Below are 288,358 nucleotides of genomic sequence, written 5' to 3'. Positions count from 1 at the left end.
TATTGAAGTTGTTAGAAATTGATTTTTTAAATTGTACTTTATTCAATAATTAAATGGCATATTTTATTATGAAATTTGCTAATCCTGAATTCAAAAAAATCTTATTTCACAAAATTTTAAGCACGATTACCACTTTCTAGACCTGTACCTCTTTGGAAGAGTATGTTAATATTTAATGCACAGAATAATACATAGATGAATTCCTGACAACTTTCTGTGTTTCTCTTTTTCCTATATCTAATCTAAAAAATATCCCCCCCCCTCATCCTTTCTGATAGGCAATAAGCCACTTTACCTACACTTTAAATGCCACATATTTTTAATCGTTATTTTACTGCAACAATAAATAAAATCTTGTAACCAAAAACAGCAGATCTGCCTAGCTATGATTTCTATATGGATAATATTCTATTACAGAAAGGGGGATAAGAACAAGATTTGTCAAAACAATACTTTCAATAATAAAATCTTGAAACAAAAAACAGCAGATCTGCCCAACTATAATTTTTATAATATTCTATTACAAAAAGGGAAATAAGAATAAGATTTGTCAAAACACTTCAAAAGCAAACATTTCCTTTTATGTTTTAGAAACAAATATATACACATGAATCTTATCTGCAAGAAAGTTCAGTTTCTAGAAAGTTAACCCATACTGCACCATTCTCAAAAATTTCCACTGGGAAAATGTATAGAAATACTAATAATATGATGTAATAACACATGTAAAACAAAAATTTTCAGATATTGTTTGGGTTTTATTAAGTTATAGGTTGTCATATTAATAGGACAATGGTCCAGTACACTACTACAATAATTTTGCTTACTTACTCAATTATCTATTACTCTTATTTATCTGTTCTTCATCACTAACTGAATCAAGCTTAGAGAGAATAATAACCATTTCAGGCTCATCAATTCATTCAGTAGAGAGAGAATTTATATATTCAATAACCTCTTGAGCTGTTAGAAAGTTTCTTGCCATTTTAAAAATATTGATCTTTCAAAGACAATTGAGATTTTTACTCAAGTAATAAACAGAGTAACTGGTCTACTTTAGGAAAAAATATTACGTATTATTTCTCCCAAACAACAAGTGCAGTTCTATAGAATGATTTCATCTGATGTCACAGCTTTGAATGCCCACAAGGGAACAATCAGGATCCAGGTTCAAAAAGAAACTTTCCAGGCTAATTTCTTAGGAGCCAGGCTAAAAAAGAAAGTTTCCATGCTAATTTCTATTGAGAATGTCTGTTTTATACAAAACTACACCTGCTACTAGGAAACATCACATAGATCAACCTTCTTTTACTCAGGAAAAACCTACTTAGGAGGTTATGTGACATTTTACCTTTTAATTTAATCGAAAAGATACCCAAAGAAAATTCCAGAGTAATGTATTTTTGAATCCTTCCACATGTCACACTAATATCATTGTATGAATATATGTTGTTCAAAATTGGTTTGAAGGCGTTTGATCCATGCATTGTGGAAGTGACGAGCGAAAAAAAGTTGGGGATTGGATCGTTGTCCTATTTACAGGACATGTATAAAATGCAAAGAAAATACCTTAAAAAGATAATTTTTCTCATGGATATTTTTATTTCTATAAAGAGTACTAAAAATCTACTAGCAGAAATGTATACATCTGTTTAGAATAAGTATAGATTTTAATGCTAAATAATGGCTATAAATTAATCATTTTAAAAGCCATTTTTTAATGAAATTTATTATGACAGGCCTTTCTGGCCTGCATATGAAACTTGCATCTATTTCAAGAGAGTCAGGCCAAAATTTATCTTTGTTTACCGTTCTTTTCCATTTAATGAAATTTAATTGAGCTGTCCTATATTTAGAACAGTGGTCAAATATGGGTTAAAACTATGAGCAAAATGTCTACAAGTAGTAAGACACTTTTGCTAATATTCTTTTACACTTCTGTTCACTGCCTTGGAAAAAAAATGCAAGTTTGTATGGGAAAATTCACATTCCCCCCTTAAACCCTGAAGCTAGAGAACTAAAGAAAACACACCCAACAGGAATACAAATAACAGCAAGATGATCATTATGAATGTTACTCAAATCATCTTAAATCAGAAAAGAAGCTAGACAACTAAAGAAAACACATCCAACAAGAATACAAATAACAACATGATCATTACAGATGTTACTCAAATCATTTTGAATCACTGTAATAATTTTATCACTGATTGTCTCTTCTTTTCATGCCTAGGATCATTGTTTACTTAACCAATAAGTTTTCAACCCTGCTAGGGTTTATGTAACCTGTCTTAGTGAATTAAGCCTATCTTAGGGAATTAATCATATAAACAAACAATAGATGCTTGCTAAGAAATAATGGAATTTTATAACTGTAAATTCCATTCTCTGTCAACAAATATTGCCTTATCCAAGATCTCTGTCCTTTCCAGTTGCATCAATAACAAAGTCTGTCACATTGGATAGATATATTAAAGGTCTTTTTCAAATGTTATATTTATAATTCTCTTCATCATTCATATAGATCAATCTGCTAATGAGCACTAACGCTCACTTGTGTATTAGCTCTACTTTGGACTTGAGCTATTTTTCACATTAACTGAAAATCATTCAATCCTTTTATTTATTTATTTTTTTAAATCCTTTTACTTTTTGCTGTTTTGGTTTCTTTGCAAGTGATGCCAAATTATCTTACAATACTAGCATCAGATGGTAAATAAATTGTTGTTTACTCTTAACATTCCTACTGGACTTTTCCTGAAAAACATTTTATTCTGTAGTGTTGGTGTTAAAAATTTCCTTGAAGACAATGTATTATACTGCCACTTTTTTTACATAAAAATAATATATAGAAATATAAATACAATATATATAATTTTATATTAAAAAAAAATTACATTAATTCTACCATCTCTAGAAGTAAACATACTATATATTTTTTCATCTACTAAAACAATATTAATGAAAATAATATTTTTTATTTTTAATATACATTTACATCAGTATGCACAATTTTTTATTCATTAAAATAAATTAATACTGTATACTAATATAAAACTTTAAACATTTTCATAAATTTCTGTCAGTTTCAACTGGTTGTAACAAGTTTCTGATATTAGCAAGGTAAAATTAAACTCTGCCACTAGAAAGTCAGCCCTGGTTTAAATGGAATAAAAAAAATTCTTTACAGTATAACTAAATTATTGTAGTTCCAATATTTCAAATCAACTGAATGAAAGCCTAATTTATTCAGAATATGTCTTACCTTTCAGAATACTCATCCGCAAATTCATGTGGACGCTTTCCCGACCACGCCACAGCATGTTCAGTGGCTGGCAGCAGATGCTGGGGTGTACGAGAATTATTTATGACACTTGCGACGACACGCTGTGGAGTGCTGAGTATCTGAAATTTTAGTCACAGGAATTATTTGATGGTAGTTTAATAGCATAAATGAATTTTTAAAAAAAATAATAATAAATAAAAATACTGCACTCATAATAAAAATACTGCACCGATTTCAAATAATTAAAAGATAAAATGCTTATTTCTAAAATTCAGAATAACAGCTGCAGAAACTTGATTATAGGAAAATTAAAAAAATATTAATATCCAGTCACAGACAGAAAAACCTGATCAAATATATAGAACAAAATTATGCCACTGCTACTAATATGACCAATTCAAGTATTCAGAATAAGGGTACAACAAAGAGCAAATTTAAATGATTTGTGCAAAACCCAGTGGTGCAATACTCAACTGAATTTCTAGACTTTACCCAATACAGTACATAAACTAATCTGACCAGGTAAAACTAAATTTGAAAGCATACAGTTATTGAATTTATTACAGTCAAAAGTCGTTAATCCGGACTCGTCGGGACGTCGGCGATTCCGGATTATAGATCATCAGTTTAAATCTCATAAAATGGCATGCAGAAATTCTAAAATTAAAAATATGAAACCGTAATTTATGAAATAAAGAACAATTATGATCTAAAGGGTATCAAAATTTACAAAAAAAAAAGCTTAATATTTATTTGTTTACTTTATTATTAAACATTTCTTTCAATGTAAGTTGTTTAAGTTGCTTCATTTTATGTGATAATACTTTCTCTTAAATTCTATAAACAGACATAATTTCTTGTTCAGTTACAAAGTTCCGCAGTTCAAGTACCGTAATTGCTGTGCTGAGAATACCGACTAACTTGTTAATCGAAATGTTTTCGTTTTCACTAACATCTCTGTCACCTTCTTCACGTCTTTATCCATTTTTTGCAGCAATTCCACTTTTTGTTTGATGGACATCGAAACATACTTTCGTTTTGTAGATCCTTTGGGAGCTCCAGCATCGGAAATTCTATTTGACATAATCAAAAGTTCAAGTTTACTTTTATAAAATTGCTCTTACAGTCTTCAAAAAATAATAAGCTGAATCCAACTCGAAGATTAAGGAACAATGCAAACATCAACATTAAATGAAATAGATAATTAGATAATTTTAGCTTATACTGTCCGTTATACATAAAACGCGCACGCGAAAACGTATTCTGCGCTTGCGCACAAGCATATGCGCAGGCGTAAAGGTCTTACGCGCACGCGTAAACGCCTATGCGTAAGTGTCAACGCGGCGCATGCGCAGAAAGTTTTTAGTTTTGAGGTCCAGATTATAGATCATTCCGGATTATGGGTGTCCTAATTAACGAATTTTGACTGTATCATCAAAATTAGATTATACATAGTACAGCAGATTACATGATCTATTTCATGTCTGCTTTTACATATGATGACACGTTAAACAGTTCAGATTCACTTTCATTCTCTAGTTCTCATCATCATTACTACTTTATTTTCTTACAGCTGCCACCACTATCATGGTAGTATTTTAGTATGTATATTCATGGGCATGGGTTCTTTTGCTAACCCATGAAAATCAGCTCATAAGCGATTAAGGTTTAGATACATATAATCATCAACTATATGTAAAAAGGGAACTTAAAGTATATCAGTCCAAAAGCTGTCACAAGACAGGCAACAGTAGCCAGATCTTTATTTCCTTCTGCATCACAGACAGAATCATGCCAGACAGGTATAATCACTGAGCTACCTATTAATGCTCAGTGAGCTACCTACTAGTGCTCTATTCCGTTTTCACCCTCTTTTACATCATTTAAAGTGTCTTTTCATGGACATCTTCATTTTCTTTTTCAAATGAATACATCAACACTAATTTAAAAAAAAAAAAAAAAATGTGTTGTATACTTGAAATACATGTGATCCACATCAATATTCAACACTTTCTAAACCACAATGACTTAAACAGTCTTTAAGGCAAAATGAAAGTGTACCCACCACTAGTTAAATATCCAAAATGTTTTCTTCTCACAAATGAGTGAGTGATTAATATTAACATTATGGGGAAACAACAGCAATCTTTGCAATCTGAGAAATGGAGAAACAATAGCAATCTTTGTGGTATGGCCACCAGATCACCAAACAAAAAAATATTTCCATTAGTACTCAGAATTTGAAAGGCAATTTGTGTATGAAAACTGAAAATAATATCATTTGGAAACTACTGCGGGGTAAAAATTGCAATTTTTCAAGATAGCATTTTGACTACTTTTGTATATTTTGGTAATAAAACTTAATAACAGCTTAGTTTTTAAAAGGACTGAAATTACAATGTCTGTGAAGTTTGTATTTTCTAATTCAATTGTGTAATACAGTGCAGGCGAGAGCTCAACATAATTAAATCACCTGTTTTGAAATATAGTCTTTTCTTGCACTTCTATAATTTGACTTCAGAGTCATATAAAACAAGCATACAAACACTACATTATATTTATAACATAAGTAAAAAATTTTCCTCACATTTAAAAACTCATTAAAATCTTTATTTAAATATGAATTATAAGTATCAATGATTTACATTCTACAATACCATATTTGAGTCCTCTTACTTGAGAGCACACCCTAAAAGCGCAAAAAGCATTTGAAGCAAATTAGTTTAATTGAAAATGAACTTTTTTGCTTGATATTGGCTTTTCTTTATATTATAATTCTAGACTTAAACATTCTACAGCACTTTTAATCTAATGACTTAGATCCCATATTTGAAAACATCAATGAAAACACATCTGCATAATTCCAACCAACATAATTGAAAATTTTATTTAAAATTTTTCAGCTTTAATTAATAACTAGTAAACCACACATTACAGTTATGTTCATACTATATCACACATTCTCAATTCTAAATATAACTAAAATTATCCTGAACACTTCTGAATTAGATATAAATCTATTTCCATTACAAAAGGTTGTAGGATAAAAATTTAAAAATAATAAATGAAAACAAATCTTAGCTGTTATTTCATTCCACAATACAACATCAAAAGTATTGCACAATAACAATTAAATTACTAATGAAACAATATTGCATTGTTACATATGTAGATGCAACTTATTAGCAAAATGATGCTTTTAATTGCATTTTGACAGAGTTGACACAGCGTGAGATGGAAATTAGTTAAAAGAGAATTTTTTCTATGTCCATTTAAAAAGACATAACATACTGCTGCTAATATACATACATAATACATACATATGCTCATGGCAGAAATTATACGGTTTTAATACTAGATTAAGATTAAAATTTTTCGTACCACAGGCGAACTGGAAAGATGCACAGTTTTTGGTAAAATAGCGGGTTCCATCTTGAAAGGTGACATGGCTATTGTTGTAGCTGTACTGACAACAGGAAGAGTGATTATCTGGGCTGCAAGATGAAAAACCACAATATAGCAAATTTAAAAAAAACATTAAGCATTCTGATTTTTTTATTCATATATATTCATTACTGGGCCTTAATCAGTGCTTAATTTCTAACACATTCATACAGCCATACTAACAGCATGGAATAAAGTGCATTATTCATTATAAATTGCATAAATATTCAGAATTAGAAAACACAAAAATCATTACACATTTAAATGTTACTTTTTAAATAAAAGTATGAAATGGGAAGTTACATTTCAGTCAGTCCCTTTAAATTTTACTAAAATGTGTTCACATTTGCTCTGCAAATTATGTTAAACTCTGTCATGAAAAAAATAAATAGTATCTTCTACACAACATAAATGCTTAATAAAATATAAATCACAGGAAAAAATAACAAAACATGAAACAAAGGAAAATTTATTTAACTTGAGTCGGAAAATGATTGTTTTCTTCTTCATAAGAAAATTTAGTATTTAATTATTAAATGATGTAAAGTAATCTGTAAACAACTATCAAATATTTTTATAATAAAAACGTAGGATAATCACATTCAGGTAATTTATGTGGTATACACAAATACATCGATTGTTATCAGAATCCCGAGATAACTCCACTAGTTTGCGTATGTCAACATACATTTAAAACCATTACAGGTCACTAATAGAATGAACTTTGCGGGGCAAATAGAAGAAATATGAAAGCCAACATGACACTTACACATGCCGTAAACTTTGTTTAGAAAATATGAATTCCACGTTTCTATGCTATTGGCTCTTCCCAACTGTTACAAGAAAAGATACATCCAGTATTTATTTTTAAAAACCTGCAGCGCAGCATGTAACCAATCACTATATTTTATAAATAAAGAATTTCAGAAAATTTACATTGGAAACTGCTTATTTCTCCATAGCATTTGTTCGTACCCTATTTATCCTTTCGAAGAGGAGAATTCATACCGATATTTTTGGTAAAATGTAAGCGTTAAGCCTACTCGAGGTGTTGCAAGAACACCCTGTAGAATTTTTATACATGATAGTCAGTAAACATGTCACAGGGCAAACAAAGTCTCCTGAAACGGAGACCTCCCATTTAAGTGAATACAAATACCGCGAAGTGAAAAAAAGCACACAAACAACTAGTTAAAAGCACAACCAGCGATCGCCCCTCTCTCTAGCGGCCACATGGGACCGTCCACATTTTCCCTTTTCACGTGGTCATATCCCAGAATGCCTTGGATTGTGCACGCTCTTCGCGCGCTTACGGTGGTGGAATTGGCGCCAAAATGCAGGGGATGCCTATTCTAACTAACATCTGTTTCTCCTCTTGAAGCATCGTTACGCGGCTATGCGTAACCATTACATGGCGTCGGAACCATTGGGAGATCGAATGGGAATGAAGTACTGTTACATGTTTTCACTGATAGTACTTAACACCGCAACAAGCAGAAAAATATTTTAATTTTCGTACAACTGTCACCACAATAACGAAAATACGCAAAATTTATAATCGTAAAAAAAATTTAGAAAATGATTTAAATCAAAAATTCAATTCCTGCAACATCCAGTTTAAACTCTATCGGTCTGGAAGACTTCTGTTAACTGTAGCTCGCACTTTGTTTATATTCTTGTAAACCACAATACTCTGATGTAAAGTTTATCACAAGATATTAAAAAAATGAAATGTAATTTGTTGGTTTAATCATACTGTTCATAATGGCCTAAAGTATCCCCCCTCCTAAAAAATGCAAAAATCTCGCATTTATTTCTTGAACATTTCTTTCCACACCTCGTCTCAAAGTGTCAATATTTCTTTCGAAAATTAAAAATTTATTTACAATGATAGAATAACTTCATCGCATCATGAACTTTCACGATTGCTTTGTGAATGCCGAATAAATCCATCATTATCCAATTTTTTTCCTATTATGTTTTAATTTCTATAATTATAATATTTATATGTCTCCCCTCTTTTTAAATAATTCTTGTGTTACTTTCTGCAGATGCCACCAAAAAGATTCTATATCAAAGGAATAGATTAAACTGGATTTATTAGATTGTCGCACAACACACTAGTGCTATCTGCCTAAGAGAATGGATGCCTTCAAGGAGAACTTTCTTAGGGAAGCTGACTCGTATTCATGTTACACATGAGAAAAATACCCATGAAACCAAATATAAGCCGGGTGAATCTATCAGGATTCAGCGGGGGTTTATTCGCTCGATCACCAGAGGCTTCGATGCCAAAGGATCTTTCTTTTGAAAGTTGCTACTTAATGCCACCCCCCAAAAAATTATACATATTATGTAATGTAAACATCTTACAATTAAATGACAATCTTAATAAAGAATAACTATGTTAAATATGTTGCCAAGAAAAAAATGACTGTCCTTATGATATTACTGGAGACTCCGATGCCAAAGGATCGTTCTTTTGAAAGTTGCTACTTAATTGACCCTAAAAAATCTATACATATTATATAATGTAAACATCTTACAATTAAATGACAATCTTAATAAAGAATAACAATGTTAAATACATTTCCAGAATAAAATGACTGTCCTTATAATATTACTAGTATTTCGTAATTAAGTGGCCGTTAATGACCTTTAAAGAAGGTACTGGTAAATGAAGATCGGCAATTAAGAAATATGTTGCCACAGCTCAAAATAAAATACATTTTTATCTTTTATGCACCAGTTTGTTGCCATTCGGCAAAGATATTGAGTTTTCTTTCAGATTTAATCTGTCAGTCACTGATATGCAAACTACGTGATTTAAAAATAATGAACAGAGTTCTTCATCTCTATTAATTATAAGTTCGACCCATGAAATTTTCCTAGCTGGATTCATTAAAAACATTATGTATATATTTTAATATTTACAATAATTATTTTAGGCAGCTGAGCTCGCAAGTGCTAGCTATAATAAAATCTACAATCGGATTTTCCAGGATATTTTCATATTTGGAACTTTTTTTATTATATCAACGCATATATTAAAATAGCCCCTAAAATTCTTTCACCTTTGAGAACCCAAAACTAAAACCCTCAGAACAGAAAACAGCTTAAACACTGAACTTAGGAAAAATCCCGGTATTTTGTAACTAACTGAAGATAAAAAGGGTAGATGGCAAGATTAAGATAACAGTTTTTAATAGAACTTTGTCTATCTACAGTAAGAAGGAAATTTTTGAAAGCTTTATCAATAACAAAAGGAAAGAACGCCCATTAATAGCAACAGTTTTTAGATAACCAAGTTCTTGAATAAGAACAGAATGCACAGAACACGTACTTAAACAAAAGAATACAAAGTGGCTATTCTTTGCTTACAGCAGAATGACAAGATCTGGCATGGACAGGAAGGTGAAGAGAAAAGGATTTCCGATTAACTCTGTAGTATTGAAATTAGACCTATTGAGTGCTACTGAAAACATCAAAAAAGGAAAAAGTTATGAAAGTCGAGTTCAGACGTGAACCAGATCAAAAGAATGATCAGAAGCCACATTAAAAGAAATCATCACCGATACAATACTAGTCAGTCCTTTTTCTTGCTATCAAATGTACAAAAGTATCACCAACACAGCGAACCCAAAAAAGAAAAGAACATTTCTTAAACAATTCTGATTCAAAATATATATAAAGCAACTCAAAATAACTCAATTACCTTAAAGTTAACGCTTTGAGGTTTGAACGTTAACAGCAAGAATGCTTCTTACAACAGGTATTTACGTTTTTGGTGTTACGTATCTTGAAGTTTTAACAGTTCAAAACGACCGCCATTGGCAGTAATTTGACGTCTTTAATGCTATAAAGCGAATCGATAAACAGGGGATATATTTTAAACGAGAAAGAAAAGCAGGCAGTCGCGATAGTATGTCTCATGTCATCCAATCTCCAGGGGTTCTTGAGGCCTTTGGCATCGGAGATACTGGAGGCTCCGATGCCAAAGAATCGTGAAAGCCTGTACGCTTTCTCTACACTTTATTCATTGTCGTTCTCTTGCTAGACGCATCATGCCTTCTTTAGGTCACGTGAGTTTTCCTCGTATCTTCAAGCTAGTTGGAGTGTCAAATTCCGATCTCCATCATCTTGGTGTTTCGCACACATTCTCAGCTTTCTGGTAATATTTTAAAATTTCGTCACATTACGTAAAAAGAAGCATGCTCATCTGCGATGGTTAGTTTACATTGTTTTTGACGTCAATGTACACTAAATAGCGGAGGTCAGCATGATCCTTTTTAATGGAAAAAGATTGAATGAATTAAAAATAATAGAATGCTTACCTGTAGCCACACAGTACACGAGTGACCGCCGAAAACATCTGGAGAAAACAACGCCAGAGGCTTGAATTGGATTATTCAATTATGGCAAAGCACACGAGGGCTATCTGCTTAAAGGGAGGGATGCCTTCGTGGAGGAGTTTTAAGGGAAACTGGCTCGTATACACGTTACACATGGGGAAAACCCTGAAAACGCCCATGCAGCCAGCCCGTTCGCGGGATTCGAACTACCAGTGTTCAGTGTCTTTACCGCTCGGCCGCTGGTGGGCTTCAACGCCAGAGGAAAAACGCCATTGTACAAAACCTCGTGGAAGAAAAGGCAAGGGAAAAATATCGCAATTCTAAAACCATTGGGAATCGGAATCGGATTGTGAATAGAATTATGAATCAATGCGTGAAACATTGTGAATCTAAAAACATCGTAGACAGAGCCAGATTTAGACTTGATAAGGCCCTAAGCTATTTGAGATAAGGGGCCCTTTATAATTCTGTTATAATATATTTTAATACTATTTATGCTATATTTTAAGTTTTGGGGAGGCCCCCAAGAAAGAGGAGGCTTCTTAAACTTTTTCAGTCGCGACCCCCCTTTTATCACTGAGATTTTTTCGCCACCCCCAAGAACCCATAATATTTACAAAAATTTTTGTGGGACTCCATAAGTACTGCGCAAATCCGACACACGCGTGAATGAAACTGTCAATTTTTTCACTTGTACATTTAACATACTATTGCAGTTTTAGGTCATTAACTTTAATTTCTAATTTTAAGACACAGAACAATGTGAAAATTTTAAATAAGTAACAGACGAAATGACAGAGTCACGTGCAAAGAGCAACGAAAATGAACGTTTATATTATATAAAGAATGCGTCGAAACGCTTTCGTTTTTTTCTGTCTGCATTGTCTTATCTTTATCTATTTTGAGACACATTGTGTAAAAAAATTTGGTAAATGTAAAATTATTATAATAAGTTAAAGAAATATCCAAACTGCTAAAATATTCGGCGACCCCCTGCTGCAGGTCCTGTGATCCACAGTTTAAGAAATCCTGCTCTAAGCTATAGCTTGTGTAGTTTATACATAAATTCGGCTTTGGTCGTAAAAGATAAAGCGGTTCAAAATTTTCCAGCTTTTTAAAACATCGTCCAAGAAAATATCGTGGTAAAAAATAAAGCTTCTACATAATTTTCAGACTTTAAAAGTTTTGAATGCATGTTACTAATCCAGCTTTATTAAAGAGATTAATTAAATAATAGCTTTTAATAGTTCATTCCATAATTTTAAAATTTTATAAACTATTGCACATAGCATTAATTTCTACTAATTTTCATTTTTTAAATCCATCTCGTTTCTTCGGCAAAAATTTTTCAGTTAATTTCAAAATATGAAATACAGAGGTAAAAATTGTGAGGTGTTCAATACAGAGGTGTTCTTCATTCCTTCTTGCACATACAAATCATTACACGTATATACTTAAAACTTTTAAAGTCTGAAAATTAATGCCAGCGATGTTATTATCATGCAATGATTTGCAGGCAAATGTTATAATCATGTAATGATTTTCGAAGACGTTTTAAAAATGTGAAGTTTAAAGCCGCTTTATTTTCTACAATATTGCTTTAGAACCTTCTATGTTTTCTCATTGCTTCTTTTCTTTCACAATGTTTAGTAAGATAGTTTTCTCATTGCTTCTTTTCTCTTACAATGTTTAGTAAGATAGTTTCCTCTTGCTTTGTTTTCTCAACGATCGTTTTCCGCTTATAACCCACTAAACGTACACATTGCAGCTTCATAAACGAAATAGCAGATCAGTAAGAAGATCTTTAAGACTTTGTTTTAAAGCTCAAGCTATCTTTAATAGTTTGTCTGTTTTAACCCTCAAAAAGTCCAAACATTACTTTGAAACCCACAGTAGTTCAGGTAGATAGCAACAAGGTTAAAATACACAAGATTTTCTCAACGTCAATCAGCTATCATTAAGAGTTTACTGCTTCAATGATTCCCTGGATTCTGAAAATCGTTAAAATTCCCCGAAAGACTGGAAATATTTGGCAAGGTTTGATTTTAGAATAATTATTAAAAAGACTAGAAAAGAGAACTTTCGAACAGAGTTTTACTGGAGACCAAATGTTCAGCCATCGTACTGGGTGACCCAAAAATCCGTTAACATTTAAAAATTCCATAATTCACGGAATAATGTAGATAGAGAGGTAAAAATTCACACACATGCTTGAAGTGACGTGGAGCTTTATTGAAAGCAAAGCTCCCCCCCCCCCAAAAAAAAGGGCAAGGAATGCCAGATTATGGCGCTGGGCAGCAAAATGTCGGTGACACCGTACGCGAATAGTGTATGAAATGAGATGAAAAGAGAGAGGGAATCAATCCTTTCATGACTTTTCTGTCCTCGCCTCTGGGTGTTGGTCACGGTGTGATGCGGATTTATCACATCAAACATGAACAGACCATTCTTCGAGGAAATGCGTGGCTCTGCTATTCAAACTGTCAGCATGACGGATGCGAGGCACGCTGATATGTTACAAAATCGCATCACCCCTAGTCTGGCTGATAAACACTTGTTGGAAGGTATGACTTTTTATCCCTTGCACATCCTTTGATGAGCCGCCATTTCCGTCATGCTTGGCCTCTCAGGTCTCCAGATCTCAATTCGTGTGATTATCAGTTGTGGGGTTACCTGAAATCGCAAGTCTACCGCGATCGTCCGACCTTATTAGGGATGTTAAAAGACAATATCCGACGGCAGTTTCTCACCATACTTACAGATATGCTGTACAGTGCTGTTCACAATATTGTCCCTCCTCTATAGGTATTGCTGATGAATGACGGCCGACATGTTGAACATTTGTTATATAGAACTTTGAATCCATTAAGGTAAGTCTTTGCTAAAAATCAATTGTTATGATAATTATCTGTAGTAGGCCTTATTAAGCACTTTTTTTTTTTTTTTCCAGTAAAATCCCATGATATGATATTTCAAGCATGTGTGTCCGTTTTTACCTCTCATTACATTATTCAGTGAATTATAAAATTTTCAAATGTTAACCGATTTTTTGGTTACCGGGTATGTTCGCCGTGTGTTAAGTCGCGTGTCAAATGCAAAATTCTAAAGATACTAAAAAAACTCCGACCATTTCTTCTACACATACTTATCAAAAATAACACATGTATTGAAAATTAAATAACATATGCGTTACTTACAATAAATTTACAACTGGATTACAATTACATATTTGATTAAATCACAATAAAATGTCTCCAAGCAAAAATAATTACTCGTTCTAGCTAGTGTTATTCTGACAGGGAACAAATTTACGGCACTTGTGCTCCCGTACTAATATGAATACTGCCAGCGTACGTCTGATGTTTTAGCTCAGAATAAATAAGAATGCTAATCAGCATTTCCGGCCCCACCCGTCTTTAATATTTCATAGCTTCCCTATAGAAGAAAGCATATTCTTATTTTCTAGTATCATTCACTATGATGGAGATTCTCTTCGCACAAGCAATGGATTCTCCAGTTAGCCCTGAAAAAGAATAAAAGATACCATCCAAAGAGTTTCTGTTGATGATGCACGTCCAGTAAATTCGGAAATAATACAGAATGTCTGGTGGAAGAAAATAATGAGATTTTGAACTACTAACAAAGACAGCGTACATTTAAACCTCTTTGGGGCGTTTTTATAACCTTAATTCGGAAACATATTAGAATCTAAGATATATATCTTTCATCAGGATGGAATATCACTGCATTCAATTATAAAGTTGCAAACAAATTTGATGAAATAGACCCATTAATTTATCATCTCGAAATGCAAATCTTACCTTAATGGATTTTTTTCCTTTTATACATGTGAAACAATTAATTTTCAGAACATCGATTCTAATTTTGCCTACATGATGGCAAGAATCTCTGTCGCAATTGCGATTATTAAAGATTCCCTTGCTTGAATGAGAAATAAAGCTTAATTAGCATTTGATATTAAAAGGCGTTTTAGAATATGCACTAAATATCAAATGCAAGGAAAATAGTATTTCAAAACATTTTGCATAAACTTCATTGCCATAAAAATTAGCGCCAAATCCCATCATTATTTCGCAGACAACTTCAGTGGCGCAACTACAGGAAGGCGACTCCGGCGGCAGATTTAATAGGGCGGCATTTTTTGAGGGAAACAGTATTTTGTAGGACAGAAGAGAAACACGCCAAAGTTAAAACATAAAATGAGTCAAAGGCAACAACTTTGTGTTTGGAGTAGATGATTTAGTCAAGACTATCGATTTCGAGGGCAAACAGGTACAGTCTCTCATCATCTATCTTCCTCGATAGAGTTTTGACCAAATCTATGGCAATACAATTTGTTGCTTTGCTTAATTTTATTATTTTGTAGAGTTTAGTCAAGTTGAGCTTCAAAGCAAGTGAAGAATAACGAGATTCTGAATTGCCATACAGAATTAAATTGAGAAGAAAAATAGTTTTTACTCTAGATAATGCATAAAAAGAAATCAACTCGAAATATCAAACTTTTATTGTACCTTTCTTATTCTGTCGATCATTTTGAATGCAATTATGAACATCAACTAAATGATGATCCCGATGACATTAATAAGGAACAATTCCTCGTTTAGAAAGACAGATTTCAAACTTTTATTTCCATTATTGCTAAATAAATCCAAACAGGAATGTGGAAAGGCAACCCTCCTTGATTTTTTGCAGTTCATTCTAAAATAAAATCCCCAGAACAAAGTTCCAAATATTGTAATACAGAGAACTTTCCTCTCTATTGCTAGTTCTGAGAAGCGTTTTCTAAATGAAAATCATTAAAGAATTATTTAAGATTCGTAAATCTATAATCTGCATTTAAGAAATACTTCTCTCTTGCTACTATCTATATAACAGCAAGAGCAACCAAATAAACCTCTGCAGTGACTTTTTCCCCGAACAAGAAAACAAACAAAATAACATATTTTTTAAAGAGCTGGAACTACCGCCCAGGGCGGCAAAGTGCTAGTTCCGAAATTAGACAACTTCTATTTCTGTGTAACCGAAAGTAATGAAACGATCACTAGCAAGATTTCTCAATTCGAAGATGGAAGATAATTCGGAATGGTCCTGTTGAACATTTCCACTCTATAGCCTAATTATCTACTATTCGTGATTTGCACATACCAAGTAATTTGTAATCTTTGAAAGATAAACAACATTCGTTTACTTGTCAAAATCGATAACAGAACCTCCTTCCCTCGGAGCTTTCTCTTGAGTAAATATTCTTCCTTTATTCCATAGGTTTCTTTTTTCTCCCTTGCTTTTCAGTGCACATACTGTTTTTGGTATATACATATTTATTTTCTCATAAATTTCACTTTTGGTTTGATTTTCCGATGTTCGACTGCAATCGAAAATTTGTTGAAACGTTGATTTTTTTTTTCACTGTGTTGCGTTTAACGTTCTTAGTAGTTTGAATTGGTAATAACTCATTAAGCACTGTCAAGCTGAGAAGAGCTGTACGTTTGCGATAAGTTCCAGAACTGCAAAGTGTTTCTTTTGGAAAAATAAATTTTATCATGCTATCTTCGGTTCTGTATGCATTCAACACATTACGAACTCGTAAGTAAACAGTATGTTTTTTCGTAGGATAAATCTCCAACTCCTTCGAGTTAGCTTGGAATATGGTTTAGCCTTCAGTATATTTTGAACAGTTCCACGCAATTTCGGTAGTTTTATAACGTGAAAAATATTTATAGGGTTTATATCAAGTATTTTTTGCAGATTTCGAATATTCTCACATCTTAAAAATGATTAGTTAATATAACAGAAATTGTTCTTAATTCTTAGCCTTTTCCCATGTTCACTTCAGATTTGGAACTCTTAATATATTTTGATAAGCAAATAATAATTTCCCAACGCAGACGAAGACAACGAATTTCATCTGACAAAACACATTTGAACAAAAGTTTCGAGTGTCCGAATCATTATATGTTACCGACTAATACATTTTGGATAAATTATTTTATTACAAGAAATATTTTTATATTTATTTTTATAGCAAGCGAGGCTTAAAATATAGAAAAAAAATAATATATTAGGGAGAAAAAAGGAGTCTGTGCTTCAATATTTGGTTCAAGATCAATGCAAATTATTTTGAAAATACAAGTATTCGTATACAAATGTGAGCCACGCTAGTTATAACAGCCTTCACTACAAAATCTGATAAATAAAGCTCCTTAATGAAACACTTAAATTTATGTTCTTAAAACAGGAATTGTGTGTAGAATTTTATCAATGACCAGCTTCAAACGAACCAATGAATCAATGAACAGCTTCAAATGAACCAATGAATCAATGAACAGCTTCAAATGAATCAATGAACAGCTTCAAAATCTACTTACGTGTAATCTAAAATAAAAACTAAATACAGTCCTGAAATTAGTGTCAAAGACCTCAAATAGCTCTGAAGCAGAACTAATATAGTTGTTCTTAATTTTTATCTGAAATGCATAGTTGTTCATAGTTTTTATATCACGCCGATCCGCCGATAAGCGCAAAGGCATGCTAAAACCAATGGACTTTCTGCTTATGGATTCGCACTCCTTGATGCGCCCCAACAGGGATTAAATTGAGATTTCCGTTTTCTGTAATTTACCTTATAGGTAAATGGCACTGCCATGTTTAAAGTTTCATTTCTATATATTTTAAACATTAAACTCCATACATTAATCAAAATATAACATCGATAAAATAACATTTTACGAACAATATTTGTATGTCTTGCAATATGATATATTCCAATAACACAAATTTTATTTGATTATTTATTATCTCAAAGCACTTAATTATTTGTTTTGGCAACACTGCCTTAGTGAAGGAAACTTTCTCTCATTTCACCAACAGAAATTCTATACATTCATTCCATTCACTCAGTGGAATCGAATCTGATACGAAATGCAAGTGTTAAGTTGTTTTACCAGTTCGGCCACTATCTCGTCTGCAATAACATGGAACCGCACAAAACTAGTAGATATACATTTTAAAATCCAAAAAATGGCGCTGTTGTTAGAATGAACCCATTACTTTTCATCAGCATTTAAATCCATAACTTTAACTCTTTAACAAGCCAATTTCAATAAAACTGATCCAAAAATTTACGACAGCGTGAATTATGTTTTTTAAACTACAGATAATTACACTAATAAACTTTTACATAATAATTTGAATATAAAGCAAAATGTAACGCAAGTGACAATTCTATGGAAAGCATGTCTTTTTTAGTCACTTAACCCTGATCATGTAGAATTTAAAAAAAAAAAAAAAAAAAGACATCTTTAGAATTACATCTTTTCTTGAGGTTGCAAGCGATGTCGGCATAAGCATGCGCTAACAAACAATATCGTTAAAAAAATTTAAAGCTATTCCATACATGAAATTCATCTCATTTTTGGTGACCCCTCACTTTTCTTAGATGCATATCAACAATCTTTTACTTATAACCTGTATTACACCATGTATATATTTGGATGACGACTAAAATATCAAAGAAAATAAGATAAGAAACTGCTCGGCCTAAATTTCGGGATTATTAGCCTCCAAATTCAGTCAAATGATGCAAACAGAATTCTATTTCATACGCAAAACAAGTTCTGAAAAAAAGTTTATCTTTCAAGGAAAGCAAACATTTTATGCGAAGAATATCAGTTATAAAATGGATCCCTTATCCAGAATTTTATTACAGTATGTAAAGGAAGAACCTAAAAAAAAAAAAAAAAAAAAAAAAAGCTGATTTTAAATCACTTAGACACTGGATAAACATAAAGCCTCGAAAAAGCCAAAAGCATTCATATATTCTTAATGTTTAAGTTATCATGGATAGACTCCCCGTACAGCCAGATTAGAGATTTACATAAACTACTGATCTTCCATTTTCGTATCTAGCTTTTGTTTACTAGCTAAGTTTTTTTATTTACTTTTATATATATATATATATATATATATATATTTTATTTCATATACCTTAAGGATGAATCTTTAAAATCTTCTACATCAGAATGAGTCTTGGAAAATAAATAATTTACGATTTTTGTAATGGAAGTGTAGAATGCATCCACTGATTTACAGCCGTAATACATATACTTATTCAATTTAACTCAAATTTTACTGAATTAACAGTTATAAAACTTAAAGAAATAAGAGGTAACCGGCAAAAATTGCGAAAACATTATCAATTTCTCTTACGATAGGAGAAAAATTAATTATTCTCATTTTAAATATATATTTATTGTGTAAATTATTTTATCTTATATATAAGGTGTAATTCAAACTTCATTTGAACACTCCCAATGCAAAGAACTAAGAGATTACTGCCAGTGCTTTTCATAAGTGGAATGTCATCTTTTGTCATGGCATTCGGTAGTACTTGCGATTTACTATTATTTCGTTTATGATATCAGGATTAATATTCATTTACGGGCCAGGAGAGAACAGGTCGAGAAACTCAATTTGTTAAGTAAGAAGGCTAAAGAAAAAGTGTCATTTTGTGCGGAAACTAACAGACATTTAGTCATGCCAAAAAACGCTGATGTTCGCGTATTTCAAGAGACCTTTTTCCTCCAAATTTTTACCATAGCTGATAACGAATATCACAATAAAGCAGGACATTTTAATTCTAGCTAGCAATGACAAATTCTTTACGAAATATTCCTCATTGTCGGAGAAATAGTTTAATATCCATTTTGACAAAAAAAAAAAAAAAAAAACTCTTGCTTAGCATAAATTTTGAATACCATTCTAAACTTTCAAATAACTTTCAAAATCGATACAGTTTTATTGAAAGTGTTTGCCTGGTGTTAAACTATTTGACGTGTTTATTTCTCATAAGTTAACAGAAAACCGGATGATCCCCACTGAGTTGACTGTCATTTAAGAATTATATTCATAAATCTAAGTTTTACCACTACCAATAACCCAGGAAAGTACTCCTGGGAAACTTCTGCGATTTGCTTAAAAAGACTAGAAATTATTTCAAGCGGTGCAGCTCCAGTTCAATGCTCAGCAACTAAGCAGACATCAAGCACTGTTTCTCCTCATTTACTAATAAACATCGTGAATCTTTCCTTGCGATACCCTACACTGATGCGATATTCTACACTGAGTTTCACTGATGAAAAGACATAAAGAATGATTACCATTTTCAAATGACACGTCACCAAACTATTAAAAGTGACTTATTACCATTTCTTCAACAATATTTTCAAAGAATGCTTGGTGAATTACTTCAGCGTTTGCAATTTCCTCTGCAATAATGGAGAAGGAAGAATACCGAAATGTATCATCATCATTAGACAAAGTAATAATCAATTTTTGGAAGTGTTAATGTATGTTTGTCTTGAATTGTTTTCAGCAAGTACTTGCCAAAATGTTTTGTGAATTTCTGAAGCCGATTTACCAAATTTGTAACAAAATTTAAGGCCATAATGTGTTTTTTTTTTTTTTTTTTTTTTTTTTTTTTTTAGATCCATTTTTATCTAAGATAAAATCGCAAAGTACACCAAACACAACAGTAAAAACATCATTCATAAAACTGAATGAACTAATCTCGTAACCTAGCATACGGCAAGCTAGTTTTGATGGCATGCATTAAGAGATTCGAATAAATTTGCATTAGTATTTCACAGTGTCTTAACATTTGCATTAGTATTTCCCTCCAGTTCCGGGGAATAAGTACTCTTGAAAGGAAGGCCCTTCTTCAGGTGGATCGATTTCTTTTCTAAAAGTCACCGTGAGATTCAAGATTGAAAAATGTCTTCACTGACAAAATTTCGAGCAGTGCGCTGTAACGTATATCAGTTGTTATATTCAATAGCAGCCCGGATCTAGGATTTCTCACTTTTTCACAGTTAAAAATCAATAAAATTATGCATGTTATTCAGCTGCTAAATAAAATATAACTTTTAATAAAAAAATAAAGGAGCAAACATTGGATAACGTCAGTGTAAACTTAGAAAGACCGGTTTTCACACATGGCTAATTATATCTAATAAAATAGAGCGTGTTTTATGTTTGAATGGGACAAAAAAAATAACATAGTACAAACATTATTCCATTTCCCCAGGACTTACAGCAACTGAAGCAGCGGATAACTGAAGTGCTCTAATCATTAAGACAGGACATTCTGTCATAAGTTTGGCAGCAACTGGAATACCGCCCACATATTTGCCGGGTCACCGGAGGGGCACACAAAGAACATCTATAGAAAGTTGGATAACTATAGTTTCACTGTAAATTTGATTTATCAAAATAAAGCGTTCACAGGTATGCTTTCTTTTTGTCCCATTCAATAAGAAACACCTTGTATAATCTAAAATTCCGTATTATACACCTTTTTATTTACTGGAACAACAAATCAGATTTGGTTAGATCATCCAGAACTTAAAGCTATTTAAAACTCCACTTAACTTAAAGCTATTTAAAACATGGAATTGGTAGGAGACCATATCAGATTTTTTCCTACATGAATTTTCTACAGATTTATTTGCAAAACTATATTAAAACGACTGAACGCAATTAAAAAAAAACTTTTATGTCATCTTTTTTAATATCCTAACATAATATTTTATCAGCACTCTATCATGCAAAATTTATTGTGAATCCATGATAGATCAATTTACGTCGCAATTTCGCAATTAATAGCAAAAATTGCTGCAGTTTTCAAAAAGAATTAACATCATTGAAAATCCGAATGAATAAAACGAATTTAGGAAAGATTTTTAATTTGGTGTGCAGCTGAGGCGGTTCTTGGTAACTAGTCGACATTTCTATTATACATTTAATATTCAGTACTTTCAATTTTATGTCACTATAGTACGTATGGTTCTTCTCGGAACCCTCTTCCCCAATCAGATACCCGAAAGCAAACATTTATCAAGAAATATTTGGATAAAAAGTATACCTCACAGTCTTAAATTGAAACTAATGTCGTTTTAAAATATTTACTTTGCTTTTATTCTTGTGCCATTTCTTCCTATTATTAGTTTTTACTCCATTGTGCAAAGTAAAGGAAGTATTATAAACGAGAAAGATTTCGGGTATCATTTCAACAGAAATATGCATTCTGACCGTTTCCGAATCGATTTTGACTATTTTTTTGCATGATGGCTATACGTACGGACAGAATAAAGGAAACTTTTTCTCAAAATGAATTGTAAAGTATCATTTTTAAAGTGGAGAGATATTTAACTTATGCAAAGTTTTTTTTTTTTTTTTTTTTTTTTTTTTTTTTTTTTTTACCCCTAGAAAAAAAAAAAACTTCTTTCACAGATGAATGAAACTTGATTGCGAGGAGCTTAGAAAAATTTTTTGAAAGGGCAGGGCTACTATGGACTCCTTTTCTTTAGTCCCGTACAATGAATTCCGAAAAGGGGACTAGGTTTCTTATTTTCTTGCCTTTTCGCTGCTTTTTGCATATATACCATATACGTTCGTGGAATGTCCTCACCCTGATCTCAGGAAGGAAGACAAAGGAAAAGTACTGACCCATGCAAATGTCCGCACAAACATTTTTACCTTTCACTTTCCGAATTTAGTAGCACGAAAATGGCGTTTCATGGATGATGTTATGCGTGTCTGCTTCAGGGTAATTAGTTTTGAATAATACATTACAAGTAATTAAAAAAAACCGCTACAGAAAGCATACACAGTGCGTGCACAAAGTTTAAGGACGAAAGTTTTCGCTGCAAACGTTAATTTATGATAATTTTTATTTTAATTACGATCATTTTTATGGTAATGATTATCAACACATTTCAATTCGCTTCCTTTAAAATGTTTTACAGAAAAGAATTTGAATGTAGTTAGTTATTTATTTGATTTTATGCAACTGATACCTACCGTTATGGATTTAGCAACTGTACCGAGATAATCCCCCCATAATGCAATTTTTGGCAAGTAATTCACTGCAAACGAAAGGATCATTGTGCATCTGCAGATTACCATCCGATTACTAAAATGAAATCCCGCCTTAAAAGGCATTATTTTAAAAGCATTTCAGAAATTCAGAACTATAAGGACGGCTCCAAAAATTCGCTTTACTGTGAAGCAACCCAGAAGCTTCAAGTTTAAACACATAGTTTGTTTGGTTAAACACATAATTCTACCTTTTTACGAATTTAGACCTAACACTAAGTAAATACACTATGTGCTTCGTGATTATTTTGAACAAAACAACACTACGTATGCACGTTGCAGTTTTGAATTTACTGCATAAAACGTTTAATTACTAAAATTTTCATGTCTTTTTTTGTTTGTTTGTTTGTTTTTTGTTTAAGAAACAAAAGCTCAAATGGGTTATTAGTCTCAAAACTCAATTTTGCCTTGTTTCACTTTAAGGCATTGTTTTACTTTTCATTCCAATCTGTTGCCATTCAGAATCTTCCATAGTTAATCCGACTCTTATTAATTAATAAACTAGAGTATTTAAAACAAACAAATGCATTTCTTAAGAATATTATATTTTTACTATTTAATCTTATCGATTTAAATAAAAATGCGTTTAGTTCAAAATATATCTAATTAAACAAACTCAATATTTTTATAGAATTATGTTACATATTTTTTTCACTTTTTAAATCTACAGAAGCTACATAACGTTCCCATGTTAGTCTAAATGTATATTCGTATAATATCTTATAAAACGTTTCACTATTCTAACTGAGCCACCTCTATCAATAATCTCTTTCAAAATACCTTGTTGTTCGATCGTTAAAATCTGAACCCTTTTCAGAATTTTTAATCCCCCCCCCCTCTCTTCCATACGTTTTATCGCGGGTTGTTTCACGGAGAAAAAAATTTTCTTCCATTTCGAAGGAAAAAAAATTTTAAAATATCTATCAATTTCAACATATGTGTTAAAGATTTGCTGTGAAAGCCTTTTAGATGAGACAGTTTAAACTGCACTTTTCCTTTCTCATTTTCTTATCGAAAATCAAAATTCTCAAATTTGTAAAGTTTTGTCTAAAAATAAACACTTCGAGACATCTATCTGAAAATAAGCACTGTTATTGATCCTTAATTTTAAAAATAAAATTATATCTCATCAACCTTAAAATCGAAAAATAAATGTAGTTATGGAAACAAAATAAAAGTTGAATCTTTCTGGACAGGGAACCAGGTGGTAGCCTTTCTTTCTTTTCTGCAGTAATGTCTTTCTTTGTATTCTATTTTGTTTGCTTCTAACAGTCATCCATCCGCTTTTGCATTGCATTCTTGAAAATCGGAAGAGCTTTTATACACTAGTTATCATAAATTAAGGAAAAATCAAAAAAATAGCGATAACTCCCTCAAAAATAAGCCAAACCGTGTAAAATTTGAATATGTTGCCAAGTAAGAGTAGCTGAGTAAAACTACAATATGAAAATTAGTGGCGCTGCACTCGGAATACGTCATCTGCGAGGAGCATAAAAGTCCATGTTTGAGAGCAAGCCCACATATTTCACTGTGATAGTGACATCAGAAATCTGAGGTAGCCAATTCGTAACAGTGACCTCCAGGCATCATTTGCCTGCAGAACTACGATAGAGAGCCATTGGGAGACTAGAGGCAGGACAAAGTCAAACAGAAGTGGCCAGATGGCTAAAGCGAGTCCTTCTATAGTTCATAAACTTTGGAGGCAATTTCAAACCACAGATTCGGCATCTAGGAGGTTCAGCCAAGGACGGCCAACTGCTACGACGAGCGCCAATGACCGATATTTGACATTACGTGCACGCAGGAATAGAACCGCTACTCCGACTCTTCTTAGATCCTTCCTTGCTGCAGCCACCGGAAGGTTCGTGCCAACGTCAACTGTGCGCAGAAGGCTTCACGAAGGTGATCTGTATGGCGAGGCGGCCAGGCATTTGTGTGCCGCTCATGTCACGCCATAGGAGGGACCACTTTCAGTGGGCACAACAACATGTCCACTGGACGCCTAATCAATGGAGGGCGGTTCTCTTTACGGATGAGACCAGGTTTAGTCTAGAAAGCGATAGTAGGGGTTATTTGATGTGAAGAGAACCTAGAACCCGTTATCATCCGTCAAACATCCGTGAAAGAGATACATACGGAAGAGGCAGTATCTGTGTTTGGGGTGGCATCTCTTTGGGTGGACGCACAGACCTCCATGTCTTTCCAAGGGAAACCGTGAATGCTCAGATTAATAGCGATGACATCCTTGATGTTTATGTGCGCCCATATGTCGGGGCAATAGGTGATGCTTTCCTGTTACAGGACGACAACGCAAGACCACACGCATCGTAGATGATTATCTTCAACAGAAAACAATTATGCGCATGGAGTGGCCACCTCGATTATCGGACTTGAATCCTATCGAGCACGTTTGGGATGCTTTAGGGAGACGTCTATCTGCTCTCAATCCGCCCCCTCAAACCCTTGTCGCGCTTGCAACTGCTTTGCAAGAGCAATGGCTCTCGCTTCCTATGGAACTGATAGACCGCATAATTGAAAGCATCACACATCGCTGTATGTGCTGCATTGCTTCTAAAGGCGATTATATTCCATACTGAAGGTACTTTTCTTATAGCAAACTGACACCTTCGATTTGTTCATTTTATACATGTGCTAATTTCTATACTACCATATTTGTCTGGTAATTTCTTTTTATGTAATTTGACACCTTACTATGTTTAAGACCTTACTATGTGTTGTATATTGTGGGTAAGTTTCATTAAATTCTACATGTAACTTTTTCAATAATCGTCGTTTTTGTGATTTTTCCTTAATTTTTGATAACCAGTGTAGTTCGAGAGGCTGACGAAGGGTCCTGGGCACCTGGATGAAATCATCTCGGCTCCCGCCAAAAAACCTCTCTGAGATAAATGTTGTATGAAAAGCAAATTTATTGAAAGCACTTTATCTCATTTCATTTAAAAGGAAAAGCTTGAAATGAAACTGCAGCAAAAACGACTTTCCGCTCTCAAATCGTTTCTGTTCTCTAATATCTTAACAAGGAACAAAAAATGGTCTCTATATCTGCAATAATACGTTACATCAGAGGTTCTCAACCATTTTTTGCCTCATGCACCCATTCCACCATTGCTAGAAGATGATTCCCGACCTCATCCTTTTCAAAACTTGAAAAATACGCATACATTTATTTAGATTCAGCTGTTTTATAAATTAAACAATAAAAAGTATAAGAAATGTTTGTAAATACTAAAACTTGAATAAAAGTAGTTTTTTATAAACTAAATACTTAGCAGCTAAACAACTAATACTTAACAGTTTTATAAACTAAATACTTAACAGCTAAGTAAAAGGCTGATTCCCAATTCCTCCTAATTTTAACTCTGAAATTTACTTCTGGCTGACAGCCCAGACGTTCTTTGGTTAGGCTGCTATCACATGTCGGTTTGTTTCGGAACAACTGTTTGGAACAATTTTTCTGCTTTGTCACAACAGCCAATCTTCGGAGTTAACACAAGGAAAACTGGTTCCCCATTACAAGAGAGCTGATAGCTGATTGGTTGAAAACGAACAACTTGCAACTTGCAATTTTTTTGGAAAGGGAGGAAAAAAAAACCAGGCAGAAAAATTGTCCGAAACAATTGTTCGTGTGAAACAACCGCCGTCTGATATGGGCCTTAGATATTCCATTTTATCCGTTCACTTTCAAATGTATTGGCAGAGTTGCCTGATTAAATTTTTATTTAAACCAAATAACAAGGGGGGAAAGAGTATGCTATTACTATATTATGTGCTTAATATATCAGTAATCGCGGGCATTTCCACAGAAAAGGCAATAAATCTCAGACCTTAAGTTTTCGTCATTTCAAAAGCAACAAAACAAAGTCAAGCAGTTTTCCAAAAATCATGAAGTACAAAAAATTAAACTTCTCATCTACCTACTGGAACTAAAAAGATCACCCGAAGGAAATAAGTTGTTATCAGCTCAATAATAGGTTCAATTTCAATGTCACCATAGAAAAATTTAACCCCAACAAAAGGCCAGTCCAATCCTACCGCTGCCAGCAATTCGGTCACTCTCAATTCTGTTGCAGTAATCACATTAGATACGTCAAGTGCGGGCAACAACATTGAAGCAATCAATTTACCATGAAATCCGAAGATAAGCCAAAATGCATCTTCTGTGGACTCTGTCACGTGAGCAGCTACAGAGATAGCAATGAGTATAAGAAAAGATTTGAAAAGAAAAGCAGCCCACCTCAGCCTAAAGTACCCGAACTGAGGAAAACTTCCCTAGCTCAAAGAATGCCTCAATCCCAGCGCAGAAAAATCCCCATCAAGCCACTTGCAGCGAGAAATTGAAAGGAAAAATCACTCCGCCACCGAAAGACCTAAACGGTGCTATTAAATAAATTCAAGATAAAAAAATTAACTCATTCCTAACTTCGATCATCTCATGTGTTGGTAAAATCACAATTTCCAATACGAAGGTTGTCAAAACACAATTACTGCCTTTTTTCGCTAGAAATAGCGACCTGTCCACGAAAAACAGGATTTTGCTCTATAAATCAATGATAGGCCAATTTTGACATATGCTAGCTCGGGATGGAGCGCAGCAGCAATTACTAACAGGATACATGTCCAAATTTTTCAGAACATTATGCTACGGCAAATTTATAATGCTCCTTGGTTTGTTACGAACGAGGACATTCATAATGCAGCCAAAATTCTCCACATAAATCGCTTTATACAGCGACTTTCGGCTAACTTTTTCCAAAAGATTCCTTCGATAGGGTTAGAAAGTCCTCCACGAAGGCATCCCTCCCCTTAGGCAGATAGCCCTAGTGTGCTTTGCCATAATTAAATACACCACCACCACACCATCCTTCGATCGGAAACCCCGTACTCCACAGCCTCCCTGTTTATCATCCGGGAAGCGTAATGGCAGACCGCACATTGAGTTGAACAATGTTAAGCAAATTTCGCTTACTGCGCATGCTTGATGGTGTACCTTTGGCGCGGCGAGAAATATTGGCGACTAAGCAACCCTACGCTAGCTTATTCGCGATCACTATGGCTGTCGAGTGTGTTCGAATGATGTTTACAACTGTAATGCTGTGGAACTTTGCTTATTAGTTATTTTAACGTCCATACCGATTGCACTTGCTTATTTTTCTAATATATATTTCATTGTAATTTGTCAATAACAGTGCATTTAATATTTGTTAACATTATGTTCGTAATAATTCGTTATTTAAATGTAATTTGTTTACATGTTATAATTCAGTAATTGTAAACTGGAGTATCTTGCTTAGTTTGTTAGCGTATATTCGTACTTTTATTTTCTCATTTCAAAGAATTTAATAACTAGCATTAAGGAATTGTAAAATTTCTTCAGTGTTATTTGCAAGCACTTGTTATATTCTTCAGTGTTTCTTTATGTATGTACGAATGGAACATATGGTATATCCTGAATTGTTTTTATTGCTTAAAGGTATAATTAATAAATTTTCAACTAATATATCCTAAATTTCAGTCTTTTTCTGAACGAAAATTTGTACACTTCCAAAGGAATGGGCAGAATTTCATACGTATTATATTTTACATTTTGAATGTAAACACTGCTTCACATTACTTCGCAATAATTTCAGCTTTCTAGTTGCTTGAGCAGTACAGCAAAAAATAGTATTTTAACACACTAATTAATTTATATTTACATTATACTCTACGAAGATTTAAACGCCAGATTTGTTTACAATCAGATGGCGGTACATCTACCATATACCGTATTTATCTTCTTTTCAAATCGCTCCAACATAGTAATTACGCCAAATTGTTTTCTGGGCATGCGCAGTATGCGATATTCGTTTAACACTGTTCAACTCAATGTGCGATCTGCCATTACGCTTCCCCATTGAATTGAACAGTGTAAGCGAATGTCGCTTACTGCGCATGCTTGATGCTGTACCTTTGGCGCGGGAAGAAACATTGGCAACTAAGCAACCCTACGTTAGCTTATTCGTGATCTCCATGGCTGTCGAGTGTGTTCGAGTGATGTTTAAAATTGCAATGTTGTGGAACTTTGCTTATTAGTTATTTTAACGTCCATGCCGATTGCACTTGCTTATTTTTCTAATATATGTTTCATTTTAATTTGTCAATAACAAACAGTGCATTTAATATTTGTTAACATATGTTCGTAATAATTCGTTATTTAAATGTAATTTGTTTACATGTTGCAATTCAGTAATTGTAAACTGGAGTATCTCGCTTAGTTTGTTAGCGTATATTCGCGCTTTTATTTTCTCATTTCAAAGAATTTAACAAAGAACTAACATTAAAGAATTGTAAAATTTCTTCAGTGTTATTTGCAAGCACTTGTTATATTCCTCAGTGTTTCTTTGTGTATGTACGAATGGAACGTATGGTAAATCCTGAATTGTTTTTATTGCTTAAAAGTATAATGAATAAATGTTCAACTAATTTATTTTACATTTTAAATGTAAACACTGCTTCACATTACTTCGCAATAATTTCAGCTTTCTAGTTGTTTGAGCAGTATAGCAAAAAATAGTATTTTAACACAGTAATTAATTTACATTTACATTATACTCTACGAAGATTTAAACGCCAGATTTGTTTACAATTAGATGGCGATACATCTACCATATACCGTATTTATTTTCTTTTCAAATCGCGCCAACATAGTAATTACGCCAAATTGTTTTCTAGGCATGCGTAGTATGCGACATTCGTTTAACACTGTTCAACTCAATGTGCAGTCTGCCATTACGCATCCGGGAATTGCATCGTCTAAAAAGAGACCCAGAGCTATTCTGGAAAACGCATATAATGCGTTTCCTTTTCCAAGAAGTGTTGCTATGGAGACGAGGTGCCTCGAAGGTTTCAATACACTCGTTCGCTTGCCCCCCTCCCGCCTGAGTGAATTCGCTGATCTTTCAACTTCCCTCAGGGGCACTCTCTCTTTGTCCTGTAATCGGGAAATCTTACTTCTTTCAACCGTAAGCAGTTGTTATCAGGCTCTAAACACATCTTTGTTTCCTTCTTAAAAGGGTTCTAGTGCAAGGATTACTTAATTTAAATTTAACCTCTTTAAGAGAATTTAATGCTTTTTCAATAGTTATCATAACACTTAAAGTTAATGCAATCTTATTATATTTATAAAAGTTTCTCCTCAGAGGCATTGCTGGCTGTGTCTCTTTCATTCAAACTCGCCTAACGAGTTCCCGCTTTTCCCCTCCCCCCAGACCAGAAGCACTTGCGACATGAAGATTTTCGCGAGTGTTTCCGCTTTCGTGTTGTTAACATTACATGACCATTGATCAAGGAAACATTGATGCTTTTCAAAATTCATGATGTAACCCCTCCAAATTGATTCTGGCCCTTATTCAACACCAAAATTACTAAATTAAGTCCTTCAGTCTTCAGTCGTTGAAATTTTCTATATAGGACTGCTATAACATGTAGATGTGCACCTCGTATTTTGGTTGCAATCGGCCGCACCAAACGTATATAAATATATTTATATATATATCCACTCTGTTACCCGGCTCAGTGATCTGTTTCTTTACTCTTATAAGTTTGTAAATTGTACATATTTTGCTTTAAAAATGATTGTATTATGTTGTTTTTATGCCTTTAGTAAATCTGTATGCAATATTTTTAGAATTATCAACAATTTTAAAGTTGTCTAAGTGCCGCTACGCCTTTTTGTTATGGCGGCCATTGATGTTTACATTTGAAACAGGAGACTAGTGGATTTGTTGCCAATCTAGAGAAACTTAGCTTCGCAACAACAATGATAACGCATTCATTTATTATTGCCAATTAAATCATGCTTAATTCTTTCTAGAATTTTTTCGAGGAAATAAGTGTTTAAGATTTACTTCGTAATTTTTAATATAGATATTTTGAGTTTTATGTATTTCTGCCTTCTCGCGAAGTGAGAACTGAATTAATTAAATGAGAAATACTCAATCGCGTGTGAAAAACTTTCTTTTTTGCTTTGTCTCCTTAATTTCTTTTATACATCATTCTAGCTTTATTATAGTATTTGAATAGAACATGTGGCAACGATTAGATAATTCTATTCTTTAAATGATATAAATTTTGTGCATTATGAGTCATAATATGAACGAAATATATAAGTTAACTGTTATATAATTATTGGATTATATAACAGTTAACTTAGTTTCCGTTACATAATTATTATATAAGTTAACTGTTATATAATTTTTAATACTGTTAAGTGAATCTAGCGCCAGAGTGTCGCTATGGTAAACAAATACTAGAGTGAATTTTAAAGAATGCGTTTATTCTATTGTGGTTTACGCGCTGTCGGCGAAGTAGATTTAATTCAATCCAATAAGTTTAAATGAAATGCAAGAAAAATGCGTATAATTTAATATTCCGTACAAGGAAGTCATGTGGTGTACACATCAGATTTTTTTACTGTGGAAGGCAATTACTCTTTTTGTTAAATTAACATTTTGGCACTAAATTTACCTCTTTCCGAAACCCTCTTTTTGGCGATAAAGATAATTCTTTGATGATGCGGGAATAAAGGCTACATGCCTAAGAGCGCCGTAATAGAACCCTTCCTTGGTCCTTGGTAAAATCAGAGAAGCAAAGAATCCAGCAGAAAAATTACAAACAGGCTTTTAAACAGCTCGTTACTCATTAACTTCGCAGAATCTGAAGATTAGAAAAGATTAAGTTCTCCATCTATGACGGGCCAAAAGGAATACAGGAAATTCACGCAGCTATATTCTGGACTTAATTCGTCATTCTAACCCCCTCAACCAGTGCAGTATTACTATCTGTTAGGCGGAGTACGTCCGAAGGTGTTATACACAAGGCTCATCACATCGCAACATCGGGAATCCTATTCTAAAATTCTCAGCCTGAGCTCTCAACATTCCCTAATGTTATGGTAGGAAAGTTATGTCATTTCTTACACACAGGATGTGGCTTTTAGCCTAGGCACCTGTTCTCCATGTGCTTCGCACCTGAGCCTTCAAAAGCAACAGCAAGATCCTTATGACATTCTTTTAAGAGACCGGTAGTTCGAGTGAATTCGATGTAATCCTATATAGCAGCCGAAGAATGCAGAACACACTTTCGTTATACATATTTTAATGATCGCAAGAAGACATTTGCACAAGAACCGTCTGATTTTACAACAGAGATTCCAAATGAAGAAATGAGAAGATGCTTTATGTGAAACATTAAAAACTCTACATTCCTTACCACTAAATTTTTAGAGTAGCGTCATTCATTGTCCCAAGCAAAAGTCACTAGTTTAAAATAAATAATTGTATCAATTACTCATTAAGCAGTAATAAAAATCCTTTTAATATTTCATGTTTCCTTTTCAATTACAATAACATTTAAATTTGTTTAAATCAGATATACTTTCTTAACACATTTTTCCATAAAAAAAATGAACTTTGCGGAAAGCGATTTTGCTATACGTACTATAAGGTATTTCTCCCGCCTTCTTAGCCCGTATTTGAGAGGTCCGAGATTCGAGTCCCGGCGAACCTAATGACTCTACAGTGCAATGTATTAATAACGAAACCCGTGCGTTCGGCAAGGAGTTACTGTACTAGGCGCTTTATCTTCTTCATTCTAAACAGTACTATTTTTACTGTACTAGGCAGTATCAAAAGTATACATATACATATAATATACATATAAACCCAACGCGCTTAGCTGACTTAAAATCCTTACGCGACTTTTATTTTATCACCCGTTGACCGTAGTCATATACTTCCAGACAGAAGTGTTTTGAATGGTGAAAATATTTACTTTTTGACAATGCCAAATTTTTAAAAATAAAATTAGTTTTGGAGAAATAACGAAATCTAACTTTTAATGCGGTTTCCTATTTCTTATATTTATATGTGGGAAAGTTCTAATACCCGTTTGGAAAAAAAAAAAAAAAAAAAAAATGCAAGCAAGAAGTTTACCAACAGTACTATTAAAAATTGAACGGAATATTTAATTTCAAAATTTTACATGTCACTTTCGACTTACCTTGAGGAATCGGTTAAGTTAGAATAATTCGAGGAAATGAGTTTAACTCTTTCGCATCGAGAGAGGGCCAAATCTCTTTTCCTCAAACATCGAAAACGCTGATGTATACGAATTTCTGTTGGAATGTTTTTCCTTACCCCATGACAAATTCATGGAGGTAGGAAGTAAGGAGGAGTAACCCTAACCGGTTTTTCCCATACACTGCTTTGAAGATTGGCGATCCCTTCGTGGTGACCAAAACATTCAGTGAATTACCATTAAGATCAATGGGTTTTGACACCATCGGATCAAACAGTTTGCTCGAAACGGTTTAATTTGAATGAAATATTTTCACAAGTTTTCGTTAATTAAATTATAAAAAAAATTTTAAGGTTGCGTAACCTTCGCGTTTGCGTAAACCGATTTACGGAAACCGGGTTTGCGTAAACCGATTTTATTCGGTTAAGAATTACAAAAAATAAGATCAAAGTTTATTGTATTATTAATATTAGAATTATGCATTATTTCTTTTCTATTTATAGAGCTTCTTCCTAAAATACTTTCTCAAATATGACATCTTTTTTTAGCTTCTGAGGCGTCTTTTAAATTGAAAAATCTAAATCTACAATTTATAATTAATGTTCTATACGGTCTATTTCAAATTAAAGCACTTTTTTTAATAGTCAAATATTTTAAATATTGGAGCTCATTTCCATGTACTTACATTTCTCTGAATAGTTAGTTCTGAAAAGTAATAAAAAATGGATTTTTTAAAAAATGTTACTTAAAACTTGTAACTGAGTTATTATAAAATGTAACGGAAGAATTCTTTTAATTATACTTACCAGATTTTTTCCCCTTAAGTTCAACAATACATATTTTAAAACTCTTCTTTATCCATCTCATTGAACTTGCTTTACAATACCTTTTAACAAATTGCTTTCAAGTAGGAACAATTCTTGCTTAAATAGTTTTATATAAACGTATTTGTCAACAGGATTTCAATTTACAATTCAATGTTAAGGTTATTATATATATTTAGATAATATTTATAATCATTATAAATTTAAATACATTTAATAATTAATTTCTTAACAGTAATTTTCACAGGAGTTTATGAATGAATAAATCCTTCATTTCAAATACATTTAAATAAATAAATACCCAAATAAATAAAAAGTGTAAAGCCAGAGTGATTATTCTTCAGTTATATAAAAATAAAATGATGAGTTTAAAATGAGCAACTGTAAAACTTTTCCTCTAAAATTTTTAAAAAGTATATGTTACAATAATATGTAGATGACAAAAAAAAATTATTTTATTTAAAACATTTTGGCGTTTGGAGCATAACATAAAAGTAGCGAATACTCTATCATACTATATCGAAAGAAGTATACAATTTTTAATGGTACCGTAAGGATTTTTCTTTCTTTAAGCATAACATTTTTGCTAAAATCTATATTTCTGCAGTTCAACAGCTTAGAATTTTATAAAACAAATTCAAAATTGTTCTTAGTTATCAAAAAATAACCAAAATATGATTTTTGCGTAAATGTCACTAAACTATACAAACTGTTATTATCAATCACACAATGAATGTTTCTGTTATGCAGAAGTCTCGCTTTTTTGATTTGTATGGAACTGTCGTATGTCGAAATACTATCAGAGCGCCGTCAAAGGTGCTTCTGAATGTAAACCAAAAACACTCCATCTGGAGACCGAAGACTTGGAGCAAAGCTTCACTCGTAATGCGGGCTTGGCCCCTCCTTCCTTTCTTACCTCCATGGACAAATTAAATACTACAGCGCTAATAATAACCTACTTAAGTAAAGGGACAAGTTCTTTCTTGGATGTTTTCACACTATGTGAAGTTCCCCCTTGGGACGGGATTGCAACTTCGGACATCAGTAGCTAAACATTGACAGTGAACAAAGGAAAAAGAAGGTGCATTATTAACCAATTAACCGCCAAAACTACAAGGAATGTTTCTTTTCTCGTGAAAATAACAAATATCAAATTAAGCATTTATAACATAAATTTAGATTGAAAATTAAAAAAAAAAAAAAAATGCTCTTACCTGTGGAAAAAGCGAGTGCTGCGTTCACGCAACGTCAGCGGAATAAGACTACGGATGTTTAGTGAGTAGGATTGTACTCATGTGATTTTTTTTTTTTTTTTTTTTTTTTTTTTGAGTGGAGCGCAGGATTACTTTTTAGCTGTGTAACATTTTATAAATCTACAAATCACTTTACTTGTAATTAATTTAATATTAAAATATACATTGTATTTCTTTTACAAATACAGATTATTTCAATTGAAAGATTCAAGCATGAAAAGCTTGATTAGAATCACGGTGTAAAGCTACTTTACATACTTTGCATCTATAAACAGTCTGGCTATGGTACTCTTTACAACAAAGTCTTTCGTTATCAACGGACTTTACGATAAAATGTCTACCATCTCCATGCAATGGTTTTTGAATGCTGAATTTACTAGGTTTTCCTGTTGCTAATCTATTTCTAGCTAATTCTACACTCTCAATAGGAGTTTTCAAAAGGAACAATGCATTCTCGTGTCTGAAATCTACTATATTTCCAGTAGTAAAAAGTGGTGATATTTAGTAAGTTTAGATACGGTCTCACCTCATACGATTTATCAGTATTGTCAATTTGACTATCGTCAAATGCAAGTTCTGCTTCATATTCCTGTACTACAAACGTGATATCGATTCTCGTATAACAGGAACAGAAATGTCCTTATCAAAAGACCAATACATTTTTTCTTGTAAAGAATGCTATCCTGTAAGCAATTATATTCCAATAAATCTTCTCATATAGGCTTCAGATGCAATAAATTCTGGTTTTTTTTTTCCCCCCCCCCAGAGCGTAAATATTTGTCTATTCAACGAGGTGAGAGGTAAATGTCTAAAAAAAAAAAAAAAAAAAAAAAAAAACACGAAAATCTTTGCACTAGTTTTACCTTGTATTTTGTCTTTTATAATTTCTCTTCTATCTCTTTTTTCATGTTCTTCCTGAGACATAACTAACAGTTCCTTTCCTATCCACTTCAAGATTTCAGTCTTCTGCTTTTTAAACTTTTTAGTATGACTATAACTGCTTTTAGAAGGCTGAAACTTACTTCTTACGTGAATTTCAACTTCCCCAGCAGTATCATTTGGTAAAATATCATTATCATTATTTAAAACATTGCCATTCCTTTTTTCTTCGTCACTAGTTTCTGCAATTTCTGGGGGAACAACAACAATATCAGTTTCATTCTGGTCGTTATTAACATTATCATCATCTGTTTCTTCATCAAAAAATCTTTGAACGGCTTTTTCTAATGTAAGATACCTCGTTCTAGGCATTTTTAAACAACCAGAACATCGAAAGGAATGAGTGAAAAAGGAGATTGACTACCCGTTTCCTGCTGACCTTGCGTCAGCGCAACACCTGTTTTTCCTTCCTTCCCAAAACAAATATAAAAATCTTACTGATATAATGTTCTGATAAACTGTGATCTTGACTAAATATAGATCACTCATAAAGACGGCGATTTTTTCGTTAAATAATTTCAGCAAAAATATCCGGTCGAAAATTTTGCTTAAAGTATGAGATTATTATAATCAAAATGATTGTTGAAGGCAAATATTTTTTACAGAAATAATCTTCATAATATTCTCTACACAAAATCATCTGCTGGTATGAAATATTTTAGGTAGTTAAATTTAAATACGCATTTATTTTGACCGTTGCGTCAACGCAACACCAGCGGCTAATGGGTTAAAATAACAGAACTACTTTTAGTCGCTTGAAAAGAATGATTGACATGACATTTAACAACTCCTGAAAGCAATGAGCAATGCCATAATGTGATGGTTTAAAGCACTGGGTAGGAAATATTCAGGCGCTCGGGACGACCTGACGACCTGATGATGAATGCTCCGGCGTTTAGACAGACTTCGATGTGAAAGAGTTAAATAAAGTGCAGCAAAAATAATAATTTATTGATATGCATAATGCATATAATTTAAATGGATTGACAAGGAAGTCTTGGTGTCCACATCAGATTTTTTATTTCATATTTTGTGCAAACTTAATGAAATTTTGATTAACTTCGTAATTTAAATGCAATGAGTTGCCACCCGGCAAAGTGTAAGACTTTTGTGTTTCAAATTTAATCAATAAACACAGCGATTTGAAAGATGCGTGTTGCCAATGCCCGAAAAAAACATTTTAATCTTCCACGCACTAATATGTTGCCATTTGCCAAATCATAATATACTTAATTTTTCTTTCAAATTTAACTTGTCTGTTATTGATTAACATCTGATTGATTCAATAAGCACAGTTCTTCATCTCTATTAATTTTTATCTGGACCAACTGTACCCACTGAACTCCTAACATACTTTTTTTCCTTTTTACTTCCCTGTACGAAGTATTGTAATCGCGAAAAATTTCGGGTACCATATTTTATGATAACTGTTTTAGGGTTAACTATTAAAACAGAGCAACTGCATACGTGAATAACTGATTTTAATTACAGCAAAATGTCTTTTAACTGCTCTCCTGCAACAATGTTAAATTTGCATATATGACAAAAATTTTGTAATGTGGTACATAAGATATGGTGATATAAATTCCTTTTATTAGGATATTATTAATTGTTCATCAATAACCGTATTAATCAGTGGCATAGCTAAGGTGGGGCAAGAGAGGACATCATCTGTTCCCGGGCGCAGCATACAGGCGGCACTAAATTGCTGCTACGGAATTTTTTAATGGAATGTTTTCCATTTTTGGCACACAAAAAAGGGACGTGAATTCTTCACTTGTCCCCGGGCACTGGATTAACAACTGGTATTAATAATTCAATAATTTTATTAGTCGTATTTATAGTATTAACATAGCTGCCAACCTTGAGACACCATTTCGTATTAACCTCCAAACTGATTTTAATTCACTTTAATGCGCGATTCAGGTTACTGAACTACTTGTATTGTAATTCTGAGGCAAGATATTTTAGTATTTAATTTGGTATTCTAAATTTTATGTTCCTTGGCTAATTCCATTAAAAAAAATTTCTTGTAATTTTAAACCGAGAAATCCCGAATAGTGAAACTTTATTTATCAATGTATTTTTAAATACGATAAAAATAAAATTAATAAATAATGTACACTGCGGGGAAGGGGGAACGAGACAGTTCTATATCTCTCCTTCTACTGGGCCCATTGACGAAATTCAACTTACCTTTTTTATGTCTCGAAAGCGCGCCTTAGGATATGTATTAGATTTATAGATAGCACTGTTCTAATATAGGTATTCTGATACAAAATCGGACTTTTCCTGAAATAACATTTCCCCCCCCCATATGTCAATTCTACAACTCAAATTATGCCAGACTGCCAAGTTTTGTAAAAATCGCACGAGTAGATTTTAAAAAATTAGCTCTCAAAATTTTAGCTCCTCCATGTTAATATAATTTGGTGTATTTATTAACATATATTTTTTATTAAACTTTTTTATTCTTCCTTTCACTTTTTAAAGTTTAGATTCATTCTAGATAAAATTCACCCATTTTTTATAATTTATTTTTAAAATGCATATTTTTAAATATTTTTTATAAATTTTTCGGAAAAAATTTTGAATTATACCCTATAAAATTTTTACCATCATCTTAAAGTAGATGTATTTCTAAGCACACCTGGAAAAAATTAAGAGTTTTTTTTTTATTCAAAATTTCCTAAGATATACGTGAATTTATATACTGGTGAGTTTTGAAATTTGGCATTTTGTTATAAGCGATAATAACGCCAAATGTGGTTTACGCACTTTGTTAAAATTATTTCAAAGTAATGTACAATGACCTTTTCTCCGCTCCTGTACAATGAAAAAAAGGAAAGGAGAATAGGTTGCTAGGAATAAAGAATTTCGCCAAGTGAATTATTCTTGGCGCAAACTGAAAAAAAAATGCACCAAGGTAAATTTTTGAATTTCTCTGTAAATTTCGCATTAAATTTTACAGACTTTAATATTTAGGTATAATTTGAGTTGTAAAATAAAAACCTGAAAAAAATTGACATTTCATTTCAGAAAAAGTTCGATTTTTGTCTCAGAATACCTATAAATCTAATATATATCCTAAGTCGCGCTTTCAGACATGAAAAACGCAGTTTGAATTGCATCAATCGGCCCAGAAGAACGAGAGATACAGAACTGCCCCCCCTCCCTTTTTTTGCACAGTGTATATAGTAAACGTAAAAGAATTAAAATAAAATTAAGTAAATTAAGAAGTAAAATAAAATTAAACATAAGTATTAATTGATTACTTGAATCTTCATATAAAAATCTGAAAATGTCTACAGTAGATTAAGACAACTCAGATAAAATGAAATTTAAAGTGATAAATAATAAACTGAAATGAAAATTAAGATGAAATAAAATTTAATAAGAAAAATTATTCTGATAATCAACAGAGGTGGAGGAATGCAATTTGCCTAATTTTAGTTTTATTCATTCAATAAATTTATTTCTTGCTGGGAAACACTTTGTTTATCAAAGGTCAAAAATTAAAAACAGGATATTTGGTGAATTACCGGGAGATAGAATGAAAAACCGACAGAGTTGGCAGCTATGTATTAAATTTTTATTTATTATATATTTACTCGTTCACATATTTTTATTTGCAAACTATACCAATGCTACTGACAGACTTATTACTATTGAAAAATATCAACGCAGCGTTATGTATAATTCTTTTTCAATGGCTCGTTTTATTATTTATCGGTGTAATAAAAAAAGCTGAAATCTTTCAGACGTTATATTATGCCTAAAAGTTTTTGACACGCACGTTTCAGGAGCATTTCGGCTAATGCCACAATGGGCTACAAATATTTTAAAACGGCATATCTTTAGAATTTCTGATAGACAGTTTCGCGCGCTGGCGACAAAAATGTTTTATTCCTTACAGTGCCGACACTGCTTGCTTTCAAATTGTTGAAATTTTTAATAACAAATTAGTTTAAGTTTTACAAAATGTGTAACAGAAAATAGAACAAATTCGGGCTTCCAGATGCCCATGTTGGGGTGTAGAACTATGTTATTCAAAATTTGATGACTCTAGGTACCGTCGTTTTTTCAAAATGCGAGAAACATACATACATTCATGTCAGTTTCTTTAAATATAGTACAGGGCGATAATATTTGATGGCAATAATTTGAAAAGTGATTCGGAGATTAAACATGATTTGACGCAAAATGCCGTTTCAAGACTAATAGCCCATTTGGGTTAAAAACAATACGTTCACTAAAGGAAACAGCTGTTTCAGGCGTTAACAGAAAATAGAGGGAGATAAGAGAATGCTGAAGGTAACAATGAAGAAAACATCCAGCTCAGGATTCCGAAATTAAAAATTTGAGGTGGACACCACGATTTCTTCGTACGACCTATCAAATTACACGCATTTTTTGCTGCATTTCATTTAAATTCGATTCCTCAAATTATTCTAACTTAATTAACCTATATATATATATATATATATGTGCGCGCGCTTGTGCGTGTGTAATGAAGCAGACACTCTGTAATGAAAGCAAACTTAGAAGTACTAATACTATAGAAGAAATGATACCACAGACACGTAGAAATATTGATGGCGTAGAAACGTTGATTGTAGATCCATAATGAAGAGTAATCTAGCAGCCAAAGCAGATTAAACATCAATCATTAATCCAGTAAACACCACTACTACAAACACCTTGGTACTCTAAATAGTGGCTAATTTAAACGTTTACATTTTTGACAGCTTTGCAGTAACAGAAGAGAGCAAGAAGCTGTTCAGGATGAAATCTTAATTCAGAATGAGTTAGTTTTCTTTTTCAATGCATTTGATTGGATAATAAATACTGCTGTTAAATTATTATTGGTTGTTTGAATTTATTTCTATTTACATCATCAATGTTATTAAGAGTCATACGACATGGCTTAGTTTCGAAATGACGAAGTGCAGAAAAAGGTTACTATTTTTAAAATACAGAGGCAATACACCAAATTAAAATTAAGCATGAAAGAGCTGTTGCTAATTTAAATTATAATTTATCTTTCTCATATTTTTTATTTTTCTTACATATATTCGGTACTGCCGATTGCAATGAAAAAGCGAGATGTAGAAGTTATATCAGTTCCATCCACAAAATTTCAACATTCTGTGGCTAGTCGTTTTTGAGTTACCCGAGATACTGTTACAAAATGTCTAGCTGCGGTAAGATAACTTCCCCGCAAAAAGGATTTAGGACTGCAAGAAAGTGGCAAGGGAAGGTTTCCATATTTGGCGAAAAATGGCCCATTTGATGATAACTGGCGACAAAAATTGCGATATGCCAAAGACCGATGGACAACCTTCTGGAATGAATTCTTACCGGTTTAGACCAGAATGTTTCAAGGCAGCCCAAAAGCTATATAAACCCTGCTTGGCTGCAGTGAGTCAGTCAGTGTCACGTAGTCTAGCGAGTTGGTCGTTAGTCTATCGAGGTTGATGGCGAGTTAGTGCCTCGTCGAGTTTCATCTTGAGTGCGTTGAGCTCCGAGAACGACCGAACCGAGACAGGAGCTGCACTCTAGTGCTTATCGTCGAGTGCATCGCGAGTTGTAGAGCGGAGAGTCTCGAGAGTAAGTAGAGTTCCGAGAACGACTGAACCGAGTCGAGAGCTGCACTCTGGTGCTTTGCCGTGAAGCTGTCTCCACCGTTATAGCCTGAAGGCTATGTCACTGATTGTTTCAGCGTGCTTGTTGTAGCTTTCTACGACTGTAAACGTGTTTCTGGAACTGTCCTGAATAATACTGGCTAATAAATTGTGTTTTCGTTCTTCAGCAAGTGTCGTTAAACACTCCAGATCTGCGAACCCGTACAGAACGCAACAATACATACATATGTATGTGTACAGACGTCACGAAAATATCCCTTCTGAACTCATTTTACAATCCGCTTGGAAAAAAAAAAAGTCCTTTATTCTATTCGTACGTCACGCAAAAAAATTCGCCCGAATGGGTTCAGGAACGGTAAAAATGGATATTTCTGCTGAAATATAATAGCCGAAATTTTTCGCGATTACAATACTTCCTTTTTCCTTTGTACAAAGTAGTAAAGATAATGAAAAAAAAAATTACACTAATTTCTAATAAAATGAGAGATTTAATGGGATTAAATAATTATTAGGTTAGCCAAATTTAACAAGACCATTTCTTCTAAATAAGAAAGAGGGGAAGAAGAGAGGGGAAAAAATTCATCAGAATGACAAACTAAACAATAAAAAACACTGCAAGTTTAAAATATGAGAGAATGACTTCCGCCTTTAACCAAAAAACCATTCAATGGCGTAACCCAATCTCGGTAATCAAACTACGTGTCAAGCAGCCAACTATAAAACGCTGGTGAAGGAGCACTGTACCATGAAACAATAGAAATTATAATAAATGACACCTGGAATGATATCAACATTCTGTAGGTATCCTCTAAGTCTGGCCAATAGTGCAAAAAGGAAGTAGTATCAAAAGGGAGAAGGAAATTAGAATTCAAAATTAAAAAGAAGCAATCTTAATAACAGTAGCGATTCAACATCTTATGTGCAGATAATAATCAATTTCAGTCTACCTAATAATTGTAATATGGGTTATTTTTCGAGAAGACAGGTAATTAGAAAAAAGTTTTACAACTCAAGCAGGCTCGTAAAAATTAGTCTATATACTCGTAATTAGCGCACAGATGAAAGGTATTCGCAGTTTTTTTTAACTTATGAAGGCCGATTTTTTAATATAATATTTCTTTTATTTTTGGTCTCGTACTCACACAAAATGCAACAGATCTGCGTATTCAAATTGTAGTTAACGATGGCACGAATATTTCTTATGATTTTATACTGCTGGGCAAACGTTTGACAGTTTTATACGATAACGTTTTACAGTTTTATACGATTCTTTCATGTTTGCGACATGTAAATAAACTAACAGTCATTTCCGTTATGGGGAAGGACTGTTTTTAAACGTGTTTCCAAGGAAGAACTATGAATATAGAAGAACCATGGAAATAGGAAGGCGTTTCATGCTTCAGGATTGTGTTGGTGCCCCAATCCTTCAAACAATTTAGTGGGTTTTACCAACTGGTTTAGTCCATTGCAACCACCTAACTTGTTGCAAAAGACTAAAGAGTTTTTGCTGGAAAATTGTCTGTTGCCACTTCTGAGAGAAACTACATTTTTGCCTTTTTCTAAGAGATTCCAAATTTATAATCTTTAAGCCAACATCTCAGCCTGACTTTCTGATACACTGAAATCGCGAATGAAATCATTTAAGTCATACTCTTAGGATACAGTGCATCTGGGAGATGAAAATAGCAACAAACTGAGCTCCAAAGTACAAGAATAGTATCAGTATAAAAACATAAAGACAAACGAAGAAACTCTGACTTCATAATCGAAATCAACGGTGCAAAATATATTAGAATCAGTAAAACCTTTTGTCTGCAACAAAACGAGAAGGCGAAAAAATAGCGTATTATACAACCATGAAATTCAACGTATGAAATAGATTAATTTTATGCAGACATCAAGCTACGATTCTTATTTGGTGAATTTCAGGGCTACAAAAGAGATATGATAATACTTTTATGTTGATAATTAATATATATTATATAATAATTTATTTCCTAAACAGTATTGATTAATTGATTATATTATCTCCTAAGTTTAATTAAAGTAAAATTATTTTAAAAGTGTGAATCCATACTGGTAAATTATATTTTGAAAGATGTTTTGAAGTAATTTGAAAGCAAAATGTTAATAATGTTTTAACGGGGACTGGAGTTAAATCATCACGAAGAATAAAATTTCAATTGTAAAAGGAAAAATTAAAACTTGTAATCATTGTCATTGATCGGAAATTAGTTGACTTTTCAAGGGGAACAAACCAACTCCCGTTCAATGAACAATAATTGATAAAAATACGTAAATACGAAAGTGTTTCGTCTTTACTCGAGTTATAAGTTAAAGCCAAACCGGCAATTCTAGTCAGGCCAAATATTTCCGCGAATAGAAGGAATTATGAACCAATGCTGATATTCAAAGAACTTATTCTTATGAAGCATTTTAGTCAATTCAATTTGGAGTAAAAATCAATTACTGTAGAGAAATCCTATTTAACTCGAGTAATCGTCCCCCGACACTTTCATGTTTATGCATTTGAGTACTATATTATTTGTAGAAATTAAACATTGGAAATTGTCATTATGAAATCGAATTCAAAGTTGAAATAAACATAGAAGATTATAAAAAAAGATAAATAATGCAAACTTTGTAAAAACAAATCAAAGACAATATAAAAATAATATAAAAAATAATATAGAAAATAATATAAATAAGATCATGAATACAGTGAATGTACATGAAGATATAAAGGCCAGAAAAGGTATTAAGTAACTTACATTCTTTCTAGTGGGGGAGTTGGCAAAGTGTTCTCTTCGTGTCTGACTCAGAAGTGTAGGGTGTCCGAAAATTCTTAGCGGCAGTAGGGGCTTTGAATGATATCAGTCGCTAAGACTTGGGTGAAGTAATTTATGGTAGTGGGTGGGACTTGGAATTCTTGAGGGATGTATTTTGTGGAGTTCTTATCTGAGAGAGACGCTCTGTTAAGATTTTTTTGAAAATACTAGTGAATGGAAATTAATTAATTTCTGGCTAATTGTCGTGTCGCAATGATTAAGAATTTAAGAAAGGAAAAAGGCATTTTCACTGTCCAAGAGCTAATAGACAGTCTAAAGGCATGAAATAGGCCCATTTTTTTAGTAACAGTATATGTCTGAAGACAATTAGCTTTTTACAATATATACAATTGAGTAATTACACTATATACAAATCTTCCAACTGACAGTCATCCGCCGCTAAGAATTTTCGGACACCCTACACTTCTGAGTCAGACACGAAGAGAACACTTTGCCAACTCCCCCACTAGAAAGAATGTAAGTTACTTAATACCTTTTCTGGCCTTTATATCTTCATGTACATTCACTGTATTCATGATCTTATTTATATTATTTTCTATATTATTTTTTATATTATTTTTATATTGTCTTTGATTTGTTTTTACAAAGTTTGCATTATTTATCTTTTTTTATAATCTTCTATGTTTATTTCAACTTTACTTTGAATTCGATTTCATAATGACAATTTCCAATGTTTAATTTCTACAAATAATATAGTACTCAAATGCATAAACATGAAAGTGTCGGGGACGATTACTCGAGTTAAATAGGATTTCTCTACAGTAATTGATTTTTACTCCAAATTGAATTGACTAAAATGCTTCATAAGAATAAGTTCTTTGAATATCAGCATTGGTTCATAATTCCTTCTATTCGCGGAAATATTTGGCCTGACTAGAATTGCCGGTTTGGCTTTAACTTATAACTCGAGTAAAGACGAAACACTTTTGTATTTACGTATTTTTATCAATTATTGTTCATTGAACGGGAGTTGGTTTGTTCCCCTTGAAAAGTCAACTAATTTCCGATCAATGACAATGATTACATGTTTTAATTTTTCCTTTTACAATTGAAATTTTATTCTTCGTGATGATTTAACTCCAGTCCCCGTTAAAACATTATTAACATTTTGCTTTCAAATTACTTCAAAACATCTTTCAAAATATAACTTACCAGTATGGATTCACACTTTTAAAATAATTCTACTTTAATTAAACTTAGGAGATCATATAATCAATTAATCAATACTGTTTAGGAAATAAATTATTATTAACTAACTTTGCAGCAATTGCGCAAGTAATAATAACTTGTATTCGCACTAAATGGATTTAAGATCATACAACATTATATATATATATATATATATTTACTGTTACCCACATTTTATTTTAGCTTATGCACCTACTGTTTTGCCACATCTTTAAAGCAAATGAGCTGTCCAATCTATGTCAGTAAGGTAGATTTTCGAAGATTAACATTTTCAAGAGTTAAGTCATATTATCAGTACGTACAGGATATCTAACTGCAATCTTTTACTTTATTTCCTACTGCCTTTGATGACTTTTTGCCTGACTACTGCAACTGACAACTTTTTTCTACTGCTATTAACAACAAAGTATTTGACAACTTTTTATCCCAAAGTTGTGTTTATTTTTACTTGATATTTTGGTTCATAAATGGAACCTGAAGGGCAAGATAATGAAACAGCTGTACACGAGGGCTAGTGACAGACTAATCCTATACGGTTGCCCCATCTGGTGGCACCACACTAAGACAGTAAGAGTTACAAAAAAGCTGCTACAAATTCAAAGGATTGTACTATTAAGTATAACAAAAGCGTTTAGTACATCACCAACAACAGCACTCCAAGTGCTGGTAGGAGCTTTCCCACTAGACACCTTAAGGCAGATCAAGAAGCAAAAGCATTCAGGCTTATTCACTTTGAAGAGGATGTAATCACTGGCAATGGACTTATCTCGGGAGCAGATATATAAATGAAGTTTCAGAGCGAAGCCATCCAGCTGAGACTGGGAAAATTGAATGGCACAAAGAATCGCCAAAAGGTTCTGGTGTGGAGATTTTCACGGATGGCTCGAAGACTCAGGATCGTGTTGGTGCAGCATTTGTAGTGTTTGACAATAAAAGAAGGATAAAGACTAAAAGGATCAGATTAAAAGACAATTCTTCGGTCTTTCAAGCAGAAGCAATAGACCTCAGATCGGCATTTATATGGATCAATGATTTCCTTAAGCACAAGAAAAGGCTTTCTCGGATAGCCAAAGTGTCCTCAAGGCTGTCAACAGTACAAAGCTGACGCTCCTCATACGAGCACTAAAGGAGTTAATAACTACAGAAATGACCATCAGATCAGTTAACTTAAATTGGATTCGTGGTCACATTGGCATAAAAGGAAATGAAGCCGCAGACCAGGCAGCGAAGGAGGCTTCAAATAAGGTAGAAGTGGACTGCCTGTTACCAACTCCAATTCTGGTGGCGAAAGATAAACTTCTCAAAGAAGCAATCCAAAGTTGGCAAGAGAGATAGGACAATTCGGATACAGGACGGCTTACATGCGAGTATTACCCAAAAGTCTCCTTAAAGGACTAAGGACAGATTTCCTACTGGTAATAGCCATCACCAAAAATGGAAAGTTTCCTTTCTACTTCAAACGTTTCTTAAGAAGGAATGTCAGATGTGGCTGTGGTACAGAAGCAGAACAAGCAGATGCAAGGCATCTCATCTTTCAATGCCCACTACTTTTGGACATTAGGAAGGATCATCTCCCAGAATTTGCGGAAAGACTTCCAAAGAAAGAGTTATTCTATAATCCATTATGTGCAAAAGGAATCAAACTCATAATGAAGTACGTTCTGGACAATGAAGATAAAATAATAATTTATTTTTAATATGGCATCTTTTCATTTGTAACATACTCTGATTGTAACAGATCATCTATACATCTATATATGGCAACTATGAATGTAATAAGTTCATCTATCCATCTGTTTGATTAGAGTGGAGACTCTAATGTACATATGTATATATTTTCTTTTCTTTGCATTGTAACTATGTATTAATAAAGGACCAGTGGGTCCCAATGGTGAGGTTAACAAATCATCCAGACAGAGGGAAAAGTGTCTCGTCCGGCATGCCCTTAGCATTAACAGGCCGCGTGGTACTAGCGTACGGCCGGTAGCTGTTTCGACGTTTTCGGCAAGAGGTATCAAAATTTCTCACTCCCCACAATGTCCTTAAGTGGACGAGGCGGAGTACAAGTTATTATTATTATTACTTGATATTTGAACCTCACCAATGTTTGAAACTCTGATACATTTCATCAGCAGTTCCATCTGAAAATACACTTTTCTTCCTCTTTCAGAAATTAGATAATATTCTAGATTGCAGGGGACAAAAAATATTCATTTATATGTGGAGTCGACGGAGGTGGAAAAAGACTTCTTTAATTCTCCTTTCTCTTCGTAGTGGAATGAAATAGAGCTTAATAAACAATAAGAAGTCGAAACATTTTTCCATAAATCAACAAACTGCATTAAACAGACAAACTTTTTAAAATTGTTTGGCATCTCACACAGACCAAAAGCGACTTTCGTGATAAATTGCCAAAACACTCACGTATCTTCATAAGCAATTTACGACGGCTAAAATAATTACACATACAATAAAATCCTTTATAGGTCGTTTCGAATTACTTCAGCAATTGAATGAAGGAAGAGTGCTCGCGATTAGTGTATGAATTAGCGAAACTTGAAGGTAAGCAAATTCTCCCTTAAAAGAAATAAAATAGCATCCTTCTCATACTTGATTAGCTTCTAGAATGAGCAATTTTTAAATGTTTTCAAATAGAAATCGTCACGGAGAACAATACCAGAATGGCTAAGTGCCTTTAAATATTACGTTTATCAGCCATTTTTATCATTTGACAAGGTCAGGTAACAGCATCAGCGAATTTAAAATTAGGTAACCTGAAACGGTAACCACATGCATATATACGAATGGGGCTAGGAACAAAAGCAAAACGTACAGGATGGTTGATTTAGTGAAGCCACTTGACCACATTCTGCAGTTAACATTAGAAAATTTTTTTATAACTTAAAAAACAAATAACGAAAAAATCCCATTAAAACTGATGTAACACGATTTTACTTTTCCGAATTAGTCATTAAAAATTTATCTCTATATGTATATAATATTTTGTATACGATGAAGATTAATAGTATGCTATGAAATAGTAGAAACTTCCAGATTTTATTATTTTTTAATTCAGTTTTATTGCCCCCCAACTCGGAGGACATGGCACAACTAGTTACATAACATCACTTTTCACAAAAATGGAACTGCAGCATTCTTTATTAAGATTCTAAAAAAATTATTAACATTCATTTTTCAGGACAATACACTGGGACATATGCATGAATTCCTCGACTTCTAACAAAATTAAGGAATTATCGTAATCGATTTCTTCTTTTATGATCAAGTGAAAACTATAACTGCCAATGAAAGGATTCAGAATGTTTTTCATCTGCAAAGAATCGAGAGAAGCTTCTTTTCTAACGTAGATAGAAATCACATACGATACACACCACGCTGTTAACCTTTAAGAATGGAGATGTTTCAATATTATAACAGGTTTTTAATGGATTGATATATTCTTGTACACGAAAAGCCGATAACGGATCGATAATGTTTCGATATATATCATGCTGTTAATGGATTGACATGTTTCGATATACACTGGTTATCATAAATTAAGGAAAAATCAAAAAAATAGCAATAACTCCCTCAAAAATAAGCCAAACCGTATAAAATTTGAATATGTTGCCAAGCTGAGTAAAACTACAATATGAAAATTAGTGGCGCTGCACTCGGAATACGTCATCTGCGAGGAGCATAAAAGTCCATGTTTGAGAGCAAGCCCACATATTTCACTGTGATAGTGACATCAGAAATCTGAGGTAGCCAATTCGTAACAGTGACCTCCAGGCATCATTTGCCTGCAGAACTACGATAGAGAGCCATTGGGAGACTAGAGGCAGGACAAAGTCAAACAGAATGACCAGATGGCTAAATGTGAGTCCTTTTGCGGTTCATAGACTTTGGAGGCAATGTCAAATCACAGGTTCGGCACCTAGGTGGTTCAGCCAAGGACGGCCAACTGCTACGACGAGCGCCGATGACCGATATTTGACATTATGTGCACTCAGGAATAGAACCACTACTCCGACTCTTCTTTGATCCTCCCTTGCTTGCAGCCACCGGGAGGTTGGTGTCAGCGTCAACTATGCGTAGAAGGCTTCACAAAGGTGGTCTGTATGCGAGACGAACAACCATTTGCGTGTCGCTCAAGTCACGCCATAGCAGGGACCGTTTGCAGTGGGCACAACAACATGTCCACTGGACGCCTGAGCAATGGAGGGCTATTCTCTTTACGGATGAGTCCAGGTTTAGTCTAGAAAGCGATAATAGGCGTTATTTGATATGGAGAGAACCTCGAACCCGTTATCATCCGTCAAACATCCGTGAAAGAGAGGCATACGGAAAAGGTAGTGTCTGTGTTTAGCCAGCTCGATCCCCGGACTTGAATCCTATCGAGCACGTTTGGGATGCTTTAGGGAGACGTCTAGCTGCTCTCAATCCGCCCCCTTTGACCCTTGCAACTGCTTTGCAAGAATGATGGCTCTCGCTTCCAATGGAACTGACAGACCGCATAATTGAAAGCATCACACATCGCTGAATGTGCTGCATTGCTTCTAGAGTCGATCATATTCCATATTGAAGGTACTTTTACTATAGCAAACTGACATCTTCGATTTGTTCATTTTATACAAGTGCTAATTTCTATACTACCATAATTGTCTGGTAATTTCTTTTTATGTTATTTGATACCTTACTATGTGTTGTATATTGTGGGTAAGTTTCATAAATATCTGCAAGTAACTTTTTCAGTAATCGTGATTTTTGTGATTCCTTAATTTATGATAACCAGTGTACGTATATCATGCTGTTAATGGATTGGCATGTTTCGACATATATCACGCTGTTAATGGATCAAGAAATGCTTTTGCTCGAACGTAAATTGGAATCAAATATCGTTACGATATATAGCGCGCTATTAATGGGCGCATCCCGAAACACTGAAAAAAAAACAAAAAACAACATCCGGAATATTTTTCAAAATCTAGGCTAGCCGCAAGAAGTAATAATTTTTTTTACATAAACATACTGCATAATATTGGAAATCTTGCCAATATTATACACGTATCCCGAAGTTAGGCGATAGTTGGAACAGAAGAAAAAAAAACTTTGCCTTTGGTCCTATTTTAATTAAATAGCTGAAAAATACTCAAAGTATGTATGAAAGAAAACAGTTTTCATTTATATTAATTAAAAATAATATTAAAATACATAAAATGGAGTTATTTCGATTCCGATGGATTCATAAAATTTAACAAACTCCTCTGACGAATCTAATCAGAAAGCGAGTAGGGGAAAGAGAAATAAAGAATATCAGACTGCGTTCTTCGCTTTTTCTGCAGCAAAGAATAAAAGAATGCCTGCACTGGGTACATAAACGCATTAGAACACGTAGCATAAATTATGCTTTAATGAAATTTATTTCTTTATATCTAGTTCTAATATGTACGCACAGCAATGATATCCTTATCAGCATTTTCTGAATTAATGAAAATTTCAAAAGCTCGCGTAAATAGAATAAGGAAACTAAGGAACTGCATAACTTCAAATTCGCATAAGTCGAGGCATCACAATACATAAAAAGACCCAGCTCTGAGACTAATATATTGTAATCAATAACAAAAACAAATTATCTTATGCTCTAGAAAAAATACCATACAAGTTGTGTAGACGAAGACATTACAGACTTCTGGTTAAAAAAAGTCAACTATCTGCCTATGCTATTCAGTTACACTTTTCTTAAAATCTGATACGTATTTCTCAAAGCCAAGATTTTTAGCAAATAACAAATAATAGATGTGATTCTCACAAATTTTACTTGCTTGAAAACAAGGCGGACTTCAGGAATGACATAAATATGGTATTTTTAAAAAGAATAAAATATGTTATGAACGAAACACGATTTTAAAATTTCGATTCACAAAATTCTGAACCTAGCATTTTATTCCTTGCCTTATATAAAGAAACAAAATAATTACTTTTTTATATCTTCATAAACAACACGAAAGATGAAAGCGATCCTCCTCCAGTTGGCATGCACGTGCGCGGCGTAGAACGGAGAAGCCAACCGAAATGCATTTTTATTTTCCCAGTGTCAGCTTTCGCTGAGTGCACAACAAAAACTGCTTAGCTTTATGGTATTGCAGATTACAAGATATTATCTTAAAAGTTGCCAAAATCGATTGCAAACGAAATAGCCCAGAATCAATTAGATTTCCCTCTGAAAGAAATCTCAATCTTAAAAATTAATAAATTGACCTAAAATCTTAATTATCCACAAGTGTTTACTGTTTCTAAACATATTTATTATTCACCTTGGTAAGTTATTTTAAAACAGACAGAAAGAATGCAAGTTGGTTTCAAACCAGATTGCTCAGCTGATAAAAGTTTGCAGTCTTGAAAGGACCTCTGACGCCCGGAGATGTTGCGAACCCTGGACATAATTTTCCATAAATTTTTCAAAATCGCTTATATTCTCTTTGAACCGAATTGGAAGCATACTTGAAGCGTATTCAAGAGGTCCAGGGTTCGAGTCCCGGCGAGGGCACTGCATATTTTTTATCCACCTCGGGTGCTCTCCCTTAAAATTGCAGTTGGAAGTATCAGTTCAACCTTGAGGCTCAGGCAACCAATGTAAGTGTTAAAAGAGGGATCCTGGGCTATTTCGTTTGCGATCGATTTTCGACCTGTGATACTTAAAGAACATTCATCTACACATAACCTTGCTAAACCTCAGAATGAAAAAAAGACTTAAAACACTAATCCATGACTAACTGAAACATCCCCGGTAACTCTAAATGGTTTTGCCAATGAAACATAGCACTATCCAGTACCAAAATGCTTGAGGTGAAGACTGAAGTGCAAATGGATAAAGAAGAGAATGTTACAATCAATGCACTTACAAAACCACTTTCTGGTTTGCGGCTTAACATTTACAGCAGTGGAACATGCAAGGAGCTGTCTTGAAAGTTTTTTTTTTTTTTTATATATAAATTTTGTTTTTAGCTTTCATATTTATAAGCATGAATAACCCAGAACCAGACTAATCTAGTACAGACTAAAAACTCAGTTATCGATTTTTAACGATTTCATTAATTCGACAGCAATGGATATTTAAATTGAAAAAGATAAGATTAAAAAAATACGCATCAAGTGAATCAATAATTTGGTTTCAGTAGCCTTGAGTCCAAAAACGCCTAAAGATATAAAAAAATTAATAATGATAAATAAAGAAATGGAAAAGTAAAATCCTTGCCGGATTTTAAATACTCACCAAACGGACTTCGTTAACTAAAAACAAAGATATCCAAAAATGCAGCAATAAGCTTGAACAAAAGGGTCGTTTATTTACCTCTAGGTCATGCCAAAGAAACTGTCCTGAAACCAATCATTAGATGCGACTGTAATCGTCCGTAATTGCCGGAACTGGGTTTACTTACATGGAACCTTTAAACAACAAATTAGCAATTGTCAAAATACCTTTAGAGGTTAACACATTGCGAAGGCGAAGCTATACCAACAGTTTAACGATGCAATATGGGATGGTATAAAATACTATAATGATGTAATATCGACTCTCTACATCTTATGACTTAATTAATTACATCTTATCTTCCGACATATCATGAAAACCTCATCCATACTAAAAATTAATATTTGAAGCAAAGTAATTTTATGTAGGAAAAACGCGCAAAATTCAGGTGGAAAACTGATTTCGCGACCTAGAACTTCTAGGAATACTTCTTGAAAAGTTCATGATTTTATACTTTATAACTGAATTCTTATAATTCGACCATCGTTATGTCGGATAATCAGAACTTTACAGTATACATCCGAAGATCACTCTAAAAGTTTCCGGTTTTGCAATAACTAAATATCAAAGTAAGACCTATTGCATTCTTTCAAAATGCTTTCCCTTACGCCAAATACACCTTCTCACTATTTTAAATCACTAACTAAAAAACGGTTCACCATTCTTCTTTTGGAATATTATCCAGCCATACACATTAACATAATACTTGCAGGTAAGTCAGATTTTTGTCCCAAATATCTTCCTTTAGCTTTGGAAAATAGTCACGTACAATTAAATCATAACATCATAAGGTGTATGGTGTATTTAATTATAGCAAAGCACACAAGGGCTATTTGCCTAAGGGGAGGGATGCCTTCGTGGAGGACTTTCTAAGGGAAACTGGCTCGTATACACGTTACACATGGGGAAAACCTTCGAACTTCGGACCGAACTACCAGTGTTCAGCGACTTCACCGCTTGGCCGCTGGTGGGCCATAACATCGTAAGGAGAATGGCTTAAAAACCTTAAACCCGTGAATCTCTTTCAGATTGGTCTTTCTAGTGAAGTGAGCTGTTATACTGTTGCGATGCAATAAGATTTCTTGCGACCAATTTTTGCTTATCTAGTTCTTATCCACCCCATACACACACACAGAGGAGATAATTTTTTTATTACATACTGTTCAGCAATCATGTTATAGTGTCACAGTTTCAATACAACATCTAACACAGACGAAAGAGCACTTTTTTTTTTTTTTTCCCCAACACTTCATCTATTTTGACCTTGGCTGGAGGATTTTCACCAGAAAAAAACTCATGCGGCATATTGCTAATCTGACTTCTGAGTTTTGGCGACAGGACCTAGATTCACCTCTGGTTATGGCGATAGGAATCGTTTCTAAACATTCTTCATCAAATCTTTGTTACATTTTTCTGCGCCAGTCTGTTCAAGGTTATTTTTTTTGGATTATTATGTCATGTGGAAACCAGCGATTTCAAAGTGCCTTGACATCAAGTTTCTCATGAAGAATATTTCCAACGGTTGTGATTCAAAATTTAGCGAGTCTTGTATGTGAAGACAAGTTGCATGATTGTTCTCTTTTAATGTCTACCACACAGCCATGATGTTTTGATCAGCGGTAACATTATCAACCATAATGATCACATTCAAAAAACGTCTTTTTTTCTGAATCCAATGAACTTGCCTGTAAAATGTGGATTGAGAAGGAGAAGCGATTCTAATAAAAGCTACACAAATGTTGAAAATATTCATATTTACTAGTTCCTTGTATTTCAAAATTAAGCATTAACTTATTGCATTTCTACATGACTACTTTCCAAATATTCCTTCTGCAGAAGTTTCATATACAAAATTTCAATGTTTCCAGCAACTTACATATAAACATTCATTTAACATTAGAAGACTAAAACCTAGTTCTTCTTCTTATTATTATTTTAGGAAAACTGCTTTAATAGCTTTTAAATAACAAAAAATCCAGCAAAAAATTATTAAATTCAGAGTTTAACTTTAGAAAACTATAATCTTCAGTAAGTAAGTTAAAAATCCGAGGCCAAATCCAACAACTGCATTTAAACAAGAAAGATTTGTTTTCTTCTGACTACTTCAAAAAGCTATTCCGAATCTATGGCTCGGTCTTGCTACAAAGAATATCTGCTATAATGCAAATCACAGTAGCATATTTTTTGGCAATAAAGATATCTTGGTTATCTCCTTGTAACTTTACTATTAAATTTATTTTACAAATTTCTATTATCAAACATTAAGTATGTAACATAAAAGAACAGATGCTGATACTTAGAAATTACTTCAAAATTTTATAAAATAATACAGGTTCTTTGAAATAAAATTTAAAATCAGTATGTCAAATCTAAACACGTTTTTAATAAGGCAAAACCGAATTTAATTTTTCAACAAACTGACTCACAAGAACTGAATAACGAATCTGGAAAAGGGAATAACAAAAAGAATTAATTTAAGCATTTTTAATTTTAAGCAGGCTCTGTTACAGTGCTGAAATTACATTTGTGTTGGGAAAGAAAGCTAAGTGGTTTTTCATCTTCATCCAAAAAGTGCAATAGAAATTCAACTTTATGTCCAAAAAAAAAATCTCCTTTCACAATGCTACTGGAGCCCATTTAAAAAGAGATAATTCGTATATCCTTTTCAAAATTTCTAGAAATTTTGTTTCGGTTTTATAATATTCTTACTATGTTCTTATTAGTTTATGTAACTATTTAATCTTACATTCATACAATAAAAAATGCTTTGTGAGTGGCTCTTGCTCACATTTCACAAAAAAAGTTTAAAAACATGAAGTTTCATTTTAAAATTTGGGCAAATATAACACAATATTCATTAAAGAAAACATATCTTCAAATGATTACATTAGACTAGGAGGGAGCTATGTTAGCTATATAATTTGTCAATAATAAAATTACTAAAATTAAACTAGATATCTGCTTTCGATGCCTGGTCTCAATGCTACATCAATAAAAAAAAATGTGTTAAATAAAAAAATTCAAATTATGATTCTATCAACAAATTGTTACTAGAATTTTTTAAATACTACAACATATCTTCAAATACAAATATTTCCCTGAAAGATCATTTTTTGATAATGCAGGCCAGTGGTCTCAACCTGAAATTCCACTTTGACCAAATGCCCGGTCTAAAAATAGCTGACAGCCCAGTTTTTTTTTTTTTTTTTTTTTTTTTTTTTTTTTTTTTTTATGTAAAATGAAAAATTTACCATCCTCAAAATAAAAAATATTTTAAACTAAATTTAAAATCTAGCTTACTAAATATTTATCAAAACATAACGTAAGCTATAATAATGCACAAGAAAAAAGTTTAAATTTATTTTTTATCTGAAACTAAAGATTGGTATCTGCAGGAAATTTCTGTTGGTTACACTTTGGAATTCACACATACCAACAACTATTAAATGTTCAAACTAACAATTATTTCAAATAACTTCAATTACCATATATTCTGGCATATAACATGCAACCGTAATTTCAAATTGCATTTCTTAATTTTTAGGTACATTTGCAATATGTAACACACACTCTTTTCGTTATAAAACAAACCCTGGAAACGTGTGATACTCTTATTTTTTGAAATCCTTCATTTGAAGATCTTTTGCAGGCTTTTGAACAATAGTATACTGAAATGACAGGCAATAAGGGGAACAATATCGGGGGGTGGGATGGAATGCTTGAAGGAGTAAATAACACTGCAAAGAGGCTGGGTTGTATTCAATGCAAATGTGCATAAGAATGTTATTCTAAGTTTTCGAGAAAAGAGGAAAATATTTGAGACACGAATGTACTTTTGACCCGAAAGATTTAGGAGTCAGAAGTTTTCTCTTTCTGTAGTCATTTGAAGCTGTTATTTTAAAGTTAACATTAAAGGCTTTAGTAAATCACATTTGCTTTAGCTGAAATGCAATTGATCTGGTATTACTTTTAGAAGTAAATTCATCCTGCGAAACAAAACAAACAGAGTGATGGTTTCAAATGCAAAGTTTGTGAAAGGAATGCCAAAGAAGTTGGTGGCTGCTTTGAGGTCTGGATTTTAGATCATTCCAGATATTGGACATCCGGATCTCGGACTTTGTACTGTATTACGATTTTTACAATAGAGAGGGGAAGTACCCAAATTAAAATTAAGCATAAAGGGAATATTGCTCATTTAAATTATAATTTCTATTTACATATTTTTTATCTTTCTTACATATACCAAGATATTCCATTGTGTACATATATATGTGATGAAAACAAATTTGTAGAAACAGTGAAATGTAGAAATGTATAAAATACTAATAAAGCATGTAATAATAGTAAAGCATGTAAACAGCATACTTAAGAGAAAGAATTCTGATTGCATAGAATATTAAATTCTTAACTGTTTGACTGCTATGCGACGCAAAAGCGCTGCGTTCATTTGTCTTGGCGCTGCGAGTTTCAGCGTGTCTTTGTTGCTTTATAATACGAAAAGAATTATTAAAATTGATTGATATTTGTCTAAATGAGAGTATTTTATTTGACAACATAAAGTCAAAATATGCATCGCAGTTTTCATGCGTTCTTGCAAAAATTGCTTAGCAGTCAAACGGATAATGATTAGGAAACTTGACAGTCGAGGCGAAGTAATTCCATTTTTATTTAAATTGACATTTGTGGCCACATTTCACTTGGCACTCTAACCGCACCTATTTCCAGAAGATTTACATTCTTGATACTGTTGCAATAGGAAGAGAGCACAGTGAAATTGTATTCAAGCAGCATATAGAGAGAAGCTAAAGTACACATTTATCCAGTATGGCAGTCTGTTAAGAGAAAGGTTTTTGTTTAGGTTAGAAACGTTTAAGTTCGTAATTAACTACATCATCAGAGTTATACAAGCTTTGTAACATAGATTAATCTAGACATGGCACAATCAGGAAAGTTATTACTACTCTGAACATGAATTTTCTATAAAATGAAATATTAATTTTTCCTTTTTAAACGTTTTCTTTGTTTTTGTGCATAGGTAAGTTAAGGTAAGTTAGGTTGCTTTTTATGACAAAGTAATTAGGTGGAATATTTGTCTTATGATCCACACATTATGCAGAACTTTCTAAAGGAAACTACCTTGTATTCAAATTATGCATGAGAAACCACAAAACTACATAGACCCATTAAGGAACTGGGACTGAACAACAGATAAATTAGACGCACTGGGGGAAACGGTGTAGCACCAGGGTTCCTGGGTCAAGGACCCTACCCCTTGTAAAACAGATATGTTATTCCGAATACTGTCATGAGTAACTAGTATATATTTAGAATTTATATATATATAATTAAATCATGTTTTTAAAAATTTTTTAAATTATAAGAATAGAAATAAGATAAAAGATAAATTAAAAGATAAATTTCTAAAACGACTAAGTGCTATCTGGGAAGTGTGCGTCAAATTTCAATAGACCTGAAGTGCTATCTGGGAAGGCCGTGAAAAGAGGAATGAGCTCGCTATAGCCTGATGCAGAAAAAACATTTGTATAAATAATAGGCAAAGTAGTGCGAGTTTCTTGGTGCACTAGTAATAATTAAACCTTAAATCTATAACGTACTATTTAGAGGTACATGTTAGATTAAATAAGTTATATAATATAGGTATTAACTATGGCCATAGGCCGTTTACTATTATTTGGGTCATAAAAGACGTAATCGTAAATCCTTATAACTCGGTGGTTGATATTAACAAGATTCGCATAAAAGTTCCGGGCGAGCCGGCAGTAAAAACACTTAAGTTGTTCTATACCCAATATACTAGTTCATTGGTGTAAATTCTATAGGTATCTATAAATGTAATACATTACACATAGCAAGTACTGTAATACATTTTATAGATAAATTACATTACGCACACTTTTTTAATCTCTTAAAAAAGAAGATATAAAATAAAGCAATGGAAGCCATACCACTTTTTAGACCAATGTTATTATACGGTTTTAGTTTAGTAAGGCTTCAGTTTTCAAAATTTTGAGTTCAAGTTTTCAATTAGCTATGTCATCAACATTACGCAGGCTATACGACATAGGTTTATCTAGAAATGAAGCAGTCCAGAATTTTTTTTTTTAGAATAAAGAGGAAATAACCAAATTAAAATGAGGAATTAAGAGACTATTAATTACTAAATTAAATTATAATGCTAATTTACATATTTTTTATCTTGCATATAATATATATATTCCTATGCATAATTTTAATTACAAGCCAATTTTCCCTCAGAAATTTCTCCATGAAGGCATTCCTCCCTTTACACAGATAGCCCTAATGTGCTTTATATTATTTAATGAGCTAACTTAAATGCCCACTGCATAACTGATGAATATAATGTAAACAAACAAAATTCTATCTTAATTTTGATTTCTTTAATACCATATATTTCCACAAATAAGACAATCCTTCAGATGAGATCACGTATAAATTTTCTTCAAAGTTTTATAGCTTTAAGATATATCTGTCCGTTAAGACAACTCCCCAAACTACCAGCTGCCTATATATATTTAGCTTCAATCCGCGATTACAATCTAGAAAATTTTTTTATTTTCTTGTATCTGGCAGCACTGCCTATAGAAACGTGCCAGATCATGAGCTCACATGTACCTCTAACTGGTTTCATTGTAGGTTGCATCTTGTGTTCAATTAATTTGTACTACAAGTGTAATCAGTACAAAATTGGTATAGTCTTAATCATGGAATCAATGAAAAGAAAGATATATTAAGAAGTTAAAAAGTCATAAAACAGGCTAAAGAATCGAACAACTGTGCTGCAGTAAGGGCTTTTGATATAACAGAGATGAAAGTAAGAGATTGGATAAAGAATGAAGACACTATTAAAAAACTGCCAATGAAATAAAATGTTTTCTGAGGAAAGGAGTAGCTTACTGACCACATTTAGAAAATAACATTGCAGAATGGGTACAAGAACAGAGGCAGAATTGGTTTGTTGTTATACAGTCAAAAGTCGTTAATTCAGAAACCCATAATCCGGACCTCAAAGCTACAAACTTTCTGCGCATGCATCGCGTTGACGTGAGACCTTTATGGCTGCGAATATGCGAGTGCGCATGCGCAAAATAAGTTTACGAATGCGCGTTTAATGTATAACGGACGGTATAAGCTAGGCTAAAATTACCTAATTCAGTTAATGCTGCAGATTGCGTTGTTCCTTAATCTTCAAATTGGATCCGGCTTATTATTTTTTGCAGACTGTTAGAGCAACTTTATAAAAGTAAGCTTGAACTTTCGATTACGTCAAATAGAACTTCTGATATATATTGACTAATATGTAAAGGATCTACAGAGCGAAAGTATGTTTCGAAGTCCATTAAACAAAAAGTGGAATTGCTGCAAAAAATGGATAAAGGCATATCCTTTGTTTATCTAACCATTCCGAAATCTGTTTATCAATTTCCCGCTGCTCTGCGGCAAGGTAGGGGGGACACTGCGGCGAGCAATGAATTTGAAGTTCATCTGTCAGCATTATCCTTATCTTCAGGGCAGATGTTTTTATTTTATTTGGCTTATAATTCATTTCATAAATTACGGTTTCATATTTTTAATTTTATAATTTCTGCATGCCATCTTACCAGATTTAAACTGATGATCTATAATCCGGAATCGCCGAAGTCCCGACGAGTCCGGATTAACAACTTTTGACTGAAATAAACATGATTAGAGCTTATGCACTGAAGTGGGCATGGGCTAATCCAGAAGAAGGTAACGAATTTAATGCAGTCATAGGTTAGTGCAATTGTTTCACAAAGGAAAAAAAATATCTGGTAGTATTACAAAAAACAAAAATTGCACAGAAATTAGCACAAGATCTTGATTAAAAAGTCATGAATTTTCACAAGTTTGCTATTGGTATGAGGCAAAAATACAACTTTCCACAGAAAATATGGTTGAAACACTGATGAACTCCAACTCGATAAACAGCAAAACTATGGAAACAAAAGGCATAAAAATTGTCTAAGCCAGGCCGTGAAAAGACCAGGTTTACAGTAGTATTAACATGCATGGCAGATACAGTAAGTAAACACCTATGGTCATTTTTAAGAGAAAAACTACTCCTAAACTAGTGTGTGGCCAATTACCACTCATGTATAAAAAACATACAGAACTTCAGATTTTTAAGCCTAGAATCTAAAAATGCAAAGCTCATCTAAAATTTTAATTTCATTACTACATATAATATAAATTCTACAGTCAGTAGAACTTTTGCCACTCAGAGCAGTCCCTGAATTTGCCACCCCTCTAGATATTCTAGATAACTATAAAAAATGTCATGTAGGGAAATAATCTATGTTAACTTCTGGGGGGGTTAATTCTAACATTTAAAAATTATAGTATTACCTTTTTTTTTTTTTTTTTTTTTTTTTTCAAAACTATCAGTGACATTATAGAGATCTATTTTATTGTTACTGCTGCTATGTAGAGAGAAGTTTTTTAAATACAAAATATACGCTTGTAGTTCTGAAGTATTTCTTAAATGATTTTCTTTTAGAAAACGCTTCTTACAACTAGAAACAATTATAGCTATTGAGCGGAAAGTTCGCACTGGTATTATCAGAGTTGTGTTCTGGAGATTATACTTTAGAACAAACTGAAAAATATTCAAAAGAAATGCCATTCCGTGTTATTATTTTGTTTTCAATAACAATAGTCGAAACAAAACTTTGAAAAACTTCTTTATTGAGGAATTCTTCCTTATCAGTGTCACAACGATCATAATTTCATTGATATTTTAAATTTGCATTCAAATGTTTCGAAGAAGTAAAAAAAAAGGTGTAACAAAAGTGTGCAGCTGTGAAACTGCATGGTGATTTCATTGAATACTTCATCTAAAGTAAAAACTCTTTTCCTCAACATAATTCCATATGAAACTTTACAATCTAATTATTCTTCACCCTGCATGATGATTCATCTGTCTAACTCATAGTCATAACTAAATAGTGTTTCATGCAAAAAAATGCCACCCCTAAAAATGTACCATTCAGGGGAGACTGCTCCCTCCATAAAGTTATGCCACAAATACTTCTATGTCAACATCAATTCATATTACTTATGCAAAACTCAGTCTATTTTCTTAAACAGGAATGTATTTTATTTTTCAATGCATTTGGAAAAACAATTTACTAATGGAGAAACATACACTCTGCAGATGGTTGCGGAAGTTTTTTATAATTTATCAATGCCAGATACAAAACATAAATCTTCCCAAAAGAATTTCAAAATACATAAATGAAAAAAAAAAGAAGTGATGTTTCATTACAAAATTAAAAGTAATCACACAGCGTATGCATAAAAAGTGGCACAGTTGACAAACAGGTATCTACAAAACAAAAAAAAAAAACTTTTAAGGTTATGGATAGTTTATGATACTTGCTGCACATAGAGATATTTACAAAAAACCTAATTTTTTCACGATAGATTACATATACCTTTCCCATAAATTAGGTAACTATATCACATATATAAATATTAGGGTTACCTACCGACAGAGTCTCTCTAGGAAAGCCTAAATTTCACAAAACTGCATCAAAAAAAGGTAATTTTCTTGATTTTAATGCCAAAACACCCATGGTACTTTACACCTGGATTTACGTACTTTTAATATACTGACTTCATTTTATGGACATATTTCAAGATGCACATATATATACTTTCTTAAAGATGTCATAAAAAATAATTCTAGACCATATATATGTTATAGCCAAAGCCCGAAGTTCGGCCAGTTCCCGAATTGGCTGGCCATTTCGCACATTGGCCAGGGCATGTGGCCAATATCCGATGTACTGGAAGTGAATAGCGTATATGTGACTTTGGCCAGCCACTTCCCGAAATGCCCGTAACTCCGTGGCCAATGTTCGATATCCTGAAGCAAGACTGTTCGGTAGGGGGTGCAGCTGTTGATTCCGGTGTGATGATGGCATGCACATGGTAGCAAGGACAGTGTGTTATATTTTCAGTGCATCTGGCATCCATGTATCGAATTACGAATCTGGCAACGCATTATTCTTTACGGGCCCGCCAACTGAATAGTTTCGATAAAATAGTTGGTTAGTGTGCTTTCCCCACATAGATAAGACCTTTCAATATTCGTTTATTTTTTTTATACTATGGATCAAACTCAGTTTCAAGAATTTGTACATACTTTCCAAGCACAGCAACTACAATTTTTCGAATAATTTCTCCTAACTCAAACTTCTAATGGCTGTACTCAGTGCCATTAGAAGTTGCTTTGGTGCCATTAGTAGTGCTCAGTGCCAAAGTACTGTTCAACCGTCCATAAATCCAATTTTACTTCAATCATTTAAAACTTTTGATTCTAAAACAAAAAAAGAGTCATTTAAATATAAAAGATTTGAAAATTTTCTTGATATAAAAGCAAACAAAGAATCTTGTGATCAGACTTTCTCCGTAAACGAACCAGCTGCAGTGGCGACGGAAACATCGGAAAGTCCAGATCAGTTGTCTGACAATAAAAATGCAAACAAATTCTGTGTAGTATGTCAACAAGAGTGTAGTTCAGCCCATTCTTGTGGATCCTACGGAAAGGTTGTGCACGCAATTTGTGGAATAAGTAATGAAGCAGACGAAGGGCGCTTTCTACAAACTAGGAACAGAACATGGTGTTCTCAAACAACTGTACTCCAGAAATGAGTTTTCCATTTTGCAAGAGAAACTACTTGCATTTGCATCCGTGGGCACAGAGGAAAATCATTACGAACCGTTGCCTCTTCACAATCGCTGACCGGCGGCCAAGGCTACACTCGATGCAGTTGCACTACCAAGTGCTAAACAAATCGCTGCAGATGCAAAAATAACAAACTGCTATGCAATTCAAAATGTCATAAAAGTTCATCTTGTAACAAGTGATGATACTGATAATTTTCTGTACTAAACTAATTCAGTAGATAATGTGATTATCTTTTTTGTTTGCTCATTTGTTTTCTCCAAGGGAAAGGAAATTTTCATAAGAGACCAGAAGGATTCTAGTACTGTGAGATCCTTACTCACTAAAACTTCTCCCTTCAGACTACAGCCCACCTAGGGCCACCGTACCTCCTTGGCCTTTGCTCCGAAGGACAATCCTAGGCGCCTAAGGGATTCGTCAGAAATCTCCTCCGTGGCAGCTATAATGTGATTATGATTAGCATTACGGTATACAAACACCCAAAATTTGTTTACGACCTTTTTCTTCTGACTTGCCAATTGCCCCATGCCATTTTGCAAACTGGCTGGCCAAACCCTGAAATCAAGAAAAGATCGGACATTGGCCAGTCATTGTGAGGCGATATTGGCTGTTTCGCGATTTGGCCAACCATTTCGGGCTTTGGCCATAACACATATATATATTGCCTAACCAGACAGAGGGTTAAAAATTAATACTTTAATCATCAAAGTATTTGACCCCAAAACATCAAAATTCTCAAGAATACTATAATAGCATCTTTTCAAAGTAAGAGGTTCTTTTTTGATGATAGTTCCAAAATATTTCCTTGCTATTTTACATGTGGACTCTTTGACTTTGGATACATATAATTCATATTTATCCTTAAAAATATTAGAAAAGTATTGTTGGACTGCTAAAGGGTTAAAATAGAATTCCTGCATTTAACGCTTTCACGTTTAATGGGTTATGCATGTCCCATAGCAAAATCAAAATATTCAAGAGGAAAGTGCATCTATTACAAATGTACTTGAGTCAATACTTGAGTCTGTGTCCCACTCAAGTATTGGACTTTGAAGGTCTCCTGCCAATTTCACCATGCTCTCTGATTCAGTCTACATCCAGTGGTAAAGCAAATGTGTCCCAACCTACACCTATGAATCTGTTTATTGTTTTTTTATGCTTTTTTTAACTGTAAATTGGTGGCTTAAAGTGTGAATTACTATTATGGTGTTGCTAATATATTTTTATTCTCTTTTTTGCCATAAATTTCAACATGGGGCATATATGTCCCTCTCGAACTCTCATTGGGGATAAATGCACCCCAGTCTGTTTTTGTTGTTTGTGTGCTTAAAAATATGTATATATATATATATATTCACAAAGAGGAAGCTAGATGACAGAGAACTACAACAGCTTGCTGATTGTTTTTGGCATGAGCCTGTAGACGATACGGTTCCATTTCAAGATAGTAGTTCTAAATATGCTCCTTCCACCACAGAGATGACTTCAGAATACAACATGGATGGAAGTAACTTTCTTCAGGAGAATCCAGAAAGCTCAAGTAGTGATCAAGATAAAATATCAAACCAGAAGTTGATTGTGGGACCTAAGGGAACATTTATGTCTAATGGAAATTTTTTGAAAATGTAAATATCCCCCGCCCAAATTTTTTTTAATTGTTCTTGCATATTTGTGTTGTCATTTTATTATTTAATTCAAAAAAGTTAATCATTTATTATTAATTGGCAAGTAATGTAAAGAGGAAACAGTTGGTTTCCCTAGGCCGAGAACCGTACATTTGCTTGAGTGCAGGAGGGGTGATGTTCAAAAGGCTTATGAAGGCTGCTAAATAATAATGAAAATGAATAGAAATTTTATAACTTGCTGTTTAAAGATAAATGCTAGAAAATATAATAAACTGTCATTTCTAGTACCAAACAGGAGCAAACCTTCTACAGCCTAGATTTAATGCAGATTGCAAGTACGAAAGTTAGATTTGCTAAAGGAAATACAGAAATACTGTGTGAAAATGCTGCACAATTTCATACTTAGTGCACCTAAGTGACAAAACTATACAGTATAATTTGAAATAATGAATGAATGCTAAATGAAACTTATGCTCATGGAAGTCAGCAACAAATATGAAACTGCCAGTAAATATCAAACAAGAAATTAAGAATGCTGATACCACGAAATGTAATTCAAAAATATTGACATATACTTTACATTGAAGATGATATAATGGTCTATAAAATAAAACAATGTGACCAAAACAATTTTATAAATTTACTCACAATATCATATTGGGAAGAATAACCTTTACTCTATTTGATATGCAGATATTAGATCCATATGCTTATTATATAGAAACGCTCTCAATATATCCAAATGCTGGTAATGCATTAGCAAAAGATCGTGGCAATTTAGCCCTATTTCATACATAATCTGCATTTAAAAGATAAAATATTCCAAAAAGGACTCAAATTCTCATACTCAGTTTAATTATATTTTGTCTCAAAATTTTTGTAAAAATTACAAATCCTTCTGCTAACAAATAATATGAGGAAGTATTCTAATTTGAAATTACTTTAAATTTTTTTCTTCATTGAATTTAAAATATTATAGTTTCCATTCTCATCCTTAATATAATTTAATCCTCACTTAATCAACTGATGACCAAAAAATCAGCATACTTTAAAATTAAATGAATTACAATTATGTCAGCAGGCTCACTTGCACTTTACTTTCACAGAGCACATACAACAAATAATACTTTGCTAATCTCAAAGAATACAGACATATGTCAAAATGTATTTCAAGCTAGTCATAAGAGTTTTATTTCTTTTCATAACTTTGCAGTATTTAAACTGTGGATAAATTAAGAGTTTAGTGGTGTTAACTACTACATCGATGGTGGGCTCAAGCTCAATAATTAGAATTATAAGCTAATGCAAAAAATAAATAAAAGGATGACAATAAGCTGATTATACACCGTGTTCAAAGTCCTTACCCGGTGTTTATTTTTAAAATGGCTGTTCGTACAGGGTTTCCATAATTAAACTTGAAATTTGCGAGCAGTCTGTAGCAAAAACTATACAGCAGAATTGTATGAAAATTGGGTAATGGCAGAATGAAATGATGGAAATTTTAACAAAGGAAAAAGAACAAGGAGTTTCAGAAACCAAAGTTCTACAATCTACAAAAGTTTACAAAACATGCTGGATAAGATGTCCACCATTGTCTGCTACCTTCTGGAAATGTAAAATCACATGTTCAACTGTTGAAAGCAGCATGAATTGGGGAATGTTATGCACATGGTGTTCTATGCTTTCTTTAAGGTCGGATAGAGATGTGATGGGATCAAGGTAGACTGTAGCCTCGAGGTATCCTGACAGCCAAAAATCGCAAGGATTAAAATAGAGCTATCTAGGAGGCCAAGCTGTAGGAATTTACCGGCTGATGATTCTGTTGTCACCAAAATGGCGGCAAAGCACTTGTTTCACACAACAGGTGATGTATGGAGGAGTACCATCCTGCATAAACACTGTTGTATCACATCGCCTTGCTTGAAGAGACGGCATAACGGATTGCCCTAATAATGAAGCAGTTCATTGATCGGTGACGGTACATGTCACAGGCCCTGCAGTACTGTGCTCTTCGAAAAAAAAAAACGGACCCATTATGAAGATTGCAGTAAGGCTGCACCAAACCGTTACATGCGAAGAGCATAATGAGATTTGCAGGAGCTGATGGGGGTTTGTAGCAGCCCAAAGACTGCAGTTGTGCATGTTAACAGCCCCTTCAATATGAAAGTTGGACTCGTTAGTCCACAAAATGTTACATAGCCATTCATTCTGAAGCTCAACTCATGCAAGAAACCGCAACGCAAAAGTCTGTCGACTAGCCAGTTTAGATGGCAAGAGCTGCTGCAATAGCGACAGTTTATAGAGAGAGTAGCGTTTGAAGACCTTTTGAAGAATCTTATGAATCGTGGAACAAGATTGGTCAACAGATGCTGCAATGCATCAAAGACTAGTGCTGCAAATGGTTTTAGATCTGTCTTCCTCCACTTGCGTCGCTACATCATCCACTACCTGTGCTGCAATACACTTTCGTCCCCTTCCTGGCTGAATCCCCAATGTTCCCATTGCTTCAAATTTCCTAATCATGTTTGTTAGTCCTTGACTAGTGAGTGGACCTTTTCGTAACCACTTCAAAGACGGAAATTTATGCAAAGCTTCGGTAGCAGAGTATTTGTTTTGGTAGAACAATTTTACCACTAAAGCACGTTCCTGGAGAGTCAACGTCCTTTTCCTTGACTTAGAAATGTGTATAACAGTGGTTCGCCTCTAGCATCTTTATAGGGTTTCTGTGCACATACAGGATTACTATAATTACGACATTTGCAAATGCCAATAGTTTACATTGCACAATGCTATCTAGTGGTGGCTTTCAAAACTCGTTTTTCTCCCTCGATAAAATTCCTATCATTTCATTCTGTCATTACCCAATTTTCATGCAATACTGCTGCATAGTTTTTGCTACAGACCGCTTGCAAATTTCAAGTTTAATTATGGACACCCTGTATTTCACACAAACGCAAACGTTCATTGTAAAAAAACTATGAAGTTATTTAAAAATGAGCCCTGGATTTGTTATAGTCAACATTTTTAGCTCCGTAAAATGCTTATACAATTAAGCCTTTCATTTTACAGTCAAAAGTTGTTAATTCGGACACCCATAATCCGGAATGATCTATAATCCAGACCTCAAAGCTACAAACTTTCTGTGCATGTGTCGCATTTACGCATGCGTGTAAGACCTTTACGGCTGCGCAAATGCGTGTGCGCATGCGCATAATACATTTACGCATGCGCGTTTAATGGATAACGGACAGTATAAGCTAAAATTATCTAATTATCTATTTTAGTTAATGTTGCAGATTGCGTTGTTCCTTAATCTTCGAATGGGATCCGGCTTATCATTTTTTGCAGAGCAATTTTATAAAAGTAAGCTTGAACTTTCGATTATGTCAAATACAATTTCCAATGCTGGAGCTCACAAAGGATCTACAAAGCGAAAGTATGTTTCGATGACCATCAAACAAAAAGTGGAATTGCTGCAAAAAATGGATAAAGGCATATCCTTTGTTTCTCTAACCATTCCGAAATCTGTTTATCAATTTCACGTTGCTCTGCGGCGGGAGGGGGGGGAAATGCCGCGGTGCACAATGAATTGGAAGTTCATCTGTCAGCACTATCCTTATCTTCAGAGCAGATGTTTTTATTTTATTTGGCTTATAATTTCTTACTAAATGTAGTATTTCATCTCGATGTACTCTGTCTTTGATATGATTTAAATCAAATTCCTTGTCATTATAATTTGCTTCCAATAGCAAAGAATGTGATTGTGGTTATTGAAAACAAAAAAATTTCGATTGACAAATTAGTCGGTATTCTCGACACAGCAATTATAGGACTTGAACAGCGGAACTTTGTAACTGAACAAGAAATTATGTCTGTTTATAGAATTAAAGAGAAAGTATTATCACATAAAACGAAGCAACTTAAACAACTTACATTGAAAGAAATGTTTAACCTCTTCGCGACGGGCGAATCATATATGCATTTCGTACGGACGCATGTGAGGCCCGGGCGGTCCACCCGTGCACTCCTGGAGAACTGGCCAAGTGAACGGGCAGTGCAGATATGCATTTTAAGCTGAAACAATTTTTAATAGCCACTAGATGGCACTCTGTGTCCATTACATTTAAACTGAACGTAGTTTTAGTATTCTGACCTTCAGATTGTTTATATTCTGGCTGTTTTTGGTATTTTGCTTGTCAGCTGTGGCTGGGGAGGGGAGAAATCGTAATGTAAACAAACGCAGCTCGGCTCTTTAAATCGCTGCGTGCTAATGAAAACATTCTCGTATCTGATTTATATCCAATTCCTTTTTTATTCTATTTTTTTCCTCTACTTTGTACGGTCTTTTAGGGTTACTGTGCGGAGTTTTTTTACGTTTTGCATTGCCTTCAGATATATTTCCGTTCCTTCTTTTTTTATTTAGGAAAGCCTCACCTCCAGTCTATTATGACGGGAAGGAGGCGCTATTTATCAGAGGAAGAATACCCTAGTATGGTTAGTGAACCATTTACTAAGGCAAATGAGAGCACTGATTCATTTTCTAAGGAGTTAAAAAGTGATACTTTTTCTAAGAGTTACAAGGTGATACTTCTCTGTGCTTCGAAATTTACCACGCTCGTTTTCATTTTAAATTTTGTTACTTCTTACTGTAAATAGTCTTTATTGTGTTCTTTTTAATAATTTTAAACTTTATTGATGGATTTTATCAATTAAAACTTTAGAATAATTTGAATAGCTCTTTTGAAAAGTATTATGGAAGATAAGCAATTTTTTAAGTATATTTCCATGTAAAACAAAGAAATAAATGTTTTAAGGGCTAATTTTAACATATATAAGAGCTCAAGTAATAATCTAAAATGATGCCAAAAATTACGATGCTAGAAGCGAAACTTTTGTTTTTCTGATTTTTGTTATAAAATTAGGCTTAACGATGCAAAACCTCCGTCCTGTACGGTGACTGCCTTCGATTCTCTTCCGTCCCGCACGAGCGTTTTAAACAAAGGTGCGCCGTCGCGAAAAGGTTAATAAAGTAAACAAACAAATATTAAGCTTTTTTTTTTTTGTTTTTTTTTTTTTTTTTTTTTTTTTTTTTGTAAATTTTGATACCCTTTATATCATAATTGTTCTTTATTTTATAAATTACGATTTCATATTTTAAATTTTATAATTTCTGCATGCCATCTTACCAGATTTAAACTGATGATCTATAATCTGGAATCGCCGAAGTCCAGATGAGTCCGGATTAACAACTTTTGACTATATTTGATTTTAGTTACAATAAAATTTTTTCACATCAGTTACACTTTATCATTATTATTACTTTTAACATATGAAATTAGATCATAGATAATCAAATGAAATTAGAGTAAATGAGATTTAAAACTTTCAGTGATGGTTTTGTGAGATCAGGCATTAGATTGGATTATTGTAATTTGGTACAAAATCTGTCAAGGTTATCTGCGCCAGACAAATGGTAACAATGCAATTAGTCATTTGTAAAAACTTCCAGCTTAGGTAAAAAGAGACAGATTAATATCTATGATAAAAGCTGATATCTTTTAAAAACAGTTTAAAGTCTATTATAAAAGCCAATATCTTTTAAAAACAGGTTAAAGTCTATTATAAAAGCCAATATCTTTTAAAAACAGGTTAAAGTCTATTATAAAAGCCAATATCTTTTAAAAACAGATACAAATTACGATGATGTGTTTTTCCAAATAAATTTCCTAAGTCCAGTTCTGAACAATTAAAATGTTTTTAACGAAAATAATTAAAACTCTGGCATTCCACCAAGATGTGATGGACTGTCAGATCTGCATTGCAGTTTGGGCAGCTGGGATTCTCTTCTTCCTTCAGAAGATACTCATGGGTCAGGCGACAATGGCCTATTCTCAGTCGAGTCAAGAGGACATCCTCCCTTCTATTAGCCATACATGGCCAGTATTCAATGGTGGGTTTTACATTTCTCAGCTTGTTATATACTTTGTGATCCCATTGCTTCTGCCATTTGCTGAGAATTTTGCTTTTGACAAACCCTTTGATGTCTGCTAGTGGAATCTGAAGATTGTACATTGTGGTTGCAGTTTTAGCTGCAATATCCGTCAATTCATTCCCCTTAATGGCAACATGTCCAGGGATCCACGAATAAAGAATCTGGTATTCCCGAATTTTTAAAGAATGATTCAACTTCAGGATTTTGGATGCAACTGGGTGAGTACGTTGAGCGTGATTTTCCAATGACATTAAGGCACTCATGGAATCTGTGTAGATAATAAACTTTATGTACTTTTGTTTTGAAAGGTAAGTCAAAGCCAGATGGATTGCAGTAGGCTCAGAAGTAAGCACAGAGCAAACTGTATGTAATCGAACCCCTACTATTGTTTTCTCTGTGACCAAAGCGGCACCAACATGATCCTGGGATTTTGATGTGTCTGTATATAGAGGGATATATTTCCTATATTTGTTTCTATGTTAAAAAAAAATCTGCTTGTAGATGATTTCGTTAGTTTGTGGTTTACTCCAGTGTCGAAAAGTATCCAGAGAATGGATTCTCTAATCCTCCCAGGGAGGAATTCCAAAAAAATCCTCCACCTGTATATCTATATTAGACAAATTATACTCCTCCACCAAAGCACTCATCCGCAAGCTGAAAGATGGTACACATGATGGTCGTGTCTGATATAAACGGGAGTATTGGTCATTAAGCAATTTTGACCGCGTAGAATTTTCGGTTTGTGATAAGACTTTGAAATAATGCTTAAAACAAAGATTTTCACGTCTTAACCGCAGGGAAGATCAGGCATTAATATCCTAATTTGGGAAACAGAGACAGAGTTTTTTCTTTGCTTTTGAGTAATTCAGAAATAAATAATAAAGATTTGGAAGCTGAATAGTAGACAGATTATGTGTCTATTTTGTCGCAATTTCTTTGTCATACTCTAAATATTTCTTTACATGATCCACAAAGAATTGATATAGTTGTTGGTTAATTTATCAGAGATTTACTTAAATCCCAGGGTGAAATCAAACAGCTGTTATTTCCACATTAGTTATAGCCTGAAATAACGCTCTGATAAGCGTTTTTAAAAAGGTTTTGATACAACTGAATTGAAATTAATGAAGTAATATGCAATTCTGCTCATAGTTTAATACCTTAAAATGCATTTTAGAGTTAAATCCTCTGCTTTACTTAAATATTTTATACTAATAATAACATGCTTCCTCATCATGTATGTCAAGTGCCAAATAGGAAATTTGGTTGAATTATATAAATACATATTAAAAGACTTTTTTAACTAATCTTGTTGCAAAATATAAATTTCATACTACGAAAATCTAATAATTAAGTAATTATATTCGTGAATACTGAAAACACCCAAGTTCAAACAGAATGTATTAGACATGGTTTCGCATAAAAGAATTTGTATCCAAATTTGAGCACTATACGCTCGAAAACAAATTTAAATTTCTTAATTATGCTTTACTGGATACATACACACCCTATTATTATAAGATATCAATCTAAACGAAAATAAAAACATTTAATTTTAAACAAATAGTAAAATTTTTATTTCTACAGTTTCTCTTGCAAAGAATGATATTCATAGTGAAATTTGAAAATCTCTTAAAATATATTTGTACAAAAAAAAAGTTCCTATACACGCCTTCAAATATTTTGGAGAAGAATAACTATAAGAATTGATTCGATGGCGCGAGAATCAGCAGAGAAACAAACGCTGGAAGATCTCCAACGTATCAATGTCAAACGCAACTCAGTTATAGCACGCCCCCTGCATGGAGAAAGAGAGAGTCACGTGGGTAGACGAAAACGCCGCGTCCTTCGCTACGTATGAATGAAACGCGTGCAGGGGAGGAACCGTGGCGGTTGACTTGAAACACGAACATCCGGAAAGGATTATTCGCGCCAACTAGCCCGCAGATTTTGGCGCGAAACTGCAATCGGTAATAGCGTTAAGTAATTCGAACCTTATTCAGGAATTACTGATGAGATTTTCTGTACATATTTTTATGATGATCATAAATTAAATAATAAAAATTTTTATTTTTATTTCTGTAGAAATATGTCATTCAATTCTGCTTTTGTAAAATGTTAAGATATAATTCTTTCAACATTTTCCTATTTTGGCAGTCAAGGACAAGTGGGCCACGCCTCGATGGACGTTAAGCAACGTACGGCTTGCACTATCATTAACATATTATTCAAAATCACTTTAAGCAAATAAATAAGAGACTAATCTGACTAAATGCTTAAAATTTGCAGCGCAAAATCGCGATATTTCTTCCCGAATGCTTTTTAATAATGGATTAAATTATGCAATATGTATGAACTCTAATTATAACTCAACATTAGTGGATGCAACCTGAAAAGTTCAAAACAGTAAAAAATTCGACCCTTGTTTAGCACCACTAACAATTAAAACGCTCAATGTATTTTTGAAAGGCTGCTGTTCTGCCTCATAAAATGCAAATTTTTAATTTCTATTTATGCCAAAAAAGAAAAAATTATTAATTATTTATTAACAAAATAAAATATAAACTCAGCAATAAACAGTGGATTTTACATCAGCTTTCTTTTGCTGTATATGCAGCATTATTAGTTTTAATACTAATTCTTTGGTTTATTTCACCATTTTATACAACATAAGCATAATTCATACTAAAATTTAATTATATTATTAACTAAATTATTTATTATATTATTACTGCTACTGTATTACTATTAATTGCATTATTATAAATAATAAGTAGTATTTAGTAGTAGAATATAATTAATTATATTCTACTACTAATAATAATAATTAATTATATTAGTATTACTACTACTATTGTAATGAATATTTTATTCACGATACATATAGTGATCACATAGTTTCCAAGTGAGTCACTTTAAATAACAGCCTTAAGCATGATATTAATTAGTATTTTTGCAAAGTAATTTGTTGAACTTCATACAGTTCATCTTATCATTTCTTTTGATGGCCATTACAATTTATTTTTCAGTTTCAGTATTTGCATACTTTAATTGTTCTCCCAATGGCCGTATAATATATAAAATTTGCATATGTATAAATTATATGTATAATTTTCTCATGCTCAAATATGAACAAAATTTGAACTCATTCAAAAATTTATTTAAACATGTGAAAGTATAGTTTAGGTTAACAATAGCATGCAGCTTTAATCGAATTTGTAGATCCATATTTTTTTTAATGTTACTATTAAATGCAGTAGCTTTGTACTTTAGGTAAATCTATAAAAACTCTCTCCCTCCCTTTTAATGTTTCTTAAAACATTTGAATAATTCAGCCAATAATGTAACAATATATAAAATTGATATTCTTTTCTATAAAAATAGTTTTCTTCTAATGAAAATCCCTCATTTGCAGTAAAATTAATAGTAACTAGTCCATGCTTACTGTAGTAGGAGGCTTACATAAATTACAATGCCAATCTGCACAGTGGGAATGTGCTGTGCATGTCTTAATGATTTAAAACAATATTCACTATTCTCTAGTTTTCTATTTGACACTAGCTGTTAACCTGACATGCGCTGCAATGCTACTTAAAGGAAAGAAATAGTTTGTGTTTTTAATTCTATTATGAAATTTTTTCTTTATGCCATATTTTACATGTTTCGATTGTCACAATACCAAGGTTGATAATGGTTCAGGTGGCAAATTTTCCATCCGCGCAGCACATTGCTGGTGCTTCATTCTTAAATTTGAGGGCTCTGCAACACATACATAATTTATCCATCTTTCTAGCGATCAAACTTGGATGAAGACTATAATCATAATTAACATCATAATGGAATGCACCAAGATTTAAATTTGCATGCAGTGTTCATCTGGATCAGGCAATTTGTGTATTTTCCAGTCTTGCTTCCTTTTTCTCACCCGTTTCAGACAAACAATCTTGAGCAGTGCGTACTCGAACGTTTTCCACTCTTGCTTCTCGTTGCACATTTGTTTCTGAAGCTCGTGATGCCTTCTTCTTCCATGCTTGAGGTGTAGATAGACTTTTGATTTGGTAGCACAATTGATTTCACAGCAAAAGTAATGCCATGTGACAAATATTACAAATTCACTTTCAAAAAGCAAAGAAAATGCATGTGATGCAATAACATATGTGTTAATGCATTAAAAATTAATTATTTTATGCTCTGCTAAACGATAGCACACTTTAAAATATTTTAATTTGAGCAGTGGCAACACAGCAGAGTTAATTAAATTCGAGATAAATTAATATAATTGCATTTTCCCCAAGTGGCAACACAATTTTTTTTTATATACCTGAGTTTTTTGATTAAATTTGAAACACACATATCTTACGCTTTGCAGATTGGCAAAGCAAAACTTTTAAATTAACGACTTTTTACTCAAAAGTTTTCTAAATTAGCGTCAAATATACACTGCTCGACATTGAAAATGCAATGCCAAGAAGGAGTGGTCAAAAAGTGATGAAATTTGGAGAAAAGAGACAGCAAGCAGCAATAAGTGATTTTTATTTCAAAATGATAGTCACAATACAGAGCGAGAATGACGCCGTCTCAGTAGGATGTAGGACCATCGCAGACAGCGATGCACGAAGAAATACGTCTAGACATAGAGTCAATAACAGTGCGGATGGTGTCCTGAGGGATGGATCTCCATTCCCTTTCAACCATTTGCCACAGTTCGTCTTCTGAACGAGGCAGGGGCAGAGTCTGCAAAAGGCGTCCAATCACATGCCACACATCTTCAATTGGTGACAGGTCAGGAGAGTACGGTGGCCAGGGAAGCATCTGTATACCTTGCAGAGCATGTTGGCAGATGTGAGCACTGTGTGGTGGGGCGTTATCCTGCTGAAAAATTGCATTAGGCAGCCCCTGAAGGTAGGGGATTGCCACCGGCCACAGTACATTATCCAAGTATCGTTGGACCGTCATAATGCCCTGAATACGAACTAGAGGTGACCTGGAATCGTAGGCAATAGCGCCCAAACCATTACGCCCCATTGTCGCGTGGTGGGGTGTTCCACAGTTACTGTCAGATTAGATCTGTCTCCACATCGACACCACACACGTATGCGGCAACTGTCACTGGATAAACAGAAGCGTGACTCATCTGAGAACACATCGTTTCACCAATCTGTCATCCACATCGCTCCAGTCCGGCAACATTCTAAGCGTTGGCGTCTATGCTGTGGGGTCAATGGCAGTCTTCTAAACAGATGCCGTGAGTGCAGGCCACGTTCAACCAATCAACGGGAAATGGTTCTGGTTGACACGGGAACATCCAGGGTATCTTGCACATTCTGCAGAATCGTGGTACAAGTGACTTGCGGGACCGCCACATCTTGTCGGCGGATGCATTGATCCACGCGTGCTGACGTCACTCTGGCTGCACCTGCGCCCCTCCTTCTTCCCACATTTCCTTGTTCCAACCATGTTCGCCATAGCTGACGCACCGTGCTCGCATCCATGTGGGTATCAGCTGTGATTTGATGTAAAGACCAACCTGCCCTTCTCAGTCCGATCACCATATCCCTCGTAAAATCGTCTATCTGCTGGAAACACCTTCGTTGAGGGCGGCCTGGCATTACCTCCTATTACACACATCCTTAGGGACAAAAACCAACTTTCTTCGATAATTCGTCTGGCAGAAATAACATCACGAATATTGCCCATTCTGCACGTTCCTTCCCTTATATCTGCGTCAGAGAGCTGCGCATTTCACGTCATTCGCATAGCTCAGTGACATGCGTCTACTCTAAAATTTGCATAAATTTCTGGCCACTACTTCTTGATGCTGCATTTTCAATGTCGAGCAGTGTATGTGTATATAAAGTGCAGACCCCATGGACTGTTTAGAGAAATCTCATGTAGACAATGACCTTCCTCTTGTTTTGAAAGTCAAATGTGTTGGATAAAGATCAGAATTAAATTGTAGATTTGTATAAAAGACAAACAAACATTCATTTATATATATAGATTATATATATATATAGATTATATATATAAAGACCATGATAACAAAAGTACGATTTATGTAACATAACAAATGCTACAAAATAAATCAGCATACCCTTAGTTAATGTGTCGTTCATTGAAATCAAATACCACATGGATTACATAGCTATACACAAATGCTGCAGACATGTGATGAGATTGCATGAATGCTACAGAAGACAACTTTTCTAGACAACAAATGCTTTTACACATTGACTAGTTCAAATGCTCTATTAGATGCCATTCATATTCATTTAGTTTGGAATATAAAATTAGCCAAAGCAACAACCTTGTGTTTGGCATAGCTTTAGTCATGACTTATTTGCTCCTGATGAGGATGACCTGTACCTGTCTGCCCTCAAAACTGATACATACTTAACAAAATCTATGCCAAATACAAGGTTGCTGCTTTGCTTAATGTTATGCTTTACTTTGGCATGTTTCTCTTCTGTCTTGATGCTTGTGAATAGTTATTTATAAATATATCACATACAATTTTGTGCAATTCCTTATTTTAATTCAATTACATGCTTCATTATTCAATGCAAAATAATCTAATATGCAAAAAAGAAAAATGAGATTAAACATAGACAGCTGTAAACATTCTGATTTATGCAAAAACTCAAAATAAAATTGAACCTTTCCAAAATATATAACTGCAATATTTCCATATCATGCAAAATGGAAAAAAAAATTTTAAGTCATTTCAAACTGTTTTTTAAAAGGGAAAAATAAATATAAACATTTTAGCTATAATTGTTAAATCTCATACAGGAATTTAAAAAAAAGGGGGTCACAATTAACATCATAATATAAAAATTATATAAACATGTTTCAGTGAAAAATTAATCATGTATCCCCAATAGAATGTAGAAAATTAATTTCCAATACTTTTGCTCTTCCAAAAAGAAAATACTTTTAAAGGTAGAAAGAATTTGATGACAATGAGTAATACTCTAGAAAAGATTTTAATACATCCTTAAATAATCGATAAGTTAAAACACTTTTCCTGCAAAATATTGTTAGCTTATTTACATAATGCTTTTCACTCTTTAAACTCATCTGTGATAGGAAAACATGAAACAAAAACCTGACACAGGAAAATTTGTTCTGTTTAGGTCGATTAATAATGGCAAAATGCTTCTAAAGAGATAAGCTTATGCGAAGGAACTTGCTACGAAAATCTTGGTTTGGTTTATATTGTGCATAGAAAAAATTATGAACACATTTATTAAGCTAGGCAGTGGGATCAGAAGCTGAGAAAAGAAATTACTGTTGTACTTAGATAACTGACAGAACATAGCTGGCATTTGTAAACCAGTCTTGGTCATCATATCAATATTTTACATCATACTTACTACATGCATTTTTGTAGAAATAGTACCTAAAAATAAGTTAGGATAACATGTTTGTATATGCAGCTGCATTACACCACCAGATGAATTACAGAATTAATTTTAAATCAGCTACTTATAAAAAATTTCATTATATGATGTCTTGTAGACAACCAGATACAAAACTGACTAGTATTTCTAAGAATGTAAATAAACATTATAATCAAGTTGTATAAAGCCCCCATCTTAATAGAAAACAACAATCATTTAATACCATAAGCAGTCATCATACAGAAGTGCCACTTTATTTACAAAATTATAAAAGGACAATACAGCATGGAACCAGAATACATTGCTGACCAAAATTATTTTCAAATGTATGAAAATGTTATTTTATGATGAAACTAATGAATCTGTTTTTTTTTTTTTTTTTTTTTTTTTTTTTAATGTAATGAACAAATCGCACCTTTAAAATCCGATTTGGCTCACTTATTCCTAAAATGAAAACAATAACATGATGTCATAAGCAAATATTTTATTCCAAATAGGTTTTCCTCTGAACTTCTGCAGTTCTAGATTTCATTTCTGTGTTCATTAAATTAAAAAATAAAATTATGCTGCTGAAGTACACCATTTAGAAAAATCTCTGAGACAGAGAGCTACTACCTGTTCAGAAGCAGGGTAGGCAAATATAAAAGAGGTAAAATGGCTGAATGTTTCAAAAGAGCCACTGCCCTCTTAGAGATAATTTTAAAACTTGAAACTGTTGCCAAAAAAATTGAACAGTCCCAGAGAAAAGCAACTGCTTTTCAGAATCAACTACAATTACCAATATAACTTTTTTTTTATGATGATGATGATGATGATAGTACATGTCTAATCAAGTAAAAATGGTTAATAAGTACTGAAACTCAAAACACTATGCAAAGAGACTGGCCACTCGAATATGCATAAGGAAATTTGCCTTCTACAGATCTTAATGCCTTGATTATCTCACTGCCTATAAGACTCAAAAATGCAACTTCATTCTCCAAACTTTAACATTTCTGAGGTATTCACATATTCTTAAAATTTAGACTTTCAAATTATATCAATAGTATCTTGTGGATTCCTATTTGATTTTCCAGTTTTTTATTTATGTCTTAAGACATTTTGAGTCATTGCAAATAAACTCCTTCAATTTTATTCTATAGTTTTTGAAAAATCAAATGTTTTTGTGCAAATAAAAATAATTTTAGATACTAGTCTGATAATACAAAGATTTGAAAGGCTAAACTATATCCATTTAAAATTTCATGAGCATACAGGATCTGAAAGCTGCAATTCAAATTCAGTACAGTCAAACGTTGTTAATTCCGACACCCATAATCCAGAATGATCTATAATCCGGACCTCAAAGCTACAAACTTTCTGCGCATGCGTCGCGTTGACGTGAGACTTTTACGGCTGCGAATATGTGAGTGCACAAAATACGTTTACGAATGCACGTTTAATGTATAACGGACGGTATAAACTAAGCTAAAATTATCTAATTCAGTTAATGTTGCAGATTGCGTTGTTCCTTAATCTTCGAATTGGATTCGGGTTATTATTTTTTGCAGACTGTTAGAGCAATTTTATAAAAGTAAACTTGAACATTCGATTATGTCAAATATAATTTCTGATATATATTTACTAATATGTAAAGGATCTACAAAGCGAAAGTATGTTTCGAAGTCCATTAAACAAAAAGCTGAATTGCTGCAAAAAATGAATAAAGGCATATCCTTTGTTTATCTAAACTTTGTTTATCTTTAACGCCGCGGCGCGCAATGAATTAAAAGTTGATCTGTCAGCACTATCCTTATCTTCAGGGCAGATGTTTTTATTTTATTTGGCTTATAATTCCTTACTAAATGTAGTATTTCATCTCGAGGTACTCCGTCTTTGATATGATTTAAATCAAATTCCTTGTCATTATAATTCGCTTCCGATAGCAAAGAAAGTGCCAGAGGTTATTGAAAACGAAAAAATTTCGATTGACAAATTAGTCGGTATTCTCGACACAGCAATTATAGGACTTGAACAGCGGAACTTTGTAACTGAACAAGAAATTATGTCTGTTTATAGAATTAAAGAGAAAGTATTAGCACATAAAACAAAGCTACTTAAACAACTTACATTAAAAGAAATTTTTAATAAAGTAAACAAATAAATATTAAGCTCTTTTTTTTTTTTTTTTTTTTTTTTTTTTGTTGTTGTTGTTGTAAATTTTGATACCCTTTAGATCATAATTGCTCTTTATTTCATAAATTACGGTTTCATATTTTTAATTTTATAATTTCTGCATGCCATCTTACCAGATTTAAACTGATAATCTATAATATGGAAAAATCAATAATCCGGAATCGCTGAAGTCCCGACGAGTCCAGATTAACGACTTTTGACTGTATTAATATTTTAGTTCAGTGTGAAGTCCCATACTAGCTGCTTTTATTTTATTACTCGCAAACTATTAAAATCATTAATTCAGATAAATAAACCTCTAAAGTATCAAGCATGGCTCATATAAAATAAAATCCTAACTTAATAATTGTGTATGTGTGATTATGGCAAAGCCTTGAGAGCTTTCTGCCTAAGAGGAGGGATGCCTTCGTGGCAGACCTTCTAAGGGAAACTGACTCGTATACACATTACACTTGGGGAAAACCACGAAAACGGCCATGCAGCCAGCCCATTCGCATGATTCGAACCTCAGACCGAAGAACTACCGGTATTCAGCGACTTTACCGCTCGGCCACTAGTGGGCCCTAACTTAGATAAATAGTGTAAAAAGTATCAAACATGGTAACATGAATCATAAACCATACTTTAACATTTTCAATCAAAAAATTCACACTTTTATGCTTGAAACAAAACAGACTAAAGTCAAAATTTCAAAAAATAAACCCAGTTTTTTATAGTTTTTTTCCCAGTTTAGATTGTAAGTTATTACATACACATACTAACATATTTCTTTAACTTCTCAACCTGAGTACTAGAAGATCTGAGAACTGTTCATAAAATTCAACTCACTTATATAGTGGGGTTAATAATTTTTGGGAATAGCTTGCATAGCTTAAATAGAAATTCTTTAAAATATTAGCTAATATCAATCATCTATTACAACTGTTAATAAGATAAGTATCTTCATCTAATATCATACCAGGTAATTCAAAATTTTCAAAAATGCCTTGCTATAGTCTTGCTTTTCCCAGTCTTTTACATTTTGCAGGTTAGAAATTACATGACAACAACATATTTTTATAAAATTTCAAACATTTCCTAGCTTCAAAACTGAAATATATCTAGCTACAAGTGAAAATTAAGTACCAGAACTTTTTAACCCAAGAACAGCAAAAAAATATTACATGAGCAATTCATTAAAGAAACCCACAATGCCAAGAAAATAGTTAACATTAATGTGTTTTGAATGATGATAATCAAAATATGTGTATCAAACAGAAATATCTAAATAAGAATTTAACAGATTAGGATTACTTGCCAGTCACAGGAAGAAGTTCTATGTCCTTTTGACTTAGGAAAAGTACCCTACAAATACATAATTCTGTACCAAACAAATACAAATTAATTTGATTTTTAAATATTTTTGGTTCTGTTCAATGTTTTTTCTGTCTCCCAAAATACACTCATGTCCATAAATTAAGGATAATTCGGAGTCACGCGGAAATCGAACTCTAAAATAAATATATCAACTGTAAAATCACTGCACACATCTTCAAGAATCATATGCAAATTTCAGGAAGTAACCAGATGACACCGATGATACGTCACAATGATGAGAGTGATATATAAGGAATACAGGCAAAGAAGTAAAATTGTTCGCAGGCGCTTTATAAGCATTTCAGTGCAATAACCGAATAGTTATGACACAAAGGACGCATTTGGATGATTTTTTACGTGGCAGAATTATCGGCCGTCTGGAATGTGGGCGTACCCAACTGGAAGTATCAGACGAACTTGAAATTGCCCAGAGTGTCATCTCCAGGCTTTGGCAACGATTCCAATATGATGGTAATGCGAGTAGACGTTACAGCACAGGTCGCCCCAGAGTTACGATGCCAAATGAGGACCGGTATTTTCAGTTACTGCCAAAAGCAACAGGCGGAGCACAGCCTCAGACCTGTCTCGTCAGCTCTCTTCAGCCAATGGTACGTCAATTTCAAGGCAGACCGTGTACAGAAGCTTAGAGCAGATTGGTCTATATGCTCGTAGACCTGTCAGGCGCGTTCCACTTACTGCAACTCACTGTCGCCTGCGGTTAGCCTGAAGTAGAGAGTATGCATTGTGGACACTGTAACAGTAGGCTTGTGTGATGTTTTCTGACGAGTCCAGGTTTAGCTTGCAGTCTGATTCTCGCCGGACGTTCATATGGAGAGCTCCAGGTACCCGTTAACACCAAGAAAACATCATTGAACTACACTGTTAGGGTGGTGCAGGAGTGCTCATTTGGGGTGGAATTATTCTGGGTTCCAGAACTGACCTGCATGTTCAAATTGGAACCATGACAAGCCAAATCTATCGGGACGTCATTCTGGAACAACATGTACGTTTGTTTCGGGGCGCCATGGGTGCACAACTTGTGTTTATGGATGATAACGCCCATCCTCACCGTGCAAGCATCGTAAGCGAATGCCTTCAATCGGAGGATATCACCCGTATGGACTGCCCAGCATTCTCACCGGACTTAAATCCAGTAGAGCACGTGTGGGACATGCTTGGCCGACAAGTTGCACCCCGTCAACCTCCTCCTACATGTCTACCAGAACTTCGGAAAGCATTGCTTTGTGAGTGGTTAATATCCCCCAAGATCAGATCAATAATTTGATACTCAGCATGCCTAGGCGTTGTATGGACTGTATTGCATCGTCTGGGAGACATACAATGTATTAACAATCATACCAACCATGTAATATTGGTTTTTTTTTGTAAATAGGTTTTTTTATAATTTGCTCCAATGAGTAAAAATTGCTAATTTTTTTAATAATATCAAACATATAGCATCTTTTTTTGCTCTTTACCTTTTGTTTAATAAATAAGCTTTACAAATAAGTCAAATTTGTTTTGCTTCTAACTCTTCCTTTGCCTGATTTTGCATTATCCTTAATTTATGGACATGAGTGTGTTTTAATTACAACTTACGGCATTAGCCTAATAAATATAAGTAAGCTTGAGTAAAAAAGCTTATTATTATAAGAATTCAGACACACAAATAATGAACACTTTGAGATGAAGTGCATCAGACAACTTTATTCTGGCTTAAGAGTTAACATAAACTGGATGAGATTCATTAACATAAATTATTATATATTAAAGAAGAAAAAAATAATAATTCCATAAATAGTAACATTCAGTAATAAATCTACCTTTATTTAAGACCTTAATTTTTCAAATTTAATTCTGCAAAGATATTTCTATTTAGTGAGGAAACGTCAATAGGCACTGTTATACTTCAAGGAAAATTTAAAAGTACTATTATAATAATTGAGAAACTTTTTCAACAAAAAAAAAAAAAAAAAAAATCCATACAAGAAAATATTATATGTACAAAACGTACGATTTCCATATATAAAAATTTTTTGCATCAGAAATTATATTTGAAGAAGAATTTAAATGAAACTATAACAGTTAATATTACAGTCTAATATTTTATACAAGCTATACATTTAGAAAATTTTTTACTGTTAATCTACAAAGAGAGAATTTTAATTTCAATGTATAAAAGATTACATATTAATATACCGCATTCAGAAAAAACACAGTTAAAATTATTTTTTATTCTGGTGGGCAGGAAAATTATATATCCATTCAAAGAAATATTTAAGAAAAGCATGGAGATTTTTAGCGACACTAAATATAAGCACATACAATAGAGTTAAGAAAACTTTTTAGCATTCTCAGAATATTTTAAATCCAATTCAATGCTCAGGGCAGCATAGAACTACTTTTAATTATTTTAAATTTCACCTCAGTACTTTTCTGTTATTGGCAGTGGATATATGTATGTACACACACATTCATACGTATGTACATACATACATGCAGACACACATTTCTACCTCTGTCAATATCCAGCTTTTATTTATTTATTTATTTATTAAAAAGGAATAGCTATATGTAAACTGCTCATTAAATAAAAGCATATATGATCGACAGAGATATTTTGATTTAACACCAGGTGCTTTGGTAACCTTGTAGTGACCAGCAAATTGTTAAGTTAAACTTTATTTTGTAGTTTCAGGTTATCCCCACTCCCACTGAGAAAAGACAAAAGGGTAGTCATGAGGCAAAACAACATGTCACTAAAATAGCTATATGGCAACCCACGATATTACCAAAAAGTATTCATGTGGCAACCCTGTAATGTGTGCGTCACATGTCCATTTTGACCCATGTACAACACTGAGGTTGTCTTAATGCTAAGCTTATGCATTTCTCTGATGTTTTTTAAATAGAAATAGATTGCTGTGAACATGGGCAGAACAATGTAAAAAAAAAAAGTATGTGTTTTATTGCGGATATTTCTTACATTTTTGTTAAGTGGTTATTGTGTTATACAATTTTTAGGTGCCATTTCTGAGAATGGCTGTTTTCTTTCATGTCTTAGCTTGGCAAAAAAATCAATTGCCAGTGGTAGCCAATTTTCACACATTTTTTATGTCCCGTGAATACTTTCCAAAGGGGAATAATCAAAAAGTACCATTATTCTATGTAAGCAAATTAATTTTATCAGATCTTCTAAACTTCAGAAAAACAAACAAGCAAAATTTAATATTATCTCATGAGAAAGAAGAAAACTAATGAGAATAGGCAAAAGGAGAAAAGAATTGACAAAAGGAAAAGGAGAATTGAGAAAAGACTGTAATTTGATGAGGGAGAATTTCAGTTATAATCTTAAATATCACATTGGGAATATACAAAGCTTTAAGGAAATAATTCAACAGCTGAAATGCAATGGATAATTTTGGGGAAGGTAAAGAGAGGCAAAAAATGCTTAACATTACTGGATTTATTAACTTCTTCCTTTACACAGATTTTGCTGCAAGTACGAAGATTTAAATTTGACTAATATAAAAACATAGATGAAATACTTAAACTTCTCAAAATTTCAGGTCCAACAAGAATTCTTAAGGAAAGATCCATAAATATTAATCAAACTTGAAAAATGGAACTTCAGGAAAATCTGAGAAATTTGTAACTGAAGATATAGTGGAAACCACTTCCACCTCTATAAATTATATCCAGCTATTTATAGAGATTATCACCTCTATAAATGACCAAAATTCCTAAAAACATAAATAAACATCCATAGTGAACATCAACTCTCTACAATGATCACTTCTATAAAAGACCAAAATCATCTGGAAATATAGATGGTCATTTTAAAAAAGGTATCTGGTGAAAAAAAAAAATTTAAAAAAAAAAAATAATAATAATGTGATTATTTTTAATGGAAGGACAACTTGTAATATAACTTTTTTTTTTTAAATTCTAACTTTAGCTAAAACTTAAAAAATAAATAAATAAAGGTTAGAAAGAAATATTTTGTATCAATATTAATAGAGAACAAGTTCCTGATTAAGAACAAATTATAAATTAATCCATGGGAAAAGAATAGAAAACCTATTTTTCTGTTTAGCAAAATAATATTTGGTATGGAGAAGAGTCAGAAGAATGAAAAAGAATATAAGTAGAATATAAACTGTTGTACTGAAATTGGATTTGCATTAATCTAAAAACATCATATTAAACTGGACTGTTATAACGGCAAAAAAGAAGTGAATCAAGCAACAGTAATCCCAACAACAGGATCATAGAAATCATGACTGGAATAATTTGTTAAATTACATACTCTGGCATTAAAAAAAAAAGAAAAGACATGGAAGAGATGTCAATTTAACTAACCTGTTAGGGGAACAGAAAGCTTATACTCTGGATTCAAAACTCGCATATATGCCAGCAAAAACAAGATCAAGGACAGTTTTGTAATTAAAGTTAATTCGCCCTCTCCCAAAAAAGAAAATCTAAAAAAATCTTGATGAAGTTTCAGAACTGCATTTCTATAATGAAAACAGAAAATTGGGGGGGGCTTCATTTGTATCCTATGTTCATACAGACTGTAAGAAATTTTTTAATATATTGCTGACTGAATATGGAAACCACCCTTTTCAGCCAGTTAGCAAATTATTCCATAATGTAAAAATAAATTTCAACATAAAAGGCTTCATAAATTTTTTCCAAGATGTAGTTTCCATCCATGAACAGTTTAATACTTCTAAACACAAATCAAAAAACAAAAACAAAAAATATATGTCTCGAGTTTTTTAGTATTAATCTAGATCCCCTTTCTTAGACACAGTATTTATAGGAAAATGTTCCTTCATTTTTTTAATCTCTTCAGAAGCAAAGTATTTTTAGGACCCACTTATGATGAGTTGCATTTACAGAGCATTTCCTTACTAACTTTATAACCTTTAGTTAATGATTTGATATCTAGAACAATGTAGAAAATTTATATTTTAAACTACAAGGTAATATATATGACAACAAATTTCATGACTGGTTAAAAGTAGTCAAGGACTAATGAACTCCTCTTAATGTTTCTGTTGAAGCTTCATTCATACTTCTAATCCCCCCCCCGCTTTATATATTTATAAAACATACAAGAAATAAAAATATCTGAAATTTGATAAACTGTTACCTCTGAGTTCTCTGGGTTGATTGGTACTTTTACTACCTACAATTTCACCATTGGAATGAATTATTCCAACCTGAAAATAAAATACATATGGTTTCTTAAAAACAGCAACCCAATAACATAAAAACAGCTATACTTATTAGTCTATGTTAATTAAGAACATAATTCATTAATGAAAGTACAAATGCTGAATTATAATGTAGAAGTAGTTGAATTTAAGATATCTTGAAAGTGTTTATCAAATAAACATGGTTCTTGTCTAAATAGCAAAAAAGAGACTATAACATACAATGTTTTTATTATTAAAACTGACTATTATTTTAAACAACGTTAAACCAATGAATTATAGAAAATTTCATAAAGGAAGACAGTTCTTCAAAAGATCCTTATAATCAGACTTTTAAAGGTCACTTTAGTACCTCACTTTAGTAGAACATTACATTTTCTCACAGAATCATGCACACCATGAAACCTTTAAGGTGTAGAGACATTAGGATTTTTTGGAAGCAGAAGACCTGAAAAATGAGGAGCACCTTCGCCAGAAATCGAACCATGGACCTCTGGATACATGCCCTGGGTGCAGACCACTACACTACGAATGCATGCCAAGAAGGTGGGAGAAATACCTAATATACTCTCCCTTTTAAAGAGCAACTGGGGTTTTAGTAGACCCAATTGCCAAATCCTGATGGTGAAGAGTCATCATTCACCATCTTCTAATTTGGGCACCACTGTAGAGACATTAGGAATTTTTTAGAGCAGGAGAGATGAAAAATGAGCAATGCCCTTGACAGGACTCGAACCACAGGTCTCTTGAATACACGCTGAGCTTGTTGACCACTACACTACGAAGGCGGGAGAAATACCTTATATAGTTATCCTTTTAAAAGGAGACTGGGGATTAAGGGACCCAATCGCCAAATCTTGGTTGTGGAGAATCGTCATCCACCACCTCTTTTAGTTCGGGCGCCACTGCAGAGACATTAATTTTGGGGGGGGGGAAGCAGGAGTCATGAAAAATGAGTAACGCCCTCACTGGGAATCGAACCACAGACCCCTCGAATACGTGCCCAGAGTGCAGACCACTACACTATGAAGACATGCTAAGAAGGCAGGAGAAATACCTTATAAAGGACTCTCAGAACCCCTATCACTGTACGGTTCCCAGCAGTGCAGGATTTACGTATAAGTTACCCAAGATATAGCTTAGGGCTCCTGCTTTCTTGGAAGCCCACCAAAAAACCTTCTAGATATTCGAAAATCATATTTGGCACTGACATATCATATAAAGGGCCCCATATCTTAAAGAACTTAGGGCCTTATCAAGTCTATATCCAGCCCTGGTTCACAGCCTCTTTATTTGTACATCTAGCATGCATGAACATGAAAACAGTCCTTTTCTTACAAAGTTAAATATAAAACCAAATCCAGAACCTTAACTGTCAGTAGAAATAAAATGCTACATTTGCAATGATATAATGCACACTCCAAAAATAAAATAATAATTATTGTTGTTAATACAATAATAAAGTAAATACATATAGGAAAACCTCATTTCTTGGCAATGTTTCTTCTCTGCAAAATCTATCCAAAATATTTTCATTTACCTAAGTACACAAACCAGACACTACAAAAACAGACTACACTTTCTCTCCTATCTTCATTATGAACTGCCTATTTCTTTTATCGTCCGGAGTTAGTTTAAAATGGTTTTTCTTACAGTGTTTTAGGTAAAACATGACGATGCTAAGGGCAAATATCTAATAATCACACAACAGTGCAAGGTCCCCAGAAGCACAAGGCTCTAAAGCTACATTACATGTGCAGTTACAATGAACTGGTACACAAAAGCAGAGATAAGAGATTGCTACGGGAATAATACTTTGGAAATTTTCCTAGCGCATACAAGGCTCATTAAAAAAATATGCATACACACACTCATCATACTCTTTCAAAACACATTTCCTATTACAACATTTATCTGATAACACTGAAACATACATAGTATTTATGCTGTGAATTTTATCCACAGCTCTGCTCATATATAAAATTTTACTTTCTACAAAAATATTTTTTTTTAAATGCATTAATTGTATTTTTGATTTGCACTCCAAGCAATAATACAGAAAAACAATGGCAAGCCAGAGATGAGCTTTATTTGCAATTACAACAAGATTGATAATTTATGCTCACCTTCAACAAATAATAATAAAAAGGGGAAAAAAAAAAGACTCACTTCTTTGGCTATAGTTTCCAAACCATGCTTCTGATAGTACTCTATGAGCTCAGCTTTGAGTGGAGATACAGTGGAAGCTGTTGAACCAGAATTTTTATTTGATCTGGAGTTGTTAGGAGAGTTTTGACCTAAGTAAGTTATATTATTTTTACTTAAATGCACAACGCTTAAATGCATAACACATCAGAGAGAATAAATATCTTTATTGAAAATTTCAGTTGTAGAGAATGATAATTTCCTTATTTTCAGTGATTTCAAAGAATATTTTATTAATTTTTAGTATATCACCTTTTTTGCACTGGAAAAATATTTCAATTTGTTAAAGAAAAAAAATTTGCATAACCTTACGCAATACTCATGTCAATTTTTTATTTTTTTGCATTTTCCAAATTAATCACAACTTTTCCAAAGTACAGAAAATATAGGAAACAATATAAGCTGAAGAATACTTTTGAAAAACATCACATATTTCCAAAATCTCCAAATTATTCACAATAAACTATACGTAAAAAGCTATATTATTCATTATGAAATAAAAGTGCTCTTGCTATACACATACATGTTTAATAAATATATCAATATCTAAAGAAGTTAGCCTTTTCATTTAATATTTAATGTAATAGTAGTGCATGCAAAGCACCTTAAAACTATATGTAGCTCTTTTTATAATGGTAAAAAAATTTCTGAACAACCTTCCAGATTACAAATACAGAGATCACTTTTAATTTGTTTAATGACTTTAACTCAAAAAATATACATTCTAAACTTTTCTTTTTCTATCTTAATTATATAAATATTCTTCGATATATAAGTAATGTACAAAAAACATAAGATATATGTAAGCACCTAAGAGAATTAACTTTTAATCTTAAATTAAAAAAAAAAAAGTAGGGAATGAATTCACATTTTTTAATGTGTTTTTTCTTCATTGTGTTTACCTTCTCTTGAAAATTCAGATCAGTAAAATAAAACCAAATAAATGTTATGCCATCAATCATCAATTCTTTTAACTTTTCTTTTTATAAAGCTTCAACACTCCTTAATACTTCTTGTATGTAGTCTTCTTATCTATTGCTGATTCTTTATTTATTTATTTTTTACGTCCTCTACCATTAGGCACTAAATGGAAGGGTAGGGATGTCTCATGGAGTACTTTTTAAAGGAAACTGGCTCGTATGCAAGTTAGACACGGGAGAAACAATAAAAACAGCCCTGCAGCCAGCTCATTCACCAGGACTGAACCCCCAGATTGAACAACTGCCAATGTTCAGCAGCTTTTACTGCTCGGTTACTTACTGGTCTGCCTAATAGTGACAACGGATACAAAACCAGTCATTCTGTTCTTTAACCCCTTAACGCATTTGCCCGTGTCTCACACGGGCGAAAGTTTCCGGCAAATTTGCACATGCCCATGTCTCACACGGGCGCCCTTGTATCTCGCGTTATTTTATTTCTAATGCTTGTCTGAGATCCGTTCCAGTAAAAATAAATAGCCTAGATTATAATTAAACTTATTTGACATAGAAGGCACCACTATTCAGCATTTTTCTTGTGTAAACCACGTGGCGCATTTTGATGATTAGCTATAAGTTTGCTAGGAATTCTTTGCTATAAAGTAGTCGTTTGGTGTGGAAAAGGTAATATATCCATTTTTATTACGTAAACATAATAAAAGTAAGCAGTTAACTGCAAATTATATTACTAAGTGTTTTTGTAATTTAAAAAAAGTTATCTGATAACGAGCGACTCTGACGATGACAATTTTGAATATGCCAATTTATCAGACAGTTTCAGCGATGAGAGTGATGATTTCTTGAGTGATGGAAGTGAATCGGAAGATAATGACAACGAGATTTTGGATATAGCAAGGAATTGGTATCAAATTAGTAATTTTTAATTAAATTTTTAGTTAAAAATTACTTTTATTTGTCGATCATGTCTTAAAATGCACTAGAGAATATGATTATGCAAGAAAAAAAATAGGTGATTTTTTGACCGAAAATTAGAAATTAATGTGTGCCTTAAGGGGTTAATAGCATTAACAAGAAATTAGTTTAAAGCAAATTTTCTTATTAAAAATATACACATGAAAGCAGATTAGTCAGGTTCTTCATATTATGGCATTCGCGGTGGACTTTTTAAGAGAAGCTGGCTCATATACCACACAGAGAGAAGTAACATATACAGATGACTGTGAGAACTCCCATTAACCAGCCTGTTCACTGGCATTTGAACCCATGTCAAACTGCCAGTGTTCTTTGATCTTATCACTCAGCTGCTGATGAGCTACATGGAAACAAGTTAGGAAAAGTATAACATGAATATGTAATTTACATCATCAATCTAAGAACAATTCAGGTACCAGGAAATAAACATTTTTACAAAAAAAATAGTTAAATTATGATATGATGTAAGAATTCCCCCCTCCTGCACCTATTGTCTTTTCATTAAAAACTCGTATTGATTTACACGTGCAGATTGCATGAGTGGGTTTAAATATATTAATTTATTTTAAAAGCCTTTAATAAATAGTTAAATAAACAAAAATTTAAATACATGTTTTCCTCTTCAAACATATTAATTCAGATTAATATTCATATTTTCCAATTAACAAAAAACTTTAAAAGATTTAATTATTCAGTTTTTCCTCCCTAGGAAGCTGTATCAAATACAAGAGTACTCCACTTTGTAGATTTCAAAACAGAGGCAGATAAAAGAAAATTGCACTGTAGGCTGACCATATACACCATTTTGAATGAAATGGTCACTTTTTGATGACACGTTTCAACTGCTCAATCATTTTTATGAAAATGTCAATTTCATTCTCTTTTAATAAATTATAAGTACGTTTAATTAATTTTCAGTCATAAATTACTGTTCATAACCTGTAATCCTACATCAGAAGTCTATAAGTATGCTTAATGGACTTTGTCTTTCTTTTTTCCAGAATAAAGTTCTGTTATGTTGAGAGAAATCTTTGCAGCTTCCTGCTTGAAATCACTGTTAACATTTGGTACAGATAGATTATCTTCATAACAAACATACATTTTCTTTACTTCAGACACTGATGTAAATCTTATGAACAATTTAAAGTCCAGAAAAAGTGAAGGCTCAGAAAAAGTGTGTACATGCATGCACCTAGGGTAAGAGCCTCATCCTGTATGTAACGAATGGCGAGATGGCCTAACTTTCCTAACATAACATGAGTGATGTTGGCAGAGAATTCCAAGGAATTCTCGCAAGATGTTGCGATGACGAGAGCCATTCGTATACCACCTCTGGAGAAGAAGGTAAACTGCATAAGAAATTTAAGCAAATTAAGTCCGGAAAATAGTCGTGGAGATTTTCTGTTTTCCTATTGGTTAGTCATGGAGGGTGTTTCTAAATCTTTTCTAATCTTCTGACTCTGCGAATTTTATGAGTAGCATGGCTGCTTGAAATCCTGTTTGTAGTTTTTCTGCTGAATTTTTTGCCGCTCTGATCTTTTCAATACATGATATGATGGAAGTTGGGAATGAGTTGATTTTTTCGTCTTGGATCCAATAAGAGCATCATTTAGGTTTTTCGGTTGGGGGGGGATGATTTTTCCTTGCAGTTTCTCGCTGTACGTGGCTTGAAGAGTGTTTTTCTTCGCTGGAATTGAGGCTGTCTTTGAACTGAGGAAATTTTCTTCAAAGAATTCAGGGGCTTCAGGCTGGGGTGGGCTGCTTTTCCTTTCAAGCCTTTTCCTATATTCGCTGCAGCTTCTGTAGCTGTTCATGTGGCAGAGTCTGCAAATTATGCACTTAGGCTTATCTTCAGGTTTCATGATGCATTCATTACTACGATGCTGTTGCCCACACTTAACACATCTCACAGGATTACTGCAACAATATCGAGAGTGCCCGAACCGCTCGCAGCAGTAGCATTGTACTGGTCTTTCCTTGGGGTTGAATTTTTCTATACGACGTTGAAGCTGAACATTTTATTGAGCGGGTGGATCTTATTTCCTTTGGGGTTCTTTTGAGTTCCAGGAGGTAGATGGGAAGCTTGATTTTTTGTCCTTCGTGACTTTTGGTAAACTGCTTAACTTTTTCAATAAGGTAGATCCTGAACTTCAAGTCTTGAACTATGGCATCTTCTTGAATAGTAGTGGGGTTGTTTTTCATGAAAACACAGATCGGTTTTTCAAATTCAAACTGGTAGGAATGGAAGGGGGTCTTTTTTTCCAATAGGAGTTTGTTCATCAAACTGTAGTCAGTCAGGTTTTTGGTGTAGACAAAAATCGATTTTCCTCTCATTTGGGATTCGTGGGCCTCTGCACAGTGTATCGTGAACATTTCATCCAATCAATTTCATCCTGAGAAAATACAATTGGTGGGGGCGAGTTCACATCGTTGACTCCTCCTACAGGGCTTTCCTCTGCTATTTTCCTGAGTAACTGGAATCAGTTCTCCTGCGGTATCTCCATAGGTACTGGCTTTTCATGTACGTTTGCAGTCTTCTTGGGGGAAATCCATTACTATCCTTTTCAGGGAGAGTGGTGCTTTGTTCTGTTCGCTGTCTTTTGCTGATAAGCTTGGAAGTTTTCTTTGCAAAATACATCGCAAGATTGCCCACTTCTTCAGGAGTTTTAGCTGCCTTTAGTTGTTTTTCAAATTCCCTGTGGCATGTCAAGTGTTCATTTCCAAATTCCTGTAAAAGAATATCTTTTCCTCTCCATAATCCTGCATTAATTTCTGTATTTTTTCCTCTCCAGTTCCTTCCTCAATCGCAACTTTCTTCTCCGAAATAGCATTATCCTTTTTGGCTTTCACTTTTTTTTTTTCCTGAGTCTAGGGTCCTTCAAAAATTCTTCACGTTATGAGGTACATGGCAGAGAGTCTGGAATCCATACAATCGGAGAAAATCATCATTTTATATGTTAATTCTATTAACATATAAAAAACTGATAACTATCCAAATATGCTTCGGGTAAAGAGATTCTATTTGTCCAGCTCCATAAAAGTCTGCATACAGACCCTTTTAAAAGTTTATAATGTATATATGATTTGGGACATAGAGTATATATATAAAATAATCACCTGAATAGAAATCATCTTCATCATCTGTATTAACTGCCCCCAAAAAAGGACATTCTTATCATGAAACCCTCAGGTATCACTCACTGGAGTCTAAGAAGTACTCAGAATAACTAGCAAAGTAAACTCACTGGAATTTGGGAATGTGTCAGTTCGTAGCAAAATGAGCAGTAAACCAAAGTGCGTCCAACACGTTCAGAGTCACAGCTCGGAATGAGAAAAAGCGAAATGATTTGTTACAACTGAGATTTTAAAAAAAACTAATAGTGTTAGTAGATTCAGAAGAAATTAATAAAGGTACAGTTTTTAAGGTAGCTGAGAATTTTTAAGAGACCAGCTTAGAATATATCAATACATGGAAGTACAGCTTAGGAAATAGTGATAAATTTAATTGGGTTCTAAAGTAGACACCTGAATGGAAAGAAGTACATGGAAACTTCATTCTCATATTCACTGAAATAGAAGTAACCTGCATATTCAATGCTTATAAAATCTTGTATATAATGCTTATAAAATCTATAACCATCAGGCAGTTAGATGCATAAAATAAGCAGAACATTCCTGAACCAGATAGATAGCTACAGAATTTTTGTGAAATAGCTATCTATCTGGTTCAGGAATATAACTTTTGTAATAGTATTATAAAGTTCATTTTTTATCTTCCAGGAAATATAACACACTTATTGAAAGAATATTCTCTGTTATGGCATTTGGCCAACAGAGAAATCTATGCTAAGTATTAATGAGATACAAGCTATGAGAACATTGTCAAAGAGCTTATGAGAACATTGTCAAAGAAATACTCATAGTACCATCTTGGCAGAACACAGTTTAACTCTAGGGTCTATTTAAACTTTTGTACGAATTATGTTGCTGAATTCTGTCATAAAACTTTTTATATTACTTTTTCTTTTTTATCATCATTAACCCTTTTGCATTTGTGCCCTCCTGATGGCATTTCTGTCATGGAAATATAATAGTCATTTTAATTGTAGCAGAAAAGAAGCTTTTATAACATAAAAACAAAAGTAAAATAAATTTGTGTCTGTTTTTACACATTATTTAATTCTATTAACATATAAAAATTTGATAACTATCCAAATATGCTTCAGGTAAAGGAACTCTATTTGTCCAGCTTCATAAAAGACTGCATACAGACCCTTTTAAAATGATTCTGGACAGAGTATATATACAAAATAATTTTTTTTAAAAGCTAATTTAAAAAATTACTTCATTTATTAAAATAAAAGTTAATTTAAAAAATGAGTCAAAGAATGTATTTAATTAATTTTACTATGTTCTAGAAAAAATAAGTACCATTATAAATGGACAAACACTGAGTGATTATTTGCATACAAGATGTTATTACAAAAGATATTCTAAAAGATAGAATTCTAAAGATAAATTCAGTGAAATTTGTTTTCTTTTTACATATAGGAATGAGAGTGGATACACAGTTACTACCACTAGAAAACAAATGCTGTACAAAACTATTATTGCTCTGATTTTAACTTCGAAATATACATAAGATACTGCTTCAAAATGCTAAAATTATCAAAGACTGAATTCACACAAACTATGACAAATAACACAATAATTACGATTATTCATATTGATTTATAAATTTAGTTCTTTGGTTTAGACATTTTTGCACTATAAAGAATAAAATTTTCTTTGAATATTTCAATGCATGCAAATTATTTGAAAAAGTAAACTTTTGAATTAAATTATTACATGAATTGTTAAGTTATGAAGCAATCTAATATGTTAAATTATTAAAAATGATTTAAAAAAAAGTTAAAATACTGAGTAGCAAATTAATGAACTGTAATTTAGCTTTCAAAAAGTGTATCACAAAACAATGAAAGCTTTGAATGATAGTTAAATGCAATGTAATGTGATGCGATTATTATATTTTGCTTAAAATATCTGCATATTAATAGTAATGTGGCCATTTTTCTGTGCAGAGATTCTAAAGCTCTTACCTACAGCATTTTAGTCAAAACAACTATCAGATGTTTCAGATTAGGAATAGTTCCACTTGAATATCAAATGAATATTCAGTTTTTCATATTATTTGATTAATGTTTTTTTATCATTTTAGCTTTTCATTTTTTCTAATTTTGAAAACAGCAATTAGCAAGGCAACAAATGAATTAATCTTTTAAAGTAGTTTTTTCGACTTTAAAACTACTACTTTAAACCTAATATTTAAAAAGAAAACCAATCAAATAATAAAATAATACAAGTACTTTACTGGAAAGCCCCCCCCCTTTCCATAAAAAAAAAAGGCTTCAAGAAAGTCACAAGCTTAATAAAAAGACTAAAAGTTTCTGCTCTGTGCTCTAAAATAATAGCATACAATTAACTATTTACTGTTTATAAATGTTATTTTTTTAATCTGCCAATTTATTTAAAATAGAGACCCCTCTTCTCTTAAAAAATCAAAATTCCATGATCCACAAGCAGATATATTTATAAAAAATTTCTTTATCATTTACATGGATGTTCTGAAAATGAACAGTAAAGCAATTTCATTTAATCAAGATTTACATCTTATGTTTCTTAAATGTAATTTTAATCATTCAAAGATAGAAAAATTTCTTTCTACAGTGGAAGTAGAAATGAGTAGACTAACTTATCATTTTAAAAGAATGCAAAATAGTCAAGAAATAATCTTAGAATTTTAAAGACTGAAATAAAACTGGAACTTTCACTAGCAACTTTGAAGGTATCCTTTTCAAAAATCTACTTTTTCTCTCTGCACTGATTGTCATTCGAAATCATCAGATTGTAATGGCAGCTAGAAAAAAATATGCTTAATACAATTAACACTATATTTTTAGAGGGGAAAGACTTTTTGTTTTCTTCTTTGATTCAATTTAATTATTTATATATATATATATATATCATGTTCAAAATCCCGTTTACATTATAAACTCTTAAAAGAGACTATTGGTCAAATTTTTTCTGCTCATTTTCTGTGAGAAAAGGTCAAGATCCTTTTGGCCTTAAGCCTAAATTTACTCTAGTTCAGTCACTCAATCATTAATAATCATTATTGTTATAATATTAAAGTGAAAAATAACTGTACAAAACCAAATTTTTTATTCAAATGACATTTTCTCACATTTATCTGCCTCATTCACCCCCCTTCTTAAAGAATTTCCAAAACCTAAATTTTAAAGGTACTAGATTCTTATCATATGTATAATCAATCCTATTACATATATCAATTTTAACTCTTTTGTTTGTAGCACATCCAGCAAATCATACCTAGTTTTAACCTACTATCATATTCACAAAATGCATAAAAGGGATAAATTTTAAGATTTGTTTTATGTTCCATGTTACATTACATGACTAAGTTATTCAACCAATATCACTCATACTTAGAAATAAATTTTAAGTGATTTCTTTTAGGAAGAAATATTATTGCTAACGTTAAATGATAATCCTCATCTTTAATTATCATTATAATTATTTAAAAGCAATAAATCTTTTGCAAAATAACAGTACATGAAGCTGATACAATCTATATTTCTAAGAAATTGTATCAACTGATACCACTTATTTAGTGACAGACCTTGACATTCCTTTTCAACATCTTCATATCTTATTTCATTACATTTTAGTAACACTGCATTCTTTTAACAAATATTAGTGGAAACAAGAAACATTACAATGTAAAAATTAAGAGAGTTAGAGTGAAAGAACACAGTAAAAAAAAATCAGTTTTTAAAGAAACATTTTGTGCAGATTCTTTATTTAAAAATTCTATGCTATGTACACTAGCAAAGTTTTAATCACACTTTTTTTATCTGATATTCATATTGGAGTTAAATATTATTAAAAAAATTAAACATAATTCTTAATTGAGAATTATTTCAGATAAGGAAAAGGCCTAAAAAATTTTCGTATCTGATTTTTTTTTTTTTTTTTTTTTTTTTTTCCCCTTGCATAGTTTCAATATGGTGGAAGGAAATATTGCTTTTCTGTAAAGATATCCTTCATAGATTTATATGTTGAAGACAAATTTACTTACTAAGCTGTGAATTAAGTTTCCAGTATTGCTTAGTAAGAATTTCTATACTTCCTCAAATTTTTATTCATTTTCACTGACAACAATACTTTCTTTCAACTTTTTTAACTTAAAATTAAGATCTTATAAATACAATAAATTTGTAAATACTCATTTATGACAAAAACCAGTTATTTTTTTGTCCTGTTGATGTCACAATATTGAATGTATGCAATATTTGATAGTTAATTTTATATCAACCTTATGAAAACATAAAAACTGAATGCTTCAAAAAATAAGATTTACATGCTTACAAGAAGGTTTTTATAGATGAAAATATGTAGTTTAAAAAATTTGGATGGATGATAAAAATAGAAAATGAAATAAATTTCACAGCAAAATAAAAAATGCTGAGCTTAAAATACATAGTGCCAAAGCTACAACATAAGTACTTAAAAAAAAGTTTATTACAAAAAGCATCAAAACTGATAATGCAAATGAAACATTACTGACTTGAAGATCTTTTAAGAATATTTTATTTAACTGCAAACTCAAGGTTAAAATGATAATAAAGAGATAAGCAAAGTCAAAGAACTGTGCATTAAAATCAATCATTTCCAGTTATTCATAAATCTGAAAAGTTCTTTTAATGGATTTATAAAAACAGTTTATTAAAATGTACTTCAAAATAAATTATTCACTTGGGATTATGTTTTGTTAATGTCCTCAAATCTGATAGAGAGGCTTAATCTAAATTATAAACTACTAATTAATCTAAATAAACCTAAGAATTTTTTAGACCAATTTTCAACAATCATGTCTTCAACAAGAATTTAGACTATAATCAGATGAAAAAATTATTTATGAGCTCATTTTCGGATATGAACATTATTGAATTTCAAGAGAAAAAATAGAATAATTCAAATAAGATGCAGTGAGAATAAATTATTAAAATTCTAATAATTTCTAAATTATTAGAAAAAGTGGTGAAAATGCAGCACAGAAATACATCCTCTGTGTATACCATTAATATTACAGAAAACTGTAAATAAATCTTTACAGCATTCCTTCACACAGGCATAACTTACCACTGTAAATTACGAAAATAGTGTTAAAGGGCATTATAGAAGCGATTTAAAAATGATTAGACATTTAAAAACAAATGTACTTCGTCACCGGTCACTCTAAGAGCCCTTTTGAAAAACATGCATATTTGCTTATTATTTACATGTAACAGGAAATGCTCATAATACATCTTCCATGTAATTACTCACTGATTAAAAATAAATATGTTAGCAAGACTTTCAAAAACGTTTTGGACCCTCATAATACAAGTGTAACACATACACGATCATGAAGTTCAAAAACTCATATAAAAACTTTTTTAAATAATAAGACGTTTTATAATTAACATACCTTCGAACTCCCAAAGATTTACTAGAGAAGCCGAGGTGTGAGACATGACTATAGTTTAAATTACAAAAAAGGTATGTTAACTTTATTGCATCTTTGGCACTGCTAACTGACATAAACTTCGAATTTCAGTGTTTAATGTTTCAGTAAATGTAGCTTGAAATAAATGTCACAGACTTTTAAAATATATATTAATGATTATTATACATCAAGATGGCGACCGCGCGATCAAATCACCTAAAACATGTGTACCAAAAACAATTTTTTAAAACTCTTTTACGACTCAATCAATACTTAAATAATATATTTTTCAACAACTAGGCAACATAAAATTTAACAAAATGTGCTCTGCAGCGAAAAACGCTACATGACACAAAAAGTTAAGTTTTCATTCTTTGCAGAAAAGCACACGCGGTACCCGCCGCTAATTTTCGATCCGAAATGAAAATCGAGCAGCTTGCGTACGATTCGCTTTCCGCAAACGAGCTTGGCGGTGGTGTGCGAACAATAAGCGTGATTGGTCACCTTAAGTTCACGTGACATGCGTAGATGAAAATTTTTGTACTTAAACTAAATTTTATAACAAAATACCTTATATTTCTTCACAGTGTAATGGGTATATATTAATAATTCAAAAGTATGCTATTATTTTTATCAAATTAATCCTATAAAGGTTCTCTAACAAATTTTGAATTTTTTAGAACAAGATACGAAACGGAAACAGTGCGTAAAAAAATAAATGGAATAGTCCATTTAATATGGAGGTTGCAGCTAACATGACTTACAGTGAAGAAGAAAATAATAATAATAATAATAATAATAATAATAATAGAAAGCTTTATTACTTTTATGATAGAAAACAGTATGAATTTTAATTTAAAGCTTTCTTCTGGGAAAATGAGACAACGAAGGAATTGTTTCATAATCTACGAAATTTCACGACGTTGAAAGAGATTCATTTCATGTAATTTTAAAATAAAGCGACAAGCATATAATGGTCAATAAAAATTCATTGATTTTAAAATCTCTCAACTTAGTATATTTGATTAGATATATGGCGAAAATTTCGTTTTGAAGATAATTTGGAGGCAAAATGAAGATTTGTAATGATTAATTCTACAGCATATGTCCAAAAATTCTGTGAAAAGTTCTAATAATAAATAAGTAAAAAAAAAAATTTAATACAATTCTCCATGATTTACACCACTCAGCTCTATAAGTAAAACTTCTTTCGAGATCGTTGGTGTGCATAGATGCCAAATTGTTCTGTTCTGGCCTTTTAACCTCTGTGCTAAGCTATACCTTGGATAAGGTTCGGAGAACAGAAATTATGATTATATATTTCCCCTTCTCCCTAGCTGCTACATTTCCCCCTTCTTCCTAGCTGCTATCCCTCACATGATATTTACTTACTTCCGTTAGCATAATAAAATGTCGCTGTTCTCTGAAGAATATCCCAATTTTTTATAATAGTATAAAATATACTTTAAGAGTTGAATAAACTTTACAACTGATAATTAAGTTAAGTTATAACAAAAGAGTTAACTAAGTAAGATTACTGCCTAAGGACAGCTCCCTACATTCGCAGACCAGAAAAGTCAGTTCGAGTTGATGATTTGGCTAGAAACATTGAATAGAATGACATGGGAAGTTACGAGTCAATTGGCACATTAAATACTTACATAAACAGCAGAGCGGTAAGGAGCAACACTGCATAAGTGAGATATACAAACAAATAATATATAGAAATACAAGAGAATACAATTTTACATTATATAGTTGTTGAGGACAGACATTAATCTTAATATTTGCTAAATATCATTGTAATCATACCAAAGAATTTTAATACATAGTTGTTTATAGAGCTTAGCCTCTCGTGGAATCTCTTTACAAGAAAATAGTAATGAGTCATGAGCTGAACAATATTTAGTTACTCGTGGATCCGGTTATTATGGTGGAACTATGGGGCATCTATGATCTCTCGAAAAACACAGTTCTGCGCTACCTGAAACTTTTTTCTATTACTTTTGCAAGCACACGCCCAGACTGGACACTCATGGCAAATCATGGGGCGAAGTATAGATTTGTAAATGATTAACTTGTTATCTATATATAGTACGCTGTTTTGAGAAATTGAGGGGTAGAATACTTTATACATTGCTACTCAAATGAAAATATTGAAACAAGGAAAAAAAAGAAACAAGAGTTTAGATGCTTGCTCTATAGATGTAAAAGTCTATTTTCGATCAATTTCAAACGAATTATATAACAATTAATTAAGGAAATGTTAAACACAGTAGCCCTAAGTGTAATTCACTATCTTTACTGTTAGCTGTGAAAATAAAGAACTGCATTATAATTTAAGAAAAGATAAAATAAATGGCAACTAGGTAGATCCGAACTCGCTTTCCTTATCATGCCAGCTATGAAATACACTTATTATATACAAAGGTCACTAGAAGACCTTCACCTTACCTGTATACTCTCGCAGCACTTGACGGAAGCGAGAAATAAGTTTATTCAAATATCTTATTAACTAAACGATATTATCTAACACAGTTATTTCCTTTTTCATATTGGGCCCACCAGCGGCCGAGCGGTAAAGTCGCTGAACACTGGAAGTTCGGTCCGAGGTTCGAATCCCGCGAACGGGCTGGCTGCATGGGCGTTTTCGTGGTTTTCCCCATGTGTAACGTGTATACAAGCCAGTTTCCCTTAGAAAGTTCTCCACGAAAGCATCCCTCTTCTTAGGAAAATAGCCCTCGAGGCTTTGCCATAATCGCATACACAAACACACACACCTTTTTTATATTGACTAATTTATTTTTCACGAAATTTTTTCTTTGTCCGATTGTGCAGGTATTAGACGAAAAGACTTTACTGTTATTTTGTTTCACGATGCCTCCCCTTTTTTATGGCAGTGAAAAGCTTAGGTTGCAGTAATGAACTATTCTGTTAGAAAGCCGGTTCCTTTTTGGATAGATTGAAAAGTATAGACATTCTTGCATCCCAAAAACTAGAATTTATTATACGTGCCAGTCAGTTTCCCATTTCATTAGATCCAAAAGAAAAAAAAGTACGTTTCACAATACGTGGAATCGAAGTAAATTAGATTTTATAAAGCTAATGGGGCTTTATTGTTCTACTCCTGGAGTGCCACTGGTCACGTGGCACATACTTATTGTTGTTTCACAACAGACTGTATATTTTATGGCTGAAAGATGTAGCTATTGCATATTATAGTAACTATTAGTGCTGTAGAAGTAACGAGAAATTGTGTACCCGTATGTATTCGTTACTCGGTGAACCAGTACTCGTTACTATCGTATCGTTACTCGTTACTTTCGGTAAAATCCATCGGTATCCGTATCCTGAGCCTATGTTATCGGTCTACGGCCCTAAAAAGGGCCTTGAAACGTCGCATCGCATTGAATCACATGAGCTTTTCTACCCCGCAGGAACTGGGTAGTGCTGCGATAGGGAGTTTTGCGTCGCATTTTTGAGTAGAAATAATTCACTTTATTCTGGCTATTATTTTTTGGTGCAATGGATATGATTCATTATTAAATTTTCTATTGCTGTCAGGGCATAGTTTCTAAAGTCAGAAGCGCCTACGGAAGGCCGTCAGGAAAATAGGAAAATATAAAGAAAGAAAGGAAATAAATATTACAATAATAACATTAATTAATAATTAAAATAACAAAAAATTACTTATTAAAAAACTTAATAATTAAAATAATAAAAATAGTGATTAAAATAATGAATAATTAAAGTAACATAATAATTAGCAACTGAAGTATAAAATACTTATAAGTAAAATTTAATAAAAATGTATAAACAAATAAAAATTAAAATAATTTTTAAGTTTATGATGATTAATTAAATAATAAAGTAAAATACCAGATCTTGTCTTATTGGCTTAGTATCGTTTCGTCCTTTCTCATTTCATCCCCAGCTCGAAAAAGTGTTATTTCGTTCGCTGCCTTCCCCCACCAATTCCCTCTTTCCCGTTTCATCCGCTGTTTGAAAAATAAGTGTTTACTTTACGATAAGGCGAACTGTTTACTTCAATTAAAATGGTTTAGAAGAGATGACTCAGTACTTAGAAGACTTCAGGACTTATTTATCCTTGGAGATGACTGTTTCTACTTCGACTTAGCTTTTGATTTTTTAATAATATTTAATATTTTATGCAGACAAATTATGTTGAGCAGAATAATGAATTTCAGACGTGTTCAAAAGGTGTGTATCTGAATATAGTAACATTTTTGTTGTATAGTATCCATTTTTTTAATTTCACACATTTCTAAAGCAACGGAAGTACGGTATCACTTTTTGGCAGTTTGGCTTTTAGAGGATTTTACAAGTGGTGGTCTTAAAAAGATGATGTTCACTACCAATGTTTGTTTATGTTCCCCAAAATAGAGATCTCTTAAAAGGTGACCTTTTAGAGATGTTGGAAATAGATGATTTGCTATAATTATTTTCCAATAGATAATGGAATTAATTTAATGTCAATAACTCGAGGAAGCAAGTTTAAATACGGTGCAACAAAAATACAGAAGTATTTTAAATGACGAAAATATTCATATTTTGTCAATATCAAATTTAAAAAAGAATTAATTTTGGACAAATTATGAAATCTAACTTTTAATGTCGTCTTCTAGTTTCTATATTTATATCTGGCAAAGTTTTATACTTGTTATGAAAAAATAAAAATGCAAGAAGTTTGAGTCCCGTAGGACAAAGATTGACCGGGAAATTTAGTTTCAAAATTTGCAATGTTTGGTGCCATTTGTAACTTGCCTTCGGGTATCGCTTAATTGAGTTAGAATAATTCGAGGAAATAAGTTTAAATGAAGTGCAGCAAAAATAAGCATAATTTAAATAGTCGTAGAAGGAAGTCATGCGGAATCCATATCAAATTTTCACTTTTTCATAATGACCATAAAACTTTCCCAAATAAAAATACAGAAACTGGGAGACCGCATTAAAGATTAGCTTTCGTTATTTGTCCGTTATTCGTTATTTCGTTTGCTGCTTCCCCCATTCCCTTCATCAGAACCGCTAATGACGAAAGGGTGAAATTTCCCCGATTCATCCCCTTTCCGAAAACTCCTAGTTGAGACTGTTATTTGTTGAGACAAGGAATGCTATGTTATAAATGTCAACTTGCTTTTTACACTTAACAATATAATCGTTAAAAACATTCGCACATGCATAGGTTAAGTACGAATTAAGAAAGAACTTAAAAGAAATTTAGAAATCTATAAAAGGTAAGGACATTTTTATGTTACTTTATTAGAGATAATAGTGAAGCACTAAATATTTCAATCAATGTTATTTCATAATGCTATGAGTATACCTTTATTCATTTAAAAAATGGCTCATCAGCGGTCGAGCGGTAAAATCGCTGAACACTGGTAGTTCCGTCCTGAGTTCGATCTCAGGCAAACGGGCTGGCTTCATACGCGTTTTGTGGTTTTTTCCCGTACCAGCTTACAAGCCAGCTTACCACATACCATACGAGCCAGCTTACTACGTACCATACGAGCCAGCATACCACGTACCATACGAGCCAGCTTTCCTAAGAAAGTGCTCTACGAAGGCATTTTTCCTCTTAGGCACATAGCCCCAGTGTGTTTTGTCATAATCAACTAAACCAAATCATTTAAGAAATATATCAGTTGATCACTGCTCAGTGTACATCTGCTGTTTGCTTATAAAAACACTTTGTAAAGACATTTCCACTATTTTGCTAATAATTCTGGAAGGCTCATAGAATCCGAAATTATGTTACACTAGCTAACAGAGAACTTAAGTCTGCTTAATCTGCTTGACTTGCTTTCGTGTCTTTGGGAAACGTAAGTATATGCAGAAATAAATATTAAAATCTATCACGTATATTTGTAAAGATGTAAAGCATACTGTTTTGGTTTACAATAATGATAAATATGCATCATGTTACGACAGTTTTAAAAGATCACAAATAACTATACATATGCTAGACTTCTAACAAAATTTCTGTTACAATATGAATATGCATTTATTATTATATGAGTCGTAAAACGGCCCACCAGCGGCCGAGCGGTAAAGTCGCTGAACACTGGTAGTTCGGTCCGAGGCTCAAATCCCGCGAACGATCCGGCTACGTGGATGTTTTCGTGGTTTTCCCCATGTGTAACGTGTATACAAGCCAGTTTCCCTTAGAAAGTCCTCCACGAAAGCATCCATCCCTTAGGCAGATAGCCATAGTGTGCTTTGCCATAATTAAACACACGCATACACACATGAGGCGTAAAATTCAGTATTCGTCAATTTTAGATTCTAGGTATATGACAAAATTTTTTTTTAAAATTTTCGTTTTGTTTTTAAAAATTAATTCACTTTATAGCTTTTCTCCAATTTATTATAAAGGTATAGGAGTTAAATTTTGATTTATATATAATATGATATAAATTCATCATTCATTAATAATATTTTATGTATAACAAAAAAATTATTATTAATGTTCCAAATTTTAATTTTTTTAATGATTTGTCTTCCATTTGTTGTATATTTGTTGAATGCATAGCTAAATATTTCAATTATACACAATAAGATTCTGCAGAAAACAATTCAGCTGGCATGACAGCTAATTGCGAAAGAAAAATTAGAGTCTTATTGCTCTTAACTCTTAGTACAAGCAGCCATTTTAAAATTGACGTTAAAATAAATTTATTCTATGGTCTATTAGAAAACAACTATACTGAATCATTTATTGACGACTTCTAAGAGGTCGCTTTCTGAAAGAAACCTGTATTTTTGAGAACATAAACATACGTTGATATTGAACATCACTTTTTTAAGATGCCAGAGCAAATGCACAGAGCTCCAAAAATCATCTAAAAGCATAGACGGTCACGTTTTAAAAGGCGACTACTTTTAATAAAGCTTGTATATTAATGTTCATTATACATTTCTCACATTTTTACTTTCTTTCAAAACAGCGATACTGTGGTCAATTACTTTAGAACTATGTGAAACTAATAAAATGGGCCCTATGTTATAAAAACCTAATTATATTCAGATACACACCTTTTGAACATGTTTGATATCCATTATTCTAATCAGAATACTTTGTCTACAGAAAACATTGAATCAATATTAGAAATCAAAAGCTAAGTGAGATTAAAGTAGGAAGAGTCATATCGTCTCACACATTTTAATTGAAGTAAACAGGTGCTTACTTTATCGTAAAGTGAACACCCGTTTTTCAAACAGCGAATGAAAAGAAAAAAAGAGCCCACCAGAGCTCGAGCGGTAAAGTCGCTGAGCACTAATAGTTCGGTCCGGGGTTCAATTCCCGGCTAACGGCTAGCTGCACGGGCGTTTTCATGGTTTTCCCCGTGTGTAACTTGCATATGAGTCAGTTCCCTTTAAAAAATCCTCCACGAAGGCCTCCCTCCCCGTAGGGGCAATAGCCCTAGTGTGCTTTGCTGTAACCGAATAAACCGAAACCGAAAAAAAAAGAGAATTGGTGGTGGAAGGCAGCGACGAAACGTCGTTTTAGAAGAATGGGCTACATAACCAAATTTCTATCTATACTCTGGTAAACAGTACATTATTTTCTCATCAAAAGCCTAAATTTAGCTAATGCTCGGCTTAGTTCTTAAATTACAATTTTAGCCGCAGCCCCCAAACAAGACGATGTCTGGTATTTTATTTCATTATTTAGTTATTCATCATTAATTTAAGAATTAACTAAATTTTCATTTGTCTTTAAATTTTTATTGAATTATAATAATAATAATTTAATATTCTAGTTGCTAATTATTGTATTATTGTAATAGTTATTTTATTTTTATTTATTTATTTATTTATTTATTCATCTTTCCTGATGGCCTTCCATAGAGCTCCAGCACTTCTAATTTTAAAAATTAAGTCCTGACTACAACCAATGATTGCGAAAATAAAAGTCAAGTAACTTATTTAGTGATAATTAAATAAAATAAAAGCCAAAGCTTTTATTATATATATATATATATATATATATATGTTTGTGTGTGTGTACTTTAAATTTAATTATAAGGACATATATATATGTACTTTACATTTAATTATAATTTATTTGATATATATATACATATTTACGTTTGGTAGCATTACCAATTGCAATAAAAAGGGAGGTGCACATCTAGATGTTATAACGGACCCATATACAAAATTTCAACGTTCTATAACTAATCGTTTTTGAGTTATGCAAAATGCATACATACGTACTTGCACATCACGAAAAAAATCCCTTTCAAGTATCAACTTAGAGTCATAATCATTAGTCATAAGTATCAGCTTAGAGTAAATGGGATTACATTTAACAATAAGTTTTTTTTTTTTTTGAAAAAAAAAAAAAAAAGAGAGAGAGTCCTTCATTGTGTTCGTACGTACAGACGTCACCCCAAAAAATAATTCACATGGATTCCGTAATCGTCAAAAACGGATATTTCCGTTAAAATATGATACCCAAAGTTTTCTCGATTACAATAATTACTACCATTTTATTTGATACAAGGAAGTAAAGAACCTATATTAACCTACATATTCTTATATAAACAATACCTAAGTGCAGTATATAAATATTTCAAATCAATAAAATCTCACTATGGCACGTTCAAGAAAATAAATAAATAAATAATCATCTAAATTTTCAAATTACAAACATAAATAGCAATAGTAAAAAGCAAATACAAAATAACGCTTCCCGCTATCAAAATTGCTCATCTTCTTAAATATCAACAACTAAACTAAATAGTATTTCAACTAAAACACATAATGTAAACAAGAATTTGCCCAATGCCCAAAAAAATTCAAAATTATCTATGAAAAATATGAGCACATTGTAACGCAACCGCATCATTCGCATTCGCATAGAAACCGCATCATTCGTATTCGCATAGAAATCGCATCATTCGTATTCGTATAGCAACCGCATCGTTCGTACTCGAACAAACCGCATCGTACGACAGATGCGAGTAACGAACAGATGCGAGTAACGAAATGAATTTGTGAGTACCGAATCGGTACTTCGAGTCAACCGATGTACCCGTTACTCAGTAACGAATACATGCGGTTTGCTCCAGCTCTAGTAACTATTTATTTTGTTTATGTTGAAGATGGCGGCGTTATTGAAAAAGCGTGCATTGGCTGAATTTAGTATGGTTTTACAGGTAAATTGTATAAAATTCACTTCGTATACGTACGAAGTGTGTAAGTATACGAAAATTGGGGAAAGTGCAGAATCGCCCTCTGCTTACCGCGTTTTTAAGAACTCCACTAACTCGGTATCCATGTACACATCGAACCGGTCGCATGGCACCTAGGTGTGTCAAATGCACTGGTTTTCGCAAAAGCTCTGACTCTGAAATTAAAGAAAAAACTGATACGCCTAAGTGTGTTATCTGTGGATTCCTATAGAGGATGCAGTAAATTTCCAAAAGCGAAAAATTCAGGTAAATCTTCGATCAGACCTGGCGTCAATTACGCACAGGCCCTTAACCCTGAAAGGAAACGTGTAAAAACAGAAACCCGTTCAGACACATGTAGACACTAAGGTAAAAGTTTACAATTGGGTGCCCCTTGTTTATTGGCGATTCTTTTTTGACGCTAAGATCGGCGCCAGGAAGTCACAATTTCAAGATGGCCGCTGCACAAAACCAAAATAAGAAGTCAAGAATTGCATAAGATCTGTGTCCATGTACACATCGATCTGTTTTTACTTAAAAAAACAGCCTAGAATTGCACAAACTAGGCATTGCACACTGCCTTAAATATGACCATGTACACATCAATCTATTTTCAATTAAATAAAATTGGGAAGCTAAAACAAAGTTAAAACTATCGTGGTTACCAGAAGTGAGGTTTCATCACCAAAATTAAAAAAACAATGTCGCCAATCGAAGGGGCACCCAATTCTACACTAAAGCCGACACTAATACTTATCTAACTGACACAAGCTCGAATGCTATGAATAATTTTAAACTGAGTGGAATTGGAGATCTGCTCATTTTAATTATGACTGAATTTCAAAAATTATTTGGCAGTAACCTAAACAAAATCACCGAAATATTCAGAAATAAAATTCGAGTCATGAGAAACTGTGGAAATGACCTCGGTCAGAAAACAAACATTTTCTACCAGATATTTGAAGAAATTAACAACATTGTGCAAAGAAACTAACATATTTCATATATTTTGTACCGATTCATGTCTAATTTCTCCAGTTTGATATGTTTGCACTCTCAGTTTGATATATCCATATATTTTGCACCACATTTTCCTGTTGATTACATACTCCATTTTATCTGCTTATGTTGCATACCTGTGAATTCTTGACTCTCTCTAAAAATCTGGCCAATACTTGCTTTGTATTTTTCGTATTTTCTTGTCTTCTTATTTCGTGTGTAGCAGCTCAGGACTGATTTTGAACTTGTCTACGACTCTTTCAACTTGTTAATATGTTTTCACTTTTACTTCCCGATTTCGGGTCATCTGTTTCAGAGCTTTACTCTGATACTTCAACTTATGCTATGGTATAACTGTTAGAAAATCGACTGCCTGTTATCCAGAGATAGCGCACTCATGCGCAGGAGCCTAAAACTGCAAACTGCGTTCGCCTGAGCCGACCTATTTTCACTTTAAAAAAGTCCCAGAATTGCACAAAAATGGCATTGTGCACTATCTTGACTTTATCCATGTATAAATCGACCTATTTTCACTTAAAAAGTCAAAGAAAATTGACAAAAATCTAATTTTTTTTTTTTTTTAATGTAAAAAGCGCTAAACAAATAAGTGAGCAATTCTGCACTTCACCCCAAAAATTAAAGACTATGTAGTTCCGGCTGTAAAATGTGTGCTGGCTCTTTAATGTTTTTAACTGAAAGGGTTTTTTCGTTACTTCTATAGGAAAAACCAACCAAGCGTCTCCGTATTATAAAGAAGGTGCCAAGTGTTACGGAACTTGATATAGATGTCTTGAAAAGTTCATCTTCTGGAGAAGCACTTTTGTTTCTTCTTCAAGTTGAGGAAGCAATTAAAGGAGAGGTAAGAAAGTAATTACAGTCAAAAGTCTTTAATCTCGACGTCCATAATCCGGAATGATCTATAATCCGGACGTCCATAATCCAGAATGATCTATAATCCGGACCTCAAAGCTACAAACTTTCTGTGCATGCCTCAACGCATATGCATAATACCTTTATGCATGTGCATATGCATCTACGCATGCGCGTTTAATTTATAACGGACGGTATAAGCTAAGCTAAAATTATCTATTTCAGTTACGGATTAAAGACTTGTGACTGTATATGTTTTAAAATGTATTTTACAGCACTCTTGTCATAGCATTTTTGGACTGATCTTTAGCTGGTGATATAATTGGTGCTTTGGACTAGAGATGGACCATCCAGTCCGGAACCGATTCATTTTACTGAATGAATGATCAGTGCTCCGACGTAAATCAAACGGTAGTTCTTTAACAGTTCACCAAGAGCTGTTGTTGGGAAGCATGCCAAAAAAATTTGATTCCTCTTAATGTAAACACTAGCATTCTTTTCTTTACTATTTACCGTAAAGATTTTTGACGTATTTTTTTATGTGTGTTATGTATATATGTATTGTGCTTTTGGTTTGCTTGTGTTCCATCTAGTATTTAAAAAACAAAATATTAAATAAACTAACATATCTCAATGAAACTAATTAACCCTGTTTGCAACTAAATGGAGAACCCCCTTCTGTCAATTGGAGTATCTGTATAAAGTATCTAGATATAGGAACTAGTTCCTGGGATTCCAGCTGTCATCGCTCGGGCACTCTTTCTCTAGTCTCAGATGTGGCTCCTTTGGAGTTGTTATTATTCCCTCTTTTCATCATTCCCACTGTAGCTGCTCATCTGATAACTACAGAGTCTTCATTATTTGCTCTTTTCATTGCTCCTACTATAGCCGCAAATCTGGCTTCTGCTAAGTTTTGAATATTTTCTCTTTTTGCTTCCTTGAAAATGTTCCTTTGAATTCCATTTTGATTCTTTGAATACTGTGTCATAGTACAGCTATGTATATTAGGTATTATCTTTTTTTTGTACAATAAAACTAATATTTATATAAAATAATAATTTTTTTATTTATTTACTTATTTTACTAATGTCTTATAATCAAGACTTGTAAATTTTTCTTTAATCTTCTTTAGATCAGTATGTATTTATAAACAAAAAAAATTTCCATCTAATGCATTTTTTCAAGGTTGCAGATCAAAATGTGGAGCCTACCAAATAGAGGAACCTCAAGCGATATCATTTTGCCAAATTAGTTTAAAAAAAGGAAAATGCCGGTATTGTCATCAGACAATTTTCTGTTCTTTGGAATCTGCTTTCAATCTGAAAATTTATTTTTACACTTTGCTTTATAGTAACAACAAAATATCAAGTATTTTATAGTAGCAACAAAATATCAAGTATAGTAATAAAATAATGTAATCTTTCCAGAATTTTATTGTTGTTCTTTGTAGGAAGGTGCATTTAGGAAATCTCAGAAGTACAGTTGAAAGAAACCAGTCCAAAAAGTGAGTGATTTGGTTGATTCCAGCAATCCCACTCCTTGTTCAATTCTTTCTGCTTTTCCTCCATCTTTGCACACTGCTCTTAATCCATGCCTGTTCCGAATGCATTTGTTAAGATCCTTGTTAGTGAGCAGTGAATCGTTACTCATTCACTTCAGTGAATGAATGGTTCTGAATTGATCCCTTAAAGGAATGGTTTTGCCCATTTCTACTTTGGATGGACTAAATTCTAACCCATCGTATACTAAAGAAAAAATATTATGATTCCTAAAATTGAATATTTTCCTAGTAAATATATTATTAATAACTCAAAAGTATGCATTAATAAGAATTTAACTAAATTTGGTATTTTTCTATTTATTCCATTGCTTTGATTGATTTTTCCCCTAAATTTGCTCCATTTAAGATTTTGTGTGCCAGTAAAAAATTATATTTTAATGCTCTTACATGGAAATGAGAATGAAATATTCTTAAATTAAAAGACATTGTAAGCATAAATAAAAGACATGATACTGATTGTATACATATTATCTTTTTAAAATCTGTTTTTAGAATGTTTGCATGATTATGTTCAGATATAGGAAAATGGTATAATTCTATTATCAGGACCATGCTAAAGCATTGTGAAAATATGTGCAGAAAACTCAATTTAATAGCAAATTAGCAAACAACTACAGTTTAATGTGTATTTTAAGTAACAACCACTTGCTTCCGAAAGGTGCCGATTTCATTGGGCATGTGAAAGATAAACAACCTTCCAATACAAGCATTACTGCATTCTGATGATATACAATTCTTGTACAGTTATATGTCAGTCCTAGAAATTAGTGGTTGCATCTTCTTGTATAACAAAATGAACAGATACGAAATGGTGACATGGCTTGGCTGAAAGATTGTTTTAACCCGTAACAGGTGACTTGCGGTCTGATGGACGCGACACATGTTCCTCCCATCACCCCTATTGCATGCTTTGTCGAATTGAATGGATTCTTCCCCTAGCTTCGTGTTTCGTGACCTTCTTTCTGCCCCCTTCTTATTGGAATGCTTTGGCAAGTGTATCTGTTGAAATTTTTCTAGAGCGGTTTGTGAGACCTCACCTCCCTCTCAGTGTTACAATTTTCGGCAGTAGTGAACACATGGCTCTGAAGTTAGGTCCGCAGAGATTCATTTATACTTCTGATCCGAATTATGCAGAAGAACTGAAAAAAATTCTAGTTGGAAGTGAATTTAGTGAAGAAAATTTCTGCGAAAGTGCCCACTCAACAGACTCTGAATTTTCTGCAGACAGCAGTGATTTCTCTAATCTAGAAACAACTAATTCCATAAAATACTAGTATGGAAAAAATCAGTTCAAATGGTCATCCATTGAACCAAATCAAAAAGTTAGAAGGCCAGCTCACAGTATCGTAAGACTTCATGGACTAAGACCTTACGGAAAAATTGATAATTCAGATCCAAAAAATGTATGGCAACTACTTTTACTGACGGTACAACTCTAATATACGCCCTAATTTCACCAAATGTGGCGATATGTGTTCTGCGCTGGTTTTTGGCACGATTGCGTGTTCTATGGCAACACTGTTGACGTTGAAAAATCTTTCGCTGGAGCTCGTTGATTCGCCTCTGTGTCTGAGAAGATGGGAGGGAAATATAAAATGGTAGTTGTTGAATTGAAGTTCGGCAAAAGGAAATATCATTGTGGCTATCCTGTTGAGGGGTAGTGGGTATTTGGAAGTGTGGAAAGAGGGTCTGGGAGATTATTTTTACTGGCAGTGCATGATAGAAGTAGGGATTTGTGATTTTATTTATTTGTGAACCATAGTATAAATTTTCTAGATAGTGTGTCTGGCTGTCATGTAAATACGATAGTGATTACGTGGCGGCATGTTAAAGGCGGTATGAAATTTATATTTCTGCTATTCGAAAACGCATTAATTCATGGTAAGTGCATTTTATTTTATCCTTGTTCTTATTTTGTAGAATGTTATGTTCATTGGTTCTTTAGTATGAATTTCTGTCGTTATTGTTGTTTTTTAAATTGTTTGAAATTTATTTTAGTTTATTTTGTTGTTTAATGTCTAGACTGTGCAAGTCATAGATGTTTTTTAAAGTTGAAACAGAATACTGTGTACATGGTATTATTTGAAATTTATTGTTGTTATGTTATTTTATTAAAGCGAGGAGTGCGTAGATCGTAGATTCCTTCCTTGCCTAAATTATGCAATTCGTAGAATTTTTTTAAAGTTTAAACAGGATGCTGTGTACATGGTATTCTTTGAAATTTATTGTTGTTATGTTAATTTATTAAAGCGAGGTGTGCGTAGTTTATAGATTCGTTCGTTGCCTACATTGTGCCATTCGTAGATGTTTTTTTAAGTTAAAACATGTCGCTGTGTACATGGATTCTTGTCAAATATTTTTGGTTAGAAACTTTACGTTTTTGCTATATAAATTTTTTGTTTTTGTTTCGGATTTTTAGCTAAATTGTATGTTGAAAACGTAGTTTTTGCATGTGCGAAAACCGCATTTTTGGAGACATTTTAGGCTAAAAGTTCGAAATATAGACAAAAAAATTAGATAGTAATATGGCAGCGGGAAGTTTCTCGCCAAAAATATTTGGCGCGAAATTTGCCGACTTGAGGGCGCATATCAGAGTAGTTCCTTACTGACGAACTTTTAAGCGTAATTGTGAGATGGACAAATCTAAAAATTGAAAGAAAAATAAAAAAATATATGTGGTCCGATTAAAGGTGAAATTGACTACACCTGTGTTGATGAACTGAGAGCTCTTTCGGGTTTACTTATTTGCACATCAGTCTTGAAATCCAATCATGAAAGTATTGAATGTTTATTTGCCACGGATGGAACTGGCCGTGATATTTTTCGTGCATTTATGTCAATGAAACGTTTTAAATTTTTACTTTCAAATTTGCGATTTGATAACCCAGATGATAGGGAAGAACGAAAGAAATCTGATCCGGCAGAACTTATTTCTGAAGTGATGAATTTATTCATTTATAACTCCCAGAAAGCATACACATTAGGCACTTGCGTCTGCATTCATGAAATGCTTGTTGTATTCAGAGGAAAGTGTCGCTTTAAAATGTATATGCCTCAAAAGCCTGTGAAATATGGATTGAAAATTATGTGTTTGACTGATGCCCTGAATAATTATGCTTACAATGCATATCTTTATTGTGGAAAAGGCTCTGATGGAATTAGCATAGAAGAGAGTTGGAAACAATTCAGCAAACTAAGTCAAGCTGTTCTGCGTTTGAGCCAACCAATTTTTAATACGAACAGGAATGTAACAGCAGACAATTGGTTTTCTTCCATAGAACTTACCACAGAATTGTTGAAAAATGGACTGACATACGTTGGAACTGTTAAAAAAAATAAAAAAGAAATTCTGAAAGATTTTCTTCCATGTAAGTCAAGAAAAGAGAATTCAACATTTTATGGATTTACTAAGGACATAACCTTGATTTCATTTGTTCCAAAAAAAAGGTGAGTAGTGGTTTTGATGTTATCATTGCATCATTCGATAGAAACAGACTCGGGAACACAGAAACCTGAAATAATTGGTTTTTATAACAGAACCAAAGGTGGTGTTGATGCTTTAGATGAAAAATGTTCTGTCCATTCCTGTAGTAGGAGAACAATGCGTTGGCCTATGGCTCTTTTCTACCGGTTAGTAGATATGAGTATAGTAAATGCATACATTTTGCACCAAGGTTATAACCAAAACCCTGTTATGACCAGAATGGTGTTTTTGAAGGAATTAGCGAGAGAATCAGTCCTACCACTACTACACACGAGAGTGAAAAATCCAAGAATAAATCGAGAATTGCGCCTGACGATAAAGCAGATTTTAAGATAAAGAAGCTGAGTCTAAGGATGTGGAGCAGTGCACAAAAGAAGCAAAATTAAAATCAAGGAAAAAGTGTTGTCTGTGCCCCACAAGCAAGAAAAGAAAGACAGCATATTTATGTTTATCTTGCCAAGACCCTGTTTGTTTGGAATGCACGCAAAAGTTGTGCAATGAATGGGCTAAAGAAGACGAAAACTAAATTGTTTACTATCAGAAAATCAGTGAGATGCTGATATTTCAGGTACTGTCAAAATTTTTCTGTATTGTGCTACATACAATTTTCTCCGGTTAAAATTTGCTTTAAATATTAAATAATATGGATAAAATAGTTAATTCAAAATAGATGCATTCTTATTTTTAGTTTTATAGAATTTAGTGCAGCATATGATTTTCATCGAAAAATTTAAGGCTATGGGGAAATTTTCTGGGAAAAATTTAATTTCACTTTAAAGTGTAAAAACATATTTTCTTTTCAGAGTAAAATGTTCAAAGAACATCTAAGTGAAATATCATGATGATATTTTGATTAGACAATTTTTAAAAATTTATTATAATGCGCGGTCGTCACCTGTTATGTTCAACTTTTTCACCTCCCCTGTTATGGGTTAAGCATGGTTGCCTAAAGAATATTTATGTGCATCTTTGCCAGAATTTGGTGCATTTTAATTTGGTACATTTTGATTATTTGATAACTTATACTAAGTTGATTGTGATAGTACATAAGTACCCTTTTCTTATCAAATTGGATATATAGGTTATAGTGAACCAAACTTCCAGTCCCTTGAAGTTTGCTGTAGTTGGGTATTTTGCAAAAATGTTAAGATGTTTCTGTTGGGAACTTCAGCCATCAAGCATGTTCTGTAGTATATGCCCTCAATATCCATTTTTTTAGACAAGATACTTTCAGTATTATTTTTCTTGCAGACAAAGAGACCTCTTGTGAATTTCTATGATTTTATTGAGGTCTCCCATTTGGTCTTCAATACGTTTAAATATATACTGAAGACTATATGGGAGACATGTTTTATGCAAACTTCCCATATAAAGTTATTCCAGTCAGTGATTGTATTGTTACAAATATTTAATTGTTTCTTAAATCAGCTGATTGAAGTAATTTCTTCCGACTAACAGCAGGTAAAACATAATGAGATCAAAAAAGAATTGTGTCATAAAACCAAATTCCATCATGGGTACTTTTTATTTTTTAGCCATTATTTACCTGTATAAAGTTATAGAAGTTCATTTAAAAGTTTCATTTTATTTCATTTATTATTTGCACAAAGTGTAACTCATGGTAGAATTTCAGTTTTTTTTTTGGGAGGGGTAGAAACAGCTGATAGCAAATTGAAAATAGTTAAAATGTTTACAGATGAAACATAAATGAAAAAATTCAAGTAGAGTATTATGCGACCAGAATGTAATGATGAATTGAATGCTGGAGACTAGCTTATAAAAGCCAATGAGCATTACCAACTTGGAGGCCATTATTTTTATGGATGAAATTTAAATTAAAAAAAGTATGTGAAATATCACTGTAATGAAAAATTGAACATGAGAATGTAACATATAAAAAATAAGGAAACATACACATAAACACAAAAACAAGCAAACAAGAAAAATAATAAATAAAAACTTTTTATTTATTTTATTTTTTTTTTTTATTTTTTTATTCAAAAGGGTTCAGATTTTAACAGTTTCCCAAAATGCCTCTTTTAAAGTTCAATATGTTCATCAGTAGAGATTATTGATGGAGATGGCCCAGGTGGAGTAGCGAAACATTTTATAGGATATTTAGATGAATATCCATTTAGACTAATGTGGGAATATTATACAGGGTGTCCCTGTGGAAGGATGTTGTAAGATAAGGTTTACTAGCTCAGAATTGGCTGTTATGCATTACAGGTATGGTGCCGTGGATGGAAATGGATGAGTAGCATTATTGATGTATCTTGAGTGCTTCTCAAACAAACGTTAGCCAAGTCATGCTTTGTTTGGACAATTGCATCACAAATTGCATGAGGCAGAAGCTGTTCCAGTAAGTAGTCACATCAGTCAAGAACACACTATATGCACACTTGTTGTAGAGGAAGTTGTGCTATGCGAATCTGAGATGAACACACAAACAGTTCTTTGAGCAACTGAATGCATTTTGCATGTACTTCCCTCCACCATTATATGCATACTGCATGAGGACATGCTACGCCCCTATCATGTCCCGACAGTACAGGTATTGTGCGTGCTGAAATTTTCACAAAAGGGTCACACAGCGAGATTTGCCATCATGGATTTTGTTTTCTGATGAAGCCTCTTTTACATGGGATGGTGTCCTGAACCTGCATAACAGGCATATGTAAATGCATAAAAACCCAAGGTGTACACATGCCTGTGGAAATGGATATTCAGGGCATTACACAACAATGGGTCACCATAAACATTTGGGCTGCTATTATCGGTGACATTAATTTTCCCTTACCTACTGTCTCAGCGGGGAAACTTATCGCACTTTTTTAGAAAGACTGTTGCCGATCTGATGGTTGATATTCCAGCAGTTACATGTGTTAGCAATTAATTAGTTCCTTTATTAAAAACACATTCCGTCAAACATTACCATTCAAACTTGCTTTATTCAGAAACATTACCGTTCAGATATTAATTGTTAGATACTTGCTTTATTCAGAAACATTACTGTCAACATTACTGCTCAAAAAACATTACAGTTCAAATCATTACCATTCTAAAAAAAACTGTTGTTGCGAATCGGGAAAATACATTTTAAATAAAATTAATATGTTGCATTTACATTCGGGCATCCTGACTTAGTTACGACCTCTGAACATTAAGAACTTTTATTTAAAATATTAAATCTGTAATATTAATGTTTATAGTTTGAAAGTCTTTAGCTGTCATATAGATTCACCATCATTTTCTATTCTTTTTACGTGTCCTAGTTTTAGTAATATGCGTCGTGTTGTTATCGTTATCCCCAGTAACACTAATGTCATCACCATCATCATCGTCTTCTTCTGATTCAGCTTGACACTGCCATGACTTTAATTGGCTCACATGAGCTGTCGTACTAAAGAAATGTCCTTTCACTTTCTCTTCTAATTGAGTCACTCTATAGGTATCACTTGGTAAAACTTCTGTAACTACCAAAGGTCCTCGATACTTTTGTTGTGTTTTGGTTGATTCTCCAGTTGATTTAGGTACTCTTCTCATAACTACTATTTCTCCTCGTTCGAATGTTAAAGAATTGCTTTTCTTCTTGTCATAATTTGCTTTCATTTTCATCTGCATATCTTCAATTCTCTTTCTGGTTTCATTCTTTAAGATTACTGGATTCTCCCATTCAATTAGTCTATTCAGTCTTCATCTGTAATCATCCTCATCAATCCGTCGTTAAATTTTGGTGAATAACCGTGAAGCATTTCGAAAGGAGTTTTATTTGTAGTCTTATTTATCATATTGTTTAGATTTCTTTCGCATTCCTTAATCTTTTTGTCCCAGTCTCTGCATATAAATGATTCGGATTTTCCATACTCGTTTTAATCGTAGCCAAAATTGTTCGATTTGCTCTTTCCACCATTCCATTACCACTTGGATATTGAGTTGAATTGACGACTGATTCCATTATTTTGACAGTACTCTCGAAATTTCTTCGCTGTGAAACATCTTCCTCTATCGCTGATAATTTTTTCTGGTAACCCAAAATCACTTACAAAACTCTTCAATGCAACTAACACACACTTGGTTGCAGTACTTTTCATAGGATATAAGCGTGTAAATCTTGTAAAATTATCAATTATTACAAATAATTTTGTATTTCCTCTTGAACTTTTTACGAATGGTCCTAATGATCTATACGTATAATTGCAAAAGGTCTTCTACCAGGTCTAATTGGATGCAGTACTCCTTGTTTCTTACCACTAGGCACTTTATTTACTAGGCATTCGAAACACATCGAAATGTGACGCATACCATATCATTTTATTCCTTTAAACCAGTATGATTCCTTGATTTTGGCAACAGTTCTGTCTGCTGAAAATGTCGTTAGCGTTAAACAAACTTCCAAGTTGTTTTCAATTATAGATTCTAAAGTTTCTTCTGGCTGATCAACTGGCGATCAGCTCAATGCATCTATGTGATTCATTTTTTTACCTTGTCTGTGCTTTATTTCAAGATTGTATTTCTGAATCAGATTACTCCACCTTGCTATCTGAGGATTTGAAGTTTTCTTTGCATTTAAATAAACTAAAGCTTGGCAGTCTGTAATTACTGTAAATCGGATTCCAATTAAAAATTGTTGAAGTTGTGTCAAAGTCCAAACTATAGCCATTAATTCTAATTTGCTTGAATGATAATTCTTTTCTGTTTCTGTTGTTCCTTTTCTTACACAATAAACTAAATGCCACTTTCTATCTTCACCTTTTTGCAACAGCATTCCTGCTAGCCCTTTGTTGCTCGCATCTGTGTGCACTTCAGTCTCTGCTTCCGGATTATATAACGCTAGTATTGGTTCATTAGTTAAATGATCCTTTAAAGTACTGAATGCTTCTTGCTGATCTTCGTTCCAACAAAATGTTTCAACCTTCCTCGTCAGTCTCGTTAGCGGCTCAGCTTTCTCTGCATATTTTGGTACAAACCTTCTAAAGAAACTTGTAAGACCTAAAAATTGTTTAACTTCATGTTCATTGGTTGGTTTAGGAAAGTTTAATATGGCTCGTACTTTTCTTGGTCCAAGTTGCGTACCATTTGATTTTATTAGAAATCCCAAATACTAAACTTCATCTTTTCCAAATTCGCATTTTGTTAGTTTCAATGTCAGAATTGCTTCTCTCAATCTATCAAACACTTTCCTAAGTTTTTCCATCATTTCTTCCCATGATTTAGCTGGAATTAATATGTCGTCCAAATAGCACAATACTTCTTTATTAAGCAATGGATCTAAAACTTGATTCATAAGTCTCTGAAATTCTGCAGGAGCATTAGCTGACCCAAAGATCGTACGTTCAAATTGACCAGTATCATCTGGAGTGATGAAAGCTGTTTTCAGTTTCGCTTTTTCAGTTAAAGGAATCTGCAAATATCCATGAGCAAGTCCAATGTAGTGAAAACGTTTTACTCACCAAGACATTCAAGAAGATCATCTATCCTAGCGAGTGGAAATTTATCTTTAACAGTTTGCAAATTAAACTTTCTATAATCTATCACTAATCGTAATTCACCTGTTTCTTTCCTTATGAGTAAAACAGGACTAGCATATGGAGATTTTGTTTCAGTAAAAATTCCATATTTTTCCATTCATTTATTATCTTCTTTATAGAAGCACACTCTTCAGCATTGGTTTTATACGACTTCATGCAAATAGGCTTACTCCCTTCAATTTCTTTAATATCCATTTTTGTTAAGTTTGTACATCCTAATTCCTCCATATTTAATGCAAAACAATCTCGATACTCATTTATCAAATGTAAAACTTCCTGTTTTCTCTCTGGCATAATATTGTTATTAACTTTAATTTCTTCTAAAGTAATCAATCTCTTAAACTTTTTAATTTCATTTATTATCAGTATTTCCTTTTGACTTGAATTTTCAGTTTTCTGATCTGAACTTGGTTCAACTAATTCTGCTACTTCCGCTCTACCGATACATTGATTCTCTTTCAAAATTAGTTTTCGATCGCTGTAGTTAGTGACTGGTATCACTGTTTCTCCCTCTATTACTTTCAATATTGAGCCCAACTCATCTTCCGATCCACTTATTAAAACATAACCTTATTTATTTCATCAGTTTTAACTTTCACGAAATTAACCGTATTACTTTCGATTTGAGTTTCTTGGGAAACCTTCGGTTTAATTTGCGGAATGTTGCTATCATTTTGCAACTGTGAAAATGGGCAGTCATTAGCATAGCATATGTGCAAGGTATTACACTAAGACCCCGCTTAACATGGGGGATACGTTCCATCGAAGTAGAGCGTAATGCGAAACAGTGCTAAGTGAGGCTATCTTAACATGTAAATAATGGGGTTAGGGGAAGACGGATAAAAAATGGTTAGGCATTAAATTTAATAATGTTTTTTTTAATAAAATTTAAATCAAACATTTATTTTTTACAAAAATAAAAACAATATAAACGCATATACTTTTAAAAACAAATAAAATTCTCAGTCAGATCATTCAGTCTATTCTGGGTTTCCAATTTTCTGCCTTTTTGTTAAGAAGGCATTATGATAGATTGGCTTAATGGCATATTGCGTTCAATTTTGTCGTCAATCCATATAGACAGTCGTTTTTCCATTTCCTCTATAATGTTATTTCTAGATCAGGTAATTCTAGTTGCAGAGCTTGACGTAGTTGCAGTTGCCGATGACAGTATTTTTTCTTTATTCTTAAGAATTGTCCTTATTGTTGAAGTTGCCAAAATCAATGCAGCACTAATTTGAGATTGACGTTCACCAGAATCTAATCTTCTAATAACTTGCATTTGAGTTTCCAGTGAAATGCTTTTTCTGGTTGCTTTCTTTTCTTGTTTTTTATTATCACCCATGATAAAAACTAAAGATCATAATATTTGTCACTGTATTAATCGTTATAGTATTATACAAATTTAAACTTACAATAATGTCAACAAATGTTTCAAATGATAAAAATGCGTCCACCAAGCAAGAAACACAACTACACTGTTTCGGATATGTTATTTGGAAACCTAGCGCTGCGCACAATTTCGGAGAATCCCCGGGTTGAAATAAAAGAGCGCTAAACCGAAACAGCGTTAAGCGGGGTCTTACTGTACCTATCTTGGTGTATGCAATATGTGGTAAATCAATCCATGTTCGACCAACTAATAAGTCGCATGGTTGCATTTCATCTCCTACAATTAGAACTGTGAAAGTCCTTTCCTTCCACATTATCAATCTCTAAGTTAACAGTTACTTTTCCCAGTGTTCTAGCGGCTGGTTTACTCTGATTCTCAAAGCCAAACAATTCCTCCACATCAGGTTTTATAGTAAGATTCAGTCTCTTAGCCACAGACTGTTTCAATAAACACGAACTAGAACCCGTATCTATGATTACAGTAATTTCTTCTCCATTATTGATGCGAGCATACTTTAAATATACAGCTGGTGAAGCACCTGAATTCTGGTCCATGGATAAATTATTTTTAACCTTTGTCAAGTCTGGATTTTTAGACGTATACTTTTTAAAAGTATGACCCTTTTCCGTCGCTATATGTCTATAATCATTACAATTGAAGCATTTCGGCTCACCCTTTTCATTGCGGATGCCAGAATTATATTCCCTTTTCCTTTCGTCTGTTTTATAAAATTTATCTCTCAGATTGTATTTATTATCAAAACTGTTTTTAAAACCCACTTTGAAATTACCATCTGTCTGCATTGAATCGTTAAGATTTCTGTGTCTTGAATACTGATTATAAGATCCTACATAAAATTTAGAACCAAATTTGGGCTTAGAATTATGCCTAAAAGTTTTATTTTCTACTTGAAGTACTTTTATCCCTGCCCAAATATTTTCATATTCATCTAGTTTTTCTGTCAACTCTTCAATATTAATGAATTTAGACCAATCATCAATGAAATGGTCTTGGATAGCAGCGGGGACTCTTTTCTTTAATTGATCTGTAATAATTTGTTTTAAAGAGTCAAAATCTGTTACATTTAATCCAGCAAGCCACTCTTCAAAATAATTTTTTAATTCAAACATGAAGTCCTTCCACGTATTAACACAATGTTTTAATATGATCAACGAACTTTTGCCGAAACTGTTCAGGGCTTAACTTAAATTTTCTCAGTAGCAGTTGCTTAACGTGCTTATAGTCGTTAGCTTTTTCTTCTGATTCACGGGCAATTAATTAAGTTATTTCATAAGGCAATAGACCCAACAGCTGAGAAACCCAGTTTTGTTCTTCTAACCCAATACGTCGTGCCTGTCTCTCAAATAAAACTAGATAAAAACTTATATCACCTTCATTCAAATCATACTTATGCATTAATTTACTCATATCACAAATATTACTTGTACTAACATTAGAAGGAACAGAATCATTTACATTACTACTTCTGATTTCTGCCTCTATTTTCAATTTTTCAAGTTCAAATGTTCTTTGCTTATCTTTTTCTTTTTCTAAAATTTCTAACTTTTCCCTTTCTAAACGATCATTTATAATTCTGTCTAGCATTTGTTTCGTTATAATTCTTTCTATTCAAAATCATATCTCTTAAGCCTACAATTTTAATATCAGAAGGGACATCTACATCAAGTTCCAAAGCAAGTTCTTTTAAGTCACATTTCTTGCCTCTTGCCAAATAAGCCATCTTAGACTTCAATTTTCAAATAATAATACAATAATTATACTTAAGTTCTTTCTGTTTAATACTTAGACATAACATAAACAGTTTATAAATTCACGACCTTTCTACTTTCAGTTTTGGCAAGCTTCCACATTCAGTTTAGGCTTAACGTACATTAAGGCAATACGTTGTTAAATCCTAGATAATAATTCTAGTTAATCCCACTTCTGAAATGTTAGCAATTAATTAGTTCCTTTATTAAAAACACATTCCGTCAACATTAATTGTTAAATACTTGCTTCAAACTTGCTTTATTCAGAAACATTACTGTTCAAATATTAATTGTTAGATACTTGCTTTATTCAGAAACATTACCGCCAACATTTCTGCTGAAAAAACATTACAGTTCAAATCATTACCATTCTAAAAAAAACTGTTGTTGCCAATTGGGAAAATACATTTTAAATAAAATTAATACGTTGCGTTTACACATGCGAAAACAACTGGTTTCAGTATGATGGAAGGTTTACACATTTTATTAGTACTGTGCGAGAATACATCAGTAGGACATATCACGACTGCTGGGTTAGCAGAGGCAGATCAGTCGCATGGCTATAGCAATCCTCCTACCTAATGCATATGGATTTCTGCCTGCGAGGATAAATGAAGTCCATGGTATGCGAGGCGACTATAACATCGGACATGGATCTCATCACCAGGATCAAGGAAGCAGCGGCATGTGTCTATAACACACTTACCCATTTTGAAAGGGTCTGTGAATCTGTGTTTTGACTTTATGAAGCATGCATTATGGCGAATGAAAGGAATTTTGAACATCATCTGTTATTTTAACGAATTTGTTTTAGTAAAAATCATGTCAGCTCTTCTTTTGAGATTTTTCCTTTCTCCTGCTCAATGCCTGTGAACATTGCCTTTAGCGGTTGTCGTTCATTTTTTCAAACAAACGTTCCTATGTAAATCTTGTTTGTAATGGTATGACAGACCGGCATGTTAAGTTTGGCCATGATCTTTTGAGAAACCCTGCATATTTAAAAAGTGAAAAAATGTGTAATGTTTAATGTTTAATGAATGCTATAAAAATATTTAATGTTTTTAATTAGATTTATATTGAATTAAATATATTTTTATTTAAATCAGTTAGCTTAAAAAAGAAAAAAATATTTTTAAGATATGCATCTATTGCTTTTAAATAGTTTAGTGTGTTAATTAATAACAGAGAGATTAAGTATGCGAAAACATATTAAAGTATTAAAGAAGTATTAAAGGAATAATATAATGTTTTTTGGAACAGCAACAGAACTTGAAAAAAAAAGTGAAACAACCTAGTTTATTAAACCCCGACAGTTAACCATATAAAATTGCCTTTCAAGACTAATAGCCTATTGGGGCTTTTAAAAAAGGGGGGAGTTGAAATATTAGAAGACATTAAGGTTATTATTGTAGGTTTGCCTGAATTATTCATTGCCAAGATTTTATTAAATTATAGGTTTTTCTAATTTTAAAGTTGTTGTTAAATGTTATTTATAATTAAATTAAAATATATTTTATAGGTAGATGCTCTTCATTTGTATAACACACTGCTTGATCATTTCCAAAAGGAACGAGAACCTGCAGTCAGAGTCAAGTTGGTTAATATTCTTTCTCAGATGGTTCAAGGAAATTTAATAGAAGCTTCAACTCTTTTTGAGGATTTGCAACCTTTATTGAAAGCTGAAACTTCCCATAAAGTGATTGCTGTCTTTCTTGCCACTTTTCATCGTATCAAAAACGTCGACAAGGATGATAAACTTCATCTTCACATTTTTAGTTTAGCCAAGAAAGTGAGTTTTTTGTGTATTTTGTGTTTAGAATATTTTTCAGTAAAAGTTTATTTTAAGGTACCCTTTGGCGAAACTTGGCAGTACTTGGATACCGAATTTGTGCAACTCTTTGACTTGTTATTTTGGCTTGCATACCGGCGAAGCCAAAATAACAAGACAAAGAATTGCCAAACTCAGTCTCCATCGACCTATTTTCACTTAAAAACAAATCCCAGAATTGCACAAAAATGGCATTGCGCACTTCCTTGACTTTATCCATGTACACATCGACCTATTTTCTCTTCAAAAAACATCAGAGAATTGCACAAACTAGGCTTTGCGCTTTTCCCTTGAGTTTGTCCATGTATGCATCGATATATTTTCATTTAAAAAGTCAAAGCAGCACCCAATTCTACAGTAGAGACAAACGAAAAATACATAATCTCAATAAACTACATTTTAAACCAAACAATAAAATAACATAAAAAAGGATTATGCATTTAAGCATTATACAAAGCAAATATCCACTTACCTCTGTGGCACACAAAATTCCTTAACAGTATCCAAAAACTTCCTAATATTATCTGAACTGGAATCCGTATATTGGCATCACCACATAAATTCACAAAAATAAGAGTAAAAAATATCCTACGTATTCCGGACTGTTTTGAACATGGCTACTAAGTAAACCTTCATTTACACACCATTGAATGAATGCACTTTTCCCCTTTCATTCTAAATTGTACAGAAACTTCAAATTAAGCTTACTATATTCAGCCATTCTACCGTCTAAACAATGAAACGAGCAATGTATTTCCTAAACACACACATCACAAAAGCCCTTACAAAACATCCCATGATTCAAAATTTCCCAGAATAATGCAAACGATTACGTCATAATAGGGCTTTCATAACATTCAACTATTCAAGTTACCATAAATGAAACAACGTGGCAATAAACATAACAATAACATGGCGATAAATGGCACAATTTCGCGATAATACAAGGGGTGCCCTAAAGTCAACTCTAATCTGCCAATACTATTTTTTGTTTTAATTTTTTGTCATGTTTAAGGAAATGTAATATGTTGAAATAATTATATTGTTGCATTTTTCTCTTCTCGCACCAGTTATGTTATTTTCTTCCTTTACGTTCGTACGGGGTTCGTAGATTTAGAGTGAATAACAACGACGATGAAGTATCGAAACACACTTTATTTACCAACATTGTCAGGACAGCTCTAAAACACGTTTTTACAGTCGTCGATGAAATGCTATAGACACGCTGACACAATCAGCGACACAGCCTTCACACTGTCAGGCAATAACGGTGAAGACAGCTTCCTGCAAAGCACCCAACTCTGCTTTCTGGAGTACAGCTCCCGACTCTGCTTGGTCGTTCTCGGAACTCCACGTACTCTCAAGACTCTCCACGCTACAACTTGCGATGTACTCGACGACACACGAGCACAGATCCCGACTCTTCAGTTCGGTCACTCCCGGAGCTCAACATGCTCTCTCGACGATACACTACGAGCCTCTTGTGCTGCACTCGATGACCCACTTGGCACTCGCTGCCCGGCTGTCAACTTGATCCACTCCGCAGGGACTGATTCGCTAGACGAGACACACACACGCTCGCCCTCTCGATACTAACTGACTGCGGACCAGCAGGGTTTATATAGCTTTCGACTTGTGTTCGAGAACATTCTAGGCTAAACCAGTAAGAATTCGTTCCAGAAGGTTCTCCATCCATCCATGGTATATCGCCAATTTTGTCGCCAAATGTGGCAACCCTGCCCTCCTTTGCCATTTTATGCCAACCCTAAAACTGCTTTGCGGGGAAACCATCTTACTGCGCCTGTACATTTTGTAACAATATGTTGTGCCCCAGGTTGTATTTTCATATTTAGTTAATTTTTAACTATATAGTCTTATATAAACTGTCAGGAGAGAATAAAGGATATGTAATTCATTAACCTTTCATTGCTATTCCTCTGACAAATCAGTGAAAAATTAATTCTGTTCAATTTATAAAAGAAGGCCTCTGCATATCCATATACACTTTGAGTATATTGTATTCTTTATAATAATTTTAAAAAAGGGAGTACATTCTGATTAGCTATTCCTCCACTGAAATGTTGTGAATTCGTTGCCAACTCATTTTTCACCAAGCTAATATGCCAAAAGCAAGAAGTATTTTCAGAGTTGCTCTGCATTAAAAATTCTATGATAGAACAATCAGTCAATAAAATTTAAAAAGTAAAACACGTCCTTTTCGAAAAATCCTATATATTCTTTTCATTATTGTTCTTTTCATGTACACAGCAATCAATTTTACTAAAAAAAAAAAAAAAAAAAAAAGTCAGAGAATTAGACAGTTATCGTGATAGCTTTTGTTAAGCAGATACAACTATCTTAAACCAATTTCCAATCCTGCCATTTTTCACCATGCTTGGCTATTTTTCACTTTGTATTTCCATAAAATTTGTTATTTAAGAAGTATAATGTATAGAATATGAATTTTTGCATTCTGTACTGTTGAACAAAATACCATATTTTTGCAGAATGCAACTCTTTCTTTTCATCAGCCCACCAACTTGACAGTACATTTACCCCATGACACAGAGGCTTGTCTCCTTTGATAGTAAATTCCTTCTTTCCAGAGAAGAGCGAACTCTCGTGTGACCTCCTCACCCTACAGCATATAATTAACACACCTTCTGGACAATCCTAAGTGTTTTGGCACAATACCAGCCAAGGCTGTGTTTGACAAGATTGAGCTATATAACTACGATTCGAATCGAGCAAAAATTGTTCCCAAAGGGTGTTATTAAAGTAGTGATCTAGTGTTAATAATGGGTAAACTGACATAGTATTTTGTTGGTATGTAAACCCGATTAATTCTCGATAAGTTGGTTTAGTTTTTGTATAAAATGATGTAAATTCTGTTTCCTAAATGCATTTTGAAAAATGATTAAATTTTGGGACTCATCCTCAGCAGAATAGCATGCAATAGATTAGTTTTCAAATTTATGGGATCTTGATGTCAAGATAAATACAATTTAAATGGATAAATATTTGCTATGCAATGTGAGAAATTATGATACACAATTTCAGTTTTTTCTATGTTGTGTTGGTAACTTATATATATTGATTAACTTAAAATAATAATAATAATAATAAATAAATAAATAAAAATTCCTTCAAACTTCTACCAGAATGAGTGGCATAAGTTTGGCGAGATTTCTAACAATTTGCATGGTCAAACGGAATTTTGTAATCGAATTAAGTTTAACCTCACTGTTTATGTCTGAAATCCCCTTATTTCTTTTAAAAATTCTTATAATTAAAATGTAGGCATTCGATAATAAAGTTAATAACAAATAAAATTACTCTTTTTATAGTTTTAGATGGGAAATTGATTCTTCTGTGTATATGGCTTTTCCACTGTGAATTGCATTTTTTACATGCTCAGTTATCTAGAATTTGGCATTTCCTGAGCTTTCCAGATAGTCGAGCTTTTACTGTATTTAAAAGATCATCAGACCTTAACTGACATTATATATGTATAATAGAATTATAAAAATTCTGAAATTTTTAAGGTGTTTTTTATTTATAATATTTATCTATTAATTATATCAAACAGTAATTCTTTTTTTAAAGCTGGAATTTGTTTCTCTCTTTTCGAGATTATCAAAATAAATAGGTCCTTTATTATTAAAATAGCCATAGTATTTAATTGCTAAAACAAGCATAACTTAATTGCCTAATTCTTAACACTTCATTTCAAATGATGTCTGATGTGGCAGTTACTTTAATAAAGAAGTAGCAGTTAATAATCTGCAAATTTAGTTACTTTTTTCTTTTAAATTTGTACATGTAATCGCATGGAGTAACTTTAAATCTGTAATTTTGTAATGTGAACCATATTTGTTTTAGTATCTCTCTAATCGGAGTCATGAAGTAAAATGCGCTGCACTTGCTGTGATAGGAGATTTTATTGCCTTGGATGACAAATCTGAAACATTTCAAAAGACACTTCATTTGCTTGCTGATTTCAGCCATGATCATGAACCCAGAGTTCGCACTGAGGCACTGAATGCGTTGGTTGGTATAAAATATTTCTGAATCTCTTAGTTATTTCTTAATTAATAAAGTTCATATATGTTTGTTTTGGGAGCAAGTGTGAAAAAATTGCGGTTATTAAAAAATAATTTTTTGTAATTTTCCTTAGTTCCGTCTACATGACCGTGGTCTAAAATTGGATTCTACTTTATATGAAGTGGTATGTGAAGCTCTTACAGATGATTATGAATGTGTAAGGATGGCAGCACTGAAGTTGATAGATGTCATAAGTCATTTACATTCTGAAAAGTTAGTTATTTTTTGTGTTTCTTGATTCATAACAAGTTAACCCCCCTTTTATTATTGGTGGAAGGGGTTGTTTGTTTTCTTGTATAGTTGATTAATCCAAATCATTTCTAAAATTTAAACTCAATAAATTCTGTAATTTTCATTCTAAATCTCAATATAGCTAATTAATAGCATTAGTTTAATTATTATTATTATTGTTTATTTTTATTGAAAAATTACATTAGTTTAACTTTTATCATTCAGTGGTTATTCAGCAGTTATTAAAAAAGGCACTGAAATTTTAGGCTACTTCCATGCTAATTCTCTCCAGAAATGAAATCATACATTATCAATATATTTGTAAGCATTTGCTTTGCTATGGCTTTCAATATATACAAATTCTGGCGATTATTTAATAGAGCTAATGCTCTCATTACAAATATTACAAAATATTCAAAATTGCATATGAAGTAGAATCTATATATAAAATGAAGATATCAAATACAGATAACTTAAGAAAATCAGGTACAATTTTTTAGAACACACAACTTATTATCAAAAAAACTATAGCATTTCAGCTGCAGGTTTTTTTTTTTTTTTTTTTCCAGTTTCTTAGTAAATTTATAGTTAATGTTCACAGTATGCATTTTTCTTGAATTAAAAAATCTTCAAGTAAAGAAATGTGTAATAATTTTGTAGAAAACAAGCACATGCAAACGTAAAAATTCATCTTGAGATAATTGTGTTTTTTATATGTGTGTGTTTTTATATTGCTTTCCTATATAGCTTGTTTTAAATATAATATATACACTATTTATCATGTTTAATGTAATTTCTTTTATTTATCTTGAATTCGGGAGCTTTGTTCAAATAATAAAAATGAAATGTTCTGCATATTTTGTGAGTTTGATCTATACCAGAGTCAGTGCAACCTGTGTGATTGTGTTAGCTGGCAGAACTGAGAGGTAGCAATATTTTAGAATTTAGAGGGGCAAAAATTAGGAGCTGTAAAGATTGTACTTAATGGGAAAAAGCTGACCACTGGCCCTGACAGGTGCTTGGCAACAGTCACTTATACCTGGCCATGCCATTTCTCAAGAGGCATTTCATGGCTTTTTAGCCTCCATGTTTGTCCTTTTCTTTTTTTTTTTTTTCTCTCTCTCTCTTTCCTTTTCGACAAATTTTATATAATATAAATTTCAATATTCACCTCTTTGCTGATAGCATTTGACCCTTTCAGTATGGGCGTGTCATATGTGCATCAGCAGCGAACATTACCTCACGGCCGGGTGTGTCATACTTGAATCGCCATTTAATTCACTATGGCCGGGCGTACCACATTTGACTTTTTAGATAGAACGTTTAATTAGTATTTTTTGTTGCCGCTAGATGTAACTGTATGTATGTCTGTTATGAGGAAATATATCGAAAGTTAAGTATGTGTACCTTCATTCCTATGCAATGTTTTTTATTTTTGGTATTTTGTTTCGGAATGAGAATCATTTGATATAAACAAATGCACATGTTCTCAATGCTTTAAGGTGCTTTTTTTTTCTATTTTTGCAATATAGGTATCTGAATGTAGAAGAATATACACAAATGCTAATTCGTTAGTGTTGAGTAATGTGATGGCTCTTACTGTGTCATTTCATATAAACAAATGAACATGTTCTCGATGCTCTGGAATATTTTTTAATTGAATTAATTTTTATTTTATTTTTAATTCTCAAATAGTGGAATAGCTGTTCTATTAGTAGCAACTTTTTTATTACGCTTAGATTTTTCCGTCGTTGAGATGAATATTTTTGTATGGCTTAGTGAAAGTTTTTTTTTTTTTTTATGTTCTATTACTGGTGTTATATTTTTTTAATGGCAAAACGAAATCGCTATCTGACTGTAAAAGATACGCAAATGCTAAACAAGTCAAATTTGCTGATATTCTATTCCTGTGACATTTGCAATGTTGGACTTTGCGTACACCCATATTTCAAAGAATATCATACACTGTCTCTTTTTTGAAATATTATATCCTTTTCATTGTTTGCTCATTGAATGTTTATGCGACAGTTTTAGTATTTTTTAATTTTAATTATGTGTTGTGTTGGTAAAAGTTTACAATTGGGTGCCCCTTGTTTCTTGGCGATTCTTTTTTGATGCCAAGATCGGCACCAGGAGGGTGCAATTTCAAGATGGCCGCTAAACAAAACCAAATTAGGAAGTCAAATAATTGCACAAACTCTGTGTCCTTGTACACATCAATCTGTTTTCACTTAAAAAAACATCCTAGAATTGCACAAACTAGGCATTGCGCACTGCCTTAAATTTGTCCATGTACACATCAATCTATTTTCATTTAAATAAAGTCAGGAAGCTAAAACAAAGTTAAAACTATCATGGTAACCAGAAGTGAGGTTTCATCACCAAATTTTAAAAAAAAAAAAAAATTGTCACTTATCGAAGGGGCACCCAATTCTACACTAGAGCCATTGTGTTAAATAAAATCTGCAATTATTTGGATATATATTTAATTGTAGGATAAAGGAAAAATTATATTATTCTAGAATGAGTATTTTATAAAATTTTTAAGGAAAATATAACAATAAAGGTTTAAAATTAATTCTGACAACTACCTGAATGTTCTTCTCATAATGTACCAAAAATTGGAACAACTGAATGACAAATTTAATTTATACGAAGTTAGGCTTAGCAGCGCGAATTGCCCATCCCCACAAGACGATGTACCCAGTTAACGCGCCGTCCCAAGAGAATGCTTCAGTAACAGAGGTACTCGTCAGGAATGTGTTAAGTTAAAGAATCATTCAGAAATACTTATTAAAACTTTAATGTTTTCTGTATGTATGTAAAATAAAAAATATTAAACTTAAAATTACTCATTTTGATTTGGGAACTACCTTTCCCTATTCTAAAAATAGTACTAACTTTTACTAAACTGCACTATAAAAAACTAACTTCCATCATGTCATCTGCATTGCGTAGAGAGAGCTCTTGGCCAGTCATTGTTCAAAACTTAAACAAAGGATTCCAATTTTATATATAGGCCTGGCTGAAATGTGCACACACTTTTTCTGCTTGCTTTTGTCTGGATTCTACTACCTAATTATGCCAGCACCACCTATAAACATCAGCTATGATTACAATTACTTGCATCTTCTTGTCCACATTCCTAAATCATTACATTTTATGAAAAAACCAGTAATACTGTAGGAGCTTTCATTTGTGCCATTTCATGTACTTATGTATGTCTCAACAAAAAGTATTTCCATTTTCAAAAGTTAAAACGAGTTAACTTTAGTCTAGCTCTATGACTGAAAGCTAATATACTAGAGGAAAGAGCAATTCCAAAATCCAGATCGAGGGCTAGTAGTGATGTATGGTGCAAAATTATTAGCTTCAAATTTCTGACATGTTTTTGCCCTTCCCATTTGGCAGCTTAACCTTGCTCGGTTTCCCCCCCCATCAATAAAGTAAAGCTGTGCATTCTTAAAACCCTGCTGCTCATTAAATGTGGCCTTCAAAAATTAGTGCTCTATTACCTTTGGTTTTCAAAATTTGTGTTGAAATTTCGTAGGAAAAACGTGAGTGTACATTTCAGCAAGGCCTATATCTAAAATTGGAATCCTTTGTTTAAGTTTGAACTTTGATTGACGAAGAGCTTTATGCAATACAGATAACATATTGCTATTTAGATTTTCAGTGGTGCAATTTAGAAAAAGTTATTACTGTTTTTGAAACAGAGAGGGGAAGTCCCCAAATCAAAATGAGTAATTTTGAGTTTCATATTTTTTTATCTTACATATATGTTTGAGAGTTATAAAATTACTATTTTTAAATGCAATTAAAGGTACTTTTTGCCGGCGCAAATCTTGCCAAGCAGACTTTGTTGGCGACAACATACAGAATACACATAAAAAGTGTTAACAAATGTTAGTTCTAAGAATTTTTTTATTTTGAAGGCATAAACATTTTGATATGGTTTAAAATTTTGTAAAAAGCCAATAAATTTGTAAAAAAAGAAAACACATTAATTTAAGAATTTACTATGCTTTCATGCTTTAACATCCTGATTCGCCGATTCATATCACGTTAACCTAAGTGATCTTATATCATGTAAACTACGCTTCAAAAATCTAATTCTCTCAGCAATTATCTACTTTAATGTCAAGTTAACTCTTAATTTGGAATACAAGTTTAAATGCAAGAATTATTTCAGTTCGTACGAATAGCTTAGTCAAAAATTATGTAAAACCGCAGTGACTTACTTCACTAGTGCATTCTCATTAGAATTGATGAATTTAACCCTTGATTTTGCCTTTTCTATATTTTCGCCTTCGGGTAAGCTGTGTGATTGCACTCTAATTGACTTAATTACTGCGAATGATCTTAGGGCATAAAATTTAACTATCTTGTAAAAGTTCTATGTAATTGTATGCCAGTATTGAAAGGAACAATCAATTTGATAAGAAATGACTGCGACTTGTTTTGAAAATGAGGCGTAAAAGGTTACCAGCGAAGATATTCTGTTTGGCATCAGTTGTACCATTGTTGGCGACTTTATCGTTTGCGCTGGCAAAATGGAAAAGTACCCAATTAAATATATGAAGCTCTAATTATTTTGTAGTAAAATTTCTGTACATATTTTTTGACAGAAATTATTATTTTTGAATTATTTGTAAAAATTACTAATTTTTATTATACAGTCAAAGGCCTTTAATCCGGACGTCCATAATCCGGACCTCAAAGCTACAAACTTTCTGCGCATGTGTTAACGCATGCGCACAAGACCTTTACGCATGCGCGTTTAATATATAACGGACACGGAATAAGCTAAGCTAAAATTATCTAATTATCTATTTCAGTTAATGTTGCAGATTGCGTTGTTCCTTAATCTCCTAATTGAATCCGGCTTATTATTTTTTGCAGACTGTTAGAGCAATTTTATAAAAGTAAGCTTGAACTTTCGATTATGTCAAAAAGAATTTCCGATTCTGGAGTTACCAAAGGATCTACAAAGTGAAAGTATGTTTCGATGTCCATCAAACAAAAAGTGGAATTGCTGCAAAAAATGGATAAAGGCATATCCTTTGATTCTTTAACCATTCCGAAATATGTTTATCGATTTCACGCTGCTCTGCTGCGGGAGGGGGGATGCAGCGCGCAATGAACTGGAAGTTGATCTATCAGCACTATCCTTATCTTCAGGGCAGATGTTTTTATTTTATACAGCTTATCATTCCTTACTGAAAGTAGTATTTCATCTCGATGTACTCCGTCTTTGATATGATTTAAATCAAATTCTTCGTTATTATAAATATCACAAATACACATCAAATAGTTTTCTGGTTGTAATTTTCTAATTTCAATTATGCGTAATGTATGCTTTACGCATGCGCGCGTTGAAAGAAATGTTTAATAAAGTAAACAAATAAATATTAAGCTTTTTTTTTTGTAAATTTTGATACACTTTCAGATCATAATGATCATAATTGATCTTTATTTCATAAATTATGGTTTCATATTTTTAATTTTATAATTTCTGCATGCCATCTTACCAGATTTTAACTGATGATCTCTAATCCGGAAAAACCGATAATCCGGAATCGCTGAAGTTCCGACAAGTCCGGATTAATGACTTTTGATTCTATGTAGTAATTTCTTACCCTATTTATCAAACTAATTGATGTTTCTGATTGATGATTTCTAGATGATGTGACATGCTAGAAGATGGGAGAAATTTAATAAAATCAAAAATAAAAAGTTGGCTATTTTAAATATGAATTTTATTGGCAATGTTTTTGCCCAGATAGGTTGATTTGTTTAGTTCATGTATGCTAATTTTATAAAGAACTCTCATGTACATTCTCTGAAATGATAACAAGAGTATGTATGTATGTATGTAATTCTGCATCCCTCCCACTTAGGTTAGTGTCTGTCAGTCCTGAAGAACAGATCAGGCTTGCAGATGATGCTTTTGCTAGAATTTGTAAAATGATTACTGATCCATCTACAAATGTTCGTGTGCTTGCAGCATCACTTTTGGTAAGTTTATTTAAAATATTGTTTTAATATTTAATGTTTTTTAAATTAAGTCTTTTCTTAATACAGCAATTTCATATATAATAGACCTCCAAGTGTCTGGATTAGCTTAAATTACAAACTATATTTTTGAAATCCAAATAATTGGTTGTCTGTTTTTACAGTTCAGAAACATGTTTACTACAGTGCTGGTGAAGAAATTTTATTTTTCATTCATCGTTTATTTATTTTAACAAAAATTGTGTAGCTTTTCAGCTGTCTAATCTTATTTTTTATATCTATAATATATATCACAAAACTCTCTTTCCAACCTAATTCTACTATTAAGTTATTTTTTACATGCTTAAACACACAACCTCTTTCTGTTTCTGTTAAAATAATACAAGGGTATTATTATTTCTTTCACTTTATGGTCAATAATACTACTTAACCCTTTCAACCCAACTTTTGCATGATTAAAATTTTGCTATGAAAAGTAGTTTAATTTAATCTTGAATACTAAAAGAAGTATGATATGAGTTTAAAGTTTTTAACTTTTCCCATTTCCTGGAAATCTCCCAATCGTATTTTCAACAGTATGTCCCAATCGTCTAGAATGTTTCCTTTTCTCAGAAAACAAAACTAAAATTTGTGGTAATATATAATGTAAATACAGTAAACTCTCGCTACAATGATACCCGATACAACAATAACTCCCTCTACTACAATAATGTTTTGTGGTCCCGGTGATTTTGCATATAAACTAATGTTAATCTCCCCTCAATATTGCTATATTCTCTAGAACAATAAACCTCTGTAAAACGATTTTTTCAATCTAAATTTCAGTATTATTTTCTCCCTTTATAATAATATTTTGATTTTCAAATGCTTTTTTTTTTTTTTTTTTTTTCGTTTTCTTTTGTTATTTTTTCCGTCTATTAAGACTCATTGTGGATATTCAACTTATCCCTGAATAAATAGCTATTGTTCAGATTTCAAAACAGATGAAGACCACCCTTTTGGGAATTGGAGTGGGTGAGGGGGTGAAGTGTAAATGTATGCCTAATCTCATTTCCCAGTAAGCTTTGGAATTCTGATAAGGTTTAAGGACATCTAGACCTGTCTGGTCACCTTGTCACAGAACAAGTGCCCTTTGTTAGAGGAACAGGGGGAGATGGAGGTGGGGTGTTGTTAAGTGACGTACTGAAAAGTGAGTTCAAAGGTTATTTTATAGTCTTTAACGATTTTGAGTTCTACGCGAAACATTTGGTTTAAACTTTTCTTTCTTTCATGCGATATTGTTCCCTAAGATGGCAGGGCGAAAGCAACTATCTTTTCGAGATAAACTGAACGTTATCAATGATATTGATGAGGGAATGAAGCAGATTGATGCGGCTAAGAAACATGAATTATCGCAATCTATAGTTGCAACGTTCCTAAAGAAGAGAAAGCAAATCAAAGATGCTGTAACTTCAAATGAAATTAACCCAGAGCGAAAACGACTGAAAGTTGCGACAAATGAAAACATTGATGCTGCTGTTTTAAAATGGTTTCAAGAGATGAGAGCAACAAATGTCCCAATAAATGGACCTTTATTATGTGCAAAAGCACGGAAATTTGCAGCAATGCTAGGGAACGAAACTTTCAAAGCTAGCAATGGTTGGTTAATGCGTTTTCGAGATCATCATGGAATAACTTTCCAAGAAGTTCACGGAGAGAAAAAGTCAGCCTCGATAAACGACGCAAATGAATGGCGGCAAAACAAGATGAAAGAAATCTTAGAAAAGTATGCTCCAGAAGACATTTATAATGCAGATGAAGCTGGGCTGTTTTTCCAACTCCTACCCGATCGAATATTGGCATTCAAGGGTGAAAAGTGTTTTGGAGGGAAGAAATCAAAGCAAAGACTGACTGTTCTTCTGTGTACAAATAGCACGGGAACGCATAGAATACAACCTCTCGTCATTGGTAAATCATTGAAGCCAAGGTGCTTTAAGAACGTGAAAAGTCTTCCCGTGGAGTTGTAAGGATCTTAAGTTTTACTAACGTTTATTTTATTTTAAATCTTTACTATCACTTCTTATTTTCTACTTCCGGAAGAATAACCATGGCCAACGAAGAAGAATAACCATGGCCGAGTTTCAAGAAGAACCTGTGCTGCCTGCAGAAGCGGCTCAGAATCCAGAAATGCCAGCTGCCGCCCTGGAAGGATTTGGTTACATCGTCCAGACCATGCGCGCTTCGATGAAACCAGAAGCAACATTTAATGGAAACTCACCGGTAACCAGTTTTTTGGAAAAATTGGATGACCACTTCATGCTCTACCCCGTGCACGAATTTCAAAAAGTTACCTTAGCTACCAGCGCTTTGAGGAGCCAAGCGCTTAACTGGTTCAAATGTATAGGCAGAAGTCTCTTGGGTCAAGCAGTCCCACCTATACTTACGAAAATTTCAAGACTGCCCTACTAAAAGCCTTCCCTGTTGTAAGGGATCGTGCGAAATTAGAAACGGAACTTTTCAGTATACATCAGCAAAGAATCGAAAATCTCTCGAGCTTTATTTTAAGAAAAATTCACGTCTTCAAACTCTTGTATGGAAACCGTCCGGATCCTGAGATAATTCAAGTGATTTTGCTGAGGTTACTGCCCCAAGTGCAAGACTTTATTGAATTAAGAAATCCGACTACACTGGAAAAGTTATTTGAGCTAGCAATCCAGTTTGAAAGTAGGAGAACGGCGGACATTGAAAGAAGACGCCAATATCAACAGCGAAACCAATTTGGTGTGCCAAGACTACAGCAAACTCAAGCACACGGCTGCGGAAGCAAAGCGAATCAGTGGGCAAGGAAACCCGAGCATTCAAAAACAGCCGGCGAACGTCGACAGTTCAATAGCAATCCAGGAAAAAAAGTCTCAAGGCCAGTGGAAAAAGAAGGAAAGCACGGAAATGAAAAATAATTTAAACTAAAACGGATTTCTGCTGACGGGAGGGTGCGGAAATCCGAAGGCCATGAAAACCCCTCTTCCTTCAAGTTAAATACAGTAATGGTGAAAAATTTGACTCTTCCGAAGATTGAAGTGTTGGTGAATAATATCCCAGCCACCGCACTCCTGGATACAGGCGCGCGGTGTTCCTGCGTGGCAGAAGATTTTTTTAGGAAGTATTTTCGTAAATATCATATATATATAATTCGGATAATACAACAGTGTTAGCTGCGAATAGATTTTCTTTCAGAGGCACAAGAAACGCTAGATTTTAATGAAGCGTCCCTTAAGCTGACGATGAAACCAGTTTGAGAAGAAAAGGCTGAACCGCCGATGTTAAACCTTGACCACCTGCCTAATGAAGAGCAACGAAGAATCCGACAAGTGGTAAGTGAATTTGCTTCGTTATTTAGTGATATTCCAGGATTTACTAACCATAGTATTGACACCGGAGATTCAATTCCAGTTCGCCACAAAGCATACCGGTATGATAAGAATAAGGAAAAAATTATAGAATGGCATATCACCGATATGCTACGTAAAAAGATCATAACACCCATCTCAAGTAGTTATGCTAGCCCGGTGGTTTTATGTAAGAAAAATAATGACTATCCATTGACACATCCAAAAAGGTGGAGATTCGCAATTGACTACCGTAAATTAAACTCCATAACTAAATATCCGGTATATCCGTTACCTATTATTGAAGAAATTCTAAGGAACATAACATCCACCAAATATATGACGACTTTAGACTTAATGACTGGTTATTTTCAAATAGGGGTTAGGCCTGAGGACGTGCCTAAGACTGCTTTTATAACCAAGTCTGGCACTTATGCATTTCTGCGTATGCCGTTTGGCCTTTCAGGGGCACCGGCAAAATTTCAGCGATGTATGGACATTGTGTTAAGGCCTGTTCTTGGAAAGTCCACATTTATCTATTTAGACGATATCATTATTACTAGTGATAATCTGGACCAACATGTACAGGATTTAAGACAGGTGTTTTCTTTATTAAATGAGGCCGGTCTAAAAGTTAATGTCGAAAAGTGCAAATTTGCAGCCCCTGAATTAAAATATTTAGGTTACAAAATATCTCAGAAAGGAATCGAGACAGACGAATAAAAAATAATCGCTGTACAAAAGTATCCGACTCCAAACACGGCGAAGAAGCTCTCTTCTTTTCTAGGACTTTGTTCATATTATAGGTCCTTTATAAAAGATTTTGCAGCTATTGCTGAACCATTGTTAAAATTAAAAAGGAAAAAGGCAAGATTCTCGTGCACGGCCGAAGCCAATAGTGCTTTCGAAAAATTAAAACAAGCATTAACGCAAGCCCCTGTGTTGAAATTTCCTGAAAAGGATGAGAATTTAGAAATTTCAGCAGATGCTTCGGATTATGCAGTAGGAGCGGTACTTTCGCAAAATCAGCAGCCAGTAGCATTTTTTAGCCGAACTTTAAATCAAACACAAAGAAACTATTCCGCGACCGAGAGAGAGGCACTTGCAGTTCTGTTAGCAGTGCAAAAGTTCCGAGTCTATTTTGGAAAGGCGCCAATAACGTGTACTCTGATCATGCGGCGGTAACTAGATTGTACTCAGGGAAATACTTATCCCCAAGGTTAATAAGATGGGCACTCAAGCTACAAGAATATAATCTGGTAATCAAGCATACCCCCGGAAAGGAAAATATCGTAGCAGATGCCCTATCCAGAATTAAAATAGATGAAGAAGGTAATACTGTAAAGGTGGCAATGCTCACAGCATGTACAATAAATTCCCGAGAAACTGTAATAACCGAACTGGGTAAGGATCCTGAGTTTGGAAGCATTTATGAGTATTTAAAGGATCCTGAAAATTTTAGCCACCAAGATATTGTGGCGATAAGAAATAGGGCGGCCCATTACGAACTAATAGATCGTCTATTATTTTATACAAAAGCTACGAATTCCAACAACGAATTTCGACCTGTTATCCCAGCTAGTCTTAGATTAAATATCCTGCAGGAGCTCCATCACAGCCCTTTAGCTTCTCATGCTGGTATTCGAAAAACTATCCAACGCGTACGCGAGGCAGTCTATTTTCCTGAACTGCAAAAGTTAACAAGGGCGTATGTCCAGTCCTGCCCAACATGTCAAGCAGTTAATTATATTAATTTCTGCCCTGCCGGGTTTCTAAATAGTATTAAATCCGAATTTCCAAATGAAATAATTGGCATCGATTTATTGGGCCCTTTCCCAAAAAGTCAGTTAAATAAAAGTCGCTATCTCCTTGTTATGGTTGATCATTTTAGTAAGTGGACCGAAATTGTTCCCTTAAAACGAGCCTCCGCGAAATTAGTTACTGATTCTATTTTAAATAAATATATTTTAAAATACGGGGCGCCCCTAAAAGTTATATCGGATAATGGTCCTCAATTTGTAAGTAATGTATTTGAAGACATGTGCCAAAAACTGCGCATACGTCATTTAAAAATGGTCCCGTATCGGCCGCAATCAAATATAGCAGAACGGGTCAATAGAAATATAGTGAAAATTATCCGTAGTTATGTTAAAAGTTTTTATAAAAGCTGGGATAACTATGTCAATGAATTAGCTTTTGCCCTTAGGACCGCGAAACATGATACGACGGGCAAAACTCCTGCTGAGTTATTTTTAGGCAGAAAGATTATAACGCCGTTAGGTAAATTATTTTATGTTCAACAAAGAGCCCCAGTATTTAAAATGGGTGATATAGAAAAACTAATTAAAGAAGCAAAAAAGAATACTGAAGTAGCACAGAGAAAACAAAAGCTGTATTACGACTTGAAACGACGGGGAGTAACTTATAAAGTAGGGGATGAAGTATTAAAAATTAAGCATTCACTTTCTTCAGCACCAGAAGATAAAACTGCCAAATTTTTTCCACGATTTGAAGGACCATATGTCATAGAAAAAATAACTCACGCTGTAGTAGTGTTAAAAGCCAGGAATGGTGAAACCTGCTCCGCAAACATTGATCAAATCAAACCCTACTATCATCGTAATAAAATGCAAATATTTACAGATCTTTTGCAGGATCGGGCACGGCAGACACGGCAGGCACAAGCTCCAGAGTTGGAACAACGACAAGTACAAGGGCAAGCCATTAAGAGGCAGGAGCAAGTGAAAAGAAAGTTTCCCTGTGGGAAAATTAAAGGTAACAAGAAAAAGAAGCCATTCCACCATCCAGAAAAGAGAACTCACGAACACCCCCAGAATGAAGAAGGGAGAAGGACGACGTATGCAAAGAGAGCCAGGAGAAATGATGGCAACTATAACCCGGCTCTAAAACGGAAGATCTACTCATCCGACAGGACTGTCCGCAGCAAATGTCGCCGAACTGCGGAAGGGCCACCAGCGGCGGAGGAAAAGTTACAAGGAAAATTTGAACGGCCAGCAACGAGGTCCAAGCAGGAACGCGAAAGAAGTTTCCCGGTTCCGCCAAGACCACAGGCAGAGGCGAAAAAGAAGGTATTCAAGGGTGACTGAACTGGAGAAAAAAGAAAGCTTCTAGAGGAAGGCACTGAAGGGCGAGCCCGCACAAGAAGGAGGATAAATCAAACGAGAATCTGCGCTACCTTCCAGGACTGGGCTCAGAAAAGAATGTCCGAATATCACAAAGATAAGTAAAATTTTATGTTACTTTGCAAACTTAAGTTAATCTTTCATTCTTACTGCAAGTGGCAGATTTCAAGAAGTTTTACCTCATGCGAGGTCTACCTTTATCGCCAAAAGGGCGAGAAATGAGTTGTTACCGATTTTGGTATTATGTTTTTCAATTACTTGCGCGTAAAACTAAAGTTGATGTATAATAGCGATGTGTAAAGACTTAAATATTGTAAAAGTTATTGTATAAATTTTATTTAAAACATTCTGGCAAGAAAGAAGTTTTAGTCTGAAAGACTTTTTGAAATGTAGTATTTCAATGTAGAAAGAATTGGCACTTGCTTTGAAAAGAATAGAAGTTAACAATGTACTACTAATGTATGTTTTCAAATGCGTAAAATTAACGGCATGTTAATATGTTCTTATATACAATGTGAACTGTTATTTTAAATGTTAAGAAATACCGTGATATGGTAAAAGTGAAAGTAATGTTAAAAATTTTTTTTATTCGTGTGACTGTAAAAAGACCAAATCATGGTGAATATGTGTTAAAGGTTGAATGAATGTAGTTAGGCTCTCTGACGCTACACTTCAGAGTTAGCCACTTTCAGAATAGTACCTCAGGGTTTAGAGTTGAAGTTAGGGTGTGTTACGAGGTCTTGGTATGTTGAATTTTTAACACGTTAGTGTTTTGATTGTAGGAGGAAGTGTTGAACACGTATACATAAATACATTCGTGTTTGGTGTTCTTTTACAACACATGTCAGAGAGCACGGGGAGAGATAATTAAAATAGTCATGAATGAAATAAAAATGTTAAGAGAAATATAAATATGCATGTTACTTGCCATTTCATTGTGTAACATTTCATTAAAGGAACCAGATTTGAATAAAAGCTCCTGTTTAGATGCAGTACAGATGAAAAATTGGGTGTCCATGGAGCTGCTATTGTAAAAACATTTTTTTTTTTTTTTTAAATCTCTAGTTTCTAGTGAGAAATGTTTGTAAAAAATTGGCCTCGTGTTAGATTCTAGAGCTAAAAGTTTTCAACAAGGTCGTTTTAGACCTCAGTTTCAAACTAATTAACTCTGGCGGGAAGTATGTAAGGATCTTAAGTTTTGCTAACGTTTATTTTATTTTAAATCTTTACCATCACTTCTTATTTTCTACTTCCTGCCAGAATTAAAAGCGTTAACTTATTTATGCAAATTTTGTCTGGCGAATGCCAAGTACTTAAGTTGTGGCTTTTTGCCAAGCGAGAGAGAGGAAGGAGTTAGTCGAAGCAGGCCGCTTGCCTTCGAAGTTTTACTCGGTTGCTGTTTGCCTTCCAGGCCAGAGGTTTAATCCTCATGATAATTTTAAACGTATTGTAGTGTTAACAGTTCTCTGTACTACATACGTCTTCCTGTTAATATAAGGCCAATCTTCCACGTTTATTATTCCAAATTTAAGTTAGAGTTTAGTTATATTTTCATATTCTTACGTTCAGACCACAAGTGGTTGGTCTCTGTATTCCGAAGTACGGAAATTATTGTAAAGAGTGAAAAATAAAGGGTTTTGTATACCCTTCTTGTGTATCTTGTCTACTTCCCACAGCTATTGAACATAGCTTTAGTAAGCTCCCTGTTCCGAGTCAGGTCCCTGCATGTTCCCAAAGAAAGTAAGGCGGAACATTGAAGCAGATAACTTCAGACGATTTTTGTTGCATAGTACATAGTGTCCCATCACTTATGTGAGCCATTTTTTTGCTCCGTTCTAAACAATTGTATTTTTATTAAATTAATATTTTAATATTTTGAGAAAATGTATGTTATGTAATATTTGTTACTAAATTTAAGTATGAAACACACCCACAAAAAATTTTTACATTTTTTTTTTTAAATTTATTTTATTGCAGTTTCCTTTTGTAAAGCACAAGTGTCCCATCACTTTTGTGAGACACTGTAATTATTATATAAGTTAACTGTTATATAATTATCTAGCGCCAGAGTGTCGCTATGGTAAACAAATACTAGAGTGAATTTTAAAGAATGCATTTATTCTATTGTGGTTTATGCGCTGGCGGCGAAGTAGATTTAATTCAATCCAATAAGTTTAAATGAAATGCAAGAAAAAATGCGTATAATTTAATATTTCAATACAAGGAAGTCATGTGGTGTACACATCAGATTTTTTTCATTGCACACGTGGTAGAAAAAGTCATCGCTCCTCCTTTCAAATAATTTTAATTAAAGTGCGTAAAACACATTTGGCGTTATTATCGCTTATAACAAATATGCCAAATTTCAAAATGCACCAATATGTAAATTACGTATATCTTAGGAAATTTTGAAAAAAAAATTTTTTTGCAGGTATGCTTAGAAACACATCTACTTTATGATGATGGCAAAACGTTTATAGGTTATAATTCAAAACGTTTTTCGAAAAAATTATAAAAATTATTTAAAAATACAAATTTAAAAATTAAATCATAAAAAATGTGCAAATTACGTTTGGATTAAGCCTAGGAATTCTAGAAAAAGAAATCAAGTAAATTTAATTAAAAAAAAGAGATATTAATAAATGTGTATCAAATTCAATTAAAATTGAGGAGCTAAAATTTTGAGAGGTAATTTTTTAAAAACTACTCTTGCGATGTTTACAAAACTTGGCAGTTTGGCATAATTTGAGTCGTAGAATCAAAATATGGAAAAAAACCTTGCATGTCATTTCAGAAAAATTTGGATTTTGTGTCAAAATATCTATTTTAGAACAACGCTATATATAAATCTAATACGTATCCTATTCGAGTCATAAAAAACGCAAGTTAAATTTCGTCAATCGGCTGGGGAAGAATGGAAGATATAGAACTGTCCTTTTTTTTTTTTTTTTTTCCCGCGTTGTACATACATACTTACATGCATACATAACAGGGCTTAATTTCTAAAATTACAAGTGTCGGAGCCGTATGGTAGACTATCGTTAAAGATGAACAAGAATAAATAAATAAATAAAATGACTAATATAATAAAATTGTTGAAAAAATTAAATAATTAAGCATTAAAACAATTAATGATTAGAATAATTAATTAAGTAAAAGTCATAAAATATAAAGAGATAAATAAAAATTTAATAAGTTATTAAATAAACGATAAATGGTAAAATAAAGTATTGGATCTGGGTTTCCAACTGGAATTAAAAGTTAATGCAAAATTAAGAAATAGCTCATCTGATCTCGGTTGAATTTAAGCTTTGAATATGATGGTGGGATAATAGAAATAAGAACTATCTTTTTCAGCACACCAGTTGAACAACATTAAAATGGTTAAAGCGTCACTAATGAGACTAGAGAGACTGCTATAAACAGTAACAGAATACAGAGGAAATTGAAGGATGTCGTATAGGTTTGAAAACAAAAAGAGAAGATTCCAGCATTTTTCTGACTACAATCTGCTGTCAACATAATTCTAACTGTCAAGCGGAATGAGACAGGGAAGCAAATTTTTCCCGAATCCGAGGTTTAGCTGCCAACAAAGTAGAGCAAGTGAGAATTTTTATCCCCTGTCTTTGGTTACATTGTTCCAAAAAGTCTGTAGGTGCTCTTTTCCGCTAGAAGACGCTAGTGTTGGAAGTAAGAATTTATCACTGTCATTAAGTCATTGTATTTTCTGGAAAATAAGCTTCTGACAAGTGGGTGGGGGTTTCCTTTTTTTTAGAAATCTTAACCTACGTTCGAGTGTTTGTTTCTCAAAGAAAGAGAGACATGCATGCAGAAGGTAGAATCGATTTTTAATGTAATTTTTTTACTAAAAGTAAAATTTCTTTCGAAATTATTGCTCAGTTAGATAAAAAAAAAAAGTGCCGGCCTCTTCTTATTTAAAGCTACGTTGCGCTCCGATTAGAATCATGATTTATTTCAGAAACTGAGAAGTACCGGAGCTTGACTCCGGTGCAATTTAAGCTGTGATCCATAATACATTTTTGAATCCCGTCCCGATAATAGAAAAGTAACAAAATAATTAATAGTGCAAGAACTGAGCAATACAAGCCGCTGAATAAATTTGAGGACCTCGAATTCCTATTACGCAAAGAAAAATTCGGTACTGTGCAAGTCAAGCCATATACTTTTGTTCGTGTCCATGTAAGGTCTAAGTCTTTTTGTGAAAATTGGATGGTATTATCTGAATACTCTGTCGAATTTATTTTGCACTGAGAGGTTACAGTTCATATAACTATGTATTGCGTATAAGACACCATTTTAATTTCGTTGTGCTTGTGTAGGTGTTTAGATTTTATACATTACTATCTATGTATAGGTGAAGTACATAATAGGTGTCTAATAATGAGCCATAAAGAGTTATGTGATTATGTGGGTAAGCTAAAACTTCGCAATTTTGTTGTTGTTGTTATTTTTGAGTCTGGAACAGCTTGCTTATAACTTCATTTTTCAGTATATTAATTAAGTTAAAGCTCACTATACGTTTTATATAAGTAATCTGGCATGTATTTAAGTAACAATCTTTATTCATGCTTATAAAGGAAATCATCATACTTTCTGAATGCTTACCACTGTAAAGTTCATCAGTTTCAGAGCTACTGAAGCACCAATAATAAATACGTTTTGGCATTCACATTTACGAAATCTAAATGAAAATAATTATCACAAACTGAATAAGTTATTTGTAAAAAAAGTCATTTGTTCACTATGAGTTAAAAGTATATTTATGCATCTATCAATCCCTTACAGTATTATCTCAACCTGTAAAGCAACCTTCTTAAATATTTTACTTTTATAAATAAAATTACTTTCATATGACATTTATGTAATATAATTCGTTGTTAGTTATGTTTCTATTTAAGTTATTTGCATTATTTTTAAACCACATGGTATCAGAACAAGATCTTTGTCGGCTGCTATTAAATTATATCACTATATATTGACTCTGCTCTGCATTAAAATGTATGATAATGTGATATTTGTTATAAAGATGCCATAAAAGATAAGTAGAATGCAACTTAACCCACTATTTGGTGACAAAATGTTTTCTGCACAAAAAGCACACCTATATTGGCATCCTCTATGTTACGTTTTCTGGAAGCGCAGATAGCTGTTAATGCAACGTTTGAAAAAATTCAAACTGTATAGTAGTTTGATTTGAATTTGACCAATGATTAAAAAGATTTTAATTGATCGAACTCGTGTGTATGCGCACTTAGTACAGCGTTATGTACACTGCGCAAAATAAAAAATGGGAACTCCCGTTCTACTCAGCCGATTGACGAAATTCAAATTGCGTTTTCCATGTATCGAAAGCGCGAATTAGGATATATATCTATTAGATTTATACATCGCATTGTTCCAATATAGGTATTTTATCACAAAATCGGACTTTTTCTGAAATGACATGACAGTGTTTTTCCATATTTCAATTCTATGATTCAAATTATGCCTAAATATTTAATTTTATAAAATTTGGTGCAAAATTTATGGAGAAATTCAATAATTTACCTTGGCCCATTTTTTTTTTCAGTTTGCGCTAAGAATAATTCACTTGGCAGATTTCTTAATTTACAGAAACTTTTTTTTTTTTTCCCCTTTTTCTCATTGTACACGAACGGAAAAAAGTCATCGTTCATACTTTCAAATAATTTTAACAAAGTGCGTAAAGTATATTTGGCGTTATTATCGCTTATACTAAATATGCCAAATTTCAAAACGCGCCAATATGCAAATTCACGCATAGCCTAGGAAATTTTGAATGAAGAAGTCTAATACTTTGCAAATATGCTTAAGATGATGGTAAAACTTTTATAGGTATTAAATGTTTTTCGAAATATTTATAAAAACTATTTAAAAATACGAATTTTAAAAATGAATCATAAAAAATGGGCCAGTTTTATTTGGAATGAACCTATATTTCGAAATGTGAAAGAAGAATCAAATAAATTGAATAAAAAAAGAGATATTAATAAATATATACAAGATTCAATTAACATGGAGGAGTTAAAATTTTGAGAGCTATTTTTTTAAAAATTGTTCTTGCGATTTTTACAAAACTTGGCAGTCTGTCATAATTTGAGTCGTAGAAACGAAATATGAAAAACCATTGGCATGAGATTTCAGAAAATGTCTGATTTTGTGTCAAAATACCTATTTTAGAACAATGCCATATATAAATCTAATACGTGTTGTAAGTCGTGCTTTCGAGACATGAAAAACGTAAGTTGAATTACCTGAATTGGCCCAGTAGAACGGAAGATATAAAGCTGTCCCACATTTTTTATTATTATTATTTTTTTTCCCTCAGTTTACATGTTTAAGCTGCGCAGCGGTTTGATTAGAATTTGGATAATAATCTTTAACATACTTTCTATTGTCTGGATGTTTTAGATTTAAATCACATTATGGAAATGATTTGGGTTGGGAAACAGATGAGTTATTGTACTACAGTTTTACAAATTTTTTTATACTTCTTAGAAATGAAAAAAGGGAAATCTGTTTTACATTGGTGCATGAAAGCGGGTTTGATTGTTCTAACTATGAGTGTCCGAAATATAGGAATAATGCTCATTTGTGTAAACAAAATGAATAAATTGATGACTTCTATGTGATCTTCTAAGGAAAACTAGCAGTTCCTCACATTGCACATGGAGCAAACCACAAAAATATCCATGTAGCCAGTCTGTTTGCCTGGAATTAAACCTAGGTTAAACTACCAGTGTTTAATGACTTTACCGCTCAGACGCTTGGGAGCTGAAATTCATTAATAAAATCTGTATAAATGTTTAGTTGAGTACTATTTTAGTTATTTATAGTTAAAAATATAATTTTATACTTGAGATTTTCCACTTCACTTTGAAAAATTATTAAGACTAAGGACAGAGCATAATTCTTTTTTGTGCCAAAATATTATAAATGGAAGAATGATTTATATTATATAATGATTTATACACTCATGTCCAAAATTATCTTTACATACCCAAAAATGATGATATTCAATGAAATATCGAAACAATGTGATCCCTATTTGTAGGGAATGTGTGAAAACCAAGCCTAATTAGCATTATCCAATCAAAAGTAATCAAACGGTTTGTGATATGCAAATCTAGGGGTTACGTCATCCAAGGGTGAATCAAGCGCTTTGCGCAAACTGAATATTTGAGTGAATTTCTGCAACAAAGCGTTTGATTTCAGTGTGTAGGGACTCAAAGCGATTTGTTATGGCTTCGAAGTATCATTTGGAAGAATCTGTAAAGTGGCAAATTATCGGCTGTTTAGAAGCAGGGCAGTCAATCATGGAAACAGCCACATGTCTGAATATTTCAAGACAGACAGTCTCTAAGCTATGGAAACAGTTTCAAAATGATGGAAGTGTTGTAAGGAGGCCTGGACAAGGTCGGAAACGAATGACAACTGCTTCTGAAGATCGGTATCTGGCATTAACTGCCCGTCGTAGCAGAAAGGCTACTGCTCGCCAGTTAAGTTCAGAGCTTGCAGCCGCCACTGGAACTGTTGCATCACGGCAAACAATATACAGAAGGCTTAATGAAAAAGGCCTTTATGCCAGAAAGCTAAGGGTATGTGTTTTACTGTCTTCACAGAAAAAGAGGGATCGCTTTAATTGGTGTAAAGAACATCAAAACTGGACTGAACATCAGTGGTCCCATGTTCTCTTTACTGATGAGTCGCGGTTTAGTTTAACTGGTGATTCTAAACATGTTTACATCTGGAGGGAGTCAGGAACACGAAATGATCCCTCGAACATTGTGGAACGTGACCATTTCGGTAGTGGAGGCGTGATGGTATGGGGTGGAATAATAATCGATGGACGTACGCCCCTACACGTGTTCAGCAGCGGATCTGTGACAGGCCAGATATATCGGGATGAGTTCTTAGATCCTTATGTAAGACTTTTCAGGGGTGCATATGGACCTGACTTTTTATTTATGGATGATAATGCCCGTCCACATCGAGCAAACCTCGTTGATGAATTCGTTGAAAGTGAAGACATTAAGCGAATACCTTGGCCACCAAACTCTCCTGACCTTAACCCGATAGAGAACTTATGGGACTACCTTGGAAGAGCAATTGCACGTATACATCCTCCTCCTAGAGATGTAAATGCTCTGAAGACGGCATTGCTGGAAGAGTGGAGATTAATTCCCCAAACTGTGGTTAACAACGTTATTTCCAGCCTTAAAACACGTTGTGATATGTGTGTACAAGTCAGGGGAGATCATATTCCATATTAAATTCGTAAGACTTAATTCTTTTTCTGAATCATTCCCTTTTTTTCTTAACTCTCTTTGTTACACTTTATTACCATTTTTATTTTTCATGCTACAATTTTATATCATATGAAGTGATCTTCAATTTTTTCTTTTGCATTTATGTGTCATCGTGTTATGTATGATTCCACGAAAATTCATTAAATTATAAGTCATAGTCTCTGAGAAATCCGTGAATTTATGCATGTAAACATAATTTTGGACATGAGTGTATTTATGAAATAGTTTTTAGAGTTTTCTTTGTTTTTATTTATGCACTAACAACAACAACAACAAAACAAAACAAAACAAAACAAAACAAAAAAAAAAAAAAAAAAAAAGAAGAAGAAGAAGAAGAAGAATTTATGTCACATGTATTTTTATATCACACTAGCAGCTTCGCTGCCAGCCTTCGTCTGGCTTTTAAATGTAGCGGGAAAATGGTTGAAGGGAACACCAAATGCTAAATTTAAAAACTGCATAGAATTTTACTCTGCAGAACAACTTCATAAAAAAGTTATTACATATAACAAAATTACAATTAAATAAGCAATATCCCTTAATACAAATATTAATTATCCTAATAAATAAATTAACCAACTTCCCTTTGCAAAATCTTAAGAACTCAAATGGTATAAAGGAGGTTAAAACTTTGTTTCCTAAAAAAAATCACTCAAAACCTTTCAATATCTTAAAAACAGTGAAATGAGCAATAAATAACATAAAAGAATACAAAAAAACAACAAATTCTGAAAAGCAAAGTATAATTAATGATATTTTATCTTATACTTTCAAGAGAAAAACATTAGGTGCTACTTTGGTAGACGGTTGCACGGATTTTTGGCGATTTACATTGACGCAATTGTTGGCGCGGTTTTTATAGTCATCAGCCATCTTGAAAAATGCTGTTTTTACGTATTTTATGCATATAGTAAAGTATTAGAAACTTTAAAAAAATAAATATCATTAAAAATAATGATTTAATTTTTTGTTGAAAACATTGATTTTTAAGATGGCTGGCAAATGTAAATAAATACATTTACTAAGAGTATAAAATGCTAAAGTAAGGTTAACTTATTACTTCATATAATAGAATAAAAACACCGTTATATAAACATTGCGCCAACATTTAATTGGATTAAAATATTGCTTAAATTGATTTTCGAATTAAAAACATCATACCAACGTTTAAAAGAATTAAAATATTACTTAAATACTTTAAAATAAGTTTTATAGGATTTAATTATTTAACATTAAAACATAAGTGGCTAAAACATAAGTTACTTAGTTTCGGTGAAGTGCCTTTTCATGAAACTGAAAATTTTGACGAAATACTTAACCATGATAGGGAAAACCTAATTAATGAAAAATGTAATGAAACTGTTAAGAAGATAATAGAATGTTGTGCTCTTGTATATGAAGATACAGGTAAGGATGATTCCAAAGGTAGCACGGGACACGATCAATGTGTTTCGGATTCAGAACTGTTTCCAGTGCAACAAATGAATGACCCATCTTTAAAAACATGCTGGCAAAATGTTAAGAACGGAAGTAAAAACTTTATTCTTATTGACAACTTTTTGTATCATAAAGATAAAGTTCTAGGAGAAAGAGTTTACCAGTTGGTCGTACCCAAAGAAAGAAGAAAACAGATTTTGGACTTAGCTCATTCTAGCTTATGGGGAAGTCACCTGCGAACCAAGAAGACAGCTGAACGTTTGAGATATTCGTTCTATTGGCCTGAAATCAAGAAAGATGTAAATGAATACTGCAGTGCTTGTACTTCTTGTCAACTTCAAGCGAAAAAGCGTTCCTTTGATGAAGTTCCGATTACGCCAGTAACACGTCCTAAAGAACCATTCCAGGTAATTAATGTGGATATCCTAGGACCTGGAGAGCCAAGCTGTAGAGGTTACAAATATGTTCTGTGTGCTGTGATCAATGTACAAGGTAGCCCGAAGCGGTGCCATTGAAGAATTTGAATGCCAAAGCAACATGCGATGCATTGTTGCAAATCTTTTCACGCACAGGAATTCCTCAAATTGTTGCTTCAGATCAAGGAACTAATTTTACTGCTTCGTTGACTCAAGAGTTTTTGAAAAGGATCGGATCGTCCCCAAGGTTCTCGACTCCTTATCATCAAATTTCAAATGGCCTGGTAGAAAGATTTAATGCTGTTTTAAAGGGAATGATACATCATACCGTTAGAGAACATTCAAAAGATTGGGAGAAACATCTACCGTATTTACTTTGGGCCTACCGAGAAGTTCCTAATGCTACGACTGGTGTTAGTCCGTTCCAAATGCTTTATGGAAGACGTTCTAATGGCCCGTTGTCTATTTTGAAATCGTCATGGACTAATGAAACTCCTGTTCCTCATGGACAGTTAAGTTCAGTTACCGATTATCTGAATGATTTGAAGACGAAATTGGAAAAAGCTGCTGAATACGCAGGACTTACAGATGTTGGAAAGCAACAAACTTATGCATTCTACCGTAACCGAAAGACTCGTCATAAAGAATTCAAGGAAGGTGACAGGGTTATAGTTTTAATCCCTGATAGCCAAAACAAAGTTTATGCCAGATGGATGGGACCTGCTACGATCATGAAAAAGCATACTGATTATAGTTACATAGTACAAATGCCTGACAATTCATCGAAGCACGTTCACGCAAACAAGATACGAGAGTTCAATACCGCTGTGAATAATGTCGGTGTGATATATGATACAGATATTGATTTCGGCGAAGTTGAAAACGTTCCAAGAATTGTTCCATGGAAAGCAAAAGAACACTATTCTAATGAGGAATGTGATTTTACACACCTTGAACCGCATAAGAAGAAAGAACTTATGGAGATTTTAAGAAAGCATAAGAACCTAAGAACTGGTATTCCGAAAATCGCCAATGTGAGAGAACACAGCATCAAACTGAAACCTGGAAGTACGCCAAGAAAGCAGAAACCGTATCGAATACCTGAAGTTCTAAGAAATGAAGCTGATCATCAAATAGATAAGCTTTCACAGCTAAAGCTAATCGTTGAATCAGAAAGTGAATATGTGCATCCAGTAATTTATGCGTTAACAAAATGGAACAGTAACATTATGTGTAGACTAAAAGACCATGCTGAGTTTATTGATGACGTGACTTAAAATGACATGATTATATTTCCCAGTGACTGGAAGCACGACTGACGTTATGAACTATGAACTATAAGACATTTTGACTGTTTAGTTTGAATTTTATTTTTAGCTAAAATGCTAAATTTTTTTTCTAACGTTAGGTAATGTGTTTAAAGATTTAGCTAGGGTTTGCTAAAGTATTATGTTTAATGTTAATGATTGATTTGTATTGTCTCGCTTATATGATTATGATTATGTGAGTGATTTAAGTTTGAAATGTTAATTGAATGTTACATTTTTTTAAATGAATAGGATTACTGAATTTATGTTGAAGTAATTTTAATTTAAAATGGTAAGAATTGGTTAATTAAGTTCGAAAATTTCATGAATGTTATTTTATTTTGTTTCAAGAAATGTTTATATATGTGGATTTAACAGGTCATTGAAAGACACAATCAAATCTTTTCGAGGGGAGGTGTCATGACGTGATGACCACGCATGCGCAGTTTAGCCGAATGGCCTGCAACGCCTCTCTCTCATGAGACTTACTAGAGAAGAGTAGTTAGTAGGTAGTAGCGAAGTAACGAAGGAAACGTGTTGTATGTCAGTACGAAGTTATACTTGTGTGTTAATTGTTTGTACTTATTATTTTTATTTGTGTGGTAATAAAGTTTTGTGCCGTTAAAATGGCTGTTTTATGTAACGCACACAACACGATACGTCTACGGTAGGAAGTAAGTACATATCCAGAAGCTACACGCCCAAGAAAAAAGAAGGATATGACAGTGGTCATATCCTTCTTTTTCTTGGGCGTGTAGCTTCTGGATATGTATATACTTCCTACCGTAGACGTAGCGTGTTGTGTGCGTTGCATAAAACAGCCATTTTAACGGCACAACATTTTATTAACACACAAATAAAAATAATAAGTACAAACGATGAACACACAAGTATCACTTCGTATCTCGCATCTAAGCTGACATAAAACACGTTTCTTCGTTACCTCGCTACTCTTACTAACTACTCTTCTCTAATAAGTCTCATGAGAGAGAGGCGTTGCAGGCCGTTCGGCTGAACTGCGCATGCGTGGTCATCACGTCATGACACCTCCCCTCGAAAAGATTTGATTGCGTCTTTCAATGACCTGTCAAATCCACATATATAAACATTTCTTGAAACAAAATAAAATAACATTCGTGAAATTTTCGAACTTAATTAACCAATTCTTACCATTTTAAATTAAAATTACTTCAACATAAATTCAGTAATCCTATTCATTTAAAAAGATGTAACATTCAATTAACATTTCAAACTTAAATCCTTCACATAATCATAATCATATAAGCAGTTATCATATAAACGAGACAATACAAATCAATCATTAACATTAAACATAATACTTTAGCAAACCCTGGCTAAATCTTTAAACCTATTACATAACGTTAGAAAAAAAATTTAGCATTTTAGCTAAAAAAAAAAAATTCAAACTAAACAGTCAAAATGTCTTATAGTTCATAGTATCAGTCATGCTTCACTCACTGGGAAATATAATCATGTCATTTTAAGTCACGTCATCAATAAATTCAGCATAGTCTTTTAGTCTACACATAATGTTACTGTTCCATTTTGTTAACACATAAATTACTGGATGCACATATTCACTTTCTGATTCAACGATTAGCTTTAGCTGTAAAAGCTTATCTATTTGACGATCAGCTTCGTTTCTTAGAACTTCAGGTATTCGATACGGTTTCTGCTTTCTTGGCATACTTCTTGAATTCTTTATGACGAGTCTTTCGGTTACGGTAGAATGCATAAGCTTGTTGCTTTCCAACATCTGTAAGTCCTGCGTATTCAGCAGCTTTTTCCAATTTCGTCTTCAAATCATTCAGATAATCGGTAACTGAACTTAACTGTCCATGAGGAACAAGAGTTTCATTAGTCCATGACGATTTCAAAATAGACAACGGGCCATTAGGACGTCTTCCATAAAGCATTTGGAACGGACTAACACCAGTCGTAGCATTAGGAACTTCTCAGTAGGCCCAAAGTAAATACGGTAGATGTTTCTCTCAATCTTTCGAATGTTCTCTAACGGTATGATGTATCATTCCCTTTAAAACAGCATCAAATCTTTCTACCAGGCCATTTGAACTTGGATGATAAGGAGTCGAGAACCTTGGGGACGATCCGATCCTTTTCAAAAACTCTTGAGTCAACGAAGCAGTAAAATTAGTTCCTTGATCTGAAGCAACAATTTGAGGAATTCCGGTGCGTGAAAAGATTTGCAACAATGCATCGCATGTTGCTTTGGCATTCAAATTCTTCAATGGCACCGCTTTGGGCCACCTTGTACATTGATCAACAGCACACAGAACATATTTGTAACCTCTACAGCTTGGCTCTAATCCTGAGGTATGCATTTCATTAACAAAGGGTATAGTAACTTTCCATACGATTCGGTCTTGACCCCTATCGAATTTAGTGACCTTACTTGTACGTTGCAGGTATCATATAATTCCCTCAAAGAATTAATGTCATTAGAACTTCGGACAGGCCGTAAATTTAAAAGTTTATGCATGTAAGAATTAATAAGGAGATCTTTTCGACCATACCTATCTTTGAGAATTATAAAAGCTTCGTCGTAGTTTTCTGGAGATAAAGAAAAGCCTTCTATTGTTTTTAAAGCTGCACCGCCTAACAGGCTAAGCAAGTAATTAAACTTATCTACTTTAGATAGTTTTACGTTTTGATTTATTGCCGTATCAAAAGAATTGTAAAATGTCTGCCACATTTCAGCATTTCCATAAAATTTATCAATCACAATCTTAGGCAATTTAACATTATAATCAGAACTTCTATAGACACCAGAAATAGATAAATTGTTACTATCATTAGAAGAACCATTAGAAACTAGCGAATTATTGCTATTTCTTTTTTCTTTCAATAATTTTGTGCCTCTAAAGCTCCATTTCGAAATTTTTTCTTCGTATTCCAAGGCACTTTCGATTTCGGTTTCAATGTCATTAACATCAGTCAAAGTTTTAATTTTTTCGTCTAACGCTTTCAAAGAAATAGCTTTTACTTTTAAACTTTCCAGTGATTCTTCAAGGTCTTCAAGGTTACCGGCTGCAATTAATGATTCAATAGCATTTGTTACTTTAGTAATGGCTGAACCGAATCTTTCATTCTTACTGCAAGTGGCAGATTTCAAGAAGTTTTACCTCATGTGAGGTCTACCTTTATCGCCAAAAGAGGGAGAAATGAGTTGTTACCGATTTTGGTATTATGTTTTTCAATTACTCGCGCGTAAAACTAAAGTTGATGTATAATAGCGATGTGTAAAGACTTAAATATTGTAAAAGTTATTGTATAAATTTTATTTTAAACATTCTGGCAAGAAAGAAGTTTTAGTCTGAAAGACTTTTTGAAATGTAGTATTTCAATGTAGAAAGAATTGGCACTTGCTTTGAAAAGAATAGAAGTTAACAATGTACTACTAATGTATGTTTTCAAATGCGTAAAATTAACGGTTAATATGTTAATATGTTCTTATATACAATGTGAACTGTTATTTTAAATGTTAAGAAATACCGTGATATGGTAAAAGTGAAAGTAATGTTAAAAATTTTTTTTATTCGTGTGACTGTAAAAAGACCAAATCATGGTGAATATGTGTTAAAGGTTGAATGAATGTAGTTAGGCTCTCTGACGCTACACTTCAGAGTTAGCCACTTTCAGAATAGTACCTCAGGGTTTAGAGTTGAAGTTAGGGTGTGTTACGAGGTCTTGGTATGTTGAATTTTTAACACGTTAGTGTTTTGATTGTAGGAGGAAGTGTTGAACACGTATACATAAATACATTCGTGTTTGGTGTTCTTTTACAACACATGTCAGAGAGCACGGGGAGAGATAATTAAAATAGTCATGAATGAAATAAGAATGTTAAGAGAAATATAAATATGCATGTTACTTGCCATTTCATTGTGTAACATTTCATTAAACTAGTTTTCCTTCCAGATCTCTGGAAGGAACCAGATTTGAATAAAAAGCTCCTGTTTAGATGCAGTACAGATGAAAAAATTGCGTTTCCTTGGAGCTGCTATTGTAAAAACAAATTTCTTTTTTTTAAATTTCTAGTTTCTAGTGAGAAATGTTTGTAAAAGATTGGCCTCGCGTTAGATTCTAGAGCTAAAAGTTTTCAACAAGGTCGTTTTAGACCTCAGTTTCAAGCTAATTAACTCTGGCGGGAAGTATGTAAGGATCTTAAGTTTTACTAACGTTTATTTTATTTTAAATCTTTACTATCACTTCTTATTTTCTATTTCCGGCCAGAATTAAAAGCGTTAACTTATTTATGCAAAATTTGTCTGGCGAACGCCAAGTACTTAAGTTGTGGCTTTTTGCCAAGCGAGAGAGAGGAAGGAGTTAGTCGAAGCAGGCCGCTTGCCTTCGAAGTTTTACTCGGTTGCTGTTTGCCTTCCAGGCCAGAGGTTTAATCCTCATGATAATTTTAAACGTATTGTAGTGTTAACAGTTCTGTGTACTACATACAGCTTCCTGTTAATATAAGGCCAATCTTCCACGTTTATTATTTCAAAGTTGAGTTAGAGTTTAGTTATATTTTTATATTCTTACGTTTAGACCATAAGTAGTGGGTCTTTGTATTCCTAAGTACTGAAATTATTATAAAGAGAGAAAAATAAAGGGGTTTGTATACCCTTCTTGTGTATCCTGTCTACTTCCCACAGTTATTGAACATAGCTTTAGTAAGCTCTCTGTTCCGAGTCAGGTCCTTGCATGTTCCCAAAGAAAGTAAGACGGAACATTGAACCTGATAGAGTATAAAGCAAATAAGAAGACTTGGATGACGTCTAAATTTTTTTCCGAATGGTTACAGAAGTTAAACAATGAAATGAAGATTAGAAAGAAAAAAATCGTTTTGTTGATAGATAACTGCGGTGCTCACACGTCATTTCCAAAGCTACAAAATATCGAAATCGCTTTTTTCCCTGCCAATTGCACTTCAATTTTACAGCCTCTTAATATGGGCATAATTAAGTGCTTCAAAGGATATTACAGAAAACGGTTGGTGGACTCCATACTTGTAAACTTTGAAAATAAAGTAGAAGACCCTTTCAAAGCTGTAAATGTCAAGGAAGCGTGTGACAATATTGCTGGAAGTTGGTGGGAAGTAACAGAAAAAACCATTCGGAATTGCTGGAAAAAGGCCGGTCTTTGTGTTATGGAAGATAAGAAATCTGATAACGATGAAAATTCCATAGACAATGATCTCTCAGATGATCAAGAATGTGTTTTGCACATCAAAAAATCCGTATCCCAACTTGAGGAAACAAGCGGTAAAAAGTTTGGAATTAGTATAGAAGACTATTTAACAGCAGTCTTCTATACTAATTCCAAACCATAAGATGCGAAATCCTGCGAAAACCATAAGATGATGATCTTATGGTTTTCGCAGGAGTTACTGATGAAGATATTCTCTCTGAAATTACTGATGAGATAGGAAACAATGATGAAGATGATGATGATATTGATGATGATAATACAGGTCCATCGCAGTCTTATTGTCATCCCAGGAAGCTCTTCAATCTGTGAATTCTCTACGGACATTTTTTTCAAGCCTTCTGTCGACAAATGAAGAACAGATTCTTGCACTAGACTCAATGCATACAGTATTGGTGAACTTAACAGTTAAAAAAATCAATAAACAAACAAAAATATTGGATTATTTTCAATAAAAAGTGTTTTCAGGTATTTGAATATATCTGTGCTTATTTTCTGAATTTATCTTATTTATTTATTTTTTTAGTATTTAAACCACTATTATTAGTATTTTACAAATTAATTTCTTCTAAATATAGACTTAAAAGTAGTATGTTATGCACCTTAAACTAATAATAATAAAAAAAAAAAAAAAAAAAAAAAAAACTTATTAAATGCTCAAAATAGTGGGCCCTGGATATAACAATATGCCTCTCTACAACAATATATTTATTTGGTCCCTAAAATATTGTTGTAACGAGGTTTCACTGTATTAAAAACTGTGAACTCTGCCACATGCGCCAGTTCAGATACAACAAAAATTTTTATATACATTTCATAAACATAAACATAATATATCAATATGTAGTAATTTAATCACTGATTTGGACATATTAACCCACTGTTCAATACCATTGAGACAATATGTCCCACAAAAAGAATTTATTCAAAATTTCTTAAATGTGACGTTAAAAAAGTTAAATTACTACTTAATAAGAACAATAAGAACTATTTCATACTAAGCATGCCTTAGATATAATTGTATTTACTGTAAAATTAAAAAAAATAGACTAATCGAAACTTAAGTAAACAGTGTGCTCAAGAACATAAGTGCGCCATTTGCAATTAATGTTGCTAGGTTTCTTTAGTCATATATTTGTTCCATGATTCCTTAAAAACACTGCAAATAATAATAATAATAATAATAATAATAAACATTTAAAAGTGAGCTTTATTTACCCAATAGGCCATGAAATCTAATCTCTGGGATGTATGTGCCCATTAGGACTGAAAGGGTTAAATGCATTATCTTACTAATTCAGAAGTCAAACAACAAAAATCAGTGTTATATTTTCAAAATTTTCACAGGACAAGTTTCGATGGTTTTACCAAACCACCATCCTCAGCTGCAAAACCTCAAATGAATAAGATAGGAAATAATGATTAGATAAGATAAGGAAGCCTGGACAGGAACAAGCAAGTGGCGCCATATTACGGCGTGTTATTGTGTCTTGCATTATCTTAGTTTTAGTGTACTATAATTTAATAAAGCATTTGTTTGTATTCATATAGAGCAAAACACATAACTTATTCAGTACTTACCAACCATTCCTATTCACATTTTCTTAGTGATGACATTTTAGTTACAAAATATTGCCAGTGACATTTGGTATGCAGCTTCTGACTTCATCTGTGGCAAATTCTGGAAGCTTTACTTGCTTGTCATTATTAATAAAATGCTTAGCAGCTAAAATAAAAAATAAAATAAAGTAGTGAATGAAATCTATGCACTGAAAGATCCAAAACAAAAATCCAAATGATTGTTACTGAGGTTGTTCTTTTTATAGAAGAAAAATTAGATACAAAAAACAGATAAGAGTTGTCAAAATGTCTCTGAAGTTGTTTGCTGCCAAAAACTATATACTTGTACCAAAAAATGTTTGCCAAGAAAATATGAGCTGGTATAATTTGTAAGTACTCTTATTTCTGTTTTACTAAAATGAATTAGGGCATTGTTTTTGTTTTAATTGGCATAAGGTATTGTATTTCTGCTTGAAAAAAGAGTGCAGTAATTTGAAAAGTACATCTGCTATGAGTGATACAGTTGTTTTTATTCTGCAAGCCAAATGCAGTTTCTTGTTACAATTTGATGATTGGATTAGAATTAAACCAGTACTATTTTGTCAGTGAAGGATTTACCAGTGAGGAGTAACAAATGTTTTAGGAAGTGGAGTTCTTTTAGGAGAGCAGTTCATGTATCAGTTTTAAATTTGTTAGATTCTGTGGGAATTAACTACCATTATTTTATGGAAATTCAGTCTTATTAAGAAATAAATCATCACCTGTAGAAATACTTTGCGAGTAAGGAAAAGTGAAACTGATTAATTCAGTCAAATTGCTTTTTCAAACTTCCAAAGGATCTCAGTTATGTATCTACATGGCTAATTAAAGTTTCTCTATGCCTATTTGAAGAGGAACTATCGTACTATGGCTCTTTGAACTTGTATTTTTATTTTACTATTATTTTCCTTTATAATAAAGCAATTCAGTTTGTAAAGTTTACTTACCTTACAGGTTTTGTCAAGGTAAGGTTCAATGTCAAAATTTAAGTGCTGTTATTCTTTTCCTCTGAAGAGTATTCTGTTCAATTTTAGGGAGCCGTATTTAGATACATACAAGAATAAAATCTAGTTCTATTTTTTTTTTTTTTTTTTTTTGTTTCTTGATTCTTTTCTTTAGTGTTTGGGCAATGAATGTCTTAATTTTTCTGTTTTAAGTGAAATGTAACAAATTAGATTGTCTTAGAAATAAGCTTAGTGTTGTAAACGTGTAAATTTAAGAAGGATTTGAGAGTCCCCCCCCTTCTTTGTGGTTAGATTATGACTCTGCAAATAAAACAATATATCAGTTACTTTTTTTAGCTTTTGATGATGCTTTAGTTCACTGTTCTGAAACTGTAGTCCTCCCAGATTTCCAAAAATATAAAATTCAGATTAATTATGCATATCGTACTGTAGCTGAAAATATCAGAGTTTGAAAGTTAGACATAGCAGTTGTCTATCACCTTTCTCCCAAGACTGACATTTTATGAAACTTGTTACTAGTTATCCTACCTACGAATTTCCCACTTTTAGTCTTAGCAACGAAAGAGGGATTTAAAGCACAGTGGCTGTGGTGCTGTTACCAATATACATCTAAATATAAAATAGCTGTGCAAGAATCGTAAGGCTTCTCATACTTAATCCATCTCCTATATAATTTTTAGTTCCTAAGATTATCAAAAGTTCATTTGCCTTGAATTATTAAAATTGAATATACATTTTCTTCTATTAACATAATTACTTAATATCAATATAAAATTAAATTAATTTTAATTAATACCATTTTAAAAATCTGAATAGTAACATATACTTAAAAATAATTTGCTTTCAGAGGGGACAACTGTGAAGTGGTCTGCTGAGCATTCTAATTTATAAAAATTGGAATTTAAGAATCTGATAACAATATGTGCATTCAAATAAAAAGCATTAATAATTTATACCTATGAAAAGCCATTAACAGAAAAGAACATTGTAAGCATTGCAAGTCAGAAATGATAAATGGTCAGGGTAAATATAGTCCCCCCTTAAAAAAAAGTATGGAAAAATATAAACTTTTCCCAAAAATTTAAGAGAAGGAGAAAAAAGTTCATCAGTTCTCCCAATTCCTAACATAAGGTTGATGTTATTAACAATAGATAATAAAAAAATATGTGTATTATAAAAAAAAACAAATAGTTATATATTATAGTTTTTATTTTTCATGCAGAAAATATTTTACCCAGCTCGTATCTGATGTCATGAACTCATAGCTCTTCACTTTATCTGTTTGTGAATTGCTGTTCACCTTTCTATTTAAAAACATGTGTTTGCTGCCTCCTTTCCATTTAGAAGTATAACCTGCAGAAATAAATGTAATTTACAAGTTGGTCTATTGTACGGCTGTTCATTATAATAAATACTGCATTGATTTAACATTTTTATCCAATCCAGTGTTTTTCTTAACTTTTCAGTTTTATTTTGAAACTTCAAAGAGACAAGATTTTAATGAATGATGTTTTAATAAATTTCTTTTCAAGAACAATTTTTAAAAAAATCAGATTTGATATTTTCCGTATAAAAACTGCTACTTTCTATTTTGAATGGTTTAGATGCCTATTTTCTACATGTGTTTCTTTTTATTAATTCATATTAATTACATTTCTTATACGTAATTTAATGAGCAATTCATTATGTGTGGTTAGTAAGTAGTTGTCTGGTTGTGGAAAATCAGTGAAATTTGAAGTTAAATTTCAATAGGAACCCTGAAATCTCATAAGGGCAATTCATGTAACCAAAGTTGAAGTAAAAATTATGTAATAAAAGGGGTATATTATTCCTTCTTAACCATAAATTTTGAATTCAGTGCTAAAATTTTAAAATTAATTCTGTTTTTGAAATCACTCAATTTAATTTGTGAGTTTTTAAGTGGGTACTTTTTTTGTTAATGGGTTGCCACTTAGTGCCAGACATAAATATTGGTGCAAAAGCTAACTAATGCTAATGACATATGAAGCTTCATTAAAGGAATGACTGGATACAAAAATACATAATAGATTTAACCAGATTAATTTCAGAGAAATAAAACTGCTGATTTCATTTAACAGTGGCAAAAACATTTGTATCATTTCATACAATCTTCACAACATGAATGCAGTGAGTTTATTTTTCTGTTTTGCACATGGCATCCTGTATCAGGATCAATAAAGTTGTATTTATGGTTAAAAAGTAGCTGTTCATATTGTGGGGGGGATTGTAGTCTGGATATAGCCGAAATTCTGGAATTTTTACTTTTTCAAATCCGGAATTTCTGTATTTGTGAATGTAGACTCTGTAATCAGAAATCTGTAAAATGAAAATCTGTTTCAAATTTTGTTTTAGAATAAATATATTATTCAGAGATTATATAATTTTCATAAGTGTAGTGAAAGGTCATACATCTTATCTGAGCAAAAAAAGTAGACAGAAACTGAAAAAAGATGATATTATAAAGTTTTGAGTTGAAATATTCAGTCTAAAAGAAGGCAGCAAACAGAAATATCTAGCATTGAAAAACCTAATTAAATCTGTCTCTGTTGTTAAATGTTCATTTAATTATATTAGGGATATCAGAATAAAGAACTTCCTTGAAGAGTAATATTTAAATGCTGCAAAGACTGAATTATTATTTACTCTCATTGTGCAAAACTTTTGGGCATGATGATTTTTGGTAAAAATTTTAGGGATATTGTATAACTGGACAGTTTACCAAATTTCTTTATATTTCACAAAACTTTCCCATGGATTCTAATTTAATATTTAAAGCCTGCATCAAATATGTTGAATAAATATCAAAAGGTGTGAAAACATTTTAAAAATATCAAATGATATTTTGATATTCTCTTCCTTTTAAGAGTATTCTATGCAATTCTAGGGAGCTACATTTAATGAAATATCTTAAAAGGTCTATATTGAAATATCTTGCTGTTCCTACTGAATTTTCAGTTGTTAGCAAAGAAAAATGCAGACACAGTAGTTCCTAGAAATCACCCCTCTTTCCCCCCCAAAAAAACCGTAAGTTCAGCTTAGCAGTTATTTAAAAAAAAATTGTTGAGAAACCAGATAGATGGGCAACTGTGTGAATTGGTATTGTAAAACATAAATTAATTGTTAATAAAATAAAAATTATATTTTTTGATTTGCTAGTGGAAAAGGTTGAAAATATGTATGTACGCATGTTTGAGAGTTTTCACAACAATATTCAGAATTATTTAGATTTATGTAGGATTTTTATAGCACACTGTTTTTCAGGATTTATGAGATGGGGTCGCAGTCACCTCTGATATTGACAGCTGCCAATTCATCTGCTTAAGCAACTGCAAATCTTCAAAGGGCAATGTAAAGAGACTACCAGTTTGGCAACTGCTGTCTCATTAATAGAAAAATATCTTTAATTGATATATTCTTGTAATTGATATATTATCAAAACTTGACTTTATTTGCAAGTAATGTAAACTATATCTTCTTCACAAGTATGTTTTTAAAAACACTTGAACAAAGAAAGCAAGTCATCATCTAATTTAAGGCCTTCCTTATTACTATGAACACTTTCACCCAGGCAAATTTATTTTGAACATGCAGACCAAAGTTCTGTTTCAGATTTTTAGATCTTTGGTAACTAAATGTGTTATTTCATGTTATTCATGTGATTTGTAAATCGCTATTTTGTTGCTTAGCTATTTTGTTGCTATAATGTGCTTAGCACATTATTTATTTGGTTTTAAGCAACACCTGTGTAATATCTAGAAATATAGCATATAGAGCAGTTTATAACAGAAACACTGTTATAATACGTCTGCTATATTCAATTTACTTTGTAAAATTTATTCACAGGGAAACTGATTTCTTATTTCTTGAGATTTCAAGGTAGCAATATTTTTCTTGTTACTGGAATTAATATTTTGTAAGAATTCTTTATTTTTTACTTGTTGTTAAGCTGATAAATTGCATGTTGTTGCCTTATTAGCATTTCGTATTAAAAATATTGTTTCTACTCATAGGGTGGATTTAAAGAAGTCAGTTTAGAATTTTTAAACCAAACCCTTGACAAAAAGTTAATGGCTACATTAAAAGTAAGTGATCATTAATATCTTGTAATTATCTATGTATGTGAGTTTGTATATATATATTTTAATTTTTTTTTTTTATCAGGGCCAGATTTAGAAATGTATGTATGTGTGTATGTATACACACATGTACACATTTGTACATATATATATGTCCATTTCTGAATCCAGTTCTGATAACAGAAAAGTACCTAAATTTGGCTTTTCGTAAGATTTAGGAATTTACTTTTTTGATGCAAAAGTTATTTATTGAGAAAAACCTTTTGCTTCATACTTATTAAAATTATTGTAGTCATATTAGAAATATCTTGTGGTGTGTCCTATAAGGTTATAGTGCATTTATCACTCACAGGGTTCGCTAATTTCCAGTTCACAGATGTAAAATATTTGATATGATATGAAATTTTCATCTTTATTATATTTATTTTCATCTTTATTATAAAAACTATGCATTTTTTAACTAAATTAAGTTTCAAAGTAGTAGATATTTTATTAAAATAATAATTTATGATTTTTATTTTATTTTTAATAGTCTTTCTAATTAATATAATACATCTTATCCATACAATTTCATTTATGTATACCTATTTAATCATTTTTAGAAGTGTTTGTACTGCAATTGCAGTAAATAACAAATGATTCTAATATATATTTTGCACTTCAGTGCAAAGTAATCATTTGCTAACTGCCTAATAATTATCATTATTAGTTAAGATTACATAGAACTGATAATTAAACTTTTGATTATCCCAAAAACATGGAAACATAATCAGATATTAATGCTATTTATGTCCTCATTCACCATATATTGTGGATATTTCTTTCAAGTGAGAAACACAATTTTCTAAGAAAAGCAATCATAATCGTCATGACCATGATATTCACCTTCCCCCCCCATAATGTGTTGAATTTTACATCTATTATCACTTCCATTAATATTTATCACACTGTGTGATTCCAATAATTCACTATTGTTTCATTCATAAATACTAGTAATCTACGGTCATTTTTGGTTGAAATAAAATCGTTATTTTTAGGAAATACAGAGTGGTTAATTTAACAGTAATTGTTTCTTACATAAATATACAAATAAATTTGTTAACAAAAGTGCACAATATTTTTAACATATTTTATTTGAAAAAGTTAACACATTTCATTATTTAAAAAATTTTATCATTTTCTTATGTTAGCTTATTTTTTCTATAGTAAATATGGGTTGTGAATCTGCAAATTTTTTGTTTTGTATAAATCCTTATTTTTAGATTTGTATGTAAGTAAAAAAAATCCAGTTAGTATTAATAATAACCACATCTTTTGGTTAATGCACAATAATCACATTTACTGGTAAATATTAAGAACTACCATTGAAGTTTGGTGAATGTAATTAATTATGCACAACAGATTGAAGCCTCAAACTCTGATGCATTTTTAATATCATGCAATATGAAGTGCATGAAATTACATGCATTAACAGTTTTATTAGCAATAAAATTTTATCAGTATAAAAATTGTTTTATAATAATGATTACTGTTTTTTATAAGATACATTCATTATTTATCATATCAAAGAAATTGCTTTACACACCTTTAAAATGACAAAAAATTGCCAACAAATTAAATTACAGTATTATCACATTTCTAACAGAAAGAAAATTGCAAACAAATTATATTACAAATATAGCATGATTACATTTTTAGTGAATTATTTATTTTAGTAAAAAAGAGCATCTGTGGAATCTGGAGTTTCAAAGGGTTTTTGACTTTTTTTTAAATTTCCAGTGATCTGAGTTACAGTTGCACAAGTAATTTTAACATTGAAAGCCTTGACCATCTAAATTAAAATTCTTATGAACACTTTTGGTTAGACTTAAATATTTAATATCTAGAAGTTTATTGGCCAAAACAAAAATTTCATTACAGCCGATAAAGTAATTTATGGTTAAAAATCATGGCTTCATGTTAATAGTAATTTAAAATGCCTTGCTTTGTACCTAGTTTATATGAATTTAAGTTTTCTTAGAAATTATAACAGTATAATATTTTGATAGTAGTTGGTTATAGGGTATAATATTGTGGCTTCATTCCGTATTATTTTGCTACTGCTCAGTCCTGTTTATATTGATTAATTGGGATTCTGCTGTACTTTTATTTACTATGGCAAGATATTTAACTATCTATTTAGAATATTCAAAAATACATTTTTTAAAGTATTACAGGATGATATTGCTTTCCAAGAATGTAGTATGTAATATGATTCAAGTGATAATTTTTAAAGTGTTACTGCTTTTTGCTGTTGAATATTTCCTGTCAAATTAGTGATGTTTTGTAAATTAAACAGTTTATAGATATGTGGGAATTTTTTTGTGTTTTTAGATTATTTTGAAAAGAGTAGAAGAGACTGACTCAATTCAGAACTTAAAAATAAGAAATGTTCAAAACGTCAAATATGACAAAAAAATTGTGTAATGTTAGAATGGCTCTGCCTGGTCTATTTTTAGTTGTTTCCATTTATTATGATAAAATTAAGCAAATATTTTCTTTGAGATAGAATTTATTTATGGAGGTTACTGGGTCTTTATTATTATTTAGAAATATTGCTTTGTGGTTTAAATGCTATTAGTAGTTACTATATTTAAATGAGATTAAAAAATAGTATTTGCTAGAAATCAAGAAAAATTGTAGTTTCAGTTACCAGGTCTCATTTTTCTTGATGGTCTTTCCCCCCACACCCTAGCCAAGAGATCAATTGTAAGCACCAAAGATGAAATAAATGAGCAAACAGAAAACTTGAATTTGATAGAAGTATATGCTTTTACAAAAGAAGAAAACTTATGAAACTTACATTTTTGCTAATGCATGTAGTTTATTATCTGAGCAATGGACTATCAGCAGCAATTGTTGTGAAACATTTTTTTTTTTTTTTTTTTTAATTCTTGAAAAACTTCAGAAACTTAAATGTATGTAATTAAAACTACCATGTTCAAGGCATGACTAATATATACAGATTGTTGGAGAGAAGCAAGAGTAAATAGGGGTTACAAATTACCACGGGTGATGCTTTGTCACCAAACAAAATTATTGCAAAAAAAATTATAGACATTAGAACACTTCGAAGCAGAAGAGATGAAAAATTAGCAATACCCTTGCCAGGCCTCGAACCACCAACCTCTCGAATATGTGCTGAGCATGCTGAACATTAAACCACGAAAGCATGCTAAGAAGACAGGAGAAATACCTAAGAAGGTGGGAGAAATACCTTATAAACTCTCACTTTTAAAAAGCAACTGGGGATTAGGGGACCCTATCACTAAATCCTGTCAGTGAAGAATCATCATCCACCACCTTTTTTAGTTTGTGTCCCACTGTAGAGACATTAGGTATTTTTGAAAGCAGGAGACATGAAAAATGAGCAGTGCCCTCATCAGGACTCGAACCAGGAACCTCTCAAAGGTGCCGAATGTGCTGACCACTACACCATGAAGATATGCTAAGAAGACAGGAGAAATACCGTATAAATTTAACCTGAGGTAATTGATTAAAAAAAAAGCTTTCAATATATCATTTATATCCAAGTTATAAAATTTGACACTGAAAAGTAATTTACCAATAAGAGATCACTTCTAAAAATTAAAATTTCCTGTTTCAGAAAAAACGATCGGGTTGTGAGAAAGAAGGCAATGAAAGCACTGAATGGTCCACTGGAAAAAAGTTGCAGACTGAAGCACCAAAGGAAGAAGTTGAAGATGATGTAAGTCTTATGAGTTCTGGAGCGTGTGGAGCTTTTGTTCATGGATTTGAAGATGAATTACAAGGTAATAATATCCCTGTCTTATAATAAAGATCAGTTATATAAGAAACATTGATTATTTTTATATCTATATAATATTATATAACCCTTATCGGGAGTGTGTAGTATAGTAATTATTTGAATTGATTTAATTCCTTGACAATTATGAGAGATAAATTGAAATTATCTGTGTTTAGTCTTAGTCTCTAAACGTGATTTCCTTGTTTGATCATGAGTTTTTGTATTTCAGCAGCAAAGATTCTGTCAGCTAGCTGGTATCTGAACCAAGCCTGTGTTACTCCAGCGTCCATCTGAAACTTTTTTCTTTTAAGCTGCTCATTTAAAGAATAAAATGTTTCTGCGTACTTTCAACATTTCAAAATTTGACATTATTTTGCCCAGTGCCTAGTAAATACTTATTTATTTCTGTAATTAGGGAACGAAACCTCATATTTAAATGTCAGCCTTGGTGTTCAAGAAGTGGCTGAACGTTCATTTCTAATTTAATTGCATGTTTAACAGAACAAAATCAGAAAGATTCAAAACAAACTTATTAGTTTATCTTTCATTATGAAGCCACCATCAGTTTGCATATTGTCTTGTCAAAAACTTGATCTTATGGAGTCTGTATCCTACGCAAACCGTATAATCAGCTTGTACTTACTGGTACTCTGATTTATTGGATCTGCCTTTTGCAGCAATTTAGGCTACAATTTATGCATTTGCAAGGCCATGTAAGATTTGTGCCTAATGACATGTTGTTAAAAAGGTGCTTCAGGATGTCTTTTGCTATTATATCATGTTCAGGTAAAATTTCAATACCCTTACCATGTTGCTTTATCTTCTGTATTGAATATGGATGATATTTTAGACATTGTCATTTGTTTGTCAGCAAAAGCAATCATGGATGGATGATATTTTAGACATTGTCATTTGTTTGTCAGCAAAGGCAATCATGGCCAGATGTCACTGACCATGATTATTAATCACGTTTGGTTGACTGTTCTGCTGTTCATATTTCATACAAATGCCTTTCTATGAGATATTTTTTTAGTACTCATGGCATAATAGATCATGGAATTTTAAATGCCTTAACAACTTCTGAAATTGAATCTCGCTCATTAGGTTCTAATTACTCTTTCATATTCAAAATCTGATTATCAACATTGGTTTGCCATAATCATCTATTAATCATTGACTTTACAACTAACAGCTGATTCAGATATTAGTTGTTTGTAAGTAATATATACATTCTTTTTAAAAATCGAAGCACCAAGAAGGACTTTTGCGATCGTGACGAAATTTGGTATGCAGAAACATCTTGATCGTTTCAAATGATCAAAGTTTCAAGGCAAAGGAATTGCGATCATAGCGCACATTTCTAGTGCACTATTGACAAAATATAAATCCAGTAACAGAGGCAGAAAATTTATCTTTTTTGTTGCTGCCATTGCAATTCCATAAAGAAGCAACTAAAGATGCCATTACAACGATATCGGAAACCTTACAACTAAACGACTTCGAACGTGGTCACATAGTAAGGTTACATGAAGCTGGTCATACCGAGCAATAGGCCGACAACTGCAGCGTACAGACACTGCTGTGCAAAGATGTTGGCAGCATTTGTTACTACAAGGAATTTGCCAATGAAATTTAGGCTCTGGAAGGCCAAGGATCACAAATGCGAGGCAAGATAGGATGATTGTATGCCAGGCCCGAACCGCCCAACAGTATCATTGTCAACTATTGATTGCACTGCAGCCATGTCTATACCTCCTGTGTAGAGCTCACAGAGGCCTTTAAGACATTGCCTTTGACCCCACAACATCGAAGTCGTCTGGAGTGGTGTCGCAGCCGATCATTATGGCTGCCATCAAACTGGCATAGTATAGTGTTCAGTGATGAATCCCGCTTCACTCTTGAAGCAGATGATTACTGTGTTCGTGTCTGGAGAGGAGGGGTTGAGCGGTCCCAATCAGCCTTTTAAAGAGTTTTACAAAGGCATACAGCCATAACCCCTAGCATGATGCTGTGGGGCACTATATCTTATGCCAGGAGGTCATCTCTGTATGTCTTTAACAGCACAACGATATGTTGATACCATCCTGTGGCCGGTTGCATTACCCTTCATGGTTTGTCATCCTGGGGCCATTTTCCAACAAGGTAATGCCAAGCCATATACCGCTCGCATATCTGTAGTGCGGTTGATGATACTCTTCCTTGGCCAGCAAGGTCACCAGACCTTTCACCAATCAAGCATGTGTGGGATATAGTAGGCTGCCAGATTCGGGCACCGCAAAATATCACAGATCTGGAGCGGCAACTGATGAATGCCTGGCAGAATGTATCGCAGGATGACATTAGGAACCTCTACCACTCCTTGCCTCGGCAAATTCAAGCATGCATTGCCGCCAAGAGCGGTTCGACCAACTACTAATTTGAACAATACTAGCTACTTCTCAATGGGTGATTGTGAGCCGTGAACAGGTACTATGACCTTGATTTTTTAATCATTGTATTATCTGTGTATGAGCTATACACATATTCAATTTCATCAAAAACAACCACTTCCTTCATGGTGTTTCGATTTTTTTTGTAAAAGAGTGTATTATTTCTTATCACTTATTTTTTAATTACGTATATGTGTTTACATGTGTGCATGACGAATAATATTCATAATGTGTCAAATAACTATGAAGGTACATTCTGAACAATTTGAGAATTTCTAAAAACCAAACAGGGACTTAAAAACTATGAATAATTTTTTCAGCTCCCCCCCCTCCCCCTGGCTTTATAATTTCATACAAATATTTTTAGTTTCAAAAATATTAGAAATAAGTTTAATTAGTTTTTTTTTTCCTTCCCCCGTGTGTGTGTACTATATGTTGTACTTAAAAAAGCTAGAAGTTGGTAAGCTTCTTTTATTATTATTATTTTTTTCCCTTTTTGGGTGCAGCTGCAGCATGTTTACTAAAAGGTGTATGTTTAATTTTTTTAAGATTCCTGAAATTTTGTTGGATCTGATGATATACAAGATAAATTTAATGTACATAAAAGTACAGTTTTCGAAGACTGTTTAACATTTGTAAAAGTCAAGAGAGAAGAAAAACAGGAAATTAGACAAGGCAATAACCTTTTGTTTTCCATAGATTTTAGTCAAGATTTTTTTTTGAGGGGAAGCAGTTACAGTTCCCTTTTCATTAGAAGCAACGAAATCTTCATAGAAGGGAAATCTAGTGACAGAAATAGTAATAAAAATTCAAAAGTTAATTGAATTTTTAAAGCATTAGAAAGGTAAAGTTTCACATCAAGGAACATGAATCCAAAAAGGCAAAATTTAAGTCTTCAATAGCTGATCATAGCTGGAAATTTAAGCACAGTTTTGACTTTGGATCTGCAACAATTATCCAAAAGCTTCTGCCTTTGGTGAATTGGGTTTGCTTGGAGCTTTTCACACTCATAAGGATTTTATCATGTTTAGTTAAGGACTTCAATTCTGGTTCAGTCCTTCCTAATACTTTTAAAATTCTATTAACTTAATTTTTTAATTTTCGTTACTAGTTCTGCCGACAGATGGCACTACCTTCTCATTTGCTTTACTACTTTTGGGTATAAATACAACCATGGCTTTCCCTTTGTTACAGGTTTCTTTGCTCCTGATGAAGAGGGACCTGTACTTGTTTGTCCATGAAATCAATAGAGTCTTGACTTAAATCTAAGCCAAACACAAGGTTGTTGTTACTTTGCCTGATTGTATGTATAATTTTATTAATGGTAACAGAAGTCAATACAATATTCGTAAATTTACAGGATTAGTTTTCAAAATTTAAATGTAGAACTTTCTTCTTCAGTTGAAGAAGTGCAAAAAAAGTTTATATTTTTTGCACTTCCAAAGATAAAGAATTTGTATTTAAACTTTCAAAGCTAGTGGTACAAATTTATGAATATTATACTGATTCTTGTTGCCTTGCATTTCCAAAGACAAAGATTTTGTATTTAAACCTTCAAAACTAGTGGTGCAAATTTATGAATATCATACTGATTCTTCTTGCCTTAGCACTTCAAATAATCGTTATTCATTGTGTTATTTTAACTCTGTAGCTAATTGTAGATTGCAAATATATATGTCTTTTATCTTTTCAGAGGTTCGAACTGCAACTTTGGACTCATTTTGTAAACTTGCTACTCATTTCCCTTCTTTTGCTTCTATTTCTTTGGATTTTCTTGTGGACATGTTCAATGATGAAACCGAAGAAGTATGTCTGAAAGCTATACAGTGCCTTCAGAAAATAAGTCTGCACATAATGCTTCGGGAAGACCAGCTGAAAACAATTTTAGTTGTATTAGAGGTACATATTTCAGTTAACTGTATAATGTTTACAATTTTTCTAAATGCACATTTTTATAAATAAGTCATCTTGAATATTAAAGTTAGGGTAATGCTGCTTTAGTTTGGTAATGACTTTAAATGAAATGCCTTTTGCATTTTAACAAACTAAATTCATACATAATACATACATAAATAGGTACAAATATTTGTGCATACCTTTTACTTCCTTTTACAAAGTAAAGGAAGTATTTTAATAGTGAAAAATACTGGGTTTCATATTTCAATGGAATTATCCATTTTGACAGTTCCCAAATCCATTTAGAATGTTTTTTTTTTTTTTTTTTTTTTTTGCATGACATCTATACGTATTGGCAGAATAAAGTACTCTTTTGTCCAAAATGAATTGTAAAATGGATTTAAAATAACATCTGTATGTATGTATCTCAACTAACTGAAAAACGATTAGCCATAGAACATTAAAATTTTGTATATGGGACTGCTATAACATATAATTGTATTGTTGTACCTCCCTTTTTATTGAAATAAGCAGTGTCAAATATGTGTCTGTCTATACCGTTAGAATCTACTGAAGAGTTAGAATTTGAAATTTTGAAAGAAAATTTTTATGTTCCATAGTTTCTATTTTTGTAGACAGAAAAATTATGACAGCTAGTTTCAAGAATCTCTTCCTATTTTCTGTTAATGTGAACAAGGTTATTAGTTGAACAGTATGCAAAACAAACCAGCTACAAGGAACATTTAAATTGAAATTAGTTGTCTTAAAATGTGTGGATAAATCATTTCTTTGCACTTGCTAGTCATATGAACTTAATAACACAATTTGGGGATTTACCTAAAAGGAAAAATTTGCACAAACACCATGATTGGCATTTACTATAACAAGAGAGGGCTGAAGCACACAGAAAATGCAAAATTATTTCACTAATAAAATTAATACATCTTTTTCAAACAAAATATGTTATAAATATAGTATATTTTTGTTAAAATGCTTATTTGCACCTACATATAAGGGAAAAAAGTACCATTATATTTGCCTTGCTGAAAATACAAACTTTGTTCGTTTACATCCAGAAATGAGCATGGATTACATACTTTCATGAATTACTAGAATTCATCTGTATATGGTTATAGAAGAAAAAAAAAAAAAAAAAAAAAGAGAGTGAGGCAGAGACTAAGAAATTTGTAACAAAGTTAGCTTTTAATTTACATGTAACAGTTTGCTGTGTATTTTTTCCAAAATTATTTTCCATTTTCTACATAGGACTTTTCTATGGACTTAAGGGAAGCTCTTCATGGAATGCTTGCATCTTGCCGTCTAACTACAAAAGAATGCTTGAAATTCTGCATTGATAGCTTATTAAAAAACTTAATGCGTTATCCCCAGGATAAACGATCCATCTGGAAGTAATGAGTAGCCAATTTTTTTTTATTTGCATATTTTTAATTTTCTATTGGCATATAAAGTATAATTACAGTGAGGTTTATAGTTTATGCTTTTCTTATTATTGTATCAATTGAAAATATAAAATTCTTCTCTTAGGTGCTTACAGAAACTTGGAGAGAGGCATCCATATTTAACATTACCTCTAGTGCCAGAGCTCTTGAGTCTGCATCCATTTATTGATATGACTGAACAAAATGTTGAAGATCCAGCTTGTATCCTTTTATTTTTATCTTTTATTTTTTAACTATATGTTTAAATGATTCAGAAATTTTGTGATATCATTTGGAAATAACTGAAGATAGAAAACAAATTGGATTTTGATCAGTATTTAAGAATTAATTTTTTTAGTGTCTTTTGTGCTTATTATTGAATTTTAGGTGTGAAAATCTTTAAATTTTTTATGCAAATTTAAAAAGCTGATTCAAACATAAATCCACAAAATTAACAGCTTCTACTAAATTATTTAAGTTAGCTGTCTTTTTTTGCTTATTTATGTCATAACATTTTAAGAAAAAATCTATTACAGTGATATAATGACTCCATAATAAGCAAACATATAAATTTAACATAATTTATCTAAATATTAAAAAATAAAACCTTTGGCACAGATTTTGCAGCTACTCTATACATGTTCAAATCATCATGCAAAATTGTGTGTGCAGAATCATTACTAATGTCGGCTTCCTTTTTCAGTATCTTGTATGGTCAAACAATGATCTCCCATTATTAGATTTTCTATCCTTTCAACAACAGCTGCATTCCGAGCAGGTTGTGGCATCCCTGAATGCAGATAACTCTGCACCGATGTCCAGCCGTTTTTAAATCGGTTGAACTACTCCTTATTTCATGTTACTCCTACAACACTGTCTCCAAATGCCTGCTAATCTTATGAATTGTTCCCTTCTAGAATCACCAAGCTTTTGACAAAAATTGATGCAGTGCTGTTGTTTAGCATTTTTGGTCATTTTAAGAAAAATCTAAATCTGACGAACACTTATAAGAACAATCATTCAATGTGCAGTAGGCAATGACTGACTCACCAAAATGCTGAGAAAAAAGTTTATGCATTTGCATTAAGCTGTCTCCTACTGTGTACTGTGGTGCTGGCCTAGCATCACTATTACCCATGGAAAAATTCAAGATCGCATACTTTTTAGGTAGACCTACTATCAACTTCTGAATGTAATCCTGGCTAATTTCATAGATCCAAACCCTAATAATTCTTTCCTGCAGTTTAATTTTTGTAGCAGGCTTCTTAGCAGCAGTTTTGATACCCATTATATATGCCAATTTTTAGTGGAATTCAGATCGCAACTATTCCGTGACAAAGTCAACCAGATTAACATCATATTTTGTTACATAAATCTGTACCTAAAGGGAGGAAATAGAAAGACAATTACTTTTATAATATCCATTCTGTTGTGGCGATGAAAACCTGTAAATGAGGCACACAATCATCCATAAATGAGTGGATTGTACTGACTAGTTTTGCTGTATGATGGTATGAAATTTTGATGAAACATATAATTTCAGAGCACTATTAAAATGAACACTTCTCCAAGACATAGATATAAATTGATACATTCGCAGTTCCAGTAATAAATTTCAGGTGTTTATCACCTTTTCTTGATATGCATCACCAGACCATTTGGCATACAGAGAATTTCACAGTATGCAGCAGTTAGTTAAAAGTATACAATTTAGATACAGTGCAAAGTCCGAAATCCGGACGTCCATTATCCGGAATGATCTAAAAGATCCAGAATGATCCAGACCTCAAAACCACCTACAATGTTTTCTTGTAGGTGTATGCATGTGCATTTGATTCCCCCCCCCTCCACGCATAATAGAACATCTGGAGAGTCCCGATTCTTAATTTCACTTCGAAACTAAATAAAATACCTTGTTATTGAAGAAACAATCATTTTAACTTAAATTTGTACGGTCAATAATTTGGCTCCGTTGCTGCGTATCTCCTTTGGCACACATCTCAAACCCAAACATTCCACATAGGTACATCTTTAATCGGACACCAATCTGGCGAATCATTATTTATTACATCATTATTTATCATTACTTTCCTTTCATCAACACATGCTTATCAAAACATGACAACTTGAGTAATGATTCATGTAGCGATGCCTAAATTTTTTTCATGTTAGTAATTGAATAATGAAGGAGTATGGCAACCTTTTATGTTGACATTATGCTTGGTGATGATTACAAATTTAAGTTAAATGCACTAAAAAACGTTGACGAGCAAAAATTTACCAAAAATGTCTTTCCCAATGCTATTTTGTTGATGATAATATAGACACAAAGATTACATTTAGGGCTATTTGAATTAAGAATAACTGATTTGTTATTCACATAAACCCAGAACCAGTGCCGGGGCTTGTATGGCTGCACCGAGTCGCAGAATTTAAGACCCACAGAGACTGCATCAGGCGGTAAGATATCTAGCGTCTGCCCTCAATAAGTATATGGTGGGAATTTTTTTATTCAAAACTCTTAAAATCTTATCTTAATTAATTAATCTTAAGATAAATCTTAAGCATGTGTAAGAAATACACATAGGTATAGTAAATACCTAAACTAATACAATTCGGGCTTAATTGTCTCAGCGCGTGATAGAAGCAAGATAAAATTTAACAGGACAACTTGTCATTAGTCGCCAAGCTCATGATGCATAGCCAAATATGTATAGTGAGGGATAGCTAAATTTGATGATGATATCTGCTAATTTTAAAGGTTTTTGGATATTGCAAAACAAAGGTGAAATTTTCCAATTAACAGAATTTGTAAAGAAATGTGGAGAAGTGGTAATAAATGAAGATGATATAAAAGAAGTTTTCATTGTGATGAAAATGCTTCTCAATCATCAGTCAATTAATGAATGGTGAAATCTGTAGTATATTTCTAGATTCAGAAAATACCGCTACAGATAGTAAAGAAAGTGAAGTTACTGAAAAAGAGAAAATTTTGATTGACAAGTTAATCGGAATTCTCAAAACAGCAGTTACAGGACTTCAACAAGAGATTATGTCTGTATACAGAATTAAAGAGAAAGTATTAGCCCAAAAAATGAAGCAACTTAAACAACTTACATTGAAAGAAATATTTAATAAGGTAAACAAATAAATATTAAGCTTTTATTATTATTATTATTATTATTATTTTATACCCTTTAGATTATAAATACTTCATTATTTCATATTTTTAATTTTATAATTTCTACTTGCCATCTTACTAGATTTAAATTGATGATCAAATATCCAGAAAAATCCGGAATCGCCGAAGTCCTAACGAATCCGGATTTTGGACTTTGTACTGTAATAAGCTTCATTTTTATGTTTCTAAATATACTGCTTACTGTCTAATCCATTAGGTTTAATTTAGATTCATGCAAAAAATTACTGAGCCCCACTGAGCTTTTATCCATGAAAACATGCCCATTTGCTTAAGAAAGTCGCTTCTGCACAATTTTCTTTATATATAAGTAAAGTAAGTAAGTATGTCTGCTATTGATTATCTAATAGAGCAACTAGTTCCTAAACAACATTATTGATGAAAATTATCATTAATAACCCTCCCTTTAATCCAAGTTGCTCAGTTTTGTGAATCTTATTAAATAAAATCTTTAAGCCTGTTAAATGTCTTACTAACATTTATTAGACTGGAAGTGTTTAAAATTACTTATAAACAGCTTTTATAATGAAAATAGCCTAATGGAGCATTTACTTCAGACTTCTTTTTTATGTACATTGAATTTTCCTTGATGAATCAGATATTTGCAATTTAATTTTGGTATTCAATGCTGCTGCCAACTGTCCTGTAATGCTTTCACTTTTTGACGAATATACCCAGAAACATTATTCATATTTGAAAGATACCTTGCCTCATCTGGTTCCACAATTAAAGGTTTGCATAAAAAATTTCTTTTTAAATATTTTTGTTGAACATGTTCTGAAAGATTAAAAGTTTATATGTGTTTTATTTTTTTTAAATTATGTTTTTAATGTACATTTGTATGTTTAAATTTTGTTAGCATTTATTGTATTTTGCTTCATTTTTTCTATTTACTATCAAAAATACATATTTTTAAAGTTTAGAGTACATCTATTGATGCTTAATTTTTCTGTAGCTTAGGAATTTATCTGCTGCTCCTGTTGAATTAGAACAATCTGATGAGCATTCCAGAAAATTTCTGAACCAAGTTTTGGAAAGAGTTGCTGCAGCAGAACATCGTAACCCAAAAGCTAGGCAGAGTATCCTAGAAACATCTATTCAGTATGTATAAGAAAATTCAATATGCCTAATTTTTTAATTTTATGAATATTTGAGTATTTTTGAAAAAGTTGTAAAAATATCAATTATTTAAATTTCATAATGATTAATTTGCAATTATTAATTAATTTTTTAATTGATTGTAATTAGAGTTGGGAAATTTTTCAGTTTTAATGACACAGTGTTAAAACTACAAAAATTGCCATTATTATTTGTTGTTTGGCTAGTAGCTTGCTATTATTGCTTTGTGATTGCAGACACACACATTTCAATTAGTATTCATGTTTAATATACCTCAGGCAGTCTATATGAGATTAACATTTGCTTTAAAATATGTTGAAGACAAAATTATGTTCCAATTAATTGTAATATTGTGTGCGCGGTCTAAATTTTTTTCTACAGTATTGTTCTACAGATAAGTATTTATATCTTTCAATATTAGTGCTGGATGAGCTAAAATGTTTTCCTTTTCTAATTTGAAAAGAAACTTGACTTTGTAAAACTAAAAACTGGACAAGAAAATAGCTTTAGATTGACATAGATTTTGAACAAAACTCTTTAACAGCTTTGAGCCCCCCCTTTAAGAAAGTTGGTACTTATTAACTCAACCACCGTGGCGAAATTTGCCAATTTTTACATATGAAAAGGTAAAAATTACTTATCAGGTGCTAGTTGGTGGTTTGCATGCCGATTCCCAAACTTTCGATATTTATCGTAAGTTGTTAAACATTGTCAGTATATAAAAAGAAAGCATACTTTAGCAATTTAAAATACTAATTTTAATTATTAAACAAAGATTTCATGGTATGTGAAAAAAATAAAACACTTATATTCTTCTTCAAATCTTTCTGTAATTTTTTTTTTTTTTTTTTTTTTACTATTCTTTTCCATCTGTACTCAACAAATTATTTTAATTAAAAAAAAATCAGATAATTATGGAGACTTGCCTTTATGCAAACCTTGGCAATTGGTGGCTATCTAGGAAACACATTTCCCTATTTTTTCCTTTAAAAGTTTTCAGGGAAATTCTGTACTCCTGCAAAAATTTTGACTCGTTTCCTTTCATTGTTGGCAAAAAATATTACGATTTGTTTATAAAAACCATTGGAACCTGGAATATAGTAAAAAAAGAATACATAGAAAAATGACGGCATTACTTCTCTACCAGAAATTTTTGCTAATTTTTTTTTTTCTTTGATACTTCGTTCTGAAGAATGAAAGAAAAAAAAATCTTGTGAAATTTATATAGTATCTCATCAGTGTATTTTGGCAAGTCCCCCCTTTTTCTCGCAGCTAAAGGGCCCATGGCTAATTGCCCTGAAATCATTATTAATATTTACCTTTTTGTTAGTTATATTGCCCTCTTGTTTTCCTTAATTTAATTTTTGCATATGTTAGACATTCTGTAAGGCAAATATGATTTTATTGAAATTTAGCAGCTGAGTGTCTTAATGTGTTTAATGTAATGCTGCATTCAAATAATCCGTAATGAAATAATTTTATATCAGAAAATTTTAATATTATTCAATAAATTGTTTACTATTTTTAAATGTAAACATAATCTCACTTCAGCTTGTAGTCAGAACTGTGGCAGGCTTTACTCGCATGATTCTTTTGATAAAAAGTTTATTACAATTATTGGCAGTATACTCTGATACTAAAACAGATTACAGTGTGTGTTTTTCTATGCTTTAATGTGTTTATGTGTTTTCGAAGCCCCAAAGAATTTACAGAATAACGTCTTTCAATGCCCACTTGCTTATGATATTATGCGCAGTCACATAAAAATACTGTTAAGTTGTTGCTGGGGGAGAAGAATAAAAAAATAGCTTAAACGTTCATAGTTTGAATGATAAAATATAATGATAAAAGTGATGTGTGGTATGTATAGTGATGTTTATTTTATTTATTTATTTATTTATTTATTTATTTTTGAGCTCATTATTTTTTGCATGCAATATATTAGTACAGTTAGGTGATAATTATAATACTATTTGTTAAGATATATCTGCTGCCCCAGATAGCATGGCGGTGACTGAAAGAGTCTGACAACTAAATGTTTGATTTCCATATAAGACTCGGTTATTTGCATCATCTATTCCCTTCTCATGGTACAGGTTGTGCACTATCGTATTGATTGTTAAGTGAGTTTAGCCATTTCTTAGAAAATGCAGGGATAAGTGCCCAGCCATTGGAAAGGTGGGAAATGTGTGAAATAATAGAAATAATATACAAACTAGAAATAGAAATAATATACAAACTAACTTGAATTTAAGTAATTATATTAATGTTTGGATTTATGAAGGGGGGTATCAATAGTGTCACTTTTCATTCAATATATAACTGTAAAAATACATATTGTTAATAATAAGATGCATTGTTAATAACAGGATGTAAATGCTCTTTTATATATGGAATCCAAAACAAACCCTAGAACTTATAATGCACCTAGTTTGCCAGTTTGGAAAACTACTAATATGATGTATTGGTAGTTTTGATATTAAAATATACATATTTAATCTAAGTTTTTTTGTATGTTGATTAGCAGCCCAGCCAGTATAGTGGTTAATGATGGTGAGTGCTGTACTAATGGATCCAGAGAAGGAATAGATTTTTATAAGCATATAGTGTCTGTGCAGCAAGGGGGCACTGAAAATACATGTTGAATCAAAAGTCTTATTGAGAAGTTGGCGGTAGGGAAAGAAGCGTGGACCATTTTCCTGGGGTGTTCTTCCTCAAAACTGAGGCATAGCTACACAGTTACTGTGGCAGAAATATACTTGTACAACCAATGGTTAAATTTAGGCCATTTATGCCTACATGTATCCAGTTTTTATTTGAGTGAAGTTCAGAAAGCTATTAACATTAAGAAATAAAATCTTAGTAGTAAAAAGTGCAGCCTTTAATGAGGAATAAATTATATTTAAATTCTAGTGTAGAATTTATTTCTCTTTTCTCATAAACATATTTTGAATTTTTATATTTCTAGACAGAAAACAAATTTCCATTTCATTGCAGTTTATCATTACAAGTAAATTAAACTGACTTAAAAATCCAACCCTAGTTCATTCTTTATCTGAAATCTGAACAGTGTGTTTTTATACTACTTTTTAGTACAATGTTATGTTTTTTAAAATGTTTGTTTCTTAAAATAAGCCATTGCTGTGAGTATTAAAGAGTTATACTAGGCTTCATAAATTTTAAGGTCTTTTATTTTTCATTACTCACAATGTTGAAAAACTGTTTGTTATATTCATTTTGAAATATTTTTAACTAAAACTTATATAATTCTTGTAGATAGTAATATTTCATAAACATTTTGATTTCTTTTTTTCTTTATAGAGATCTAAAGCAGTTATCTGCCATCGAACCTAAACTATCAGCTGCTGCTAATTGTGCTGCTTTGTATATACAGTGTCAGCTTCTCTTAGCAAAGGTATATACATTTACATATATATAATCAGTAAAGACATAAAGTAAGAAATTTAAAACCAATTTTTCACAAAGACCAAAAATTTATAAGTAATAAATTTAAAATAATCCTATAAATGCAAAAAAAAAAAAAAAAAAAAAAAAAAAAAAGGAATTTAATAAGTATTAAAACCAAAACTTCTTCAAACCAGCTATACCCTAATTAAAAAAAAATCAATGAAATTTAAAGAAAAATCAACATAATAAAAGAGGAATTCAATCAACTGCAATGCTACTTCATCAGGAGGAGGAACATTGAAATAAATTGAATCTTTCTTTCACAAAATCCTATATATATGTAAGATAAAAATATATGAATCAAAATTATAGATTAAACTATAAACATTAATTCTTCCTCTCTATTCTAAAATTGTAATAACTTCTTTGCATTGCGTCATTTCTAGATCACTCTATGATCGGCGCAGCTCTGATGACGTAATCATTAAGAACTGAAACTGCCACTGTAAACCAAAACTTTTCTCTTCGCGTGCTTCCATCTTTCGTAACTACGCACTTCAGCTTTTGCTCTGTGCTGTGCTAAGATGTAATTTCCCTGGCTTGCTTTCTATCTCAACAATATCAAAAATGTAAATCTTCTGTGGAAAGGCACGACTAGAGTGCCAAGTGATTGTGGCCACAAATATCAACTGGAAATAAAAATGGAATTAAAACTCCCTCGACTGCCAAGTTCTTTAAATACTACGCAATCAAAATTCTTCTTCAATATGGATCTAAGCACGCATCGACAGTGTTCCGTCCGTTTTTCCTGTGCTTTTAATATTACAATTAAGCCGGTAAGGATAGTTTCCTGCAGCCTGAAACCTCAATGGAAATTTAATTCAGCTCTTCAAATCATCGTTTTGTGATAAATCCAAGATAATGTGAAAGAAGTGAATCATCAAGTTTGATTTTTCAGTGTTTAAATAATAACAGATCATTCTTCTGCTGTGGTGTTTTGCAAGTGCTTCAAAAAAAAAATCATGCGTAGTGTTTACATATTGAAAGTAATATCTCGATAAATTGAGAAGTTGGAATGTCTAGTGAAAAGGAAATCATCAGTGAATTACCGTTTAGGAATGAAGCATTACAGCGGGTTCAAGGTCGAACTGAGTTTGTGTTTGCAAGTATGTGCGACAGAAAATTATTTGCACTTCCGCTTTTTCAACAGCTCAAAAATTATTCCATTCGTGTGAATCTAGCTCAGGAACTAAATTATTGAATGTGCTGCGGATTCTATAGTTTTCATTTCAACTTTGGTTAAAATTTCTGCAATTTGTTTTGAGAAAATCTGAAATTCTTGTTCATTAATTTTTCTAATTTTTCATAATTATGTGTGAGCAAAGTAATTAATTTTAAGCTATTTAAATTATTCATAGGGAAGGATATTAAGATAAGTTTTTATGTTTTTGAAATTTTGTTGATAATTTTGAATATGAATTTTATAATTATTCTAAAAATGAAGTAGGTGTAAAAAATAAGTGAAATTATTACAGATACGTAATATGAAATTATGGTAAATGCATGTTAAAATTTGTGGGTTATTGTGTGTTAAGTATAGTGTATGTCGAGGGAGTATTGGTTCCTTCAACAGAGGCCTGTTATTACCTCTGTACAGTTGTTCCTTTTACCCTCTTCATGCAAGATAATGTTGGAGGCTCTCATTTTATGAATGCATGTAAATTTTTTATATTATTATTATTATTATATTTTTTTTATTATGGAATGTATTAGTGCAGTTCTCAAAGGCCAGTTACCTTAATGCAAGGAACGGAGGCCTTTTCAAGTAACTGTCTAGGCACCCTGGGCCACCAGTGCAGAGAACACACTGGTTAGCTCAAGAGGACAGCCCTATTGATGGATATGTTTGTTTAGAAGTTTTGTGAGGCTTCCAGTTCGGTAAAATCAGGAATTGTAAATGAAAGATGATAACGGTAAAACCATAAATTCTGAAAATCTTAATCCTATTATTTATGATGTTAAATTATAATTTATCAGTATCGAAATAAGTATCATAAATATTTATGTGCATTACATTTAATTATAAGAAATGATTATGTAAAAGTTTTTGTGATATTCTGTAATAACAAGAACCTTCCCTGATGAATTATGATTATGTGAACTCTCAAACAAAATGACTTTTGGACTGAAATGTTGAAAAATTCAATAGGACTTAAAAATTAAGAATCTATTTAAAAAAAAATTGATATTTATAAATAATACTTTACAGGATCAAAATTTTATTATTTATTTATATTTTTTTAAATTTGCTTGTGCTTTAACTCTTTTTCTTTAAAAAGGCTTCTCTGTCGCTACGCCTTTTTCTTTTTGAAGGGGGGAATATGTAAGATAAAAATATATGAATCAAAATTATAGATTAAACTATAAACATTAATTCTTCCTCTCTATTCTAAAATCGTAATAATTGCGTCATTTCTAGATCTAGATTTCTAGATAGATTTGCATTGCGTCATTTCTAGATCACTCTATGATCGGCGCAGCTCTGATGACGTAATCATTAAGAACTGAAACTGCCACTGTAAACCAAAACTTTTCTCTTCGCGTGCTTCCATCTTTCGTAACTACGCACTTCAGCTTTTGCTCTGTGCTGTGCTAAGATGTAATTTCCCTGGCTTGCTTTCTATCTCAACAATATCAAAAATGTAAATCTTCTGTGGAAAGGCACGACTAGAGTGCCAAGTGATTGTGGCCACAAATATCAACTGGAAATAAAAATGGAATTAAAACTGCCTCGACTGCCAAGTTCTTTAAATACTACGCAATCAAAATTCTTCTTCAATATGGATCTAATCACGCATCTACAGTGTTCTGTCTTTTCCTTTTCCTTTGCTCTTATTATGACATATATGTGTGTGTACATTTAATTTTATTTTTTAAACATGAAATAATTAAAATCTTAAATCTGATTTCTGAATATAGCTGAATTGTCAGCTATGTGCTTTAATTTGTATATGGAGAATGCTTATGCTGATGATATTTATCTGCATGTTCCTCTACATTATAGTACCTTTGTCTTTCTTGCTGTTAAAAGGATTTTTTAAAAAAAAAAAAAAAGCAATGTTGTATAACGTAGATGTTTTGCGCGTATGTTTAATTGGTGTGCCACATATTGTGGTAGCTTTCAGGTAAATTGCACTAAGCTAGAAAATAACTTTTATTATATTAAAGAATAAGCTTTTGATAGGTTCGCTGAATTCAGAAGAAGTTTGTTCTTTTCTTACATAATGCTGCGAATAGAAAGAAGCCTTCTGAGTTTATAGCATGAGTATATAGTGTGCCCCAGAATAAAGTTATGAAATGGCAGATGTATATTATGCTGCCAAAACTAAGCAAAAAATGTCTTATGAATGTATGTCTCTGCCAAGGCTTGCTTAATATGGAAGGTAAGAAATGTACAATATATAAGTTGTGAGATGTTCAAGACCATGGCAAAACTATGTAAAGAATAGCTTCCTATTTTCTGCACTAAAGGTAAACACTCGGAGCTCAGCAAAGAAATTAAATAACAGATAAAGGGCAACAGGATCTTAGTCGTAAAAAAAACTAAGTATGGTTTCTGAGGGATTCAGCATTGGCACTATGACAGGTTAAGAAAATTTGGATCCATCGTACAATAATTTAATTCCAGAATAGATTACAAAAACCATATAGAAAGATTAAAGTACTTGATATGTAAGCCACCAACAGTAACACAAACTTCACTTTGTCATCATAAAGACTTGTTCCAAAGTTGTTCCCATGCTGAATGTGGATGTTACATTGTATGTACAGCAAAATTGCATTCTGCAAAGTTATCAGGTAACCAAGAAAGTCTGCACAGTTTTTGAGAACAGTTACAATTTATACTTTAGTGTAGTCAGATTAACTCTGACGACATCATATGTTTACACTCCTTTCAAACCTTACATAGTAGAGAGTTGTTTAGTGCATCACATAGTTTTTGCTGTTGGTTTTTTAGGATGAGCAGTCTTAAAAAAAATGTGGCATTGGAAAAGGAGATTTTGAGGCTTGTTTTTTCATTAAGAATACAAACTGGGAAACAAAGCTGCAGAGCCTGCCAGAAGAATATGCTCTGCGTTTGGAGAGATGTCAGTAACGGAATGGATTGCTCAAAAATGGTTCAGCCGAGTTTCTTCCGGAGATGACCGCCTTGAAGGCGAGCCTCGTGTTGGTCGTCCATCCACCCTCGACAGCTCAGCTGTCAGACGACTGTTCAGCTGGAGGAAAAAATAAAGCAGAATCCTCATCAAACCTGCCAGAAGCTTGCTTACAGGCTTTGAGTACCTAACAAAACCATTTGATCACATCTTCATAACCTTGGGATGGCATAGAAACTAAGCAGGTGGGTTCCAAGAAAAACAATCTACAACTGTTGAACATCTGCTTGTTGTTGCTGTCATGTCATAATTAAGCCTTACATCAGGACTAAGTCTTTATATAGACCAAAAATGAATCATGTGTGATAACCGGAAGAAAAAGCATCATTTATCGACCTGTGGGTTGGTCTGATTGGCCATTAAATTGGACATTCACCAAAAGAAGTTAATGTTGTATGTTTGGTGGAGAAGCGTTGGCATTGTCCACTATGAATATCTAGAAAGTGGAAAAACTATAATAGCTGAGGGCTACTCATCACAATTGCAAAGAGTTTTAGTTGCATTATACAGTCAAAAGTCGTTAATCTGGAATGATCTATAATCCGGACCTCAAAACTACAAACTTTCTGCGCATGCGTCAATGCATAATGCGTTCACGCATGCGCATAATACTTTTACGCATGCACATAATACATTTATGCATGCATGTTTAATGTATAATGGACGGTATAAGCTAAGCTAAAATTATCTAATTATCTATTTCAGTTAATGTTGCAGATTGCATTGTTCCTTAATCTTTGAATTGGATCCGACTTATTATTTTTTGCAGACTGTTAGAGCAATTTTATAAAAGTAAGCTTGAACTTTCGATTATGTCAAATAGAATTTCCAATGCTGGAGCTGCCAAAGGATCTACAAAGCAAAAGTCTGTTTCGATGTCCATCAAACAAAAAGTAGAATTGCTGGGGAAAATGGATAAAGGCATATCCTTTGTTTCTCTAAACATTCCAAAATCTGTTTATCAATTTCACGCTGCTCTGCGGTGGGGGGGGGCGTCGCGGCGCGCAATGAACTGGAAGTTGATCTGTCAGCACTATTCTTATCTTCAGGGCAGATGTTTTTATTTTATTCAGCTTATAATTCCTTACTAAATGTAGTATTTCATCTCGATGTATTCCATCTTTGATATGATTTAAATTAAATTCCTCGTCATTATAAATATCACGAGTTCATGCGCGCGCATGTACTCGTGATTTACGCATGCGCACGTTGAAAGAAATGTTTAATAAAGGAAACAAATAAATATTAAGCTTTTTTTTTTGTAAATTTTGATACCCTTTAGATCATAATTGCTCTTTATTTCATAAATTACGGTTTCATATTTTTAATTTTATAATTTCTGCATGCCATCTTACCAGATTTAAACTGATGATCTATAATCCGGAAAAATCAATAATCCGGAATCGCCGAAGTCCTGATGAGTCCGGATTAAAGACTTTTGACTGTACCAGATGCAGCCAGCACTGGTCAACAGAAGAACTCCATGATAATACCAGATCTTGTATTCAAACATGAATGAAAAGTTGATCAGAACACTGGGCTGGGAAGTTCTTAGTCAACTCTATTTCCTGGGCACTGCTAAATCGAACTATTTTGTGATTTTGGCCATGGATAACCACCTGAGAGAACATGAGTTCTGAAAACATGACGTTGTCACAAAGGCTGTGTCGTAGTTTTTGTACTTCAGAAGAAAGGATTTTTTCAGAAAGCACATTTATAAGCTTATGTCTTGTTGTGAACATGTAATTAAAGCCAATAGTGATTATTTCTAAGAATAAAATGGCCATTTTAAGATCTTTGTGGGCCTTTTTGATGAGTGACAAAAACCGTACAAACTTTCTTGGTTACCTGGTAAATTTTCCATGAAAAAATTTTGTTAGGTATAATTTAGGTTAAAAAAGCATACATATAATTTAAAGAAACCTAAATATTTTTGTAATTAAATGGAAAAAAAAATGGAACAAATGTTGATTGAAAGAATTTTTATTACTGCTTAATTAAGTATGTTCTACAACTATTGTTAAAAAAATATGGTATTAGGCTGCCAAATTTGGTATTTTTACTTGGAACAATGACTGATATTAACTCTTGAAAAGTTTGCATTAAGGAGCACAGAGTCTTTCAGTGCCTCTTGAGAAGTGTTCTCTTCCCCCCCTTTTCTTTTCTTTTCTTTCTAATCCTATTTGGGCCAATTTCCATTGCAAAATCAGACATTACATGTGCATTTTAATTTTTTTTTAAACAATGTGTTTAATTTCTTGTAATAAGTAATATGTGTTTAATTTCTTGTAATTCTTCTAATTCTTCTTAAGTCAAGGTGCTCTCTTTATCTTCTTCATTATCACTTTCCCTTTCAACTCGTGTTATTGGCATCCAATTTTGGCTGCACATGTGTGTTTAGTAGTCTTTCAGCGTGGCACTTCATATATGCTGCACAACAAAATATATTTTTCAGAGCATTTCTTAAAGCAGTCCAATTACTGAAAGTATCTTCATCATTATCAAATGACAGTTGAGCAGTTCCAAAGAGATGTAAGATGACATTCACCAGATACATTTGATCATCCTAATAGTTATAGGTGGCGCTTTGGTCCTTGATAAGTCCTTAAGCCTGTTTATATGTTCACATGTTGGTATCTTGTTGGTTGTCTCGGGTGAATATACAGAAGTATTAGGTAAGTCAGAATCAATACTCGTACAATGTTATTCCGAGCAGAACTAGCTCCTGCTGGGTTTCCTTCCCATCAACCTTCTTCCTCAATCTTCTACTAGAATCCTATGAGAGACCAAACTTGGGGAAGTCCTCAAATATGTAAGCTTCGACATAGCTCTTCCATAGTAAGTGATTTACCTACGCCTCCATCAAACTTTGATGTACATGAAATGATTGTATTAAGGCAACTGAAGAGGCAAGTCTCAATTCGAGACTTTATTGTTCGCACTGAATAAGTAACCACTTATATACACTTGATGAACAAGCTGGGGGCATTCTAGACTTGGAGAAAATGGAGAACATTCCCCAGTAAAGGGAACATTAAGGATATAAATTAACAGAAAGGAAATTTAAACAAAAAAATATTTAGGCGACATGTCAGGGATCGGTTTTGAACCTTTGGCTTCCAAATTTGAGGTCTTATAAATTGAGCTGTGATGTGTTTGGTTAAAAGGAAACTTTAATTGAAATCACTGAGGTTTTTTTGTTTTGTTTTGTTATGTAGGATAACTAACATTATGTTTAATGCATAATAAAGGAGCTTTAGAAAAGTATCATAATTATATAGATGTGAATTATATGTTATGATAGTTTGTTTTTAATTAAACTGCTAAATTTAGTAAATACACTCACGTTTGTGAAAATTGCAACACCATGAAGGACTTACGCGAGTGAGCTGAAATTTTCAGGAAATGCAAAGTAGCGCACGATATGCAAATGATTAGAATTGCAAATCCGTAGCGCATGCGTATGCTGAGCAGCGCCCTCTGAACGGCTGATGGATCCGAATAAATAGACGGCTGTAGCGAGGCGTGTATGGTTATCGGTGGTTATCTGCTAGTGGTAAACGTTAACTCAATCTGTACTTATGCCTCGTCGACGAAAGAGAGCGAGATTTGAACAACTTACAGAGTTTGGACGGAGAATCATCGGCCTTCGTGAAGCTGGATTGTCGTATCGTGCAGTAGCCTCTCGTGTGCAGCGTAACAGCAGCACAGTGATGCGCATTTGGAAGCAGTGGACGGACGAGTGTCGGACAACTCGGAAATCCAGGAGTGGACCCCGAAATGTGACGTCAGCTCGCGATGATAGACACCTGGTCCGCATGGCGCGGACGGACCGTACAGCTTCCTCTAGACAATTGGCAGCACTGTGGTCAATAGCTACAGGTGTTTCATTGTGTGCTTCATCAATTCGTAGACGTCTGCTGCAGTGTGGACTGCGCGCACGGACTCCTTTATACAGGATCCCCCTAACGCACGACCATCGCCGCCTGCGGCTACAATGGGCCAATCAGCATAGAGACTGGCGTGCTGATTGGCAGCCTGTCGTGTTTTCTGACGAATCCCGCTTTAATTTGTGGTACCATGATGGCCGCATTCGTGTCAGACGCTATGCCGGTGAACGCCACAGTGGACTAACACCCGGAGTTATGGTCTGGGGCGCCATAGCATATCATAGATGATCTCAATTGCTACGAATTGTGGGCAATCTGAACAGCAACCGGTATATCCGTGAAGTTCTACAGCCCGAAGCTGTTCCCTTCCTTCAAAGCTTGCCAGGCGCTGTATTTCAACAGGACAATGCCCGCCCTCATACTGCTCGGATTGTTAAATCCTTCTTTGCAGCGCAGCAGGTACAGCTTCTTCCTTGGCCTGCGTGTTCCCCGGATATGTCGCCAATTGAACATGTGTGGGATGTCATTGGTCGGCGTCTTGCTCGTGATCCTCATCCTGTTGCGTCTGCAGACGAACTTTGGGTACGCGTACAAACGATATGGAATGCTCTTCCTCAGTCAGACATTCAAACTTTGTTTGACTCCATGCCACGTCGTGTAGCAGCACTTATTGCGGCGCATGGTGGCCACACAAAATACTGATTCTGATCTCTTGATCTTGTTTGTTTGCTTTGAACATTTAATCATTTATTTGTACCACTACCACTCAACTGTGTATTAAATTGCATTCAATTATGACGATTCCTTCTTGGTGTTGCAATTTTCACAAACGTGAGTGTAATTATCATTGTATGTTTAATGGGTTTAGCATGTGCAAGATGTCCTAAAGATTCCAATCCCTACCCCTTTATTTGATTTTGACAAGCATCTACTAAATAAGGTTACCTGTTAGTGCAGAAGCTTTATTTACTAGATGTTTATCAAATTAGTTGATTGCTTGTATGGCATATTTGTTAACTTTTCAAATTCTTTGTAATATTTGCAAAAACTGTTCTAATTTTATAAATAATCTTTTTAAAAAAAGGCATAAAAATCATCCTTAAATTGAAGGATAGTACATTTTCCCTTTCTTGTGTAGTATTTAAATCAATAATGTTCTTTTTTCAGATAATTTCTAATAAGAATTGGTTAAATCCATCTTTGCTATCACCATTACAGAGTAGTTCTTTGAAATCATCCCTAGAACAGGTTAGTTATTTAACAAACAGTATTAATAATAATTAGCTACACTAAGCAGATGCTTTATGATTGATTAAATAAATATTTTGTTATTTTTGTAGGTGTATGTTTTACTTATTTTATTATTAAATTTATTTAATTCACATCCTAATTAATTATCTAATTCACTTTACATACCAAGTAATGAATAAAAATAAACTTATAAATTAATATCTTTTAAGATTTTGCAGTTATCCTTTTGCCTTAGTCACCAGTTTCTGGGCTTAAACAGTGAAGAAATAATTTGCTTAAGACAACTGAGACTTCGAGCTCTTTCACTGCAGTTAATGGTCCTAATAAGAGGGAGTAATACTTCTGCTTTAGGACCCTGTGAAGCATTTTTGGAGCAAGTTGATTCTTTGCAGAGGTATGGTATGATTTAGAGCTATAAGGATTTGAATTGTCTGTTATCTTTAAAATAGAAAATCTGTTTTGCACACATATAATAGCTATTAATTTAATCATCATGTTTACCATGAGATGGTATTACATGTAATGCATAAATTAATAGTTATCCCTTCTGAACGTACAGTAAAATGTATTCTTATTGATATTTTTCACAGTATATATTTGTAATAGAAGTATAATTATTGCAATAAATTTGCAATATATCATTTATTGGTATGCTCAAAATATTAATTATAAAATTAAAAATATGCAATTTTTTCCCCTGTAACACAGCTTTTAACAAGTAATATATATATATATATATATATATATATATATATATATATATATATATATATTTTAAAGTCAATTCCTACTTAGGTCAACAAAGAAAAATTATTATATAATTATATATATTTAAATGAATAATATTACAAACAAATATGTATATACTAATTCAGAAGTCAAACAACAAAAATCAGCGTTATATTTACAAAATTTTCACAGGACTAGTTTCGATGGTTTTACCGAACCACCATCCTCAGCTACAAAACCGCAAATGAACAGGATAGGAAATAATGATTAGATAAGATAAGAAAGCCTGGACAAGAATAAGCAAGTGTTGCCATCTGTTGGTGAAACCAGAACTAAAACATAATTTCTTTAAAGGCTGAAGGCAAATTTGGATTGGAATTAGGATCGTCAACTAGAACAGAAAGATTTTTATGAATGTGAAATGCCTCTAGAAAATCCAGTTCTCCAATGGAAGATGTTTTTTGAATAATTTTGGCAGCAGAAAAATTGAAAGTGTGATTTTCGAACCAACAATGTTGAGCAACAGAAGACTTCTGTGTTTCCTTTTTTCTAACATATGCCTCATATTCCTTGACGCGAAATTTTAAGGCTCTCTTAGTTTGCCCAATGTAAATTAAACCACACTGGCAAGGAACCACACGGCTTTCCTTGCCAGTGTGGTTTAATTAGTTTTGGTTTCACCAACAGATGGCGCCACTTGCGTATTCTTGTCCAGGCTTTCTTATCTTATCTAATCATTATTTCCTATCTTGTTCATTTGCGGTTTTGCAGCTGACGATGGTGGTTCAGTAAAACCATCGAAATTAGTCCTGTGAATATTTTGTAAATATAATGCTGATTTTTGTTGTTTGACTTCTGAATTAGTATTTATTCGGCGTGTTATTTTGTCTTAAATATGTATATGTTTAAAAAATAATAATTTAATAATTATATATAATGAAAAACTATTCACATCAAGTGCCATCCACTGGAAGTGTAAAAAAATGTGTTTGAAATTTAGTGGATAAAAAAAAAAGTATTTTATTAACAATTGAAAATTTGAATAAGATATAGGGAGAGTGTGAGCTAATAGTAGGAATTTAAAAATAGTTTTATTTGCATAATATATCTCTTAATATCATGCTCTTTAAAGAATACATATCCTTATAAAATCAGTAATGCACTTTAATATTTTTTTTTTTTTTTTTTTTTTTTTCTATTTTTGATTTTGTGGCATATATGTATTGTAATTTATGTAAATATTTGTGCTAATTTCTTCAGCTATTTTTGTAGTTATGGCTAATACATGGGTTTTTATCTACTTTGTGTACTATATAGGATGTTATTTACTTCATGTATTATTTTGTTGTAATGTATTTATTATGTATTGTAAATAATATTTTAATTGTGGGTTTGTAACTGTACTTTTATATGTTTAATTGCTCATTATTTTGTAATATTTGTAATTCTGTACGGAAAGATGTTAGAATAATGAATAAATGAGAGATATAGGCTGTTAAATATTTTGTCTATCGAGCATTAGCGATATTGAGAAAACTTCCGATACAGACATTTTTGAGAGACTGAGATGGGTTTTTTAAGAATGCTCTAGTACTGCATTCTTGTTTATGCAAAGTATGAATACTGCTACCAACAAAGTTTCTCAGTTAGTTGAAAATTAGTCTGGTTTATTTGCAGACTGGAATGTGTTGAGTTTGCTTCAAGATCACTTTTTTAATATTGGATATTTGTGAGTACGTAAAGAAGAATTACAGTGTTATCTTTCATTTCTGCTTGAATTATCTTTTAACTAATGTTTTTCATTTATGAAACTTGCTGTTGCTTAGAAATGAAATAATATTCATTTCCATCTTATTAAGCTTATTTATTCATATCTTGATATGAGCAACTTCAAAAAGATGATTGTGATAAATAGCAAGGATGGTAATTTTAAACTGAAATTTTCAATGTTAATTTAAGCATTGTGCTGACTTAGATGATATGGCAATTAGCACAGAATGATTACCAATCTGAAGCCAAGAGTAGGGATTCAGTTTGCATGTAGAGCTCAGTTGTGTGTTGCCTTTTCCCATGCTTGGCCACTGTGGTATCTGTTACCTCCTAAGATATATTGTAGGCACTACTCTAATGATAGGACAATTAGTTAGCCAATAGGTTCAGCTATAATTCCTAAAAAAAGTTTCATTACAAATTTGGAGAAAAAAATATTAAATACTGTTTGTTAATTCTTAACATTGTAAGAATTTTACATTATTAATTATTTTTGTAACTTTCTGCGATATTAAAGAGTGATTTAAACTTTAGATTTCAAGAAGATCAAGGTCTCCATCCAGACAGCTTCACATCTGCTCTTTTCCGAGACTTGGACTCTCTGGAAGATCCTAAACCAGGGACTGTAGCTAGAGTACTTCAACCTTTACTTCAGTCTTGTCCATGCCCTTCTTTACGTCTGAATGTTGATAGTCCTGAAGGTCTTGAACGGGTAAGGCAAGCCAGTGCTGTGATACATGAGCCTGCTGCTGATTCAGAAAACATCCACAAATTCACTGCTGGTCTTGTTTTAGGAATAACAATGGATGCTGAAATAGAAAATGTAGAGAATGTCAAAAATGTAAAAGTTAAAGTAAGTCAGTAAAGTTCAGTATATTTAATTTGCATATCATTTTGACTTGAAATGCTGAGCTAATGGTTCACTAATAGCAGCAAAAGTTGAGATACCTGTAATCTAATCTTGTTCTGAAATAAACCATCTGTTAATTTTAAAATAAGATTATTTTATATCTCAATTTTTATTGTTTTAAGAATAAAAATTCCATAACAAATTATATGAAATAACTTGAGGAAAGAATTAGCAAAAACTTAATAGTTAAAGGATAAAAAAAAAAAATACCAGCATATAATAGTAAAATTATAGATCTCATCATTGTAATTATTTTTATTTTCTCAGGTGTTATATCATATTCTTTTCTAGAAAGATTTTATCAAACAAATTATTGGCAAAATAATGCAAAATGTGATTGTTTGATTTTTATTTGTATATGTAAAAGTATTTAGCTCCAGGCTATTTGCATAGCTTCTTTATGAAACTTCTTGAGACAGATTCTCATTCTTTTACATTCATTAAAACTGTTATGGAGTATGAGAGTGTTTTATTTAAAATATTTCAAGTTTAAATTAAACGTAATGACACTTATTAAAATACATGTAAGTCTTTTCTATTAAAGTATTTTGATTTTACTGTCTAAATAACTGAGATCTTTTAATAAGTAAATAAAACATGTATCAAAGTTAAATACAATTTGCAAACAAGTTTCTTTTAGGTTATGAGTTGACTTCAGAGTTTCTTTAAAATGATGTATACAATTATTTTTATAATGTATGATTCCACTCATATTGCTGGAATATTGTTAGGTTTTCCCCCCTTTTTTTTCTTTTGCTGTGTCATTATTTTCTTAGAGAATTTACTTCTAATCACTTTTTTGGGGGGGAGTATTTATTTTTTTATTCAATCTTCAGGACGATGAATAATATGCTCTTTTATATTGAACTTTTAAAGAAGGTATATCAGTATACTGAACAATATTATACATTAAACAAAAGAATCAAGATGATATGTAACAATGCATTTATAGCAGAAACATTGTTTTTATAGCAGCAAGTCTTAAATCTGAGATATGTATCAAAATAATGCAGAGTTATTCATTATGGCATTTTCAAAATTGATAGCACAATAATTATTGCAAATACAGCAAAAAGATGCATATAGAAAATCTAGAAGTTTTGTATAAATCTTGCTGGTGCTTGATATGTGATCTTTAATTATGTGTTAGACTCTCAGTCAATGGCCCCTGCACACAGACAATATATAGATTATTTCAATGTGCCACATAAAATTTACTCGTTCCTTGTTCTGTTTGATATTTCATAGGAAATTTCACTATCGAGCTGACTTATATTTATTAAATTATAAGATGCAGTAAGCTTCCTGTTCATTGTTAAATGTTGTACTTGTGTTATACTGTTATCTAATGTGATTCCCAACTAGTTGCTAAATCCTCAATTACCCGATAGGACTTATTTTATGAGTACGAAGAGATTCTGTATGCACTTTTTTGCTACATCTGCTGTAGCTATTTTACTATAAACATTCGGAACGTCTGACGGAATTTAGAATCACCATCTGCTAGGAGGTAGTTTTGTGATCCAAATGTTTGAAACAAAAAATTATGAATTTTTTTAACTTCCTCTACAGTCTTGCAAAACAATACTAGAATAATATTGTTTTAGGTGGAAAGGGTAGCTTTAAACTTCTGTTTTGGAAATTCAGTTCAGAACTTTTAAAATCAAATTGCATTAACATTATAAAATTTAGTATGCTATTAGACTATTTTAGCACCAGGATAATGCTGTTAGTCTTGATCCTCACTTCTTTTGCCCGTATCATTTTTCATGCATTGCTACTTGACAAAGTGTAAAATATTTGTTTTTCAAATCACTATTATTAAATAATAAAGAATCTGTATGTATGTATATGTTACGGTGAAACACCGAAATCTGGAGAATGTCGACTTTCACCGGTGAATGTCAACATTCACATAGTCGCTTGGTGTATGTCCGAAATATTTTCCAAATACTCTTATTTCTGACTTACACCGGTGAATGTCGACATTCACCATGTACTAATGGTGAATGTTGAACATATAAGAATATTATATTTCCTTCTCCGTAATTCATTCACGAAAAAACGCACTTGAGACTTAGAATAAGAACTTAAGAATATAAGAACTTAAAACACACAGTACATTCAAAATGAGAAAGGAAAATAATAGAAGTTATAAACTTACCAAATTATGTGATTCAAATCTTATTTATTGCAACAACTTAAACTATTATGACACTTTGAATTGCACAAGAGGCCCTTGCTTTTACAACTGCATTTATTTGTCGAACACTTCCTTTTGGAATGGCAGCGTGTACATATACTCCTCTCTTTTCGACCTAAACCAAAGCATATCTGTGATTGTCGACATACACCGGTGAGGGTCTGAATGTACAAGAATATAAAGAAATATTCTATCTTTCACCAACGTATTTGGTGAATGTTGACATTCTCCAATTTCGGTCTTTCACGGTAACATATATACATATATTCCTTGTATTATGGAAGTTCAACAGTAGCTAGAGCTAACAAACTTCAAACACCCATAGTACTTTATCTGAACTTCTGCAGAAACCAGAATTTTGAATTTCAAACTTGTTTTTATTTATTTCAAATTTTATACAAATATAATGAATTTTTTATTAACAAATTCAGTGATTTAAGAGCAGACAGTGGCAACATTACTTGAAATAAAACATTTTTATGTCCAATGTACCATATTTTTACCATTTGACAAAATGTAAGTATTTTATCTTCCAATTTAATCAACAAACTTGGCCATTTAAAAGCAATTTGTTGCCATTCCTTGAAATAAAATACTCTTATCTTCCACATACCAGTGTATTACCATTCAGTAAAGCATAAGATGTTCAGAGTTGCCAACTCTCCCGATTTAGGCATGAGACTCCCGATTTTCGACCGCTCTCCCGCCAACCCGATTTACAATGTATTTCTCCCGACTTTTTCTTATTCTTAAAATTTTTACATGATTTTTATGGAACTTGGCTTAATACTTTGTTATATGAACAAAAAAAAAAAGTGATTTTGGACGTCTGAAAGCAATTGAATTTTCTCTAGATTATATCTAAAACAAAACCTTGCGAATTAGATAACTTCTGCTTTGTGAGTGAGAGCATATACGTATCCAGAAACTTCGTTCTCCAGTTCTCCAATGGGCATCGGGCTCCACTGCGTGTCATCTGGCATATATTAGCCAATGAGGACAAAGCAAGCTGTTATTTGGATGTTCTATAGTTATTTCGGTCATTTTGTCCTGAGTTGTGTGAGTACGTGTGCCTTCGGGAAATAGTTTTAGTAATTATCATCTTTTGTTATGTGTGTGAGAAAGGTGAAATACTCATGTACATTTCAAAAATCGTACACAGTTGACTTTCCTTCCATTATTTCCTCAAGGAAATGTAATAAATTTGCGATGTGTACCGCCTGTCGTTGCGATTTTTCGATTTCGCATGGTGGAAGGGTGGATGTTCTCAAACATGTGCGTACACAAAAACACAAGCACAACAGGAGTTGTTTTGAAAAAAAAAAACGGAAAATTAAATTTTTCTTCGGGAACAAAGGACCAAAAAGTTATTAATGCAGATATCTGTTCTCTGCCTTTTTACTGGAGCACAACCTGCCACTGAATGCATCGGATCATGCTGCAGTTGTATTTAGAAAAATGTTTCCCGATAGTGAAATCGCTAAGAAATACTCAAGAATCAAAACAGGTGCAATTGTTAAAGAACTGGATTTGAAAAATAAATCTTCAGTTATTGATTGCATTAAAACAGCTCCGTTCTGCCTCTCTATGGAAGCAATAATACCGATTCAAAACTGTATCCAATCCAGAGTCTTTAGAAATTGAGTGCAGTTTACTTTCTGTCTCCACTTTAGGAGGACATTTGACAGGTTTTAATATAGCACAGCTAATTATTAAAACTTTAAAAGAAAATGCAGTTCCTCTGGATAATTGCTTAGCACTTGTTGCCGATAATGCACCAGTATTGGTAGGCTTGAAGACTGGTGTTGCAGGCATCTTGAGAAAGGAAAATTCAGATTTGCAGATTATGAGGTGCACCTGTCACCTCTTAAATTTAGCAGCTGAAAAGGGGGCAGCTTCTTTACCAATAAATGTGGATGAACACGTTTTTGATATTTATTATTATCTTGAAAGGAGTTCTAAAAGGAAGGAAAAATTGAAACAGTTCCAACAACTACATAACAGCAGTTTACAATTAGAAAACTTGGATGAAGTTATAAAATCAGCTAGGACTGACACCCAGTGGAGTTGTAGACTGACACCCAGTAGAATTGGAAAAGTGAAAGATGCTGATGGAATTTTAAAATAAACTGTCTAGAATTATGTTGGCCATCCTGACAGTTCCCCATAGTAATGTAGAATGTGAGAGGATTTTCAATGTTGTTGAGAAAACGAGGACTAAATTTAGATCTAATATTAGTGATGACAAATTAGAAAAACTTTTATTAGCGAAAGCAGGCCTACGTGGCAATTGCTATGAACAAAATTATGAAATTTCTTTCTTAAAGGAAACAAAATCTGCCACTGTTTATAACATTTGTACAAAAACTGATTAAAGTTTTTTTTTTTTTTTTTCTTCCTAACGATGCAAGTAATAAAAATGTTTTTTATGTGTAAGGCATTTTTGTGTTGCTTGCATTTAAGAATTAAGAATGTTGTTGAGAAAACGAGGACTAAATTTAGATCTAATATTAGTGATGACAAATTAGAAAAACTTTTATTAGCGAAAGCAGGCCTACGTGGCAATTGCTATGAACAAAATTATGAAATTTCTTTCTTAAAGGAAACAAAATCTGCCACTGTTTATAACATTTGTACAAAAACTGATTAAAGTTTTTTTTTTTTTTTTTTTTTCTTCCTAACGATGCAAGTAATAAAAATGTTTTTTATGTGTAAGGCATTTTTGTGTTGCTTGCATTTAAGAATTAGTTACTATTTAAATTCATTATCAAAAACTATATTTTCATCATTTAAAAAGTCTTTTTAACATTATGAAAAATCTCCCGATTTCTTAAAAAAATCTCCTGATTTTTGAGTGTCATAGGTTGGCAAGTATGGATGTTATACTTTAATTTAATCCATTATTTGTTAATAAAGTAAGCAATTTAAAAGCAAAAAATGCAGTTCTTAAGAGTATTTTCCTACTTTTCGGTCTGATTGTTTTAAACAAAAATGCATTTAAATCATAATATGTATGATTATAAATATTAAATATTTTTGTAACTGCTAGTTGAACTCTAAAATCATCGTATATTTTCCCTTCGTAATAGCTATTCCAGGTAGCTAATTTAACAAGAACTCAGCTTATTTAAAAGAAATTTGTTACCACTGCCCAACATAAAATATTTTTATCTTCTATGCATCAATTTGCTGTAATTTGGTGGAGCAAAAAATATTTAATTGCAGTTCTTTATCTCTATTGTTAATTGCTATCTAGTCCCATTATTAATAGCTAATTACATTAGCTAGATTTATTAAAAGCATTATATATTTTTCTTTTCATAGTAACTATTTTAGGTGGCTGGCTACACTAGTGGCTAGTTATTTGAAAAGTAAAATAGGGGGGGAGATTTGATGCAAAAGTGAAGTTTGAGAATAAAAGCCTTTCAAAGCCTTTCTGGGCTAAAAAAATACATAGCAACATGTAACACTGTGTTGGGAATTTTAAAGATATGCTACTTTTGTGATTACGCTGTTGAATTTTATGTAGTATAATTGTAAAGAAAGTGATGCTTTATAAAAAAGTGAAAAAGCCCCCCGCCCCCCAAAAAAAGTTGTGTTAGCAGAAGTGAGTCTGAGAACAGATTGGTAAAATGTGAGCTTAGTGAGAGGATAAAGCACTTTAACAAGACTTGTGGTGCAATGTTAACAACTGAAAACTTTCAGATTCCTCTATCTTTTTCTTTTATTATTATAAACATTTCAATAAAATTTTATGTACATTTTTGTCCTTTTGGGGGGGGATTGAAAAGAAGGTGTGTTTCATAGATTTCGTATATGATCAGCTCAATTGATTACTTTTTGGCGATACTGCGGTAAAACTTCCTAGTTCTTTGAATTGATAATTCACAAGCTGAAAATAAGACATGTACAAAGAAAAACTCGTTAAGTGATAGTTCTTGATAATTTTTTTTTTCCTCCCCAATTCATGGTATTCTTTTCTCATCTTTAATTTTCTTTTTGTTCATGAAATTAAGTAAAATTTCAGTCACTTGAAACTGATGTGTAATTCCTATAATCTGCATTTATGTATCTGTAATATGTTTGTGAAATGTATTTATTACACTTTCAAGATTTAATAAGAGAACTGGTTTAAAATATGTTGAATGTGTCTGAAGTAATTTTTAGAGATTTAAAGCCCTCCTACCAGGATAAAAAAATAATTTTGTGAATAAATATTTATTTTTCTTTCAATTTATTTAGGTTAAATACCCTGATCAGCAGGTACAACTTATTTTACCAAGACTTGCAGATTTTAGACAACAAGATGATTTACAGTACAGACTTTACACTTCTGTTCTTCTTTCTCACAGTATTTGGTCAGGTAATATTTCATTCTTCATTAATTTCATAGTCTTATTTTTTGTTCTTATGGGTCACTGGAAATAAAAAAAATATGAAGATGAACAGTATTTTCTGCTTCAGAATTTTCTCAGGAAATTATTTCTTCATGGCATAAATATAAGAAATTATTTGATTAGATACATGCATTTATACAAATTGCTGTATTATATTCTGTAAGACTTAATAACCAAACGATTAGAAATTGTTCTACAATATGCCAGTCCTGTAGCTTGAATAAGAAGTTTTGTGCAATAAGCTGTTGATGCCAATGTCACTGGATGCGCCAGCAGTTGAGCGGTAAAGTTGCTGAACACTGGTAGTTTGTTCCGAGGTTCGAATCCCGTAAATGGGCTGGTTGCACATGCATTCCCTTGGTTTTCACTCTCTGTAACATAAATAGTAAGTCCTTCACAAAAGCATCCCTCCTCTTAAGCAGACAGCTCTAAAGTGCTTTGTCATAATCAAAACCAAACCAAAGCAATGTTGCTGACGAAATTGAAGCTTTGCTCTTTTGCAACTTCATCTTAGATGCCAGTACCAGAGTAATGAATCATATATTTTGCTTCATTACATCCTAGATAAATTTGATAGGGTATAAAATGGAGAACATATGAAGCCTGTAGTTGGCTGGGAGTAAAGTTTTTTTTTCTAAGTCATACCTGGTTAGTAACAGCCAAGTGTTACAGTGAACTATATTTCTACTATTTAGGATGCACAGAAACTACAAAATAGTGTAGGGGAATATCAGTATATTTTACTAAATAAATGTAAGGATGCCATCATCAATTTTAAGGCAGTAGTTGCCAACTGCAGGCTTTATGCAGCTCACTAGTTCTTTTCTATGACATGTATTAACAAAATATTATTATTAGATATTTTGCATGGCTTGATGCATGTATATTTCTGAAAATATACATTACACAGACAGTACATATGCAGATCTTGAATAGTATACACTAAAAACTGGTTTTGGTTTTTTGCTTTGCATATACACATACTTTGATCTCATTAAAATATAAAGATGTAAATATGGTATTGGTAAATGTATTCAAATGGAATTTTGAATTCTTGTGTATATATAATCGTATATTTTTCCTAGGTGTTGTTTTATCTGCAAAATTATTTAGAAAATTATCTTGAGCTGTATGCACTTAAATCTTGAATAACTCCTGTTTATTGTTTCAGAAATGTATTCCTTAATTACCAAAACAAAGCACATTTAAATTGACCCACATGTGCATTGAAATGTATAATCAGTGTGTCTCATGATAAAGACTTGTCACATTAACATCAGTTTCAAAAGAAATAATTTTCCATTATGGTTTCAATGCAGTATCAGTGTTTTGCTATTAGCTTGGTCCAGCAAAAAGTAGCATTCATTTGGTCCCAGAGATTTGCATTACCCTTTCAAAATCAAATTTCGTTTGACCTTGATGATGTATAGTCACAGCAGTGGCACAATATTGGTCTTTTGCTCACTGATGATGTAAATGAAGTTAATATGGTTGTGATTAAGAATGCTAGTATTGCTACCACTTCAGTAAGAGTGATTTTTCGTAATTAAACTTCTGTTTGACCCATTTGTACCAATTTTAATACATTTTGGCTAATCCTGAGTTTTTGCTTATTTGTTAAGTGTTTTTGGTTGAGGTTCATGTTGTGGGGAAAAGGCAGCATATAGTTGTTACTATTTATAATGCATATTATAAGCAAACGTTATACCAAGGCCTAGATTTTGATGATGTATGCATTTTCTGAGTATTTTCCTCTTTTCAAACTTTTTATATATATATATATATATTTTTTTTTGGGGGGGGGAGGAGCTTTCAGAGCTTTTTGAGGCATATTGTAGGAATCAAACTAAAAAAAAAGTTATCTTTAAAATGAATGAACTCATTTTTATTATGCAGGCAGAAAACTGATTATGTAATCTATTAGTGAGATCTATCACAATGGGCTTTACAAGGTATATCTTAATATTACCTTTATTCATACCTTAAATGCAGCATTTAAGGTATGAATAAAGGTAATATTAAGATATACCTTGTAAAGCCCATTGTGATAGATCTCACTAATAAATTACATAATCAGTTTTCTGCCTATGCATTTAAGGTATGAATGTCACTTCTAAGAATTTTCCTGCACTAGATTTCTTAGCTCTTTTAAGACTTTTTCTGCATGTTCATTTGTAAAGGATTACATGCAGAGGGGGGGAAGCTATTCCACAGACACAATCTTGGAATTACTCACTCACAGCTATCTGCAATACATTTTTCTACCTCAGTAAAATCCTCTCTTTTTTTCACAGCTACTACAGTCCATTGGAAGTAATTTCTTGAATACCTTGGATATTTCCATCTTTAAAAAGGGACTATTAGATTATGAATGCCATGCATGCGTGCACACACACACACACAAAAGGCTACTGTACTTTTCACCGAACAATTCTTGTGCCTCGAAAGTATCGTTGAAACAAGCACTTTTTGCAAGGGGCTGGAAATGAAAACGTCTCTTCACATATTAAGTTTAAAAGAGCTTCTTATTTTTAAAATAAAGCTTCCTAATACTTCTCACAAGTGTTTGTACACATGCATATCGTTTTTTCACTATGTGCTTTTCTTAATTCTCTAACATATACATTATTGAAATAGAATAATGAATGCTTTTTATATCGCTCTTTGAACATTTTGTGTTTCTCAGCATGTGCACACACAGATATATATATGTATATACACTATAAAATATTGATTATTATTTGAGAAATAGATTAAACTTGAATTTTTGAAAAAAAATTATTAATATTTTCAATCTATATAATATTGTAAATTGTATTGTGATTTTTTATTTGGGGTGAACATTAAAAAAAGATTAAGGACATTTTCCATTTTCAGTGAATTTTTAAGTCATTATCCAGACTCTGGTTATGGCACTTCATTCCTTCAATCTCTCTTCAACTTTGAAAAGTAAATAACAGTGCATTCATTTTTACTGAAAAAACCTGGAACATTGATAAGTGGTTAAAAATAGTATCTTAATTCCTTAGTTTTAATATTATTTTTGAGTATAAAGTAAAATACCGTAATCACTTCCAATTCCTCCCTTAAATTTCATTTTGCTACTGAAATTCAAAGCTGTTCAGTAAGCACATGAAAAGTATTATTAAACAGTAACCACACAGCTTAATTAAAGTAGTAAATTTATGAATGCAAGATTAAGTTATTTGTAACAAAATTTAAATAGTGCATTAGTATTTATGTAATCAGTCAGTTGTTTCACAAAATGTTATTTTTCGAATTCTCATTTTATTTATTATACTTATTGCCAGAAACAAATTTTTAGTGAATTGCTAAAATAATAATTTTTATAGGGTAAATTTGATATGAGAAATGTAAAATTTATATTATGTCCATTATATTGAAAGATCTGAGATTATTATTTCATACGATATTAATTTTATCGTGTCATTTTCTAACAAAGTTCCGAATAAAATTTCTAGCAAATTTATTGGGAGGGAGAAGGAAAAGGGGAACAATGCATACACTTTTTGAAGGTTAAAACAAATTAATATCGTTAGATACTGCATGTTTAATGCTATTGATCCATTTGAGATTTTGGTAATTGGTTCTGTAAAATGGTGCAAAACTATATAATGCTTAATATTATTGATTTTTATTAACATCTTTGATGAACTGAATATTATCAGAATTTTCAGAATTACTAATTTACTAAAATCCAACTTTTTATGCATTGATATTTAAATATTTATAAAAAATACTATTTCATTAATTCAGTTTTACATTGTTGAATTTTTGTCATTTTAATTTTGTATACGCAAATGTGAATTAAAATTATAACTGTAAAAAGCTGTCTGTATAAAATTTGTGCATAAAAGCAATAACTTTTCATGCTGTTCAGATGATGTTTCTCTATTTTTCCATGTTTTTGATTACTGTAATCTTGTCGACATTACACCACCCTGATATACTGCATTATGGGAGAAAAATGTACTTATTTTTGTACATAAAAAGCATACTATACATACAGTGAATATGGTAATGTCTTAAGCTTTTTCTGATAATTCATGACTTATCTTTGTTCTGCTTTCTATAAATAAAAATTCCTTCTGTTTACTACCAATAAAAGTATTAGATAACATATTTTTTATATATGTTGCCAGCAGTGTGTGAAACGACGCATCACATATTTCCTAGGCATTCTATGCAGTGCTAAAAGACAAACTTGCAAAGTATAAAATATTCCTGCTAGTCATATTTCTAATGTTATGTGGCTTTGATGTTCACTTCAAATAGAAAACTGTGTTTGGAAGTGACAAAATGCACTGCTTTCAATTTATTCAGTGAAAACTCTAGCTGTTACTGTATTATATGAAATAGAAGAGCAAGGCCAGAGTAGAAATCATGGCATATTGACATGAAATGATGATTCTACGATAAACTTTCTAAAGTGCCAGATAATGTTGCCAAAAAAAAAAGTATTTTGAAATGTAAAACTAACATCATGTCTTTTCAATAAAATCCTTTTATGACTCTCTCTCTCTTAAAACTTTGTCTAAATAGCATTCATCATTCTATATAATGCATAAGTTGTATATACAGAGTAATGTATACATAATATTAAAATAATTTAGCTACTTCATGCTTTTTCTCAAACCACCAGGCATTCTATATATTACTTGTTTTTTGCACATTGCTGGTAACAATATTGATTAACAGGTTATATGTAATATTGATTAACAGGAGAGAGATATAAATCATTTTCGTATACAGAAATGATTCTTTCTTTTCCTCAACCTTGCAAAAATTTTCAGATACTTTTTTGTTTTTGATAAAAGAAAAACTAAACTTCACTTAACATCATGTCCACAAAAGTCCTTCCTCAGCCTTTATTTTCAAAACCACTGGTTGTAGACATATATTTCCAACTACAAAAATGCTTTAAATGACACAAATATTCATGTTTTGGCATTTTTTAAATTTAGAGAAATCAGTTTTAAAAAATTACAAAATCTAGCTTTTTGTGCATTCCCCCAGTTTCTAAGTGTGACTGCCATATGACAAAAATTGATGAAAATATTTAATTTCAAAATCTGTCATTTTTCGCTCATTTTAAATTTGCAGTGAGGTGTCGGTTGGTATGTTGATTCCCCCCCCCTTAAATTCATTCAGTGATACTTTTTCCCATAGGGTCTTTAATTTTATTGCATTTAGCTTGCTGAAAGAATAAGAAATTTATAAGTTTTTAAAGTCTAATATTCTCATAAAGTTTTCATTGCTTTAGGATCATAAACTGGTAACTGAACAAAAAAAAAAAATTGTTAAAAACTCCAAATACTTCTCATTTTTTATTAATGCAAGTAATATTATTACGTGTTGTCGAGAACACAATTTCTGTAAGATTCTGTGAATAACAATTCCATTTAAAATATGATTATATATATTGATGAATACTTTTTACATTAACTTGCGTCGAAATGCTCATCTCTCAACATCAGAAACCTTTCTGTAAACTGATATTTTAATTACACATGCAAACATTTCTCTTTTCAATTTGTGTACAGTCCCTAAATACGATCCATGACTTTAGTACCAAACCTTGGTCAATGTTTATCAAACGTTTTTACATTTTATTTCTAATAATGAGTGTAAAAATTTCCTAAATAAGTATAGCGACTGGGAGAATGAATAAAAAGTTAGATTTTTGTATTTATACAAAATTAATTTTCTTAAAAAATACAAAAACACTAATTCTGCATCATGTAAAACATTTTTGTAATTGGAAGTATGGGTACCCATAATTAAACTTGAAATTTGCGAGCAGCCTGTAGCAAAAACTATGCAGCAGAATTGCATGAACATTGGGTAATGGCAGAATGAAATGATGGGAATTTTATCGAGAGGAAAAAACAATGAGTTTCATAAACCATTACTATTGGCATATGCAAATGTCATAACCATAGTAATCCTGCCATTACAAAAAGATCCACTCACTAGTCAAGGATTAACAAACATGATTAAGAAATTTGAAGCAATGGGAACATTGAGGATTCAGGCAGGAAGAGGACGAAGCTGTGTTCCAGCACAGGTAGTGGATGATATAGCGATGCAAGTGGAGGAAAACATCGCAAACCATCAGCAGCATTAGTGTTCGGCGTATTGCAGCATCTGTTGACCAACCTCGTTCCACGGTTCATAAGCTTCTTGAAAAGGTCTTACACTATAAACTATCTATACGCTATCCCTATAAACTGTCGCTAGTGCAGCAGCTCTTACTAGCTGATTTGCATAGTCGACATACTTTTGCGCTGCAATTTCTTGCTCAAGTTGAGCTCCATGATAATAGCCGTGGAACATTTTGTGGACAGACGAGGCTCACTTTCATATGGAAGGTGCGGTTAACATGCACAATTGCCGATTTTTACTGCTACAAACCCACATCAACTCTTACAAATTCTATTACACTCTTTGCTTGCAACGGTTTAGCGTGTCTTTATTGCAACTTTCATAGTGGGTCCCTCCCCCGAAGAGTGTTGGGCCTGTGACATGCACTGTCACTGGTCAATGATACCCTTTATTAATAGAGCAATCCATTATTCTGGCTCTTCAGGCAAGGTAATGTGATACAACCACTGTTTATGCAGGATGGAACTCTTCCACACATCACCCGTTGTTTGAGACCATTTTGGCGGCAACAGAATCATCAGCTGGCAATTTCCTATAGCTTGGCCTCCTAGATCCTCCGACTTAAATTCTTGCGACTTTTATACGAATACCTCAAGGTGATGGTCTACTGTGATCCCATCACATCTCTATCCGACCTTAAAGAAAGCATAGAATACCATGTGCATAACATACCCCAGTTCAACAGTCGAAGATGCAATTTTTACGCTTCCAGATCGTAGCAGACAATAGTGGACATCATATCGAACATGTGTTGTAAACTTTTGTAGATTATTTATATGTTCTCAATAAAGCTATGATATGCCACCTAGGGGTGTTTTTTTGAAACTCATTCTTTTGTTTTTCCTTGATAAAATTCCCATAATTTCATTCTGCCATTACCTAATTTTCATGCAATTCAGTTTTTTGCTACAGACTGCTCCCAAATTTCAAGTTTAATTATAGACACCCTGTATAAACAGCCATTTAAAAAATAAACACCGGGTAAGGACTTTGAGCATGGTGTATAATCAGCTTACTGTCATCCTTTTATTTATTTTTTGCATTAGCTTATAATTTTAATTATTTTCAATTCTAGAAGCCTGCCATGTTGAAATGAGCTTAGTGCTCGACTTTAGCGATACAGAAGCAAGTGCAAGAAACAGTCAAAAAAATACTGGCTGGTTTAAAGCTGAAGACAGTACGATTGAGTTGTGTAAACCAGTTAAAGTAAATATATCTCCTAAACCAGCAAAAAAAGGGATATAAAATGTACATTTTTGTAAAATATGTGAATTGTAATATAACTAATTTTATGATTTATTACATTATGTTTCCATATCCTATTTTTTAATTATATATATATATATATATATATACACATTTGAAACTTTTTTTTGTATTCTTTTAAATTTTTTTATGGTAATCAGTTTTGCACATTAATTTAAAGAAATTAGGAAAAAAAAAAAAAAAACTACCTTGTGTATGCAGTGGATATCAAGTTAACATTGACAACATTTTTAGTACCAGTGATGATAAAACTTCTAACTGCTGATATGTTTGTTTGTAAATTATTTATACTTCAGCATGAATGAGTCTAACAAAATAATTAGTAAAGATTTGAATTCATTAGAAGTAACCCTATTAATCAAATTGTGTGGTAAGCAAAGAGAGAGAGTACTAATAAATACCTCCCCTCCCAAAAGAGTACTAGTACTATCCTATCATCTAAAGAAGCAACTAAAATCTTTTGCGGCTATTCATTCAAATTAAAAAATTGAAAACATTCTGCATTTCTGGTACAGTTGTATTTATTCTGGTGTGTGGAATATGTACAATTCACTCCAATTTTTATATAAATTACATTTTATCTGGAAATATTTTAAAAGTTTTGAAATTAGCTACAAAATAGGGACTGAATATGTAGCAAATAACATTTACAACAAAATTGCATAAAATTTATTGAAACAAACACATACAATACATTGAAACAAATTCTATTTTCAACAAGAAAACTATTTACATATTTTATATTTGGAACAGCGATAAAAATTCTTATAAAATATTAATTGGATTTTTGTGCTAGAATTGTGGGCTAAACTCATTTCAAAGGGTTCTCAGATTCTGCAGTGAAGCTTTTGACTCGTGAAAACCAAAAGCATGGGAAGTTAGATGGAACAAGATCAAAATCGGTAACTGTTTCTTGACCATTTCTAGAGATAAAACAAAAAGAATGGTTACCATAAACATACATTTGAAAAATTCAGTATGATATATAACATTAAATTTTCAGTGCATTTTGTATCTCAAAGGGTTTGAATTTACTGGGGGGAAATTCTGATGTTTAATGAAACATATACCACTGACTTTAAATAAAACCTTATTTAAAATCAAAAGAAATTTTCATACAAATAATTTAATACAAAGAATGAAAATATTTTTATTGAATAAAAATAGATAGGAATAGTTTCTTTCAATTTGATTTGCTAACAAACTATTTACAAAAGTTAATCTCTATCTGTAGTAACATTTCCATTGTATGCAGATAATCTATAATTATTATTGCAATCATCTATAGAACTTCAGTTTCTATTTTCAAACAGAATCATAAATGCCAAAAACATAAAATAATAAAGATTTGGAGATGTGGAGACCAAGAATGTGCTTTGTACAAGACATATTTAAACTTTATTTTTGAAATTTTTTACAGCAATTCATAAACATATAAAATCCTGATCTGCTCTCCTTTTATTTCATTTTTGCCATTGCTTCTGAAAACTAAAAATTTAATATTGTATTAGAATGCTGTTGCGTAAGATATAATTTTACATCCATATAAAACTATGTATCATATACCATGTATAAGTATAAAGCAGTGATTCTCAACTGTTGATACACAAGAGAAAAATAGGTGGTATGCAAAGAAACAAAGTATTTTCAAAAATTAAATACCCCACCATTCTCTTAAGTTTTTTTTTTGGGGGGGGACACTCGAAAATTTATGAGATCTGAACTTTGAGTCAATAGCCACTCATAGATTTTAACAAAATAATCTGTTTTTATTTTCACAAGTATTCTTTTAGCTGTAGACATAACAAAATTTGTCATAAATAATTTTTTAAAAGGAGTAATAGAAATGGATGTTCTGTTTAATAAGAAATAAAAATAAGTTGATATTAAAAGATAATAGCATTGCATTAATTTGTTTAGAGCTGATCGATTTATTACCATGTCTACACTTTATGTTGCCACCATTTGCGGCTCATATTGCTGTATTTTCAATTAGAATTATTTTTTACGTCAATTTGCTGTCTCTAACAGCAGGCATTTTGTCTTCTCTTTGAATTCCTTACTTTTCTATGCGACTTTAGAATATGTTTTTGAAGATCGTTTTTTTTTTTTTTTTTTTTTATCATTGTTTGAAATGCTTTTGTTACATTCTGAATTAAGGTTTTAAATTGTCTTTTTGAACATTGATCAGAAATTCAAATCTTCCTCTGTGATTCAAAATTTGAATAGCAAAAATGTTTATTCACTGAATTATGGTTGACACGTTTAGTAGATTTAGCTGATATTTTTGGAAAGTTAAATGAATTAAATTTACAAGGAAAAAGTGTTAGTTTGTTTACCAATAGAGATAAAATAAATGCAATGATAAAAAACCCAAGCTAATAAATCAAAGAATTAGATAATAATATTTTAAGCTTTTAACTATAAAATGTTTTCTAACCGAAAATATTTTGAAAACAAAAGAAGAATTAGCATCGGACACTAAAAATCATTACTTTTCATTGATAAATAATTTCAACATGTATTTTCCCGAGGATTGAGAAAAAGAAAATTGTATTAGAAATCAGTTTTGTTCAAATGTACCTGAAATTTTATGTTGCGAAGAAAAACAATTAATAGAAATTTCTTGTGATCAAACTCTAATAAGAAATTTCAAAAATAGTACACTTGTTAACTTTTAGCTGAACCGAAAAAAATAATTTAAAGGCATTTCAAATAAAGCAATTAAATTTTTATTGCCCTTCTGCACAACCTATTTGTGTGTACAAGGATATTTCTTCCATGTTATATTTGAAAAATAAATACAGAACAAAATTAAAAGTGGATCCTAATTTATGGTTAAAACTAAGTGAAATAAAACCAGACAGAGAGATTGACCTTTCTTAAAACAGGACTAAATTTCTCACTGAATTTTATAATTAAAATATTATAACTGAAATTTTGATAATTAAAAAGGTAACCAATTTTTAATCTATTTTTATGTGTGCATATTTAATAAAAATAGAACATAACTATAAACATACAAATATTTAATACAAATAGCCAATAGGTTGTGCAAATGACAAAATATATTTTTAATATTTCATTTGAGAAATTGAAAAATAATCACTACAAAATATAGTGGGGGACTAAAGTTTTTTCAGTTTTTGTATAGATGGTACACGTTAGTCGAAAGGCTGAGAACCACTGGTACAAAGCATTAATATATAATAGAAATTATTTTTGGGAGGAAAGAAACACCAATACATTTATGAATAATATTCTGAAAACATAGTCTTTACTTATTTTTGTTTGTTCTTGTGTAATATTCTGTAACAAAATTTTCAATTTTTTTCTCATGTCGGAGAAATATGCAGTCTTTTTAATAAGAATATATCATTTACTTATTGGCATATTATAAAGAGTTATTTAGAACTCATGGACAAAGGGCTGGTAAAGCACACTCAAACTTTTTTATTATTATTATTTAGGATCATATGTTTATATGATCTTGTTATAGTTTACTTGTGAAGTTGTTCATAGTTATATTTATAGTTTACTTGTAAAGGCACACACACAAGAAATAAGATGTGAAAAGAAATGAATTATTTAGTTACAGCATCATTCAAAACTGCTTTGTTATGACAATGTTTACAATATTCCCTCAAAAATGCAGCCACCAATATGCATAGCAGCACTGATGATTGACAGAAGTATAGTTTCTAAAATGTCAAGTATTTCAACCAGGCAAAAAACATCTGAACTGCCCTCAGGGAAGGATTAACCTATTTTAGGGCACTAGAAATTTTTTCCTGCCAGGCCTCTACACCCAGGGTATTATGTAATTTTTATGAGAACTTTCGAACAAAATAATAAATAATCAGTATTTAATAATAATTTTAAAAAATCAGTTTTCAAAAATCTTGAATACAGTTTGTATTGTTAGTGCAATTATAAACATGTCTTTGATTCTGTATCAACACAATAGAATTGGAACTTCTTGTTTCTATGTCATAAATTAAGAAAACGAAATTTATTCTGATAAATGTCAAAACCATAGTTTTGAAGAAATTATTATGAAATTAATTCAAAAATCCTTTTTCTGGCTTTAAATTCTACAAATTTATCAATTATTTCTTCATAATTAATACTGTCCAATGCATGTTGTATGAATACAGATAAAGAAGTTACAGGGTTCGTAGCCACATTTTAGTTAAAAAAATAAGCACATTTTAAGAAAAAAAATAAGCACCTGTCTATATACATTATACACAATTGCATAACCTTAAAAGAAAAATTAGACTTGCAATTTAAAATATGAGCAATTCAATATTTATTAAGAGAATGAGCATTACCTCAACCATAGAAAAAAATTTTTTTTTTTTTTTTTTTTTAATTTTAAATGACAGTTCAATTTACAGAATTAGTTTACAATGAGAGAAAAAAAAACTATGCAGAACTAAACTATATTACAAGATTTAATGATGAAATTTCAGTTCAAAATATAGAAAATAAATAATAATAAGCTATATTAATTGTATTCGCTTGGCACCTAATAATAAATACATTTTCCCACTCATATTAATATTTAAATAATTTAACTTAAATCAAAATTCTGAACATTTTCTAAATTTTCATTGCATAACAGTTTTCCCTTAACATATATTCCAAGCAAAGTAATTTAAGATGAAAAACAAAAAAACATTTCTGAAATCAGGACACGGGAAATTGCTTTATGCAGTCATCCTTTAACAGTAAAAGCTTAACTAACCCGCATACTCGGAAATTGCCGAATATTCCATATAGTCCAGCGTAACTGGAAAAAGAGGAAGGGGGGGAGAGATTGTAGCCGTTCTTTAGATTTCTCGGCTAAATAAATGATTCTGACATTTCGATATGTGCATCATATAAAAATAGACCAACAGAACTGAGAAATATTCTGCTTAGAAAGCACAGTAAAACACTTTTTAAGTGTTCATAAATAAATCTCAGACTGAACATCAAAATTAATTATCTCTGCAAAATACCGCAAACATTATTGCGCAATATGTGCATGTGCATTATTGCGCAATATGTGCATGTGCGGCATAATTCTTTCATACGTGATATTACGCAACTGGAATCAACAGCTGCCGGTATTCAGAGAATAAAGAACTAAATAAAGGAAAAGAAAGAGACTTACTAATCTGGGGTGTTTTTGATTCTAATTTTGAACAGACTGCGTTAAATTTCCGGAATAGAATCATTCTTCGCTTGGGTTGGGTAGACCACAAAACTTTTAGTCCTATTCAATCCAGATTGGACAGCGACCAAAAAAAAAAAAAAAAAAAAATCTGCTGCTTCAATATTAGAGATTTTGCGGTGAAAGGGGAGAACCTCCCAACCACCATACTGTATAATGTATTGGCAAAAAGAGAAAAAAAAGAAATTATTTTGACTATTTGATTACTTTCTTTTTATTTAAGGCATTCCGAATATTATTCCTTAGAAAGCTGTGTAAAAATACACCATTTTTGGAAGTTCATCTACTTCAGCAGCTACTGCAACTATGTTATTTTAAATATTCATACATATGCTCATAATATAAGCATAACGATCATAATAAACACGAATATGAACTGACCACGCGGAACAAGAATGCAAATTATTAAAATCTTGATAGAAATTAAAACGTGTGTAGTATATGGGTGGGAGGAAAAAAATACCGAATGTACCGGAATTTTCTACGGTTTTCGCAATTCTTTGACCAATAGAACAACATGCACCTGTCTGTACTCTTGCGCACACCATAGGTTACGTTAATGCAGAGAAAGGGGTAAAAGCTATTTTCGGGAGTATGATTTACCATCTGATGTTCCATATAAGGAAGAAAAGTTGTTTATTTAGTTTCGTTTTGGTACGGGGGGGATGCGCGTTCATTAAAAAAAGCACTAAAAGCAAAAAATAAGCACTAAAAACAAAAAAACAAGGGCTTTAAAGAAAAAGTAAGCACCTATACGGGCCTTTATATTTTATTTTCAAATATAAGGACTTATAAGCACTTGTAAGGACCGCTACAAACCCTGAGCTAATTTTCTTTGAGTTTCGTACATAGTTTTTTTGTGTTTGAATACCGAAAACGATCTTTTAACTGCATCAACTTTACAACTTTACATGTACTTTTACCTAGTAGTACATAGTATTTTTCTGTAAAAAGTTTATTATTTGCTGCAAAGCTTTTTTTTTTTTTTTTTAAGCTTTCGACCTATGAGTAGGCGTCAAAAAAATGTATAAACATTCTCCAATAAGTGAAATATGTTTGGAAATTTGATTCACTAGCAACTACTTACTACCAGCTTTAACGAATGTGAAACACAAGGAACGTAATGGGCTGTTTGACGTTTTAAATGCGGTTTTGGAGCCCATTGTATTTTCCAGACACATTTGGTAGCATTGTTGTAGCTTTATCCTCTACAGTTCCAAATATCCAGACCAAACATTTCAAGGTTCTCTAAAAACTTTATTTTTTAATTATTCTCCTGTGTGCTATTGGGATTCCATCTTCTGATTTTTTTATCTTCTTTTTTTGGCATCGGAAGCATGACACAATATAAAATTTAAGTGGTCTATGTGTGTTATATCAGGGGTATGTCAAGTGAAAAATATTTGGCGGCTTTAACATTTGACAAATTATAAATTAATCGCAAATAGTTGACAAAAGATAACTCATGTTGCTTTTCATTTCAGCTGACCTCATTTTTTTTATATGTGAAGCTGCCAAATATTTTAGAGATCCTATGCAATTTCCATTATGGGAAACAAAAAAGAGCTCATTAACTGCCACGAAATGCAAAAGATTTTTTAGCTAAAACTTTACTGTTGCTACTACCCATAGCAGTTTTCTCCAGTACTTTTTTTCTTCTAAATACTATTTTTCAATGACAGTGTCTATACATCCCTCAATCAAATTTCTTGCTATTAAAATTTTAATAGAATGTCTATGATTAGTAAAATCTTCGTGTTCTTGCACTTTTACATTTGCATTTTTCCAGTCTGAGTATCCTTCTGTAAAAGTTGTTTGTTTGGTTCAAAAATATCTTGCAAACATAGCTGTAAATTGCTTTACTTTTAGACTGTACACCAACTATTCTCGTTTAACTTTTTCACCATTTACTTTATTTATTGCAAATAAAAATATTTTTCTTTAATGACCAACTTACAGTTTTTCTACGTTCTGTTACTAGATTTTTAGCAGTATGTATGTATAAATGAAATATTTCATGGTGGTATATTTTTAAGCAAATAATGTTCCATGTCTGTTGTTAAATTTAAAGGCCACAAAGAAATTTCCAGATTTTCTTAAACTCAAATATTTACGGTGTTATGTATATATTCTGTATTTTTAATTTCTTCTTAATCACTTGCATTTTGGTTTTTCTCCACAATATCTGTTATGCTTTCTATGTTTTTCATTTCTATTACTTCAATTTTGGTTTCATTCCTTTGTGTCATTTCTGCACGTGTACTTCCTGGTTTCCAGAATATTCACCAACTGCTTTTTCTATAATCTTTGCTTTAGACTGAACTTCTGCATCAATATTATATGTTTTTGTATTAACAGCATATTTAAACTGAGCTTTTCTTTTTTTTCTTTTTTTTTTTTTTTTTTTTTTTTTTTTGTGTTTCTTCCTATATTTTCTTCTTGTGCCTTCTTTTTTCGGCATTGGAAGCGTGACGATAATTCATTTTACATAAAATATTTATACAATTTATTATATAAAAAGCTACTTCAGCACTTCAATCACTTCCAGAAATTCAATATTTAGAGCCAAACACCATCTCTCCAATCTTGCTATGTTTAATGTTTTTACTAGACTTCTATGCACCGAATGTCACGACCCATCTACACATCAGCTAGTCTGCAAAATTTTGTTCATGTACAGTCGACTATTTATATCAGCACATCTTAAAAAAAAGGAAAATTCATGTAGATTTAGATTTAATTTATATTGAGTATATGGATAAACATTTGTGAAACTAAAGTTTTTTTATTTTATTTTTCCACTTTTTTTCCAAATGGTCGGTTAGACCGGGCCCTAGACATTTGTCTTATTTGTCTATACTATGATGGTCCAGCCCTGACTACCCTCTATCTGCAACAGCACAACCAATCATTCCTTTGACATTACCAAACATAGACTAATACTGTTGGTGGATGCAGTTATTGTAAACACTGCTGCTGTAAGGAATGACTTGTCAATGATGTGATAAGTAAAAAATTTGTTTCATTTTATGTATTACTAGTATTTGTGCTTCATGTGCAACTCGTCCCCATTTATTTCTGTACAAAAAATGTTGTAGTAGCATCCTTACACCCCTTGAAGTTTGTTCCATAAATTCTAAATCACCCTGTGTATTCTTAAATGAAAAAAAGACTACATTAGTATCTGATGCACTCTTTCCAAGATGAAAGTAAATTGTACTCAAGTTAAGCAAACTGAATATTAAAATGTAGTTTAAAACATTTTAAGCATTGGGACCAGCTGTTTGCCCATATTTGTTAAGGGACTGTGCCATATCTTACCTGCAAATTTAATCATTCTGGCCAACTATGACCATTTGCAAAGACATGTATTGGCACAGCTGCTTCTCCTGACTGCCCCCACAAGTAATTATAGCACATAGATTAAAAAAATGGAGAAGACATTAAATTAATATTTTATATTGAAAAATGCCTTTTAATTTTCTAAACTTCTTATTCCTCTAAAGATTGTGGTATGTCATATAATTTTCTTAATTTTAATGAAATTACATAACAAAATTCTGTCGGTTTCTGTTTTGTAATGCAAAAATCAAATTAGAAGGTCAACTCTGAAATCAATGTGAATATTAACTTACAATTAACTAATAAATCATAATACTAACTTGTACACCATATGGATGGAATAACGATTCCAGGTCAGCTGGCAGTTGAAATGTTTCTTAAAATTTCTGATTTCTAATTCCTGAAAACATTTAGAAAAATTAATTCTTTGTATTTATTAAACAGATGTATGTGAAAATATATTAAAGCAAACGTTCAAAGACCAATAAATCTCTGTTGTTACAATACAAACATAAATTCTTCAGATCTGCTAGTATTTTTAATGCTTATGGCACACCCACAAGAAAAAATACTAAAAACTTTAAAAAAATGGAGGAGGAGAAATTGATTTCTGCATGTTCATACTTTAAATGTTGAATAAAATTATGCCATATTGTCTGGCAATCAATTAAGCAATGTATTTTGGTGTATCATTTTTAAGAATCTGAGAAGAGTTAGCAGTATGTGGTATAAAATGACTGATCTGATATTTAGCAATTGATGAAACACTTTCAAATTGGAATTGGCTGCAAATGAAAAAAATAAGTGTAACATATTTCAAGAAAGAAATAACTATCTTCCTTCTATGGGATCACATTATAGTGCAAAACACAGATCTACAGAAAATGTTGATTAGACTGAGCATTTTACTTCAAATTAAAGCACACTCCTAGCACATTCAGTAAATTTGTTATGTTATAACACTGTATAGTAGTAATTTGTTATGCTTTTTATGGATAAAATAACAAAATATGAAAAAATTATAAAAGCTATGACAACTTCATTTAAAAGAACAATTAACATATGTTCTATCCTGAATTCGGAAATGCAAAAAATGTTTGTCAATAAAGTTGTTTTTTTGCTTGATCTATTGGGGTTAGCATGTAATATCCCATTCACTGATCTCCAGTTTTCCCAGCAATACACCAAAATTTAAAATTTAAAAAATATTCTCTAAAACTCTCTCTCTCTCTCTATATATATATTGTTGTGGTTCTTTTGGGTTCGTGGATTTGGTATGATTAATATCAACACTTGATGAAGAATGAAAATGCAATTTATTAATCAGCATTACTCAGGACAACTCAAAAAAAAATGTTTACAGTCGTCGAAAAACTATAACAAACACGGCAAAACAATCAGCATCACAGCTTTAAGGCTATCAGGCTACAACTGTGAAGACAGCTTCATGGCAAAGCATCAGATTACAGCTCCCTACTTTGTGGGTCATTCTCAGAACTCAACGTACTCTCAAGACTCTCCACGCTACAACTCGTGATGCAGTCTAAGATACACTCAATAGCCTCAATGATGCACTAACTCGCAATACACTGACGAGACACCTCGACACTAGACTAACTCACTAGATAGGCACTCACTGACTTCTACTACACGTGTGAGCAGGGTTTATATAGCTTTTAAGCTGCCTTCGAGAACATTTTGTTCCAAACTGGTAAGAATTTGTTCTAGAAGGTTCTCCGTCCATCTATGGCATATCATCATTTTGCTGCCGAATGGGCGATTTCTCGCCAAATATGGTAACCCTACCATCTTCTGTCATTTTCTGGCAACCCTAAACCCGTTTGGGGGGGAGGCAGTCTTACTGCAGCTGGGTATTTTGTAACAATATATATAAGATCTATTGCTTTGAGGTACTTCAGATAAGTAACCACATAAAAAGAACTATTAAAAATACATAAATAGTGTTTTGGAAAATAGTGTTTTACAACATTACCTTGAAAACAGCTCTACAATCTTTTTTGACCATCACAGTGTAAAAACTACACTAAAATAATTTATTGCAGATTATTTTATTGTTTACTCTATCAAAAGAGAAATCTTGGCTATGTAATTTAATCTTTCAGACCAACACTCTGAATCCTTTATAAAAGCTACTTTGGTATGCAGAAATAACCAAAGAAAGCAAAAGTTACAGAAAATACAAAATGGTTCTGTTTTCCTTTCAAGATGGAAAATCTCACTGTAAAAAAATGTGAAGAAAATAGGAATAGCAGCACCAAATCTTAGTAATATTCAGAAATACAAAACATAATTGTGGAATATAATGAGACATAGTGAATTCACTTTCAACAATGAGATTTCATCGTGCGATGCCGACCATATGAGTACAGGAGAGCTAAACGTGTGTAATGCAACATCAACAAAGAAGAGGTTAATAAAATGACATGTAGACATAGTAACATTGGGACATTAGTTCTTTTCAGGAGTGCTAAGCCCCGACAACCACTCTTAGCCAAAAGTGGTGTCCTGGTCAGCATTGATATATCAATTGGTTCACTGTCATTGGCTATGGTGCCAACACAACCAGCAGGTGTTTGAAAGTGACAAACTTGCAGAGAATCTCAGTTAGTGGGGAGAAAAATTACATTTACGACATACCTGCCTTCTTTTGTTGAGTATTATAGTCTCCATTTCTAGACTTTATAAGTCGGAAGGAGAAATTTTCTTCCTGTTTAAATTTTTTATATATATTTGTTTACTTATTAGATTGGTTATCTAGATTTCAGACTTTATACTGTATAAACATTTGGCAGTACATGTATATAATAATCAAATAACAATGGAACAAATAAAAAAACTCGGCTTTATTATATAACATGTTTGTAGTCTTTGAAACTGCATTTTCCAGAATATTAACCCTTTAGGCTGGCTTGATTTTCATATTTTCTCCATCTACATATATTACTAGTCACATCTTAAAACAGCTTTTAAATAATTCAAGATTTATAATTGCTTTCTGCAGTTCAAATTATATGTAATATGGTGCTTGTGATTTCAGGGGGCACATAATCTGCAATTTGAAAAATGTGCCTAACATTTTTAATTTCAGATGAGTTTTATTTTGAACCAAGTTGCTGCAAAAATGTTTACAAAAATATTGCAATAAAAAAAATATAAAATTTGTAAAAAAGAAAAATCAGTCTTGCTTTATGTTAAATTACATAATGCCAAAAAGATAAATATTTAAAACAGCAAAAAAATTTAGATATGAGTAAATACAGTCAAAAGTCGTTAATCCGGACTCGTCGGGAATTCGACGATTCCGGATTATAGATCATCAGTTTAAATCTCGTAAGATGGCATGCAGAAATTCTAAAATTAAAAATATGAAACCGTAATTTATGAAATAAAGAACAATTATGTTCTAAAGGGTATCAAAATTTACAAAAAAAAAAGCTTAATATTTATTTGTTTACTTTATTATTAAACATTTCTTTCAATGTAAGTTGTTTAAGTTGCTTCATTTTATGTGATAATACTTTCTCTTAAATTCTATAAACAGACATAATTTCTTGTTCAGTTACAAAGTTCCGCTGTTCAAGTACCGTAATTGCTGTGCTGAGAATACCGACTAACTTGTTAATCGAAATGTTTTCGTTTTCACTAACATCTCTGTCACCTTCTTCACGTCTTTATCCATTTTTTGCAGCAATTCCACTTTTTGTTTGATGGACATCGAAACATACTTTCGTTTTGTAGATCCTTTGGGAGCTCCAGCATCGGAAATTCTAGTTGACATAATCGAAAGTTCAAGTTTACTTTTATAGTATTGCTCTTACAGTCTGCAAAAAATAATAAGCCGGATCCAATTCGAAAATTAAGGAACAACGCAATCATCAACATTAACTGAAATAGATAATTAGATAATTTTAGCTTATGCCGTTATACATAAAATGTGCACGCGAAAACGTATTCTGTGCTTGCGCACACGCATATGCGCAGCCGTAAAAGGTCTTACGCGCACACGTAAACGCCTATGCGCATGTGTCAACGCGGCGCATGCGCAGAAAGTTTTTAGCTTTTAGGTCCGGATTATGGGTGTCCGAATTAACGACTTTTGACTGTATTACAAATTGCTTATAGTGACCTTACAAATAAAGTTAGCACTGTTATTTTTTCTCTCATATTATGCAAAGTTTCTTTTGCATGTGATAAACTGAAGCGTGGCCCCAAACATAATTTTTAACTTGCCACTCTTCATACCAAATGCGAGTCTCTTTGCATATTTCTTTCCTGTTTTTCCTTTCTTGGAGTAACACACAGCACACTGTCTTTTGGGTTTCTTTTTTATTTCATCTGGTGGTGTATAGCTGGCAAAATGCCTTTCCACAAGGTGAATACAGGAAAATTTTGATGAATAAATTCAAAACTTTTATGCAAATTCTCTACAGTGTAATGGATCTTGTATAGCCATCTATTGTCGAAATAAAGAATACTAGGACAATTTTACCCTGCACTAAGAAACAGTGGAATTCATATTTGAAATCAAGGGGGGGATTTATCCAAAATTTTCATATGAATGGTAACAGCGGACCAACTTCATACTTCCATTCAAATCATGGGACCATACATGCAGGATTAAAAGTTTTACTAGCTTAAAAGACTAGTAGCTTAGTCATAAGCTTTAAAATTGTATGTTAGGAGTTTTAAACCTCTGAGTGGTGTGACTTTTTGAATCTTCTTATAAGGAACCAGATTTAAATAGCCTTTATTTCTACATTTGCATTAAATCATTCTTTCAGTTTAAATTTTCATTAATTAAGATAATATTTAGATCATTAAAACAAATAAGAAAGCAACATATTTTAAATAAATATATATCAAATGATAAAAAAAACTCATGGCTGAATGAGGTCATGGTCATGCCACTCTGGTTAATTAGATTAACATGAGTGCCATGAAAAACAAAGGACAATTGTATGAAGAAATCTAAAGTTTTAGTATTTTTAATATTTTGAAGTCAATTAATTGTTACCAATACAGAAAAGCTTTATATAATCAATTAAACAAAAAGATTTTTAAATTTACCAGATGAAATGTCTGATCGTCTGTTTCTTTTGGTATCTTCTGCCTCCTAAATCTGTAATAATTTGAAGAAGGAGGAACAGTGGATTCAACTTTACTTCTTTTTACTACTGCCATCACAGTACTACCAACAAGTTTATAACGTCCACACATCACATTTTGGTGCTTTGACTTTCGGTAGCGCAATTTGGGCAGAGACTGATAAGGATCATCTGGTGTCGTCATCATAAGAACAATGCCTATAAGATAAAGCTCCATCATTTTTTAATATTCATTATACATTTACATTTACATTATACATACATTTACATTTCATAACACAGACATTTATATATTATTACACAATTAGATACAAAATGAACAGAATTCTTATTTATAAAGCATTACTTTTTATTACATTGATATTTAGAAAATACAGTACAAAGTCTGAGATCTGGAATCACCAGCAATTCTGGATTTTTGATGCTAATACATTCTCTTTAATTTTATAGCTAGATATATAATTTTTGTGCCATATTAAAAATTCTCACTACACTGTCAATCAGAATTTTTTATTTTTAAAAAAATCTGTCACTTCCATCACTATCAGTAGCAATATATTCCAAATTTAAAAATCATACTAAAGATTTTGTCATCCATTAATTAGATTTTTAATTGGGGCACTGTCATCCCAAAGAAACATTTTGTTGTATCATTTTCATTTATTATCATTCTCATTATTTCCTCAAGAATTCCATTAAAGGAAAAATTTTGCCTTCTGTAACATTCAAAAACTACACAAAAATAAGGTTGCTGCTTTTCCTGATTTTGAAATTGCACTTTCTTAAGCCGGAATTGCTCCAACGCTACTATCTCATGCCAAGGCCGCTACAGAAGACAATTACCAAACATGCTTTCACTCTGTAGATCTAGCTACAGCTTCAGAATTAGAAAGTCTTTTTGACATAATTGAAAATTCGAACTTTAGATATGAGATAGCTGCAATAATAACATGTTGAGAAAATAATAAATTGGATAAAAATTGGTTAAGAAAGAGTGCAATTTGCCATATAAACCAAATTTGATTTCCTCCAAATCTTAATTCTTTCATTCTTTCCACTGTAATGCTACCAAAGAAAGCCAGTATGAGTAACATCCTACTCCAAGTAAATATATTTTGGGGCTTGAATTATTGTTTAGGCCAGATAGAAAATTGCTACCCCCCCCCCAATCAAAACCACTCAAAGGTTTTTAGCCACAAACACACTTCAGGAAATATAATACTCCATAAAAAGCAGGCATGTCATAAAAGCAGGTTTTTTTTTTTTTTTTTGACTGAAAGGGGCTGAAAATGTGTTTGTGGTTAATGTCAATCAATGGTATTGTCACTAGTCATGGTGTGATTCCTTAGCTAGTGGGAGGTTGAAAGTGACATTCAGGAATTTCAGTCAAAAAAAAACTGCTTTTACAACATGCCTGCTTTTTATGGAGTATTATATTTCCTATTCTTAAATTTTGTGGGAAAAACAAATTGCTGGTGATTCCAGATTTTGGACTTTGTATTGCAATAATTTTTTTGGTAATAAATTTTTAAAAAATTGTCTTAAAAAAAAAGAATCAGTGTAATATGGATAAATTTGCAGGTCTATAGTTTCAAAGGTTAAACATAACATTCCTCTTTGGTTACAATAAAAAAGAAGAAAGCGAACCAAGTGCCAATGCAAAAATACCAGGGGGGGGGGGTCAAGAAATTTCTAGACAGAAGAAATGCCTGAAAAGCAGATACCAAAAAGGTATTGGGATAATTAACTAGAACTGAAAGATTTTCATGAACGTAAAACACTTCTAGGAAATCTAATTTGCCAATAAAAGAATTTTTATAACAATACAATTTAAAATACACAACTATTAGACGTTTTACTGCAAATTATTCAAGCGCAGCTAATTTTACTGTTAATTATAATTCAATAAATTTTGCACAACAAATGAAGTTAAACTTCAGAGTTTGTTAGAAACAATTATATTCTAAGTAAAAAAAGGCTTTTTTAAAAAATATAATTGACTTTTGCATACAACAAAAGTGGACATTTTGCATTTTAAGCAAAGAACAAATCAAACATTTCAATATACCAAGAAAGAAGAAAAACACACCATTAAAATTAGACGAAAGAACAACCCTGTGTTAGGCATAAGTTTAACTGAAACTCTATTGATTTTGAGCGCGAACAGGTACGTCCCTCTTTGTCAGAATTATTTTTCTCCTTATGAAGAGGTATCTGTACCTATTCATTGTCAAAATCGATAGTGTTTCAATTAAATCTATCAAACACAAGGTTCTTCTTTTGCTTAGTAAAAAAATGTAAATATTGGTTTAGTTTGGATGATTCCATAAAAGCAATATAAAATACAACTTTTGAAATGGGTTTCTTTTACAGAATAAGTACAGTACAAAGTCTTTAATCCGGACTCGTTGGGACTTCGGCGATTCCTGATTAGGGGTTTTTCCAGACTATAGATCATCAATTTAAATCTGGTAAGATGGCATGCAGAAATTATAAAATTAAAAATATGAAACCGTAATTTATGAAATAAAGAGCAATTATGATCTAAAGGGTATCAAAATTTACAACAACAACAAAAAAACAAAAAAAAAAAGCTTAATATTTATTTGTTTACTTTATTAAAAATTTCTTTTAATGTAAGTTGTTTAAGTAGCTTTGTTTTATGTGCTAATACTTTCTCTTTAATTCTATAAACAGACATAATTTCTTGTTCAGTTACAAAGTTCCGCTGTTCAAGTCCTGTAATTGCTGTGTCGAGAATACCGACTAATTTGTCAATTAAAATTTTTTCGCTTTCAATAACCTCTCTGTCACTTTCTTCGCTATCGGAAGCGATATTTTCTGGATCTAGAACCATACTACAGATTTCACTGTCCGTTAATTGATTGATGATTGGCGCATTGTCGTCGCAATGAAAAACTTCTGTTACATCATCTTCATTTATTACCGCTTCTCCATATTTCTTTACAAAACCCAACAACTGGAAAATTTCACCTTTAGTCTGCAACGTCTGAAAACCTTCATATTCGCGGCTATCATCTTTATCGTCCTCATCATGAAATATGGTAGATGGCCATAAATTATGCCAAGCATTTTTTAACATATCTGGAGACACATCTCCTACAATCTTGCGATGCTCCACACACCAGATTTTATGCTAAAAAATTTTTAAAAAGTCTTGCCACTGTTCAAGAAATTTAACATAGATTTTTAAAATGCTACTTTATATTTGCATTTCAGCGCGTGCACTATTCACATATCCATAGGCTGAATGATAGACATACTATTTGGAGGGAAGAATAATTCGGATACATTATCTTTCACTAAAACTTTAAGTGAAGTATGCACCGAACAGTTATCAACAATCAGGACAATTTTTGAGTATCAGGTAAACCAACCAAATTCAAATGTCGCCAAACCTCGGGTATAAAATGATTTTCAAACCAATCATTCATCAACGCTTGTGTTAGCCATGCTCTTTTATTTGCGTGCAAACGTATTATGTGCATGCGTAAAGGTAAAACGCATAGTGCGTTTACGCATGCGCAGAAAGTTTGTAGCTCTGAGGTCCGGATTATGGACGTCTGGATTGACTTTGTACTGTACTTCAAAATGCATAGAATCTCTAGTACTTAAACATTTGTTTCTCTTTAATAAAAAAATAATTTTTACATATACTTTCTTGGTTGTGTGTAAATAATGCAATTAATATACATTTAAAGTCTACTGCTAACCAAATTTTGTACATTACACTTAAAGACGCTAAATTTACTTATTTAAATCTAATAAAAACTATACATACCATCTGGAAAGAATCGTATATATCTATAATATTCAACTAAATAGCATGGCCTGTAATTTGTATCTTGAAATGAAGATTCTCCATATCTCACATATGTTGTTTTGCTTATATATACACCTATAAAAATAAATAACAAATATAACTTATAACTATGCAAATGAATTGCACATAGTTAAAGAAAAGAAATGTTAGTTGAACGTATAATCAGGTTACTTCATGTTTGAATAATCTCAAAATAAAAATCTTCACATTAAGTCTTTATATAAACCATAGATTTTCACCAATATCCACTGAGATCTTGGGGGGGGGGGAAGAAGACATTATTGAACTGGAAGTAATAAGAAGGCAAGAATGAAAAAACAGTATTTCTGAAAAATTTGGTTTCTTTCTGAAGTAAACATTTAAACTTTCACCTGATTATACAAATACTACAGTTAGGAATTTTTACATGAATCCATAATAAATTTTATCAGCTGATCTTTCGCATTTGTTATCCAATGTTATCCAAGTTGTATGTAGGTTGATTTTTCTGTTTCAAGGGAATAAAGTTATAAACTGTCAATGTAGCATTTTAAAAGCATGATTGTAAATTCGTACTTGCAATGATATCCAATCACGTAGCATGTCGATGTCTTTTCACTGCATGTGCTGCAACAGGAATCTGTGCATGTTTAGTCAGGTTCATTACTATAAATACTTTGAGAAGTCTTTAATCATCATCATTTCCACATTGTGCGATGAATTTTAGTTAATAATTTAGTTAAGTACAATGAATACCTAAAAACATTTTCAGCACCTTTAGTTAGTACCCAGAGATTACATTAGAAAGTCATCTCACATGTTACAAAGGCTTGGGATGTTGAAGAAACTTCACACGCCAAAAAGGTACCTCGAAAAGGGAAGTGGCGAGTTAAAAAAAAAATGGGAAACTAACCACATTCAAAATAATCCAGCAAACATATTTCAACTAAAAATATTAAATTAAAAATGCATCATGGACTGAATGAATTTTTACAATTAAACGAAACAGTTTTAGACATTAAAAAAGGGGGGGTCAAAATATCCCACCTTAAAATGAATAAAATTTTGAGCCTTAAAATTTCCCATGTAATAAATATTCAACAACTGTTCTAAAATCTTGGATAACTTTTCATCAAACTATGATATTACTTCAGTCCTCTCTGAAAATTTTCCTGTGATAATTATGACATTTTAGCGTTAAAGATTTCACATTGTGTATGTGGGGGGGAGATGACCTTGTCTTATAATTTCAATAAATAAACTTTTATAAACAAGAGTCAAACATGTCGCCTTAAAAATAAATAAAATTTTCTGGAACTAATTTTTTTTTTTTTTTTTTTTTTTTTTAATGTAATCCGTATTCCCATTTCTTGAATAGTATGTTTAACAATTCTGGAGCCTTTACACTCAGTAGTTCAATGTATAGAGAGCTCAGAGTAGGAGTGTTTCAATTTTAACCACCTTGTATATAAAAATTTTCTGAATGTTCCATACATAATTTATAAAGTACCGTTTTATAATCTTTGTGAATTTATTGTAGTTTCTCTTTTGGTTAAGTTTCAATAGTGTGAAGAAAATATTTTGGTAATATTCTTATGTGCTATATTCAAGGGGGTGAAGAGCAATGATTGCTGTGATGGAGAACTATGTAACTAACTGTAATTTTAACATAACAAATTTTATTATCATCTTGGCCAAAACAACAAATACCTCGTTACTAAGATAGCAGCTAGGAATTTGACCCAAATTAGACAGAGCCGTTTTAAAGAATTCATCCTTTTATTTCATTTAAAAATTTATTTTGTCTACTTCTATCAATGGATTATACTTTACACAAAATATTGCATATAAATTTATCTGCTTTCATTTTTTTATTAAAACAAATTCTAATTTTAACTGCAATTCAGGTTATCAATAGCACAGCTGAATGGTATTAAAGAAGAAACTGAAGTCCGCTATACAAAAAGTTAAATGTGGGGATGTTAAAAATTGCATTTAAATGCTTAAATCTTAAGCCTTAATTCTAACCATAATTCTCATAAAATATTTCAGTTTCGATCATATAATACAAGTCTGAAATGATATATTAAGATTTACAACAGTAAATTAAAAACTTACCATTGAAAGACAAATGAGGACGCTGAATAAACATGTTTCTCCAATTATCATATCTGTTTGGAGTATCGATGTTAACTTCCCATGTTCTGAAGGGGGAAAAAAAAATTTTTAGTTTTTTCAAAAAGTATTATATTAACTAAAAAGAAAAGAAAAAGGAATAAAATAGTGATGCTGCAATTTTAATTAGAACAAATGCATACACATTTAAAGTGATTAACCTCAAAGTTAAATTATTTTCATTATTAGCTCAGTGTTTCTTCTCAAGACATGAATATACTTAAAAAACATACTCATTAAACTCGGAACTAACAAAACACAAATCAAACTTGATTTGGTAATTTAATTATGACAAAACATGCATAAAAATGAGTTTTTATAAACACAAAAATATAAATATATGTAAGCATCAATGATTTCACATCTTAAAATTTTAATATTTAGATGGAAAAGGCACATTAATTCAAACTTTAGAATTACAGAAAATTCAACCTGACATTGGCAGTTAACTTTAAAAAAATCGACTAATATATAAATTTGATATAAGTTTCTCTTTAAGAAGTACTGTTCTGTTACATTGAGATGTATTCGATCTACCAGAAAGTTCTGTCTATTTTTTGAATAAAACAAAATACAAATTTTTCTTACCATCAATAAACTTAATTAAATAATATAATTGCTAATATAATTAATGAATTCTTGCCAGTGTGAAGGCAATCTGTATATCCCATTTTTTGAAAAATGTTTTGTCTTTTGATGCGAAAAATTGAACCAGTGCTTGCTTGGTAACTTCATTTTTTAATTTTTTGCCTTTCAAGGACAAAGTCAGAGGGTGCTGGTAGATGCAACAGAATTTCCCAGCAGAGTTCTGCAATTTTTTTATGAGTCCCCAAAGCAACATGTTGCCATTTTTATCATGATGCAATATGATAACCATCCTACTGAACATAGCCGGCTTCTTTTCTTAAACTGCTGTCTTTAAATTATCTAGTTGCTGAAAATACATCTACGAATTGAGCTTTTCGTTCCATTTTAAAAGCTCATAATGTATTGGTCCTCAAATGTACCACAATATTTTCTTATTCAAAGTCAAATTTGGTTTAGAGGTGGAAGGGCTAGGTTTACCGGGTTCACAGTATACCCTTTTCCTTACGATATTTTCATAGGTAATTAACTTTTTATCCCCAGTTTAAGAAGGGCTCGATTTTGTTCAAGCAAGCAGAAATGTTCATATGACGACTCGATCATCCAAATTCTTCTGACACATGTGGCAAAGAATTCATGTGGAATTCACCTTGAATATTTCCACACCAATCTTATCTTCCAAATATGGTCCAAAATGGTTTGTTGAGCTGAACCAAGCCTTTCTGCGATCTCTGATGTTGTCAGAATAGAACTTGCTCCAACATGGTCTTAACATCATCATCGTCAATCAAAGATGGTCGCCCAGAATGCATCAGAAAGTTCGAAATCGCCCGTTTCAATTTTTTTTAGCCATTTTCTGCATATCCTATAAGAAATTGTAGCTTCATCAAATACTTTCAATAAATTTCTACATGCTTCTGTAGCATTTCTTCCTTGTTGATATTCATATAAAATAGAGCGGCAAAAATGAACTTCATCAGTAACCATGGGTACACTATCGCTTCACACTTATCAACTTTGTTTTAGTTAATTTTCTACACCAGTATGTAAACATTAAGCGATAAAAATAGTGAGCCGAACATGCACCAAATAAATATGTGCTTACATGTCGAAAATTGTTGTCATAGAAACGGACAGAACTTTCCAGTAGACTAAATGAGAATCATCAGACCAAATCAATGAGAATATCATATGAAGACAAAAATGATATTTCTCAACCAAATCAAAACTTATAATGGTCAATATATGGGATGATGAGTGTTTGTGACTTCTATTTACTTTTAAACCAAAATTACACCTACCTGATACTGCTGCAACTTCTACTTCAGATTTCAAAAAATGTAAGCACCTACCTCAAAATTCAAGCATAATAAGTCTTGATATAGTAATATTTACTTGTTCAAGCAAATTTTAATGCTTGAACAAGTAAATATTACCAAGATATTCCATTTTCACCAGAATTACGTTGGCAAAGAGGCAAGTAAAATTTTGTTTTTCAGTCCCTTTCCAAAAGTCCACAAAACAATTTAGACAAGTGTTTCGACCAGTGCTGAAAGGTGCCAAAAAAGGTGCTTGACGAGTAAATGGTTCAGTTATGGAAGAAGAGTCAAAGCAGTAAGAACGATGCTAGAGATGGATAAATACTGCTAATGTGCTTCCACAGCATGAACAGTTAATGAGTTCTGTAGATAATTAAAATACATGTAAAGGTATGACACAGTACCATACATATACTTGGTAGAAGTGTATTACTCAGTGTATAGCTTATGTAATACACTGATTACTCAGTGTATAGCTTATGTAATACACTGAGTGTGACTATGAACATTTAACAAAGTCACTAATTCAAAAAGATAAAATAATAAATTAATAAAGGCAACATACAAAATTACTCAAGGTTAAAGTTACAACACATGACATTAATTAAAATATATACAATCAAAAGGCTTTAATCCGGAAATCCATAATCCGGAATGATCTATAATCCGGATCTCAAAGCTTTCTGCGCATGCACATAATGTATAACGAACAGTATAAGCTAGGCTAAAATTATCTATTTAATGTTGCAGATTGCGTTGTTCCTTAATCTTCTAATTGGATCCAGCTTATTATTTTTTGCAGACTGTTAGAGCAATTTTATAAAAAGTAAGCTTGAACTTTCGATTATGTCGAAAAGAGTTTCCGATTCTGGAGCTGCCAAAGCATCAAAGCGAAAGCATGTTTCAATGTACTGCTTCCGTCAATGAAGAAAGTGACAGAGAGGTTATTGAAAACGAAAAAATTTCAATTGACAAATTAGTCGGTATTCTTGACACAGCAATTATAGAACGTTGTAAATGAACAAGAAATTATGTCTGTTTATAGAATTAAAGAGAAAGTATTAGCACATAAAACAAAGCTACTTAAACAACTTACATTAAAAGAAATTTTTAATAAAGTAAACAAATAAATATTAAGCTCTTTTTTTGTGTGTAAATTTTGATACCCTTTAAATCATAATTGTTCTTTATTTCATAAATTACGGTTTAATATTTTTAATTTTATAATTTCTGCATGCCATCTTACCAGATTTAAACTGATGATCTATAATCTGGAAAAACCGATAATCCAGAATCGCCAAAGTCCCGATGAGTCCGGATCAAAGTCTTTTGATTGTATACAGTCGATTCCAGTTAATTGGACCACATCTGGAAGCGATCGTTTTAGTCCTAATAACCGGCTAATCCAATTACATGAACATGTCCTATGTTGTAAGATGGGACGTGCTATATGTAGCACACAGTAAATGTACATGTAATTCATGTACTAAAATGTAATTATGACCTTTATTGTGCGGTACACACGTATGGCGAACATACATGTAGAAACAAGAACTACAGTTGAACTTTTTTCATTGAGAAAATTAATTTAGAAACAAATTCTAAGAAATGATCTCCATGACACTCAGCATGCGAAGCACATTAAAAACGAGTTCTTACCAAGTTCCAATCAACATTCGAAGAACTCATCCAATGTGATCCGATGCGTTCTCTTGACAGATTGCACGTGAACAAAATCGCCACAAGTATCTAGGGCCTTCATTTCCCTCCTGCATGATATACCGATACAAAGTTTCAATTCATTTCCTCGCATCCTGTGTTGTCACTTGCACCAACATATTAGCAGCAGCATCAACATCACTTCCTTGGTCTCCCGATGCTGTTGTGTGTTTTGCTGCAACGATTGCAGTGTCGTAATCTTCATTTTCATCGTAGCATTGAAGCTCGTTATCGATGTATAAAAATTCTTCGCAATTTTGTACCTGTTGGAGTTCCACATGTCAGTCATCATTTTCACTTTCAATAAGTATGTCCACATCCATCTCCAAAACTGAGTGCTTAAAGCCACAGTGAGAAAAACACTGAATTGCCTCACTGCTTGCTTTTCGGCAGCTGTCGGCCACAAATGTAACTGCTTGTAAGATGTTGACCTTTGCAGTGACTTTGCTGGCTTTTGATGACAAGGTCAGCAAACGTTCTTCATTTGCTTCAAGGATGTAATTAACTAACCTTGCATGATAAAGGGTCTTCAAATTTTTTATGATGCCCATGTCCATTGGCTGGACCAAAGCTGTTGTCCTGGGAGGTAGAAATTCTAGTTGGATGTTCTTTAAGCAATCTAAATAAGGATGTGCTGCACAATTGTCAAGAAGCAGCAGCTCAAGTGATGTTGTAGCTCTCTGTTCCAATCCTTCAGCCATTCTTCAAAAAGGTCATAGGTCATTCACGCATTTCTGTTAGCAAGTAAACAACTGGTAAACTGTCCATCCTAAGTCCTTTAAAGTAGCGAGGTTTAGAGTCTTTTCCTATAACCAACAGCTTTTTCTTGTCCGTTCCTAACATGTTTGAGCAGCACAAGACAGTTACACAATCCATCGCTTTCTTGGAGCCAGAGAGTGCAACATGTTTGTAACTTAACGAGCTGTCCGGTGTAGCACGATAATACAGCTCAGTTTCATCAGCATTGTAAACGTCATCTGCTGAAAAATTTTCCAGAAGCCTCGAGCAGTTTTGCTGATTTCCATTCTTCAGCATCTGCACTATCAGCACTTTCTTTCTCGTGCCATTTGCTTTCTTGAATTTTGTGTCATGTCTAGATTTCCATCGAGGCAACCAACCGTCCGTAGCTTTAAAGTCATTGTGGCCCAGCTTTTTAGCGAGTTCTTCTGCTTTGCATTTTAACATTGGGCCGCTTACTCGCACAGCACGTCCAGTAACAATGGCAAACCATTAAGGCCCTCAACGATGTCTGGATCCTTGCCTTCACACTTCCGTTTTTCGGAAGTTCCTCCTCATCCTTTACATTGTGCCCATTCTTTTCGCAGCTCATTCTCATTTTACCAGGCGTGAAATTGTAGTCTTTGCTAATCCGGTAACTTCCACCAACCGACACTGAATAGTGTTTTGTGGTTGTTGCTTGATCTTATCCAGAAAACCATTTTTTTCAGCCAACATCAAGTCCAGTCGTGGCATTTTGGCAGGGGAGACAAGACATGCACACAGTTCACTGACTAAAGTGGTATGAAGAAACCTTGGTGTTTTAGGGTCAAGATGTTGAGGTCAAGAGGGAGATAAAATGCTCGCCATTCAAAGCTTTGACATAAAATCATCCAAAAGGCTGGTGAAATGAAAGCTTTCTCGTGTAAACTTTAATCATGATTTACAGGCGGAAATTCCTTTCAGGTGGAACTGGACACTCTATTGTTCATTTCCTCGAAAATCGGAGATGCAGTGGGACCAATAACCTTGCTGGCGGCTAGTGGTGGATCTGTTTTAAGAAAGGTCAAAGAAAATGGTGCATGTGTTCACCTCCCACTGATTTTGCCCTTGTCATGCACTTTAAGGAATTCCTGACTTTTGATAAAGCATTTTTCTGGGGAGCGCAGTTACAGATCCTCCCATATGTTGTTGACTACCTGTACATACGCTGTACGCGGCTGACTTGTGGCTTCTGTTTTTTATTCGCTCTCACGTTTTTGGTCCGATTAAACGGAATTTTGGTCCAAATAAGCAAATAATATTAGGCTTATGTACATAGGATTTGTTTTGGTTCTTTAAGTTTTCGTCCAAAAAAGCGGCTGGTCCAATTATCCACTGGTCCAATTAACCGGATTCGACTGTATATATACACATATTAAACTAAAAAAAAAAAAAAAAAATTTAAACTCATAAAAAAGAAATAAGACAAAAGCAAATAAAAATAAACAGGACAGAATTGAAAATGTTAACTTAAATAAGATATATTAAATGCAAGTACAAAATGTATAAGGGTTCTCTACTGGTGATAAGGATGGCAGCTGAAAGTTACCCCAGCCTCTTTGAGATATTATGCGTGATATCGATTCTATCGTACATGCATTTCAAAGCACAGTGATTTTTTAAAGTAACTTTTAAAGCAGTAAGCCCATGCACAGACCTGCCCTTCTGCTAGCTGTCTAAGATGGTGTTCTGCATTCCCTTTGCAAAAGAACATATAGTGATCTGGATCTTCTGCCACTCTGCATGAGCACTGGTCATTTTCACGTCATCTAAAGTGATGCAGGTAAGTCACAAAAGACCTATGCCATGTTAGAAACTGAGTAAAGTGAAGCAAGCAACTTCTCAGAAGCTGACCTACTTTGTAAAGAAACCTATAGACTCTTCGGCCAGCAGTTCTCTTCGTGGGCCTCTGTTTCCCACAGATGTTCTCACGCTTCAATAATTCTTTATCAAGCTTAGCTTTTATGAATGATCCAGGAAAAGGCACATCAAGTGTGCATACATGGGGCTCAGTCGCTGCTCTCCTGGTTGTTGCTCCAGCAATTTCATTACCCAGTATTCCTATGTGGACAAATACCCACTGGAGTTTGGATGTACGGTTGTCTGGTGTATTTATTAAGAGTTTTTGTATGGGCCTGACAAGTGGATTTTCATGATATGTGCTTTGGATTGCCCGAAGGCTAGAGGCAGAGTCTATATAAACATTGGAATAGTTATCAGCCAATGCACAGAGTAATACAGAACTTAATGCAACTCACTCAAACTTAAAAACTGAGTTTTGCTCCTTGAGCTTTCTTTCCCAGGTCTTTAAATCTGATTATGTATTATACAATATCCACTGCCAGAGCAACATTCTCCTTTTGACCCATTAGTGTAGACAACAGTGGCTTTGAATGACGCTGGCGACTTACAGTTAATTGAAATACTGAATTCAGCAATGTGACAAGGCGGCTCAGAAATACTTTGCTCATAGTCAGAATATACATAAGTTCTATCCCACAAATTTGTTGTCTCTTTGAGTTGAAGTACACAAACTATTGCACTCTCATGCTAAACTAAAAGATGCAAAAGCGGCAGTCCTGAAATCACATTCAATGTATTAATAAGAGATGTTTATACCCACAGCAAATACTTTGAAGGAAAGGTCTTTGTGTTGAACATAGCAGATTCTTGATTTTAATAGTGACAGTTATGCCTCACATGAAGGGCCCATAAAGTAGTACATTCTAAGTATCCTTGAAGAAACTCCCCAGATTGGTGCTGCTCTCCAAAGCATAGAATGAAATAACCTGTGAAGTCGAAATCAGACCCCTTGAAATGGGCGATACAAGTAAGTGTGTTATCAATTATAACCACAAGGTATCTTATGTTTCAATCTATTTTAATATTTTTACCATGAAGGCTGATGCACAATGCTCATCGATAGCACTTACCTGGGCAGATAAGCATACTTGGTTTTTTGAATTGACAATAATAAGTTTATGGTTGTTGGCCCATTTGGTCATCTTGTCCATTGCCTCTTGAACTCACGTGCGTTTACAGCTATGCCCTTTAACCCCTTCCTTCTCGCTCCCATCAAAATGACGGGGTGAGATTTCGCCCTCTAATTCTCGTGCCCGTGATTTTTCCGGGCTGAAGAGTTCAAAAGTAATGTGCTAAAAGGATTAAAACCTATTCATTTCTTTTGCCTGGAAAAATTTTTATTTCTCATTGTACACACCAGATTGTAGTACCAGGATAATATTTTATGCAATTAGAGATATTTAGTTTATTTTAAACTAGATGTCAGCACTAATTAAACCTGTATTTATGCTGTGCTTTGTAATTTTATCATTAGCTCAGTCACTCATTTAGTCTCACTGTGAATGCAAGTGGTTTCTGTTCTGTGATAAAATATACTTAAATTTTTATTCTGTACCTTATGGAGTCAGAGTCAGATAGTGAATTGGATTCTGATTTTAGTGTAAATGGATCTGAAAGTGATTCTGAAGTAACTGATTTTTATGAAAGTTTGGTTAGTGAATCTGAGAGCAGTGATGATGGATCTGTACTGTTGCCTGGATGAGCATGGACTAAAATTTTGTCTACTTCAGCAGATCATGCACCCCACGTTTTAAATTTTGGGGAGCACCAAAGCTAAATATAAATTTTTATTCCAATTCTGGCATCTTACAATATTTTAAGTATTTTGTGAAAGACAATTTAGGGGATCTCATTGTTTCGGAAACAAAATAGATATGCCAAACAATGCCAAAATTCTCCAGGATTCCACCTATCCAAAAATAGAAAACCTTGGATACCTGTCCCACTGGAAGAAATTCTTAAATTTCTCAGTATTGTTATTTTGCAAGGCATTGTAAAAAAAAAAAAAAAAAGAAAAAGAAAAAGAAAAAAAAAATTCAGAAATGAATTGGAGGAAAAAACATTCAATTTCAACACCTTTTTTCAGAAGCATAATGCCTTGTAATAGATTTTACAAAATACACAAGTTTCTGCATTTTGTAGATAATGAAGCTTTTAATTGTCACACACATCCAAATCCCAAGCTACATAAAATCTGGCCAGTGTTACAGGTTAATCTGGCCTGAATGAATTGTTTCAAAGAGCTGTAACTCATGGACATGATATTGTAATTGATGAAACCCTCATGCTTTTCAAAGGTCATTTAGGATGGCGACAATATATGCCGAAAAAGAGATCCCGTTTTGGAGTAAAATCGGATTTGTTATGTGAATCACGTTCAGGGTATATATGGTCACAAATTATATATACTGGAAAAGGTACGTTTTTTGATGCAAAATATAAAGATCTGCCCCAATCAATTCAAGTTGTGATGTCACTTATCAAGCCTCTGCTAAAACAAGGATACTGTCTGATAACAATTTTTATACCTCACCAGAATAGGCAGACATGCTTTTAAAATCTCAAACAGACACTTATAGAACTGTAAAACTAAACCGAAAAGAAATGCCTCAAGAATTAGTAAAAAAGAGAATTGCTTTTCGTCGAAGTAAAGTTCTTGCCATGAAGTGGAAAGATAAAGAAGATGTTACCATGTTATCTACAGTTCACACAAATGACATGGTAGATGTGCAGTGTCATAACAAAGTTGTCAAAAAACCTGCAATTGTCACAGATTACAATAAAAATATGGGAGCAGTAGCTATTGTAGACCAGTACCTTGGAGATTACTCTATTGCTCGAAAAAGAGGAAAGAAATATTATAAGAAAATATTTTTTCATTTGTTAGACCAAACTATTTTGAACTTGTATTTTATTTACAAAAAACAGGGCGGGAAAAAAATCCCATTTGGTGTTTCGTTTATCTTTAGTAGATAAACTTATATACCATCTAAAAAAAAAAAGCCAGCCAAGCTTGGAGGATAATCCAAACCGTTTGATTGAAAGACATTTTATTAGACGGATACCCCCAACTGATAAGAAACGTCAACCATCAAGAGAATGAAAAGTGTGTTGTTCCAGAAGAGATGAAAACAATAAGAGATGTAGGAAGGAAACTCAGTACTACTGTCCAGATTGTGACGTTGGCCTTGTTTATATTATACGTAAGTTTAATAAAATTTTCTTTTAATGTTTAAAACACATATTTTTGAAATTTTCCTGGCTTACTGGAAAACCAACATTCAGTCAAAATAAACCTGAACGTTGGCTTTTTCTCAAAAATAATATTTTAAAAATTTCAAGCTAAAAAATAATCCAGAAATTAAAAATGAATGCATATATTGTACATTCATTTATTTCTACACAATTTTCTTCAATAAAAAATAAGCACTTTTATGACCATTTTCTTGAAAGTTATCCGATTGTTAAGGGGTTAATAACTAGTAAAAAGTCATCGACATACACTAATATTTCCATGTAAGATTCAGCGCTGTGTCAGCAGCGATTAGATTCCATAGCTGCAGACCCAGACAAGATCCTTGAGGACAGCTTCTATTGATAGGACGTCAGTTCAAACCTGCGTCCATTGTGGCTTGCATGCGGGGGTCGTTAAATTAACTATGAACTAGATCAAGAGGATCTTTGAGCAACCCATGTCCTGTAATTTCTTCAGTATGTTGGGCCATGACAATAAATCAAAGGCCCTCCTGTATGTCTACCGAGAAGAGACTGCACTGAATATTTATCCTGTTATTTATTACCATTTTTCAGATGTGTTGCAGTGCGTAAACCACTGATCTGCCAGGAATGAAACCATACTGTTTTTCACTTATATTTTGTCCAGAAAGAATATAGTGTTTCAATCTTTGTAGAACAACTCCCTCTAGTACTAAGGCAGGCACGAGGCAAATAGGCCAATAAGCAGCCACAACATTAGAGTATTCATTTGCTTTTAAGAAGAGTGCCATCTCAGCAAGTTTCATGCTAGCTAGGAAATGCCCATTGTGCCAACACACTGTTATGTAAGCAAACAGTAACATTAGATGTGTGCTGTTTATGGCTTACAGAATGCCACTGTCTACCTCATCATGCCTTGGAGCTTTTAATTCATACTGTACAATGCTTTACATTTTAGGAAAATATGTCAACAAACACAAAAATTCTGTTATTTGAATCTTCCAAAAAGAAGGATGAATATTCCATACAGTAAACCTTATTTATCAATTCTGACTAGCATATGTTTTTATCTACAATACTGACATAGCACTAACAAACAGTCAGTTTGTATCCTTTGATATAACTGACTGCAAAAGCAACTTGGCTAATTAACCAGCCTCATGTATTTCAAGCATTCACTTTAATCCACTGACAAGTCTTTCAAAGATCCCTATATAATCTCAAAAGTCTGTCAGTTTCAAGAGCTACACTCTTACTTCAGACACAGCACAATACAATTCCAATAATCTGTGACCACTTAATCTGTGAATGCCCGTAATTTATGTTCAGCACTAACAAACAGTCAGTTTGTATCCTTTGATATAACCGACTGCAAAAGCAACTTGGCTAATTAACCAGCCTCGTGTATTTCAAGCATTATTCACTTTAATCCTCTGACAAGTCTTTCAAAGATCCCTATATAATCTCAAAAGTCAGTCAGTTTCAAGAGCTACACTCTTACAATTCCAATAATATGTGACCACTTAATCTGTGAATGCCCGTAATTTAGGTTCATTTTTGGATATAATCAAACAAAATTTTGGTTTTCAGAAAATTCAGCATGACTTTTTTTTCTCATAAGTTATCTAATAAAAATGCATTACATTCATAACCTACTTTGATTGAAAATGTTTATTTTATTAATGGAGCTATACAGAATTTCCTGCACATGCATCAGTGCTTTCTGTAAGTGATAGTAACAATAGTAACTGCTAATAGTAAACATGGATCACGATTCTCTTTCAGATATTTTCCTGTTTTTAAAATTAATTTTGAGTTTATGCAATTAGTATTTGGTTTGTTTGCATACATGCAAATAACAGGCTAGTTTATATTAGGAGCAAACAGGGATAGTTTATTAAAAATAGCACTTGTGCAGATTTTTTTCAGCATTAAAAATGATAAACATAGCAAACATGGGCTCAAGAAGATTAATAAGTCAAAAATTTCAATTCTAGCATTCTTTTAAACTGGCAATAATGTTATTAGTTCACTTGCACATGCATGGAATATAATGGGACCATCAGCATAGGGTAATAGTAGGCAAAATCTTACTTCAAGCATTTCTGTAAACACTATAATTTTAAGTGTTTTAGCAGAGTAATGCAACAGTAACAGTTTTTTCTTTTGTTTAAAAATTACTTGGAGAGTAATTTCACAAATGGATATATCGATTTTATTTTGTGCAAAATATTTGGTTACATTTTTACAAAAAAAGTTCTTTATTTCCCCAAAATATTTCCCTCTCATTTATACATTTTTCATGTTTCTGCTGGAATTATTTTCTTTACATACAAATTTCAGTCTTTCTTTACATTTAAAAATTATACTGATTTTGTATTCACTAAATCTGGTGTAAATAATTCTTAAAATATGGGTATATTTTGGTTAGCTATTTAATGCACAAACAATCCAAATTTAATATAAAAATCAGAACAGCTCTGGTGGAATTATTTTCTTTACATACAAATTTCATTCTTTCTTTACATTTAAAAATCATGCTGATTTTGTATTCAATAAATCTGGTGTAAATAATTCTTAAAGTGTGGGTATATTTTTGGTTGGCTATTTAATGCACAAACAATCAAAGTTTAATATAAAAATCAAAACAGGAAAAATGCAAATGAAGCTAGAAAAAAACATGATTTATAGTCCACAAAATTCTTTAATCTGTACAATCCTTCGTCCTAAAATAGGCAGACTGCAATTCTGTCATACAAAGAAGTTCAAACTTCAATTTCACAAGTAGGTACACAATTTACTACCACAACAACAACAACAAAAAAAAAAAAAAAAAAAAAAAAAAAAAAAAAAAAAAAAAAAGATCTTCTCATGAACTTCTGTATTCATATCTATGAATTTCTTCTATATTTTGAACAGGACAAATGCAAAAATAAACAGCAAAAATTTCAGTTTTGAACTAACAGAAAAATTACAAGTACTTTCAAATTTCATATGCTTAAATTAAGATGTGACCAACGTGTATTTTTCAAAATTTCTTTTAGAAAGAAACCAATCATGATGACCAAAACCGATTTTTCATTTGTTAATATCGACTAATTGATTTTTTTTTCATTCAGTTATTAATTACTTTTAAAATTTTAACCAGCACCTTTGAAAATGTTTATCATTATATTCATGCATAAAATATACATGTTATTCAAAAACTGACATGAATAACATTCTAAAATACTAAATAACTAAATTAAAATAACTAAATTATAAATAACTAAATTAAAAATTTTAAATAAATTAAAATAATTTTTTTAGTTAAAAAAATATATTATTTTACCTAAGGCAAATCAATCTCCATATTTCAGGATCTCTAGCACAGATGTAGAAGCCACGACATACCTGAAACAAAATTCCATCAATAGAACAGATAAAGTAATATATATATGTGTGTGTGTGTATGTGTTTTTGTGAGTGCAGATATTTCGGCCATTTGGCTTAGGCTACTTCACTTTTACTTAAGCTCTAATTATATTTTTTACTGGTTCTCAACACTTTTTTGCATATTTGTTATACTTTGGAAGGCTATAATTTCAGCATTTAATATAATTTAATTACAATATAATTACAGTAATAAGGTAAAAATTATTTTCACCATATAATTTCTAACTAAAACTGTTTTAATTCCATTTGTTTCTTAATAACTGCCATTAAAAATTTTTTTACTTGTTTAGTATCTACAAAATACTTCAATTTCAAGTATTTTCCATGATATTATTAATAAGCTTTCTTAATTTACATACAAAATTTGTATTCATTTGTAAGATTTTAAAATTTATTTAAAAACTTTTGTTTTACAACATTTACCATGTTTATTGTTCACAGTACAAGACTTCAGACCTATTGATTACTTTATGATATTGATTAAACTATTTGCAAAATTCAGGATACTATATTTATTTATTTACATTCCACATTAACCCTCTGTTGCATACAAATAATCTAGAGAAGTTAAACGAAAATGTTTGTATTTTTTCTACTTCAAATAACCTTAGTAATAATAATAATAATAATAAAATTATTCACATTTCGTTTTAAATAATTGCTACAGTTTGTTCACTACAGTGAACAGCATGCATATACATAGTCACAAAAGTAAGTATGCAGAGTGTATATGATGATGTCCTATGAAAACAATATTAGACCAACAATATTAGAGTTTTCAAATTAACGATTTATTTCGACTACAGCAAAATCGAGCTTAATAACAAAATGAAAAGTAGTTAAAAAATACAAATATTTAATTAGCAAGATGAGCTTAACTTAAAATAGGATGTAATTTTACATCATAAAAGTAAGTATACAAAAACAAAGACATTAATATTGCAAATTTTACAATTTTTCAAAAAAATTAGTAATTTGTTGGATAGCCTTTGGCCTTTATAACACCTCTCAATCTAGATGGCATTGATTTTACTAAATTTTGAGTGACAGAAGATGGTATTTTCTACCACTCCTCCGAAAGGGCTTTTTTTAGATCATTCTTAGTTTTGATCTCTTGCTTTCTAAATTGGCAATCGAGATAATCCCACAAGTTTTCAATGGGATTAAGATCAGGTGACTGCGGTGGAGTTTTTAGCTGTTTTCGACACGTGATATAGCAGCCATTCCCAAACAATCCGAGCAGTATGTTTGGGATAATTATCTTGTTGGAAAGTGAAGGATCTATCGAGTCCCAATTTAGAAGCACTTTGGCTTAGATTATTCAAAATATTCAAATAGCTATATTGATTCATTATTCCGTCGATTATAAATAAATTTCCTACTCCAGTTGCTGCCATGCAACCCCAAACCATAATCGAACCACCACCGTGTTTTACAGTTCCTCTCATGTTCTTTGGTTCTAGAGCTGCATTTGCTTTCCTCCAAACTTTTTGGTGTCCATCTGACCCGTAGATGTTGAATTTACTTTCATCCGAAAAAATCACGGAATTCCAAAAATTTGTATCCTGCTTTACATTTTCTTTTGCAAAATCTATTCTCTTTTTGCGATTCACTTTGCTAACAAATGGTTTTCTTTGCATATTTCGACCATGGTATCCTGCCTTCCGTAACACACGGCGAATTGTTTCAGGATTGCATGACTTCGAAAAATTGTTTTTAACATCAGTTGTCAATTTTGGTGCGCTAATCGCCGGATTTTTTTTTTCACATTTCCAACAATAATTCGCCTTTCTCGATCCATCAAAATGGGCGGTAGTCCTGTTCTTGGCTTGTTTAGAGTATTTCCCTCAGCCTGGAACTTTTCAATGATTTTTTGCACTGTTGTAGGACTTTTGCCTATGATTTTAGCGATTTGTCTTTGGGACTTGTTTTCCTTATAGAGCTTTGTTATTACATCTTTTAGATCTTTTGATAATTCTTTACCACGTGGAGTCATTGGTGAATTGTTGATGTACTTAAAGCTCAAACTTACAAGCTTTGTAGCAGAACTTCTTATCCCTGAAATACAAAAAATGACTCGAGAAGTTTCATTCAGCCTATTTAAAAGTAAAAAATTCACAGTGCACATATACTTTTGTGATTTACATTTCTACTGGTAGTTAACAAAATTACTCTTAAAAGTTTTTAAAATATAAGATTTGGTTTATTTTTCATTACTTTATGACTTGAATCAGAAGCTATAAACAACACTCTCCAAAATAATATTTTTCTAATATTTATTTGAGAACTAGAGCTTTTTTCACTTAAGCTATGACTTGCATACTTACTTTTGTGACTAAGTGTACATACGAATCTCTTCCCAATGATTTATGGTCATTGCATTTGAAATCATTTCCTGCCTTGTTTGCAGTGATCATTACCATCTTCTAAATGGTAAATCCACAACTGACATGTACATACAGATTCCACAAAATACCTTCATTTCGTCGATTGTGATTGAATTCATTTTGCTACGATTTTGTAACCTGTACCTATTGGATTCAAATGGCAAATGTTCTAGAAATTCCTAGCCAAACATAAACATTTCCAGTGGTGTTTTGGCTTGATAAGCAGTACATTTGGATTTCAATTCACTCTTTTCGGTAGATCTTTATCTACCCACTGCACAATTTTCTCAAAATGACATTTAAAATAAAATGTCTAAAATTACTAATTACGAATAAAAAATGTAAGAAAATGTAAGCAATATTATATAATGTTTACTATGAGAAATTGTACTAACTTGGAAACAGAAGTAGCAGCCATTTTCCAAATAGCAATGCTTTACTTACTGATGCTATACAGCCATCTATGATTGACAGTTGAAAGTTCTAATAATATAGAATAAATAAACACAGGAATGGAATCTGTTAAGGCATTTATAGCAGAATAAACAAATTTAAACTTTTGTCTACTAGAGTGGACATGATGCAACAAAGGGTTAAGAATTTTTTTTTTTAATAGAAATTTGAAATTTTTGCTTATATTGTAATTTTTGCTTTTTGATTCACTTTTATTTGGGGTAAACTGTTTAACTGTTTTAATTCATTTAATTTTGAGCAAGGCCTTTTTTATTCCAGCCAGTAGTGACTGGATTAATGAACAGATATTGATTTAATTTACACAGAACTGATTCAAGATTAATTTTGTATATTTGTGTATTTATTAATTCAGAAACAAGGCTTTTCTTTTTACATTTTTCGATATATCAATACCCTGACGACTATGTAAAATATATTTGTCTTTACTTTTTGCACTCATCTAGTGGATATGGTTAATTTCTGGGGATTTAGGAAGAGCGCTAATGTTCTTGTTAGATTTTTCATACATGTATTCAAAATTGAATAGGGGATAAATTTTAAATATATTATTTTTCAATTTATTTTACATTGTATATTAGAAAGTAATAAAAGAAAATGCAAAAATAAAATCTATTAAAATCATGCACAATCAATCAGGAAACATGAGGAAACAGACATTTTAAACTCTATAAATAACTGAATTAGAAAGCATATATATATACAGGGTGCCTCCAAATTTGCCCAACAATTCAGAGGGATAATGGTGAGTATCAAGAACTCGTTACCACAGAACATAGGATTGTAAACCATATTTAGTACGTGAAAATCACACACACACAAAAAGAGATATCAAGTGGACAGTAAAGCTTGATGAAGAAAATGCCCTAACAAATGAAAGGATTAGGAGCATTGAGGTCAAGAAGGAGAAACCTTTTCATATGCAAATTTTCAATGTGTATGGGGTAAATAACAGCAGCAGTCGAGAAGAGACTTTCTCATACGAATATTACCTTTTTAATTTATCACAAAATCGTTATTTAATAAATAAAATTTATAGTTTAAATTGGCTCTAGAGTAGAATTGGGTGCCCCTTCAATTAGCGACGATTTTTTTTTTTTTTTAATTTTGGTGATGAAACTTCACTTCTGGTTACCATGATAGTTTTAACTTTGATGTAGCTTCCTGATTTTATTTAAATGAAAATAGATTGATGTGTACATGGACAAATTTAAGGCAGTGCATAATGCCTAGTTTGTGTAATTCTAAGATGATTTTTTAAGTAAAAACAGATCGATGTGTACATGGACACAGAGTTTGTACAATTCTTTGACATCTTATTTTGGTTTTGTGTAGTGGCCATCTTGAAATTGTGCCTTCCTGGCACCAATCTTGGCGTCAAGAAAGAATCGCCAAAAAACAAAGGGCACCCAATCGTAACCTTTAAATTGTTAAAGTACATTTTCTTTTCACTCGTTGATAATGTCTGCCGACGTAAATTCGCAATCTTTTTTAAAAAGTCGAGAAAATCACCAACTTGCATCAATAAGTAACTTTTACCTTTTCATCAGTAAAAAAGTCAGCAAACTGTGCCAAGGTGGTTGCATTAATATGCAAGTACCCTTTATTATTACATACTTAATAGAAAGAAGGATGAGTTTTGCAAAATGCTGACAAGAAAAACAACTGAAAATGAAAATGCAATTGAAATTATATATTTCTTTAAAGTTTTTAACCAAAAATATGCTTTTTATTTTTTCTCCGAAACTGATTCATTAATTGTAAAATGAATCCTTTAAGTTATGAAGAACATTCTAACACACAATAAAAAATTGGCATTAAAACACTGAAAATTGCAGATGACAGATAACACTTTTTAAAAAAATCCAGCTTAAAATCATTTTGTTTAATAAAACCATTTAATATTAGTTGAAAATGAAAAAATAAATTAAAGTTTTTAAACAAGAAAAAGTCATTTTAAAGATTCCAGGTTCCCTTAACATATTAAAACAGTAAAAATAATTCAGAAAGATACAATTATTATACTAACAGAAATAATTAAAAACAGTAAAAACATGACTCTAAAACTTATGTCATACCTTTGACACTCTTTCTAAAGACAGCACATCAAGATCTTGACTCACAACCCACTTCAAAATATAATGAAATATTTCAGGTGGGAGAACAGACATATGACTCATCTGTAAAAATAATAAATAACAATGCAATGACGAAACACCAATCTAGCATTATAAGGAAAATCAATTTTAAATAATTTAAAACTGAATGTCTCCTTTTTATATATATTATTATACTACAGGACAATGCAAACTCAGAATACGCTGTAAATAAACAAAACTGCAAAGTAACGAAAGAAATTGTGTGATCCAACTAGTCATGTCTACCTGGCATAAATGAATACGGCAGAGTCTTTTTTTGCAAGGCATATTTCTTTCTTGACGAAAATGGATAGCTACTTCTTTATCTCTTGGCAAATTTCAAATTGTAAAAATCTGTTGCTGGGGAAGAATAATTAAATGAAAAACATGATTATGCAAATTATGCTCATAAAAACAATTATCACCAGTACAGAGGCTAAACCAAACTGATGATACCTGGTGCTGAAGAAACACACAAAGACACAAAAGAGTACTCTTATGTATTATTCCGTCGACCGTGAAAGTTGACTACCATCAAACCATGAAAATTGGCAGAGATCCTGCTAAAGCTGCATCAATCATTTCTGTGGAATTCTAAAACAGCTCATGCATTCTTATCTAATAAATAATCAGAATGCAACCAGCTTTCTTTCTTTATTTTGTAAAAAAGCTTCAATTTTAACAGAAACTTTTTTGGAACTTTTTTGGAAGTTAAAACTTCATGCCAGTAATTGTCCTAATCTATTACTGTTTTGTTGTCCAAATTCAGCTGACCAAATCGTGTCCAATAACAGAGACTTTTATTATTTGTAGGATCCCTTAACTTTGAAAATATCACCTGCTTCCGATTCTGCAGAAGGCAGGTGCCAAATTTCAATCCCCCCCCCCAAAAAATGTGAGAAAAAAGGCAGCAATAAACAGTTTATATTCTTTATATTCTTGTTCAAAAAAACAAAATGTTGGGTATCGAGAATCAATTGGAGTTAAGATCACATGAAAGTGCAGATGGATGTTAAGAGTCCATTGTTACAACATGCTTACCAATAACTGGTCCTAAATCGTGCTGCTTGGCAACAGCTTTATGGTCATTAGGATAATATGCAAGTTAAAAGATAGCACTAACTTTGATGTTCCTTTTATCAATACAAATAAAAAATGAGCCTTGCAAGTTTAAGATCATGCAATGCTCATTATTTTCCTTTATAAAATAATTGGATTTCTTAGTTTAATTCTTTAAAAAACATTCTCATGATCCACCTACTACCAAACTAATATTGAAATTATGTGTTATATAAAAATGTAATAAATACTTAATAAAAAAATTTACTTTGATAAATATTTCACACTGCCACACATTAGTATTATCTGTCAAGAAAAAATATAAAATCAAAATTAAACACTGAATTAGTCAAAAAGCAAAGATTAAAACGGTAGGAAAAGATACCACTTTAAAAGAAGTTTTATTATTGCAGCTACAATTGTTCAGCAATCAAACTATACTCAAGAATTTAATTATTTAAGAGCTTTTGTTAAATAGATTGTCCCCTTTTATTACTTACTTGACTCTTCAAAAATATTTTTCATTTAAAATAATAAATATTCAAAATCTAACCATATAAGCTTGGTTATCACTCAGTTTTATTTACACTTCTTGAAAGTGAAATTGCAACACCAAGAAAGAATGCATGTAGCGCCATGCAAATTGCAGAAGTGAGAGTTGTGAGTTGGATATGCATATGATAAAAGTTGCACACACATTGGATCACGTGGTATGCATATGCAGGCTATAAAGTTCAGCCACTTTCCCTTTCCATAAACAGCATTTGAGGGTTTATGGATCATTGGAGAAGAACATAGAAAATGCCTTCGAGACGTTGGTGAGCTCAATCGGCTCAACACCATCAGTTAATGACCAAGGAACGTGACCATATTATCGAACTCCATGAACATGGTTTGTCGCTGCGCAAGATAGCCACTCGTGTTGGGCACAATGTTAATGCCATCTAACATTGTGCCAGACGATGGATTCCAGGAAGGTGTATATGCTCATTGAAGAGGAAGTGGTGCTCACAGACCGACGTATTCGGTGGTCAACTATTGGAGACCCTTTTTCCATGTCGCCTGACATCTGAAACCGATTGCCTCCAGGAGCAGGTGGATCTGTGTCCACCCAAACTATATGCCACAGATTGCATAAAGTACACTTACAATCACAGATACCAGCTACAGGGGGACCACTGACTGCTGAACAAAAGATTAGATGTCTGGTGTGGTGTCATAGTACATGGACCATCAAATTGTATTAGGTTTTGTTCACTGATGAGTCTCGTTTCTGTCTGTGGAGGAATGATGGCTGTCGACAAATATGGCAGCGACCTGGAGAAGGCTACAAAACAACCCATTTGCACCGAGCATCACACTGGTCCTGAACCAGGCATTATGGTTTGGGATGGCATAATGTCTGATCAGAAGACGCCCCTGGTACACATTTAAGGCAGTTTGACAGTGGACCTCTACTTCATGCAAGTTGTGGAGCCTGTTGTTTGGCCCTGGTTGCAGGGTGCACCCAACACAGTATTCCAGCAAGACAATGCAAAGCTGCATGTCGCATTGCATACTCTTAACAGCCTGACTGGATTTCACATCCTACCCTGGCCAGCAGCCTCTCCAGATCTGAATCCCATTGAACACCTGTGGGATGTCACTAGACGTCATATTAATCGAGGACCACGCCCGCAAACCCTGAATAATCTGCGTACATCAGTGGATGTGGCTTGGCAAAGGCTGCCTCAGGCAATCATCAATGAACTCATTGATAGAATACCTCGCCGGATAGTGGCCTGTATTGCTGCCCGAGGTGGGCACATTAGATACTGAATAAATTGGTTTATAATAACTTTATATGTCTGTTTTTTTAATCATTTGCATATCCATCTCACAACTCGATCCTGCAATTTGCATGAAGAATAAGCATTTTCCTCGGTGTTGCAATTTCACTTTTGAGACGTGTAGTTACAAAATAATGAACATTACCAATATATCTCAGTTATCAAATTATTTTATCTGCAGTTAATAAAAAATTGCAGTTTAGTCTTTCAGATCTGAATTACTGCCAAACTCACCTGAATTACTTTTTCTTCTTTTGAAATATAATAAAATTAAGATGCTTAATTTATATGTTTCTTTTCAGTTCATTTACATAATATATATAGATACCCCCCAAAAAAAGCATTATTCTGAGATTTCCTACTTAATCATAAATGCTTCTTTTAAAAACAGAATAAACTGAAGGCTTTAAATTCCCATTCCACATAAGAGATTTTTTCTTGTAGTGGGTAGCATAACTTTGATTTTAGTTTGTGTTTAGATTTAGGTTAGAATAATCAGATATGGCTCAACACACAAAGGAGATTTGCCTAAAAGAAGGGGATGCCTCCGTGGAGGGCCTTCCAAGGGAAAATGACTCATATTCATGTTACACATGAGAAAAACCACAAAAGTTAACCTGCCAGCCACCCCATTTGCCTGAGACTGAACCCAGTTTGAACTCCCATAGCCACTGGTGGAACAAAAAAGTGAATGTTTAATGTTATTAAGAAAAATCTATGATATTATTAAAAAAAATCTATGCTATTATTAAAAACTGATTTCATTCTTTTATTTCGATTAACTTAAAAGTAGGTAGTTGTTCAGGTGAATAAAAAATAATTCTGTAGTTTAATTTTGCTAAGCGTTTTGTATTTAATTTTACAAAAATATTTTTAAATGGTCTAACATTTTTTAAATAAAATTAATTTAAAAGAAAATTCAATGATATTCAGAAAATCAAAATGAAAAATTACCTTTTGCTCTTGTTTTGGCTGACAGATTACAGAGGTTCCAGCTTTTGCTGCCAACTTTTGAAATCTATTTATAAGATTGTCCATTTCATCATCATCATTTTCTGATGAATTCTCATCTAAGGTACTACAAAATAAAAGCACATTTTTAAAGCATTTAAAATGTTAATTTTACAAACAGAATAGCAAAACATACATAATAACCACTAAATAGCAAAATTTTATTAAAACTAATAAAAACCCAGGGGGAAATGCAACAGATAAATTGATCAATGTTTATTAAGAATGAAAGTTTGCTGACTTAGTAAGTATTTTCATTTCCTTCAAAAATATCTTAATATTAAGATAATATATCCTACAAATCTGATAATTACTATAATTGAAGGCTTTACTTAGTTTTTTAAACAGAATTATATAAATAATACGCATAACATTTATTCATCATTGTAAAACACTTATACGATATGAATCTGTGTCACTAATTTACATTTACTAAAGCTTGTTTAATAAATTGCTCACATTTAATAAAAGTTGGAAAAGTAGCCGGTGTAGTATTCCATCTTTATCAGTGATCTTAATTTTATGAGTTCTAACCACAGAAATCAACTTTTCCCAAATCAATTTTCTTTATTGATTGTATAATTATATTAACATTTCCTTTTTAGAATGGTTTATGAATTTTTAATAAACTCAGATATTCGACATTCAGTAAGAATTTTAGTACAGATATCCATTTTTCATTTTAATACTGTGAAGTTATTAGTCATCATTATTTTGCAAACAATCACTAAAAAAATTTTCCTAAAAAATGCAAATTTTAAATTCCTTACATTAGGAAAAATTCTAGTACTGATTCTAATTCTAATTCCATGATAACTTGAACCTAAAAATGACATATTGGATTAAAAATTAAATTTAATGTCACAGAATGGTCATAAAATTATTGGGAGTAAATTTCACTCCTCTTTCCAAATTCAAATCTTGAAAATTTAAGTTATGTTTTACACTTTCCATTTTCTTTTCTTATATCCTCAATTTAAAACACTTTCTTTAATTTTAGATTCTTAAAAGAAATTGCAATATAAAAGATTAGATTATTTCAATTTCAATACTTTACTCAGAATTCTGAAACTATTTTTTACTCATTGTTCATCTTTCAAATGATTTACATCAAGTTTTGATATTACAGTTGGAGGTTTTCAATATTACAAGGGAAAAAACATGATTAATACCTTCATATTATCGGAGGTATTAAAGCAACAAGAATCGGAGTAATAATCATAAATTTATGCAAATTTACAAATATTATGCTGATTTTTATTAATCTGCAAATTTAAGAATATTGTGCTGATTCATGTTGCTATAATCTACAAATTCACAAATATTTCATTGATTCTTGTTACTTAAAATTTACGAATATTATGCAGATTCTTCTTGCCCTAACACTTCCAATAATCGTTATTTGAAATGCTATTTCAACTCATATATCAGATTTTAACAAAAGTTTCCCCACCACTGTAAATATCGTCTGCACAAACTGTTCCTGTTGGCATGTTTAATATTTTGTTAAACGATTTTTAGCATTTGAAAGAAAGAGACTTGCTTTAGAACAGTGTGTTGTGAAGTTTGTAAAAAAATATCATTAAGTACAAGATGTCTGAAATGGAACTAACTATCATGCTACCAGATTAGAACCATCATTTACTTCCAGTTCTGTTGCCAAAAAGTCACCTACAAAATGTTACTATGACTACAGCTTTAGGTACTAATGTTGTATCACAAGACACTGTGAAGGTTTGGTATCGAAAATTCAAAAACAAGGACTATGACATTAAAGAAGAAAAGCACTCTGGCCGGCCTACTGATGTTGATGAAGCCCACCAACGAGAACTTGTGGAAGAAGATCAGTATGCAACCACTTGAGAGCTTGCTAAGGAGTTAGACATTCGTGTCATGTCCATTGGTCCCGCTTTGCATTGCGTAAAGTCGACATACAAGTTCAGTAGCTTGGTGCAACATGAGCTGGCTCAAGTAGATAAGGCCAGATGCGTTTGAGCCTGCACTAATCTGCTTGAATATCAATAAAAAGACAAAATTCTGGACCAGATCATCACGTGTGATGAAGAGTGGATTACGGGGTGAAAAGGGGGTTTGTCTGCACCCGGTTAGCTTATCAGCAGCATCACAAAGCACAATTTGACAAACAAATAGATCATGTTTTGTATCTGGTTGGACTGCCATGATATTATATCCAAAGATTATCTGGAAAAAAGTAAAACCTAACCAGTAAAGTGTACAGCGAGATGCTAGCCCATGTTGATGCTGCTATCAAGGAAAAATGACTTGAATTCCATCAAGATAATACAAGACCAGATGTGTCTGCATTCACCAGCTGGACTCTGCACGGACTCAAATGCGCTTTTTAGACTTCTATCTTTTTTCACACCTGCAGTTTCATCTTGCTGGTGCTATCTTCCATTCTGCATAAGTCTACCTCTCTTTCAAGGAGGGCATAGAAATCTTGCACATGCGCCAAGTGCCGAGAACATCAGGCTTCTGCCAAACATATTTTTGGTCTGCTTGGACCTCTCTAGGGAGGATATTCATATCAACTCCCTCCTTGTGCTCTACTTTCTTAAAGTCAGCGGTCTTTTGGACCTTGTCTGATTTCGTCAGAACACAGAGGAAAAGCAACAACAACATGAATTTAATTGTTTATAATAACTTAACAAAATTAAAAAACTAGTTTATTCACATAATCAAAGCAAATTCATCCCACATATTTATAATACATAACTTCTAATATTTTAGTCAATAAATGTTAATGCAAGTTATTTTAGTGGTCACGATGATCATTTACGGTATATGAAAATATACCTTTCATCTTCTGAATCTTCAGAAAAATCATCTGTTAAAGAAAAAAAAAAAGTTATACTTAATACTAGCCCTTTTATATACACAATAAATCATCTTTTTCAAAATTACCTCTAAACTATAAATCATTTTTCATTATTGAAGCTTTCCCATTCATCAAAATCTTATTTTTTATATGATTACATTAATACCTAATTTTTCAAGTCTTAAATAAATCAAATTTCAGAAATCTTCCAATTAAGAGATTATCTCAAGTATCCCATTTAATCTTCCAAAAACTGATATCTGTATTGATACTTTTGCTTTGTTACTGATGATTAAGTATTGAAAAATCTTTTAACTTTTTCATGCTTAACAGCAAATAAAATTGATTTTATATAAAGATAAATAAAAATCTTCACATAAAAATAAGATTACAGGGGTATGTCTATTTAACTTTTTGAGGCCGGGGCTTTGGTACCCGTAAAAGCTACCAAAGGACGGGGAATCTTGAACTGAATGCTTTCCCCCCTTTAAGAAATCACCTCCTATTTGCAACAAAGATTCTTGTGTGTAGTTTAATGGATTCTCAGAGGGATGTATCTATGTCGCAAAAGAAAGACCTTTGAAAGAGATAAGTGGTTAAAACCCCAGGGATGTCAAATTTGACATTTCATCCCACTTTTCAGCATGGAAAATGGGGGGAAAAGACATGGCTACTAAAGTGGACAACCCTGTCTTTAAAAAGAGAGGACTCTATGGCCACTATAATGGCCATCCCGTTTTCAAAAGGTTAACACTGAGATAAATGGCTATCTCATTAAATTGCCTATATTGCTAAGCTGGCGATGGTTTTGGCAACTAATTTTTGCTACCAAATTTGGCAAAAAATCACCCAAAATCACCAAACGTGGTGACAGTTTTGCTGGGCTCCTTATAAATGGTTCAGTTTGTTTATTTGACTATGGCAAAGCACTTGAGGGCTATCTGTCTAAAGGGTGGGATGCCTTTGTGGAGGACTTTCTAAGGCAAATTGGTTCATACACATGTTAAACATGGGGAAAACCACAATGCCCATGCAGCCAGCCCATTCATGGGATTCGAACCTCGGACGGAACTACCAGTATTCAGCAACTCATTGGTGGGCCATCCACTGCATAGCTGAAATTGATCTCTACATGTGACTGTAACCATATCCATTCCTAATGTATCTAGTAATTTTGAGAAATAGAAGGTACTGAAAATTTCTCAGTGGGCCTCAAGAAAATTACACAATTTTGCAGAGGACATCAGTTCTCAGTTTTTAGTTCGAAGTTGACTTTTGAAGTTGACGTGTGCGAACTTCGCTCCTTAGAAGTGCTTTGCACTGTGTTAACATTCTGTTGTTTGAAGGGTTAGCTACTAACTGTGCTCTGTCATATAATGAAAAGAGCTGTATGAGAACTTTTGTGGAAAGTTCCAGAACTATAAAATGTTTCTTTTTGGGTAAAATAGATACCACCCTATCATTGGTTCTGTGTGCATTCAATCTATTATGAACCCTTATGCATGCAACAATATTCATTACAATGCTTTACTTTATAATGAATATTATGTATGCTTTTCTTTATTTATATATATTCCTGTTAAATATTCCACCCAAAAAAATTCAGAAAAATTACATATACTTCTGGAAAATGTTCATTATAACAAGTATAAAATCGCTATGTAACAAGTTATAGTATCTTACATGTAAACAAAATTTTGAATTTTAAAACCCTAACAATAATAAATCATTATATCAGCTCTTTAATCTGAATACTCAGTAGAACAGCAGTACTTCAGTAAAATATCCTACACATAAACACTATATAATATTTTTAAATATTATGAAAGACAATTTATTATATATTTTGCAAATAATTTTTTATAGTCTTATTATATAATCATATAAAATTTAATAATATGCAAAATACCAAATATCCTTTTTTCCTGAAATATACTTCCTACTATAATTACCAAAATATATCTAGCCTAAATTTCCATGCACTGCTATTACGAAAATATACTCTTATAAACTATATATGTAAAAAATTGACTTACCATAGTCAAAACTATCATCAATACGAAACTCTATATCTGGAACTAGCTGAATAGCTCTACGATACAGAGCTATGGCTGATGGAAAGAAATAAGTAAATATTAGTTTAGCAATAAGTTTAGCAGAAAATTACAAATAAGTATGAAAATAACTAAAAACCACTTAGATAAATTAAAACAAAATATTTTTATTTGAAACAAAACAAACTAAAACAATAATTCATTTATAAAACCAATAGTATTAGACGTGCATCTTCCAATTCCAAATGCCTTAAAGTAACTATATGAGGTAAAAAAAAAAAAAAAATTTACATACTGAATGCAAATAAAACTTACATACCAAGTAATTTCTGAATTTTAAATAAGTTGAAAATGCAACCAGTCAAAATAGCCCAAGATAAAATAATCCCAACAGAACAGCCATACAATATAAATACAACCATAAATATCTTAATTCTAATTTCAATTCTAAAAACTTTTTATGCAAATATCGACTATCGACTTATATCAATTGGCAAAATTCCTATCCAGCTTTATTATTTAAAAATAAATACCTTTATTTTTGATACTTTATATACTGGTTTTACATGCTTCTTTTTACTAAAAAAAAAAAAAAAAAAAAAAAAAGGCATGTAAGAAGATTACTGCATATACTCATGGCACATTTTTTTTTTGACAAAGCATGTAATCTTCCATAAATTATATCACAATTATAATTTATATTATAGGCCATAGGATACCAAATTTTTTTATGTCATGGTAACCTGTATGCGGAAATTATTAGTACAGCACCCTAACTGACACATGGATTTAATAATCCATTATAGGTAAATACATGTACAAATCAAATTTAAATACGCATATTTTTTATAATGAATTTGCATACAAAATTGTAAGTACTGATTTATACATATGCCATGACACTTTTTTATATTGCTTGCATATAGTTAAATACTAAAAAATTTAAAACCTGCTCATGGGACCTAGATCAGAAGCCTTTAAGATTTAGGCTATTTTACTGTGAACTATTTTCTCAAGTTACCATTTGCAAATTTTCATTCCAAAACATGTAAACGAATGTATATTTCATTATCTAACTATCTTACATAGCAATGAACTAACAAACTAATGTAATTATTCTATTAAAGTTGTTTTTCATCTTTCGTATTATTCTTGTATTTGCTTAGATTTCATCATCAAGCGCTCTCTTGTGCCTTTATGTTTCATTTTCAGCCATGCATTCTGTGATAAAAATGGTTGTCTCAGTATGTTCTTCATCTCCTAAAGTTTGGTTAAATTTTTTTTTAACAGGTCAGAAGGAAGTGATTCACAGACCATTTATATTTATTTATTAATTGGTAATTATACTTAAAGGAGTACATCTCTGTTGCATTTGTAAGTAATGCTAAATGTGTTATTTTATAATTTTGACAGTAAAAATACTGTAATTTATTTATTTATTGAAAAAAGAATGAAATGTATTATTATTAGTCTGCCAATTTCAGCTTTTGACTGTACATGCATCCCTAATCTGCCAAAAAAGAGTAAAGGATATTTAAAAAAGAAGAAATAAGAAAATCAACTTCAAACGTTAGTGTATTTTTTAATATCTTAAGTTCCATAGTTCTAATTTTAAAAAGCTGATCAACAAGACATTTAAAAAAGTTAAACTGTAAATTCACAATACAATTAAAAAGATAAGCAGTTGTATAATAAAAAAATAAACATAAAAAAAAAAAGAAAGAAAGAAAGAAAGAAAGAGAGAGAGAAGATTCTTCATATACCAAAGGATAAAGAAAGTAATGTATTTGAAAGATATTATGAAAGAAAAGCTTATATATTTCTGCCTTGAAAATATGAATATATTTCTTAATTTTTATTTTTAAGTTATTTACTCAGCTTTTTCCACGAGAATTGTTTGTTACTCAAGCTTTGATTTTTATTTTAACCTGGTCTGAATCAAATATCCTTCCAATTTTTAAACTGTATAAAATGTCTTGAAATCAAAGATTAAGATAATCTGTAACATTTTAAAAAATTAATAAATAAAAAAAGAGAGCTATTTAATGATGTAAAATTGTTTAAAATATTTAAAACAAGCCAAAACAATAAAAGCAAGTGTCATTTCTATGTCCCAGAAGCATAAATCTGATTCAAAATACATAATGCATGATCTAAGTAAACATGCTGTAAAACACCATTATCTCAAATATCTAAAAAGAGATCATCAAGAGTAAAAAAAAAAAAAAAAAATTTAATCTTATGCTATAAATGTTATTTCACAGTGTAGAAATCCTTTTCATAAAATTGATTGATGATTGAGAAGCATTGTCATCACAATGAAAAACTTCTTTTTTATATCATCTTCATTTATTGCTGCTTCTCCACATTTCTTTACAAATTCTGTTAATTGGAAAATTTCACCTTTGTTTTGCAATATCCAAAAACCTTTAAAATTAGCAGCTATTATCATCAAATTTAGCTATTGTTCACTATACATATTTGGCTACACATCATGAGCTTGGAGACTAACGACAAATTGTTCCGTTAAATTTTATCTTGCTTCTATCGCACACTGAGACAATTAAGTTTGAATTGTATTAGTTTATTATACTTATGTCTATTTCTTGCACATACTTAAGGCTTATCAGAGTTCTGAATAAATAAATTTTCATGTATACTTAAGCCTTATTGAGGATCGGCACTAGATATCTTACCGCCTGATGCAGTTTCTGTGGGTCCAAAATTCTGTGATAGGTGTGGCCATATGAGCCCTATCACTGGTTCTCTGTGAATAACAAATCGGTTATTCTTAATTCAATTAGCCCTAAATATAATCTTTGGGTCTATGAGTATCATCAACAAAATCTATTTTTAGCATATGGAAAGAAATTTTTGGTAAATTTTTCCTTGCCAACATTTTTAGCACATTTAACTTAAATCTGTAACCATCGCCAAAGGTACTATCAACATAAAAGGTTACCATACTCCTTTATTATTCAATTACTGACATAAAAAAATTGTTTAGGCATCGCTACATGAGCCATTATTCAAGTTGTCATGTTTTGATAAATATGCAGTGATGAAACGAAAGTATAATACAATTAATGATTCGCCAGGTTGGCTTCAGATCAATGATGTATCTATGTGGAATGTTTTGGTTTAAGATGCATGCCAAGCAGATACGTAGCAATTGAGCCAAATTACTGGTCATACAAATTTATGCTAAAATAATTGTTTCTTCAATAACAAGGTATTTTATTTAGTGTCAAAATGAAATTAAGAATCAGGACTCTCCAGATGTTTTATCATGCACGGAAGGAGGAATCAAATGTGCATGCATAAAGCCTACGAGAAAAACGTTGTTGGTGGTTTTCAGGTCCCGATTTCAGACCATTCCAGATATTGGACGTCCAGATTTCGGACTTTGTACTGTATAATATATAGCATAAAATGTAATCATATTACAAGTAACTACACATAAATAAATAAATGATAACAATTAGATTAAGAATATGAATAAAATTTTTGGAAAAAATGGTTTGTTAGATTTATGTTTAATTATTTTTTGTTCTCTTATTTTTTATTTTACAAACATAAACAAATTTCCAGGAATAAAATCACAGATTCTCATTGCTCAAAAGTAACTTGAATAAAACACACTTAAGACATTCTATTCAAATGACATTCCAAGAAATCTGAACATTTTGAACCATTTCTGCAACAAAATTAATAGTCCAAATTCAGACTATTTTTATACTATTAACAAAAAAAGTTTTTAGAGCTTTACAAACTTATATTATTATAGATATTTTCAAAATGGACTCTAATTCAATTTAACCCCTTCGCGCCGACTGTCACGTCTACGTGCCAGCAACGAACACACTCACCTACCGGCTGACACGCAGGCGTGACAGAGCACTTTCCCGTTTACTACCTACTGTCAGGTATTTGTGCCAGCGTCCTGGAACGTTTTTCAAAATATAATTTCTGCCACAAGATGGCACTGTATGTCCATATGGCACGTCCTTTAACACAGATACATGTACATTAGACCTTCTACTCGAAATGAGAGAAGCATGACTCACATACACGTGTTTTTGATTATATAAACAAACGGGGAACTAAATGTTTCCGAATGGCGTGATTTATGACGTCTCTTTAAATCGCACTTTATTCGCACGTGGCAGTTGTTTATTGTAAGTAGAAGTTTTATATGCGCTAAAGCGTTGAGTATTTCGATTTACAGTTCAGTTTTTAGAAAATAATTATATCTTGTTAGACGTGAATTCTTTCTGTTTTTACCGTTGCAATGTCGAAGTGTCGAAAATGTTTAACAGAGCATGAAATAGCAGAAATGATGCAAAATATTTCAGATATTGATTCTGAAATTTTGATATTCGGATATTGATTCTAAAAGATTAATTGAAAGACATTTTCCAAAACTTTGTTCAGAAGAGGCTGATAAGAAAATGAGACGACGATGCTTCGTTTGTTCACATTCCCGGAAAAATCCTCCAAAACGGCAAATGAGTTATTACAAGTTCAAGGAATGTAACGTCGGACTGTGTGTAGATCCCTGTTTTCAAATTTTTCATATGAAAAGAGAATTTTAAGTAATATATTTAGTTTTCAGATATATAATGTTAAAAGTCATAAAATGGTGAGTAATTAAAAAAAAATGTGTAAAATATGCATTTAAACAAGAAATAAGGTAATTAAAGTATATATATATAAAAATATCTATAAAGCATAAGCCGTTTAAATACTCTATAGAGCATTATTAAACAATGCGTTGATACTTCAGAAATTTCATGGATTTAGGCTTAGTAGCAAAAAAGCCCCTGGCCCTGGAGAGACGCTCACGGAAGACACTGCCGGCCTCCGCGATAAGCGCGCTTTTTCGCTACCCGGCTCGAAGGGGTTAAAGGACATGCAATATTTTATCATATTTTTAAATTACATTTTTATATGATATTATATATTCAGGTATGAGAAAGTAAATGAATCAAATGTCAGAGCATACTGAAACCTATAGGGCTATGTTCATGAAGCAATTCATCTGCTGTAAATATTGTATGATATGCTCTTCCTTTGTTTGCACTTTAATGTTCTTTTTTTCAAAATTGTGCTCAAAAGATTTTTATATTGCCAAGCTTGTGGGGGATATGTAAAATATGATGGAAAATTATTAAAAAATTTAAGTGGAATAAATTTCTAACTTAATTGGCAACACCCCTTTAAATTCCTAATTTCAATTCAAGTACACCCTCCCTTCGCTTTGCATCAATTTTCTGCAGTCATGTGCATTGCGAAAATTCTTGCCCAATCGCTATCCACAATTCAAAGAATTTCCAAGCTATAGATACTTCAACTACATTCTGTGCATCATCTTTTGCCACTTGCCATGAATAACCCACATCTCTTCACTTATTTGCATTCTCTAGTGTTTAAAATGTAGCTGTGTATACACAATTGTGGAGTGCATATTGAACCCACAATCATGTATGAAAGAAACAGTGCATCTCCAGAATTGCTTTATCCATAATAAAATTATGTTGAATTCGGCCACATCTGTCTGCAAGTCCATCATTCCATCCATGCAATAAACACGTTCACGTTACATCTATGCTATTGTTGCCATTCCATTACAGATATCACCTACTATAAGTTATTGGTGTCTTCTGAACTAAATTCTCTTACTGTAGTCTCTAAATCATCACATATATATATTTTCTCATTTCTCTCCTTGTACATAGGAACATGTAAAGGACACCTTGCACAATGATTTTGATGTTTTAGCCACATTCTCAAGACATGGTACAGCAATAAAAAACACTGTACCTCCACTGCATATTTTAAAAAGGTGGAGAGAATATTCAAATTCTTGCTTTTAGTTAAAAAAAAACTGTAAAAGTAATGCTACAAATTGACATACATGTTCAAATTTATTGAAGGAAGTGGGTAATGAGTATATCTGAGTAGTATTTCATAAACCTGTGGTTGAATAAAGATTGATTCCTTTAATTTTTCAATCTATTATGGAAATGCATGGTTCACTGAAATGTGGAAATTTGATAAAATCTTCATTAAAGTTTTTTAAATTAAAGCACAAATATTTATATTACCATCTTGTAACTTTCCAGATCTTTCAGCTTGAACTCCGTGTAAAAACAATCGACGTGCCTGAAATAACACTCTGTACATAAATATTAAAAGAGCACATTACGAGGTGAGACAAAAAGAAAAAAAAGAGAGAGAGACTATATGAATAACTTGAAAAACGTTTGGAGTTGACTACATCCATGCTGCCAATTTCAACTCAACCAGTCATGACAGTTGGGAGTAACATGTGCAACTGCAATTCTGCCAGAAAATGTCTAATGTTAAAAACTGAACAGCAAATCTATGTCAAGTTTCTTGCAAAACTGAAATCAACCACAGAAACATTTGTTAAATGAAATATGGAAATGAAACTTTGTTGCAGGCACGTGTGTCTGAATGGCATAAAAGAATTTTGGAGGGAAGGGACAGTATGGAAGATGATGAACATTCTGGAACCCCAAGGTCAGCGATTACATATTAAAACATTCACAAAGTTCATGAGGTAATCTGGGGTGAACAAAGATTAAGTGTCCATGGAGTGCAGTTAACTTGACTAGGGATGTGAGGAAGCTTTGTGCGAAGGTTTTTCCAAAAGTTCTGTGTGATAACCAAAAACAGTGCCGTGGACACACTAGAATGCATTAGAAACAAGCCATATTTGTTGAAATCTCTTGTAACTTGTCATGAAACATTGACTTTTACTTATGATCCTAAAAGTAAGTGCCAGTTGATTCAGTGGGAGTGTCTAGGATTCCTATGACCCAAAAAAGTATGCATGTCAAAATCAAAATTCATACTATCCAACCGGAATAGTGGTTAGCGATGCTGACTGCCTTACCGAAGGCCCCGCATTCCAAGCCCCCAGAAGGCATGAATATTTGTAAATGTATAGTGTCTGTGCATCATGGAAGAACTCTAAATATACGGTGAGCCGAAAGTCCTCTCGAGAGGTTAGTGGTAGACCCTCGGAACTGTTTCCTCTGGGATGCTCTCCTTCAAAATTGTGGGCCAGAACTCGGCAAAGTCATACTGTCACCTGTATGGTGCTCAAAGCTCTTGCCAATGACAGGTGCAATCTTGCACTCTTTCCCATGATGAATTTCATGGTCTTGTTCTGATGATACTATCAGACAAGTGAGATTAGTCACAACAAAATTCGAGGCAATGTTGACTGTTTTCTTTGACATTAAGAGAATCTACTAATTGAGCTAGTTTCCAGTGATCACTCTGCTTCAGGACCATGCACTCTGCTTCAGGACCATGCATACGTTAAAAGGTCCTATTTGTGAAGCAGTTTCTGACCAACAAAAACGTAACTATAATGCAGCATCCATCTCATTCACTACACTTGGCTTCCTGCAAATTTTTTAATTTCCTATTGCAAAATGGAAACCCATTTTACCTCTCATTTTACCATTATGTTCAAGTGAAAAGAAGAATCTCCTGACCTTCCAGAAACCTCGTTCCAGGAATGTTACCAGCAATGGCAGTACTAAATGCAGAAGAGTGTTAATGCTGAAAAGGACTTCTTTGAAGGTGATAACATCACAAAGAACTAATTCTGTAAACACTATATATTATAGGAACAGTCTCTCTCTCTCTCTCTTTTTTTTTTCTTTTGGCGTGTGTGTGTGTGTATGTCACACCTCGTATATTCAATACAGAAAACACAATACATGAAATTTATGACATTAGATAATTTCTCATTTTTAAGACACAAAATCTTACGATGCTTTAAAACGTTTATATCTTCTAACATATTTGAAATACATATAGGGAGGAAATTTTTTGCCTTCCATGCAATAACACCAGCTCAGGTCCTGCCTTGGGCACTGTTTAAAACATTAATAAAATCAGTAAGCAACATGAGCTCTGTAAGATTCTGTATAAAATCAATATAAATTAAATTTGTGGAGTCTAACTAAATTAATTTACAATTCATAAACATTGAATGTTTATTAAAGATATTATTTCAGTTCTGAAAAGATAAGTACGTTTTCTTTTCATAGCATCTATTATTAAGTCACTGATTAATGTTAATTGCTTATGGCATACTATAGTGTTACTTTAATTTTACTTAACAATAGTTTAATTATAAACGGGGTAGAAAATCTAGTAATAAATGAAAGATTTACTAACTAATGTTCTCTAATTCATCTAGTTACAATTAAATATCAACTAACTAAATTTTATTCATATTTTGGTGAACGGGACATATTTTATACTATTAGTCCTACGCATATATCTATGACAAAAGATGCACTTTATCAAAGGAAAATGTCTGCTGCAATATTAAAACAGTAAGAATTCAAATGTTAATATAGTCACTTGTACTATAATAGGAATATATAACAATGCCTGTGTTTTACAATATCCATATAATAATAATAAAAGTGTAATTAGTGCACTTACAATTAACAAAAAAATAATATAATAGTATATAAGATAAAAACTTTTTCTCATTTCCATCAGGCTATTCCAAAAGATTTCTCTTACTGTAATTACTTCTCATTTTTTCTTACATACTGCTTAGTAATTTTTCAATTAATTTTGAACTCTAAAGAGATTACAGCAAAATATACTTTACTAGAATTCCAAGTTAAATGTATTACTCTTCAACTGTTTCATGCACTAGAAGTAAAAATTGGAAATAGCTTTTGTACAGGCATATTTTACAATGAAATTCTGAATTTTATTAAGCAAATATAACTAATAAACTACTTGTTATGTAAAGCTTCAGCACTGAAGTAATTTTTTAAAGCTTTAAAAAATCCTCAAATGATGAAAAGTTTATAACTATCATAAATTTCATAAAAAAGAATTCAAGAATAATAGATACTCTTCTGTTATTGGGACTGGATTCAGGAAAACGTAAGCTCATATGTATGTGTCTGTGCATATATGTGCGTGTGTATACATGCACATACATATGTACTCGATAACAGAAAGGTACCGAATAATATCTGTATATGCGAGTTGACCAGTCTCTGTCACATACAATATTATCTTTTCAAATAACTATGCTGTAAGAATTATGTTAATTTTATTAACAGTTAAATTTTGAGTTAAAGTTCCTTTCCTGTCAAATTCTTAACTTCAACTTACTACTTCTGGCCAGAACGTAGTTTAGGAATCACGTCTGAATACATAATGAGGAAGAGCGGTATTTAACCGCGAAGTTCTACTTGCTGAGTGAAAGAAAATCAGTTTCTGATTTGCGCGCGTCCACCTTGTTAGCAGTGGCGTAGCTAGGGTGGGGCAAGGGGGGACATCTGTCCCCGGGCGCAGCATTCAGGGGGCACCAAATTGATGTTACGAAATTTTAGAACGAAATGCTTTCCGTTCTTGGCACAGAGAAAGGGGCGCAAAATCTTCAGTTGTCCCCAGGCGCTGAAAATCCTAGCTACGCCTCTGCTTGTTAGCTACTCTCTCTCAAAGCTGTTATTATGCTTGGCCATATTCAGGCCCTTGATAGCTTCGCAGTCAATTAGTGTTAAGGGGCCAACTCGGTTAGAATCTTGATAGCTTAGGCTATATTTCTTTAGTTTAGATTAGTTTTAGTTTACTTCTTAGCCTCTTAAGTTCAAGCCCAAGTGTCGACTTTTATTGTACACTCCAAGATGGAGTTCTGTTAAATCTTATCTGAATAATAAAGGGTTATTTACTCTTTCATCTTGTTGTTTCTTGTTGTACGAACTCAAGCGATTATTCGCTTACATGTTTTTAAGATTCTTTAGGTTCGACAGCAACTTAGCCTTTACAAAGTGAGGAACTCTACATTTGGCACCCGAAAAGTTTTCAACAGATCATGTTGTTAAAATCCGGGAAATTTACCCTGACCCCTCCGACCTTTCATGTCCCTCAGTCGTCCATGAATCCAATGAAAGGATTCGAATTTATCTTGGAAACAATGCGGGCATCTATGATGCCAGCTATAACATTTAACGGCAAGGGCTCATTGATGACCTTCATGGAGCAATTGGATCTGCATTTTACCTTGCATCATGTAACCCAGCTGCAGAAAGTGACAATCACTAGTACCGCCTTAAAAGGTCAAGCCTTCAGCTGGTATAAGGGTATTGGAAAGTTATTGTTGGGGGACCCATGTTCGGAATCATACAGCTGGGAACATTTCAAGTCTGCATTATTAAAAGCATTTCCAGTTGTCAAAGACCGTGCGAAGCTAGAATCAAAGGTGTATAGTAAATACTCAAGATTTCCTCGAAGTCCGTAATCCGCAAACTTTAGAAGATCTATTTCAACTTGCAGTAAAGTTCCAAAGCCGAAGGAACTTGGAGAAAGCACATGCGAACCAGTTTGGCCAACTCTCAAGATTTACTCCTCAAAAGAAACCGCAAGTTCAGCACAATGCCTATTGGCAGACGGGAAAAAGTGAAAAGTTCAATAATAAGAGCATGGATAAATCTAAGGGTGGCGGATACAAAAATCAGCAGAAAGAGGCGGCGGGGAACCAGACTTTAAACGCAAACCGGTGATCGAGAAGGGGCAACGGTCACTGAGTGGGAAGAAAACCCCTCAGAAATCCATTTAAATACAGTGGTGGTACAAAATCTAGCCATGTCGGAGATACATATTCTTGTAAATAATTTACCAACCACTGTGCTCCTGGACACAGGGACTCAGTGTTCATTTCTATCAGAAGATTTTTTTCAAGAAGCATTTTCGTCGTTATAGACTGGTTAAAGCGATGGGACAAAAAGTAATTGCTGCCCAAGGCAAACAATGCTATGTTTGGGAAAAACTGCACTGAACGTACATATTAAAAATGAGGAGTCAAAAGTTAATTTTTTAGTCGTTAAAAATTTACTCACATTAGAGTTCAATTTTTTTACATGCATCCGGCGCGAATCTTAATTTCCAGAATTCTACGTTTCAGGTGCACATGGATCCCATGGAAGAAGATGAAGTTTCAATGCCAGAAATGGGCCTAGACCACCTAAAGCTTGAAGAAACGGAGAAGATTGAAAAGTTGGTAAGAAAATTTAATTCTCTGTTCAGTGACAAACCTGGATTCTGCCAAGTAGTTAACCATTCTATTGATAGAGGCAATTCCCCTCCAGTCTGGTTGAAGACCTATAGATATGATAGGGTAAAAGAACAAATTATCGAAAAAATATTGAAAAGATGCTAGAAAATAAAATTATTGTGCCAAGCACTAGTCCATACGCAAGTCCGGTGGTCCTCTGCAGAAAGAAGAATGGGCTACTGCCCGAGGACCCGAATGCGTATAGGTTTGCAGTTGATTTTCGTAAACTTAACAGTATAACAAAATATCCCATGTATCCCCTACCAATAATTGATGAAATCATCCAACAAATACGTTCAACTAAGTTCATGTAAAAACTGAAGATGTTGAAAAGACTGCATTCATTACTAAATCAGGCGTCTATGCCTTCTTAAGAATGCCGTTTGGTTTAAGCGGAACGCTGGCTACTTTTCAAAAGGCAATGGACATAGTCTTAAGGCCAGTTTTAGGCAAAAGTACAATTATTTATCTTGATGATATAATAGTTATCAGCGAAACAATCAACGAACATTTAAAAGATTTGAAGAAGTTTTTGCCTTACTTAAAAAGGCTGGTTTCAAAATAAATGCAAGAAAGTGCAAGTTCGTGGCCAAGGAATTACAATACCTTGGGTACCAGATTTCTAATGAGGGCATAGAGACTGATAATTCTAAAATACAAGAGATTAAAAGTTATCCTCCCCCAAATACAGCTCAGAAATTATCTTTGTTTTTGGGCTTATAGAATTATTATAGAATGTTTATAAAGGATTTTGCGAAAATAGTTGAGCCTCTTTTAGTGCTGAAAAGAAAGAAAACTAGATTTTCTTGGACAGCTGAGGCGAACACCGCTTTCGAACAACTAAAAAATGCTCTAATTAATGCCCCAGTCCTTAAATTTCCAGAAGGCGAACAAGGTCTAGAGATTGCAGCAGATGCAGCTGATTATGCAGTTGGAGCTGTACGATACTACATAGAACAGCAAAGTACGATACTACACAGAAGACCCCCACGGAGTTACTTTTAGGAAGAAAAATCCTAACGCCTTCGGATAAGCTGTTCTTTGTACATCAAAGGCAAGAAGAATTCAAGTTAAAAGACATACAGAGAATTATCGACGAAGCAATTAAAATCTCTGATGTAGCAAGACAAAAGTAAAAGATCTACTATGATAGAAATAGAAGGGAAATGGAATATAAAGTGGGACAGAAAGTACTCAAGTTGAAATACTCATCATCCGCATCCAAAAACAGAGTGGCGAAGTTCAAACCAAGGTTTTGTATAGCGTGGAGAGAATACGGGAAGCAACATTTTATTTAAAGGCCGAAAATGGACAACAACTGGTTGCAAATATCGATCAGATAAAGCTGTATTATAGCCATGCTGATTTTAAAATTTTAGAGGATTTATTACAGGATCCTGGAACGGAGGATAGAAGTACGCCAGTTCAAAAGCAAGCTGGAGTTCCCCAACACAAAGAAAACAGACTGATCAATCATCGACCAAGTGGGTCCAATCCGGTAAAGGTGCAAGTGCAAGAAAACGGAGGAGGGTAGTACTGACAGATCAACGAGCCAGAACCGAGGATTCTACAAAAACAGCAGTACCACAGGCTAAGAGAGTGAGGCCTGCTAAGAAGGTTCCAGTCAAACAGAAATTTCAACGACGGGCAGAATCTACGAGACGTAAACCATGGTTTCCAGAGACAACAACTACGAGCGAGGCCCAAGGAGGTCCAGAATAGAGGACGAAAAGCGAGAAAAGATCCGCGGAGACAGCCATGCCTGACCAAGAAGTTAGAAGGACCAAGCGAAAGTTGAAAGATCCTGAAGGACGAATGGCCCCACCTGAGCTGAAGAGGAAGCTCTAGTTTGAAAACCCACAGCCAGCCTGCAAGACTCCCAGATTCCTCCACAAGGGGCAGAAGAGGAAAAGCAATGACACGAACAGCAAGGAGCGTCAAACATCTAGAAAGAGGTTGGAGGTCATGAGGTGTTCCACATTTGAACAATTCTGCCACATCAGAATGGAGGAATACAGAAAAAGATAAGTGAATATTTCCTTGCTTATCTTATTTTAAAAACAGATTTCAATTTATATCATCTTGTTCTAAGTTGCTAAAGATGTTTAGAAAAGTTAAATCGCAGATAGCGAGAACTTAATTGTAAATAGCTTGTAATCATAGATTTTTATGTTCGCAATCTGGCGAGAAGCTACTAGCAGTATAAAAAAATTTTTTAAGAACTCGTAAGTTGCAAGAATTAAATTGTGAATATGTTTAGTCGAAAAGACTCTTTGAACACTGAAATCCGTAAACTTAAAGTTAAGATTTCGTGTAAAAAGTGGTAAATTGTAAATAAGCAATTATGACTCTTGATGTAAAGTGAATTTAAAAGTTATGTGTAAATATCTCAATGTTCATGTTAAAGTAGAAATGTTTAACCTTTGTGTTAAAGTGCCGTACATTTAAAATTTTACATGAGATAAATGTTGGCCTCCGTGTAAATGAATTTATGAAAGAATGGAATGCTTTAGACGAAATATATGTGCTTAATGTTAGGCTCTCCAGTTAACACTTTTAAAAGTAAATTTAAGCTTTCACTTAGTACATTAGGAAGTATTGGCGTGTAGGGAGTCTTGTAAGGTCTACAGTGTCAAGGTTAACCAAGTTAGATGTTGTGCAGCAGTAGTTTTGTTCGTGGTAACACAACATAAGTACCCTAAGTACATTTCACAACAATTGCTGGAGAGCATGGGGAAAACAAAAGTTTAAGTATGAATGAAAGTGTATGAGGGCTAAGTGAGGAAATAAAAGTGTAACTGTAGGAGTTATGAAAAATCTTTGTAAAATTCTTTACTGATGTTTTTTCCTTCCAGATATGGAAGGACCAAGATAGAAAAAGCAGCTAAAAAAAGTTTGGAGTAAAAGAAATTGATGTATGTGCAAAAACCTATGAAAATTTGTAAAATTCTTTTTAAAAATTTTCTAACTTTAGAACTGTTGTAAAGTTGGCCCTAAAAACAGACTTTAAAGTGAATTTAGTGAATGAAAGTGTTTAGTTAACGTAGAAAGTTTCTAGACTTTAAAATCTTAAACAAGGCCATTTTGAGACATTTTGTGAGTATTTAAAGTCTGGTCGGAAGCTATGTAAGGATTATGTTAATTTTATTAGCAGTTAAATTTTGAGTTAAAGTTCCTTTCCTGTCAACTTCTTAACTTCAACTTACTATTACTTCCATTCAGAACACAGTTTTAGAACCACGTCTGAATACACAATGAAGAAAAGTGGTATTTAACCGCGAAGTTCTACTTGCTGAGTGAAAGAGAATCAGAGTTTCTGATTCGCGCACATCCGCCTTGTTGGCTACTCTCTCTCAAAGCTGTTATTACGCTTGGCTGTACTCAGGCCCTTGATAGCTGAGAAGTGAATTAGCTTTAAGGGGCCAACTCAGTTAGAATCTTGATAGCTTCGGCTATATCCTTTTAGTTTAGATTCGTTTTAGCTTACTTTTTAGCCTCTTAAAAGTTCAAGCCCAAATGTCGATTTTTATCGTACACTTCAAGACAGAGTTCTGTTAAATCTTATTTGAATAATAAAGGGTTATTTAACCTTCCATCTTGTTGTTTCTTGTTGCTCGAACTCAAGCGATTATTCACTTATTAGTTCTTAAGATTCTTCGCGTTCAACAGCAATTTAGCCTTAACAAAGTGAGGAACTCTACAATGCAGTTCAGCATTTGTACACTTAAGATTTACATGTAGTTCTCTGACTCTGCTTTAACAACAAAAGTATTTTACCTTTTCTTCAATAGCTTCTGTGGAATCTCCAGTACTTAGAGTCATAGAAGCTACACTCTGAAATTTTTCCACTTTCTCCTTGCTCGGGGACAATTCTATCTCTCGCTTCCACTGACGGCGAAAATTTTCAAGTTCTGATTCAACATATTCAGAGCTTTTGGAAGAAGAAGATTCTTCATCTTGTGCATCACCAACATCTTCTGATCCACCTTCGTCCCCAGCAGGGTTTCCAACCCTGCCCATGGATGTAGATGATCGTGCATTGCAATTGTTGTTCTCCTGGAATAAATTTCAAAGTTAAGATAATTAATTATGACAATCATTTAAAAGCTAATTTATATATGAGTGAACTATCTTGAACTACTTAAATTTTAGAGAAAAGCTTACGCCTTGTATTATCGCGAAGTTGTTGTTTCATTAATGGTACCCTGAATAGTTGAATGCTAGGGAAACCCTATCATGACATAATCGGTTGCATGATTGTGGTAAATTCATAAGGGCTTGTGTGTGTTGGTTAGGAAGTATATTGCTAGACGGAAATGGCTGAATGTGGTAAGATTAATTTGAAGTTTCTGTACGATTTGGAAAGAAAGGGGAAAAGAGCATTACTTCACTGGTGTGTAAATGAAAGTTTATTTAGTAGCCATTATTATATGTCCTGTTCGTAGGAAGGAAATGCGCATGGTGGAACGTCGGACGATACACTGTGCTACACAGGATATTTTGACTCTTATTTTGTGAATTTGTGTGGCGATGCCAGTATACAGATTCTAGTTCAGATAATTTTAGGAAGTTTTTGGATGCTGTTAAGGAATTTTGTTTGACTGAAGACATCTTAATTCGTAAATAAGGTAAGTGGATATTTCCTTCATGTAGTGCAAAGATAAATTTCCTTTTTTATGTTATTTCATTGATTTAAAATGTTTATTGGGAATTTTTCTTTTTCTTTTTCTTTTTTTTTCCCTGCTCCTTTGACTTTTGAAGTGAATATAGTTCGATGTGTATATGGACAAAGTCAAGAAAATGCACAATGCCTAGTTTGCGCAATTCTCTGATGTTTTTTTTAAGTGAAAAATACGTCAATGTGCATATGGATAAAGTCAAGGCAGTGTGCAATGCCAAGTTTTTGTAATTCTCTGATTTTTTTTCGGGGGAAGGGGGGGACATGTTGTTGTGTACATGGATACTAATTTTGTGGAATTCTTTGTCTTGTTAGTTTGGCTTTGTGTAGCGGCGATACACAAACCAAAATAACAAGTCAAAGAATTGCACAAAGTCAGTATCCAAGTACCGCCAAAAATCGAAAAGGTGTACCCGTAAATATATTTTTGCCAAATTTTACAACATTCAACCTTAGACTAGCATTAATTTTACAGGAAAGATAAACCATTTTGAAAACCATTGCACAACATACAGCCACCTAAAATAGTTACTATAAAAAATAGAAAATATAACGACTTTAATGAGTCCAGCTTTAATTAATAATGATGAAGAACTGCATTTATTGCTTATAAATTGCCTAGTTTCTATATCAATAACAGGCACATTAAATTTGAAAGAAAAATCAAATTATATTTCGCCAAATGGCAACAAATTGGCATAAGAATTGGCACAGAAGATAAAATACTTTGTTTTGGACAATGGCAACATAGTTTTTTTTAAATTACAGTGTTTCCAAATTAAATTTGAAATTTGGCAACAAATTGGCATATGGAAGATAAAATACTTTGTTTCAGACAATGGCAACATAGTTTTTTTAAATTACCATGTTTCCTAATTAAATTTGAAATTTAATTAGGAAATTAATTTGGGGAGGAGAAGCTGTGGCGCGCAACGGATTGGAAGTTGATCTGTCAACACTATCCTTATTTTCAGGGCAGATGTTCTTATTTTATTTGGCTTATAATTCCTTACTAAATGTAGTATTTCATCTCGATGTACACCGTCTTTGATATGATTTAAATCAAATTCCTCCTCATTATAATTCGCTTCCGATAGTGAAGAAAGCGACACAGAGGTTATTGAAAATAAAAAAATTTCGATTGATAAATTAGTCGGTATTCTCGACACAGCAATTATAGGACTTGAACAGCGGAACTTTGTAACTGAACAAGAAATTAAATCTGTTCATAGAATTAAAGAGAAAGTATTAGCACATAAAACGAAACAACTTAAACAACTTACACTAAAAGAAATTTTTAATAAAGTAAACAAATAAATATTAAGCTCTTTTTTTTTTTTTTTTTTTTTTTTTTTTTTTGTAAATTTTGATATTCTTTAGATCATAATTGTTCTTTATTTCATAAATTACGGTTTCATATTTTTAATTTTATAATTTCTGCATGCCATCTTACCTGATTTAAACTGATGATCTATAATCTGGAAAAATCGATAATCCGGAATCGCCAAAGTCCCTACGAGTCCAGATTAACGACTTTTGACTGTATAAGTATTCATAACTTGGTGGCTCTAGGTGACGTCATTTTTCCACAATGCAAAGAACATATATACATATAGAATTTCATTCAGATTTCATTTCAGATTGAGATGAGAATGCATACATCACCAAATCATCACAGACATTTCAAAAACAGGTAGCAGAAAAACTCTTTTCCTAGGAAAATGGTTCAGCCTAACAGTACACTAAATATTATCAATATTACCAACTTTACAATAGCAATAAGTTCAAAATTCTAAAATATTTACCTTAGATAATAATTATTTTCTCAAGCATTCTGAAAATAGTGTGATCTCATGTTATCATTTTGAACCAAGTTTTAACAATTAAGATACAATAACATGCCAAACAAGTATTAATTTAGAAATCAAATAGCAAAAATCAGCGTTATATTTTCAAATTTTCACAGGACTAGTTTCGACGGTTTTACCAAACCATCATCCTTGCTGCCAAAGTGCAAATGAACAAGATAAGATATAAATGGCTACTGGCACCATCTGTTGATGAAACGAGAACTAAAACATAATTTCCTTAAAAGCTGAAGAAGGTAAATCTGGATTGGAATTATTGTCATTAACTAGAACAGAAAGATTTTTTTGAATGTGAATTTCCATGTGAAATGAATAGAAAATCTAATTCACTAATGGCTTTTGGGATAGGAGCCAAAATCTTTGGAATCGAAGGTTTTGAGGTTTGTGAGTAGAATTCCCTCTTGTTCTTCTGATAAATTAACACTAGAAATATTAACTATTGGCTTAATATTTCAATGGGAAGATTTTAAAAGAAGTTTTTTTAATTTAAATGCAAGGGTGTTTTATGGCAGTTAACTATATTCTCAGTTCTAGACTAAGACTTTTGTACAACGGCAGTGAATTTTGGATATGAACTAGCGAGTTCCAGATGAAGCTTATATAGCTCATGTTCAATTTTGGATAACGGTTGATGTGTATCTCTTATGATGGACTGAAGCAAGGCAAGTTTGCAGTTTAACAGAATTCTTGAAACGCAACTGGAAGACTTTTGATTACATTTGATTTGAATGAAATTGGGAATCAATTCTTTCCATTTACACTTTTTACTGAAATGCAGTAAAAACTCCAGGTGATTCAGAAATTGCTGTCATTTCAGGCGTAATTGAGTGAAACGATTAATAGATGAAGGCATGATAAAGAATGCAGAAAATCAAACTAAATTAAGTAACCAATAATAAAGCACAAAACAGTAGTAAAATTTCACACGCACATAAAAAATTAATTATGTGTCACCAACTTGCAACACCCCAAGAAGCAATTAATGCATTCAAAACGCATGTTTTGGAGTTAGCTCAAACGGAGTGGAAAATGTACTTCGAAAATTGGTTCAAACACATGCAAAGGTGTACTGATTTTCATAGAGAACATTCTGAAAAACAATAAAATCAATTTTTATCATAAACATTTGTTTTTTCATTATTAGGCCAGAAATATAAATAGCAACCCTCATAATTCTGCATAGAGGATGCATTCTATTCACTGCATGTGTACATAAGAATATTATTCTATTCTAGTGTTTTGAGAAAAGTGGGATATTATTTGAAATAAGAATGCACTTTCGGGGATTCAGTCTGCCTTTTATTTAGCTGTTAAGTACTCAGTTTTAGTTTATGAATATAAAAAACTACTTTTATTCAATTTTTAGTATTTATCAACATTTTCTATACTTTTTCTTCTTTCATTTATAACATACATTAAAAAATATCTAAACGAATTGAATGATTGAAGAATTAGGTTTGGAGGCAACTTCCCCATGATAAGTCCGTCTCCTACCTGCTCAACAATCATTCACTTATGCAATTTTCTAAATAATTTTTTAGGATTTTATATTTAATCATAAATTTGATACTTGCACTTGATTTACATATGCTCTCAGAATTTAAATAATATTGTAGATTAGTTCACAACAACATTAATCATTTATTTGTTTGCATTAAATTTAATTTAAATTAACTTTTAATTTGCTTTTTACAAATAGAGAATGTTTGTTAAATTTAAATAAATACAGTGGTGGCCAAAATTGTGGACACTTTTGGAAATTTTTATGTTTTTGAATTTTGTATGCTTATAGAAAACATGTTGTTTCACAAAATGCAAACTTGTATATATCATTTTAAAAAGAATTTATTACTGAATTCAATACAAAACACAAAATTCAATTATTTGCAATACAAAAAAAGTTAAACGATAATAGTTATCGATATATATTAGATAGTGATGATTGCAGCGAGTTATCAGTACTTACTAGGGTACCCTTTATTTTTTATTACAGCTTCACATCGACATTTTATTGAGCTGACAAGAGTTTTCAAGCTCTTCTTTTGTTATTACATGATGCCAGGAAACAATTATAGCCTCAATTAGTTCCCTTTTATTTGACGGGTGCCTCATTCGGACAAGAGTTTTCAAACGGTGCCACAAATTTTCGATAGGATTCAGGTCAGGACTGTTTCCTGGCCATGACAACAATTTAATGCACTTTGTACGAAACCACTCTTTCGATATTTTGGCCGTGTGGCAAGGAGCAGAATCCTGCTGAAAAATAAACGAAACATTGTTGGGAAAGAGATCTCGGGTAGAGTAGACTTTAAGATACCCCTTGTATTATGGCGAAGTTGTTGTTTCATTTATCGCCAAGTTGTCGTTTCATTTATGGTAGCCTGAGTAGTTGAATGTTATGGAAACCCTATTGTGACGTAATCGGCTGCATGATTCTGGGAAATTTTGAATCATGGGATGTTTTTGTAAGCGTTTTTGTGGTGTGTGTTGGTTTGATTCTTTAGACGGTAGAATGGCCGAATGTAGTAAGATTAATTTGAAGTTTCTGTACGATTTGAAGCGAAAGGGGAAAAGAGATTTAATTGACTGGTGTGTAAATGAAGATTTACTTAGTAGCCATTATAAGTGTCCTGTATGTAGGACGGATATGCGTCTAGTCGAACATAAAAACCATTTAGATGGTTTGAATGGGTTTGTAGGAAGAAAGGTCCAGATGGTCACTATGTGAAGCGTTCGATTAGAAAGAGTACCTGGTTTGAAAAAAGCCATTTGAGTATTACTGATATTTTGATTTTTACGTGGCTCTCGGTGTATGAAGCGAACTCAAAAATCGTGGTAGGTGAATATTTGCTTTTGGTAGGGCTTAAATGTATAACATGTTTTTCCTTTTTTATGTTATTTTATTGTTTGGTTTAAAATGTATTTTATTGAGATTATGTATTTTTTGTTTGCCTATATTGTAGAATTTGGTGCTCCTTTAACTTTTTAAGTGAAAATATATCGATGTGTACATGGACAAAGTAAAGGGAGTGTGTAATGCAAGTTTGTGCAATTCTGGGATTTTTTTTTTTTTAAGCGAAAATAGGTCGATGTGTACATGGATAAAGTTGAAAGAGTGCGCAATGCCATTTTTATGCAATTCGAGGATTTTTTTTTAAGTGAAAATACGTCAATGTGTACATGGACACCGAGTTTGTGCAACTCTTTTTCTTGTTATTTTGGCGCAAAAATCACCGCTTCACAAGCCAAAATAATGAGTCAAAGAAATGCACAAAATCGGTATCCATGTACCGCCAAAAATCGCCAAGGGGTACCCTAAACTATACTTTTACCAAGATCTCTGATAGAAGTTTTGGTTCTAGAATAGTGTCAATGTATTTTCTGGCATTCAGTGTCCCATCGATGACATGAAGGCGACCAATACCATCTGCTGACATGCATGACCAAATCATAACACTAACTGGGTTCTTCACAGTTGCTTAAATGCAGTCAGGATGTAGCTCTTCTTCTATTCTATGTCTTACATATTTTCGCCCATCACTACTGAATAACGATATCTTAGTTTCATCACTCCATATAACTTGTGACCACTGATCATCTGTCCAATTAATGTGTTCCTTTGCCCACTGTAGTCTTTTTTTTTTTTCGTTGCTGAAAATTAAGATAAGGCTTTTTTCGTGGAATTCTACCTCTCAGTCCAACATCTGTTAATTTTCTCCTGTTTGTTCTTGAACTGACAGAAACACCAGCATCATTCAGATCACTTGTGATGGCCGCTGATGACATTTTTCTATCTTGGAGACATAGTCTTTTTATTCTTCTGTCTTTTCGGCCTTTTCCTTCTTTGTTTTTTTATTGAATTTGTCTCCTGATATCGTAAACAAAACTTTCGGACTCCAGATGTAGTCACTGAACCACCTACCTGTCTTGCAATTTCAACATAAGAAAGACCATTTTCTCGTAACACAATAATATTACATCTCTTTCTAGTCCAATCTACTCTTTTATTTGATGTCATTGCTTCTTGACTAAATATTAAAAATTTTTACAAAAGTTTCTACTTGTAATTGCAGAGTATAAGAAACAGGTCCTCCTTCTACAGAACAAAGCAAAATAATGAATTGTTTCAAGTGTAAACATGATGTCAGCTTCTACTGGCAGTTACTAACATTTGATTGGTTCTCAGAACAAGAACAGTGACTGGCCAGGAAAGCTAGACATTACAAACCACTTCATAACTGTGTTTTTTATTTATATTAAAGTACATATAACTTTTTTTGTATTGCAAATAATTGAATTTTGTGTTTTGTATTGAATTCAGTAATAAATTCTCTTTAAAATGATACATACAAGTTTGCATTTTGTGAAACAACAGTTTTTATAAGCATACAAGTTTGCATTTTTTGCAAGTTTGAACTTGGAAGTTTGCAAGTTCAAAAACATAAAAATTTCCAAAAATGTCCACAATTTTGGCCACTACTGTATATATGTATTTTGAGTTTTGGAAAGAGATAGTGAATGATCACCCAGTAATGGTGAATGAGATGCACAGAGCAAAAATTATTGAAATCGTTAGTCAATAGGATCTATCAAAAGATATATTGGAATACAGTAAGACATCACTTGGTTGTTGTATGAAGTTCATGAGATGGCAGAACATTGTAACTAAAAGTACAAAAACCCTTCAAAGGTAATTAAAAAGCAATGGTTAAAACTTTTCCACCTGAAATAAAAAAAAATAATTACATCAAATTTGGTTAGCCAATCCTTCTTCGTTAATACATTAGACTTAAGTTCGTTATACGATTTGAAAAAATTACTTCTATCTGAAATAGTGTTCTATTTACTTTGGATAGGATGAAATGTTATGTTCTTTCACAAATTCTAGCTCCAAACTAAACGAAGACCCTTATGAATCAATTCACTGAATTATCTGCAAAATTATCTCAACATTTTTTTAGGAAATAAAGCTTCCATTACATGAGCAGATTTAAAGGAGAATTTTATTTAGCATTAATACCAGCAGACAGAAATGAATCATCAAGGAATTAATAATTATTCTAGGAAGAAAATCTTTATATCATCTGATAAAAAAACAGCACAACTTTATATATACATTTTAGGGAAAAGTGCAGAATCACCCACTGCTTGGCGCCTTTTTAAGTATTGCACATACTCGGCATCCATGAACACATCGACCTATTTTCTCTTAGGAAAAACGAGTAAAGTGCAGAATCGCTCACTTACTTGTTAGTTGATCTTTACAATATGGTAACTGGTAGTTTGGCGACATTTTGGAGGCGATAAAGGTTACTACCTGGGACTTTGGTAATAATGTGAGCAGTACTCAGTTCCGATTACGCATTATTTTGCGTGAGGGAAATGAGAGATCGTGGGATATGTCATGTGATATTAATGGACGAATTACGGTTCTTTAATCGGAAAAGGGGGGAAATCGGGAAAAAATGTGGAAATTTTGTATTTAGCTTTATTCTGTGTTGTGTGAAACAGTGTTGGTTAATTTTTGGATCCCATGGCCCTAACTAAAGTGAATTCGAAATGGGTATTTAGACATTGTGATAAAGAGAAGTTTGCTTTTTATTTAGCGGAGGAAGTATGGAGGAAAAATTCGCAGAAAAAATCTTTCAATAATTTTATTGAATGAATTAGAAAAGTATATCCGCCACGTAATCAAGATTCTGAAGAAGATTAGGTAAGTTAGTATTTTTAATTATTTGAGGATATTATTTTTATGCATTGTTCTAAATGTAAGGTGGAAAGGAATTTGGTATTATTGGGAAAATTGTTATTAACAATGATTTAGTTAATTAGGATTGTAAGGTAATTTTTATTAATTTAATGTATGTGCTCATTTATATTTTAAGTAGTGTTTTTGAATTTAATTATATTTTAATGAAATGTTAATTAGTTATTTTGTGAATTTTATGTTTGTAGGAATTTGGTATACGTTTTAATTGAAGTAAACATGCATGGAAATAATTTAAATATCTGACACTAAGTATTTGTAATGGTTGCGGTATGAATTCATTGGTGACATTTATAATATAATAGATGATTTAGAGGTAAAAGTTTTTGGATATTTTATTTATTTTATATGTGGAAATGTTCATATTTGGAAAGGGTAAATACTTTTTCGCGATCAGGTAATTTCATATATGTTCTTTTTACCGGGTTTAAAGATTGACAAAATTATCATGTATTTTCGTGAAATTTTTCTAATTTATGAGAAAAAAGCAGTGTACATGGATATAGTGAAGAGTGTGCGCAATGCCATTTTTGTGCAATTCTGGGATTTTTTTTTAAGTAAAAATAAGTCGACATGTACATGGTTTAGTGATATTTTAATTAAATGATAGTTATTTTGTGAATTTTATGTTTGTAGGAATTTGTTATACGTTTAAGTTGAAGTAAACGTGCATGGAAATAATTTAAATATTTGATACTAAGTATTTGTAATGTTTGCGGTATGAATTCGTTGGTGACGTGTATAATGTAATAGATGATTTAGAGGTAAAAGTTTTTGGATATTTTATTTATTTTATATGTGGAAATGTTCATATTTGTAAAGGGTAAATACTTTTTCGCGATCAGGTAATTTCATATATGTTCTTTTTACCGGGTTTAAAGATTGAGAAAATTGTCATGTATTTTCGTGAAATTTTTCTAATTCATGAGAAAAAAGCAGTGTACATGGATATAGTGAAGAGTGTGCGCAATGCCATTTTTGTGCAATTCTGGGATGTTTTTTTAAGTAAAAATAAGTCGGCGTGTACATGGTTTATGTGCATGTGTTATTTTGAAAACGCGTAAGGAGTATGGTATTGTGCACTTTTTCCCAATTTTGCAGTGAATATTTGTCATGATTAAGCAGTTTTGTTTGATAAAATTTCTAGCATTTGGAAGAAGTGTTCAGTAGATAAAAAGAAAAGAAACATGTCTTTACTTCGTGAAGACAAAATGGTGGCGGGGAAAAAAAATAGAGAGTTGCTGTAGGAGAGTTGGTTGCCAAATTTTCGCCAAAAAATCGCCAAGTTACCATAATGTAAAGATCAACCTACTTGTTTGTTAGTTACTTAGAGTTAGAAGAATTGGATTTTTGTCAATTTTCTTTGACTTTTTAAGTAAAAATATGTCGATGTGTACATGGATAAAGTCAAGGGAGTGCACAATGCCATTTTTGTGCAATTCTGGGATTTTTTTTAAGTGAAAATAGGTCGATGCGTACATGGATACCGAGTATGTGCAATTCTTAAAAACGTGCCAAGCAGTGGGCGATTCTGCACTTTCCCCCAAAAAAATAATCCCAGAATTGCACAAAAATGGCATTGTGCACTCCCTTTATCCATGTACACATCGACCCATTTTCACTTAAAAAGTTAAAAGAAAATTGACAAAAATCGAATTCTTCTTACTCTTGTAAAAAGCAACAAACAAATAAGTGGACGATTCTGCACTTTACCCACATTTTAAACTTCTGGAAAAACACCAACAGTATATCCGTATACAAAAGTTTAAAAAAAAAAAAAAAAGCGGTATTATACTAGTATATAGTAGGTATCCTTCAATTTATTTTATTCGACACGACACTTCCATCCATATTTATCTACATAAAACGGAATAGCGTCCAATTCAAATATAACAATCTGTAACGACATAAAATAAAATATTGTCATTATGAATGAAAAAGATAAATGAAATGACGAAAGCGAAGATATATATATCAGAAAGGAATCATATTTCCAGTTTCGATTTTAGCAAAACAACACCCTCCCCACATGTTAAAAATATATTACGTCATGGAAAATCAGAACTAAATGTCATTCATAAACGAACTTTATACAAAAGTTACTTTACCATTTCTGAATGTTTAATAAACTTCAATCTATTAATTCCCGGTCTGAATTAAAACGAATTACACATCCAACATAACGTCGAGCACTTAACACTGCCGCCATTTTATCAGATATTTAGTTTCTATTCGGTTTTGCTATTACGCAATGCATCTTCATATAAACAACAACGATTCTCGACCTAAGACAGGTTTACCCGTCACGTGACAGGAAGTGTACTTTTCCAATGGTGCCTTTCGAAACCGAATAACGTTACTGGAATAAATTTTAAAGCCAAGCTTTTGTTGCAGACTTCTTTGTTCCTAATTTAATATAATTTGTTTTGGTTTCTTCGGCGATCGAATAATTGTTATAAAATAACCAATAATTAATATGAAGGTGCTGATAACTGCTGATTCAATTATTACCAGTATTACCAATACGTATGTTTATAACACCAGTACTATTTGCCATCCCAGACATAAGACAGATTTCGTCGTTTGGAATACGATTCATCCTTTTAAATGTAGGGACGAGTAATATGCATTCTTATGTGGATGACAGTCTTAAAATATAAGTATGTAATAGGGATAATAAGTAGAATAAATCCATATGCGTGAGTAATTATCTCTAAAACGTTGGGATGTTTACGGCTCTAAACTTTCATTACCAATTAACATGAGACAGTATTAATGCCCTAAACATTTTTTAACAAAAAATGACTATAATAATTACTTTTAAATTCACTCCTCTCCAGTAGAAGCGCAGAAATTGATTAATTAAATATTTCCATTTTCTTTACCTAATAAGTGTATGAATTAAAAATAATATTTTATGGATTATGCATAAAATATAACTGCCCATAGTGCATTTTAAACCAAACGAGATTTCTAATAAATTATCCAGCTATGACCCTGAAGTCAACGGTATACAAGCATAGCAAATTTTGTGTAAATATTGGGAGCCTTTCTTTAAAGTTGCTCTGTATTTTTAAAGTACCAACTATTTTTTAGTTCGTTTAACTTTTTTATTTTATTTATTTGTTTGTTTGCGTTCTACGTCAGGATCCATATCAAATCCAAAACAAACAATACTCGCTTAAGCGGGAAAAATTCAGATGTTCAGCGTCGTAACTCGCGAACTGGTTGTTTGGCGCCAAAATATTACAGTGACACCTCGCGGCGGAAAAGGAAAATAATGTACGAATACGCCGCAGTGAAAACGCTTGTACGGATGCCGTAGGTAAGGCTCCTCTAAACATATATGTAGAAGCCTTAAGGCGTAGGTGTGTCTTCAATTGACGCAACGCATTCGTACGCAGTAGTGGAAACGGGCCTTTAGGGCTCAGGTGCGCTCCGGTTAGAATTAGAATATATCCTAAAAACTAAGATGTACTGGAGCCGGCCTCCGGTGGGCTCCGGCGCAATTTAAGCTCTGACTTACCCCAATTTATGTTGATTTATGGCAACATAGTTTCCTTTCCCTTTTTTACATTGTGCACAAGAAGAAAAAGTCACTTCGTTTCTACAAGTGCCTAAACCACATTTGATGCATGATCACTTTCAACAAATATGCCAAATTTCAAAACGCGCCAACACATATAAATTCAAGTATGTCTTCGGAGATTTTGAATAAAAGTAATTTTTTGCAGGTATATTTAAAAATACATCAACTTTAAGTTGATGGTAAAAATTGTATAGGTTATAATTCAAAATTTTTTTCGAAAAATTTTTATTATTTAAAAATACAAATTTTAAAAATGAATCATATAAAATGGGCGAATTTTATTTGGAATGAACCTAAATTTCGAAATGTGTCATAAATCAAATAAGAATATAAGCGAAAGAATCAAATAAGTTTAATAAAACAGAAATTAATAAATATATACCAAATTCAATTAACACTGAGCAGCTAAAATTTTGAGAGCTACTTTTTCGTGTGATTTTTCACAAAACTTGGCAGTTTAGCATAACTTGAGTCGTGGATTCATAATGTGGAAAAAAACTGACATGTTATTTCAGAAAAAGTCCGATTTTGTGTCAAAATATCTATATTAGAACAATACTATATATAAATCTAATTCACATCCTATGTCGCGCTTTCGAGACATGAAAAAAGCAAATTGAATTTCGTCAATCGGCCCAGTAGAACGGGAGATATAGAAAATGTCCCCCCTTTTTTTGCGCAGTTTACATATCTGTAGTTACAAAGAGTTATCTTGTTGCTGTATTCGAGATGTTGAGTCTATGACGTCGAAGAGGATAATAATGAAGTTTTGAAAAATTAGATAAAAATTTAAAAAATTAAAATGGCTTAATAAAAAAAAACAAAAAGAAACCACTGTTTGATCTTGATACACAGCTTTTATTTTGTTGTGACTACCTCCATTGCAAACGCTCAAGAGGAATGAAAAAAGAGGGCTGAAAGACAGAGAGAGAAAGAAGAAAATTACATTTGATTGGAGCCTTTTGACAAATTAAAATAAGCTTTAAATATTTTTTAATTTGGCTTAATTTAACTTTTGGTGGTTTGAACCTACGATAATCGGATATATGTTGCTTAAACGATTCTTGTTTTTGTTAGAAAAGACATATCTTATTATTTGTGAACTATGAATAAGTTATCAGAGAAGACAGCGTATTTCTTCGATCATTTTTAATGTAGGACTATGTTCCTTAAATGACGATCACAGGGACAAAAAAAATTAAAGGAGCAAAACATGTCTTAGTAGAACGCTCATATCGCAATTACTCCAAAAACTTTAGTTTTCGTTTATGGCTTATTAGGATAGTTAAAAAAGACCTTACAAAACAGACAAAAAAAAATTTTTTTTTTAATTGGATTTATGCTTTAGCCATAATAAAGTTTCAGATTTAGGCAAAAATACACAATACATTGATTACGTCACAAGTGCGCGCGCTCGAGTTAGCTTATAACACCGTTCAGTTCTATGTTGGAGTCGATGGCCAGCGGTTGTGGGAGCGAAGAAGAAAAAATAAATGATGTTTTATAGCATCGCCATTTATTTGGAAAGAACGTCCGGCTAGCTTTAGAAGGCTCGGAGTTCGAATCCAGGCGAAGGCATCGTTGATTCTTTATATTCACAGCTTCGAAAAATTCTATAAAAAAGGACTATATAAAAGTGACTCCCAAACTAAAAACGTGGCGGACCCCCAAGAACGTTCTTCACCCCCAAGAATTGGCGAATGGATCCCCGCTTCCCTAGTCGCCCTTTAAATGGGGAAGAATGTAAGGTATCTTCTCCAACTTCGCCGCGTGCCTTCGGAGCGTAATTGGAAAAATGTCTAGCTAGCAATTGGGATGCCCGGAGCTCAAATCTCAGAGGGCCGATGCTATTCGCACCAGTGGTGCGATTAGCCGCTTAAGCTATTCGCACCTTTTCATCCGAGAAAAGATAATAAAAATTAGACAGAGGATTTCAGTGTAGAAAATTTAGACATGAAATGACTTAAAAGCGATTAAATCAACTATTAAATAAATCATATAATACTGGTTATTGACAATTCTGTATACCTGCTTATTTTTTTATGGAAGTACTTGGCATTTTCAGGACACAAAAAGTACTTCAAAGAACTTTGAAATATTAGCACAAACACATTAATCAATTAAATTGAAATAAATAATGAGATGTAATTTAAAAGACAGAAATAATTTAATGTAAGAGATTTAGATTTAAAAATTTGCACACACAAATGATTTATCAGATTTTGTAAGGTTTTATTTCATAAATAACTTTGATTTTGAAATATGGCATTTGAACCTATAAACCTGTGTGGATACTGAAAAAGTGATGAATATATGAGAATATTATCATTTTCAGTAAGTTTTCTTATTGAATAATAAATTCTGACAGTCCTATGCTATAAGAATAGGGTCTAAGTTTGTATAAAAATTCCTCTTTTAAATAAAAGAATTTAAGTAATTTCTTTTTGTCAATACACTAAAGATTTTTTAACTAATTACTCGCCCTCGCTTGCAATTAGAACCATCATTAAATCCATATTTTATCTAATCATTTCCTTAACATTATCATGTATATAGATTGACCTCGTCTTTGTAACTGATAATTATTTCTTGCAAATTATTGTCTTGCTGGTGAACTATTAACAACATTCGGTCTCACTACCATCTGCCTACGGAAATTGGCGTAAAATGCTGGTACCTGGGCTGATTGTGCGCATGCGCGGACGTAGGTGGTGTGAATAGCCTGTTAGCTATCCGCACCGTCGGTGCGATTAGCCACTGCGAATCTCAGGGAGGGCATTGCGCATTTTTCACTTCTTGCTCTGAAATACGAGGCGTATTCGGAAACTAAGTACCGTTTTGAAAAAAAAAAATAAAAATAGTAAAACAATTTTTTCGAATCCAATTTTATTTTTACATGAAAATACATGTCTTAAACTATTTTTCAACATAGTTTCCGCCAATGATCAAACACTTGTCATAGCGGGTGACCAGTTTTTGTATACCATCGTCAAAGAAACTTCCCGCCAGTTTCGATAACCACGACTCCACAGCATTTTTCGTGTCATCGTCAGATCCAAAGCGCTTGCCACCAAGCTCGCGCTTCATGTGCAGGAACAAGTGATAGTCGGACGGCGCCAAGTCCGGGCTGTACGGCGGGTGATCGAACTGCTCCCAATGAAACTGTCGAATTAACGATTGAGTGAAACCAGCAGTATGGGGGCTGAGCATTGTCATGGAGCAACACAATTCCTTTACTGAGCATTCCTCTTCGTTTGTTTTGAATGGCACGCCTTAATTTTGTTAAAGTCTCACAATATCTCCACTTTTCAGTAATCTCTAGGATCATAGTAGCTGCGTTTATAAAGACTGGTGAAGAAAGAAATTTTTTAGCTGCAGTCATAAATCATTTTAAATAGCATCTAGAGTATCTATCTGCCGCCGCCCAGCCAATATAGTGATTATTGACATAAATCACTGAGTTGTTTCCCGACCCATGTATATTTCCTATGTCCGTGACGAACTGATTACCAACCCAAAAGATGTGAACCAGTCTCTGCCTGACCACGGCCCCGATACCAGGCCGGCAGATCAGGTGACGTTTATTAAATCTAGTAAAGAATC

At 32.5% G+C, this 288,358-nt stretch overlaps 3 protein-coding genes across 7 annotated transcripts in view; 1 reads left to right on the top strand and 2 right to left on the bottom strand.

Moving 5' to 3' along the window:
• Dp (transcription factor Dp) overlaps window positions 1-100,775 on the bottom strand; it is a 128,264-nt gene extending 27,489 nt beyond the window's left edge. Inside the window, exons 1-5 of one of the 5 annotated variants that reach the window (XM_085819616.1) lie at window positions 100,311-100,775; window positions 89,814-89,941; window positions 87,581-87,650; window positions 6,668-6,780; window positions 3,266-3,405 (exon numbers count right to left, since the gene is read on the bottom strand). In XM_085819616.1, the coding sequence (XP_085675742.1) occupies window positions 3,266-3,405; window positions 6,668-6,780; window positions 87,581-87,650; window positions 89,814-89,941; window positions 100,311-100,356 (497 nt within the window). In that variant the 5' untranslated portion in view covers window positions 100,357-100,775. Of the gene's footprint in view, window positions 1-3,265; window positions 3,406-6,667; window positions 6,781-7,499; window positions 7,564-7,666; window positions 7,987-69,429; window positions 69,946-87,580; window positions 87,651-89,813; window positions 89,942-100,310 lie in introns of those variants that run through there. The other 4 variants (XM_035373748.2, XM_035373740.2, XM_035373758.2 and 1 more) reach the window with 4 other exon arrangements.
• An 8,595-nt stretch (window positions 100,776-109,370) lies between these two features.
• On the top strand, window positions 109,371-211,387 carry IntS4 (integrator complex subunit 4). The gene is made up of 19 exons (XM_085819590.1): window positions 109,371-109,513; window positions 111,249-111,386; window positions 126,655-126,924; window positions 130,846-131,013; window positions 131,141-131,280; window positions 137,199-137,316; window positions 167,169-167,240; window positions 170,881-171,046; window positions 175,165-175,370; window positions 176,634-176,776; window positions 176,913-177,028; window positions 180,604-180,737; window positions 180,961-181,106; window positions 184,446-184,539; window positions 193,807-193,887; window positions 194,100-194,284; window positions 196,924-197,242; window positions 203,745-203,865; window positions 211,161-211,387. Exons 1-19 carry the CDS (start codon window positions 109,451-109,453, stop codon window positions 211,328-211,330), a joined length of 2,850 nt encoding a protein of 949 aa, XP_085675716.1. The 5' UTR covers window positions 109,371-109,450; the 3' UTR covers window positions 211,331-211,387.
• Window positions 211,388-211,997: 610 nt separating this feature from the next.
• Window positions 211,998-283,431, bottom strand: LOC118201665 (F-box only protein 9). Its single transcript, XM_035373806.2, has 13 exons — window positions 283,275-283,431; window positions 272,631-272,909; window positions 263,830-263,887; window positions 257,705-257,779; window positions 255,647-255,677; window positions 252,773-252,896; window positions 248,871-248,972; window positions 243,831-243,892; window positions 230,982-231,067; window positions 228,843-228,959; window positions 225,003-225,238; window positions 220,235-220,314; window positions 211,998-212,274 (listed from the first exon to the last, which is right to left on the bottom strand). Exons 1-13 carry the CDS (start codon window positions 283,275-283,277, stop codon window positions 212,163-212,165), a joined length of 1,365 nt encoding a protein of 454 aa, XP_035229697.1. The 5' UTR covers window positions 283,278-283,431; the 3' UTR covers window positions 211,998-212,162.
• Window positions 283,432-288,358: the final 4,927 nt, after the last annotated feature.

Source organism: Stegodyphus dumicola, chromosome 1 (assembly GCF_044657685.1).
Source record: "Stegodyphus dumicola isolate Sdum_Otavi_A_Nest chromosome 1, ASM4465768v1".
Taxonomy (NCBI): Eukaryota; Metazoa; Arthropoda; class Arachnida; order Araneae; family Eresidae; genus Stegodyphus; species Stegodyphus dumicola.
Note: the sequence above shows the minus strand (reverse complement) of the source record. Positions and strands in the feature narration are given on the sequence as shown.

What these genes read in the sequence shown, in the direction of transcription:
- LOC118201665 (XM_035373806.2), bottom strand. An exon ending in ATCTGGAAAGTTACAAGATG is followed by an intron (nt 257,780 to 263,829) that starts GTAATATAAATA and finishes TCTTTCCATCAG; the next exon opens with CCATAGCTCTGTATCGTAGA. An exon ending in TGATGATAGTTTTGACTATG is followed by an intron (nt 255,678 to 257,704) that starts GTAAGTCAATTT and finishes TTTCTTTAACAG; the next exon opens with ATGATTTTTCTGAAGATTCA.
- IntS4 (XM_085819590.1), top strand. Translation starts at nt 109,451, where the DNA reads ATGTTGAAGATGGCGGCGTTATTGAAAAAGCGTGCATTGGCTGAATTT. An exon ending in AGTCATTTACATTCTGAAAA is followed by an intron (nt 131,281 to 137,198) that starts GTTAGTTATTTT and finishes CCTCCCACTTAG; the next exon opens with GTTAGTGTCTGTCAGTCCTG. An exon ending in GATAAACGATCCATCTGGAA is followed by an intron (nt 176,777 to 176,912) that starts GTAATGAGTAGC and finishes TTCTTCTCTTAG; the next exon opens with GTGCTTACAGAAACTTGGAG.